The following is a 243,793-nucleotide window of genomic DNA, read 5'->3' on the forward strand; positions in this document are numbered from 1 at the left end:
CAGGGGCAACTATTTCACATCTGCCCCAGAAGTAGACTTTCTGGCACCAAGGATGTTGTCTGTGAATAGACCATCGCAGCACCCTTCCTGGGCCACAGACAGCCACCCACCCACATCCACACACAAGCAGGCAGGCAGGCTTGCTAGCTAGCCCATGAAGGCTACAGCTTTCCCATGCTAGTGCATGCCCTAATAAGGACTTTCCTGACCTGAGAGGGCAGGAAGAAGGCCAAACTACAATATGGCCAAACAACAAGTGAAAATCTCTGGACACGCAATTTAGGGCACTAAATGCAAGCGTGCACACCAAAAATAACGCTAAAACAGTAAAAGTATAACGACTGCCACCAGCTTGTCTTTAGGCACATATAAAAGTAACTAAAATACTGTGTGTAAAAAGCTAGGGTGATGAAAAAGTATCCCCCTTGCACTGCAAGGTACTCTGTGCAATGTTAAAAATACAAGAATTCAAAAGGTATACTTGCGAGTCCTTATTTTTTAATACATTTTTTTTCTTCCATTTTTAGATTTTAAAAAACAAGAGATAAACTTATCAATTTTTAGTCCATGTATATGAAGGCTTAAAAAACAGTTCCAATAGAGTTATATACAATCAATGATATACATTGCAAATAATTTACCTCATATACAATACACTCCGTCTATTAATGTGACCGAACAAGTAACAAACACAAAACATTACTACACAAACACAATCGCCCACGAAAATAAACCTGCCAATCCACACTGCACACCAAGAATTTATGCCAACGACCAACATCCCTTCACACTATTTGCTGATACTCCCACTCAACCATATAAGTCATAAGTACCCGGCGAGGGCTCAATCAGAATGAAACAAGCATTCTGATTGGCCATTGCCGGGGCACTACCTAGCTGGGATTCCACAGCCATTTTTCCCGGCGGGGGTGGGGGAGCATTTTATTTCTGTCCTGAAACGCTTCAGCGTTTCGAGACAGAAAAAAACAAAAAAGGGCAAGAAAATGGCCACCGGGAAAGGGAAAACTGAGTCCGTTTTCCCTTTCAATGGCAGCCATCGGGAGCGGACACGCTGGAAACGGAAGTGTTCCCAGAACGTTTGCTCCCGAAAGAAGACAGAAGAAGGTAAGTGGGGTTGGGAGGGCTGAATGAGAGGGAGAGAAAATCAAAAATAAATAAATGGACATATCTGAATCCACAGCGGAGGATGAAGGCAGCCTCCAGCGGTGTGGAGGCTGAGCGGGATGGCCGGCCCCGCTCCGAGCCTCTACACCGCTGGAGGCTGCCACGCCGCCCGCCATGGACAAAGGAGGCAGAAGGTAAGTGGTGTGGGGAGGGCGGGGAGGTGGGAAAAAATAACACATACCGGATGCTTAGTACCCTGGTTAAGCAGATCTTGCGGGCCTGGGTACCAATAGCAATATGCCCCGAGCGGCGGGGGCATTACTGAGTCAGGTAATGCCCTGGGGCCTTCGTTAAGCCTTTAATTAAGCATATGCCGCTCGGGGCATATTGCTTAAAGGGTCCCCAAGACTCCATATATATTCCCTAAAGATTTTGTTTCCTCATCCAGTGTTTTTCATATCTGGAGTTTGCAAATCTGTCACCCAGTTTTCAAGAACAGGTTTTTTTCTCGTTTTCCACACTCAAAATATTCTTTGTCACCAGCAGGAGTGCCCCATCAATTCAGCCGGATTGGTCACAGGAAACTTCACATCTACCCCAACTGAAAGCAGAATAACAGTAGAAGAGGACCTCGGGAATGACACACTAAGTATTGTATCCAGCCTAACACTTCCCTTCAGAAATCGACAACCCTCAGACAGTCCCATAACATATACAGCAAAGTGCCTCTTTCCCAGCCACATCACCAGCATGACTCATCAATCATACCCAGTCCAAACATCCTCACTGGGGTCCAGTATAGGCGACCTAGAATTCTCTGGTGCCTACAACGCAAGTTTAAATCCATTTGGTCTTTCGTAGCCATTCTCCACAACCGTTTCAACTCTTTTTGCATTACATTTCTGCCCAGCTCTTCTATCCAGGCTTGCCTCCATTTTTCTCCCGAAGATATATACGAACTGGCTGTCAGCATAATCTTATGATATGTCAACCCCATATGTGGCAGCGTGTATTCAAAAGGTATACGAAGTTTTCCAGTACCGATAGTCTGAAGAACTGAGCAGTTTCACCCATGACCAAAAGGGAAGTGAAGCTGAAGTTTTTACTTCCATTCAAAAAGTCAGGAAAGGATCAAAAACAGTAAAAAGAATGGTGTTCCATAGGAAACTATGGAGGGAAAGTTGCAAAAGGAAAATCGTTCCTAACACCAGAACTACAACTGGTGTAAAGAGATCACGAGCAGCAGGTCGCCCCTTGCCTCTAGATTGTTTCAGTACTCCAGACATAACCAGCACATGCGCCGTTCACTCACTTCAAGAGACAGGGAAGGGGCGTGCGCCATTAATTCAGATCAAGACTGACAGCGACAGCCTTCCATCTCCTGCCGGCAGGAAGGTCTGTGACTAACACGTACTGTTGAGTGTCACAAGAGCATAACAGCAAAAGGTGAACTGAGGGATTCTCTGCTCCTCCCTGCACCCCGAGTAACTCAAAAAGGTACCTGCACAGTTCCCTCAGTTCAAGATCTGTTTTGTCGTGTCATGACTCGCTGAATTTCTGCACCAGAGTCATCCAGGGCACCTGCACAGTTCATGCTGCACTAAGGGATCCCCTGCGCCAAAGTTCACCCAAGAGCGCGTGCCCATTTGTTCACTCACTTATAGAATCTTTCTAGACTCCACATGTCTTGCCTGTCTCAAGGTCTGTCACTCATGCCTGACAAGTGTCACTTTCTCCATTACGTCTCACAAAATACTAGAAGTAACAAGTTACCTACCAGTAACTATGTTCTCCAGCACGGGTCTGGCATGGATTCACATGCACATGAATATTCCTTTCAGGCTGGGAATCATCGGTAAAAAAAAAAAAAAAAAACACTTTAAAACGATTTATCCTTTAAACCAATCACTGTCCTCTGGGTCATACTGCACCCATATAATCCTAACCCCCTCCCCTCTGGTAGCCATCTTCAGATTTGGTAAGCACGTAAAGTGACAGTATGGCCAAGAAGAGCTGCAGAGGGACCGGGAGGGAGGGTTTGCATGTGAATCCATGCCAGACCCATGCTGGTAAGCAACTAGTTCCTTCTCCAGCATGGGGTCTGGCATGGATTCACATGCTCATGAATAACAAATACATAGCAGTACATTACACAACCATGGGAGGTGGCAAGGCTCAACAGAAGCAATCAACTCTTACCTCTGGAACACTCACCTCAAGCAAATAGGTTGCGTAGCACTGCTTGACCGACTCTAGACTCCTCTCTGGAATCCATGTCGACGCAGAAGTTAGCCGCCAGATGTACCTTGAGCAAAGCCCTCAGGTTCAGCAATCCAGAGTCGTGATGAAGGATCGCACCTCCTTCTCTGGTAAGATCTGGAACCACTGGCAGCTTGACCAGAGGCGACGGTGACAGGCTGAGAAGATCTGGGTACCAAATCTGGCTCAGCCACGCCAGGGCTATGAGCATCATCTTGCATTGACACTGTCCAAGTGGGTTGATGACTCATAGCACAAGATTCAATGGAGGTAATGCGTACAGAAACAGGCCTTCCCACAGGAAGGAGAATGCATCCCCCAGGCTCCTCGGTTAGTGGAATCTGCTGGCGAACCTCTGGCACTTGGGAGTTCACTGCTGTCGCAAACAGGTTGATTTGAGGTCTGCCCCACTTCACGAATAGGCAGTCCACCTGATCCTGACACAGCTCCCACTCGTAGCAGGAGCACAGTTCCCTGCTGAGGGAGTCTGCAATGGTGTGCTTTACTCCAGCTAGGTGGAGAAGGATGAGGAACATCCCCTGTCCGACGGCCCAGCGTACCAAGTCCTGCGCTTCCTTGGTGAGTGCCGTGATCAAATGCCCCCTGCTTTCTGATGTAAAACGTGGTGGTGGCGTTGTCCGCGAAGAGCCTCACCACCTTGCCTTTCAGAGACGGGAGGAACGACTTGAGGGCCCAGAACACTGCCCATAGCTCCAGGATGTTGATATGAAGATCCTTCTCCTCCGGTAGCCACAGACATCCGGTGTGCGCTCCCCATCCCTCTAGGGAGGCATCCGTGGTGACAGTCTCCTGGTATGGCAGGCTTTAAAACCCTGTGCCCTGGGAGATGTTGGAGCGAATCCCTCACCATCCCATCACTCGACAGAACTCGTAGTTGAGCGAGATCTTGTCTGTGAAGCTCCTGGACACCTGCATACAACAGGTGTCCAGGAATTCTTGAAGGGGTCGTATCTGCAACCTGCAGAGACGGACGAGGTAGATGCAGGACAACATCACGCCCAGTAACAATTTGATGGCCCGCACCATGGCCCCCATCCACGACAGCCGTTGTACCTTCCCTAGAAGGGCTGCTATCCTCTCCTCTGAGGGAGACGCCATGCAGGACACCGCATGAGTCTGGCCCCCAGGAACAGCGCATTCTATAATGGCGTGAAGCAGGACTTTGGATAGTTGGCGAATCCCAGATCCGTTAATAGCCGGACAGTCTTCTCTGTATGTCCATTGGTCAGCTCCATGTACAGATAACCGTATGCCCTGTAGACGTAGATGAGCTGCCACTGGTGCCAGGCATTTTGTGAACACTCTGGGGGCTGACTTCAAGCTGAAACGCAGGGCCTTGAACTGGTAGGGCTGTCCCTGCACCACGAACTGTAGAAACTTTCGATGTTTCGATAGGCCCTCTGGACATAACAAGGGTGTACTGTTACTCCACTAGTTAAGGAACCAGGCATGGATCCCAGAAATCCTAGTAATCTTAGGCCAATTACTAAGCGTAATTTTCTTTTGAAAATTATGGATAGGATAGCCACTCAACAATTACAGGCGCATGTAGAATCATCTGAATCTCTTCATCCCCAACAGTCGGGTTTTAGGCCGGCCCATAGTACCGAGACAGCGATGTTGGACCTTCATACAAAGATGCTCAGTATTATGGACAATGGGAAAGCAGGCCTCCTGGTCTTATTGGATCTCAGTGCGGCCTTCTATCTTCTAGGCCATGACCTTCTCGAAGTGGCTCTGAGTAAAACAGCCAACTGCTCTAAGGCAGCTAAGGGGTGGATAATGTCATTTCTAAAAAATAGGACATCTCGGGTTCACTGGGGTGACAAATTTTGGTCAGAAAGAGAAATCCTCTGTGGGGTTCCCCAGGGAGCCAGCATGTCTCCCTGTTTAATTTGTATCTAAGATTTCTCTGCCTTGTATTGGAGCAGTTAAACATCTACTTTACGAACTATGCAGACAATACTCAGTGATTGAACTTTGTGGCGATCATAAGAATGATAATGAAAATCTACTTAACATCTACTCAAGCATTGAGCAGTGGATGTATCTGAATTGGATGTGTTTAAATGGAAAAGAAACTGAGTTGATGGTCTTCGGTTCCCAGCAGGTCAGAAACTCCCTTTCCCCAGAATACAACTCTTTTCAGATTAATAACACACCGATTAAGGTCCTTGATAAAGTTAAAACGCTCGGCATAATGATGGAAGCATCATTTGGAGCCGAAGCACAGGCGCAATACACAAAAAAACTTGCGGATACTATCTTAGACTCCTTAAAATCATCAGGCCCTATCTTTCAGAGGATAATTGCGCCACAGTGGCTAGGGCAACCATCCTATCTCTCGGCTGGATTACAGAAATGCCCTGTTGGTAGGAGCAAACAAATGCATTAAAGCCTTCTAGATTATACAAAACAACGCAGTCAGGATTATTAAGCGCATATCCAAACGCGATCACATTAGCAATTTCAGGAGAGAATTGCATTGGCTTAGAATAGAGAAAAGAATTCAATTCAAAGCCCTTACCATCGCACATCACTGCATTCACGGCAAAGCTCATGTGTACTTGAAATCCACAAATTCACACATACGTACGCACTTGCTCTTAGATCGGCTGACCAAAACAAAGTGGTGGTAGAGAAGCATAATCGCAAGCTAGGGCTAGGCAAATCCTTCCCGACAGTTACTGCAGTTCTCTGGAACAACTTACCCATCAATATAAGAAAATAAGTGAATTACTTAAGCTTTAGGAAGCATGTGAAGACTCATATTTATAGCTAATTGACCCTCATTTTACATCTAGCTGCATTCTTTGTTCTGTCCAATGTCTTATGATGGTATCACGTGTTTTCATGTTTCTGCGCCCCGAGACTCGTGAGTTACCGGTGCAATATAAATGAAATAGAAATGGAGTGTGTCCTTTGGCGAAAGAGTCCAGCACCCATCTCTCAGTGGTGATCTTTCGCCACTCGCTGACGAACCTAGTCAGCCAGCCTCCCACCAAGGTGCATGAGTGGGGGCATGACATCCCGGACGGTTCAGGCTTGCTTCGGTGCCGGAATCCTGCCGTGCGCGTGACAGCGACGCCGTCCTCCGCTAGCCTAGGCCTAGGAACAGCCTCTGTAGGGATCCTAAGTTGTGAATCTGGAAGGTTGACGGTACGATGAGGAGAAACCTTTTGAAGACCTGAACGACTTTCCCCTGGAGGAGCGAAAAGAGCGGTGCTGCTTGAGTGTGTCCAGTGAATGGTCCGTATCCGCTTTGATGGCCTGGAGGGACTCATCGACAACCTTCCCAAATAGGGTATCTCCATCGAAGGGCATGTGCGGCACCTTCGCCTGGACCTCCTGGCAGAAATGTGTGGCCTTCATCCAGTCTTGGCAACGAAGGCAGACACTGTTCCCCATTTACCAGAAAGCCGTATCAGCATCACCCAATGCCACTGATGGCATGATCAGACGCTACCCCCCTTCCTGGAAGAGAGCAATTGCCTCCATCTTCTTTTTGTTGGGGAGGAACTCCAGAATAGGCCCCAGCCTGTACCACAACTCAGTCGTACCTGGCTGAGATCGCCAGTGCTTTGGCTGATTGTTAGGGGACACTGCGGTGTAAATCACCTTCCTCCCATGGCGTCCATCCTCTTCCCCTCACTGTCTGGAGTGACCGAAGACGAGGACAGGTTGGCTGACCGTTTCCTTGCAGCCACCGATACCACGGAATCGACACAGAGTCGAGTCCGGTACCCGATATTTCTTCTTCAGCCTGCCCGTTTGGCTGGAGCCATGCAAGGGTTCTTCAGGAGGGCCAGGCACTCTTCCCAAACGTCATCCAGAAGGTGTACCGCCAGGACCGTCTTTCTCTTGGCCTTGCGTCTCTGGTAAAAAAAAGCCCCCTTTCTTGGTCTCCTCGGGCACTAGCTTGAACAGCTCGGAGGCTCTAGAGATCAACGAGTGGAATGATCCCACCTCATCCGGTGGAGACATCCTATGTTGAGCATCCAAATGTGGAGATTCGCTGTCCACTGCAACGATATCCTTGTAGTCGTCCATCATCGTGGCCGGATCCGTCCCAGTGTCTGGGTCTGCTGGGGGAGAAGAAAACCGACATGGTGGCAGAAGTTGAAATGGGGGCAGTGGAAGATGCTTCCACTTCTTTGCCGGAGGCTGATCGGGACCTATGGTATCCTCATACCACACCAAACCCACACCAAATCCTCATCTCGATCTCAGACACCAAGGTGTGCAGGGTCGACAGAATATCCAGGGAAATGTCCCTCTGCTGAGTAGGAGGAATAGGAAAACTAGGTCATTCACCATTGTCACCGTCCTTTTTAACGTCCTCGTGGACGAGTGCTCCATGGCTTGGGCTACAGCCTGGGAGGGCTGCTTCGGAGCCTCCTCACCCCCACATTTTATGCCCCTTGTGGTCCTGAACCAGGGTCTTAGCTGGTTTCCACCCTCCCCCGTCTTGCATGCCAGCAGACTTCGCCAAAGTCACATTGGCGGTGTCGCGCCTTGGGGGTAGCAGCACCTTCTGAGCTGTGGAGGCTACCTTTGTCAGATCAGCGCCCGTAGCTGTAGTAGACGCCAACTCCATCGTCGATGAGGTCTTAATCTGTGTGGATTGGGCCCGTTTAGGCTGTTCGGCCTCCTCATCCATCAGCAGCTTCACAGATTTCTCCCGAAGTTTAGCCGGGCTAGATGACTTCCTTTTCGAGGAGGAGCTCGATTGCCGGCTGATAATTGAGGCGGACAGTGATGTCGATCGTGCCCTATCCACCTTGAGATCAGCTTCTGCGGCAAATCTGGTGTCTCAGACTTTGTTCTGGCCTTATGTTGGGCCCCCATGAATGAAACTCCTCCTCCTCCTCCTCCTCCTCCTCCTCCCCCTCCTCCTCCTCCTCCTCCTCCTCCTCCTCCTCCTCCTCCTCCTCCCCCTCCTCCTCCTCCCCCTCCTCCTCCTCCTCCCCCTCCCCCTCCCCCTCCCCCTCCCCCTCCCCCTCCGAGCGCGAAGTAGGCCTGATGGCCTTCAAGAATCTTTGATGATCTTTGCCCATGAGGGGCACTGAAATTCACCGACAACGGATCCCCGCTGTCAGCAGATGGAGGAAAGACCACACAAGACTAATTTGAAACAAAAATATAACCTTTTTCCGTCTAAAAACCATGAAAAAACAAATATAGCTCAGAGAGCAAACTCGAGGACTCTGAACACTGAAGCCTGCAGTAAAAATCTGAAGATGGCTGCTAGAGGTGGGGCTTAGGGAGAGGACTGTCAGATGAGGGCAGTATGACCTAGAGGGAAGTGATTGGTTTAAAGGAGAAATACAGTTTAAGTGAAACATTTTTCTTCTACCGAGGATTCACAGCCTGACGGTGAATATTCGTGAGCATGTGAATCCATGCCAGACCCCATGCTGGAGAAACTTATGTCTACGAGCAACTACTGGAGCACATTGAAAATAACCAACTACTGAAACAGGCACTAGGATTCAGACCCTTGAGAGGAACTGAAACCGCACTAGTCTCAATATGTGATGAAGTATTTATTTTATTACATTTGTTATACGCCAAGACCATGAGGTTTCACGGCGTAGTTAGACAGTGGCCAATACAATCATAGAACATAATAAGGCAATAACCTAAAGATGAACACAGACTCAACACCAAATCAGCACTAATAGTACTCTATCTCTCAGCTGCTCTCGACACAGCCAACAACAACATCCTAATAAGATTGGAAGAAATAGGGCTCACTGACCGCACTGCTCTGGATCAAATCATTCCTCACAGAAAGGACAAACAATATGGTTCGAACCTTTCAAATCCACACCACAGGATTCCTCGTGTGGAGTCCCACAAGGCTCCTCACTATCCCCACTTCTCTTCAACATCTACATGATGACGCTTATCAACCTCATCAAAAGACACAGACTAACATGCTACAACTACGCAGACGATAAACAAATCGTCTTCAAATTCACCAACATACAAGAAGAGAATGCACTCCTAGGAGCATGTCTCAAGGAGCTCTACCAATGCATGAACATTAACTCAAAATAATTCCAGACAAAACTGAAATCATGATTACACCGGAAGACAGAAACCAAGAAGCACATCCCATGGCCAATAGAACAGGGAAACCAACAGACGCCATCCAAAGCTGTAAAAAAAAAAACGTGGAATCCTCATGGACAACGAGTTAACTCTTGAACCCAAAGTCAATACAGTATTCCGGAAATGCTTCCTCATACAAAATGATAAAAAAGATCCTACCATTCCTCTCCTTCACGCACAAAACACTGGCCATCATATCCCTCATTATGTCCAGGATTGATTATGCGAACAGCATACACCTCGGAATGCCAGAATACCTAATGAGGAAACTACAACAAATACAAAATGTGGCAGCCCGACTCCTCCTCAAACTCAGCAGAAAAGGTCCCATCACTCCAGCTCTCAAGATGCTACATTGGTTCCCGGTCAAAAAGAGAAGCTCTTCCAAAACCCAGTGCATAACGCACACAGCAATACACGGGAACAGAATTTATCCAAAAGAAATTCGCCATCTACAAATCAGCCAGAACCCAAGGATGCTGCAATGACATCCGTCTTGAACCCAAACTGTACCGGAAGAAAAAACTGGGTGGTTCAGCATTCTCCTGCTTAGCCACCAATCTATGGAACTCCCTTCCCAAGGAAATACGAAACGTGGAAAACTATACAACATTCAGGAAATTGCTGAAAACCCAGCTCTTCAATTCCAAACACAACAAAGCCGACGGAACGAGGTCCACACGAGAAAAAGGAGAAGTAACCAGGAAAAACAAGAATGAGGGATAGAACGGGAAAGAGGCACTCCACCCGCCACCCCGGCCCGACGTAGAGCAATCTAGAGAAGGGTGATTAGCTAGAAACTCTAGGGCCAGGAAAGAAGGCCAGGGAAAACCCATGGAGAAAAGGGGAAACGGAGGGTCACCCCGGGCATCCCAAGAATAAGGGCAAACAAGAGGGAACTTGACCAAGCAACAACTATGCCTCCACTAAGAAATTAACCTCCATAAGGGAAACCAATTCAAGAACTCCCCACCCCCGTTGATCACCCTCTAGACTGGGAACCTAGTCAGAAATAGGGCCTGCCCTCAGAGTTCACTGAACTGACGGAGTAGAAGTGTAGCACAGGAAGCCATCACCACAGAGGCAACCTTATTGACACAACTTGAAAGAGCATACGCAAGAAGGGAAGCCACAACTAATCAACCAGAAAGCACAGCAAACCAAACATACTTTCCAACACCACAAGACAAAGCACACAAAACCTGGCACAGCACCAAATGACGTCAGTCTCCCGAATCTAGCACCAAAGCTCAGTGAATGGTGCATCTGAACTGAAACTGCCAAGAGCAAATCATAGATCCCTTGCACTTTCTCCTGCTCCTCCGACTAACCTTACCCGCCCCTCTTATTTTCACAGAACTGCCAGAGTGCCGCGAGACCACGCAAGTGGCACTTGTGGGCGCTATAAATACTTAAACATTAATAAAAATCAAAGGTCCTGTGTGTGTATATCCCAAGCTGCTCTCAGAGGGATTCACTCTCCCTTCACTGATGCCACGCAAGTAGTTAACCGGTAAATAACAGTATGGGTCATCACACAATCAAAATAATTGAAAAAACATGCTAATAACTCCATTCTGGCTATTCCAACCCTCATACCATCACCACCTTTCCCAACCCTTCTAAAGAATAAACTGTTTTATCACTTTCCAAAATGCTCTAATGTCTGCCTCCACAAAAAGCTCCTGCTTGTCTGAAAGGTACACAAGAATGCATACATTTCAACCACATGACTCCTTATATAGCTGTGGGTTCAAACATTTCATAAGTCACAAGTTTGATTCGAACTTCTTGTACCACCTGAAATTCAGGTGGTTTGAAATTCAAATTAATGCATTCACCCAGCACTAAAAGTAACATAGCAAAACTGCCTATTTTTTTTTCTAAACAACCCATAAGTTAGTCTTTGTAAGGGTGAGATCTGAAAAACATGATTTGGCCCATATGACATGCATTACTTACTGTAAAAGCATTTCTGATGATTACATCTGCTTAGATTCACATACTGGGCATATAGTCCAACATCCAGTGGTCACCGCGGAGTATTGCATCTTGTCTTTTGAGAATCGAAAAGGGACATCGACATGGTCGTGCCTGTAACACTATCCCTACGTGATGTGTAGTGTACCCAAAATCCCTCACGCGTCAAGGTCCCTCCGATTGTATTTTTTCTGCCGTGAGGGAGCCTAGGACTATCGTTGATTACAGAAAAGAGAATGTAGTAAGAAGTCTACGTTCCTTCCATCCGAATGGGGAGGAAGGGTGGGCGCATGTGAATCTAAACAGATACAATCATCAGAAATGCTTTTACGGTAAGTAATGCACGTCTTCTGATGCTTGTTAATCTGTTTAGAAACACATGCTGTGCATAGACTAGCAAGCAGTACCCGGAGTTGGAGGTGGGTTGCGAGAAGGAACAGTAGTGAAAAGATGTCTTAGTACTACTTATCCTACCTGAAAATCACACCTAGAATGAGTGTCTAGGCAATAGTGTTTTGTAAAGGTGTGTACAAAACTCAAGGTTGTCGATTTGCAAATGGACTCTAGGGGAACATTTGCAATGAATGCTATGGAAGCCCCAGTGCCTCGAGTAAAATGCGCTCTAGGCTTGAAGGGCAGTTCTCTCTTAGCAAGAGAGAAACAGAGTGCGATGCATTTGACAATCCACCTAGAGATAGTAGATTTGGAGACAGGGTCTTCCCTACCTGCTGCCACTGAAACGGAAAACTGATTGGTCTTTCTTAGTGGTCGAGTTCTTTCCATGTAAAACATGACTGCTCTGCGTACATCCAGTGTGTGCAGGCTTCTTTCTCCCATGTTTTAGGGGTTCTGAAAGAACGTTGGTGGTTCTATGGATTGGTTCACATGGAACTTTGAAATTAATTTAGGTGCAAACCCTTGGTGAGTGCACAGAACCACCTTATCTCTGAACTGTAACAAAGGGGTCTAGAACAGAGCACTTGTCGTTCACTGACTCTCCTAATGGAAGTAATGACTATTAAAAAGGCAGTCTTGTAGGTGAGATCTTTGAGGCTTGCTTTATGCATGGGCTCGAAAGAAGACCCCATAAGTCTAAACACCACGTTTACGTCCCATCCGGGAGCTGGGTTAGAAATAGGGTGAATTCTCTTTACTCCCTCCATGAAAGCCTTAATAACTGATATTTCCCACCACAACACCTTTTGTTGTGATTAGTGTAGGCTGAAAGAGCAGCCAAGTGAACTTTTAGAGAGTTAAAAACCAGGCCCGAGTCAAGTAAATGATTCTGGTACAAAACGATATAGGTAGGAGAGCAGTCAATGGGCTTGATGCTCTTAGAATTGCACCTGATGACAAAACGTTTCCACTTACAATAGCAATATCGTGTATTAGGTTTCCTTGCCTCTCTGAGTATGTCCATACATCTGAGGGAGTTGCAGATGCCTGAACTATGACCTCAGGAGCCAGGCCGCTAAGTTCAGTGTTTGCGGGCATGGGTGAAACGTCTTCCCTTTGTCTTGTGACAACATGTTGTATGGGCAAGGCAGTTTCATTGAGCGAACCAGGGTTGGCGGGCCCACATGGGGGCAACCAATATCATTGTGACTGGTTCCTGGGGCGTCTTGTGCACTATCTTGTTGAGTAGAGGAGTCGGGGGTGGGGGGAAGGAAATCGTAAACAAATTTCCCTGACAATGTTATCCAGAGTCCGTTCCCCTTGGAACGGTTCTGGGGTACCTGGAGGCGTAGCCTTGGCATTGAGCGTTCTCCAGAGTTGCGAATAGGTCAATCTCTGGGAAGCCCAATTCTGTGAAAACATTGGATACGAGGTCTGCGTGTAATCGCCATTCGTACTCCAGCAGTAGTGGGAAATCCCTGCTGAGTACATCTGCCAGAAGATGGAGTTCCCCTGGAACATGTGTTTGCGAGGCCACTTCTGAATGTTCTGGGACAGTTTGGACAGCCCTGGAGAGCGAATGCCCCCTTGCTTGTTCAGATAGTACATGGACGTGCTTCTGTCCGAGTATCAGGACCATCTTTCCCTGCAGTTGTGTTTGAAAAGCTTTCAGTGCTTTGAATACTGCTAACAGTTCCAACCGGTTTATGTGGTTGGATGCCATGTCTGACGACCAAACTCTGTGCGCTGTCTGTTGAAGCAGGTGAGCTCCCCACCCAGTGAGAGATGAGTCTGTAGCTAGAGTGGCCTCCACTGCGGGGCTGGTGAAGGATTTCCCCTTCAAGATGTTCTCCCTCGACCATCACCATCGCAAGAGAACAAGGGGTGGTCAGACAAAAACTAGATTGTCCCATTGTCCGCTGGCCTGACACCACTGGATGTTGAGCCACTCCTGCATTGGACGCTAGCGCGCATGAGGAAACAAATGCATGACGCCATCATTCCCAACAGTCGCATATCTTTGGGTACAGTCACCTCTGGACTGGCTATATAATGAGGGATTTGAAACAGCATGTTTTGGACCCTGTTGGAGGGGACGACGAGGCTGTCATTTGTTCGAATTAGAGCCCCTAGGAACTGCTTGACCAGACTGGGGTCTAGGCTGGATTTCTTCTCATTGATGGAGAATCCCAGGCTGAATAAAAGATCTATTGTTCTTTGTGTATTTGACAGACATGTTTCGTAGGAGTCCCCTGTTATAAGCCAGTTGTCGATGTAAGGATAAACTGGAATGATTGCCTGCGCAGGTGTGCTGCTGCCACTGCCAGTAGCTTTGTAAATACCTTTGGTGCAGAGGCTATGCCGAAAGGTAGTACTTTGAACGGATAGTGCTCGTCTTGCATCATGAATCAGAGATATTTTCTGTGCGCCGGCAACATTGAAATATGAAAGTATGCATCTTTCATGTCCAATGTTGCCATGTAATGCCTCTGTGTGAGCAGGGGCATTACCTCTTTCAGAGTGACCATACAAAACTTTTGGGATTTCACAAATGTGTTCGTTGGGCGCAAATGTAGTACAGGGCGCATGTTGAGATCCTTTTTGGGTACAAGTACGTACACTGGGTAAATACCCTTGTTTACCTGTAGAAGAGGTACGACCTCTATGGTGCCCTTTTCCTGCAGGATCTCGACTTCTTGCAGCAGGATGTGCAGATGTCCTGGCGTCAGGTGTCTTGCTCATGGCGGTCTGAACTGGGGGGTCCGGCAGAATTCTATACAGTATCCGTGGGCAACGGTCTTCAGCACCCACTGGTCTGTAGTTATACCCTCCCATGCTTGAATAAATTATGTTAGCTGGCCCCGACGGGGATGCATGGGAGGGGACCCGGAACTGCAGGTCATTTCTGGCCAGAAGCCGGGGAGCCTCGAGGGGTAGAATTCCGGCCCCTTTTTTAACATGTCTTTGCCCTCTTGTGGGATATGGGGTGGTGTAGCTGCTGGTTCCTTGGGGAGAGGACCAGTTATTTCCCGAGCGTACTGATTTTGAGGGAAACGTTGGCCACGAAAGGAACATCTATTCCCGCTCCCCCTTTGTGAAGGTCTCTGGGTGATTTGATCAAGAGTCTTAAGGGTGTCATGCTCCTTATTTGCAGTTTCGAGGGCTTCATCCACTACTTTTCAGAATAAATTAGCTCCCTTCACTGGTTTATTTACTTGGGTCTCTGGTTTGAAAACAGAGTTACTTAGCCATGCATGCCTTTTTCAGGAGGGTGCCCCGAGCCAAGGACCTTACGGCTGTCTCGGCTGCATCCAAAGTAGTTTTTAGCATACTCTTGTTAAGTTGCCTGCCCTCTGCCACTGTTTAGAGCACACAGGCTTGCAGCAGTTCAGGGACTTCTTGAAGGCCCTCCTCTAACTTGGCCCATTGTGCATCAGCATAGCTGGCCAACAAGGTTATATTTGCGATGCGAGTGGAATAAGCCGCAGTGATCCTTTTCCCCAGAGCGTATAGTCTCTTACACTCCTTGCCAGGAGGTGCCTCCCCAGTAGATAGTGACAACTACCAGGAAAAGAGCAGGGGTTCCCCTAACAGTGAATCTGGAGTAGAATGACCCCTGATGTAGAGGGGGCGAGAGGAGGAGGGTCAAAAAAACATTTCTAGCCTAGGATTCACTGCTCTAGTAAGCGCAGGTGTTAAAGAAGGGGCCAATCGCTTCTTAATTTAATAGAGGAGTAGCTTGGGTGGCATGTGGTTTTTCTTTTTAAATGTCCTCCACAAAATCATCTTCTGGAACGGCTTTCTGGCTAGCAATATGGAAATGTTCTGCTGCTTTCCTCAATATGGCAGTTGAAAGCCATTTGATCGACTGGGGAGGCCTGTCGAGCGGGCATGGTTGGCGGGGAGTCCAAGCACAAGGCATCAGGTTCCGGTGTTGGAGTAGGTGATTGCCAAGGGCGAGGATCAATGGGTTCTGGGTCTACTCCCCAACCCTCAGTGGGGTCCAAATGAACCCTCCTCAGAGTCTGCAAAGGGATTTTCATCTTGAGCCTCCTCCTCAGTGAGGTCATAAATATATTCCTCTTCTTCCTCATCTTTAGTAGGGTCGGAGAGGTTTTTTTCCTCCCTAGATCTCTTGGGTGTGGACTTCTCCGAGACTTCTACAAAGCTCTCTAGCCTGTACATGCATCCTCTAAATTTTTCTCTCGTCCAAACAGATGAACCAGAGCGGTCCAGGGGTGGAAAAGGCTCATGGAGTGGATCTTCTGTCGCCAAATCCCTCCAGTGCCTTTCGAAAAGTCTTTTCGGGGCTCCGACGGTTGACGCGTGTCCTTCTGTTTGTCTGTGGGTCTCTCCGCAGGTTCCAGTAAATCCTTCAGCCTATCCCTGGATTTCGACGAATCCCTGTGTTCGTCCTTGGGTTTTGATGAATCCTTGGACCGTTGTTTCTGAGAATCCGCTGAAATGATCCTGGCAATGCTTTCGGTAATTACTTCAGAATCAGGAATTTCTAAAGTTCAGCCCTCTGGTTGCGCAACTACTTTGGCGGAACCAAGGCCTTTTTGGCCGTGGATGCTTTTTTTCCGATGCAGCTCGACAGATTCCTGAATATTGGGGGGGGAAGAGCACTTCAATATAGAGGGCTCAGACGCAAGACGCTTCTGCCGTTGCAGGGAGGGCTGCTGATCCAGACGATCGACGGGCAGGGCCGAAGTTATCGGTGTGCCCGTTGGCGCTATGGATCGCTTCGACTGTTTCGTCAAAGAAGTCCCTCGTGTTGTGTCTTTAGTGTGGAAAACATGTGCGTCGTTGTCACCGGGTAGACATTCCCCATAGCAGGACCCAAGTCTTGCCTAGCGGAGCCAGGGACAGACTACGCAGAGTGAGAATGCTCTGCCTAGAGCTCAATCGCCTCCGAATCGGAGGCTTGTTCGTCACTCAGCCCCTCGTCACAATCAGCGGTTGTGGCAGCGGGAGAGCTAGACCCGGCCTGCGACTTCCGTAGGTCGGCCACCACTTAACATGGCGCTCTTCAGAGTTTTCGGGCGCAGGAGCTTGCAAGCCGTACAAACCGTCTCGTCGTGATTAAGGGACAAACACAGATTACATTTACTCTGTTTATCCTTTCAAGGGAATTTGGCCTTACAAGAAGGACAAAACCTAAATGAAGTCCTCTCTCCAAAGCCGGGGAAATAGAAAGTGTCGAAGAGACCCAGGGAACAAAGAGAGGAAAGGGAAAGGCATTCTCAGAAAGGGAAATGTCCACCCCGACCCCACTCTCCCTACTGTGTAGGCCGGCCAGAAGGCCCGGCCACGTGGTCGGCAGTGCCGACCGGAACACTGTCCGTCAAAGATTTGGGGAACCGTCTTTAGCAGAGACCTGGAAACAGCCGTCGATGGAAGGGACGGTAGGGTGCTATTTAAAACACCAATATACATATACACGATCAAAGTTCGAGGAAAACAATAGCAATCTCTCTGGACGAGCTCCGCATAAGGAGACCAGTATGCTAGGCGGGAAAAAACAATCGGAGGGACCTCAGCGCGTGAGGGATTTCGGGTACACTAATCATCACATAGGGATAGTGTTACAGGCACGCCCATGTCGACGTCCCCTTTCGATTCTCGAAAGACAAGATGCAATACTCTGCAGTGACCACTGGATGTCGGGCTATATGCACAGCATGTGATTCTAAGCAGATTAACAAGCATCAGAATTATAGTTACTACTCATCAACTTATACCATCAGGGCAGAGGTCTTAAACTGGCTTCATCCCTCACCATCACATGAGCTGAAAAGCATTAATCTTCACATATCAAGGATTTATCGATAGAGCAAGCAACTGGAGGTGCCCTGATCTAGGAGTACCGCACAGCAGCTTCTGCCAAAAACCAGAGTGAGAATTCTGAAGACTTGGAGATTCCTTCTCACTGCATGAAGACAGCTTCACTAATCCAAGAACCAAAATGTTGAGACCACACTGTTCCGTAGACTCACTCTTTGCTTTTAAATGGGTAAAATTCAGCATGAACATCTCACAAAGCAAACACTTTGAAATCTCTAAAGCCAATCTGCAAGCTCATGTGATTTGTAATTTGGAAGCCAACAACCCCAAAACCGTGAAAAAGAGCACAGGTATGACCTTTCACATGAGCTGTGGAATACTTAACCAGCTTCCCAATGCAGAGATTCATGGGGTAAATACATGATCTACATCGCTGCGTACCAACCCCAAACACATGACATTAAAAGGCAAATAACGCCAGTCTTTGTATATGAAGAAGCTACCGCACAACCACATTGGGGCTTGTGGGGTTCTGCCTTAAGTAAGCATGGTAGCCAGCAAATAACCAATTGAATGAAAAATGTTAACACTTGGAAAACAACTACCTCAGTTCAACAGAAAACAGGAAATTCCTGGAAACCGAACCAAAATGTTGCCAATGCGTATGAATTGCTTTTACATGGGTTTTGACTACATTCCCTTAGGGTAAACTAAAACCGCTATATAAATGCATTCAACAGAATTGTTAAGTAATAATATAAGGTATACATATCAATTAATTCTATAATTTGGGTTTGCGTGTATGTATTAGAACAAATACATCACAAAAAGATGTAGAATTATTGGGCATAGATCGCATAAACACTGTACTTGCAAGAGAAAGGTACTGAAATCAAAACATTTTGGTATGAAGTAATAAGTGCATTAGGAGAAAAAAGTGAAAAACAGGAAGATAAGTGATTTTTTTTTACAATCTTTATTTTACAAAATATAGTAAATAGAAGGGACTGGGTAGAAAAACAGCTTTGTACAGGAACGTTAGACGGCTCCCGTCTTGGACTTCCAGACCGCTGTCCAGCCAGGGATTAGGCTCCACTGTATCCACGAACTTGAGCTTCAGGCACATTATATCATCCAACCCGCCATTAAGGTCTCGAACGATAACTCTGCAGACAGACACCCACACATTGTTTCATGAGATGGAAGTCATCAGGAGGTGTCCATGGTATCTCCCTCTGCAAATAAAGTGAGACACAGAGGATCAGCAGGGATCAGAAAGATATGCAAGGCATGAGTGGCAGTTGTTAGTCATTGCTCACTCTAGGTACACACAATATGCAAACAAAGAGCATGTACAGGGTGATCACAAAAGGTTAAGAGCTAGAAGCCTGATGGCCATAACCATTCTAGTTCTGCAGTATCACCATTGGTGCAGTGAGAAACCTGAAGGTGTTGCCATAGCTAATCCCTGGGGATCTGTCATCCAGGTGGCAAGGACACGGCCATCACTATTGGCTCCAGTTCCTAGGGGTGGACCAGTGGGGGAGGAATACCTGGATTTGGGGGGCAGGGAGGTCCTTGGTGAGTGGGACACCGACGGGCGAGACGCGGTATCCCCCTTCTTTCAACACCTTTCCCCCATCCTACCATATAGGATATTCCAATACACTGCCCCCCCCCTGCCGACACAAACACCTTTGCACAACACGAAAGACAACGACCTAATACCAGAGCCATTTACCTGACATGTCCAAATACAAGGGTCGGGCAACTGACCAGAATCACACACACCCGACGGCCCTTTCCCTTCCCCACAGGGATAAAAGTTGGAGCACAAGACTAGCAAGGCAGACCGCATGACGTGAGAGCACGGTAGTTCAAGAGAAGGCAAAAGACGGCACAGACCAAGAGGGTGACAAGGAGACAAGCGACCTTGCCCTTTCCGACCAAGGCCCATGAAACCTCAGCTGAAGGAATCAAGTCTGCGAACAATAGCCAGCGTGTGTTGCAGCAGATGTTAACGGTCCACGAGACCCTCCTCCGCTGATTACCAACCAGAGGAGAGCGGCGTGTCTCTGTGGTACCAACTTTGACTCCAAGGAGAAAGAAAACCAAGCGGTTCATCACAGCCGGCGAGTCGTGGGGAGTGTCGATAAGAAACTGAACTGTGTTGAACAAAGAATAGCCAATGGTTAATTTGAACTTTGAGAAGCTTAAAGATACTATTGATGAAAGAGGGGGAAACCAGAAACAGAGGAGCCTGGCAGCATGTGGGTGCTCAGGCAGGAAACTCGGGCGATTACCTGGTGGTAAAAACTACCGTAACCAGAAGCCTGTGGAAAGAGTAGAGAAGAGGTCAAAGTGGTCATACAGGGGTCTTGTAAAATCCTTTGTACTGTCGAAAGTTTTTGACAGACAGAATATTGCAAAGCTAAGGGAAATTAATCCTGCTTGGTGAAATGAGCATATGAACAGTGTGTTGTAAAAGTTGGCGAGAGGGAACCCAGCAGAGGGAAGCCGACAAACGGGGGCGAAGCCGGAGAACTGTTTAAAAAGACACCAAGGTTCGTGAAAGTAAGAAAAGCCACAATGAACCTAAAGAAGGGAGGCGGATTTCTGAAAGGGGTGCGAGCCCGAAAGTGGGAGATCTCGGGGTGGAAAGTTATAACCCTAAGGTACTTGAAAAAGGAACAATTTAGTCGATTTGTTGAAGCTTGCTCCCATCTTAGATTTAGGTTTAAACACCCTGAACTGTGATCACTTGTGTCTGTTAGGCGACGTTTGTATGCCGTACCCTCTGGGAACACTACACACAACTAGGACTACAGGTGTAAGCAAACCAACCTTTGGTATACGTCTGTGCTACACAGTTTTGGTAGCATGTTGAGCAACCAGGCTTATCTCAAGAGGGGAAATGTGAGTAGTAATGATGTTACACAGAGGTCCACAATCACAGGTGTTCAAATAAACTCTTACACTCAAGGTTTCTTGGATAAACACTTATTAATGTATCAGTCCGTTATAAAACATTCACTAGAAGGAGGTAATTATATAATAACACAAATATACTTCAATACTGTACACCAAGTTTCTGAATCAGATAAGACCCTATTGGAATGGGCCACAAACACAAACTACACCCACAAGTGACTTTAGTGACAAGGGTGCTGGGGATATCAATATCTTACTGTTCGCATTCAGAATAGTAAAAGGCAAAGGTTACCAGAACATAAAAGATTACAATTATTCTTAGACAGTGCAAATATTTTGAGTTCACCAGAAGAGTCAATTCAATAGGCTAGGCCAAAGTCAATCGGCTAAAGTCTTGGATAGGATAAAGCGGTTCTGGTAGGTAAACTGAAAAGTCTCTACAAAATGTCTCAGAAGCAGTTTGTAAAAGAAGAATCATATGTTGGGTTACAAGCTGATTAGGCTTGTGAGTTGCAAAAGTTTCAAGCACTTTCACTGCGAGAGGTAAGTACTCGCAGTCTTGTTTTGCAGTATCTTTTACAGTAGAAAAAGAGGAAGCTAATGACTTCTGTACCAGGCAGTTCCTGCAGATCTCGCTGTTCCTGGGCCTCAATCGTGGGGACAAGAGGGAGGACCGTTGGGGGACTCCTGCACTGCACTGGGACAGTCAAAGGCTCGCAACTGGCAAACTTCAATTTTGGTGGCTGTAAGCAACACAAACTGATGTCCCTCTCCCTGGTTCTACGGTTTCCTGCAGCAACTCTGAGGAAATTCAACCAGCTCAGAGATGGGTGTCCAGATGGCTTATTTTTGAGTTGATTGGTCCCACCAACTCAAGGGGAGAAGTCGTCCTTGTAGGGGCTTCTCTGTCGATCAGAACTTCGCAAGTAGGCACTGCAGCAGAGCTTCACCGGGCAAATCAATGGTTGAGGAGTTGCAGCAGGTGTCCTCTTCAAGCTCTTCTTCGGTTCCTTCATCCAGTGGTCGACTCTGCCTTCCAAGCCAAGAGACGAACAAGTTACTTTCTGACCTGGTAACGTTCTTTCGATGGGATGTTCCAAAGACCTATTCCACATCTATGACAGGTAATTACCACAGCTGTGCTGCTTCGGAATCTTTTTCGGAGTAGGCGTCCTGCGTCGATATGCTCCCTCGAGGGCCTCCCACGGTCGACGTCACCGGATGTTATAAGTAGCCTCAGTTGTTTTTTCCCCCAGAACGTGTGGCACCAATCTTCTGCCAGAATGACTACAGAAAGCCTTGCGGAAACTTAACCTGCAATCGCATAAGAACTTCTGTAGAGGGGCAGGTTGGGAGGGTAGTGTGGAATACGTCGTCGGACCATCACATCGAAAGAAAGTTTCCAGGTAAGAAAGTAACTTGTTTTTCGAAGGGATTGGTTCCTCAGACATATTCCACATCTATGACAGACTCCCAAAGCAGTACCAACGTATGGAGGTTGGAAAAGAATTTAGAATGCCCAATCAAATTGCAGAATAGAGGAACGCCTTACCAAAGGCTAAATCTTGCCCATGGATAGAATCCAGGGAATAGTGTTTTACAAAAGTATGGACAGAGGACCATGTGGCTGCTTCACAAATGTTACGAATGGGAACACCCCTCTGCAGAGCAGTGGAGGCAGCCACGCCCCTAGTAGAATGGGTATGTAATCCTACCGGAGGGTCCTTACCCACCAAACGGTAACATTCAGAAATTGTCAGATAATCCATCTAGACAAAGTCTGCTTAGTAACAGCTTTTCCCAAATGCCTTCCAGCGTATCCTACAAAGAGCGGATCGTCCACTCTGACCCGGGACATGCGTGAGATGTAGAAACTTAAAGCTCCCCTAGGATCCAACCTATGGAGCCTCTCCTCTTCCTCACCAGGATGTGGAGGAGGATAGAATGCCGGAAGAATTACCTTCTGGCTCAGATGGAATTCTGACACAACCTTCGGAAGAAAGGAAGGCCGTACCCTAAGGACAACCCTGTCCTTATGGAACACAGTGAAGGTTGGTTTGGCGGAAGGTGCCTGCAACTAACTCACTCTGCGTGCAGAAGTAACCGCAACCAAAAATACAGTTTTAAAAGACAACAGCCTCAATTGACAAGAATGTAAGGGCTCAAATGGAGCTCCTATTAGGAACTTTAAAACCAAATTTAAATCCCATCCCGGCACCTGGAAAGGCGACGGTGGAAACACATGAGTTAGCCCTTTCAAGAACTGAGAAATCAAAGGAATTCTGAAATAAGAACATTCCTCAGACGAGCGCTTAAATATGGCCAGCGCCGCCAGGTAACCCTTAATGGTACCCACTTGCAGGCCCTTGTGGGCTAAAGAAAGCAAAAAAGACAAAACCAAAAGGAATTGAACATTGGAAAGGATCCACATTCTGAACCCTGCACCAGTAGCAGAACTTCTTCCAAATGCAACGGTACAGGGATTTCGTTGCGGGCCTTCTGGCCGAAGGCAACACCTCCATCACATCTTCAGGGAGGTCCCAATCCTTATATCTCAGCCTTTCAGATACCAAGCATGAAGGTTGAGAGACCTGACCTCTGGATGGAGAACTCGACCCCCTTCCCGTGCGAACAGATTGTCTCGGTAGGGAAGACGACGTGGAGGGCAGATGGACATGTCTAGAAGGTCTGGGTACCACGCTCTCCTGGCCCATGCCGGAGCAATGAGGATCATCTGGGAACCGAACCTCTGCAACCTGCGGAATGACGGGGACTGGAGGAAACTCGTACAGCAGTGGGAAGGACCACTCCACTACGAACGCGTCCCCTAAGGCTCCTCTTGGAGGAAATTCCTGCGAGCAGAATCTTTCGCACTTCCAGTTGACACTGGTGGCAAAGAGATCCACCTGTGGGGTTCCCCAAAGGGTGAAGATCTCCAAAAGAACTTCCCGAGCCAGCTCACACTCGAGAGACCATGCTCTGCCTGCTCAGAGCGTCCACCGCCACGTTTTCGTCTCCGGCCAGATGAACTGGTGAGATCGATTTCCTGCTGGATGGCCCAGAACCAGAGCTGCAGCGCCTCCCTGCACAGTGGGAGTGACAATGCCCCCCCTTTTTGTTGAGGTAGTGCATGGCCACTGTATTGTCCGTCATGATCAGGGCATTCTTCCCCCACACAGACGGCAGAAAAGCCTTCAGGGCTAGCCTGACAGTCTGCAGCTCTAACAGATTAATGTGGAGTGCAGACTCCGACGGAGACCAACGACCGCTGACTGTCAGCTCGCTGGCATGCGCTCCCCATCCCGTGACGGATGCATCCGTCACGATCGTCACCTCCGGTCATGGTTGCCAAAACGGAGCCCCCTTTGAACAGATTTCCTTCGACGGCCCACCACAGAAGGTCCTGTGCGACTGAGGGCAGAATCTGAACTGGGTCCGACATCCTGTGGGAGAACTGCGACCACTGCATCTTGGGAGCCCACTGCAAAAATCTCATCCGCAGTCTGGCCTCTGGCACCAGTAGAATGCAGGATGCCATGAGGCGGAGCAACCTCAAGAACTCGAACGCCGGGAGACTCTGGGCACATTGAAATTTGTCCACGATCTGCAGAATGTGGTGCGCCCTCACTTGGGGAGGCGAACACTGCCCCAGGGATGTGTCTAGCACCGCCCCGATGTACTGGGGCCACTGGGTAGGTGTCACAGGAGACTTCTTTAAGTTGAGGGAGAAGCCCAGCTTGTGAAGGGAGCGGCAGGTGACGTACAGATGATCCAGGACTTGCTCGTGAGAGCACGCCCTGATCAACCAATCGTCTAGGTAGGGCTAAACGTGAATCCCCGTTTACTGAAATGGGCTGCCACCACCACCATTAGCTTGGTGAAGACCCTCGATCGGAGGTCAATCCGAACGGCAGGACCCGAAACTGAAAATGCAAGTCGCCAACCGCGAACCTCAGGTACTTCCTGTGCTTGGGATGAATCGGCACATGAAAGTAAGCATCCTTGAGGTCGAGACACACCAACCAATCCTGAAGTTGAAGGGCCTGGAGGACTTGAGAAACTTTAACCATCTTGAACTTGTCCTTCCTGAGGAGCTTGTTCAAACCACCCAAGTCCATGATGGGTCTCAATCCTCCGTCTTTTTTCGGGATCAAAAAATATGGGGAATACCATCCCTTGTTCCTCTCCGCTACAGGGACCAGTTCTATGGCACCTTTCTCTAGCAGGGATAGGATTTCCTGCACAAGGAGCGGATCCCGACGCTTCAAAGAGAGCTTTCCCGGTGGATTGTCGCGAGGCCTCTGCCGGAAAGGAAGACAGTAGCCGTGGGCTATGATCTCCAGAACCCACATATCTGAAGTAATGGCACGCCATTCTACAATATGCTGCGTCAGCCTTCCCCCAACTGGCGAACCATGGGATATGGCCTCATGACTGAGCGGAAGCGGCTGCGGCAGTGCCAAAGGCCAAGGAGGTAACTGCCCGAGCGGCTTTGGCACCTCAAGTACCCTGCTTTCCACCTCTGGTACTCCTACAGTGGCCCCTTTCACTGGCAGCTCCCCTCGATCTACCAAAGGAAGAGTAGCATCGAAAGGAGCCTCCCCTCCATTGCTGTCCACTAGGCCAAAAAGGCGGAGGTTGACTCACTGCAGCGCTCAAGGACTTCGCTGCTGCTTTGGAAGTCTGCAACCTCTCAAGGCTCTCGTCAGCCTTGCTGCCAAAAAGATGGACACCATCAAAGGGCATGTTGAGAAGACTGTGCATCAGGAGCAAACCCGAACTTCCGCAACCACGCAAATCTGCGCATCATGGTGCTCGCCGCCATGGACCGGCTGACACAATCTGCCACGTCCAGACCCGACTGAACGGTTTCACACATGGCATCCTTGCCATCCTGAACGAAGGCAAGAAAACCATCCCGTTCCTCGCCTTCGGGAATATGTTCAGCTGCCAACACACAATTCCACAGAGTGTGCGTAAATCTTGCAAGGGCATAAACGGAGTTGACTGCCTTTAAAGCCATTCCCCCAGAAGAAAATACCTTCTTCGCCCAACCATCAAAGCGTTTGTCGTCCCTATCAGGAGGGATTGTAGGGTACGCAGCCTGCTTTGCTGGGGCCGTAGCCGCCTGCACCACCAAACCTTTCGGAGTAGGGTGCGTAGACAAGTAGCAGGGGTCTCCATTGGCTGGGCAGTATTTTTTCAGCAACGACTTATTTACTGTCGGAAGACTCTGTGGAGCAGTCCAAGCCGCTGCCACCCTTCTTTGTAAGGCCATATAAAATGGCAACACTGGGTCAGTGGGTGGACCTTGGTCCAAGCTATCGGTCAGGTTATCCTGCAGAAAATCCACAGGTGGAGCAGACCACCCCAGATACTCCGTCACCCTCGACATGAGGCACCTGTACGAGGAGTCAGCATGTGTGCCCGGCTCAGGCCTGCCAAACAACCTCCGGGAGGTATCAAGACCACTTGCGTCATGTAAAGATTGACAAAGGTCTTCCAATTGGCTATGACCAGACAACAGGTCATCAGGAACTTCAGGAGGTACAACCTCCTCTTCATCAGACCTTTCCTCTACCTCTGAAATGTACTCCAAGGGTTGGAACAAGTCCACCCTGGTAGGAGGAACAGAGAATGGGTCAAATCTAGGCTGCACAGACTTGCTGAGCGCCTTTCTCAGCTTCCACAGCTCTCCTGGGCACCTCTGGCAAATTTTCCTCAAAAGGTGTCGAGGGCACCGATGGGAGTGGCTTTGACGACTTAGACAACGGCTTCGAGGGCAGAGCCCAAGCGTGTCCTTAGACGGCCTCGGCGCCGACGACCTTCTCATAGCCTCGAGCAAGTCCCGACAGACATGGCGCCGATGTCTTCTTCGAAGGCCTCACACGCTCCAACGGCCTCGAGGAACGGGACATGGAGCTGGCACGGTGGCGATCATCCTTGTCCGATCGGGACCCTGACGGTTCCCAATGACTGCGCAGACTGCCCAAGCCCGAAGGCGTGCGAGCGGTGGCTCTAGCGCGTTCCCTGCCGGCTTCACTCAAAAAGGTGCGGACGGAATGGTGCCCTGTGATTCAAAAATCACCATCATCTGCCGGTGTAATTCATCCCATTTGGCCGGTGACAAGTGTTTCGTGGGACAAGCCACCCGCCGTCTGGCAGAGTCCTCTGACGAGGACGGGGAAAGCGACCGGTGACGGGGCCTCCGTGAATGCCTCAACGAGGCAAAGGAATGGCAGGACCTACTCCTAGAACGAGAACCCCTGGACTTGCGCCGACACAAGAGTCGCCCCTCGAATCGTCGGGCGAAAGTCCAGCAGAGTACGACATACAGGGTTTGGAAACCCTACCTACCAACAGCTTCTTCCGCTCCCGCAAGGCCTTCGACGTCAAAGACTTGCACTCGTCGCAGTCATCGGTGGCATGGCTCTCGCCGAGGCACCAGAGGCAGACGTTGTGCGGGTCCGTAAGCGACATCTTGGAACCGCAGTCCCGACACTTCTTGAAGCCCGACTTCAGGGTAGCCGAAGACAAAGACATCTTTCTCGTAACAATAGCAGAACCGATTCAACAAAAGAGAACCGAGGCGCGCCGGTATTTCAAAGCAAACACGTTCGTGGAAAAAACAGAACTGAGGCTTGGGCGTTGTGCGTCCTACATATAACATCCGGTGACGTCGACCGTCGGAGGAGGTCCTCGAAGAGGCGTATCGACGTCATTGACGCAGGACGCCTACGCCGAAAGTTTTCCGAAGCAGCACAGCTGTGGTAATCAATGTCAAAGATGTGGAATACGTCTGAGGACACAATCCCCTCGAAAGGGCAGTTCGAGGAGGACTCAAAGCATGAAGCAGCAAAAGTGCCTGTGGATACTCCTTCTCTAGGTAAGGTTAATAGAATAATAACGGTGGAGACCCTGTTAAAGGACTACAGAAAGGGACACAAGCAGCAGCTTTGATCAGAGGTAAGATTGGACAAACTCGAGTCCTCTATGTGTACTCCAACCATCTGGAGTGACTTCGTGGATCAAGGTAAGCAATATCTTTTCTCCGCACAGTACCTTAGGTTTGAAGACATGGTTGTGGCTGGATTCTCCTCAATGTAGCAGCACTGGTGGAGCAGACCTCCAGATTCCTTGGTCTGGTGACAAAAGGTAGGACAATGTATGGGATCTCTCAGCAGCAGCCTCAAAGGGGGACCTCTGGCATGGATTGCTTCAGCTTCTCTGGTCAGTGTGCGGTTTTGGTGCCTTTTCTGCAGCACCAACAAATGGCACGATTCGGCCGGTCAATCTTCTTCGATTCCTGCACTCAGGTGAGGGGACTTGGATTGGGTCTCTGGAGGGTCACCTGGAGCTCAGCAAAGACTTGGACGGATTCGACCTTTCTAAGACTATGCACTTCAATTGGGTCAGAGGTCTCCCAGTGGGGAGATGGCTCAAATTGTAGATGGTCTCAGGACTGGTTGCTCCCACCAGCTAAAGGGAATGAGTCCTCTTCAGAGTTCCTCTGTCGCATAGAAAACGGGGTCAAGACAGCAGCAGCCACTTAAGTGTGCTGCAATGGGTTACTTCAGGTTCCAGTTGTCGACTTACCTTTCACCTCAGGAACCTCACCTTTTATACAGTTTCAGCACACACTCCTCTGCAATCTCCATCAGTAATTTACAGAAAGGGCAGGACAGCCAGACCCCGATCTAGTGGGAGCTGGTTCCATTCAGGCAGACAAACTCAACCCCCACTTCCGGAGCCTAGGTGGGGACACCCAAGGGATACCGCCAAAGGCAAAACACTCACGAAGGATGGTAGAAGGGCTGACAAAGAACAACCATGCTAGTAATGGCAAAAAAAGAAAGGAGCCACCAAGTTGGTACTTGGGTGAGCCTATTGTGCACTACCGGGGCTATGGACACAGCCTGTGGTAGAAAATTCACACAATAGTTGCTAGAACAAGTCCACTATCACCAGCTATAACTAGGTGATTGTCTATGCAACATAAAAGTCAGAGGAAAGGAGCAGAGAGAAGGGGGAAACTAGGTATACCCTTGGCACTCCACATAAGGTTGTGTGTGTGAATTTTTCTGAATATACATTTCTAGGAGCTACTAAGTCCTTAAGAACTGTAGTTACTCTAGGATATAGAAAAGAATCTAAAGGAGGATCCAAAGGGTTCCCCAGCACCATTGCACATAAGGAGCTGTGTGCTGCAACAGTAAAATACAGATGCCTTTAAAGAGATATGTAGGAAAGTAGACTCCACAGGACAGTAAAAGAGCAGAATTCCAAAAGACAGAGCCCATACGAATTAATGAGTGGAAAAAGGCAGCACTCATTCAGGATTAAAGAGAAAGGTCACGAAGTCCAGCAAAAAGTGCTATGGGTCTCACTAGAAGAGGGTATTAAGCGTGACGATGATAAATCTCGCCAACAGTCGGTTTCATCTGTAACTTAGCGGGCATCTTTCTGGAGCTCCAGTGACTAAATCCTGCTATTGAAAGTCCTCAACTGAGAAAGGGCACGGCCCCACCGCATGATAACTAATCTGCTCCCAGGACCTGTAAAAAGCTCCAACACAACTGAGCTGCAGAAATTACAGGGCATCCCAGAGTGCATCCGGCTGCTCCCTCCAAAGGACCATCAGCCTTCCAGGCAAAGAAATGCAAAACGGCAACATCTGTCGCCTCACCTGGTGGCCTAACCTGAAGCAAATTCTCCACTGAAAAGATACTGTCTCAAGCCTTGGTACTTGTTAAGGAGATTTATAATTTTTACCTTCATTCCCTCTCCTAGTGAGACCCCCAGCACTTGTTGCTGGACTTCTGGGCCTTTTCCTTTCTATGCTGAATGAGTGGAGCCTTTTTCCACTCATTCATTCTTCTGGCCTCTACCTTTTGGAACTCTTCTCGGCTTTACTTTTTCTATGAAGTCTACTTTCCTTCATATCTCTTCTAAGGCATCTGTTTTGTTAAAGTTTTGTAAACAGGTATTCGTGAATTGCAGGACATGGAGGTTGCAGCTCTTCCAGGGATTGTTCAAATGTAAGTTAATCTTAGGATTGGTTGATCCAACCAGTCCTGGACGAAGTCGTCCTTTTCGGGTTTTCGATGTCATGTAGAATTTGATGGCGGCATACAGTGGTCACTCAGCTGGCACCGACGGTCGCTGAAGTGGCTGCAGGCGTTGCTTTTCAGTCCAGTGGTCGACTCTGGGGTTTAGTTCCAAGACCCTCACCTTTTATGTTGAAGAACAATCATGCCACAAGCCTCTCATGCAAATCTGAGAGGTGGGCTGTCCAGGATGACAACTAGTTTCCCAGTTGGAACTGGTTACAAGCAGGCACACTGTAGAAGACCAGGGGAGTTTCGGACTCTTCCCCCACGTCTTGCCCTTTCAGGCACTCAAGAGAGCCTTGGTGGGCTAGCCAAGGGAAACCCACCAAAGACAGAAGACTCATCAAGACCACCCCCACCCAGCTGGGTAGAAGGCGGCCTCACAAAAGGACAAGTCATCAAGAGATGGCGAGAAAAAAAGTACAGCCTCCATTTTAAGAGAACGATCTAGTGTGTTCCCTGTTGCAGCTGCGAAGACTGCTGGCAAAAAAAAAAAGTTGGAATAAAATATCCACTGCCACCAGCCACTCTGATAACTTGCCACTAACTAGAAAGTTACAGGATAAGTGGAAGAATGGATATGATGTGCCCCCTCAGCACTCCACATAAGGTGGGGTGTGCAGATTCCACAAAATAGAGGACATGGTGGGTACAAAGGATCCCCCTGCCCCGATAACATTATCACAGAAAAGTCAAAAGGAAAGCTCAAGGAGATTCCCAGAAACACTGCACAGAAAGTGCTTTGTGCTGCAGTAAGAAATCACAGATACCAGAACGTTGGAGGAAAGTAGACTCCAAAAGAGATACAAAAGGTTCCCAAACACAGAGTAAAAGCCTGAGTGAGTGTGGAAAAAGAGTCCCACTCACTCAGCAGTCTTAGATCAAAAAAGACAAGAGGGCAGCAAAACGTGCTGGGGAACTCGCAGGTAAGAATGTCACAAAAAGGAATTCTACTCTTGAATCCCTCAACTGCTTCCCTACCTCACGTATCTTTTCAATCTTTCCCTTACCCCTTTTACCTTGCTGTCTTCCTTCAAACATGCCATCATTATTTCCATCTTGAAAACACTGACTCTTCTGTCCACTCCAATTTCCAGCTAATCTACTTACTTTCCAAACTACTCGAAAGAGTACTTTATTTTCAGGTTGTTCATTCACACTCTTCTCCCAACCTTACAATCTGGCGTCCATCCCTCACTGCATCGAGTCTAATCCAGGTCACTTTCCGCTCACTATAATAAACTCCCTTCTATACTTATTCTAGTCTACTTATATACTGCCTTTGAGACTGGATCACCCATACTCTGCTGTCCTTTTTTGGTCGGTCTAGCTTAGAATTACACTGATTCCTTCATAGCTGTCTGGTGAGATGTCTTCTTGTCCCCTTCTCAAGATCATCCCCCAAGGGTTCATCGTTGGTCCTCTCCTGTTCTCCTTTTACACCATCCCTCACTCATCTGCTCCTTTAAGTGGCACCACTTCTATGTAGACTAAACGAGTGCGAGTGACCCCCTGACCGGCCCATAGAATCAGAGCTTGCTCTCGAATACTTTAAGACGAGATAGCTGCACCTTGAGGTGGATGGGGGTGCAGGTTTCTTACTCCAACACCAATCAATAAGGACAACTCAATGGTTTGGCAAAGGGGAGTCAGTTTAATGACAAGTACAAAAAACGGGGAAACATGTTGATCAACAATGGTGCGATGACCCGTCTCGTTTCAACTCCCAACAATCTTCATTCAAACAGTAACAGTTATACCCAAAATTCGTCATTGACATGCAACACTGAAAAGTTTGTCATGCAATTCTATTGGTTGGAAAAGGTAACTTAAGTATAGGTGCTATAGCTTCTTGTCAGGAAAAGTTATGGTATCTTCTGCTTTGGGTGACATAGGTTGGTACCTCTTCACGCTTGGCTGGTCACGTGTTAGCACACCATGAATTTGCTTTGCTTTCCTTCTATTTGTGCTTTTAATTCTCATTTTCGGCCGCCACCTGCCTGGGCCTCCTTATCTCGGCCTTCACGGGGGCAAGCTGCTCTGCTCCTTAAGTTTTGATTCGCCGAAGTTACCATCTGCCTCCCATTCTTGGTTGGACCTTGATTTCCCAGGCACAGCCTTCTCCTTACTGAGTTTCGATTCCGCCGTCTCGCTTCTTGTTTTAGCTGGAATAAGAATCCTGTCCTGTTTGACCCTTAGTAACCTGGGTTAATTCTGATTTTGTACAAAGTGGACTCGCACTTATATAATGTTCTTCGTTGAGGTAGATACATAGTTGGCACTTGCCGCTCTATTCTTCTACTAAGCATAGCAAGCCGCACCGTTTTCTTATCTTCTTGCGTTACAAGCATATGTACAGGCGTTAGCTGGTTTGAATATTTTTGTCCTGCGTTACAGTTTGAGTTTCTATCTGTTTCAACATCGTCTCTTCTAAGTTCATAACATCCTTATTCATGACATTTCGTCTTTGTGGGTCATCTTTTGGTTGTTTCGTTCATCTGAGAGTCTGTCCGGGCCCTTGCGACGTCACCATTCGTCTTCAATTAAGGCCTTTTGACTTTCTTCTGGGACAGTGTTTAAGCAATCTTCATTTCGTGTAATTTGCTGGTATGGTTGTCCCAATGGATACCTTACTGTCCATGGTTGTCTGGTTAGCACTTCAATAGGTATTGCTCTTCTGATGGGCACTGGGCAGAGCGTTAGTGCGGCTCTCTGCTGGTTTATTTGTTCATCATACGTCACATATCTCAGTGTGAATGTTTCTGGTACTTCAAAATGGGCGACTGGAGTGCAGTTTACATTTGGGACCTCCTCTACAAGACACCCAAATCATCATCATCATCTTTTTTTCCAATTCTCTTCAGTCGTCTGCTTCTTCCAGTCTACTAGCAGGCCAGTCTTCGCAGTCCTCCCACTTTCTTCATCGAAATACTTCCAAGACTCAAATAATTTTCTTACCTTTTACTTCTCTTACCCTTCTCCACCTCTACTAGTCTATCCTTTGCTACAGCTGCTCTTCGCTTCTCATACGCCTACAATTCATTACTTTAATTTTCTTCTCAGTCCTTCCCTGCCACGAGCATGTCGTTTTCACCTCTCTAATCTTGCCGGTCTATCTTTCCTTGCACAAAAAACTTTTTTCCTTGTCTTCTCCAGTCTTCACTTTTGCTCTGCCTTCCTTCGCATCTTGCCCCCTTCGCTCGGTCTACAACAGTCTTGTTGTATCAATCACCCAACCCCTGATCTCGGCCTCTATCCTCCCCAGTTTGATTCCAGTCTTTTGTATGGTATAAAAATGGCTACATGATTAAGCCACTCCCCACCCCCAAATTTCCATTTATTTTCTCACTAGCTCACACCTCTCTCAATGTCTTCTCAATGTCCCTAAATGCCCATGTGCCTCTTGCCGTTTCCAGTCCTTTTCTTTATTGGCCACAAAGCATTAGAATTTGTTGTGACCACCCATCCTTTCCTCCTCTCTTCATCTCTTTTACATTATCTTGAAAACTTCTGCTCGTCTCCCTTTCCAACCCTTAATTTCTTTCCTTTACTCAGTCATTTAAATTTGACTGCCATTGCATTTATTGTGTACAGTTGTGGTTTGAGCTCTTTGTAAAGCACTCTGGCAAAAGCACTCAAATGTCAAATACAAGTAGTGACACAGCTGGCAAGAAATTAATTTTGCAATCTGAATCCCACCCCTCAAAGAAAAGTGCAATAAGGTCAATTCTAAATGAGAACATACAAGTTGTGTGGTATTTAAAGCATTGCTACTTAATGCAGTGTTGGGATGGATTTCCAAAATCCGCCCTAGCAATGGATTTTGGGCAGCCAACAGATTGTGAAAAGGGATACACAGAGATCTCGTCAAACCCAATTAATGCAGGCTAGCAGAACAGCAAAGCTTAGTCTCAGGAGGGCTCTGAGTAGTCCAGTACTACAAAGAGTCCACCAATAATTCCAGTTAGACAGGCGAGTACAAAAACATACAATTCTATATCAGGACTTTAAAATACGTACTAAGCGAGTAAAACCACTTGGCACACTTAATATAAAACAGGTATATACATTTGATTCAATAACTAGTGTAATACAGGTAAGTAGTCAGATGCTTGCAATTCAGAATAACCACAGAACAGTTTCCCCTCATATTTAGTCAAGTTCAGCCTTATGGTTTGGGGCATTGCACCACAAAGTCACCAGTTCCAAAATTATACTTTGCAGGTAGGTTTACTAAGAGATTGGATGATGCCAGTGGTTATGATACAAAAGGTACGCAAAGTTCAGACAAGTAAACTTACTCAATCCCAGACACCAAGATAGACATACGAAGGGATCCTTGACCAGGCCCCAACAACCAAAGTCAGGAAAGAGTGGTTTAGGGAAATTACTTTATGCCTATGTAAATCTATGGAGAACAGGAGGTGGAAAGGAACAGGTATGTTAACTTAGCCCTCAGACTAAATTCTCCAGAGACCACTGATGATGTTCCGGAATCAGTTGTGGACATATAGTCTTCTGTTCTTGGTCCAGCTGAGCAAGGCCCAGGGATCACGGGTGCAGGGATCACCTTTGGATGCAGGATTTAGTTTTGGTCGGTCACAGTGCTCAGATCTCGGTTTCAGGAACCATCTAGTTGAACATCCACATGAAGAAAAGATGAAGACTTTTGCAAAGCATGCACTCTCAGGACGCCTCTAGAATGCATAGAGGATGGATTGCAACGGGAGTCATCACAATCAGGCAGCGACAGGTGATTTTCAAAGGACAAACAATGGGTTTCTGTATATTGTAGTACAAGTTGGAGATCCAAGGTCCAAAGATGCGCTTTAAATGGCGAAAGCTGCAGCAAGGTGTCTCAGAAGAGAGCTTGTCAGTCCACCGGCTGATCAAGGGACACTTCCGAAGACTCAGAAGGAACAGATTCTGGAGCCGGGGTTTAGACTTGTTACCACCAGCCTAGGGGTTGAAACACCAACAAGGGTCTTCTTGAGATCCAGCAGAGGAACAGGGCCTCAACAGGACTTGCTGGAGATGGTGCTGGGTCAGATCCAGGGGTCGTCCTTGGGTCATCAGCAGGCTGCTCTTCATAGAGGACTTTGCTCCAACAAGGATCTGAAGAATGGCTGCAGGATTCCTTTTATTCAAGATCTGGACTTGGTCCACCAATGGTAAGGATCTGGCAGCCACAGCACCTGCCCAGCAACAGATATGTGGAAATTCCAGCCAATATGGTCAAAAGATAAGAAAAAAACTTGCGGCATGTGATCTTAGTGTGGTAGCCATTTGTGTCAGTTGCAATAGTGCACGAGGAAAACGTACAAAAGATGGTTGAAAAATGCATGCTGTCACCAGCTCATCGTGCACATGTAAACAAAAAGTCACTACAGAAAAAGTTAAGGATACAAAGAATTCTAGCTGCACTTCACTTTAGGGTGATGTGTCAAATTGTAATAAAACAAGAAATTCACTAATAGAGAGTCCCTCAGTACTGATAGTCTTATGGACGGGTTGATTTCCTCATAAAAATTAGCAAAAAGGTAAGGGAAGTAAATCAGAAGGCTTTACTTGCCTCCAAAAAGTCAGGAGTCAAATCAAAAAGAAAGTTTGTCCCATAGAAGTCTATCGGAGGAAACAGCAAAAAGAAAATCTTTCCCAACAGGCAGGTAGTACTTTATTCAGAGGTGTCGATAGGCAGTGTCACCTAAATCCTGAAGATTCAAAAACTATAACAAAGGGTCAGTTCTGCATTGGAGCATAGTATCTTCATTAAGGAAGAAGATTCACATCCCTGTGTCCTTCACCTTCAATCTAGCAAAGGAGGAGTAGTAGATCCATGTATTATATGTAATTAAGTTAGCAGCATTATATTATAACTTCATTCAAGAAACTTATGAAATGGAAATAAAACGAGACCATACACATCCCTTGAGGTTTATTATTGGGTTGTGTTTGAGAGATTTGCTGCTGCATGCTTTAAATAACGGTTTAGGGGGTATATTGCTTTTCAATCAATAGGTGGAGGCATCAACAAATCCCATCACCTGGTGAGTGGCAGTTTCTGGGGATGTCATCAGGCAGAGAGACAGGGTAATCAACTCTGCTGCAACCCCAAGTGCAGGGAGCGCAAAAATGAAGAGACAATAGGGTTGAAAGAATATTACAACTTACTCATTTCATTGAACATGAAGGCATCCTGGTATTCTTTCATGTATTGTGTGGATCGAGACTCATCCAGGAAGAGCGAATACACCCGCTTGATGTCATCTACCTGGACTTCCGTGCCCTGGAAACAAAGAGCAACAATAACCGTTATCAGGTATTAAATACTATGAAAATGCAAAAATTAGTCCAGCACCACCTGTGCCTAAAAGCTTAAACACAAAATGAAACCTGCAATCTTATTGCCCTGAAATCCAATAAATCTACTCCCTCCCACCAATATCATGAAAGAGTAAAAACGAATTCTAAACTGCACCGGAAAGCCCAAAAAGTAGACCATACAATGGAGCCTTCATCAGTGACCCAAGTGCCTGTATTTTCAAACACGTAATTGACCTTCACCCACAGCACAGGGATTTGAAAACACAAGCTTAATGAACCCGCCACAAGTACTTGTAGGCCTGAAAACAGCAGACTGAACTTCCCCCATACACACCATGACTGCACTCGGCCAAAAAAAGAAAATGGTAGGGTTTACATTATTTGCCTCTTTTCCAGGCGAGATTGCCGGACTGAAGAACCACTTTACTGGACACAACATTCCTTCAACATAACGTAGTAGAATTAAGTGGCTAATACCAGCCACAATGCCACACGGCCCCTTTAGCAGTCAGTGGACGGATGCCCAACTCACGATCACAGGATGGGTTTTCTTATTTACCTTCCTCTTCCGGCACACCAGGTGGGCGGCTGTGATGAGCTGCATTGCATAGCGAAGGGAGGTTTCCTGGCCTATCCGCGTCAGCACTGTGTAGGCATCATCACTCATCTCCACGTCCTCCTCCTCACACCTGCACAAGGGGGCAGTAGAAACAGAAGCCAATAAGAAAACTAAAGGCGTTCTTCTGGAATGAGACTTCTTATGCAAGACTTCTTTAACATTGAGTCGGGGTCTAGCAGAAGATGACGTCTATGGCACCTTGCTGGAAAAAGACATATTTAAGACAATACAATTAAGCATCTGCTACTGAATCTACAACCGCATGAAAAACAGACTTAAAACAGATTTTGTTCTCTTCCCCTAATTAACAATGGTCTTTAAAAATTACAAAATGGCAGTACTTTTCCAATTGAACAATGCGATTATGCCAGTGCTAACATGTCAGTAAACTGCTGGCCACAGCATTGGTTCTTTATTAATTTGCAGGGGCAATCCCATGTTGTATCCTCTTTATCCCCACTGTGCTCCAATCCCCAAATCCCTGCCTCTTATTCCCACTGTATAGTGGTAGGCGGGGGGGGGGGGGTTGAGGGGGCTTTGGATTAACTGAAATGCCTCGGCCAGGGATTACCAGCAGAATAAAGTTCCCAATGGGTCCCTCAAAGACAAGTTTCCTCTTATTAGCTTGGTCAATCCAGGCTTCCAGGGAAGGACACACCAAGTTTAAAAGGAACAGTATGGAAAGGATTGTGCATCTCAGAGAATCAAATTAATCTCCTAATCTAGGCAATCAAATGTCTATGCTCATCTCTCACCAGAAATGACATTGAAGGGTTGGGGAGAATTCTCAGAAATGTGCTAATTTCCTTCTACCTTTGAGATCCCCAGCTCTTTTGCTGGACTTTAGGACTTTTTTTCATCCTGGAGAGAATGAGACCTTTTCCATACTCATGTATTTTTCATTAATTTGAACTCAGTGGTCTTTTGGTTTTGGAGTCTGACAAACTCCATAGGCATCTTTTTACACTGGGACACAGCACCCTCAGTGCAGTGTTACATAGAAATCCTTTGGATTTCTGCTAAGGTTTGAATACATTCTCTTGGATAAACTACTGTTTCCAAGAGTAGTGAAGTGAAATTGACTTTACTTACATTTCTCTCTTCATAGACCCAGCACACACTGGCCCTCATTACGGGTCCAGCGGTAACTGTGCCAGTAAATACGGCAGGTAGCCGCCGGCCCGTAATGGTTTACCGCTGCATGACTTGCCGGAAACACCGGGGCATTACAACCCTGGCGTTCCGGGAAGCCAGGCGCTGGAAAATGTTATCACCAAAAGGAATGGGGGACCACGGAAGCACCCTTAGTAACGGTAACAGTGCTTCCATGAAAGTCTGCGGGCGGGTGCCGTTCCGCCCGCCAGGTCTGACTTTGGCGGGCAGTACGGCACCTGCTGGCAGACTCGTAGTTTGCCAGTCCGGAAACAGTAGTGCCGGTAAGCTTACCGGCACGATTGTTTCCGGACTGGCAAACTTGTAATGAGGGCCACTCTCTTACAATAGGGTGCTGGAGGTGTTACTTGGTATTCCCTTGGTCCATCGTCTCATGTAACATTTCCAGGTTACCCTTTCTACAATTAATTGCTGGTGGCAGTGGTTTACTTTTTCCTACCATTGTGCGTTATCCTCAGCTGCAGTATTGCACCCATGGGTGCCCATTTTGTCGAAATGGCCCCAGTGTTCTTTTTTCGCCATTTCTTGTTGGAACTGTCTTTTGTGAGATTTACTCTGAGCCAAACCAGGTTTGGCCCCTTTGTTCGTTTTGCCTTTGGCAGGATTCACTGGTGAAGCCCGCATCTGGCTCCAGCGTGTCTGGCAGGGCAGGAAGCAAGTGAGGTGCCCAAAACTCCCTGTGCTTACTCTTTGTTACAGGAATGCACCCAATAGTTAATTGGCCGGCTGGCTGTCCTTGGAGGACAGCCACCATGCTGTGCGAGTGACAGCTAGGATGCGACTGAATGGGAACGACTTGCATAAAATGCGAGGTCTTTTGCAAGCGAGGCGAAGCCGACCACTGGACAAAGGAACCCGAAGAAAGAAACGAAGAGAATCTTGCTGCACCTCCTGGACCGTGGGTTTGCCTGCTGAAGTTCTGAAGCTCCAATCTCAACAGACTAGAGAAGCGCGGCAAGGATGGCGGCTCCCCCTGGGTTGGTGAGACTAATCGGCCCCTAATACGAACTCGAATGAAAACCCCTCTCTGCTGGCTGTACTTCCATTGCTGCTGCAGGAATCAAGTGCCAGGGGACAGGAACACCAGAATCGAGTGCATCGCCTTTAAGCCAGACCAGAGTTACAGGAAGATCCTCGGGACGCCCACGAAGCAGGACTGACCAAGCCCGAGCCACCTCAACAGAATGCTGGACCCCAGAAGCAAGGAAAGTCTACAAGGTGTCCAAGAACCGCAGTGGTGCTATTTGCGAGCAGCTGAACACACAAATAGCAGCCGATCTGAATTGCGCCCATTGCTGCTGCTGAACTTCGAATCGTAGTGCACGAGTCCCCAGACATCCTCCCTCTTGTTGCCACGACTGAGGCCCAGGAACAGCAGGCTCTCCAGGACTACAACAGGAATAGAAGCCAGCAGGAACCATTTCTTCAGACGAACCATTTTCTTACCAACTGGTAACGTTCTTTCGACTAGATGTTCCTCCAACGTATTCCACATCTTTGACATGTAATGTCCATGCCTGTGCCACTGGAAACTTTTTCAGCAGAGGGCGTCCTGGGTCGATTTTCCTTCAAAGGCCTCGGTCGAGGGCGACATCACAGGATGTTATAAATAGGATGCACGGCGCCCGTAGCCTCGGGTTTAGTTTTTTCCCCTCAGAACATGTGGCACCACTCATGCCTGCTTGACTGCACTTAGCCTTGCGGAAGCGGAAGCTGCAATCGCATAGGAAATTCTGAGGGGCAGGCAGGGAGGGCGATGTGGAATACGTTGGAGGAACATCCAGTCGAAATAATGTTACCAGTTGGTAAGGAACTTGTTCTTCGAATGGATTGTGTCCTCCAACGTATTCCACATCTTTGACAGACTCCTAAAGCAGTTCCAGTAAATGGAAGAGGGAAAATAATTTAGAATACCCAAATTAGATTGCGGAATAATGAACCGCCTTCCCAGAGGCCATATCCTGACCATGGATTGTATCCAGGGAATAATGTTTTACAAATGTATGGATTGAAGCCCAAGTAGCGGCATCACAAATATTCCTAATAGGAACACCCCGCTGGAGGGAGGTGGAAGTAGCCACACCCCTAGTGGAATGAGCTCTCAACCCTTCAGGAGGGTCTTTACCCGCCAACCGGTAACACTCCGTAATGGTAAGGATAATCCACCTGGACAGGGTCCGTTTGGTAACAGCCTGGCCCAATCGGTGTCCAGCATATCCTACAAAGAGTTGATGGTCCACTCTGACCCTGGACATCCTAGAAATGTAAAAGCTCAGAGCTCTCCTAGGATCCAACCAATGGAGTTGCTCCTCTTCCTTACCAGGAGGAGGGTAGAAAGATGGAAGAACTATCTTCTGAATCAAATGATACTCAGACTACCTTCGGTAGAAAAGAAGGACGTACTCGCAGTACAACCCTGTCCTTGTGAAACACAGTAAAGGGTGGCTTAGATGAAAGTGCCTGCAATTCACTCACTTTGCGAGCGGAAGTAACCGCAACAAAGAACACAGTTCTGAAGGACAGTAATCTCTAAGGACAAGAGTGCAAAGGTTCAAACGGAGCACCGATGAGAAATTCCAAATCCAAAATCAAATCCCAAACCGGCACCTGGAAAGGGGATGGCGGAATACATTAGTCAGTCCTTTAAGAAAGTGAGAAATCAAAGGCATCTTAAAGTAAGAACATTCTTCAGACGGGCGCTTAAAGATAGACAGCGCTGCCAGGTAACCTTAATGGTACCCACTTGAAAGCCCCTGTGGGCCAAAGAAAGTAAGGACAAAACCATAGGAATGGAGCACTGAAAAAGGATCAACATTGTGATCTCTGCACCAGTCGCAGAACATACGCCAATGGTACAGGGGTTTAGTTGCAAGCCGCCTGGCTGAAAGCAACACCTCCATCACGTCATGGGCATGTCCCAATCCTTATACCTCAACCTTTCAGATACGAAGCATAAAGATTCTTGACCTATGGATGGAGAACCAATACAAAACTGTTCCCCCCTTCATCAGGTTCCCTTCGTTGGCCCACCACAGAAGATCCTGGGAGACCGAGAGTGGAATCTGAACAGGATCCGACATCTTGCCGGAGAACGGTGACCACTGCATCTTGAGAACCCACTGCAGGGATCTCCTCCGCAGTCGGGCCTCTGGCACCAGAAAAATGCAGGATGCCATGAGGCCGAGCAACCTTAAGAATTCGAAAGCCGGGAGACTCTGGGCATGTTGAAACTTGTCCACCATCTGCATAATATGATGAGCCCTCACCTTGGGAGTCGAACACTTCCCCAAGGATGTGTCTAACACAGCCCCGATGTACTGGAGCTGTTGGGAAGGTGTCAGATGTGACTTCTTGAAATTCAGGGAGAAGCCCAGCCTGTGGAGAGTGCAGCAGGTGACACCGAGATGATCCAACGCTAGCTTGGGAGAACGCGCCTGTTTCAGCCAGTCCAGCTAGGGGTAGACGTGAATCCTCATCGCCTGAGGTACGCTGCCACCACCATTAGCTTGGTGAAGACCCTCGGGCGGAGGTCAATCCGAACGGCAGGACCCGAAACTAAAAATGCGAGTCGCCAGCCGCGTACCTCAGGTACTTCCTGTGCGCGGGATGAATCGTCACGTGAAAGTAAGCATCCTTGAGGTCCAGAGACACCAACCAATCCTGAAGTTGAAGGGCCGGGAGGACTTCAGAAAGAGTGACCATCCTGAACTTGTCCTTCCTGAGAAGGATGTTCAACCAACTTAAGTCCATGATGGGTCTCAATCCCCCAACTTTCTTTGGGATAAAAATAAAATAAGGGGAATACCATCCCTTGTTCCTCTCCGCTACAGGTACCAATTCTATAGCGCCTTTCTCCAGCAGGCTCAAGATTTCCTGCGCAAGGAGCGGATCCGGAAGCTTCAAAGAGAGTTTCCCCAGTGGATTGTCGTGAGGCCGCTGAAGGAAGGGAAGGCAGTAGCCGTGGGCTATGGCATCCAGAACCCACACATCTGAAGTAATGGCACGCCATTCTTCAAGATGCTGAGACAGCATGCCCCCAACCGGCGAACCATGGGACATGGACTCATGACTGTTTGGAAGCGGCTGCGGCAGTGCCTGAAGGCAAAGAGGCAGCTGCCTGAGCGGCTTTGGCACCACGATTTCCCCGAACACCACAGGTAATTTTTCGCTGGCCCCTTTGACAGGCGGCCCCTCTCATTCTACCAAAGGAGGAGTAGTAACGAAAGGAACCTCCCCTCCACTGCTGTCCCCTAGGACGAAAAGGCAGAGGTTGACTCACTGCGGCTCTTAAAGATTTCGCCACAGCTTTTGAGGTCTGCAACCTCTCAAGGCTCTTGTCAGTCTTGCTGCCAAACAAATGTGCGCCATCAAAGGGCATGTTCAGAAGGCGGGCCTGCACATCTGGAGCAAACCCTGACTTCCGCAACCACGCAAATCTGCATATAACGGTGCTCGCAGCCATGGACCGGCTAACACCATCGGCCGTATCCAAACCCGACTGAAGGGATTCACACATGGCATCCTTGCCGTCCTGCACGAGAGCAAGGAACCCATCCCTTTCTTCCCCATCGGGAATATGCTCAGCCGGTAAAGAAACAATTCCACAAAGTGTGTGAAAACCTTGCCAAGACACTTGGAGTTGGCCGATTTCAAGGCCATGCTCCCAGCAAAAAATACCTTCCGGGCCCAACCGAGGCGCTCATCGTCCCTATCCGGAGGGATGGTAGGGTACGCTGCCCGCCACGAGGTGGCCTCAGCCGCTTGCACCACCAAACTCTCGGGAGTGGGGTGAGTGGATAAGTAGCTGGGGTCGCTAACGGAAGGGTGGTATTTCTTGGTCAAAGACTTAACAGCCGGATGAAATTCCGGAGACTGCCAAGCAGCTGCCACCCTTTTCTGTAAGGTAAGATGAAATTACTAAACCGGGTCAGAGGACGGACCATGATCTAAGATGTCCATCAGATCTTCCTGCACAAAGACTTCAGGAGGACTGGACCAGCCCAGATACTCCGACACCCGCACCATGAGCCTCCTGTATGAAGACTCCACATGAGCCCCAGGCTCAGGTCTACCAAATTCCACTTCCGGGGAAGTGTCCAACCCACTGGCATCATGGAGGGTCTGCCTCAACTCCTCCAACTGACTGACAGTCTCCAGAAAAATGTGGAGCTTCATCAACTTCACCAGGGTCCTCAAACTCCGACCTTTCCTCCTCTTCATAAACGTCAGCCAGAGGGAGTTGAAAACCAGGTCTGGTGACAGAAGAGGGCCTGGAGTCCAAAACTGGCCGCACAGACTTTGCCATAGCCTTCCTTGGAGGATCCACGATATCCGGGTACTCCAAAGACACATTTTGAGAAAAAAATCCCCGAAGGTGTCGAGAGCGTCTACAACCTAGACGTCGTGCTTGCCGAAAGCTTTGGCGTCGACACGGGCAGACGGCGCCGTGGGCTGGTATGAGGGTAAAGCGTCGACGTCAGTAGGTTGCTGCAGTCTAGAGACACGTCTCTTGCGACCCTTTGATTCCTTGTCTGTACGGGACCATGAAGGCTCTCGATGAGAGTCCATGCCTGGATAAGATATATCACCAACTCCGTGTCCTTACAATGATCCCCAGAAAGCGGGAGGAGAATCTGTGTATCTGCATAATTAGTATAGATGATACCCAGATGGTCCAAATAATCAAACAGGGGCTTGGTGAAGATGTTGTATAGAGTTGGAGAGACGCAAGAACCCTGGGGAACACCGCACAGGATAAGGGTAGGGTCTGCAGCTGCTGATGAGAAAACTCTTATGGTTCTCTCGCTCAGGAAAGATTCAATCCATCTGATAGCCTCAGGGGAGAAGTGAGCGGCGGAATCAAGGTATCTACAGAGGTTTTTATGGTCCACCAGATTGAATGCCGCTGAGAGATCAGGTAGGAGCAGGAGTACTGACTTCCCTTTGTCTCTCAGCTCATCAATTTGGGATTTTAAATCGATCAGGGCAGTTTCTGTTCCGTATAAAGGGCGGAAACCAGATTGTCTGTCTCCTAGGAGTTTGTGCAGTTCAAGGTGTTTCTGAATTTGGTTATAGGCAGCTTTGTCCAATATTTTGAGCAAGAATGGTACAGTATTAATGGGGCGATAGTTGGTAGGGATGCAAGGGTCTAATGTCTGTTTCTTGAGGAGAGGGAGCACCCACGACTGTTTTAGATTAGCCGGGACTGAGCCTGAAGTGAAGGCGGCATTAATCAATTTGGCAATGAACGGAGATAGTTCCCTGGCCGCATCTTTTATTAGTTGCGCTGGGCAGATGTCACCTTTGCAGTTAGAGGGCTTCAATGAAAGGATAATTTTTTTCTACTTCCAGGGTAGACATTTTGGTGAAATGGAAGATATTGTTACGTGCCTTTAGTAGGTTATCTGGTAAAACATTTAGAGTGGGAAGGATCGCTGAGATTACCTTGTCGACTGTAATGCTGTTATTTCTTGTTGGGCATGGTGGCGCTAATGGTGGGGCAGTGGGGGTAGGTCTGGTCGTGGATAAGTGAAAGGACACCAGTGAGTGGTCTGTCCAGGAGAGAGGCGTGATGGATGAAATAGTAACTGTACAGTTATAATCCACAATCCAATGTTCTACCCTTTCAAGTGGGTAGGTTTATTAACTTTTTGAGACAAGCCTAATGCCTTGATTATGTTAGCTATATCTGTAGCGTTTTTGTCCAACTGGTCATTAAAGCCTATGTTAAAGTATTCTAATAGGATTAATTGAGAGGTTGGTTTGAGGTTAAGTATATTCTGCAGATCTTCCTCAAAGGTGCCAAGAGGACACGGTGGTCTGTATATTAGGTGGATGGGGATGATTGAGAATTGTTTATTTAACAGATAGAATTTCACAGGATTGTGACAATTGGGTAGGGGCTAGTCTGAGGGAGAGATACATTCTGGAGATGATGGCGATACCGCCTCCTCGTACGCCATCTCTGTCTTGTTATTGTGTAGCCATCTGGGATGGCTAACATAAGCAACGGTCCTGTAGCATTATGTAGCCATGTCTTGGTAATTGCAAGGAAATCAATTTTACCTTCTGTAATTAGGTCAGCAATGTCGAGGGCGTGTGCGACAAGCAATCTTACATTGAGAAGTGCTCCTCTAAGGGAAGGGGCCTCAGTTACAGTTTTGACTGTGGCATTATCGCTTGATTTACGTTTCTACTTATTGGTTTGGGGGGCATTAGTATTAGAGATGGAGTATGGAGGTAACAAATTAATATGACTAGGCTTCAAGATATAGTTGGTTTTCAGGTTAGTGGGAGGTAGGGATCTTCTCAATGGTTCGTGTAATTTTGTTACTCTGGCGCGGAGTCTAAGGTTTCTATTAAGCGTGGAGCAAGGTATGGAAACAAAGGATACTAGCCCTAAGGCACTATGGAGTGCAGGTTGTGAGGGCATGGCATGGTGTATAGCTGTATTTGTCGGTTTAAGCAGGCTGGGATCTAGTATGGGTACTAGAGGGAGTTCAGTGAAGCATAATTGGCTTTTGATATCAGTATATAATGTGGCAGCCATAGTGCTCAACAGAATAGCTAGAAATAACATTTTACTAAGATAAGCAGGGTGAATTATCAGAAACAGAGCATGCATGTGCTGAGATGGGTTATCAGGTGGAACACACATGGGCCAGATTAAAGTGATGAGTACACAGCACGTATCGTCTAAGAGGATGGAGTAGCCCATTTCAGAGCATGCAGATGCTGAATATAAGTACTAAATGGTAGGTGATAGGACTATCAGCTGTATAACACATAGGCTAAATAGGACTATCAACTGTAAAGCAGACAAAGGCTAAATAGGACTGTCAACTGTAAGGCAGACATAGGCTAAATAGGACTAACAACTGTAAGGCAGACAAAGGCTAAATAGGACTATCAACTGTAAAGCAGACAAAGGCTAAATAGGACTATCAACTGTAAGGCAGACATAGGCTAAATAGGACTATCAACTGTAAGGCAGACATAGGCTAAATGGGACTGTCGGATGTAGGACGTACCTTGTCGAGCATGATAACAAACAGTCAGAGCACACATGGGCTAGAGTAATGGACGAACACACTGTGGGGCCCACAAGGGCTGGAATCAGCTAGTATTGGGGTGTGCAAGCTGGCCAGGTGCCGAGGCAGACAGGATAATCGAGGGCAAAAATGCAGTGAATGCCGGTGGCAAGCGGGTGCACGGAAGATTAAAGGACAGACAGAACACTAGTGTTTTGCAGTTACAGAGATAGTAACGCCATGTACAGGTATTGGAAGCGGCACACGCAGTCAGGCACTAACGGAAATAAAAGTATGTGGAAGTCTGTAGCTTAAGACGGATGTGTTTGTATTGTCCCGTTGCTCTCGTTTGGATTTCAACAAGAAGCCAATATGAATATTGCGGAGGTCCTTAGGGGAGAAGGCTTTAGCTCCACTGCGCCACAGTGCGCAAACAGGAGCAAAACAAGCCCTTTTCTCAGCGGCCCTTCTCGATAGCGCCGGCTTCCGCTTGCCGGCGGATGTGGATTTTAATAAGTTGAACGTTGCCTAGCAACACAGGTGCACGGCCATTTTAGGCAGCGTTGTACATACTGCTGAGCGTGGGTCGGGGTGAGGCAACGAGGGTGGGGTGCAGGGCACCGTGGAGCGCACGAGCAAAGAAGAGCCCAAAAGCAGGCTCAGGAGGCGATCGCACTCGGATCGTGCTCACCTCGAAAGCTGATCCCTGGAGGCTGCCCGTAGCATGGGGCTCGGGATTCCATGCGGTCCGTTGTTGATTGGCATCAGGTAGTGGGGAGAGAGGGGCTCCTGCCCGCTCCGGCGATTGTAACGAACATACGAGGCGCGCCGAGTCTCTTGAAGTGAACACGTCCGCGGAAAAAACGCTAAGGGCACCATGCGTCCTATTTATAACATCCTGTGACGTCGCCCTCGACGGAGGCCATCGAGGGACATCGACCCGACATCATTGACGCAGGACGCCCTCTGCTGAAAAAGTTTCCTAAGTGCACAGCTGTGGACATTACATGTCAAAGATGTGGAATACATTGGAGGACACAATCCATTCGAAACATGGTACTGTGAACTAAGGGGTACTTACCTCTTGTGTGTAGCTTGCTTGCACTCACTGGAGACTTGCATTGGCTGCCCTTTGCAGAGTTGCTTGCAGCTTTGCCATTCACAAGCCTCCCAGCTTGTGGCCCAAAAGATTTCTTTTTACAACAAAACTCTTAAACATTGTGCAAGACCTTTGCCCATCTTCAAGAAGTGCCTCCGCTCCCCTAGACTTTGCTCAAGTGACACTGGCTGCCCTGGCTCCCTGTTAGGGAGAATTCTCAGAAATGTGCCAATTCCTCTGTGCCTTAGAGACCCCCAGCTTTTTTGCTGGACTCTAGGACTTTTTTCAACCTGGAGAGAGCGAGACCTTTTTCCCCACTCTCTCGTATTTTACTGTGATTTAAACTGTTTCTTTTGATTTTTGGAGCCTGATAAACTCCATAGGCATCATCTTTTTACATTGCGACACATAGCAGCTTCAGTGCTGTGGCACAGGGAAGTCTTTCAGATTTCCCAAAAGTTTAAATACATTCTCTTGGAAAAACTACCGTTTCCAAGAGCAGTAAAGTGAAATTGACTTTACTTACAATTTTAATTGTCTAGACACAGCACACACTATCTTACAATAGGTTGCTGGAGGGGTTACTTAGTATGCCCTCTGTCTAGTTTCTCACGCAGCAATTTTATGTTACCTTTCCACATTCAATGGCTGGTGGCAGTGGTTTACTTTTAACTACCATTGGGTTTTTTTTTTTACCACGGGCTGCGTTTGCAGCTGCAGTAAAGCACCCATGGATGCCTATTTTGTCAAAATGGCCTGGTCTTTTTTTGCCATTTCTTGCTGGAAAAGTCCTTCTTGGAATTTACTCTGCACGCCAAACCAGGTTTGGCCCCTTTGTTCGTTTTGTTTTTGGAGGGATTCACGAGTAGGTCTGGCAGGGGCAGGAAGTGAGGGAGGTGCCCGAAACTCCCTGTGCTTAATCCCCTTTGTTACAGGAATGCACACACAGGTGATTGGCTGGCTGGCTGTCCGGCAAGGACAGCCACCCTGCTGTGTGATTGACAGCTAGGTTGGAATGAATGGGAGAAACCTGCATAAAAAGGCGAGGCTTTTTGGCTTGGAAGGCAGAGTCGACCACTGGACGAAGGAATCCGAAGAACTTGAAGAGACGCCTGCTGCAACTCCTAGACTGTTGGTTTGCCCGGCAAAGCCCTGCTGCTGTGATGAAGCTCCAAATTCGCCTCGACTAGAGAAGCCCTGCAATGACCACTTCTCCCCTTGAGTTGGGGAGACCAATCAACTCCAAAGTGAACTTGTTTGGAAATCCTCTCGAAGCTGGCTGTACCTTCACTGCTGCTGGAACCGAAGGGCCAGGGAGAGGAACACCAATTCAAGTGGATTGCTTTTAAGTCACACCCGAGCGATCCACAACAGAGTGCTGGACCCCAGAAGCAAGTGGTATCTGAGAAGGAACAAGTTACTTACCTGTAACTGTTGTTCTTCAGCATGGGTCTGGCATGGATTCACATGCTCATGAATATTCCCCGTCGTCAGGCTGGGAATCCTCGGTAAAGAAAAAAAAAACCAGTATCAGTTTCGTTTCTGATCTGTCTTTCGTAGTAATAACCAATCAATGGTCTCTGCGTCATACTGACCACAGCCAATGACTGCCCTCTACCTAAGCACCGCCTCTGGCAGCCATCTTCAGATTTGGAAGCACGTGAAGTGGCAGTATGACCAAGTGAAGAGCCGCAGAGGGGTAGGCGGGAGGGTTCGCATGTGAATCCATGCCAGACCCATGCTGGAGAACAACAGTTACAGGTAAGTAACTTGTTCCTTCTCCAGCATGGGGTCTGGCATGGATTCACATGCTCATGAATAAAGAATACATAGCAGTACACACATGCACAACCACGGGAGGTGGCAAAGGCTCAACATTAAGCATTACATCAAACTCAACATTAAGCATCTTACCTCCTCACCAGGCTCACCTCAGGCGAACAGGTTGCGCAGCACTGCTTGGCCGACCCTGGACTCCTCCCTGGAATCCCGATCGACGCAGTAGAATTTCGTGAAGGTGTGCGTCGACCTCCACGTAGCAGCCCTACATATGTCCAGCAGGGGCACACCAGAAAGGAACGCCGTGGTAGCTGCTATCGCTCTGGTGGAATGGGCTCTCAGACGGCCAGGCAGCGGTCGGTTTGCCAACCGATGACAGTACATGATACAGCCGGAGAGCCATCTGGAAATGGAAGCCTTCGAGAGAGCCTTCCCCTGATTGACAGGTCCAAAGTTCACAAAGAGTTGTGACGTCTTCGAAAACACTTTGTGCGGTCCACGTAGAACTTCAGCGCTCTAGCCACATCCAGCGAGTGCAAAGTCCTCTCAGCCGGCGACGAAGGCGACGGGAAGAACACAGGCAACACCAAGGGTTCGTTGAGATGGAAGTCCGACGGTACCTTGGGCATGAAGGAGGGGTGCGTCCTGAGCACTACCCTCGTGTCGTGAAAAGTCAAGTACGGGGCCTTGCAGGAAAGGGCCTGGATCTCTCCCACCCGTCGTGCGGAGGTGATGGCCACAAGAAACGCTGTTTTCCACGACAGAAACTTCAACGGGGCCGAGTGCAGAGGCTCGAACGGAGGTCCCATGAGCTTGGTCAGCATCACGTTGAGCTCCCACGCCGGGGCCGGAGCCTTCACCGGCGGGAACGATCTGAACAGTCCCTTCATGAACTCTTTCACCAGACGATGAGACCACAAGGACGTCCGCCCCGTGGTTCTGGTGTATCGGGAGATCGCAGCAAGATGAATCTTGATGGACGCGTGTGCCAGACCAGCTTTGGCCAGCGTCAGCAGGTACGGCAGTACCTGGGGAGCCGTAATCCGTAGAGGGTTAATCTTCTGTGCGTGGCACCAGACAGAGAACCTCTTCCATTTGTGTCCGTAGCATTTAAGAGTCGAGGACGCCCTGGCCTTTGCAAGAACCTCTCTGCAGTCTGCCGGTATGTTGTATCCTCCAAACTCTAGCGCTGCAGGAGCCAGGCCTGCAAGTTCAGCGATTTCGGGTCGTGGTGGAGGATGGCGCCTCCTTCCCTGGAGAGTAGATCCGCGTCCAGCGGCAGCTTGATTGGCGGGGACGCTGACAAGTCCAGAAGGTCCGGGAACTATATCTGCCTCGGCCACGCAGGTGCGACGAGGATCATCCTGCACCGTGACCTCTTGAGCTGGTTGACGAGCCGGATTAGCAGTGGCAAAGGAGGGAACGCGTAGAGGAACAGGCCCTCCCAGGGGAACGAGAAAGCATCGCCCATGCTCCTCGCCTGGGGAAACCTGCTGGCGAACCTCCGGCACTTGGAGTTCGTCGCCGTCGCGAACAGGTCGATCTGGGGTGTGCCCCACCGTCGGAAGAGGCGATCCACTAGATCCTGCCGTAGTTCCCACTCGTGGCACGAGCGCAGCTCCCTGCTGAGTGAGTCGGCGATGGTGTTTTTTATCCCTGCCAGATGAAACGGCACCAGAAACATCCTTTGGGCGACGGCCCAATGCCACAGGTCCTGCGCCTCCTTGGACAGTGCTGGGGACCTGGTTCCGCCCTGTTTCCTGATGTAAAACATGGTGGTGGTGTTGTCGGTGAAGATCCTCACCACCTTGCCCTTGAGGGACGGAAGGAAGGACCTGAGGGCCCAGAACACTGCACGGAGCTCCAGGACGTTGATATGGAGGGACTTCTCCATCGGGAGCCAAAGGCCTCTCGCGTGCAGATTTTCGGTGTGCGCTCCCCACCCTTCCAGGGAGGCATCCGTGGTCAGTGTCTCCTGGTGGTCTGGGGTCTGGAAGTCCATGCCCGCCGTCAGATGCGCGCGGGTGCCCCACCACCGGACCGCTCGGCGGAAACTCTCGTCGAGTGTGATCCTCTCCTCGAAGCCGCCCGTCGTTTGGATCCAGCGCGCGTCCAGGAACTCCTGCAACGGGCGCATCCGGAGCCTGCACATGGGAATGAGGTAGATGCAAGAAGACATCATTCCGAGGAGGGACTTGATGGACCTCACCTTGGCCGCGTCGGAAACCAACATCCGCTGTACCTTGCCCAGGATGGACCTGGTCCTTTCCTCCGACGGGGAGGCCAGAAGGGACACTGTCGAGCCTCGCTCCCAGAAACAGTGCGTTTTGCGCGGGTACCAGGTGGGACTTGGCGTAGTTCACGGAGAATCCCAGGTCCGTGAGAAGTTGGACGGTCCTTGCCGTGTGCTCCACGGCGAGCTCCCTCGTCTTGGCTCGGATGAGCCAGTCGTCCAGGTAGGGGTAGACGTGGATCCCCTCGCGGCGCAGCTGCGCCGCCACCGGTGCAAGGCACTTGGTGAATACCCTGGGTGCCGACCGTAGTCCGAAGGGGAGGGCTTTGAACTGGTAGTGACGCCCTTGGACCACAAACCTGAGGAATTTTCGGTGCCCCTTTAGGATGGGAATATGGAAGTAGGCATCCTCCAAATACAACGACGACAGGAAGTCTCCTTCCTCCAGCTGACCCAGGCCGTGCTGGAGGGTGACCATCCGGAACTTCTGCGCCTTGATGAACTTGTTCAGACGTCGCAGGTCTAGGATGGGGCGCCATCCTCCCGTCTTCTTCTTCACGAAGAAGTATCTCGAGTAAACTCCGGAGCCCCGAAGCCTCTTTGGGACGAGTTCGATGGCGCCCTTCCTGAGCATCGCCCTTACCTCCAGGAGAAGCTGAGGGACGTGAAGCTCTTTCCTGGCCACGGGGGGGACGCGCGGGCACCTTCTTTGAAACTCGAGCGCGTGGCCCCGGGCTAAGGCGTCCAGCACCCAACGGTCGGTGGAGATGGACTCCCACACGCTGACGAAGCTCGCCAGCCGGCCTCCCACCGGGGTGCTTCGGTGGGGGCCCGACCCCACGGCCGGTTCAATCCTGTTTCGACGAGGCTTTGCCGCCTGGACCTCCTTGGCGACGACGGCGGGGTCCGCCAGACTTGCCTCGTCCTCTGTAGGCCTCCTGAGACGACGAGCGGGCCGCTTGACCGTAGGTGGAGAAACCGCCGCCGGAACCTTTGGAGGCGCCCTTGCCTCCGCTGCTCCGAAAGGGCGTCCGTCGTTGCTGCAGAACCCCAAGGGCCCGGGCCGTCTCAGTGTCCGCTTTAATGGCCTGAAGGGAATCGTCCACTGTTTTCCCAAACAGGTTGTTCCCATCGAACGGCATGTCCAGGACTCTGGCCTGTACGTCTTGACGGAAGTCCGTAGCCTTGAGCCATCCACGCCGCCTAAGGCACACGCCGTTGCCCAACTGGCGAAACCCAGTGTCAGCGATGTCCGTCGCAATAGTGATGGCGTGGTCCGACGCCACCTCACCTTCCTGTAGGATCTCCAGGGCATCCGCCCTCTTGTCGTCCGGTAGGAAGTCCAGCAGGGGAGCCAGTTTGTACCATAGCTCCCTGTCGTAGCGGGCCACGATAGCCAAGGCGTTGGCCGCTTTAATCGTCGTCGCTGCAGACGAGATGACCCTGCGTCCCATAGCGTCCAATTTCTTTCCCTCGCCGTCCGGTGGGGAAGTCGATGTGGAGGCCGCACCCCCCCCCCCCGCGGAGACGACGGAGTCCGGGGTAGGCTGCGCCCGGAGGCACAGGGGGGCCGCGTCCGGGACCCGGTACTTCTTCTCGTACCGGTCTCTTCTAGCTGGCGTCGTGGAAGGGTTCTTGAGGAGGGCGAGGCCCTCATCCCAAATGTCGTCCAGTAGAGGCACCGCGAGGACAGTCTTCCTCTTGGCCTCGCGCCGTTGATAAAGGAATCTTTCCTTTTTCTTCTCCTCAGGGCAGAGTTGGAAAAGCTCGGATGCCCTGGCGATCATGGAGTGGAACGATCCAATCTCGTCGGGCGGAGAAGCCCTGGTGGGAGGTGACGACGGTAGATCCTCGTCGTATACCTCGTCGTCCGTGCCCGTCGCTGCCGTGTCAGTCCCCGCATCATCCCCTCGGGTGGACGGGGAGGAGGGCTGGACGGGGCGCGACGGCTGAAAAGGAGGTGGAGGGTGAATCCTTCTTTTCTTGGGCGGGGGAACACCAGAAGGTCCCGGTTCAGGATCCCCCGACGGGAGAGGTTCCTCCGTCGGCAACGGTAGTCTCGTCCTTATCTCTGAGCATAAGGACTGTATAGCCAACAAAATGGCCGCCGAGTTGTCTTGCGGCGCTGGCAGAGGGGAATCCGACGGGCGATCAGGGGCCCCGTCGGCACCCTCGACGATGTCGTCGTCACCTGCGTCGGGATCCATCCCGACGGGCCGGTCTTCTTCCACGCCAAGGCCCTGGCTTAAGACCTCGATCAGCTCTTCCTCCGAGGTTGAAGCCGAATCTACGACGACGCCCTGCCCCCCCTTTTTCTTCCCCGCTGGGGATTTCACGGGGGTCCTATCGATGGGCACAAAAGAGGACTCCCTCCGAGGTGGCAGGGAGACTCTGAGCCCCGAGGTCGCCACCACTGGTGTAGCCTCTGAGCCAGGGCCGCCGTGACAGTTTCGATAGAGGGCTTGGCCGGATGGATTAAGGCCTTCACCACCTTAGGTGCGCTCACCGCCTTATCCTTGAGGGGGGGGGGGGGGACACTGCCTCGCTCCCCCTCCGATGGGGCCTTCGAGCTCGACCGGGGCCTCTCCAGGAGCTTCGCCGGGTGCTCGCCCTTCCTCTTACCCGACCCAGAGCGTTGGCTCGTGGCTGAAGGTGCCGGGGAGGGTGCGCCCTGCCTGGCGCCCGTAGAGCCCGACCGTTCGGCGCTCCCGGTGCCAGCGACTCGCGGTGCTTGGCCTTGTGTTGGACCCTCGTCGCTGGGGCGTCCTCAAAGGTCTTAGAAGACCGCTCGGATTTCTTCCTCTTCTTCTCGCCTGACGGGCTCTTCCCTTCCAGCCAGTTGGCGAGACGTTGATGGCGGTCCTTCATGGTCCGCTCCGACATATTGCCGCAAAACGCACAGTCCTTCTCCACGTGCGTCTTGTCCTCATGTAAGCAGTAGAGACAAAAGGAGTGTTCGTCCTCCTTAAAGACGTTCTGCAGCTGGCATCCAGGGCAGACCCTTAACAGCTTTCCGGGCGTCGAGCTTCCCTTCTCCTGGGCCATGTCCGGGCCTGAGAAGCTTCTGGAGTCCTCCAAAAGCGTAGCTCGACGAAATCTTCACCCTTGAGGGGCGCAGACGAATCCGACACGGGTCCCCGTTGATCGGATGGAGAGTCGGTGGAGCTTGAGGCTCTTTTGACCGAAAAAAACTAAGTTTTTGAGAAAAAACGTGAAAAAATAGCACTAACGCTCGAGAGCAATAGCACGAGGATCCCAACACATGAACGTGCGGTAAAAATCTGAAGATGGCTGCCAGAGGCGGTGCTTAGGTAGAGGGCAGTCATTGGCTGTGGTCAGTATGACGCAGAGACCAGTGATTGGTTATTACTACGAAAGACAGATCAGAAACGAAACTGATACTGGTTTTTTTTTTCTTTACCGAGGATTCCCAGCCTGACGACGGGGAATATTCATGAGCATGTGAATCCATGCCAGACCCCATGCTGGAGAACCGTGGTGTTGCTATTTGCTGTCAGACACGAGGAGCTGAAACGCTGAAGTGCTACTAAATTGAAGTTTGCCTTTTGCCGTCGCCGACCATCCCGTTGCAGGAGTAGCCAGAAGTCCTCCCTCTTGTCACCACGACTGAGGCCCAGGAACAAAAGGATCTGCAGTGCCAGAGAGGAACAGAAGCCAGCGGGAACTATTTCTTCTAATCAAAGGTACTGTAAAGAACCTGCCTCTTGTCTTGTAGCCTTACTTGTTCTCAGTTAAAACTGGCCTTGTTGCTGCTGTAGAATTGCTTGCATCTTCTACACCTCACTAGCCTCCCAGCTTGTGGCCCTACTTTGATTCTACTTTTTCTACAAAGACTTCTAAAACATTGTGCAAGACTTTTACTACCTGCAAAAGAGCTTCAGCTCACCTAGACTTTTGCCCAATTGAGATTGGCTGGCCTGGCTCTCGGACTCTTCTCCCCTCTGAATGTGTCTTTACCTTCATTCCAGGAAAGGGTTAACTTACTTTGCATTGGGGGTTCAAAAGTACTTACCTGCTTCAGAATATTTGTGTGATCTCTTGTCTTATTCTGAAACCGCTTTACTTTGACACTCATCTCAGTATTGCTCTAAATGTACCAGTGATATATTAATGTCCACAGTGTCCTAGCTATTTAAGTCACCCGAGGGTGCGTGCCATCCCAAATGGGTAGTTGCTGATTTAGAGAAACTAAGAGTATGTATTTTGGAGTGTATTTGTGTTTTACGATTATATTGCCCCTTCTGAAGAAGGCTTATTCAAACTGACTGTTAAATACATTTATAATTGTTTAATCAAGAAACCTTGAGTGTAAGAGATTTGGATACTTGTCACTGTGAATCTCTGTGTAACCACCCTACTGCTCACATTGACCCCTCTTGAAATAAGCCTGGCCACTACCAACCTGTGTAGAACAGACTTACACCAAATGTTGGGTTCCTATTTCCAGGGGGGTCAAGGTTGTTGTAGTGCACCCAGCCCTCCAGATAAGCTGCGTAATTGGCCATTTTACGCATGCAATTATGGCCATTACGGAGCATTTAATTTTCTTCTGTGCACTGTTTACACTATTTATTTTCATTAAAAAGCCTACTTTCCTCCACTAGATGGCACTAGAGTGCAAAAGGTGTCTTGCATCTCCACCAACAAATACATTTCTTTCATCAGTGGCAGAGCCTTTCATATGCATGATAGTTAAAGTGAGCAACCCAAAGTGCCCATTTAATTATGTGTTTATTTTAACACATCATTAAATGGGTGCTTTATATATCTATGATGTCTGTTAGATTGACACGCAAAAAAAGTAAAGTTGCTTTAAGTCACTAATCAAATGTTTTCAACATCATGAACAATCAGCTGGAGGTTTGTTGCAAAGAATCTCCATATCTGAGTTTATTATATAACATCTTTTATTACATGTCTTAAATCACTGAAAGTACTGTGGGGTTAACTAGATCTTTCAGCTTGACATTATCTTGCATTCTAGGACTTATAGTATACCATTCAGGACGTGAACATTAAAGCCACAATGATGTTCTTTTGGCTTAACACGCAGCTGTAAGGATGTCATGTGGCGTTATTATGCAATTTGTGTTTTTGTAAGTAAACTCTATAAGACATCATTACTGTTGGCCTTGAAATCCAAACTATTTGTACCAAGTAAACCTTGGAAGCTATGTGGTCAAATTTGAAGAGTGGATTAAAATCCCTGCTTCACAGTTCAGGCAAGGTTTGTGATCCTGGTCCCGTCCCACACTCCCCCCTTGTTACCCTCCCCATCTGTCTGGCCACTCCACTCTGTCCTTTTTGGATGCAGCCAGAGTACCAGTAGTTCCTTTTTTTCCACTTCCACCACTCTTTAATCCCCCTGATGTGATAAGAGATCACGGGCTAAATTGGCTGTGATGCGCGTCATGCCAGAGATGCAGATTCTTGACTATCTTGGAAGAAACCTATTGGGCCATCAAGACTGCTCACCTATGATGAAAGTAGAAGATGGGGGAAGTTACAGACGCGTTATTAATACTCGAGGAGTTCATGTCAATTTATATTAAAGAAGCAGCAAGAAGTAAGCCACGAGACACACTTTGGGCCTAATTCACAGAAACTTTTTATAATGGCAACAGCCCATTGGAAAACGCTCAATTAATTAGGCCCTTTGTAATGTACATTATATAAATTGTCACTACTATTAATGGTATAGTTCAAACAGTGGAAAAGGGGTCAGTTGGGCTTTTTTGAGTAGTAACTAGTTGGCAATAAATCATTTGTTATAGACATTTCTGTTTTTGCTAAAAAGTCAGTGTTAACATTAGTTGCCCAGGATTACACACCTTAGTGTTGAAGCGGGTATTTGGGACCAGTCTGCAACTTATACACTTGTCTGCATTTCTTCCCAGCTGTAACTGCCAGAATCATGTTTTTGGTTTTGTACACAATGTGGGGATCCACATTAAGTTCCTGCAGCAGACAGCAGGGAATGTAGCTTGGCAGGTTGTGACTGTTGCTGAGATTATGTGTGCAAGTTCCTGTAAGTAAATCATATGCCAACACTTGCTTACTCACACTCCCTCTGCAAGCAATACATTAGTCTCTATCTATAGTAGTTCTTAACAGAGTTTCTAGGGTCCAGAATTTTGAAAATGAAGCTGTGTATGTAGCACGTACTTACAAGTTATTTTATGGCAGAATATTTTCCTCAAGTGCAATAAAATGGTTAAAGGCAAGCCAGACAACTTTGATCTACAACTCTTTTGGTCTACGGGTCCGATTTTACGGGTCTGATTTTACGTATGCATTGGGTGTATGTTGGATACGTTTTACTCTCTTGCAGAGGAGAAAACTCATTTTTACTCTTGAAATTGCATTTACTATCTAATTTGAAAAATCATGCGTAAAATACTCCCACCTCAAAATCTTATCTGGAGCACTGAGTGCACCCAAAGGGTACTGCACCAAATCTTGCCTAAAACTCCCTGAAATGAAAAACTCATCTTACACTCTGACTTTGTGCTCAACTGTCCCTCCAAAAGGTCATACATACCTTACTTGTATAGCTTGGAAAGGGTTAATCTACACTGCATTGGGGGATTTAAATGTGCTTACCCGTTTGAGAAACGTGTTACACATTGTTTCCTTCCCTATCCTTTTCCTTTTTGCCACCCCTTCAGTAGTGCCATTTAAGTGTGAAAAGTGATATATTAATGTCCAGAGTCCTAACTATTGAAGTCACCTCAGGGTGTAGGAAGAATCTGTGTGCCATCCCAAAAGGGTATCTACTTTACTTGATTGAACTTAAAATATACTTCAACAATACACTCCTTAAGTGTTGCAAATTGCTCCCTTCTAAAGAAGGCTTATTTTAAAACTTCATTAATAATTATTTAATCAAGAAACCTTGAATACAAGTGTTATTTGAATACCCGTCACTGAATCTCTATGTTACAACCCTACAGCTCACATTGACCCCTCTTGAGATAAGCCTGGCTGCTGAGTCACTCTACCAACTTGTGTAGTACAGACTTCTACCAAAGGTTGGGTTACCTATTGCCAAGAGGACAAGGCTAGTGTAGTCTTCCACAGGGTTACTACATACAATCTTGCCTAACGCTCCTGCCTCAATTGGGATTGTAATTGTCATCCAAATTGCAATGTCCCAGCTAGAATACTAAAAAGCAACCTGGCGGGTACCATAAAAAAAAAAAACTACTACTGAAACTACACACAACTGGGTAGCCCAAATGGAAATGCGCTTGTCACTTAATACCAGCTTTGAAGAATCTGCAATGGCCTCCTATTAAACAATACTCTGTATTAGGGAGATTTTCGTTAAGCCCTGTGATCATACATTTAGGTGCATCTTACGGATTTAGATACGGCTAGTGATTCCCTCAAGTTCACCAGTCTCCCCAAATGGTAGTTCTGCAGAGTAGCCCTGGCCTCACTCTCAGGAGGTAGAGTATGGGTACAGTACACACTTCATGTTTACCCAATGAGAGAATGTCAATCCAATATAGTTTTATCAAAATAAAAGATGGCACAATTTATCCGATAAGAAGCAGTTTTAAGAAGATATTTTAGCATTCAATAAAGAGTCTTTCCTACAATAGAAAATGCAGTAGAATTCTTCTTAAGCGGTCAGAAAGTTAAGAGGAAACCAATCGTGCAGACTTGGGGCAGTTGTCGCAGGGAAGAGTTACCTTCTGCGAAAGTGCCCCAAGGAGCAGTTTCTGGGGTTTTGGTGGAGCAATACCCACAGAAGCACCCTGATGAAGAGGGGTCCCAAGGATTAAGACAAACAAGTGGCGGCTCACCAGCAAAACCAGAGTCGGGGGAGCAATACCCGAGGACCAAAAAGGCAATTTTCCAGCAGCTGTTTGGCAAACCACCTTTGGTTTCAGCGAAGACACACCAATGCAGGGGTAACCCCAGGACCATTGGTAAGGACGACTATTCAAGGTGGAACAAGTTACTTACCTGCAACTATTATCCAGCATGGTGCTGGCATGTATTCACATGCTCAAGAGTATTCTCCGCCAGGCTGGGAATCCTCGGTAAAACAAAAAAAGTTTCACTTACAAACTGAATTTCTCCTTTAAACCAATCACTGTCCTCTGGGTCATAATGCCCCCATCCAATGACAGTCTGTTCCCTAAGCCCCTCCTCTGGCAGCCATATTCAGATTTGGTAAGCACGTAAAGTGGCAGTATGACCAAGAAGAGCCGCAGAGGGGACATAGGGAGGGTTTGCATGTGAATCCATGCCAGACCAATGTTTGAGAAGAACAAGTTACTTTCCCACCTGGTAACGTTCTTTCGATGGGATGGTCCGACAACGTATTCCATATCGCTGACAGGTAATGTCCGCAGCACAGCTGTTGACATTACCTGTCATAGATATGAAATACGTCGGAGGACCCAATCCCCTCGAACAAGAGTTACAGGTAAGTAACTTTTTCCTTCTCCAGCATGGGGTCTGGCATTGGATTCACATGCTCATAAATAATGAATACATAGCATTAGAACATTACACAACCACGAGAGGTGGCAAGGCTTGTTAGGCAGTACCATCTGGGACCAATACACACAAGACTACAGGTATTAGCCAAACCAACCTTTGGTATAAGTCTGTACCACACAGTTTTTGGTAGTGAGCTGAGCAGCCAGGCTCATCTCAAGAGTGAATGTGAGCTGTACAAGTAATTACACAGAGGACTTTCAATCACAGTGGCTCAAATCGACACTTATACTCAAGGTTTCTTGGTAAAACGCGTATTCATTTATTACACAATAATTTAGAAAACATTTCACTAGAAGGAGGCAACTTATTATATACAAATACACTTCAACACAAAGATTTTGAGACAGTTTGAGCTCCCCTGAAATAGGAGCAAAATGGCAGTTCAGTTACTTAGACGTGAGCAAAAGGGACAAGGTAAGTAGAATAGATCCCATATACTTGTTAGACATTACAAATCATTTCAGTTCACCAGAAGAGTTCAATTCAAGTCAATAGGCCAGGCCAAAGTCAATGGGCTAGTGTTCTGGATAGGAAAGAGCAGTTCTGGGATTAAACGGTAAAGTCTTTGCAAAAGTTCTCAGAAGTAGTTTAGGCGAAAGACAATCGTATGTCGGGTAACGAGCTGATTAGGCCTGCAAGTTGGGAAAGTTTCACGAGCATTCACTGCGAGATTGGCGTTCTCTCAATCAGGTTGGCACAGTACCTTATTATGAAGAACAAAATGGAGCTGAAGACGTTGGTTCCTGGCAGTTCCTGCAGATCTCATTGTTCCTCTTGTCCCCACGACTGAGTCTCAGGGAGGACGTCGGGGACTCCTGCACTGCACGGGATCGTCGAAAATGCACACGAGATGGTGTCACCTTGGTTCCAATAGCTGAACCTCAAGCGCACAATCTGGGATCCCCTCTCCCTGGTTAATCCTAACCAGCCTTGAGAATGGTATCCAGGTGGCTTACGAGTTGATTGGTCCCACCAACTCAAAGGGAGGAGAAGTCCTTGAAGGGGCTCCTCTGTCGAGATTGAACTTGGCAATTCGGACCTGCAGCAGGGCTTCACCTGGCAAACCAATGGTCCATGTGTTGCAGCAGCCGTCCTCCTCCAGCTCTTCTTCGGTTCTTTCGTTCCAGTGGTCGACTACTTTCCAGTCCAAGAGACTCGCCTTTTAAACAGTTCTCTCCCTTTCATTCCAGCCTATCTGTCACTCACCCAGCAGGGTGGCTCTCCTTACCGGACAGTCCACCATCCAATCACGGCAGAGTGCATTTGGGTCTCCTCACGTCCTGCCCACCACAGAAACTCGGGCGCCAGAGGCGGTCTTCAGTCCTGAAGCCCACCAAAGGCACACGAACAAAGGGAACAAAACTGGTTTGGCACGCAGAGACAAACACTAGAAGGACCTTTCCAAAAAGAAACTGCAAAAAAAAGAAGACCGGGACCCATTTAAACAAAGGGGCTTAAGGCGCCATCTTGGTGTTCGCGGTCGGGAAAAATCATGGTAGTTCGTTGTAAAACCACTGCCACCAGCCTTTTCAATAGGAAAGGGTAGCATTTCACTGCTACACGAGTACTTAGACACAGGGGATACTATGTAACCCCCCAGCACAGCATTGTAGGATGGTGTAGTAAAGTCAATTTCACTTTACATTCTCTAGTTTAGAAGGTATTTAAACCTTTGGAAAGATCGAAAAAGTCTTTGAGGAACTTTTTGACGAGTCGATGAGACCAAAGCGAAGATCTTCCTGGAGACCTGGAGTAGCAGGAGATAGCCGCCAGATGTACCTTGATCGAGGCGTGGGCCAGTCCGGCCTTGGACAAGGATAGCAAGTATAGACAAATCTGCAGAGCCGTGACCCTCAGAGGGTTAATCTTCTAAGACTGGCAGCACGTAGCAAAATGCTTCCACTTGTGACCGTAACACTTCAAAGTGGACAACGCCCTAGCCTTGGAGAGGACCTCCCAGCAGTCTGCAGGCAACTCGTAACCTCCAAACTCTAGGGTTACAGGAGCCAAGACTTCAGGTTCAGAGATCCTGGGTCGTGGTGCAGGATTGAACCTCCTTCTCTGGTGAAAAGATCTGGAACCACTCGTAGCTTGACTGGAGACGACACCGACAGGCTGAGAAGGTCCGGATACCAAATTTGCCTCCACCACACCGGGGCGATGAGCATCATCCTGCATTGACACTGTCTGAGTGTGCTGATGACTGATAGCAGGAGAGGCAATGGAAGAAACGCCTACAGAAACTACCCTCCCCACGGGAAGGAGAATGCATCCCCCAGGTTCCTCGGTTGGTGGAATCTGCTGGCAAACTTCGGGCATTTAAAGTTGGCCGCCGTGGCAAACAGATCAATCTGTGGTCTGCCCCACTCGGCAAAGATGCAGTCCACCTGGTCCTGCCGAAGCTCCGACTCATGGCAGGAGCGCAATTCCCTGCTGAGGGAGTCTTGCGATGGTGTTCTTGACTACCCCTGGATGGAGAGGGACGAGGAACATCTCTTGTACGACGGCTCAGCGCCACAAGTCCTGCGCTTCCTTGGAGAGCGTTGGGGATCAAGTGCCCCCCACCCGTTTCCTGATGTAGAACATAGTAGTGTTGTCCGTGAAGATCCTCACCACCAGTCTCGTGAGGATAGCTCAGGGGCAACATGCTCGCCTTGGAAGCAAGATGACATGGAGAAACACAGGTTTGATACGCAGGTCCATGCTTAGAAACCTCTGGGTATTAAGCGTGTTATAAATAACCCATCATATCATACCTTGCCCTTCAGAGACGGAAGGAACGCCTTGAGGACCCAGAACACGGTCTGCAGTTCCAGAATGTTGATATGGAGATACTCCTCCTTTGGCAGCCACAGGCATCTGGCGTGCAGAAATCCAGTGTGGGCTCCCCAGCCTTCCAGGGAAGCATCCGTGGTGACCGTCTCTGGTATGGAGGGTTTTGAAAACCCATGCCCCACACAATGTTAGTTGACGTCCCACCACCTTATTGCCCAACGGAACTCAATCGAGCGGGATCTTGTCTGCGAAGCTTCTGGACACCTGTATCCAGGGAGCATCACATCTGTAACCTGCAAAGCCGGATGATGTAAATGCAGACATCATGCCGAGCAACAACTCGATGGTTCACACCATGGCCATCTTCATCGATAACAGCCGATGCACCTTCCCTTGAATGGCTGCTACCCTCTCCTCCGAGGGTGATGCCAGGCAGGACACCGTATCGAGTCTGGTCCTAGGAACAGTGTGTTCTGCGATGGTGTCAAGCAGGACTTTGGATAGTTGATGGAGAATGCTAGACCAGTCAGTTGCTGGACGATCGCTTCCCTGTGTCCGACAGCCAACTCTGGCAAGCAGGCCTGGATGAGCCAGTCGTCGAGGTACGGGTATACGTGTACACCCCCGTAGACGTAGGTGGGCGGCCACCGGTGTCAGGTACTTTGTGAACACACTAGTGGCCGACTAGAATCTGAAAGGTAGGGCCTTGAACTGGTAGTGCTGGCCCTGCACTACAAAACACAGAACCTTTCGATGTTTCTTGTGAATGGGGAAATGGAAATAAGCGTCCTCCAGGTCAAGCGATGTCAAGAAGTCTTTCTCTAGTTGGCCAAGCACGTGCTGCAGTGTGACCATCCTGAACATTTGGGACTTTTAAGTATTTGTTGAGACGTCACAGGTCTAGGTTGGGTCTCCACCCCCTGTCTACTTTCTGACCAGAAAGTATCTGGAATAGACTTGGTGCCCCAGGGCCATTGTGGAACTATCTATCGCCCCTTTCAGCAGCATGACCCTTTCCTTTTCCAGCTGCTTTGGAACGTACTGATCTTGATGGATAATCTGAGGACCCGCAGACACCTGTGTTGAAACTCTAGGGTGTGTCCCTGTGCGAGAGCGTCCAGCACCCAGTCAGTGGTGATCATCTTCCACTCGCTGACTAACCGACCTGCTTGACGTTCCACTGGAGGAGCGCTGCTGCTGGAGAGTGCCCAAGGAATGGGCTGCCTCCGTATCTGCCTTGATGGCCTGGAGGGACGATCAACAACATTCCCAAACAAGTTGTCTCCATCGAAGGGCATGTCCAACACCCTCACCTGGATTTCCTACCAGATATTGGTGGCCTTCATCCAGCCTTGTTGACAAAGGCAGAACCAGTTTCCCATCTGCCGGAACCCTGTGTCGGCGATGTCCAACACCACTGTAAAGGCGTGACCAGACAACTTCCTCCCCCTGAAATAGAGCGATAGCCTCCATCCTTTTATCTGGGAGGAACTCCAGAATAGTGACCAGCTTGTACCACAGCTCCCTGTAGTACCTGGCTAGGATCAACAGTGCATTGGCTGCCTTGATCGTAGACGCTGCGGTGTAAATCATCTGCCTTATCATGGCATCCAGCTTCTTCCCCCTCGGTGTCTGGAGGGACCGCAGACGAGGAAGGGTTAGCTGACAGTTTCCTCGTGGCCACCGATAGCACCGAATCCGGCAATGGTTGCAAACTCAGGCACTTGGGTGCGGAGTCGGCACCCAATACTACTTCTACAGTCTATCCCGTTTAGCTGGAGCTGTGCAAGGGCTCTTCATGAGGGCTCAGGCCCTCATCCCACACGTCGTCCAGAAGGGGCACCGCCATGATGGGTCTTCCTCCTGGCCTTGCGTCTCTGGTACAAGAAACCCTCCTTCCTGGTTTCTTCAGGCACAAGCTGAAAAAGCTCTGAGGCTCTGGCGATGATGGAACGACCCCACCTCTAATGTGGGGACGCACAAGGTGCAGCTTCCAAATGCGGAGACTCACCACCCGCTGCGACGATCTCATCGTCCGTGGTCGTGGCTGTATCCGTCCTGTGTCTGGGTCTGCTGGGGGGAAAAGGGGCACGACGCAGATGTGGCAGCTGAAATGGGGGCGTCGATGACTCTTCCTCTTAGTTGGGAGGCTGAACTGGGCCTTGAGGACCACTCGAGCCAAGCCCAGTGGCATCGTCTTCTGGATCTCCGACACCAAGTGTGAAGAGTCGACAGAATGCCCCCGCCGTCGTCGGTCGTCCTCTTCCACATCCTTGTGGACCGTGCACAAGGACTCATGGTCGTCTGCGCGAGACCTCCATGGCTTGTGCCACAGCCTGGGAGGGTTGTTTTGGTGCTTCCTCGTCCCCCTCTATCACTCCCCCGCACCCTCCCTGCGGGGCTTCAACAGGGCCCAAAGAACTTGAAGAGCAGGCCTGCAGCAACTCCTGGACCGTTGGTTTGCTCGGTGAAACCCTGCTGCTGTGCTGAAACCCCAAATTCGTATCGACAGAGAAGTCCCTGCAAGGGCAACTTCTCCCCTCGAGTTGGGACTTCTCGGTCGATACGAATTAGGTCCAAAGTAAGCCACCTGGACATCCTCTCAAAGCTGCTAGAGTTTCCACTGCAGTCGCTGCTGGAACCGGATGCCAGGGAGAGGAACGTCAGTTTGTGTGCGTTGCTTTTAAGCTGGTCAAGAGCTCCAGGAAGATCCTCCGGACTCCCAGGAAGCAGGACTGACCGAGCATGAGCCCCCCTCAGAGTTCGGGACCCCAGATGCAAGGAAAGCCCACCCAGACTGCCAGGAACAGCAGGTAGACGCAAGGAGTGGAAACACTCAAGTGCCACTTGAAGACTGCCCGTGGCGAGTGGTGACCATCCCATTGCAGGAGTCCCCAGAAGTCCTCCCTCTTGTCCCCATGACTGAGGCCCAGGAACAGCGAGATCTATAGAGCTGCACAGGAACAGACGTCATCTGCTGCACTTTTTCTTCAACCTAAAGGTAATGTAAAGTTTAAGAGAACTTACCTCTTGTGTTGCTTGGTTGCATCTGTAAAGTGTTGCTTGGTTGCATCTGTAGAGTTGCTATCAGCTTCTTTACTACACAAGCCTAATCAGCTTGCAGCCCTACTTTGATTTCTTCTCTTCTACCAAGACTTTTAAAACATTTTGAACGACTTTCTACTTACCTGCAAGAAGTGCTTCAGTTCACCTTGACTTTTGCCAACTTAAACATTGGCTGGCCTGGCTCCCTGAATGACTTTCCTCTGTTTAAGGGTTTCTGCCTTCCTTCCAGGGAAGGGTTAACTGACTTTGCATTGGGGGTGTTAGGGAGAATTCTCATAAGTATGCTAATTCCCTTCACCTTAGAGATCCCCCAGCAACTTTGCTGGATTTTGAGGACTTGATTGTTTTACCTTGAGAGTGTGAGCCTTTGTCCCCCCACTCTTTCATGTGTTTTGATGTGCGTTTTACACTTGTGTTCTTGGATTATGGAGTTTTAGATAACTCCATAGAAATCGTTTCATGTGCGTCACACAGCACCCTCAGTGTAGTGACACAGATGTCTTTTAGACTTCCCAAAGGTTCAAATACCTTCTCTGGGATCAACTACTGTTTCCAAGAGAATGTAAAGTGAAATTGACTTGACTAGTCTTTCCAAATTCCTAGACCCAGCCCACACCATCCTTACAATGGAGGGCTTACATAGTATCCCCTCTGTCTAAACACTCACATCATTCAAAAAATGCCGAGACTGTGGGAAGAAAATGTCGTTGACGGATCCTCACAGGATCTGTTTGTGGTGTCTGGGAATCGAACACCAGTGTTCGGAGTGTGAGGAATGCCTATCCATGACGGCGAAAGCCTTGAAGGAGCGTAAGGGGAAGCTCGAGAGAGGTAAGTCCGTTTTAACTTCCTCGAAACTTTCCGCGGTAGAGTCGAACATTCGTCTCCTCACCGTCGAAAGCATTCTCGGTCTAGGTCTCGAAGTGGCTCCCACCACTCGTCGAGGTCTAGACACTCGAAAAAGAGACGAAGAAGATCCCCTTTATCGTCGTCTTCTAGTTCCCCTGAAAGAGTAAATTGCCCCACAAAACACAGCTCTCAAGCTGAGTGGGAGGAATTCAGAAAAAAGATGCTAAGCGTCTTCGAGAAAGCGGCCTCGACCCCCTCGAAGTCAGCTGAGGGTGATACCCCGGGTGAAAAGCCTAAAAAATCTAAACGCGGTGAGTCGAAGCACCCGGCGAAAGAGTCGACCCGAAAGCGCCATGAGCCATCGGGAAGTAAAGCATCTTCGACGCCATCGTCGAAAGCCCCTTCGAAGCATAGATCGGCGCCATCGACGCCGTTATCGAAGGGTTCTTCGACGCATCGGTCGATCGAGTCGACGCCGATTAAAAGAAAAACCCACGGCTACTCAACAGCCAACGGTTACACCGAGAGCCTCCGACACGACGGTCGAACGTCGTCGACATCCTCGAGCAGGATTCCGATCCTCTCGAGTTCTTCAAGGCCTCTTCCAGTTTTCTCAACGCCTTTGTCGGCGCCTTCGAGGATTTTTACATCGGCGTCGACGTCGTCAACCTTTTCAAGGCCACTGATAATGGCTCCCTCTGCCTTAGAGATGGGTTTTATACCATTTCACAGACCAGAGCATCCCCCCATAACTTCAATTTTTGAAGAAAGGGAAGATTCTGATCAAGAAAGGCGTTTTGGGCTGCAGAGGACCACATTACCTGAACCAGAGACTTTTGCCTCTGAGGAAAGAAGGTTGAAAGACCTTCAGGATGCATTACAGGAAGCAAGTGGCCTAGACACTTCCCCAGAAGTGGAATTTGTCAAACCAGACCCAGGGGAACATGCTGATACCCCTTATAGAACCCTAATGTCAAGAATTATGGAGTTCATGGGTTGGTCTGCGCCTTCACCTGTTTTTCAACAGGATGACCTCACAGATATTCTGGATAAAGGTCCACAGGAGGATCCTGTGGTTCCCTTTCATTCTGCTTTACAAAGAAAGATTTTAACTAACTGGGAAACTCCTGAAGTTGTCCCTGCGGTTAACAAGAAGTTGTCCGCGAAATACAGGGTATCTGCTGCTGACCCTGAATACCTATCTAAGCACCCTACTCCAGAGAGTCTTGTGGTCCAGGCTGCAACTTCATCAGGCAGTACATCTGCATACCCCACTGCTCCTCAGGATAGGGATGATAAAAAATATGATGCCATGGCTAAGAAAGTCTTCTCGGCCTGTAGCATGGCTTTAAAATCTATTAATGCAACTTGTACGCTCGCTAGGTTCAGCCACACTCTTTGGGAGTGTGCTTCATCAGCGGCTGACTGCCTCCAGGAAGGAGAAGAAAGGGACGCATTTTTAAATATCAGAGATGGTAAAGATGCAATGTGTGAGTCCCTTCAAACTGGCATTGATTCTGCTGACAGTATCAGTAGGGCCATGGCGGCAAGTACCACAATCCGCAGGCATGCGTGGTTGAGAAAGTCCGGCTTTGCTTCTGACGTACAGGCCAGACTTTTAAATATGCCCTTTGACGGCTCTTCCCTATTTGGTAAAAAGGCGGATGACAGTTTGGAAAAACTACAAACATCTAAAGCAGCAGCCAAGTCACTAGGAGCTGCAATCCGCCAAACTAATTTTCGTCCCTCAGGATCCTCTTGGAGAGGAAGGTCCTTTCGCTATTATTCCTCATATGGAAGAGGCAGAGGATGGCCAGCTCAAAGAGGCCAAGGAAAATGTACCCGTGATGGACGGGGTAAAGGAAAGAAAGCCGCAGGAGCCGCTTTACCTTCGGCAACTGCATCAGCCGCTCCCAAACCACTCTGAGGTCTCCCATCACAAGACACCTGTAGGGGGCAGGTTAACTCACCATCTGACGGAATGGCAGGCTATTACGTCAGATGCTTGGGCATTGGAGACAGTTGCCCAAGGTTACTGCCTGCCCTTTCTACGCATCCCTCAGAGCCATCCACCGGGAAACAACTCTCTGAAAGTGCTGGATCCGATCCTCTTGCAGGAAATTGTAGACCTGCTAGAGAAAGGTGCCATAGAACCGGTACCTGTAGCGGACAGGAACAAGGGCTGGTACTCCCCCCACCCCTACTTTCTCATACCAAAGAAAGACGGAGGACTGAGACCCATCCTGGACTTACGAGAATTGAACAAGTTCCTCAGGAAGGACAAGTTCAAGATGGTAACTCTCTCAGATCCTTCAGGCCCTCCAGCTTCAGGACTGGTTGGTATCTCTGGACCTTCAGGATGCTTATTTCCATGTGCCAATCCATCCCAAGCACAGGAAGTACCAGAGGTTCGCAATTGGCAACTCTCATTATCAATTTCGAGTTCTGCCATTTGGGCTGACCTCCGCCCGAGGGTCTTCACCAAGCTAATGTCGGTTGTGGCTGCAAGTCTAAGGAGGGAAGGGAATCACGTCTACCCCTACCTGGACGATTGGTTGATCAGAGCAGTTTCTTCGTAACAAGCTCGGATCCAACTAGATTATGTCTGCCACTCCCTTCACAGGCTGGGCTTCTCCCTCAATTTAAAGAAGTCACAGATGATACCATCACAGAGACTCCAGTTCATTGGAGCAGTCCTGGACACGTCCCTGGGAAAAGCCTCGCCACCAGAGGTGAGGGCTCAAGATATTCTGCAGATGGTCACCAGGTTTCAAAATGCCCAACGTCTCCCAGCCTACGACTTTTTGAGGTTGCTAGGCCTCATGGCATTCTGCAAATCCCTTGTGCCAGAGGTTCGTCTGAGAATGAGATCCCTTCGGTGGGCACTGAGGACTCCGTGGTCACAATTCTCAGGGAGGATGACAGATCTCCTCCGGATTCCGGTCAAGGTAGCCCACGACCTTCAATGGTGGGCCTCTCCAGAGAACATCTTGAAAGGAGAACTGTTTTGGCAACCATGGCCGGAGATAACAGTAGTCACAGATGCCTCACTCACGGGGTGGGGAGCCCATCCATCAGCGGTCGTTGGTCTCCATCGGAGTCCAGACTACACATCAACCTGTTGGAGCTGAGAGCCATCAGACTGGCACTGAAGGCTTTTCTGCCGTCTGTACTGGGGAGAAACGTCCTGATAATGACGGACAATACAGTGGCCATGCACTACCTCAACAAAAGAGGAGGCGTAGGGTCACTGCCACTGTGCAGAGAGGCGATGCAGCTATGGTTTTGGGCAATTCAGGAAGGAATCTCTCTATCGGCAATTCACCTAGCCGGAGAGAAGAACTTGACAGCGGACGCTCTGAGCAGGCAGAACACAGTCTCCCACGAATGGGAGATAGCTCAGGAAGTCCTTCAAGAGATCTTCAACCCTTTGGGGAACCCCTCAAGTGGATCTGTTCGCCACCAGTATCAACAGGAAGTGCGACAGATTTTGCTCAAGGGAATTTCCCCCGAGAGGAGCTCTAGGAGACTCGTTCGTAGTGGACTGGGAGTTCCCACTTCAGAACTGCGTTTCCTCCGGTCCCTGTCATTCCTCAAATGATCAGGAGGTTGAGAAGGTTTCGGAAGACCATGATCCTAATTGCCCCGGATTGGGCCAGGAGATCGTGGTACCCGGACCTTCTGGACATGTCCATCTGTCCTCCAATTCGTCTACCGTACCGAGAGGATCTTCTCTCGCAGAAGGGAGGTCAGGTTCTCCATCCAGCCATCAAGACCCTCAACTTCACGCTTGGTATCTGAAAGGTTGAGGTACAAGGATTGGGACCTTCCAGATGACGTCATGGAGGTGTTGCTTTCGGCCAGAAGACCAGCAACTAAAACTCTATACCGCTGCCGTTGGAATAAATTTTGCAGCTGGTGCAGAGAAAAGAATATCGAACCCTTTTCATGTGGTACACCTGCGGTGTTATTCTTCTTACTTTATTTGGCAAATTCAGGCCTTCAAGTTGGCACTATTAAGGGCTATCTCGCAGCGCTATCGATCTTTAAGCGCACTGCAGAGGAGCCATCGTATTTAAAAATTCCATTGGTAATACAATACCTGAAAGGTCTAACTAATGTTTACCCTCCAAGACCATTCCAAGTTCCCTTATGGGACTTAAATCTAGTTTTAAACTTCCTAAAGGGTGCTCCCTTTGAACCACTCCACTCTTGTTCATTGAAGTTTCTCACCCTCAAAACTGTTTTATTGGTAACATTAACATCTGCTAGAAGGGTTAGCGAGATACAAGCCCTATCTTGTAAACCTCCTCATACAACTTTTCACAAGGACAAAGTAGTTCTACAGGTGAAGCCTAACTTCCTCCCAAAGGTAGTTTCGGAATTTCACATTACTCAGAAGATTACTTTACCTTCATTCTATCCTCCTCCCCATCCGGGGAAAGAGGAAGAGAGACTACCAGGACCCTAAGCGAGCCTTGAGTTTTTATATAAGTAGACTTGCTAAAATTAGACAAGCAGAGCAACTCTTCGTAGGTTATGCAGGACATAAGTTGGGATTACCAATAACCAAACAAACCATCTCCAGATGGATTATTTTAGCCATTCTGGAATGCTACAAACTGGCAGGGAAAGAGCCCCCTCAAAATCTAAGGGCTCATTCGACCAGGGGTATCGCAGCATCCTCAGCTCTTCAAAGAGGGGTACCAATTAGAGACATATGGGCGGCTGCCACATGGTCGTCCGCACATACCTTTACCAAATTTTATAGCCTGGATTCCTCCTCTAGTCAAGAGACTAGATTTGGCAAAGCTGTGTTACACTCTGTTCATTCTTAAAGGGTAATATGGCATCTCTTACTCCCGCCTCCAATCACATACCACTGCTATGGGAGTCTATCATAGATAAGGAATACGTCGGAGGACACAATCCCTTCGAAGAACAAGTTACTTCTTACCTTGTAACGTTCTTTTGATGGGATGTTCCTCCGACGTATTCCTGATCGCCCCTCCCATCCATCCCCGCAGTAACATTTCCCTTGTGGTTGCAGCTTACGCTCCTTCAAGGGTAGTAACCATTCATGCAATAACTACTTTACTCTACAAAACGGAACTGAGCAACGGACGCTGCGCGTGGCCATTTATAGGCATGATGACGTCGGCGTCGATACGGTGGCCGTTGAGGAGCACCTACTCGACGGATGTCGACGCACACCGCCCTCTACTGGGAAAACCTTTTTCAGAGGCCAGCAAGCTGGAGATACAAATATCATAGATAAGGAATACGTCGGAGGGCACAATCCCTTCGAAATCTAGTATGATCAGGCAGTGCTGGTTGGTTGGTTGATGTTTGTTGACTTTATCTGCTAGGTGTTTGGGAGCAGAGTTTGAGAGGCACTTGTGGGTGATCACGAGTGTGCGAAGGGCGATTCGGTCCCGCACCGGAAACCAGTGAGCGTCTTGCCTGAAACAGGAGATGTGGGTAGATTTCGGTATGCTTAATGTCGCACTTAGGGCATTATTTTGAAGGACCTGGAGTTTGTTGAGGTTCCTGTCAGAGGTGCCCAAGTAGAGGGTGTTACATCTTGGATAACACTAGTGCCCTGGTTAAGGTAATGCAGCTACTAGGTGAAAGGCATGACTTGCAGGCGTGAATTAGTTTGCTAGTGTAGGCCGTGGAGGAGGCGGTAGCATTCACTTGCCTCTTACGGGAGAGGGTGGTCTCTAGGTATGCCCCCAAGGTTTTAATTCCTTTGGCCACTTTGATTGGGTTTCCATCGATGTTGATGCACGCATAGCGGGGGTCTAGTTTGTTGAGACGGGTTTGGGAGCCGACGATCAAGAGCTCCATTATTTCGTCGTTGAGGAAGAGGCAGTGTTCTGCCATCCAAGCCTGGATTTCCTGGTAGTGCTCGTGAACCCTTTTACAATCATCTTCATAGCAACCTGAGAGTGTGATGAGAACCTGGGTGTCATCGGCATAATTTGTGTATGTGACACCCAGGTTATCAAGACGGTCAAACAGGAGCTTGGTGAAGATGTTGTAAAGTGTTGGCGAGACGCAGGAACCTTGCGGTACGCCGCAGTGGATGGGAATTGGGTCCGCTGAGGCAGACGGAGCGAATACCCTGGTGGTGTGGTTAGACAGGAATGATTGTTTCCAGGTAGAGGCATTGCTGGAGAAGGCAGCTGCTGTGGTCAAGTGATCGGTGAGGATCTGGTGGTCGACAAGGTTGAATGCTGCCGATAGGTCTAATAGCAAGAGAATGGCAAGCATACCCTTGTCCTTGGCCTCATCCATTTGGACTTTAAGGTCTAGGAGGGCTGTTTCCATTCCATGTCTTGGCCTAAAGCCAGATTGTCTAAGGCCAAGTAAATTGTGGTCCCCCAGGTGTTTTTGAATTTGTAAGTAGGCCACTCCGTCTAGGATCTTTAGGATGTAAGGAACAGTGGTGATGAGCCTATAATTCCTGTGTAGTGCAGTCCTCCCCACCCCTGACATCCTCCCTCTTGTCCCCACGACTGAGGCTCAGGAACAGCGAGATCTGCAGGAACTGCCAGGACCCATGACTTCAGCAACGTTTGTTTTCTTCATACAAAAAGTACTATAACAACCCGATTGAGAGAACGCCACTCTCCCGGTGAAAGTTTGTGAAACTATCCCAACTCGCAGGCCTAATCAGCTTGTGACCCCACACATGATTATTTTTCGCCTAAACTACTTCTGAGAACTTTTGCAAAGATTTACCGTTTGATACCAGAACTGCTCTGTCCTATCCAGAACACTAGCCCATTGACTTTGGCCTGGCCTATTGACTTGAAATGAACTCTTCTGGTGAACTGAAACTATTGGCACTGCCTAGAAAGTATATGTTATCTTTCTACTAACTTGTGTCCTTTTTGCTCAATGCGAAGTAACTCAAATGCAATTTGGCTACTATTTCAGGGTAGCTCAAACTGTCTCAAAAGCTTAGAGTTTTGTATTGTATTGTAGTGTATTGGTATATAATTTTAATTTGCCTTCTTCTAGTGAAATGTTTTTATAAATGATTGCGTAATAAATTAATAAGTGTTTTACCAAGAAACCTTGAGTATAAGTGTCTACTTGAACCACTGTGATTGAAACTCCTCGGTGTAACTACTTCTACTGCTCACATTCACTCTTGAGATAAGCCTGGGTGCTCAGCTCGCTACCAACAAACTGTGTGGTACAGACTTCTACCAAAGGTTAGTCTTGCTTGTACCTGTAGTCCTAATCGTGTGTGGTGCTCCCAGAGGGTACTGCATGCAATTCTGCCTAACAGGGGGTTATTGAAAGCACTTACCAGCTTAAGAATCCTTGTGTGAATACTTGTTTTATTCTGATCCCTCTTTTCTTTGACACTCTAAGAAAGTCTGAACACAAACAGTGATATATTAATGTCCACAGCACCCTAGCAATTGATGTCACATGAGGGTGTAGATATTGTGTGAGCCATCCCAAATGGATATCTGCTGACTCAGAAAACTAAGAGTGTATTATTTTTTAAGTGTATGTGTGTTGATTAACATTGCTCCCTTCTGAAGAAGTCTAATAACTATAACTGACTGGTAAATACATTAATAATTGTTTACTCAAGAACCCTGTGTAAGAGTTTATTTGAATACTTGTCACTGTGAATCTCTTTGTTACAACCATACAGCTTATATTGACCCCTCTTGAGATAAGCCTGGCTGCTCAGTCACTCTACCAACTTGTGTAGTCCATGCTTATACCAAAGGTTGGGTTAACTATTGGCAAAAGGACAAGGCTGGTGCAGTCTCCCACAGGGTACTGCATATAATCTTGCCTAACAGGTTTGATGGGGAGGGGAGGGGAGGGGAGGCGGCCCTTCCTGGATTGATTGTGTTGGGAGAGAAGAGGGAGTTGGCTAGATCTTGGGTGATAGCAGAACAAGAGGTGCGGGGGTTGGTGGAGGTCGGGCGTGACCTTGGGTGCGAGCCACGGTGGTCAGTTGTACATAGAAGATTGCTGAGGCTAGGTTGTCTGTTAGAGATCGGGACCTGGGGTTTGAGAGTGAGTCAAACCAGATGTTGAAATCTCCCAGGATGTAAGTGTTGGATGGAGATTATGGATAGTTGTCAGAGCATCTCTGAACGTGTCTGCAAGGTTTATGTTGTAGCCAGGGGGTCTGTAGAGGACTAGGAAGCTGTGTGAGGCAGCGGGTGAGAGTTGGAATTTTATCAGAAGGGATTCGTAATATGTGGTGTTGCCGGAGGTGTCCTTAATTATCAATGGGAATTGCCGTTTGTGTAGTATCCCAAGTCATTCACCCCTTCGCGATCTGTTCCGAACAATAAGGTTGTACCAGGTTGGGAAGGCCTTGTACGCAATGGGATTGTAATTGTCAGCCAACCAGGTCTCCGATTAAAAAGAACATCTAGATTTTCCTCTGTGATGCGATAGAAGATGTGGAATTTGTATTTGGAGACTGACATGGCAGTGATGAGGGTACAAGAGTTGGTGGGGTGTTTTTGCAAGAGCTGGATGGGTCGAGAGCGATAGGAGGAGCGGGAGTAGAGGGTGTTTGGCTGGGGGCAGGGGTTGCCGAGGGGCATTGGGGATAGGTGGTGGGTGGTGGGGTGGATATGGGCAAAGGGGTGGGCGGAGGAGGGTGTGGGGAGGAGTCGTGGGGTATTGGAGTTGGGCCAGGGGGGATGGTTGAAAAGGGGAATAGGGCTAGGAACGGGTTGGGTGCTGGCAGAGAGGTATGGGCACCAAAGTGAGGCGGCAGGGTTTGGGATCTCGGTTGGAGAACGGGAGAAGCAAGGATGGGTCCGGCTTGCTCTGGATCTTTCCTTGACCTTTGGGCGGTTCATGGAGTGTGGGTGATTGGGGGAGGGGGCTGTGGACATTGGGGTTTTGGCCAGGGCTGCTCTTGCTGCGCTAAGAGAAGGGAAGTGTGGGGTGGGGGTGCTATGTCACCCAGCCGAGGTGCGAGCAGAGGGTGCAGGTGAGTAGTTAGCGGGCGGTGGGAAGGTTGGTTTACCAGGGTCGCTGGGCGGTCCGGAAATATTCCAGGGGTCAATGTTTTCTGCTCTCACTCTCCATCTTGCCGCTCTTGTTTAAGCTGGGCGAGATCTACTTGGACAGTGTAGCAGGAGGGTGGTGGAAGGATGGGATGATGGCATGTGCGTTCCAGGTGGCCGAGTTAGGGTGTGGTGGTCTTGTCATGCCTACTTGTGCACCAGGGTGCAGTTCTGATTTGGCCAGTGTGTGGCATGGTATCTAAACGGTGGGAAAGGTACATCAGATTATGTGACTGAGTAGAGCTAGCATGTCCAAGTAGATACCACATTAAATGTGTACTTACTTGTCCTTGGACAACTGGTCGGGGTATTAGGAATGGGTTTGGGGCACCTGGCTAGAGGGGTGGCGCCTAACAGGGGTTCCCACAGTAGACAGTAAAACGTAGAAGCTTCTAGATTTGGGATACATGGATAGAGGGAGAGATGCTGTTGGGCAAGATTGTATGCAGTACCCTTTGGGTGCACTACAATAACCTTGACCTCCTGGCGATAGGGACCCAACCTTTGGTATAAGTCTGAACTAAACAGGCTCGTAGTGTGGCTGAGCAGTCGGGCTCATCTCAAGAGGGGTCAACGTGAGCAGTAATGTGACAGTTTCACAGTAGCAGTTATTCAAATAAACACTTATACTCAATGTTTCTTGATAAAACAATTTATTTCACAGTCAGTTATTTAACCCTTCTTCAGAAGGGAGCAAAACATGCAACACTTATAATACACTACAGAACACACTTAGTTTCTCTAAATCAGATGATACCCATTGGGGATGGCACACAGACATTTCCTATACCCTCAGGTGAGGGACACCATGGACATTGATTTATCACTGGTACACAAAGCAATACTGAGTTTGGTGCAAAGGTTAGAAACGGGGAATAAAATAAAGCTTAACAAATAATTCATAAAAAGGTAAGTACCTTTGAAACCTTCCAATGTTCAGTAAATTAACCCTTTCCTGGGGGAAAGATAAAGCAGAGTCAGAGGTAAAGAGGAGATTCTCAGGGAGCCAGGACAGACAATGTTAAGTGCACAAGGTCTAGGGGAGCTGAGATCCTCTTTGCAGGTAGGTAAAAAGTCTTGCACCATCTTTTTAGAAATGTTTGCAGAAAATATAACACTTAAAGGACCACACGTTGGGATGCTTGTGAGGGGCAAAGCTATAGCAACTCTGCAAGGTAACCAAGACAAGTCTCAACTGAGAGCAAGCAAGGCTACGCAACAAGAGGTACATTCTTAGACTTTACATTACCTCTTGTTAGAAGAAATGGTTCCAGCTGGCTTCTGTTCCTGTACAGCTCTGCAGATCCTGTTCCTGAGCCTCAGTCGTGGGGACAAGAGGGAGGGCGTCTGGGGACTCCTTTTCTGCAATGGGAAAGTCAGCGGCAGCAATGGGCAAACTTCAATTCAGCGGTTCTTCAGTGTTTCAGATTCTCACAAATGACAGCAAATAGCAACACTGATCTCGGATACCACTTCAGACTTTCATTGCTTCTGGGGACCAGCACTCTGTTGAGGTGGCTCAGGCATGGTCAGTCCTGCATCAGGGAAGTCCGGAGGACCTTCCTAGCATTCGGGTCTGACTGAAAAGCAACGCACACAATCTGGTGTTCTTCTCCCTGGCACTCGGTTCCAGCAGCAGTGGAAATACAGCCAGCTCCAAGAGGATGTCCAGACGGGCTTACTTTGGAGTTAATTGGTCCAACCAACTCAAGGGGAGAAGTCGTCCTTGCAGGGCCTCTCTAGTCGAGGTGAATTTGGAGATGCAGCACAGTAGCAGGGCTTCACCAGGCAAACCAACGGTCTAGGAGTCGCAGCAGGCGTCTCTTCCACGCTCTTCTTCGGATTCCTTCGTCCAGTGGTCGACTGCCTTCCAAGCCAAAAAAGCCTCGCCTTTTATGCAGGTTTCCCACTCATTCCAGCCTAGCTGTCAAAGCAGGGTGGCTGTCCTTGCCGGACAGCCATCCGGCCTATCACCTTTGTGTTCATTCCTGTAACCAAGGGAATTAAGCACAGGGAGTTTCGGGCACCTCCCTCCCTTCCTGCCCCTGCCAGACATACTGGCACTAGAGGCGGGCTTCACTCGTGAATCCCGCCAAAGACAAAACAAAGGGACCAAATCTGGTTTGGCGCGCAGAGTAAATCTCAAGAAGGACCTTTCCAACAAGAAAAATTGAAAATATACCGGGGCCATTGACAAAATGGGCACCCATGAGTGCTTTACTGCAGCTGCGAACGCAGCCCGCCAGTAAATCATACAATGGTAGTAAAAAGTAAACCACTGCCACCAGCCATTAATTGTAGAAACGGTAACATTAAAATGTTACGTGAGAGACTAGAGAAAGGGGATACCAAGTAATCCCTCCAGCACCCTGTGGTAAAATCTGGGTCTAGAAAGTTACAAAATAAGTAAAGTCAATTTCACTTCACTGCTCTTGGAAACAGTAGTTTGACCAAGAGAAGGTATTTAAACCTCTGGGAAATTTAAGACTTCCCTGTGCCACTGCACTGAAGGTGCTGTGTGTCACAATGTAAAGATGCATATGGAGTTCTTCAGACTCCAAAGTTAAAAGAAACAAATGACAAAAATATATGAGGGTGAGAAAAAGAGCCCACTCTCTCCATGTTAGAAATTCAAAATTCTGAAGGCCAGCAAAAGAGCTGGACTTCTCCCTAACAGAGGCCTTAATGGGGATACAACGATAGACAGCAAAATACAGTCAAGATGTCCAAAGCAAACTGTCCTGTGTCGAAAACCTATCCTCGCCCTCACATTCTAAAAGTAACTCTAAGGGTCTAAGGTAACGTCTCTGGTCTTGAAAGGTGTACAAATGTTCAAGTTCAAAAGAAATATATACATGTACTCCAACAGAATATATTCCCAAAGGATAAAGTTCACAGTCCCAGTGGATGGATCCGTTCCCTCCCAAGAGCACAAATCCTCTTTGGTGTTCTCTGGTCAACACGAAAAGTAAAACACCTTGTATTCAACGCAACTTAGATGCAAGTCCCAACTTCACAGGACATCTGGTGTACTCCCCTGCCAGGTACTTTTCTACTTCAAATGTAAATTTGCTCACAGTTTTGACTTTTGCCTGGTGCATTTCTTTGCCAGGATCTCCTTATGCAATTTGTTTGACAAACTTGCAAACTTGACTTTGGCCTGGTACATTCTTATGCCAGAGCTTTTAATGTGGTTCACTTCCCAAACGTGGCTTAGCCTGGTATACTCTCCGGCCAGGGGTTTCATGCGATTTCCTTTACACACTTGCAAACTTGGCTTTGTTGCTTTCACCTCAGTTCTCTTTCGGGAATAATGAATCCCCTATTCTCTTTCATTCACTTCCTTGTCCTTCAACCTTCTTTGGTAGTGTTGACGAAGCACCCTGTTGTCCCAATCTCCCTCCTTAGGACTCACTGGCTTTCTGTGGTGTTTTGGTTTCTTTACGATAAACAGGACGCGTTGGTTCGGTGTGCCACCTCCACCTCGCAGGCTGACCTGCTTTAGCTGCCGGCTTTCAAGTCCTTCGCGGGCCCCACCTGGTTGATGAACTTTGCGTGCGAGCAGCGTAGGTGCTGCTCTTCGGTTCCCGCAGCCACCAACCAGACTTGCCTCCTTCGGGTGCAGACCCAGCGCGGCAAACCGTCTCATGCAGCCTTCCCTTCTTCCGCCTTCCACTTGGGCCGGCTGACTCCATGGACATTAGTGTGGAGTTTTCCAAAAGTCCCACTTGGAGGTAAGTCTTTAGTAAGCTATCCCAGTGATTTGTAGATCCCCCCAACTCTTAAAATATAGATTATATTTACACACTAGTCACTGTTAAATACTTAGCACACTAAGCCAACACACATCAGTAAACTTTTCAATACTTTCAAAAGGCCACTTAGTTGGTAGTTGCTTACCGCTTACAATTGTTACACGAGTTTGACGGGTCTACTGTCATATCAGTAATGATGCGCACCCAGAAAGTAATATGGTAATTGCATTAAGTCAGCATACATAGATAAGATAGTGATTTTTAGGAATAAAAACAGTTGGTTAGTGTTATCCTAGTAGAGCTTCAGGTTCTAGAGGCGGTTTCTATGCACAGCAAGTCTTTTAAAGTCCAAAACGCAACCTTATCTAAAAGACAGTTTGGAGAGTCTTGAAAAGTAGCAGAAGTCAAAAGTCCCTGTGGATACTTTCTAATCTCTAGGAAAGAAAATACAAGAAGGCTTAGCCAACGTTGGAGACCCAGTTAAAGTGCTCGCTAATGGAATACAAGCAGCGGCTTGAGTCAGAGGTAAGAGGGTTACTCTGGACACCTCTACGTGCACTCCAACGCTGTGGAGCGACTTTCTGGAATAAAGTAAGCAATACCTTTCTCTCCACAGAACCTTAGGTTTAAAGAAAAGGAACAAGTTACTTACCTGTAACTGTTCTCCAGCATGGGTCTGGCATGGATTCACATGCTCATGAATATTCCCCGTCAGGCCGGGAATCCTCGGTAAAGAAAAAAATCAGTATCAGTTTTGTTTCTGATCTGTCTTTCTTAGTAGTAACCAATCACTGATCTCTGGGTCATACTGCCCACAGCCAATGACTGCCCTCTCCCTAAGCCCCTCCTCTGGCAGCCATCCTCAGATTTGGTAGCACGTAAAGTGGCAGTATGACCAAGTGAAGAGCTGCAGAGGGGAAGGAGGGAGGGTTCGCATGTGAATCCATGCCAGACCCATGCTGGAGAAGAACAAGTTACTTCTTACCTGGTAACGTTCTTTCGATGGGATGTTCCTCCGACGTATTCCTTATCTTTGATAATTCGTCTCCAGCTTGCGGGCCTCGGAAAAAACTTTCAACAGAGGGCACTGCGCATCGACGTCCGTCGAGTTGGTGTCCCTCGACAGCCACCGTATCGGCACTGACGTCACCATGCCCATAAATAGCCACGCGCAGCGTCCGTTGCTCAGTTCCGTTTTGTAGCATAAGATAAGTCATGCTTGAATTGGTTATTGACCTTGAAGGAGCGTAAGCTGCAACCACAAGGGAAGTATTACTGCGGGGATGGATGGGAGGGGCGATAAGGAATATGTCGGAGGAACATCCCATCGAAAGAACGTTACCAGGTAAGAAGTAACTTGTTCTTCGAAGGGATTGTGTCCTCCGACGTATTCCTTATCTTTGATAGACTCCCATAGCAGTGGTGTATATTTGGAGGTGGGAGTAAAAACGCCATGTTTCCCTTTAGGAATGAACAGAATGTAATACTGCTTTGCCAAACCTAGTCTCTTGACTAGAGGAGGAATCCAGGTTGTAAAATCTTGTGAAGGTATGTGCGGACGACCATGTGGCAGCCGCACATATCTCTAACCGGAACCCGTCTTTGGAGGGCCGAAGAGGCTGCGATACCCCTGGTTGAATGAGCCCTAAGATTTTGAGGAGGCTCTTTCCCTGCTAGTTTGTAATATTCCAGAATGGCCAAAATAATCCATCTGGAAATGGTCTGTTTTGTTATCGGTAGTCCCATTTTGTGCCCTGAGTAACCTACGAACAGTTGGTCTGCTTGCCTAATCCTAGCAAGTCTACTGATGTAAAAGCTTAAAGCCCGCCTTGGGTCCAGACTGTGTAGCCTTTCTTCCTCTTTCCCCGGATGGGGAGGAGGATAGAATGAAGGTAAGGTAATTTTCTGAATGATGTGGAATTCAGAAACCACCTTTGGAAGGAAATTAGGCTTCACCTGTAGGACAACTTTGTCTTTATGAAAAATTGTATGAGGGGTTTTACAAGATAAAGCTTGTAATTCGCTCACCCTTCTAAAAGATGTTAGTGCCACTAATAAGACAGTTTTAAGGGTGAGAAATCTTAGTGAACAAGAGTGGAGTGGTTCGAAAGGAGTACCCATCAGGAAATTTAAGACTAGATTTAAGTCCCATAAGGGAACTTGGAATGGTCTTGGAGGACAGACATTAGTTAATCCCTTTAGAAATTGTATTACTAAGGGTAATTTGAAATACGATGGCTCCTCTGCAGTGCGCTTGAAGATCGATAGGGCTGCGAGATAGCCCTTGATAGTGCAAACTTGAAGGCCTAAATTTGCCAAATAGAGTAGAAAGGATAACACCGTTGGTGTACCACATGAAAAGGGGTCGATATTCTCTTCTCTACACAAGCTGCAAAATTTGTTCCAACGGCAGCGGTATAAAAACTTTGTTGCTGGCCTTCTGGCCGAAAGCAACACCTCCATAACGTCATCAGGGAGGTCCCAATCCTTGTATCTCAACCTTTCAGAAGCCAAGCGTGAAGGGTGAGGGTTCTGATGTCTGGATGGCGAACATGACCGCCCTTCTGTGAGAGAAGATTCTCCTCGAGTGGCAGGCGAATTGGAGGGCAGATGGACATGTCCAGAAGGTCCGGGTACCACGTTATCCTGGCCCAGTCTAGGGCAATTAGGATCATGGTCCTCCGGAATCTTCTCAACCTCCTGATCATTTGAGGAATTACAGGGACTGGTGGAAACGCGTACAGGAGTGGAAACTCCCAGTCCACTACGAACGCGTCCCCTAGAGCTCCTCTCGGGGGAAGTTCCCTTGAACAAAACAGATCGCACTTCCTGTTGGTACTGGTGGCGAACAGATCCACTTGAGAGATTCCCCAAAGGGCAAAGATCTCCTGAAGGACTTCCTGAGATGGTTCCCACTCGTGGGAGACTGCCCTGCCTGCTCAGAGCGTCCTCCGTCAAGTTCTTCTCTCCGGCTAGGTGAAATGCCGATACAGAGATTCCTTTGTGAATGGCCCAAAACCAGAGCTGCATTGCCTCTGCACAGTGGCAGTGATCCCACGCCTCCTCTTTTGTTGAGGTAGTGCATGGCCACTGTGTTGTCCGTCATTATCAGGACATTTTTTCCCTGTACTGATGGCAGGAAAGCTTTCAGCGCTAGCCTGATCGCTCTCAGCTCCAATAGGTTGATGTGTAGTCTGGACTCCGATGGAGACCAACGACCGCTGATGGTCAGGTCGTTGGCATGGGCTCCCCACCCCGTGAGTGAGGCGTCCGTGACTACTGTAATCTCCGGCCATGGTTGCCGAAACAGTTCTCCTTTCAAAATGTTTTCTCGATAAGCCCACCATTGAAGGTCTCGGGTTACCTTGTCCGTAATCCGAAGGAGATCTGTCATTTTTCCTGAGAACTGCGACTACTGGGTTCTTAGTGCCCACTGGAGAGATCTCATTCTCCGGCGAGCCTCTGGAACAAGGAAGATGCAGGATGCCATGAGGCCTAGCAACCTCAAAAAGTCGAAGGCTGGGAGATGTTGGGCATTTTAAAACTTGGTGACCATCTGCAGAATATCTTGAGCACTCACCTCTGGTGGCGAGGCTTTTCCCAGAGAAGTGTCCAAGACCCCTCCGATGAACTGGAGTCTCTGTGATGGTATCATCTGTGACTTCTTTAAATTGAGGGAAAAGCCCAGTTTGTGAAGGAAGTGGTAGGCATAATCTAGCTGGATCTGAGCTTGTTCCGAAGATACAGCCCTGATCAGCCAATCGTCCAGGTAGGGGTAGACATGAATCCCTCCCTTACTTAGACTTGCCACCCCTACCGACATTAACTTGAAGACCCTCGGGGTGGAGGTCAGCCCAAATGGCAGAACTCGAAAATTGATGAGAACCGCCAATTGCGAACCTCAGGTATTTCCTGTGTTTGAGATGGATTGGCACATGGAAATAAGCATGCTGGAGGTCCAGAGATACCAGCCAGTCCTGGAGCTGGAGGGTCTGAGAGAGAGTTACCATCTTGAACTTGTCCTTCCGGAGGAACTTGTTCAATTCTCGTAAGTCCAAGATAGGTCTCAGTCCTCCGTCTTTCTTCGGGATGAGAAAGTAGGGAGAGTACCAGCCCTTGTTCCTCTCCGCTACAGGTACCGGTTCTATGGCACCTTTCTCTAGCAGGTCTACAATTTCCTGCAAGAGGAGCGGATCCGGAACTTCCAGAGTGCCGTTCCCCCGGTGGATGACTGAGGGATGCATAGAAAAGGCAGGCAGTAACCTTGGGCAACTGTCTCCAATGCCCAAGCATCTGACGTAATAGCCTGCCATTCCGTCAGATGTTGAGTTAACCTGCCCCCTACTGGTGTCTTGTGAGGAGAGTCCTCAGAGCAGTTTGGAGGCAGCTGATGCAGATGCCGAGGGTAAAGAGGCACCTGCTGCTGCTGCGACTTTTGTATTTTTAACTCGTCCACCTCGGGTGAATTTTTTCTGACCCCTTTGAACCGGCTGTCCTCTGCCTCTTTCGAATGCGGAATAGAAGCGAAAGGACTTACCTCTCCAAGAGGTTCCTGAGGGGCGATATGGTGTGACGGATTGCAGCTCCCAGGGATTTTGCTGCTGCCTTTGATGTTTGAAGCTTTCTAAACTGTCATCCGCCTTCTTACCAAACAAAGAAGAGCCGTCAAAGGGCATATTCAAGAGTCTGCTTTGCACATCTGGAGCAAAACCAGACTTTCGCAACCAAGCAAATCTCCTGGTTGTTGTACTTGCCGCCATGGCCCTGCTGATGCTGTCAGCAGAATCGATGCCAGTCTGAAGGGATTCGCACATTGCGTCTTTACCATCCTTAATGATGTTTAGAAACGCTTCCCTTTCTTCTCCCTCTGGGAGGCAGTCAGCCGCTGATGAAGCACACTCCCAAAGTGTGTGGCTGAACCTTGCGAGTGTACAAGTAGCATTGATGGATTTCAACGTCATGCTACATGCAGAAAAGACTTTTTTGGCCATAGAGTCATATCTCTCGTCATCCCTGTCCTGTGGAACAGTAGGGTAAGCCGATTTACTACCTGATGAAGTTCTCCGGAGTTGGGTGTTTGGATAAATATTCAGGGTCAGCAGTAGACACCCTATACTTGGCTGATCATTTTTTGCTAACCGCCGGGATAACCTCAGGGGTTTCCCAGTTTGCCAATATTTTCCTTTGTAATGCCGCATGAAATGGCACCACAGGATCCTCCTGTGGACCTTTAACCAATATGTCTGTGAGGTCGTCTTGCTGAAAAGCAGTTGAGGGTGTAGACCACCCCATAAACTCTATTATCCTTGCCATCAAGGTTCTATAAGGGGTTTCAGCATGTTCCCCTGGGTCTGGTTTGGCAAATTCAGTGTCCATCCCACTTGCTTCATGTAAGGATTCTTGGAGGTCCGTGAACCTACCTTCCTCAGAGGTAAATTCCTCTGGTACAGGAGTTGCAGATCCCTGCAACTCAAAAGGTCTCTCCTGATCCGAATTCTCCCCTTCCTCATAAATAGATGCTAAGGCTCTGGAAGGATCAGATTTTGGAAATGGTATAAATCCCATTTCTAGAGCAGAAGGGGCCAAATTCGTCATAATTGGCTGAGAAAACGTCAACGTCGTCGACGCGGATGTTAAAGGCTTCGAAGCCATCGAAAAAGGCGTCAAGAAAGATGGTAGAGGCATCGAGGAACTCGAGAGTATCGGAATTCTACTCGAGGTTGTCGATGACATTCTCGTGATCGAGGCTCTGGGTATGGCCAGTGGCTGTGAGGTGGCCGTGGGTTTGTCCTTTCTCGGCGTCGAATTGACTGACCTGTGTGTCGAAGAACCCTTCGATAATGGCGTCGAAGACGCAGATCTATGTGTCGAAGGGATCTTCGACGATGGCGTCGAAGACGCGACCTTGCCTTTACTTGAGGGTTCGTGACGCTCTTGAGTAGCTTCTTTCGCCGGGTGCTGCGACTCGCAGCTTTTTGATTTTTCGGGTCTTTCACCCAGGGCATCACCCTCAGCATTCTTCAAGGGTTCGAGGCCGCTTTCTCGAAGACGCTAAGCATCTTTTTCCTGTATTCCTCACTCAGCCTGAGAGCTATGTTTTGTGGGGCAGGAGACCCTTTTTTGGGGAAACTGAAGACGAGGAAGGTGATCTTCGACGTCTCTTTTTTGAATGCTTAGATCTCGAATAGTGATGGGAACTGCTTCGAGACCTAGAACGAGAATGTCTTCTGTGATGGCGAGAAGACGAATGTCTCGACTCCGCCGAGGAAACATTCGAAGAAGTTTTAACTGCCTTACCTCTCTCGAGCTTCCCCTTACGCTCCTTCAAGGCTTTCGCCGTCATGGACATGCAGTCTTCGCACTCCGAACAATGGTGCTCGATTCCCAGGCACCACAAACAGATCCTGTGAGGATCCGTCAACAACATTTTCTTTCCACAGTCTCAACATTTTTTGAAGCCGGACCATGGAGTCGTCGGTTCGGATGAGGAAGTACGAGTCGGTATTCACGAGGAATAATGAAGTATATTTCACTGAAGAACTGAGCAACGATATTCCGAGGCCCCACGAAACGCGGAAAAACAGAACTGAGCAACGGATGCTGCGCGTGGCTATTTATGGGCATGGTGATGTCGGCGCCGATACGGTGGCTGTCGAGGGACACCAACTCGACGGACATCGATGCGCAGCGCCCTCTGCTGAAAAAATGTTCCGAGGCCAGCAAGCTGGAGACGAATTATCAAAGATAAGGAATACGTCAGAGGACACAATCCCTTTGAACAGTTACAGGTAAGTAACTTGTTCCTTCTCCAGCATGGGGTCTGGCATGGATTCACGTGCTCATGAATACAAGAATACATAGCAGTACACACATGCACAACCACGGGAGGTGGCAAAAGGCTCAACATTAAGCATTACATAAACTCAACATTAAGCAACTCTTGCCTCCTCACCAGGCCCACCTTCAGGCGAACAGGTTGCGCAGCACTGCTTGGCCGACCCTGGACTCCTCCCTGGAGTCACGATCGACGCAGTAGAATCTAGTGAAGGTGTGCGTCGACCTCCACGTAGCAGCCCTGCAGATGTCCAGCAGGTGCACACAGACAGGAATGCCGTAGTAGCATCGATCGCTCTGGTCGAACGGGCTCTCGGACGGCCGGGCAACGGTCGGTTTGCCAACCGATGACAGTGCATGATGCAGCCCGAGAGCCATCTGGAGCCATCTGGAAATGGAAGCCTTCGAGAGAGCCTTCCCTTGGTTCACAGGTCCAAAGTTCACAAATAGCTGTGATGTCTTCCGAAAACTTCTTTGTGCGGTCCACGTAGAACTTCAGCGCTCTAGCCACATCCAGCGAGTGCAAAGTCCTCTCGGCCGGCGACGAAGGCGACGGAAAGCAAACGGGTAACACCAAGGGCTCATTGAGGTGGAAGTCCGAAGGCACCTTGGGCATAAAGGAGAGGTCCGTCCTCAGCACCACCCTCGTGTCGTGAAAAGTCAAGTATGGGGGCTTGCAGGATAGGGCCTGGGTCTCTCCCACTTGTCGTGTGGAGGCGATGGCAGTCTTCCAAAACAGGAACTTCAACGGTGCCGAATGCAGGGGCTCGAATGGCGCCCCCATGAGCCTGGTCAGCACCACGTTGAGCTCCCACGCCAGGGCAGGGGCCTTCACCGGCAGGAACAATCTGAACAGTCCCTTCATAAATTCCTTCACCAGGTGATGGGACCACAAGGACGCCAGTCCTGTGGTTCTGGTGTATCGGGAGATCGCAGCCAGATGTATCTTGATGAAGGTGTGAGCCAGTCCAGCCTCGGCCAGCGACAGTAGGTATGTCAGCACTTGAGGGGCCGTAATCTGCAGAGGGTTAATCTTCTGTGCACGGCACCAGACAGAGAACCTCTTCCACTTATGTCCGTAGCACTTGAGAGTTGAGGACGCCCTGGCCTTTGCAAGAACCTCTCTGCAGTCAGCCAGGATATCGTACCCTCCAAACTCTAGTGCTGCAGGAGCCAGGCCTGCAAGTTCAGCGACTCTGGGTCGTGAGAAGTATGGCGCCTCCTTCTCTGGAGAGAAGATCCACGTCCGTCGGCAGCTTGACTGGTGGGGACGCTGACAAGTCCAGAAGGTCCGGGAACCAGATCTGCCTCGGCCACGCCGGTGCGACGAGGATCATCCTGCACCGGGACCTCTTGAGCTGGTTTACGAGTCGGAGCGGCAACGGAGGGAACGCATATAGGAACAGGCCGTCCCAGGGGAAGGAGAAAGCATCGCCCATGCTCCTCGGCTGGGGAAACCTGCTGGCGAACCTCTGGCACTTGGGGTTCGTCGCCGTCGCGAACAGGTCGATCTGGGGTTTTCCCCATCGTCAGAAGAGTCGATACACTTGATCCTGACAGTTCCCACTCGTGGCACGAGCGCAGCTCCCAGCCGAGTGAGTCGGCGATGGTGTTTTTTATCCCTGCCATATGAAAAGGCACTAGAAACATCCCTTGGGTGACGGCCCAATGCCACCGATCCTGGGCTTCCTTGGATAGGGCTGGGGATCTAGTTCCTCCCTGCTTCCGGATGTAGAACACCGTGATGGTGTTGTCGGTGAAGATTCTCACCACCTTGCCCTTGAGGGACGGGAGAAAGGGCCTGAGGGCCCAGAACACTGCACGGAGCTCCAGGATGTTGATGTGGAGCGGCTTCTCCTCCGGGAGCCAAAGGCCTCTCGCGTGAAGTTCTCCAGTGTGCGCTCCCCACCCTTCCAGGGAGGCATCCGTCGTCACCGTTATCTGATGAGATGGGGTATGAAAGTCTGTGCCCACCGTCAGATGAGCGCGGGTGCCCCACCACCGGAATCGCTCGTCGGAAGGTCTCATTGAGCGGGATCCTCTCCTCGAAGCTGCCCGTCGCTTGGATCCAGCGGGCGTCGAGGAACTCTTGCAGAGGGCGCCTCCGAAGCCTGCACAGGCACACGGGATATATGCAGGAGGACATCATCCCGAGGAGGGACTTGATGGACCTCACCCTGGCCATGTCCGTGGCCAGCAGACGCTGCACCTTGCCCAGGATGGTCTTCGTCCTTTCCTCCGACGGCGAGGCCAGACGCGCCACTGTGTCGAGCTTAGCTCCCAGAAACAGTGCGACTTGCGACAGGACCAGGTGGGATTTGGGAAAGTTAATGGAGAATCCCAGGTCCGTAAGCAGCTGGACGGTCTTCGCTGTGTGTTCTACAGCGAGCTCCCTTGTCCTTGCTCGGATGAGCCAGTCGTCCAGGTAGGAGTAGACATGGATCCCCTGCAGGCGCAACCGCGCCGCCACCGGTGCAAGACACTTGGTGAACACCCTGGGTGCCGACTTCAATCCGAACGAGAGGGCCTTGAACTGGTCGTGCCGTCCTTGGACCACGAACCTGATGAACTTATCAGTGACCTTTTATAATGGGGATGTGGAAGTACGCATCCTCCAAATCCAACGACGACAGGAAATCGCCCTCCTCCAGCTGTCCCAGCACGTGCTGGTGGGTGACCATCCGGAACTTCTGAGCCTTGATGTACTTGTTCAGTGGTCGCAGGTCCAGGATGGGGCGCCATCCTCCTGTCTTCTTTTTCACGAAGAAGTACCTTGAGTATACTCCGGAGCCCCGGAGCCTCTTCAGGACGAGCTCGATGGCATCTTTTTTGAGCATCGTCCTTACCTCCAATAGCAGTTGAGGGACGTGATTTTCCTTCCTGGCCACGGGTGGAATGCAGGGGCACTTTTTTAGAAATTTGAGGGCGTGCCCCTGGGCCAGGGCATCCAGCACCCAACAGTCGGTGGAGATGGACTCCCACACGCTGACGAACTTTGCCAGCCGGCCTCCCACCGGGGTGCTTCGGTGGGGGCCCGACACCACGGTCGGTTCAATCTTGCTTGGAGGACGCCTTGCGGCCTTGGCCTCCCTGGCGACGACGGCGGGGTCCACCCGACTTGCCTCGTCCTCTATAGGCTTCCTGCGACGAGGAGCAGGCCGCTTGGCGGTACGTAGAGGAGCCACCGCCGAATCCCTTGGAGGCACCCTGCTTGCATCCGGTGCTCCGAAAGGACGGCCTTCGATGCCGGAGAACGCCTAGGGCCTTAGCCGTCTCTGTGTCCGCCTTGATGGCTTGGAGGGACTCATCCACTCTCTTCCCAAACAGATTGTTCCCGTCGATCGGCATGTCCAAAACCTTGGCTTGTACGTCCTGGCGGAAATCCGTCGCCTTGAGCCACCCTCGTCGTCTAAGGCAAACGCTGTTGCGTAGCTGGCGGAAACCGGTGTCGGCAATGTCCGTTGCCACCGTAATGGCGTGGTCCGACGCCACTTCGCCTTCTTGCAAGATCTCCAGGGCCTCGGCCCTCTTGTCGTCCAGTCGGAAGTCCAACAGGGGCGTGATCTTGTACCATAACTCCCTGTCGTAGCGGGCCACGATCGCGAGGGTGTTGGCCGCCTTAATCGTTGTTGCCGCCGTCGAGATAACTCGTCCCATTGCGTCCAGCTTCTTTCCTTCGCCGTCCGGTGGGGAAGTTGACGTTAAGGCCGATGCCCCCCACTTTCTTCTTGGCCGCCGCTGAGAAGACCAAGTCAGGGGTCGGTTGTGCCCTAAGGCACAAAGGGGGCCGCGTTGGGGACCCGGTACTTCTTCTCGTACCGATCCCTCTTGGCAGGCGTCGTAGAAGGGTTCTTGAGAAGGGCGAGACCCTCGTCCCAGATGTCATCCAGCAAAGGCACGGCAAGGACTGTTTTCCTCTTGGCCACGCACCGTTGGTAAAGGAAACCTTCCTTCTCTTCGGGGCAGAGCTGCGATCCATTGCATGGAAAGATCCGATCTCGTCGGGTGGAGAGGCCCGGGCTGGGGCCGATGGGAGCTCCGTCCCGTCGTCACGCTGTCATCGTCAGTACCCGTCGTGGCCATGTCCGTTCCCGTGTCATCCCCAGGGACGGGGGACATGGGCAAAGGTTGAGTAGGCTGAAAAGGCGGGACTGCATGGATCCGTCTTCTTGTTCGGGGGGCTTCCCGCCGGGCCTGGCTCTGGCTCCTCCGTCGAGCCTGGTTCCGGTTCCTCCGTCGGTGGTAAGGGCAATCTCGTCCTTAAATCCGAACATAAGGATTGTATTGCCAACAAAATGGCCGCCGAGTTGACCTGCGGCTCAGGAAGCGACGGGTAACTAGGACCCTCGCCGGTGCCGCCGTCGCTCTCGTCGTCACCTTCGTTGGGATCCCTCCTGTGGGACGGGCCTCTTCGACGCCCTCGTCGAGGCCCTATAAGACTTCTACCAGCTTCTCCTCGGATGCTGTGTCCGTGTCCACAATGGCCACCGCCCCCCCTCTTTTTCTGCCGGGGTCTTCACGGGGGTCTTTTCGATGGGTCTGAAAGAGGCTTCCCTCCACGGAGGCAGGGAGACTCTGGGCCTCGAGGTCACCTCCACTGGTGTAGCCTCCACAGGCTGCGCCAGGGACGCCGCAACTTCCTCGATAGAGGCCTTGGCCGGGTGAATCAAGGCCTTTACCACCTTATGTGGGCCTGTGGCCTTCACCTTGGGGGGAGGGTCACCGCCTCGCTCCTCCTCGGCCGGATCCTTCGAGCTCGACCGGGGCCTCTCCAGAAGCTTTGCACGGGTTCTCGGCCTTCCTCTTCCCTGAGCCAGAGCGTTGGCTCGTGGTTGATGGCGCTGGAGAGGATGCGCCCTGCCTGGCAGCCGAGGAGCCCGACCGTTCGGCACTCCCGGCGCCCGCAGACTTGCGGTGCTTTGCCTTCAGTTGGGCCCCCGTCGCCGGGGTGCCCTCACAGGACTTAGAAGACCGCTCAGACGACTTCTTCTCACCCGACGGGCTCTTTCCTTCCAGCCAGTTGGAGAGACGAAGGTGTCCGTCCCCGATGGTCCATTCCGACATGTTCCTGCAAAACACACAGTCCTTCTCCACGTGCGTTTTGTCCTCATGAAGGTAGTAGAGACATTTCGAGTGCTCATCCTCCTTGAACACATTCTGCAGCTGGCATCCAGGGCAAACCCTGAACAGCTTCCCGTGCGTCGAGCTTCCCTTCTCCTGGGCCATGTTCTGGTAGGCCGCAGAAACTCCTGGACTCCTCCAAGAAGCCTAACTCGACAAAATCTTCACCCTTGAGAGACGTAGAAAAATCCGACACGGATCCCTGTTAATCAGATGTAGAGACAGTGGAGCTTGAGGCTCTATTTGACCGGAAAATGAGAAATTCTCTTTGAAAAAAAGTGCGAAAACGAAGCAAAAGCTCGAGAGCTAAACACGAGGACTCCCAACACTTGAGCGTGCGGTAAAAATCTGAGGATGTCTGCCAGGGGAGGGGCTTAGGGAGAGGGCAGTCATTGGCTGTGGGCAGTAGGACCCAGAGATCAGTGATTGGTTACTACTATGAAAGACAGATCAGAAACGAAACTGATACTGATTTTTTCTTTACCGAGGATTCCCGGCTTGACGACGGGGAATATTCATGAGCATGTGAATCCATGCCAGACCCCATGCTGGAGAACATTTGTGCTGGATGCTCTGCGATGTTGCAGCTCTGGACCCGACCTCTGGATTACTTGGGTCTGATGGCGAAAGGCAGGACAATGGACAGGATCTCTCAGCAGCAGTCTCGAGGGAGGACCTCTGGCATGGATTTCAGCAATTTCTCTGGTCACTACGATTTTGGTGCCTTTTCTGCAGCGCCGGCAAAGGACGCAATTCACCCAGACAATCTTATTCAGTTCCTGAAGTCCTGCACTCTGTTGAGGGCACTTGGATGGGTCAGGTCTCCAGAGGTTCACCTTGAGCTCAGCAAAGACTTGGACAGATGCAGCCTTTCCACGACGATGCACTTCAATTGGGTTGGAGGTGTCCTGGTATTGGAGTTCTGCAGCCCTGGAGAGGTACAGCACCTCAGGAGATGTCTCCGATTAAAGTTAGTCTTGGGACTGGTTGTTCGCACCAGTGAAAGGGAAAAGAGTCCTCTTTGGAGTTCCTCTGTCGCAACGAAAACGGGTCAGGAGGTCACTTCATAGTGTTGTAAAGGGTCTGCAGGGTCTGGTCGTCTTCTTTAGTTACTTCAGTTTGCAGTAGTCAGGACTTGCCTTTAACCTCAGGAAACTCATCTTTTCTAAAGTTTCAGCACACACTCCTTTGCAATCTCCCTAAGCAACTCACAGCAAGGGCGGGTGGCTGTCCAATCATGAGAGCCAGACAACCCCCTCTTCCCCCCTCGTGCAGCTAGTTTAATTCAGGTACTCTGCCCGACAAAGAGCCGGGGAGTGAAAAACTCACCCCCCCCCCCCCCCACTTCCTGCCTGCCCACACTGGCGCCTAGGCAGGGACACCAAGGGGTTCCCGCTAAAGGCAAAACACTCACAGGTCTCCCCCTCCCAGGACGGTAGAAGAAGGGCTGACAAAGAACAACCACGCTAGTAATGGCAAAAAAGAAAGGAGCCACCAAGTTAGTACTTGGGTGACCCTATTGTGCTTTACCGGGGCTAGGAACACAGCCTGGAGTAGAAAATCACACAATAGTTTGTAGAACACGTCCACTGCCATCAGCCATAACTACGAGATGTCAATGTGGCATAAAAGTCACAGGAGCAGAGAGAAGGGGGATACTAGGTATCCCCTTGGCACTCCACACAAGGCAGTGTGTGCCAATCTCTCCAAATATAAAGTTTTAGGAGAGACTAAGTATCCTTAATAACTGTAGTAACTCTAGAATATAGAAATGAATCTCAAAGGAGGACCCAAAGGGTCCCCAGCAACACTGCCCGTAAGGAGCTGTGTGCTGCAATAGTAAAATACAGATGCTTTAAAAGAGATATGGAGGAAAGTAGACTCCATAGGACTGTAAAACACAAAGAACAGAGTTCCAAAAGACAGAACCCATAAGAATGAATGAATGGAAAAAGGCTCCACTCAGTCAGGATTAAAGAAAAAGTTCCTGAAGTCCAGCAAAAAATGCTGGGGATCTCACTACGATATGGGATGAAGCATAACAATGATTAATGTCCCCAATAGTCCCTCATGTGCAGTGCCTGTTCTTAGTCACTCCCACTTTGCATATTCACGCAAATTGGGGTAAATCTGGTCTTCTATCCCTTTCCCTTGGCTCTGTGAAACAAACATCATTGAGTATGCACAATTAGGACACAGCCAATCTGAACACGAGATCAAATATTCACAGGTGTTTTAGCATGGCTCCTCATTGTGAATCATGCACAATTTGCATGTAGGCCAAATGCAAATTTTTTGGCAAGGCCAAGAAGCTTTGTGAATCAGGCCCCAAGTGCAGAAAGGGTCATTAGGGAACGATGAACACCCTGACATGAGAACAATGGGGGTCTCACCTGATCTTCAGGATCTGCTTTGTCTCCTTTTCACTGTATGGTGATGTGGAGATGATTAGAAGACGGTCCAATAAATCTATTGGAATACCATGAGGGCTCTGATAGTTTGTCCCACGTATTCTGGAATAGTAATTAAAGTAATTAAAAAAAAATTTAAGAAAAAACACAGGTACAAGTCAATGTGTGGGTGGGGGGGGGGGGGGAACAAGCACATCAATCAAGTTAGTTATCCAATATCACCAGTGGCAGGCATTTGATATGATATGGCATTTATAACGCGCCTATACACAAGTGTTTCAAGGCGCGACGAGGCATTCAGATCGCGCAAGTGCATGGGAAGGGGGAAAAGTAAAAGTGCATGGGGGAAGGGAGAGGGGAAAAGTGCAGTAAATGGGAAAAGTGGAATAAATAGGAAAATAAATAAACGGCCAGCTGGTGGCAAGTGCAAGGAAGTGCAGATCAAAGTGCTGGTAGGGGGACTGTAGGGATACAGAACAACGGTCCCCAGGTACAGGGGTTGCCAGGGAGGCAGTGCAAGTGGGCAATAGATGGGGCCTGGGCCAGAGATCAGAAAGGGTGGCCAGGTAACTCGAGCAGTTACAGTCAGGATATCAGCAGGGGAGAGGGGGAGAGAAAGCAGAGGCAAAGAGGAAGGTTTTGAGGTGCTTCCGGAACCGGAGATGGTTCTCCTCGAGTTTCAGGGAGGCAGGAAGGCTGTTCCAGACAGGCCCGAGCCGAAGAGAGTAATCTGCCATCAACTAGTTGCTTGGAGAAGCGGCCGACACTGAGGGAGTTGGAGGCGGATGAGCGAAGAGCTCGAGAAGGAAGATATTTAGGAAGAGAGTTGAAGGTATGTCGGCCCCAGACCCCAGAAGGCCTTATGTACAATGCAGAGGGTTTTGAACTTAATCCTTGCAGCCACTGTGAGCCAGTGCAGGGATTTCAGTCCTGGAGAGATACGATCCCTGGGCTTGAGGCCAAGGACAAGTCTCGCAGTCCTGTTCTGGATAAGTTGCAGAGGGCGGAGAGTAGAGGCAGGCAGATTTAGATAGAGGCTGTTACAATAGTCCAGCCTAGAGAGGACCAGGGCTCTGGAGACCGTGAGATTCTGGGGGAAGGAGAGGAAAGGAAGAATACCTCTAAGGAGGTGCAGCTGGTAGTGTGACTTCTTAGAGACGTCAGAGATGTGAGGGGAGAAGGAGAGAGCAGAGTCAAAGATGACCAAGGTTTTTAGCCTTGCAGGTGGGAGTAGGAGGAGGGCCAGGAGAGGCCGGCCAGAGAGCTGCAGGGAAGGAGGGAGTGGGTGTGCCGATTAATAAAATCTCAGTCTTACTGGCATTGAGGCAGAGGTCATTGGCGGCACACCACTCCTGGATGGCAGACAGTCAGAGATGAGGGGAGAGGAGGAGGCAGAGGGTAGCCTGAAAATGAGCTTGGTATCATCCGCATAGCACTGAAAGTTGTGACAAGAGAGCGGCAATGCAGTGGGCAAGGAGTGCCAGGTATTGGTTGAACAGCCAGGGAGAGAGATTAGATCCCTGGGGGACACCACAGGTAGAGAAAAAGAAGTCAGAGAAGAAGGACCCCAGTTGGACCTGGGAGGGTCGATTGGAGAGGAAAGAAGTCAGCCACGCCAGAGCCTGACCAGCGATACCCAGGTTACCCACAGAGACGGTTGAGCAGGATGGCATGATTGACAGTGTCAAAGGCAAAAGAGAGGTCAAGCAAGATGAGAACGCACAGGGTGTTAGAGTCAAGGTTGGTGAGCAGGTCTTCACAGATGTTCAGGAGAGCAGTTTCGGTGCTTCTGGCAGCTCTGAAGCCAGACTGATGGTCATGAAGACAACCAACAGATTCAGTGTGGAGATTGAGCTGGGAGATGGCCAGTTTCTCCAGGAGCTTGCCCAGGAAGGGAGTGATGGAGATTGGGCGATAGTTAGCCGGGCAGGAGGGGTCTGCAGAGGGTTTCTTTAGAAGAGGGTGCACAAGGGAGTGCTTTGGGGGGGGGCGGGGGGGACTCCAGTGGCGAAGGAGTAGTTGCAGAAATCAGCCAGGGCAGGAGCCAGGGAGTCGATGTGGTCCTTGATAGTTTTGGAGGAACAGGGGTGAACCTGTTTTGACGAGACTTTCATAGATCGGACTTGTCTAGAAACCTCGTCTGCAGAGAAAAGGGGAAAGGCCGAGAAGGAGGGAGGAGGGGTGGCTGAGGAAGGGCCAGGGGAAGAGCAGGGAGTGGAGGAGGAGAGTGAGGACAGGATGTCTTGAGTTTTTGAAATGAAATGAGAAGCCAGTGCCGTGCAGAGGGCCTGGGAAGGGACAGGAGAGGTAGAGACTGCGGCAGGATTGGCCAGTTCCTTGCAGATTTTAAAGAGTTTGGCCGAGTTGTTAGATGCCGCAAAGATGCAGGCTTGGATATGGGCTCTCTTCTTGATGAGGACAGAGCCGGTATTGCCTTTGCAGCAGGCGGCAGGCCAGTTTGTCAGAGGATGAGCTTGAAGCACGCCATTTTACTCTCGGCCACCCTACACCTGCGTTTTAGGGTGACAAGGTCAGAGTCATACCAGGAGTTACACTTGGCTTTGGGGTTCAGGCGGATTCTCAGGACAGGGGCAAGGATATCAAGAGTATCGGATATAGAAGAGAGGAGCGTGTGCCATACAATGTGAACATTTTCTGATTGATGTATTCAGGGAGTGAGGGGGGGTTGGATCTGTATGTGAACATGTATTTGATAATAACCAGAAAGCATATACAACAAACACAGTCGGAGGACTCTGGCAGCTGCAGTAGGACATTTGCATGCCTACCTGGTTATACCGCGGTTAGTGGCCATGATGAGCACGGGAGCCATGTCGCTCTCCAAGGCACGATTCAGGAAGGAGAAGCACTCAATGTCCAGCATATGAACCTCATCAATGAACAGCACCTGCAGGGGCAGAAGAAATGTGCCAACAACAGGAGAGATAATTAAATATCTCCAGTGATTCAGGTACTCCTAGTCCATAACTCGCACTCCTTCACAATGTGTTGGAAACCCTGCTCTGGAGTACACTAAGCACGTCACTTTTCAACAGGAAAAGACTAGCATTATAATTTAGGACCTCCTCTACACAAGCACAAATCGTCAGGGGTTACACCAACTCTCCCACCAAAAGTTGAGCACACAATTACGACAATTCAATTTTGGGGGTTCTCTGGACCCATGTAATGGGGTCCACTCAACCTTATGCTTTTTTCCAGTTGGTTTCTTGGGTTTATTTTTGTGGGCAGGGGGACTTCAACCCGGTTTGATGTCCTGCTCTATAGGTAGCCCATATGGCTCATAGGATTGGTGCTTTGAGTGACCTGCCTACATGTGTGTTGTAGAGTAGGCTGGTGGCAGCTATAATTTAGTTTTGTCTTTACAAGTGGTACATGTTAGGAAATATTTCCCTTTTAGGCAACTTTCCCTCCATATTCTATGCCCCCCCCCCCGAAACCTTTTGCTTTTTTACACCTTGTCCTAACCTTTTACAAAGAAGTGAAGCCTTCAGCTTCACTCACTGGTCTTTTTGATAATTTGTGATGGGGAAACAGACTAGTGCTTCATACTGTCAGTACTGGGAAACTAGGTTTCCCTTTTGTCAGGTTACCTGCTTGGGAAACTTTCATATTGCATCTACAGTTGTTTTCACTATGCACTCCTCTTTTAGGCGATTCCTTGAATTCAGATTGTGTTTATAGCAAAAGTGCTTTTGATGAATTTAAGGTGCGGGGGAGATAACAGTCAACCCTGCCATATGGGTTGTGAGATAAATACAAACAGAATAAGTTCCTAATGGAGGAACTCCCGTCCCCTGCACACTTTCAGAAGCTCAAAAAATGAGCCAAACAATTTAGGTTGACTTATGTTCACACTATAAGTGTGTTGTGTTATGACAGAGTTTTTCAATTATATTGATTTAAACAAACAACCAATTTTTTGATTCTCAATGATGAACATCAAGACATAATTCTTTAAAATCTTCATATGTAGTTTTATTTTTCAAAAGTGGCCCAACGTGTTTCGAGAAAAACATCTCTTCTTCAGGGGCATATTCAATTTTTCAATCACATCTAAAGAAAGATTTCAAAAAAGCATATAATTACTTGTTCTGCAGATTGTTTCAAAGTTACTCAATTCTTTTTGTAAAACAGATACGTGACCTTATTATAGGTTTTGTTAAATCATATATTTAGTTCATCAATTGTACTTCTATAATTCTCTTCATTAAATAAGTAATTGCCAATTTGCATAAATATTGGCTAATATTTGACCTCTCAGAGTGTCATCAATCTAGGTATAATAGTAGGTGCATTATCTATATCGAAACTAAAAACACTAATGCAGCTGTCTGTAAAGTTGAATCAGGTACTCAAAAGGTGTAACCCAATATTGGAAGTGAAGGTAACCAAACATATTATCCAGCAATACATGTCTGTGTCATATCAACCATCATTTCATTCTTATTATTCTTGGTGTTTCCAATTCTATGTTGCCCAGGAATACATGTCTGTAGTATATCAAACAATCATCATTTCATTCTCATTGGGTGAGCAGAGACCCAAACCATAGTATTTGGAGATGAAAAACAAAAGCACGTTTCATCCCCAAATCAATCATCCTGTCATAAATCTATTCAACCTGAAAACCAAAAAAGATCTCAAACGGTTGAAATACAGTAATGCCAATGAACATCAGGAGCCATCAACTTAAACTAATCAAGGAATTATCCCAGGACAATACAGTAACACTCGAACGAGCAGACAAAGGGACAAAGGGGGAGCACTGGTATTAATGGATACTAATTTCTACAACAAAGGTTGCCTTAGACGCCTAGAAGACCAACGGACATATTTAGTCCTGGACAACGATCCCATCATGTCCATCAGCACCATAATCAAAGAAACAATCGATAAAGCCTACAATTTGGATTGGATATCTGAACACACAAGAAACTCTCATTAAAAAATTCCCCATAACACCTGTATTATATGCACTGCCAAAAGTTCAAAAAACCTCAAACATCCACCATTTCGACCAATGGTGGCAGGTACAGAAAGTATCTACCATCCACTAGCTATCTATTTGGATAAGGCTCTACAACCCCTCGTACAGAAAACTACCACCTACTTAAAAGACAGCACATTTTTTACGACTACTGAGTGAAATCCAGACAAATGAAACAAACCTTATACTGTTCACACTTGATGTCAACAGTTTATATACATCGATACCCCATCAAGAGGGTATAGAGGCCCTGGAATGGTTCCTACTCAGACATAATGAAACCCTCATACATAAAGTCTTTGCAATAGAGTTGATCAGGATCATCCTTTACAACAACTATTTTAGATTTAACAGCAAATACTATCTCCAAATATCAGGCACTTCTATGGGCTCCTCTTTAGCACCATCCTACGCAAACATCTTCACGTTTCATTTCGAGCATAACTTTGTACTCGATAAAGAACCCTGGAAAAGTAAGATCAGATTTTGGAAACGGTTTATCAGTGATATTTTTGGCATCTGGCAAGGCACGACTGAAGAACTACAAGAATTTCTGATATACCTGAACAATTGCCAGGAGTGCATCACTTTCACAGTGGAGATTGGAAAAACTGGCGTCCATTTTTTGGACGTACAAGTGGAAAGGAAAAACACAGAATTCAGTACAAACATCTACAGAAAACCCAAGGATGTAAATAGTGTCTTACATTTTGGAAGCTTCCACTCACTTCACCTTAAAGACAATTTGCTGTTCAGTCAATTTCTCAGTTTAAAAAAGATCACATCAGATCCCATAGTATTACAAATCAGAACAGGAAATCATGAAGGGAAGATTTAAGAAGAGGATTTCCAGAAGAAGTCATTGACAAAGCAATACTACGTACAAGTTCAGTTACCAGAGAGAATCTACTGCAGGATAAACCCAAGAAAGACACAACAAGGTTAATCCACACCCTTAAATACTCAAGTCAAAGCTATCAAGTTAAAAGGGTAATTAACAAAAATTGGGATCTCATAAGATCAGACCCAAATATCAACAGACCATTTCCTGATCTGCCCATGCTGGTTTATAAGAGGGGCAAGAACTTCAAAGATAGCCTGATCAGGGCAGAAAGACGAAAAAAATCTACACAAACCACCCTGAGGAAACAAAAGGCAGGAATGTATGCTTGCCTCAATTGCCAACACTGCTCAAACCTCATCAAAGGCGATCTTATAAGACACCCTAATAGTGGAAAGAAAATAATGCTGAAAGACTTTGCAACCTGTGAAAGTAAAAATGTTGTCTATGCACTAAAATGTCCATGTGGAAAGTACTACGTTGGGAAGACAATACACAAAGCACGAGAAAGATGGACTGAACATAAGTCCAACATAAGAACGGGGAATGTCAAATCCCCAGTAGCTAGACACTTCAAAGAAAATGGACACAACATATCCCAAATACGAGTTGTGATACTCGAGGTAATTCGAGCAGCTCCTAGAGGAGGAGACTTGGCCAAAAGGTTGGCACAAAGAACTGTATTGGATACACAAATTGGACGCAATGACCCCATTTGGCCTAAATGAAGATTTCTACTTGGGACCATTTCTATAGATAATCCACAAAAAGGTCCATTCCTTACTTTCATTAAATAGCACAATTACACTATCATACAGAACAGATTAACAATATTGTACTGATTGACTGTAAGAAGTCAGACCACTCTGTGTGACATAGCTAGATTGAACTCAAACGCTTGTATCCAAGTTACATGAAGTCATATCATGTAATTCCTGGATTCAATCATTGTGACTGGTACGACCTAGATTGTAAGTCTCCAGTTAAGAGACAGAATACAAGAGAAATTGGCCACTAAGACTATTTGGTCTAGTAAAACCTAATATTCAAACATGGATTGTATTTCTGAATACGAATACATGGCCTATACTTCTGTAGAATGTAAGTCTCCTCAGCGATATAGAACGAGAACCAATAATATGGTGTGATTAACCAAGTATAAACAAACATTTCTAGTATTTCAGAATACAATCAGAATTCCTATACTAGGTGAATATTAAGAGAACCGCATGTACATCGATATATCTGTGATAACAATGTGTCTCTCACATTAACACTCGGAATCAATTCTCTTCCAGAAAGGCAGGCTCTATGAAATATAGACATCAACCTATTTTCCCAATATATTGTGCTTAAACAACATACTTTTGTCCTGGACTCAACCTCCATGATCATCCATTGCTCTAAAATGTTCTTTTGAATTCTTTTTATAAAGGGCTAGACTCTATTGCTCGGATTAGTCTACCTTCTTCGAAAAATTGTTTCAGAAAAAATGTTCAGTTCGAAACATACAATTCTTTGTTTTCATTCTTGGAATCCACACATTTTTAACCAATTATTCTTTTTCTTATACAATAGGAGATTCCATCCTTACACCCCAAATTACAGAAGAACTTATACTACACGAGTGTTCACTGCTGCAATCCACAATTATGTACGTCTAGTGACGTCATTTGCCTACTGTCTGGATACTACCCGGCCACAGTTTCTCTCATTTTAGGCTTAGTTTAACCATAATTCAATCTGGAATATTTTGTACTATACCTCAAAACCTTCTCTGTATAAATCTGCAAGCACGGATAATTGTTTACTATGGTGACGTCACCATTAAGCGCCGCTACTTAAGACGGCCATCTTGGTTCTCTAAACATATGCAGGAACGGGAATGAGAAGAACACCTCTGTGACCAGTGATTCAGGTAGGTGTTAGTTAATTTCTGGACTTAGGTCCAGATTTAAACCAATAGGCTCTCGCCCCTTCCCCACCCAACCCTTAAAATATAGGATAGAGGACTCCTACAACAGACTTGCTTTAAAATACTATGTTTCTTAGATCACCGCACCTGATCAAGCAAGCACCCTCGTGGGATCAAAACCTTTGCGATCACCTCTACATCCACAATCGGTAGCTACCATTCACCATTGGGCCTTTCAGCCCTACTTGAAGAGTAAGGAACTCCACCTTATAATTATTACTTACCTTCTCTATACTTATCATTGTTGGCTATACCCTTATACCATGTTTTATATAGAAAGAGGACAGCAATGGAAACTAAAACTAACTTGTGTATAGATCCATGCTCGAGGGGTTCCAACATAGATTCAAACGCCCCAAGAATAATGCAAATGAAATATTGTTTGATATGCTACAGACATATATTCCTGGACAACATAGTATCAGTATCACCAAGAATAATAAGAATGAAATGATGATTGATATGACACAGACATGTATTGCTGGATAATATGTTTGGTTGCCTTTACTTCCAATATTGGGTTACACCTTTGGGTACCTGATTCAACTTTACAGACAGCTGCATTAGAGGGTTGTTAGTTTCGATATAGGTTATGCGCCTACCATCATACCTAGATTGATGACACTAAGAGGTCAAATATTAGCCAATATTTATGCAAATTGACAATTACTTATTTAATGAAGAGAATTATATAAGTACAATTGATGATGAACTAAATATATGATTTAACTAAACGTGTAATAAGGTCACGTATCTAACAAAAAGAATTGTGAGTAAGTTTGAAACAATCTGCAGAACAAGTAATTATATGCTTTTTTGAAATCTTTCAGATGCAATTGAAATATTGAATATGCCCCGAACAATAGATGTTTTTCTTGAAACGTGTTGGGCCACTTTTGAAAAGTAAAACTACATATGAAGATTTTAAAGAATTATGTCTTGGAGAATCACAAAATTGGTAGTTTGTTTAAATCAATATAATTGAAAAACTGTCATAACACAACACACTTCCGTTACGCTCACCTGGTATCCACGGGGACGCCACCCAGCCCTGGTTGGATGATTTGCACTCTCAAACCCTCTCCCGGTCCCTTGGTAAGGCCTATGGTTAAAGATGGGTCTGCAATATAGGAGAGCTGGATTCAATACCAGATTGTCTAGGTTTTCCCACCTCCCTTGGCCTCAACTCCTTCCTCCCCCTTGGGCCGTCTCCTCACCGTAATATTGTAAAAGGTGGATTCTCCGTCCTGCTCCTCGTGGCAGGGGCGCGTAGATGTGGGGGGGCGAGCAGCGACCAAGTTACTTCACTGGTGCAAGCCCCCTGTGGGAATCCAGGCCTGCTGCGACTCCGTAGGTTTGCTGCGTTACAGTATTTATATGCAGTTCTTATGTTCCTCTTAGTTCGAATAATAATGTATTGCTTCTTTCCTTTTAGGTATGGAAAGGTATTTTAGTGTTGTCATGCAGTTTGAAGAGGAGCATGGGCCGGTAGGCGAAAGTGCGGTGTGCGCAATGCTGTCCGGTGAGTAATGCACGATGCACGGTGCTGTTTCGCCTTTTATATTGCTAACCTGTGCCTTTTCTCTCCATGCAGGTTACGATGTTCCTCGCCCAGCACCGTAATGTTCCAGCAATGATACTGACCAGGAGATGCTTAACCCGGTAAGAATTGTGTGGCTTTCTTCATTCGGGATGAAACGCGAGTAAACGCTTACTAATGCTGTCTTTCTTTCTCCTCCTTCCAGGTTATGGTATTCCAGGATGCATGCGGTGCTGGATGATGGAGTTCATACCTTCAGATGAGTGGAACTGAAGTCAGCGATGGATTGAAGACAGGATACTGTTCCAGGTAAGTTTCGTATTCTTCCTTCTCTCTCTGCAGGTCCTTGGTTTCAGGTAAACTGGCATCAAAGAACTGGACACGGTGAGCGTTACGCTGCCCACAGCAGAATAACGCAAAGCATGCTCCGCTGTTTGGGTGCAGTTTAAATAGTCTCAGGTAAAGTAGTCCAGGTAGAATAGTCCCAGGCCTGCCTCACTCAAAGTAGTCCAGGTAAAGTGGGCCCAGGCCTGCCAGCCCAAAAGACTAGACCGCATAGCTCAGTTCCTTGTAACTGAGCTGTGTGCGCCTCCATGTTGGCTAAACCCCCCCATAGCCCCAAAGTTAAATAATCCCAAGTAAATAGTCCCATTCTAATGTTGGTCTTCATGATGGTTATAAGCCTGGCGCCAAAGGCGCCAGGACTGACTCCAAGAGTGTCTTGGATGAGGTTTTAAGGCCTTTGACCTGGCCCTAACTGGAAGGCTGACTTGCCAGTGAGGGCCAGGGGCAAGGGTCATGACACACACTTATAGTGTGAACATAAGTCACCCTAAATTGTTTGGCTCATTTTTTGAGCAAGGGAAAGTGTGCAGGGGACGGGTGTTCCTCCATTAGCAACGTATTCTGTTTGTAACTTTCATATTGCACGCATCTTTCAATTTAGTGCAATGGGGATACTTTTGTATTACCCTAGACTTTTACCAAAAGGTATTTTTGGTTACTTTTAAATGTGACTAAAGGCAAGGTAGTGGCATCAGATGTCATTATTTACCGTAATCTTATTTCTGATGCTTGTATCAGCTTAGATTCACATGTTGTGCCTAGGCCGACATCTAGTGGTAGGCACAGAGTATTGCATTCTGTTTGAGTTTCCCAAAGGGACGTCAACTGGGCGGGCTTGTGATACTATCCTTGTGCGACATGCATCATACCTATGATCCATCACGTGATGTCCCTCCAATAATTGTTGTTAATGAGGGAGCATGAAGTGATGCATGAGTAAAGAAGAAGATGGTGTAAGACTTTGTTCCTTGACCTCCAAGAGGGGAGGAGGAAGGGCGGGTGCATGTGAATCGAAGCAGTTACAAGCATCAAGAATATGATTACGGCATAGTTCTCAATGAAGTTGATGTAATATCCTGAGAGTCCGAAAAAAGGCACTCACTTGTGTTTGGGTAGTGGGCGTGGACCAGTCCTGTACTGCTTGTACTTTGCTTGGTATGAGCTTGATCTCACCTCCGTGAGCTGGGGCATCCGACCCAGCCCTTTTTTGACGAGGTAGCAATACTTAGAGACAGATGGGGATGCAGAATAGTACTCGAACATCAATCAAAACTGACTCGGGAAGTTGGCAAAGTGCGACTGTTTTAAAGTCAATTATATAAAACAGGGAGTTACAACTGACATCAATGCATTCGCTCGACCATCACACTCAATTCAAAACAAAAACAAAAAAAGCAGGTTATGTACTACGAACCCGTCACTATTGACGTCAATCTACTTTACAAACTACAAAAACCTATTTGGAATGGCGATAGGCTTACAAGGAACATCTAGGTGCTGGTAAGGGAAAGTGATTGGGTCTCTAACATCAGGTGGGGAAACTAAGCCCTCCTCTAGTGCAGGTCACTACGAATGTCAAATACACGACATCCAATTGGTTACATAAACTGTAGGGCTCTATAACATGTGCCTCTATAATTGGTTGGCACAATTCTACCCCTCTGTAATATTCCACATGCATAAGCAGCATGCAGGCTCTTATCGAGGTGCCACCGGGCTGGCCACAACCATAGCTTCACACCAATTAGCCCTGGCATCCATCATCACACTTGCAGCCTACTAGTAAATTAAGGCTTTGAACTCGGCCTTGGAAATGTTCTCTGTGCTTGAGAATATGAGGGAGTATAGCATACTCTCTTCTCGGTTGCAATACAGTTCAAGATAGTGTCTATTTTCATCTGACCACCTGACTGTAGACCACGATTGAGTCTTACTGCATTTAAAATGCTATTTGATGAACCTCTGAAGTCTTCAACGTTCTCACCTCTCACTAGAGACAGGAGTTTTGTTCTTTCACATGTTCTGTAATTGTTTGTACGCACATCCAGGCCGAGGGCGGTCTTGAATTCTTGGTGTTGAACTAACCAAGCCTTTCTTTAATCTACATCCATGGTTGAGTTTTCGATTTCCAACTACAGCACACTGAAAACATCTTTCAGCTTTTGGAATCCAGCTCTGCTAAAACGCATTGTGGAATCATCTATAGTCCTTACACTTCCGTATACACGTTGGCGCATAGCCGCAATCTATTCACTACATACCCAGCCTTAAAGAATACTTGTGTTGCTGCGACTGTACATTTATAGAATGACTCAATAACTTCATTATTTCTCGAGCTCGAAATGTTGCTCATCTTTAACACCTTGAACTTAAGAGTTTAAAAAATCTTTAGGTTCTCTCGTCTTCTGCATCTATTCTAGGTGCGCCAACTCTGCTTTTCATGATGTCACCAATCTGCTTTCTCGCTTGCTTTTCCCTCTTCCTTCGGGATTTCATTCAAATGGCCATCATTTTGTCGTGTATGCATGTACGGCTTCCTCAATGGAAATCTTACTTCCAGGATTCTCTTTGGTATAGGTATTCTTACTGGCAATGCACGCGTTTCATATTTTGGCTCCCAACATATAGGCATCATTGGGGAGGAGCTTTGGGAGGGGGTACTTGGCTCCACCTCTACACTCTCCCCTCTGGTCAATTTATCGACCACTCTCTCATCAGTCTTCACATCTAGACATCCTTGTCTGAAGAACTGGTTATTTGGGACCCATATCTTTATTACTCCCTTCAAGCATCCTGCTGATTTCACATGCTCATCCTTATTCCAAGACATAAGCATGCATTGTCCACTGGGACTGCAATAAATCAATTTCCCCCACATACTTCTTGTGGTTCTTCGGGTACAGGAACTTTGTCCCCTCAGGTGCATGGATGCTGGCCTTCGCGTAGTCTGCGATCTTAGTCCGTCAGATCTTTAGTCTTCCATCCTGACTCGACATCAATGATGATCTTCATTCCCACAGCTTTCTTGGCAGTCTTCTTGCATTGTGAGATTATTATCCAGATTACACAGAATCCAAGCATCAGCATCACTATCAGAGCGCCAAGAACTTCAACATATCTGCCATCCATTGTGGAACCCACAAGAAAAGTGATCCGAACCAATTGTCATCAGTGATGTCTTCTACTTAGTCTATCATCTGGACGTGTAGCTTTATCAGCATTTCTATGGCTTCTGTCAAGGTGCCATTCTAATCATGAGCAGGTATGAACGTGCAACATGATTCTCCAATTTTGACAGAAACGCCTCCATCCATGGCTGTAATCATGTCCAAGACATACCTATTCTGAAGAGTCAGTTGTATGGCTCTCAGCTCTTCCTTGATGGCATTGAACCCCTTGATAATCGTGCTGATCGCCTGTACAAGTTCCCATCTGGTTATCTGTAACCACTTGGTATTCGCTGCAGTCTGGATCCTTGGCATGAAGATTATCGTAAATATCGATGAAGTCTGACTGAACAGTCTGTGCTCATATCGAATAGAATCAAAAGCTTCTATGGACTTGGCTGAGAAATAGTTCTCTTCATTCAATTCAGGAGCTCAACAGATCTCTTAATCCTCAAGTGAGCATCTGCTTTTGAAAACTTGCCAATGTTCAGGTCACTTTTAGGAATCACCAACACTGGAACATGAACATTCATTATAGAACACAGTCCTCCCCAATCCTTGGGCAGCTTCATGTAAGCTCTGGATCCACAAGCCCAGTAGTGATCCCTTATCACTGCTGGCGCATTCCTGGTACGTCAAAGATTCAACCACAGTTCAGGATTTCTCCAAGTTTTCTTGCGCCATTATTTCTAAAGCACAACTTTGCACTATCCAAAGGCACTATCTGCAGAGGCCCTCCTTTATCTTTGACCCGTGTCAATAGTTTAGCAAGTCTAGGCCATAGAGGCTTGCATCCATTCTCTACAATATCAATGGTCGGTTTGTAGCGTCCCATCACTAGCCATGCTGTGCAGATCACTACTCCTTCCCATCCATCTGGAGAAAGCACTGATCCCCAAATCTGCATCTGGCCTGTTTTTCCAGCTTCGAATGTCTTCTGCTGATTTTCCTGGATTCTCAAGTCTTTTGTTCACTACCCATCTAATTCCAGCCCCTTTCAATCCAGGCTGTTCATAACTTATCACATGATTCTTCGTGTGGGCTCTTGCTCTTGTCTTTGTGTCTTGCACATAGCCATCTTCATCCGTATTTGTCCATTCAGTTGCCCATGCCAAATAAGCTGTTCGGCCCATGAATTGACCTCTTGGTCAGCAAAGTGACATGTGAGATAGACAGTGTGTTGCCTGAACATCTATTTCAATGGCTACACATATCTTAGACTTCCCCATACTATAAAGGCAGGAGTGCACATACATAGCATTCCTCCTTGGAGGTTCTCTTGCCTACCTTTCATGTGCAAAGAGTGACCCAGCCCACCCATGACAAAGGCAGAACACTGGACCGGGCGGCTGACTTGAACTGCAATGCCTCTATAAACGCTATCATTCCTCAACTCTGGACTTATCACTTCCTCCTGTCCTTTACTGTGGCAGCTAATAGCCCACCATGAAGATCCACTCTATAGCCCCTCCTCTCCTCACGAGGAACAAAAACGCACATTAGGGCGGATAAAATCTTATTCCTCGTAATCCCCACCCTCAATGCTCTGCCAGCCTCAGTCGACCCTGATACTCTAGTAGAGGACTACAATGCTACCATGTCTAGAGCCTTCGACCTTATCGCCCCACTAAAAGTTGCGGAAAAGCAAACCCAGAGCTCACCTGAACTCCTGGTTTACTCCCCAACTTAAATCACTGAGAACAGAAAAAATAAAAAAACTCCTCTGGAGACACTCACCCACCGAGGAAAACAAAACTAACTTGGTCAATATCTCTGCCGCATACAAAATACAAATTATACGTCTCTTGTTTAGTACGTATGATAACAGGATCCATCAAGCCAGCTCAAATACTAAGGAACTTTTTGTGATACTAATGTAGTTGGAAGCCCCAATACCGCCCCACAGGCAACTGCCTGAAAGATAAACTCTGGTCTACTAACATCCCGAATGCCCTTTCAAACAAAATCAACCTCCCCCAGAAAAAAATTGCTGACAAAAAAGTAAACTTACCCAACCCAACCTCTCAGGCCAGCACTACCATGCAATCTACAAATCCGCCTCAACGCTTCAGATTCACACAAGTCTCCATCCTCGAGAATGAAAAAAAAAACATCTCATCCCTCAAACTGTCAGGGAGGTACCTGCCCAGCTTATCAAAGATGCTGCGAGAGACTTGGCACTTTTCATTTAGAAATTAATCAATGCCTACTTCTCATCCAGCTCTGTCCCCAACAACCTTAAGGAGTCCTTGGGTCCCAACACTCCTGAAAAAAACTAGCTTTAGACCCATCCATACCCACCAACTACAGGCCGATTACCACAGTGCCATTCCTGCTTAAGATCTTAGAGTAGCGTACCTACAAATTCAGAAGCATCTAGAGACCCATCACCTCCTGGGAGTCTGCCAATCTGGTTTGAGGCCTCAACATGGTACTAAAACTGTGCCGATTGATCTCAAAACCCAGACCGATTAGCTGAAAGACAAAGGAAAAATAGCCCTGCTGCTCCTCCTTGATCTTTCAGCTGCCTTTGATCTGGTGGACCATCAAGTACTTTGCAATCATCTCGAATCAGCCGCTCACTTTTCACAGGAAGCCATAGCATGGATCCAATCCTTCTTGAACAACAGCACCATGAGAGTCTTCTCTCCACCAGCAGCGGCTGATGCAATCACGATTACATGTGGCGTGCCTGAGGGCTCCTGTGTCTTGCCAACAATGTATAATATATTTACAACGCTTTTGTTCGATGATCTCTATCATCTGGGTGTCACCTACACTAATTATGCAGATGACACCCAGATCCTCATACCCCTCACCGGGGATTATGAGGACACTGCCCTTGAAAATAAAATGTATCTAATCATTCAAGCATGGATGGCTGCTCATGGCCTATGCTTGAATGAAGATAAAAATGAGATCCTTTTACTTACCACCTCAGTCAACCTGAGCAAACTAAACCCCCAAATACACCTCATTTAATATAGATGGTAAGCACATCAAAGCGGTAAAAGAGGTAAACACTCTAGGCTTTTACCTCGACTCAACACTCACTTGGCAAACATGTCAATGCTATGTCCTCAGCCACAGCATACACCTGCAAGCTGATCAGAGCCTGCAAACCGTTCCTATACAAGATCAGCTGCACAATCCTAGCCAAAACCCTCATTCTCTCCAAGTTGGACTATTGTAATGCCTTGTACTTGGGTGCAAACAAGTACATAATCAATAACATCCAAATCCTCCAAAATAATGCCCTCAGAAAGGCACAGGGCATTCCAATAAGCGCATATTTCAGAGCTGAGGCGACAGAACAAATGGTTATCCATAAAAGACCAAGTCTTGCTCAAAACGGTTAACTAACCCATAAATGCCTCAAAGCTGCCCTGCTTTACCTCTCTGAGGTAATCATCAGAAAAGTCTCAGAACGCCCTACCAGGACAGCTCATTCCTGCTGCCTGGTAGTTCCCAGATATAAACTAAAAAAAACCAGGAGGAAGCAGCTTCCCCGTTTTGGCGGCACAGCAATGGAATGCCCTCCCTCCACCATTACAACAGCAGTAATGATCCGCCGAACATTGCCATTAAGCACCACCATGGACACTTCCAAAGAGAAATTCAGTGAGAAAAATCTGGGAACTGCCCCCTTTTCCAATTGTCAAAGATGAACTCCAAGTCTGGCATTTCTTTTCAAGACTTCAATATGTCTCAGTCCAATGTCAGCAAATTCCTGTGGCTCAAGAACAATAGGTTTTTCCTATAACTCCTTGTTAGGCAGCTAAAAGAGTGTCTTGAATGAACCACAGTCCAATTAATTCTTTATCTGTCTACTGGACAGTCTCTGCGTCCTTCCTAGTCATCGATCTTGTCTGCACATGCTGAACTACTCCACCTTGACTTGCTTCTGAATGGGTTGGGGTGTGGTGGTCTCTCCATTGTAGATCTTCAGGTCTCCCAGGAATACCCAAGCACGACATCCTTGCACTTTCACTGCTGATGGAGCAACATCCTCCACGTGCCATTAAACCTGGGTTGATACCATTTGCAAACAAAATTACGGATTAGCACTTGATCTCCGGGGAAAAGTCTTGGCAATAAAAGTTATTTTGATCCGGTAGCTGTATGGTCTTCATCTGTGTTCCGAGATCTACACCACGTCCACTTGACTTGTTCTGAAATGACAGATACTTGTATTCATGCATGTTAAGTAGGCATTTAGCTCATCTCCTAACAATTCTGCTGTTGACTGGGCATCCCTTCTATTCCTCGATGGAGGAGTAAGGCGTTCTCATTCACCTCCCCGTTACTAGTTCATGAGGTGTAAGATGATGGTCAGAGCCTGGCTGATCCCACAACGCATATAATGCAAGAGCAAAGCAAGAGCAAGGCAATGCAGCTATCCTTTTGTTCAGCGTTAATTTAAGCTTGGCTATCCTTTCTTTAAGCAGGCTGTTTGAGTCCCTCACAGATCCTGTTGTCTTGCAGGTGATATGCCAAAGAAAACGTATGCTTGATGCTAAGCAATAAGCTAATCTGCTCGAACACTTCATTCACAAAATGGGGGCCATTATCAATAACTCACATACTCCCCATCTAGGAAATATTTATCAAACTAAGAATTTCGCTGCGCAAGTGGCATCTGGATGTGTGCACGGGCCAGCTATGACCCACCTTGAGAAAGGGCACATTACCACCATCATATCTGTAACCATGACAGACCTGCAGTATCAACAGTCGATATGTAAATGCTGAAATTGACCATTTGGTCGAGGAATAACACCTCTATTTGCAGCATGTGCTCAGCAGTAAAGCTTTGACATACGATGCAATTTACTACATAAAATTCAATGTGTTCTAACAAATTTGGTATGAACCAGTCCTCCGCAATGGTTGCTGCAAGGCTTTCTCTAGTGACATGTGCAGGGTAGTGTAGCTGTTCCAACGCCACCCTTAATAAGGCTACAGGAATCACCGGTTTACCAGAGCTTTCCTGTCGCCACAATGCCTCAGAAGGGGATAGAGAACACCCCCTCTGCGTCCAGAGATCTTTCTCATCCTGCAGTGCTTCCCCTTGGACTTCCATCAACTGTGTTAATGACAAGTTATTACAACTCATTCATCATTACCACCATTCTTTTATTCAAAACGGGCGTATCAAAGCTCACGATATCCTCAGAATATGCAACTCATTTTGCTTCTACGCCTGCGGCTTGGTTTACGCACGAGATGAAGTCTGCTCTCTTGGTGTGCCCTGCGCACTTAATGAGCGCTATGGCTACTGGGAGCTGTAGTGCTTTAATAAGTCTGTCCAATAAGGCGGTATATTGCACTGGAGTGCCGTCCGCTCGGAGGTAACCCCTCCTTTTCCAATCCAACGTGCTAACCCTGCGTGCACCGTTGACATAACATAGGCAGTGTCACTCTACACTTACTTCCTGGTCTGCGTTATTCTCAAGCACGACAATCAGTGCCACTAATTCTACCGCCTGACGGTAGTCGTGCACTTATAAATACTTTAAATTCCCCATTAGCCATGTACCTTACCACAGTGGCACCTGTATATCTTTGCCCATCAGTTTGATCGATTTTTGAAGAACCATGAATAAAGAGAATCTTCCCAGCTGCTAGAGCATTTTCTTTCACCCTCGGAATCTCGTCCTAGAACTCCTCATAGTTGGCGCAATCATGTGCCTGCTTGTCATCTGCCAGGGGCTCGGATACAAACGTGGCAGGATTCACAGTTTTACATCCGACTATTTTAATCGCTGGATTTGAAATGACCACCTCATAAGCAGAAGATCTTTGTGACGTCAACATACTCTTAGGTTTTTCTAAAACAGCAAATAATGCATGTTCAATAAACATGGTCATGGAACACCCCATGGTGGCAGCCTTCTCAAGAGCTAAAGCGGCGGCTGCCAAAAATTGTTTGCACGGGAAGTGGTCCCTCATTACTGTATCCAAAATCCCACTAATATGATAAAGGCTTATATCCCAACGTGGTTCGGAGTACTGCCGTCAAAACTGTTCCATTCGTGTGTGAAAATAAAAAGAATTCCTCAGAATAATTAGGAATCCCTAAGACTGGAGCCGTGCAAATTTCCTTTTTCAACTCGTCAAACAATTCTTCCATTTCCTCAGTCGATACAATCTTATCTTGACTCGCTTGAGCGTTTTTCAGGGCTTGCAACAACAGCTTTGTGTATGAACTATAATCGAATGAAGCCTGAGTGCGGAGTAAAGGGCGGTGCTTTTTTTGTCTGCGCTGTTTGAGCCGCTGTGGCTCTGGAGAGAATCTTCATACATTGTGACTCTCTGTGGAATTATTCTGTTGGGCATTATAGACATTATACCAGGAAAACCAGTGCTTTTGGCTTTAACATATACGGAGTGCTTAGACACGCCCCCCTGGACCTGGACCTTGGACCCGGATACAAAAAGCAGAGAACAGCACCCTTGCGGCGTGAAGCCCGAGTGCGGAGTAAAGGGCGCTGCTTTTTTGGTTGGCGGAGGTGTTTACGGATTAATATCGTGGAAAATGAACGTAACAAATCCGTGATCTAGCGGCAGGGCGGCGCACGTCAGAAGCTGCAAGAGGAGCGGTGTGTGTGCCGCTTATAAACCTTTCACCGCCTCTTTAAAATGTTTCTCCTGAAGCCCGGCACGACAAAAGGAGAAAAGGGCAGAAGCACTCGAAATTGCTGTTCAGCTGCCGTGCTGAGGCGCTGAACTGTGGCTGCTGGACTAAAAAAAGGCACGGCCCGAGAAGGTAGGACTAATATATTTTCACCAAAGCAGATCTAGCTGCAAGCGGGAGACTGCGGGAGGTCTCTCCTTTGATCCCGTCGCACTATACTAAGAGCAGATCGCAATAGAAACTGTTAAACGTTCGCCTTATTGCAGTGATTGGCTCTGTGAACGTTAAACGCCCTTCTCCTATTTTCTATCCTTTTCCTTCTGCATCGTAAGGAAGGGAATAGTTTCTTACCTGTAACTCCATTTCTCCAGCATTGGTATCTTTCATGGATTCACATGCTTAGAATATTCCCCGTCGTCAGACTGGGACCCCTCGGTACACATATATAGCCTTTTCCAATAGGAAAACTTCCGACACTTTTGTGTCCTATCTACGTCCTTTTAGGACCCGCCTACGCATGCTCCATAGGCCGTCCCCGTATAAGAGGCCCGCCCCCGCGGTTCCCCTTCAGATTTCGGCCCCTCCAAAGTAGGAAGGGTTAAATTTATCAAATACATTACATTCCGGGGAGGTTGGCGGGCGCATGTGAATCCATGAAAGATACCAATGCTGGGGAAATGGAGTTACAGGTAAGAAACTATTCCCTTCTCCAGCATTGGACCTTTCATGGATTCACATGCTTAGAATAGATTGTATAGCAGTAACACTTGAGACGGCGGTGAGAATGTAATGTAATATACCCTCAACATACTACACAATGCATATGTACAGTAGGAATAAGTTACCTCATTTAACCTTACCCACATAAAATAAAATGTCATTAAAAGGGTAGACAACAGATTCTCCACAGCGTGGAGCTTACCTTACTGAAACAGATGGTGCAGGACAGCTCTTCCCATCTGCACCTCGTCCGCATGCTGCCTGGCAAGGCAGTAGTGGCGGGTAAACGTGTAGGGCACTGACCATGCCACAGCTTGGCATATATCCGTCAACGGAATTCCTGCCCATAAAGCTGTTGAGGAGGACATCGATCTTGTAGAATGGGCTCTAGGATGTCCTTGCAGTGGCCTTCCGGCCTTAGAGTGACAAAACGCAATCGTCGATGAGACCCATCGAGCCAATCCTTGTTTAGAGATTGCTTTTCCTCTCGTCGACGGACCATATGCGACGAACAGTTGTCTAGTAGACCTGAATTCCTGTGTACGATGTAGGTAAAATTTCAGAGCCCTCTTAACGTCCAGGGTATGAAGAGCTTTTTCTGCTGCCGATGATGGTGTGGCGAAGAAAGTAGGGAGAACAATGGACGAGTGTTTGTGATACACTGTCGGAACTTTTGGGACGAACATAGGATTAGTTGCCAGGACTACTTTGTCCTTAAAGAATCTAAGGTATGGCGGGTCTACGACCAGCGCTTGCAGTTCCGAGATTCTTCTAGCTGATGTGATAGCAATCAAGAATGCCAACTTCCACGAAATTAATTTTATGTCGGACGTGGCCATAGGCTCAAAAGGCGGTTTCATTAAGCCTGCCAACACTGTGTTGAGACTCCAAGACGGGGGGAAACGTTTTTCCGGGGGAAAAGCTCGAAATAAACCCCTCATGAAGTGTTTTACAAGTCTGTCGCTAAATAGAGGAGACGACTGCCTTTTCCTTGTGAACCTCGAGATGGCCGCCAGGTGCACCTTTATCGATGTGAAGGATAATCCCCTCTCCGCCAAGAGGAGCAGGTAAGGTAGAACTTGTTCCGGCGTCACCGACAACGGTTGTAGGCCCTGTTGTCCCCTACACCATTCACAGAACCTCCGCCACTTATAGGAGTAGGATTTGTTTGTAGAAGGGGCTCTAGTCACCTGCAGAATTTTTTGACAATCCTCCGAAACGTCTAAAGCACCGAACTCCGAAAAGTCAGGAGCCAGGCTGTAAGGTTGAGACTGTTCGGGTCGTGATGCCACACCGTGCCTTTGTCCCGGGATAGTAGGTTCAGGACTTTCGGAAACCCTATGGGATGTTCCAGCGACAGGTGAAGCAGGTCGGAGAACCACGGTTGCCTTGGCCAGTATGGTGTCACTAGAATTACCCGGCAATTGTATCTGCGTATCCACTGTATTGTCCTCTGTATGAGAGGGAACGGGGGAAAAGCATAGAGGAACATGTCCATCCATGGGAAGGAGAATGCCTCCCCCCTGGAGCCCTCTTGAGGCCATCTTCTTGCGAATTGCTCGCATTTCTTGTTGTCTTTGGTCGCGAAGGCGTCCAGAGGGGGGTGACCCCATTTCTCGAACACATTCATCAGGTGAACTGTGTCCATTTCCCACTCGTGTATCTGGGCCATGCTTCTGCTGAGGGAGTCTGCTTGGGAGTTCCTCACTCCTGGAAGGTGATGAGCCACGATGGAAATGTTGTGCTTTAATGCCCAATGCCATGTTTTCTGGGCTTCTATGGAAAGAGTTCTTGATTGCGTCCCTCGTTTCCTCAGATAAAACATGGCCATTGTATTGTCGGTCAGTATTCGTACTCGCGAGCCCTTGATGTGTGGTAGGAATGCCTTCAAGGCCCATCGTACTGCTCTGAGCGCTAACACGTTTATGTGTAGGAGTGACTCCGTTGGAGACCAGCGACCTTGCGTTTGGAGAGCACCCATGTGAGCTCCCCATCCGGTTAGGGACGCATCCGTGACTATGGTTCGCTGAAACTCCGGCTCCTGTAGGGGTACGCCGCTGTTCAGATTGTGGAAAAACTGCCACCACTGAAGGGTCCGAAGCAGCTTGTCGTCGTCGATGGTTATCTTGTCTGACCACGATCCTTGAGCCTGCGTCCATCGGTCCGCGAGGCATTCCTGGACTGGCCTCATTAATAGGCGACAGTTTTCCACCAGATGGATGCAGGATGCCATGGCCCCTAGGACCGAAACGTATTTTCTCACTGAGATCTTGGTGTTTCGCCGTAGTCGGCATGCTTGTTGATTGAGTCTTGAGGTTCTGTCGAGAGAAGGTTTCACTAGCCCTAACTGGGTCTCGAACTGTGCCCCCAGGAATACCAGCGATCTCGATGGCTGCATAGAGGATTTTTCGAAGTTTATGGCGAATCCCAGCTGTTGTAGAAGCTGCATGGTGGCTTGTAAACTTGTGTTGGTCGACGCTGGGGAGGATCCCCTTACCAGTCAGTCGTCGAGGTATGGGTATACATGGTGGCCTTGCTTCCTTAGCCAGGCCGCTACTGGAGCCAGGCATTTCGTGAACGTTCTGGGGGAGGTCTTGAGCCCAAAAGGAAGAACCGTGAATTGGTAGTGAGTCCGCCGTATTACAAATCTTAGGAATTTCCTGTGTTTCCGACACATTGGAATATGGAAATACGCGTCCTGTAAATCCAGGGACGCTAGAAAATCCCCCTCTTGAACGGCGCGGATCACTTCCTGCAGAGTGAGCATCTTGAATTTTAGGCTCTTTAAAGACTTGTTGAGATCGCGTAAGTCTAAAATGGGACGCCATTTGCCGTTCGGCTTTTTTACGACTAAATATCTTGAGTAGACTCCTTGACCTCTCTGTGATGTTGGAACTAATTCTATCACGCCCTTTGCTAACATGAGTGTTACCTCTTGTTGCAGTATCTTCAGATGGGAATGAGCGGTGAACGCAGGTGGAATTTGCGGAGGGCTGTGTTTGAATTGTAGAGAGTGTCCGTTTCTTATAGTATCCAGCACCCATTGATCCGTCGTTATTCGTTCCCATTCGTCGACATATGCTGAAACTCTTCCCCCCAGAACGGTGTGTTGTATGTCACTGCTGATCTTTATTTTGCTTGTCTCTCGACGACGACGGATATGATGGTCTTTTCCTGGAAGTCTGGAAGTTCCGGCGACGGTTTGCCGTTTGGGAGGCACGTCTGTATCCCTGGGAGGGGTAAGCTGATCTGCCAAAGGATCTGTCTCCAGATGCAGAGAATCTTGAATGACCTGAAGCCCCCCTAAAGGGACGAAAAGACTTGTAGTTTCTGCCACTCTGGAGGGCACCCAATGAACGTGCCGTGTCCGAGTCCTCTTTCATTCCCTTTAGGGCTTCGTCCACCTTCTCACCGAAAAGAAGGTCTCCCTCAAAGGGCATTTCTAAAACATTGTATTGTACTTCTGGCCTGAAGTAGGTACACTTAAGCCATGACTGTCGACGTAATACAACCCCATTATTGACTTGCTTGAAGCCTGACTCAGCGAGGTCCACCGCGATGTTTATTGCGTGATTTGAGGCTTCCTCACCTTCTCGGACGAGTAACATTGCTGCCTTCCTATGCTCTTCCGGAAGATGATCAAGCAACGGAGCTAGCCTGTGCCACATCTCCCTATCGTATCTGGCAACAATTGCCAGAGAGTTTGCGGCCTTTACTGTAGTCGCTCCCACGGATAGCACTTTTTTGCCAAAGGCATCTTGGCGTCTCGCTTCGTTCTCAGGAGTCGTCGTGCACTTGTGCTGGGCCTTCGCCTTCCTCGCCGCTGCCGCCGACACCACCGAGTCTGGCGTTGGTTGGGAGGATAAACACTTGGGGGTAGACTCTGGAGCCTTAAACTTTTTTTCCAGGCGTCCTTTCACTGCCGGCTCTGAAAACGGGTGACGCATTGTCTGCAACCCCTCCTTCCATACATGGTCTAGTATTGGTATCGAGAACACAGACCTCCTTCTCTTACCCATGTGGTCGAACAAAAAACAGTTTTTCTGTTCTTCCTGGGACAAACCAAATTCTTTGCATGCCTTCTCCATCATAGAATGGAATGACGCAATGTCGTCCGGAGGGGACGGGTGAGCTGGGCTTCTAGGGGTTTCCAACTCCACCTCTGACTCACAGGTTGGATCCCTGGAGGGGGATGATGAGATATCCGACATGGCTCCCCTGTCAGACTCCGAATCTGGCAGCTCACCTTCCTCTTGTGCCAGTGCTGAGATTGGTGTGCGTAGGTGCGTCGGTTGACGGGACGGGCCCGGCTCGTCGACGGGTGACTGTGGCAGGTTTGCCTGAGGTAGTCTCTGGTCCAACGACTAACAACGACTGAAGCGTGGACAGAATTTCCAACGACAAAACAGATTGAGGATTGAGAAGAGGGGCAGATACCATCCTCTCGTCGACGACTTGTCAGCCACTCGTAGCCCTAGGTCTGCTGGGCCAGCTATTCTTTCATTCTCGTCCTCCGAGGACAGCAACACAGCCTGTTCTTGTAGTAAAGTATCCGGGGGGGTCGGATCAAAAACTTCAGGCCTCCAGGCCTCCTGTAGAACCCCCGTCGACGAGGCCATCGTCGACGTTGTCGTCGGTGGGACGGTGGATGCCACCTGCGTAAGTGGCAGGGTGGAGGCCGATGACTGGGCCGCCGTCGACGACGGTGACTTAGCAGGTGGTTTTGGCGGTCCCGCCTTTTCCACACACGACTTGCTTTTACTCGACTCTCGACTCGTGGTCGATCTATGATGATCGCCCGAGGAGGATTTCCTTTCCTTTTCATGCTTTTTTGATGAAGATGATTTCTTTGACGAGGAGTCTCTTCCAGACGACACTTTTTCCGTCGGTCGAGATTTCTTCGCCGGTGGTTCCGACGAGGTAGCGCGGCGTGATGTTTTCGCCGATTGTGTGGAGCCTACCTCCGAAGGGGGGTATGCCCCCGCTCCATCATTCAGCCATGCCACAAGTCGTCGACTGCGGTCTTTGAGGGTTTTTTGAGAAAACCCTTTGCATATGTCGCAGTTATCCGCCGAATGATGAGGGTGGAGGCAATATATACAATCCATATGTCCGTCCCCCTCGTAAACTTTTTTCAAGCCGCACGTCGCGCATGGGCGGAACAGCGCTTTTCCTGACACAGAGGACATTTTCTGTACTCAAATTCCAGTAATGCAACCTTGTACAAAATAGTAAGACAACGCGAGGAGATCCCACTACTTTGGAGACGGTTGAAATCTGAAGGGGAACCGCGGGGGATTGCCTCTTATACGGGGACGGCCTACGGAGCATGCGTAGGCGGTTCCTAAAAGGACGTAGATGGGACACAAAAGTGTCGGAAGTTTTCCTATTGGAAAAGGCTATATATGTGTCCCGAGGGGTCCCAGTCTGACGACGGGGAATATTCTAAGCATGTGAATCCATGAAAGATCCAATGCTGGAGAAATAATATCACAGGTGTCTATTGGAAATGATATTTAGATTATAGCAAGCGCCTCAAGAAACAAAATCCAGCTGGTTGAGCACGGTTGAGTACGGATGGTAAATACCCCTTATTTCAGCTAACGAGAGAGTGGAGAAATATCTATTGCGAGTAGTCTCTGCTTTTTGAGCACTGTCTGCACTTCACCTATTTAAAGAGGTAATCCTCTTAGATGACAACAATGAGACTTTGAAGCACAAAAGAAATGGGAGAGAAAGACGGGTCATATTTGGCAGAGGACCAAGCTGACGATGTAACTATCCACCAGCAAATTCAAAATATCGTACACTTAAATACACCAGAACGAATCCAGGTTCAAATACATGCTGAAGAAGCAAATGGAAACATGGCACACATGAGCACAGAAAAAAATCCATGTACTATACTGACTGACAAAATGGAAACGGGGATTAGAAAACACTATAACAAAGATGATAAGAACCATTTTGGCAAAAAAAGACAAGAGCCATAGTGATGCGGAAGGAGAATCACTCATATGCTGGGAAAACCCACAATCCCACCCCCAGGTTCCGTTATCAAGCACAGAAATTCCCTTGTTGCTCGAAAAGACAGGGACTGGTCTCTTTGTGATAGACGCAGAGGAAGAAATAATGTCATCCCCAAATTTAAAAACTATAATCGAATACCCATGCCCTCACATAATTGCACAGTCCCAAAAGCTGCTGCATGTGCTTTATCGTGTGCGGTTTTCAAAATGGCCTCAGCCCTTTCAGGTGTAACTTTCTTTCCTTCATGCAAAATTAACTGTCCTATGTACAACACCTCTTCTTGACAATACTGAAGTCTCTTTGTCCACCTTATATCCTTTCTCAGCTAATGATTATTTTAGCTGAACTAAGTCACGTCTGCACTCTTCTTCTGATGTGCTGCAGACCAAAATATCATCTATGTATTTCAACACAACAAATAAATATTGCTTAAGTCCATCTGCAGGACACTATTGAAAAAATCGATGGAGACTCACAGTACCCCTGGAGTAATCGTGCTTTTTAACTTAGTGTTTCTGAACATAAATGACGTTAGATCTTGAAAATCTTTATGCAATGGGATTGAGAAAATTTCATTTTTCAAGCCAATCATAGTGAAATATTGTGCCTCAATAGGGATACTACATAAGATCGTTGGATTAGGAACTAGAGGAAACTCTGCCTCTACAATCTGATTAATTGGGCCCATGTCCTGAATTAAACGCCATGACCCCCCTTTTGATTTCTTAATCTGATACACTGCGGTATTGCATGGTGACTGACGACACTAAAATACCTTGATCCATCATGGCAGATATAGTCTTAAAAATACCCTCATCTGCCCCTTGAGACTTGGATACTGTCGTGCTCAAGGTAAAATTGCTCTTGCTTTCAGTTCAATCTCAACTTCTCCAACCCCCTTCAATAAGCCGGTTAGGGACTTTGCTGGATTTTGAGGACTTGGTTTTTTTTAACCTGGAGAGAGTGTGACCCTTTTTCCCACTCTCTCATGTATTTTAATGTGCATTTTAGCTCTGTTTCTTTTGGTTGAGTCTGACAATCTCGATAGACATCTTTTACAATGTGTCACACAGCACCTTCAGTGCAGTGGCACAGGGAAGTCTTTCAGATTTCACAAGGTTTAAATACCTTCTCTGGGATAAACTACTGTTTTACAGAGCAGTAAAGTGAAATTGACTTTACTTAGCATTGTAACTTTCTAGACCCAGCACACACCATCTTACAATAGAGTACTGGAGGGGTTACTTGGTCACCCCTGTGTCTAGATGCTCATGTAAACATTTTTAGGTTACCCTTTACCCACAGAATGGCTGGTGGCAGTGGTTTTATTTGAAATACTATGGTTTGCATTTACAGCAGGCTGCGTTCACGGCTCCGGTAAAGCAATGGCAGGAGCCATCTTTTTCAAAATGGCGCAGAGCCAACTTTTACAAAATGGTCCCCAGTCTTCTTTTTTCGCCATGTCTTTGTGGAAAGGTCCTTCTAGAGATTTTCTCTGTGCGCCAAACCAGGTTTGTTCTTTGTTCATTTCGCCTTTGGCGGGATTCAGAAGTGAAGCCCACCTCTGGCTCCAGAGTGTCCAGGGGAGGCACAAAGTGAGGAGGTGCCCGAAACTCCCTGTGCTTAGTCTCCCAGGAGACCCAAATGCACTCTGTGATGATTGGCTGGCAAGGACAGCCACCCTGGTGGGTGAGTGACAGCTAGGCTGGAATGAATGGGAGCGAACTGAATAAAAGGAAAGTCTTTTAGCTTGGAAGGCAGAGTCGACCACTGGACTAAGGAACTGAATAAGAGCTTGAAGAGGACACCTGCTGCAACTCATGGACTGCTCGTTTGCCTGGTGAAGCCCTGCTGCAGTGCTGAAATGCCAAGTTCGCATCGACATAGAAGTTGCTGCAAGGACGACTTCTCCCTTTGAGTCGGTGGGACCAATCAACTCCAAAGTAAGCCACCTGGACATCCATCTCGGAGCTGGTTGTATTTCCTCATAGTTGCTGCAGGAAACTGTATAGCCAGGGAGAGGAACACCAGATTGTGCATTGCTTTTATGCTGGACCAAAGCTTTTGGAAGATCCTCTGGACTCCCACGAAGCAGGACTGACCAAGCCTGAGCCCCCTCAGCAGAGTGCAGGACACCAGAAGCAAGGACAGTCCACCTTGAGAGCCAGGAACCGCATTGTTGCTATTTGCGGTAGCTGAAACACGAAACAGCCACTGAAGTGAAGTTTGCCAGTTGCGGGTTTTGACAGTTCCAGTGCATCCCTCCTGCGACATCCTCCCTCGTCAGTACGCAACTGTTAATGTCGTAGCAGTACATGCAATTTCCCTTTGTGCTACTAACCACACCACATACAAAAATGTTTGTGTATCTACTCGGTACAAAAACAAATGGTGTAGTTCCTGTTTGCCTTTTTATCTAATTTCTGATTATAAATACATTTATTTTTACTTGTGCGATTTTTTGCACAGTCAGATGATTGTATCGCTAGTTTATAATTAAACCTAGCCTTCTGTAGTCTGCCTGCAACTCCTGTGTGTCAATGAGAGGGGTAGTTTTTGACTCTATATTTGTTTTTTTTTAAAGTAAATGTTTTCCATAGCAGGGACAATACCACACTGTCTTCTTCCCAGTAATTACCTTAATCTACTCACAAGGTGGTGAGTACCCCCTCTCACTATGGGATCGCCCTTTAGGTCGATCGAGGCACCCCAGTGACTATGAACCCTTAGATTTAGGTAGGTCTATATCAGACCATCTTACATCTCTGTCCGTAGGAGAACACCCCTTCAGGACCATATACACTAACCCCTGCTTCCCCACAGAAGGTTGAGCCATCTTCGTCTGACATATCCTGTCCCCAACTCGTGTGACTTTCCTCTTTCTCGTCTCTATTCAGAGTCAGCCTATCCAAAGACAAAGCTCTATGCTTGAGGCTAAACAAGCTTCTCTCTTTGCCTTGCGGCTGCATACTTTCAAATCAATAATTTTTTCCCCTGCCTTTAAATTCTTTCTTGGTCCTCATGTCATGATAAACCTTATCAATTTTATCTCTAATGCTTCTGATATCAAAATCATCTTCTAGATTTACTCTAGACGGGCCTGGCATTGGCTCATGTGCCGGAAAGAATTCTTGGTTTTCCCAAGCTACTACTGGGTTCCATTAATTATTTCTCTATGCGATCAATGTCGCGTGACCTTTGCCTTCTCTTCCATTCCATTCCTTCATCGACTTCCCTTTGTTTTAGATTCTTCTCTAACTCTTTCCTCTTCCTGTCTCTTCATCTCTCCTCTTGTTTGCTCTACGCATTCCTTCATCTCTTCGTCTTTGTAGCCGATCTCAATTTGTTCTTCCTCTTTCTTGCTTATCTTGTTCGATTGCGCTTTGCCTATTAACGTACTTTGTTCTTCTGCTCTCTTATTTTCATCTTGATACAGCTGTTCCCCTTTGTCTGTCCTTTCTTTTAGCCTTGTCCTCTTTGTCTTTTCTCTTGTTCCCCGTCTTTTTTGTCCTGTTCATCCTGATCTTCTTGCCTTACTTCCTCAATGCTCTTTCCTTCAAGTTTGTGCAATATCTGACCGCCCATCCATTTGTTCTGTATGAGCGCTACCTCGTCGGCTTGGTCTTTCTCTCCTTTCCATATTTTTATTTCTCTCTATATCTAGTGACATGCCTGGTTAGACACTTGTCCCGTGGGTCTGTAGGAAACATCTCTTTCTAGAGTCTTTTCGGGACTCTCATCGCTGCTACATGCAGGTGACATACCCAGTCGCTGCATTAAGCTCTCTTAAAGGATATAATCCTTTATCTTTCAAACCATCGCCTTTTACTTTAGGCGCGGAAGGGGGAGCAGAAGGCTCTTTCCCCCTTCTTTACACTGATTAAGCACCCAGTCCTCAGGAGACTGGTCTTCCCCTCCTGGTACATCTTCCAGAGCTCTAAGCTCGCTAATCTTTTTTCTAACTAAGTTCCTGTATAAGCTGCATGCAAGTATGTCGTCATATATTGCAGGACCTCTTTAGACATCGATCCCCTTGTGGCCATGGCATGAACATTTTATCTGCTGTACCCTTAACCCATTCTGCACTGTTTGGCTTAAGCTTAGGCATGTGTTTTGGCAGCTGTCTACACAAAAAGTACAAGCAGAGTAATGTCCTACGTCACGACTTAGTCACAACTATAACCACTGTTATTTCACACAAATAAATGCTTTCCAGAAAAATACAATATGAGTATGCACCAATCGTCGCAGCTCCAAGTCTCTATCACCTTTTACTTCAGTCTATCTAAGTCACTCAACATTATTAGTTTAATAAATAATCAGATTTCTTCAAATCTCATCGTTTCCACCCGTCTATTTTTTCCTTATTTCTCAATATTTCATTTTCTTACCACATATCTCATGCAACATATAAATAGACGGACAATACTGACAGACTGGCTGGCCCACATGTACTTTAGTTGATGCCCCTAACAAATGACTCCAATGGAATATGAGCTGTTCTCACAGTTAGAACCAGTAGAACCCTCAATTTTAAAATCGCTTAAGAGAGCATTGTTGTCGATGTTAATACAAGCGTGGCTGGTGATGGCCAAAAACTGGAAATTAACGGATCCACCCACGGTAATCTACTGGCTACACAACTCTGGGACATAGTGGCAATGGAGTGGATCACAACAGGATATAAGGAGATGCAGAGAAATGTAGGGAGTGATTGGGCAGAAGAGGTAGAACATTTGAAGAGTGATTATATGCAACAGTGGTGCCCACAAAACATTAGACTAGCAGACTTAAATTGATTTGCAAGGACAACAATGTCGTTGCATTGCATAGGAATGCCTACAACCACTGGAACTTTCATGCAAAGACACTGCATGAACCCAGGGAGGGACAAGGTAGGAGTGCGGTTAGGAGTAGATTAGATGTTATGTTTAAGAAATGGCAATAAAAAATAAAAACAAATTCTATCCGTGGGACATGTTTAGACCTTCAAAGGCTTGCTCATATCACAATATAATGGAAATGAGCTGCAATTTTAAAGTGCTTAATGCTGGGTCTAGGGAGGTGGTCTCTAATGATTTTCAGTCTGGCCAGATAAAGGACCTGGTACTCAAGATGATAAAAGTCCAGAAAATGTGGCTAATGGGATGGAAAACTACATGTTCTGAGTTGCAATTACAAAGATGTCATTACTAGATCATGTTGTCTGCCCCCTCATTACTCATGCTCTCCTTTTCGTCACCTCAGCAGCAGTTCACCATTGAAGCCCTTGATGGCAGTTGCGTGGGAGTCTTTGGGCCTAAACCTGTGCAGGTACATTTCTAGGCACAAAGGCTTCAAGACAGTTTTACCAAAATTGTCACAATACAGAAAGAAAACAAAGTACTAGATATAGAGGGAGCCACATACTTACACCTGGGATGATCTCCGCTTTCCCCTCCTCTCTCCACTCTGCCACCTTGGCATTGATCTGCTCACGCACTTCTGACTTGATCTCCCCTGTGTCTCCTGTTGGAGCAGATATATAAAAACACTTTCTTTGGCTTGGGGATAGTGGCACAAGGGATTTGAACAATGCACTCAAACAAATGCAAGTAAATGGTGCCTGTGTGTTGCAGACCTTCAACAGTAAGTGCTTCCACCAGTAGTCCGTAACAAACTCCCAACCACCCAGGTTTGGATTATTGAAATGTGTTACGTAGATTTTTCATTTCTATGCCGAATCTCCTTCCCCTCCCCCCCAAGCATTTTTCACTCATTCTTTTACTCTGTTTATGGGAACCCTTGCTAATTACTTTTGAACTTTATTTTTATGGAGTCCATATTTTCCAAGGCATCTGTAATTTAATTTTGTTGCACAGCGCCCTTTGTGCAGTGCTACTGGAAGCACTTTGGTCATCCCTTTACATTTTCTTTTATTTTCCTTGTGTGAACTGTTACCAAGGGTAGAGGGATATCTTTTATATTTTCTATGGTGAAAACAGCTCACCCCACCTTTTGAGGAGAGCTGAGGGGTTACCTAGAACCCCCTTTCTCACTGCTCTTGCAACAGTGGCAAGCATACATTTATGGCTGGTGGCGGTGGACGTGTTCTACCAAATTTTGTGCCGGAGTGATGGTGTCTCTTTTTTCGCCATTTTTCATGAGCTTGTCCTTTCTTGGTCGTTCTGCCGTCCTGGGTTGTGTTCATGGTTGGACTTTTGTCTTTGGCAGGAGTTTTTCGTGAAGCCAGCCGAGGCTCCAGTGCGTCTGAAGACAGGAAACTGGGGAGGTGTCCAAACCTTTGCAGCCCTAGTCTTCTGGCATGCCTGCCTGGATCCAGTTCTAACTGAGGCTGGCTTTTGCTCAGAACAGCCAGCCACCAAAGTTTGAATGCAGCATGTGCTGATTGGCTAGGTTCCTGGATAAACGGCCTGGATCTGGAAGCTGAAGACAAGCCGACCACTGGAACAGAATAAACGACGAAGATGACCAAAGACACCTGCAGCCGATTCCAGTAACGTCTGAAGTGACCGCTGCTGTCCTGACCTCATTTGCAAATTGACAGGGAAGCTCCGAAGAGGACGACCGCCTCCCATAGACTGGTGGACATAATCAATGCCAAGATGATCTGCAATTTGGGCCATCCCACGACCTTCCTGGGCTGGAAACCCCCTATACCCTGGGTCCTGTGACCATCCTGCAGTGCATAGTCTTCCAAAGAACGAATCTCCCTGAAAATTTGGTGGACTGTTGGACCTCCAGAAGCAAGCTTCCACTCAAAGTCCCCTCACCAGAATGCAGGACCGAGCATGCGAGGCAAATCGATTGGACGAGAACCACTCTTCACTGGTGTCCCTGAAAAGGCACCAAATCCACAGATCCGCACTAAAGCACGAAGAATCCTTTGCTAGGAGTCCCCTCTTGTGACCGCTGCTGTGAAATCCCATCCAGAGTCCCTCCTTTCGTCACCACGACCAAAGAACATGAGACCAGGTCTTCAGCTACTACTGTGTGAAGGCATCCATCTTCATCTTCAGCACTCCTCAGGTACTGTGGGACTCTAGGGTAATTTGTGTAGTTGAGAAATCGCCCGTCTAGGTTTACCCATGCCAACACTGGAACACATGCGGGGAGCCATCTCCAAAGTACCTGAACCCTTTTCTCCACAAGAACTGTTACTGAACGCCTACTCAAGATTTGCACAGTAACTCTTTACTTTGGACCTCCAATCTGACCCTAAAAAACACTCCGAACTAGAAGGGGAAAGACTCTTTAAACCTATGCTCTGTAAAAAGACTACTAAAGTAACGTACCTTATGTTGGAGTGGTTCCTACCATAAGGATCTCAAACCATGTGTTAAAGTTCTTACTTAGCTTTAAATTGTGTCTCTATTATAAAAAGTAACTAAGTACTTGCTACTTCAGTTAGTGTACGTGCATTATTCCCAAAACAGAATAAGTTACAAGTGTCGCCAAATACTTACTTTGTAATATTAGTAAAATAACTATTTCCTGAAACAGACTAGGTTACATGGTTTTGCTACAAAGTTATTATCTTTGAATCACATTGTCATTCTTAAAATGATTGCAAAGTTACTACTTACCTCTTAGTTACTCTAATCTAACAAGTAATTACAAGCTATGTAAATGGTTTACCTGCTTGTGTTGGTCTTGTACCTCCATGTTATTCCAGAAACTGAACAACCCCCAAATTTTTTAGTGGTTTTTCTTACCTTGAATTGCCTGCTGCTATTCTAGAAGTCTTTTACACGTGGTTTACTTACAAGTAGTATGGTATTGGTTTATATTGAGTTTGCCTATTGTGATAGTATTTACCTATCTAAAGGATTTGCTTTACGTGGGTGCGTTTTATCATAATATAAGTCAAAATGAGTTTGTGGTGAAGTGTTCCTTATACAAGTCCACACTGGTACACAAAGCTGCACCACATTTTGCATAGTTACCCGTTAGTACCCTCCAGACATTACTGGCTGCATGACATTTGGGTACGTCACCCTGTTCCCTGGATTTTAGCACAGTTCTAAATATGTTTGTCGGTTTGTGGCTTGGCAAAGCGTTATTCCTTATACAATTTCACACCGTTACACCAATCTGCCCCATATATTGCATAGTTACCCGTTAGGACCCTCCGGACATTACAAGCTACATGACATTTGGACACCCCACCGGTTTCACCGGATTTCAGCACATTCACACACAAGACGGTTGCCTGAAATCAGCAAAACATCAATGTGGTCGTAAAAGGTCCTGCCCCGACAGGAGGAACAAAACTCTAGGTCCAGGCCCTAGGATGCACCGTTTCCAAGATATTTGCACTACAACAAAGTGCACCACGCCAGGGTGAGGTTATGGGTGGGGAGAGAGCACAGAAGGTCCCAGTATTCAGCAGCACACCAACACTCGCCCCCCAAAGTCTGCTCTGGGGTATGTCAGCCAGCCACACACATTCTCAGTGCAGTTTACTTCAGGGTGCAAAGCAGATCAGGCAGATCGGAACAGCGACCTACAGGCTCAGTGTCATGTCGGTCTACAGATCCCGTTCGGAGAACAGGTACTTCTGCTAGTATATATGTTTATGTATATCATGGTTTAAGTGTTGCTTTGGACCATATGTTTGCTACAAGTTCTTTGTGCCTACCTGCAGCCCTCTCTCCCCCCTAAGATAAGCCTGCCTGCTCTGATACTCTACCATTACCATGAGTGGTACAGACTTATACTAAGTTGAGTTACTGTACTGCCCGAGGATAGTCTTATAAAGTTCTTGAGGTGGACTTTAGAAAAAACGATACTAACAAAAAGTAGAAGTTAAAACTAACATCCAACATGGTGGGCCTCAAGATTCCCAAAACAGTGTTACTAATTTTAGAAAGAAATTCTGTGCTAGAAAATAGAAATATTATTTAGGACCATGGGCATTAGCAGCCTTACCTACCAACTTTTTGGGGGTGGGTGGAGATTTCACAAGGTATAGGACTGGGTTCTGTTGAGAGCGGGGGAAACCCACCCAGCAGTCCTTTGTTTTTTGCTTAATGGCATTTTGTAATCCCTCTCGCTACTTGCTTTATTCTATTTTTGCTTCTGGCACAATCAATCCAATCTTCTCTCCTGTTTAGTAGTTCTCCCTCTCAAATAGGTCTTGTTTTGCAGTTACAAATATTCCCAAAACACTAATCAATTTAATTATTTTAAAGATCTGTTTTCTCTCCATCTTTGGGCTGTTCATGGCCAGCATTCTGGGATCGAGCAGTGCAGCAGAGCAAAGATATTGATATAGGTGTCCAGCTGTGGGCATTTTGTCCCAGCAATAATGGCCGGTCAATGCTATAGTAAATAAGCAGTACAAACATTTCCTGAGTATTAGACTCCATATGAGCTTACCCCCAGAAATGCACTGTAGGTGCCCCACAAAAGCATGTACTTCTGTATCAATGTGTTATTTGTACCTGAGAAGAGAGCAAGGAAGCCCTGTGTTCGGCTGTTGATGACGTCAATCTCATGGAGAGAAACTGTGTGCACAACTTCCTTGCGTTTCTGCAGTTCGCCGTCAGGGCACTGGACAAACTTTGTCTGAAAAGGGAAAGTAGAGGATGAAAGGCTTGACATGAAGTTGAAAGTTGGCATGATAGTGCCAAGGATCTCGTGCACAGTTTCACACAGTCACAACAGTTCTAGTGAAACCTATGTGGCAGCTGAGTTCTAACATAAGTCAACGATTTAATGCACTTGGGTTCACTTCCATGCCTAGACAAATACTGCACCCCAAAATCCACTAGCCGGACAATACCATGCTCATCTTTTCAGCCATGTAACCACAAAACATTCCTCAAAGTTTTACTGACTGGAAAAACTTCCTGCAAACCCCAGTGTATCTCAGGGGAAGGGCAAAGCTTAGTGTGTCCAAACCACCCATTTGTGATGTGCTTCCAACAAGGGACACACAAACACACAGTACAGTTAAGGAGTATAAACATTTGAAAGACCACGTCATTACGAGACCGTATGTTTAGGCTTGTCCTATAAAGAGTATATACTTAATCATGATTGCTCTTATTTAGAATTTCAAGTGGCATAATGAGGGGAAGAAATGCAGACACACAAAAGGAGAAAATGCAGGTACTTTGATATTGGGTTTTGGGGTTACATGCTGTGTGGGGCATATTTGGATTTACCATTTGAAAACAGTTTTTACTCCGGAAAGGCACATAAAATAATGCAACAGTTGAATTGTGATAATCAAAAAGCCTTCTTATTTTTATAAGAATAGATATAAAAGCAAAATTTGATTGGCTGAAAGGGATGGACGGGTGAAGCGAGGAAACCTTTTTTAATGTACCACATTAGGTTTTACAGTGTAAGATCTTAAAACTATGCTGATCCATTCTCTACATAAAAAGGGCTACAGCAAAATATACCATTTAGGAGACGCAGTTGCTGTTAAGGGAGTTTTCCCAAGGTCCCACTTGGAGGAAAGACTTTAGTAAGCTATCCCAGTGGGTTGTAGATCCCCAACTCTTAGTATCAGTCTTTACTACTCAATGATCTTGGTAGAGTGGCAGAGCAGTCAGGCTAATCCCAAGAGCAAGATCTGAGATGTAGGTAAGTACACACTGAACCCACTCAGTAAAGCACATCAAAGAAACACTTTATAGATTATATACACACAGAAGAGTCACTGTTAAATACTTGGCACATTAAACCAACACACTTAGGCATGCTTTTCAATACTTTCAAGGGATCACGTCATTGGTAGTTGCTGAACGTATACAATTGCTACAGCAGTTCGACAGTTCTATCGATAATACTGCGCACCCACAAAGTAATATGGTTAACTGTATTTAGGCTACATACACATACAAGATAGTGATTTTTGGGAAGGAAAACAGTTGGTTAGTGTTATCCTAGCAGAGCTTCAGGTTCTAAAGGCAGTTTTGAGGCACAGCAGGTCTTTCCAAGTCAAAAACGCAATACTGGCTAAAAGCGGCTTAAAGTCCTGCAAAGCAGTAGAAATCAAAGTACCTGTGGATACTTTCTAGTCTCTAGGAAGGAATATACAAAAAGGCATAACCAACGCTGGAGACCCTGATTAAGTACTCTAAAATGGGACAGAAGCAGCGGCTTGAGTCAAAGGTAAGAGGGGGTTGCCCTGGACACCTCAAGGTGCAGCCCAATGCTCTGGCACAACTTTCTGGAATCAGGCAAGCAAAACCTTTCTCCCCACGGTACCTTAAATTAGAGGTTTGTGGTGGATGCTGCGTGTTGTTGCAGCTCTGGACCAGAAGTCCAGATTCCTTGGTCTGTTGACTGAAGGCAGACCAGGGACGGGATCGCTCCGCAGCAGTCTCAAGGGACAATCTCTGGCACGACTTTCAGCAACTTCTTGGGTCAGTGCGGTTTTGGCACCTTTTCTGCAGCACCGAAGAACGCGATTGTGTCCTTGAGGGCTTAGCAAAGATGTGGATAGATTTGACCTTTCCACGACGATGCACTCGAAATGGGCAGCAGGTCCCCTGGTATTGGGGTTCTGCAGCTCTGGAAACTCACAGGACCTCGGGAGATGGCTCAAACCACAGTTTGCCTTGGGACTGGTTGTTCCCACCAGCCAAGGTGGAGTCGTCCTCTTCTTCAGCTTCCATTGGTCGACTTGCTTTTCACTCCAGGAGCCTCACCTTTTGTATAGTTCCGGTACGCTCCTCTGCAATTTACAGAAAGGGGCAACAGCCAGACCAATTTCCCCCCAAACCACCACCATCTCCAGAGGAGCTAGTTCTACTTAGCAGACAGAGGGTCTCTTCCCCTCTCTTCTCCTTTCCTCCCCAGAATGGTAGAAGGGCTAACAAGGAACCACAGCGTCCTCGCCTCCCCCTGCTGTCTCCTCCTTGGCTCCTTTGCCCTCTCCTTCCTCTTCTGCCCCCCCCCCCCACGCGCCGCTTCTACACCTCCGCACCTCTGATTTGTACACCTCCCCTGTAGTCTTTCAAGGACGGCAACCATCTCCATATTCTAAACTGTCGCTCAGCAGTCAAACACTCCTCTGACATCTGCCACCTCCTTGAGGAACTTGACCATGACGTCCTCTGACTCACCGAGGCTTGGTTCACGTCCAGCTCTGTCACGAGCTTTGACACTCTCCTCCCTGATGGCTACAAGATCCTCTCTGGTGTTTCCCTGATCTTCGTAAGTGGATTCCTCCCTCTGTCCTTCCAATGCAGGCCTACTCTTTTGAATGCCTTGTCTGCAGGCTCTCTCTCTCTCCTGGCCATTCCCTTACTGTGGCTACCATCTATCAGCCACTTAGTCAGATCTCCTTCCTCTCTGAGTGGGCGGACCTCTCATCTTCCCTCCTTGGAGAGTCTCCCTCCCCCTCCCTCCACCTCTCTCCCGATTTCCTCGGACCTTCCCCTTTCAATCCCTCTCACCACTCCTCTCTCCTGGAGTGATCACTTTCTCCCTTCTTCCCACCTCACCCTCTCTACCCCTCAGGCCAAGCCAACTCCAGCACTACCACCTACCTTCTCGGTTATCCGACACATGAAGCATGTGTCAGTTGAGGCTTTCACCGCCACTTTCTCACCTCCCCTCCTCCCTTGGCTGACTTGCACCCTGCCACAGCCCTTTCCATGCTCCACTCTGCTATATTTGATACTCTCGACGTTCTTGCCCCAGTCATGAGGATCCGCTTGAAGCCCAAAGACAAGTGCAACTCTTGGTACGACTCAGACCTCGTCATTCTCAAACGCAAGTGCAGGGTGGCTAAGAGGAAATAGCGTGCTTCCTGTACATCCTCTGACAGACTGGCCTGTCGCCTGCTCCAAAGGCAATACTGGCTCTCTATCTGCACCAAGAAGAGAACCCATATCCAAGCCCCCGTCTCAGCGGCATCCAACAACTCGGCCAAACTCTTTAAAATCTGCAAGGAGCTGGCCAATTCTGCTGCAGTCTGCGCCTCTCCCATCCCCTCCCAGGCCCTCTGCACAGCCCTGGCTTCTCATCCTGTCCTCTCTCTCTTCCACTTCCTCCCCTCCCCCACCCTCTCCTCCCTCTACTCCCTCTACTCCCTGCTCTTCCTCTGGCCCTTATTCGGCCACCTCCCTCCCTCCTTCTCTGCCTTTCTGCCGTTCTCCCCAAACAAGGTCTCTAGACAAGTCCGATCTATGAAAGTCATCTAAACAGGTTCACCCCTGCTCCTCCAAAACCATCAAGAACCACATTTGCACCCTTGCTCCTGCTCTGGCTGACTTTTGCAGTCACTCCTTCGCCACTGGAGTCTTCCCCTCCCCCCTGAAGCACTCCCTTGTACACCCTCTTCTTAAGAAACCTTCTGCTGACCCTTCCTGTCTGGCTAACTATTGCCCAATCACCATCACTCCGTTCCTGGGCAAACTCCTGGAAAAGCTGGGCATCTCCCAGCTTAATCTTCACACTGAATCTGTTGGTTGTCTCCATGACCATCAGTCTGGCTTCAGAGCTGCCAGAAGCACGGAAACTCTTCACCTGAACATCCGTGAAGACATGCTCTCCAACCTAGAGTCCAACACCCCCTGTGTCCTCATCTTACTAAATCCCTGGTCTGCCTTTGACACGGTCAACCATGCCATCCTTCTCAACCGTCTGCGTGATAACCTGGGTATCACCGATCAGACCCTGGCTTGGCTGACCTCTTTCCTCTCCGATCGACCCTCCCAGGTCCAACTTGGTCCTTTCTCTCCTCCATCGGTGGTGTTCCCCAGGGGTCTAACCACTGTTCAACCAATACCTGGCACGTCTTGCCCACTGCATTGCAGCTCTCTGCCTTACCTTTCAGTGCTATAAGGATTATACTTTGAGGCTCCCTTCCGCCACCGCTTCTCCTCTCATCTCTGTCTGCCATCCAGGAGTGGTGTGCCGCCACTGATCTCTTCCTTAATGCCAGTAAGAAATTCTCATCGGCACACCTGCTCCCTCCTTTCCTGTCACTCTGGCCGGCCTCTCTTGGCCCTCTCCCTGCTCCCACCTGTGAGGCTAAAAACCTTGAGGTCATCTTCGACTCCACGCTTTCCTTCTCTTCTCACATCTCTGATGTCTCCAAGACGTCACACTACCAGCTGCACCTCCTCATGGATATTCCTTTCCTCTCCTTCCCCCAGAAGCTGTCTCCAGAGCCCTGGTTCTCTCTAGGCTAGACTTCTGCAACAGCCTCTTTCTAAATCCACCTTCCTCTACTCTCCACCCTTTGCAACTCATCCAAAACAGGACTGCGAGACTTGTCCTTGGCTTCAAGTCCAGGCATTGTATCTCTCCAGGACTGAAATCTCTGTACTGGCTCCCTGTGGCGGTGAGGATGAAGTTCAAAACCCTCTGCATTGTCCACAAGGCCTTCTGGGGCCTGGGACCTCATTATCTTCAACTCTCTTCCTAAATATCTTCGCTCACCCGCCTCCAACTCCCTCAGGGTCAGTCGCTTCTCCACGCAGCGAGTTGGTGGTAAATCGCTTTCTTCTGCTGGGGCCTTCCTCTGGAACAGCCTCCCTGCCGCTCTGAAACATGAGGAGAACCATCTCCTGTTCCGGAAGCACCTCAAGACCTTCCTCTTTGCTTCCACTTTCTCTCCTCCTCCCTCCTCTCCCCTGCTGATCTCCTGGCTGAATCTGAACTGAGTGGTTCCATGTCATTTCATTGCAGGATGCTTTTCCGTGTTTTTTTACTGCGAATTGTTTAACGAAAAAACTCTCCACATTTTTAATTATTTTTTGGGGGGGTGGGGGAGGGGGGGGGTGTACATTCCAACCCTCCCATTCCCTTAAATTCTTTTATCTATTCCCACACCCCATATTTATAATTTTCTACCCCCCCCTAAGAAATTAGATGGGGTTTTTCGTTAAAAAATTCATGGTAAAAAAAAAAAACTGCAAAAAACATACCACGATGAAAGGATGTTGTACCCACTGGGTACCTGGCTACCCTCCGATCTTGGGCCCAGGTCCCCTCCCCGCTGCCCCCCTGGCAATCCTTGCACCTGGGTTCTGTTTTCTGTATTCCTACAGCCCCTGCTAGCACTTGCCACCAGCTGGCCGCACTTTTTATTGTCTTATTTATTTTACTGTTATCATATGCATCGCCACCAGCTGGCCACACTTTTATTTATCATCTTCATTCATTTTACTGTAATCCCATGTACTGCACTGCCCCCTCCCCTTCCATTCCATTCCATTCCATTCCTCCCCTGCACTTGCGAACTCAATGTCACCTGGACTAGTCGGATCGTTGTCTCGGTCTTCCCCCTGTTCCCCCTCCCTTGCCCCATCGCGCCATGAAACACTTGTGTAGAGGCGCGTTATAAATGCCATATATCATGGACATAGCCTGCGGTATATAAATTACACAATAGTTGGTAGAACACGTGCAGGGCCACCAGCCATAACTAGATGATTTTCTATATGACTAAAAAGTCACAGGAGCAGAGAAAAGGGGGATGCTAGGTATCCCCTTTGGCACTCACTAATGTGGTGAGTGCCAATCTCTCAAGACGATGTTTTAAGATCCTTAAGAACTGTAGTAACTCTAGGATAAACAAAATAATTTCAAAGGAGGACCCTAAGGGTCTCCAGCAACACTGCACATAAGGAGCTGTGTGCTGCAATAGTAAAATACAGATGCCTTTAAGAGTCATGGAGGAAGATATACTCAATGGGACAGGTAAACATACAAGAAAGAGTTCCAAAAGACAGGGCCCATTAGAATTAATGAGTGGAAAAAGGCTCCACTCCTTCCAGACTAAAGAGGGTGTTCAATCACTCAGAGGAAATTAAGCATAAACATGATTTCTTAATATTTGTTAAAAATACAATTCTACAAAAATACACAATAGACAGACATTTCATACAATTCAACAAATTGTGCAAAAACACAATCAGATGTTGTGCAAAGGGCCAGCATAGTGTGTGCAAATATGCATAATTGTGCAAAAAGAAATGTTGCTCCAAAAAGCAGCCAGTCTATATTCAACAAGTTTTAAAAAACAATATTTCTCATGTATATATGCATTGTTGCAAACAGCATTACACATTTTAATGCAAGTGCAAAACCACCATTTCGCACTTTAGATTTATGATTGCATTAACATTTGTTTCACATAATGTTTGCAATAATGCATATGAACAAGGGCAAATATTGAGTTTCGAAACTAGTTGAATATAGACTACGACTGCTTTTGTAGCAAAAGACGTTTTCGCACAATTATGAGTATTTGCACTCTATGCTGGCCCTTTGCACAACATCTGATTTACATGTTTTTGCACAATTGATTTTTATGAAATGTCTTGTCTATTGCGTATTTTTGTAGAGTAGTTGTTTTGAATTTTTAGAAAATAAAATGAATATTTACACATCTGCTTGAATTCAGTCCTTTGTTAGCCCTGCTACCATTCTTGGGGAAGGCGGTCTGAATGCGAGGTTTGCCTTTGGCAGGAAGAATTGAGTGTCCTCACCGAGGCTCCAGTGCGTCTGAGGACAGGAAGCAGGGGAGGAGTTTAACATTCTCTTGTCCTTTGTCTGCTAGAGTGCCTGAATGGAACCAGTCCCACTGGGGGGCTAGCTGTCCCGTTTGGGCAGCTACGCGCCCCTTTCTGTAACTGATGAGTTTGAGGAGGTGTAAATGAGAAATCCGATTAAAAAGGTGAGGTACCAGAGGCAAAAGGCAATTTGACCACTGGAACAGAAGATCTGAAGTTGAAGATGACCAGAGGCACCTGCAGACCCTTCCACTAATCGTGACGCAACCACTGCTGTCCTGACCGTTTAATCGGCACGGAGCTTCAACGAGGAAGACTCCTTCCCTTTGGCTTTTGGAACCAAAAGCCTCAAGACGAACTGCAGATCGAGCCATCCCTCGAGGTGCTGTGACCTTCCAGGGCAGCAAACCGTGAATACCAGGCACCTCTGACCCATTTGCAGTGCAAAATGTTTTTGTGAACTAATCCTCCCAGAACTTTGGTGGGCTCCAGTTCAAGCTCCAAGGGCACGATCCCACTCATCCAAGTCCCCTCACCCAAATGCAAGACTGCAGAAGCAAGGAAGATTGACCTGGCGGTAATCGTTCATTGTTAGAGCTGATAAAAAGGTGCCAAAACCACAGACTGTCGTGGAGGAAACCTTGCTGAGGGTCCTTTATCAGACTGCTGCTGTGACATCCTTTCGTTACCAGACCGAGGAATCAGGAGACTGGGTCCATCGCTGCTGCACAGGGAAAACTCCAGCTGCATGTTCATCAACCACCCAAGGTACTGTGGAACTCAAGGTAGAATTTAACTCAAGCCTAATAGTGGCTCCAGTGTGACTGCAGTACATTACAAGGCGTTTTAGGTGTCCACCCACACCTCAGGCCCACGCTTAACAGCTTGTGCTCATTCAGGGCATCCTTTGCAGGGTCCTTGTACAGTGTGTTATCCTACTAAACTATTTTATTTAAGTAACTAAAGTATTTGGCTTTTCTGCTTCTGCATAAGACTGTTGCTTCCATCCTACACTGGCTTTGATGAACTCTTGAATAGCTAGGGATTGGACTGCTAAAGCATTAGGAGCCTTGAAAAGTGTTGCAAGAAAGTAAATCACTGCTAATAGTGTTGGAATAACCCTCATTTTTCATCAAACAGACTTTGAAACTGTAATTTCACTGAATCAAATGCAGATGCGCCCACTACTATTTAAAGAGTGAAACTCATTTTATGTAACAATTGTAAGCAAAAGCAACTATCGAAGCAGTCACCTAGGAAAAGTATTGTTGATATTTCGTATGTGTGTTGGTTGGTCTAAAATATTATTTACCTACCTTGTCCTGTGTATATAATAAAATATATATATTTTATAACTTCTAGTGTGTAAGTTTCTTTGGGCTAATGTATTGACTGGGTTAATTGTACTTATCTACAGCTCACATCCTCCTCATAAAATGAGCCTGGCTGCTCTGCCATTCTACCAATCCTTTGGGTAGTACAGACTTATACAGGTGGATTTTAGGAAAACAAGGGCATGGGTGGCAACACTGAGAACCTTGCCAAGTGAAGAGAAGGAATGGAAGGGGGGTCCAAGAAGGCAGCAGAGGCAGTAGTCCAGGCAGCCATGTAGCAGGGTTAGAATCAGGGATTTGATGGTTTTAAGTAACGAAGAAACAGATTATTCAGATGTTAAGAAAGTTAATCCTGACAGGAGTCACAGTATGGGTTATAAAGTGGAGATGGGGTGGGGGGGCGAAATCGCCATTAAAAGGGAACCCCAAGTTGATAGACTGGGGAGAAGGGAGGGGCAAATCAGGAAGAATGAGAGGGGGGGGGAAGTGGAAGTAGAGGTAGGATGGTAGATCACTTCAGACTTGGAGGAGTTCAACCTAAGAAAATGAAGCACCATTCAGTGGTGAACAGACAGGCCATCATATATATTGGTACAGAAGCGGTGTCGTCCACCAACAGGTTACAGGAGGAACCATAGTAAAGGAGTTGCCCGAGGTTGGGGAGAGAAAAGGGTGAAGAAGAAGATAAATGACAGTGCCTTGTGGGACGCCAACAGGTCAGAGGGGTTGGGTCAGAGGTGTGAGTTTTCAAGAGACAGGTTCAGTTTGAGAGGTTAAAGTATATCCATTTAAGAGCAGTTCCCTGGATTCAAGCAGTCGGTCAGACAAACTATCAAAAAAGTGACTAAACATCAGGTCAGTACATCAAAATAAAAACTATGCAATTACATCTATTAATAAGTACAGCGTGTTATGGAGTTTTCATAAAGTCTACCGGTGGTAAGACTTTTGAAGGCACAACCCTGCACACTCACCAAAAAAAAAATAAATAAATAAATAAAATACAGCCTGTTAGGGGGTAAAAGGCCCAAGATATGCTTTCAAGGATACAAAGTATCTATTTCTACAAAATAAAGAAGCATCAGCAAAGAACTCTGCTGTCGCCGAACATTCTGAGCTCCGTAGGCATGTGCAGCACATTATAAGCACAAATAACGTCACTGATGACACAAGGATATATAGTGAAATTGTACAATGCAGATTGGAGGAGCTCTACACATATAGGGCCGGCTCCATATGGGATATCAGGCCATTGGTCCATCTTCATCTGTCCATCTCCGTCCAGGTGGCCGATGCTGGGCATGTCATCCGCAGTGAGCTGAGCTAACAATTAGCTACTCTTACAAACAATGTTATTTTATCATGGTAGCAAAGCACCCAGCAGGGATGGGCCTGGGGGAGAGCCGAGGTCACACTTACTTTCACACACTTCATTTGCTCCCAGACAGACCAGCAACTCCCACCTGCACAAATCTCATGACCCATTTCTGAAGGCACGATAGCCTTGCCTTCTGATCTTAGTGATCAATCGAGGGGTTTAAACCTTTTATGGTCGGTGGTCTGGGTTTGGATGGTGATGGGGCATGCGGGGGTCATGGGATGAAAGCATGGCAAAACAATTTCTCATGTGGGGATTGTTGGGGGCAGGAGGGCCTTGCTATTGGTCCCGTGGGATAGTATAGCCTACTCTGCTCCCACAAGACCTTGCAGGGCGCATTCTTCCCAGGGCGCGAGGCCCTGTAACAATGGAGGATGTTGTGGATCTTCGAGACCTGGCCAGGGTAGGGGTGGTATTCGGGCTCATGCAAGGGATCCAATAGTAACACACAAACTGCTGTGCGCCATGCTTGTGCCTAACTTCTAAGACCACTTGCCAATATGGCAGTTACATCCTCGTCTACCATATAGCTTGTAATGCATGCACTAAGGGGATCGTGCACCCCTCCTTTATTTGCACCCCCCCCCCATCCTCCTTGGATGTGCTCTCCTAGCGTTTATTCCTCATTCGGTATCGCCTAGGGGGCTGGGAAGACTCTTTCCCAACTTTCCCCCCCTTTCCTTAATCATAAATAAACAAATTCCCTCGCAGTGTCATTGGCAACTAAGTTCCAATACTGTCAGGGTCCCATGCTTTGCGGTCCCTTATAACTTGCGTTTCAGAAATTCACGCATAACACTCTTCTAGGAGGGTCCCATATTTTGTAGTTCCTTATTTTTCACGCTTCAGAAAATTCATGCTTTAGACACTCTTCTAGGAGGGTGGGTTAGTTTAGGTTCAGGCAGGGAACTAGAGGAGTGATTGGTATGGAAGATAGCTTGGAAGTGTGTAGAGAAATGTCCTTAATGAAAGATTCCAGGAGGCCTTCGTTTTCCCAGGGCAAGATGGAGCCTCAGAACTAAGCATTGAATGGTTTAGATGGAGAGTGAGGTCGTTTCGAAGTCTAGAGAGTTCTAAACTGCCTTTCATCTTAGTAACCTTCACAGCAGGTCGCAGTCTAAGTAGCTCCAGAGTCAGAGATTGAAGACACAAGGATTTAAGAAGTAACAGAGCATCAGAAGAAGGAACCAGCTTTAACTCTGTGTCTGAGAGGCAAGTGAGCCTTTTGTGAAGCCCGGAAGAACAGAAGGAGTTGGTGATCCTGAGAAGCAACTCAGAAGAGTAAGCTAAGCAAAAATGAGTTGAATTGTAAATTTGTAGTGAACGAACAACACGTTTCTGGCAGTGCAGCTTAGAATCGGTAAACGTTCTGTACATGCATTGAGTAGCTGTATATAGTTAATTTAAGGATCGCAAGGAAAGACTGTTTCCAGCAGTTTATTTGTAAACACTAACTTGCGACGTGACGAGAAAGCGCTGTAATTAATTCCGAACTAATACACTAACCTCAAGTGTCGGTATTCCGGAGTTAATTGCAAGTACGTTTTTTTCGATTGTTGTTGCGACGTTCATGTGAAGGATTTTCGTTGGTCGTGTGAGGAAAGGACCTTTTCGTTTCGGCATGCGCGCATGCGTAGAGCGTCGTGTTACGCGTCGGTTGATGCTACGGAACAAGCAGTGTTTGACGGCAATCCACGGTAAAGGGCAACTGAACATTTTTTGTCAGTGAAACGTCTAGTGCCTTTAGACCGAAGCGCAACTTTGGAAACAGAATGACACGCATTACTTACCGTAATAGCATTGCATTTCCGATGATTGTATCTGCTTAGATTCACATGCTGTGCATATGGTCCGACATCCAGTGGTAACTGCGGAGTATTGCATCTTGTCTTTCGGGGACCGAAAGGGGACGTCGGCATAGGCGTGTCCGTAACACTATCCCTATCGTGACGTGTAGTGTACCCAAAATACCTCACGCGCCGAGGTCCCTCCGATTGTATTTTTTCTGCCATGAGGGAGTCCAAGGCTATAGTGACCGAGTACATAAATAGAGAAAGTAGTAACACGTCTATGTTCCTTCCACCCCAAGCAGGGAGGTAGGGAGGGCGCATGTGAATCTAAGCAGATACAATCATCAGAAATTCTATTACTCTAAGTAATGCATGTCTTCTGATGCTTGTTAATCTGCTTAGAATCACATGCTGTGCATAGACTAGCGAGTAGTACCCGGAGTTGGAGGTGGGTTGCAAGAAGGAACAGTAGAGAAAAGATGTCTTAGTACGGCTTGTCCCACCTGAGAATCGGACCTAGAATGAGTGTCGAGGCAATAATGTTTTGCAAAGGCGTGTACAGAACTCCAGGTTGCCGCTTTGCAAATGGACTCTAGGGGAACATTTGCAATTAATGCTATGGATGCCCCAGTGCCTCGAGTATAATGTGCTCTAGGCTTGAAGTGCAGTTCTCTCTTAGCAAGAGTGTAACAGTGTGATGCATTTGACAATCCACCTTGAGATAGCCGATTTAGAGACAGGATCCCCTTCTCTACCAGCTACCACTGAATCGAAAAATTGGTTTGTTTTCCTCAGTGGTTTAGTTCTTTCCAGATAGAACATGACTGCCCTGCACACATCTAGTGGGTGTAGGCTTCTTTCGGCCATGCTAGTGGGATTCTGGAAAAAAGTAGGTAGTTCAATCGATCGGTTCACATGGAACTTCGAGATGAATTTAGGCGCAAATCTGGTGTGAGTGCGCAGAACTACCTTATCCCTGTGGACTGTGACAAAAGGGTCTAGAACAGAAAGAGCCTGTAGTTCGCCAACTCTTCTAATAGAAGTGATAGCCACTGAGAAGGCCATCTTATAAGTCAGGTCTTTTAGACTTGCTTTATGCATAGGCTCAAAGGGAGCTCCCATGAACCTGGTCAAAACCACATTTAGATCCCACCCAGGAGCTGGGTGAGAAATTAACCAGGTTACTCACCGTAGTGACCACCTTACTTCTAGTCCATAGCCCCCTTTCCTCCATACGTCTGGGACATTCCTCCGCCCTGTGGGACGAGAGCAGAGCACTTTGTAAAAGCATCAAAAATTTGGCACACATTTCAGTCCTTCCTCTCTTTCTATGCGGGGCCAGGCACGCGGCCGTAGCCCCACCCATCTCGTCTCCACCCCGTGCATCGCCCATCAGTCCTTTTCTATCGCCAGGTCAGAGACCTTTTAGCAATAACAGAGGAACCTTATTAGGAGGGGACGGCGGGCGTGTGGAGGAAAGGGGACTATGGATTAGGAGTAAGGTGGCCACTACGGTGAGTAACCTGGTTATACTCCTACGTCCCGTCCCCTTTCCTCCATACTTATGGGAGATTCCCAAGCACTCCTTACAGGAACTTTGGGTGGATGGAAAAAACCCTTACTGAAACAGGTTCTTCAGCACAGCCTGACCAAACTGAGCATCAGATCTTGAGCTCAGGTCTAGAAAATAATGCTTACAAAAAGCCGATGGGGAGGCCCAAGTAGCCGCCTTTGCGATGGTCTACCAGGGGACATATTTTTGAAAGGCAACTGCGGCTGCCTTGCCCCGCACCAGGTGTGCATAAATACCTTTAGGAGGCTTCAGTCCTTGGACGGTGTAAGACTCAGTAATGCAGGCAGCGATCCATCAGGAGATAGTCGCCTTAGAGGCCTGCTTAGCTTGTGGATTACCAAAAGTCACCAACACTTGAGAAGAGCTCCTAAATTCGGATGTTCTGTCCAGATAGAATTTAAGAGCCCTTCTAACATCCAGGCAATGCAGAACCCTTTCTGCCTCTGAAGAGGGGTTCGGAAAAAAGACCGGCAGGGAGATTGACTGGTTCAGATGGAAATCAGAGACCTCCTTTGGCAGGAAAGCAGGGTTTGTCCGTAGGACCACCTTATCCATGTGAAAAACCAAGAAGGGATGCTCCACCGACAAAGCCTGGAGCTCACTCACGTGGCTTGCTGAAGTAACAGCAACCAAAAGGGACACCTTCCACGACAGGTGCTTGAGGTCCACTGGGGTCATTGGTTCGAAAGGTTTATGGCACAACGCCGTCAGGACCACATTTAGATCTCACAACGGGTGCGAACTACAAATCGGAGGATAAAGGCGGGTCAAGCCTGCAAAATGTCTCTTAACCACTGGATTAGACAGAGTAAGAGCATTGGTCCGTAGATAGGTAGGCGGAAACCGCTGAAAGATAAGTTCGGCATGACAGAACGTAAATTCCCGACTGCTACGTGGGATACAAAGGACAGTACTGTGTCAATTGTAGCCGCCTTTGGGTCCAGCTGCTTGTTTAAACACCAATGACAAAACCTGAGCCATTTGCTTCTGTACTGGGACCTAGTCGAGGGTTTTCTGGCTGCCTGAATAATACGCATGTTATCCGCAGACAGGCTAAGATGTTCTAAAGACCAAAACTCAGCCACCGTGCCGCCAAGCTGAGCGATTGTGGGGAGGGGTGCCACAGCTGTTCCCCCTGGTGAAGAAGAACAGGGATCACCGGTAACCTGATGAACGAAAACCTGGCCGGCCACCACAGGGCTATGAATAGAAGGGAACAGTTCAGTGTTCTTCAGTTTGGAAATCGTCCGATGAACTAGAGGCAGAGGCGGGAAGGCATAAGCCCTTATGTTGTGCCATGGAATCTCGAGAGCATCCCCCAGAGAGACGGCTCCCAGACAGTTTCTGGAGGCATACAGAGGAAGTTTGTTTGCCGCCATAGCGAAGAGGTTCACTACCGAGTACCCCAGCGCAGGAAAATCCATGAGAGGAACTCCGCCTTCAGCTCCCACTCGTAGCTGACCATCGTTCGCCGACTGAGGGCATCTGGCCCAGAATGTGTACTGCAAGTAGCCAGACACCATGACGAACCGCTCACTCCCAAATCTGGTTGGACAGGTCCACGAGAGGGGGAGACTCGGTGCCCCCTTGCTTGTTGATGTAATACATCGACACCACATTGTCCGTGCGGATACGGACCACTTTGTTGGCAATGATCGGTCTGAACGCCTTGAGCGCTAGAAAGATCGCCAGAAGCTCCAGATTTATGTGGAGGAGCTTGTCCTGAGGCGACCAAAGATCCGAGACCTGAAGAAGATCCAACGTCGCACCCCAGCCCAGAAGAGAGGAGTCCGTTGTGACCGTTACCATCGGGGCTGGGTCCTGAAAACCCGCCCCTACCGACAGGTTGCTGAGAGACGATCACCAGTCCAGGTCCGCTCTCATAGAAGCCGGAATCGTTATCAACAAGTCCGGATCCACAGCCTGAAGCCAAGAACTCCGTCCGAGTCCGCCTCATCTTGAGAAGAGGAAGAGCCAAAACGCACAAGGTCATGAGGCCCAGAAGCCTCTGGAACCACCAGGCCGACATGCTCTCCGACTGCGCAAACATCCGACACGTGGCCAACCGATCTGCCATTCTGTTCCCTGTCAGGTACACTCTGCAGTCGATCGTGTTCCAGCGAAAACCCAGGAAAATCAAGTCCTGAGACCATCATGGAAGATTTCCGCCAGTTCACCGACAGCCCAAGGTGGAACAGGAGCTGGAGGAGAGACTGAAGATTGCAGGCGGCTTTCAATGGGCAAGGGCTGCGTAAAACCAGTCGTCCAAATACAGATACACATGGATACCCTGCAGACGAAGATAGGCCGCGATCACCGACATCTTTGTGAAGACATGCAGCGCCAAGCTGAGGCCAAAAGGAAGCACTCGAAACTGGAAGTGCTCCTCTCCCACAGAGAAACAGAGATATCTCCTGTGTGGATTCCATATCAGAATATGCATGTACGCATCCTGAAAGTCCACCACGCTGAGCCAATCGCCCATCTGCAAGGAGGACCGTATCTGGCCGGGCGTGATCATCTTGAATTTCTCTTGGGGTAGGAAAAGATTGAACTGGGAAAGGTCTAGGATCGTGCGCAGGCCAGCCTAGTTGGGTTTGGGCACCGTAAACAGCCGGGAGAAGAAGCCCTCCCCTTGTTCCCCAAGGGGAACGGGTTCCACAGCTCTGAGGTCCAGAAGCTTCTGAACCTCGGCTTTTAGGGAGGACGCCCCCGACTGCTGTAAAGGAGGGTTGAAAGGTGGGGTAGGGGGTAAGGGTAAGCGGAAGCCCGCCCGAGCAACTGACAAGACCCACCTGTCCTCAGTGTAGGTCTGCCATGCCTCCCAATGAGACGCAATGCGTCCTCCCACCGGGGTCTCGTGCGAGCGCGAAGAACCATCATTTGGCAGGCTTTTCAGTGGGTTACCTCCTGAACCTGAGGAGGCAGCTGAGGAGCGGGAGGAAAAACTGAGTCCGGTGCTGCCTCCGGTGGGAATTATCCAAAGGGGTATCCAACTCTGCGGGATTTCCGGTCTAGAAACCCCCTGAAACCAGAGGAGGGCCGGCTTTGCGACAACGGTCTCTGAGTCCTAAAAGGAGTTTTAACCAGGACGGACAAGGACTTGGTTGTCTGGATGCTGTCCATCGTTTTGGTGAGCTCCACATCCGTTGTGGAATGGAAAAGCTCCTCACCATCAAACAGCAGGTCCAACACCTTGTCCTGCACCTCCTTTGAGAACTTGGTGGCATGCAACCACGCCTGTCGAGAGGTATCCACTCCCAGCATGAGGCCCCGAGCCGAAGTGTCGACGTGATGAGCCGCGGCCTCAAGTAAATCCTGGGCCAAGACCCTGGCATCGGATAAACCCGCCTTAAAGTCTTCCAGCTTCTCGACCGGTATGAACTCTCGAACTCAGACCTTTCCACATCTTCATATTCGCCCCCGCTAACACCAGTTCAGCATTAGCCGGTCGGAGCTGCAAGGCAGAGTTAGCCAAAATCTTCCTCCCAAGGGAGCCGAGGAGCTTGTCCTCCTTCCCCAGAACCTGAGTAGCCGTCGTAGAAGAGGATGCTGCAGGCCTGGACTGTAAAGTGGCCGCAGCCACCACTGTGAAGGAGGGGGGCGGACAAGATGATAGGGTCACTTCTTCCGAAGAATGTAGCCTGTATCGCGCATCAATTTTCTTATTGAAGAAAAGTCCAGAGTGGCTTTTCCCAAACCCTACGGACCTCGGCCAAAACGTCCTTCTGCAAGAACAGGCCGGTATGCTCCGAAGGAGACAGGGTGAACGCCCCCGAAAGCACACCATCCTGCTGAGGGGGTGCCTCAGACACTGGAACATCCAATAGGCACATCATGTCCCGTACCCGGTCATGAAAAGCTCTAATAGAGCGGGGCTGGTCTTCGCTGTCCTGATCGCCCTGGGCATCATCCGACAGGTCAGGCTCCTGCTGAACCGTGTCAGGCACTACCTTGTCCACGGGGGACAATGAAGGCAAGGGCGGAAGGGTCAGGGTGGCGGGGCACCGTAGGCAAGGGCAGCACCGGTGGAGCCACCGGGGGAGCGGGCGGAGGCGGGCATATCTCCCTAAAAAGACCCTTGAAATACTCTCATGGGGTCGGTACGCATGAGCGTCTGAAATTTGCCGAAAAAGGGTTCCTCCGGAAACGGTTTTGGAGCTACCGGAGGAGGCCTCTCATGAGGAGGATAATTCCAGGGACGCAGAGGGGAGGGTTGCCACACAGGCCCATCCCCCGAAGTGTCCACAGAAATCAAGGGTGCCGAACCCACAGGCAACGAGACATTGTGCGGAAGGGGCATCCGAGCGTTCCAGTCGTAAACTGGACGAAACTGATGCGCACAAGGAATTTTATGTTCACCCGCAGAACCAACTCCTACACCTAAGGCCGATGGCGTCGTCGTAGGAAGCGCCCAAAATGGCCGCCGTGGTCGTGGCGGGAACGGCCGCCATTTTGCCATCACCTGAGGGGAACTGCGGCACGTGAGGAAGTGAGGCAGGGGTCCCCGTCGGTGGACGAGGGGTCTTAATTTTAGCCTTTACATAAGGAACCTTGGGCGAGCCGGTACTATGAGGCCTGGAATGTTTCTGCGACATACCAATAGCCAAACTAGCCTTCACAGGAAGGACCTCGGCACTGCCGGTAAAGGAGGAACTTTCACTCCTTGCCCCTCAACAGTTCTGGCATCGCCACAAGAGCGGGAATGGTGTCACCGATAAGGCCTTGCTGGGCCTCTCAGAAATGTTGGTTACTTTAGCCTCTGTACGAGGGACCTCGGACCCAGGTCCGGTAACAACCTTACAACATCCGCTCGGTAACACCAAGCCCAACCAAGACCTCGGGCGCACCCCGGTACTTTTGAGCGAGCTCCAGTACCCCACGACTCAGTAGAACTGGGTCTACAAGCAGCCCCCACAGGAGGGGCCTCAGAGCGTACTCCGGTATCCACAGGCCCCTTACAGTGACCATCAGAGAAAACTCTGGTACAATTATTAGGCCCAGAAGGCACCTCGGGGCAATCCCCGGTGACATCCCCGGTGAGAGCGGTTGACGCTCCTCCCGGCTCAGGAAGAGCCCGGAAAGGTGTTTCCGGGCCGGGGTGCTCTGAAAAGTAAAGAACTTACCGGTCGTTTCTTCTTTTCGTCGATAAAAGATTGAAAATGCGAAGGAGGAGTAAGTCGAAACACCTCCTCCCACCGCTCCAACCGACGTTGAAGTGCCCGGACCAAAAGGGAATCACAATAAAAACAGGAGTCCCAACGGTGGTCCGGACCCAAACACTCTAAACAAAGATCTGCCCTGCGAAGCGTCAGTGACACGATGAACAATCTGGAAAGTCTAGTTTGAACGACAGACTAGTACACAGTTGCTAGCGAGAGCCAGAGAGGAGGAAAAAAGGGAAGAAGATCTTCCGCAGATCAAGTGTGTCCAGTCCCGAACGAGCGGAGAAAAGGGACTGATGGGCGAGGCAGAGAAGAGATGGGCGGAGCTACGGCCGCGTGCCGGGCCCCGCGTAGAAAGAGAGGAAGGACTAACATTTGTGCAACATTTTGGATGCTTTTACAAAGTGCTCCGGTCCCGCCCCACAGGGCGGAGGAATGTCCCATAAGTATGGAGGAAAGGGGACGGGACGTAGGAGTAGGGAGGGTAAATCCTCTTAACCCCTTCCATAAAGGCTTCAATCACTGGTATCTTCCACCACGACACCTTTTGTTGTGAAGTGGTGTAGGCTGACAGAGCAGCCAGATGAACCTTCAGAGAATTGAAGACCAACCCTGTGTCCAACAAATGGGTTAGGTAAAGTACAATGTGTGTGGGTGAGCAATATATGGGATTGACGCCCTTGGTATTACACCAGATAACAAAACGTTTCCATTTGCTGGCATAGCAATAACGGGTGTTAGGTTTCCTAGCTTCCCTGAGTATGTCCATGCACCTCTGAGGGAGCTGTAGGTGTCCAAACGCTTTGACCTTAGGAGCCAGGCTGCTAAATTCAGAGTTTGTGGGCAAGGGTGTAGGGTCTCCCCCCTGGGACAACATTTGTACGGGCAGGGTAGTTTTACTGGTGGGGAGAGAGACATTTCCATCAGATGAGTGAACCAGGGTTGGCGGGCCCACATGGGGGCCACCAGTATCATGGTAACTGGTTCCTGATGCATCCTGTGCACTATTTTGTTGAGAAGGGGGGTGGGGGGAGTGAGCGTAGACATATTTCCCTGACCATGTTATCCAGAGACACTTCCCCTTGGAGCGGTTCTGGGGGTACCTGGAGGCGTAGTCTTGGCATTGGGCGTTCTCCTGAGTTGCAAACAGGTCTATCTCTGGGAAGCCCCATTCTGTGAAGACGTTGGGCAGGATGTCTTCATGCAGACGCCATTCGTATTCTTCGGACAGAGGAAAATCTCTGCTGAGCACGTCTGCCAGAAGATGGAGTTCCACTGGAACATGTTGGGACAGCAGAAACATCTTGTGTCTGAGAGCCCATATCCAAATGTTTTGGGACAGCTTGGATAGCCCTGGAGAGTGAGGGGCCCCCCCGTTTGTTCAGTTAATACATGGCTGTAGTGCTGTCCGTTAGAATCAGCACGTCTTCCCTTGCAGTTGCATCTGAAAGGCCTTTAATGCCTTGAACACCACTAACAGCTCCAGTAAATTTATATGGTTGGACACTATTTGAGGGGACCATACTCCATGTGCTGCCTGCTGAAGCAGGTGAGCCCCCCACCCCGTGAGAGATGCGTCTGTCGTGAGAGTGGCTTCCACTGCAGGGGTGGTGAATGTTTTCCCCTTCAAGAGGTTTTCTCTTGACCACCACTGCAGAGAGAGAACCAGGGCTGGCGAGACAACTACCAGATCTTCCCATTGTCCGCTGGCCTGACACCACTGGCTGTTGAGCCACTCTTGCATGGGACGCATGCGCAGCCGCGCGTGGGGAACCAAGTATATGCACAACGCCATCATTCCTAGCAAGCGCATGGCCTTGTGCACCGTGAACTCCCGACTGGCTACATACTAAGGAATCTGAAAAAGCATGTTCTGAACCCTCTCGTTGGAGGGGAAGACGAGACCGTCCTCTGTCCGAATTAGGGCCCCCAGAAATTGTTTTGTTTGACTGGGGACTACACTGGATTTCTTCTTGTTGATCGAGAAACACAGACTGAAGAGAAGATCTACTGTTTTTTGGGTGTTTGAAAAACATGTGTTGTACGAGTCCCCTTGTGATGAGCCAGTCGTCGAGGTAAGGGTAAACTGGGACAGATAGCCTGCGCAAGTGTGCTGCAGCCACTGCCAGGACTTCACCCTTAGCGCCGAGGCGATGCCGAAGGGGAGTACCTTGAATTGGTAATGCCCATCTTCTATCATGAACCTTAGATATTTTCTGTGCACTGGCAACATTGAAATATGAAAGTATGCATCTTTCATGTCCAATGTTGTCATGTAGTCCCCCTGTTTCAACAGTGGGATCACCTCCTGTAGTGTTCCCATGCGAAACCTGAGGTTTTATGAACTTGTTCGCTGGGCGCAGGTCTAGAACAGGGCGCATGGTGAGGTCCTTTTTGGGTACAAGGAAGTACACTGAATAAATACCCTCGTTTACCTGAAGAATAGGAACGGCTTCTATGGTGTCCTTTCCCAGCAGCGCTTCCACCTCTTGATTCAGGATCTCCAGATGGTCCGGTGAAAGGCGCTGTGAGTGCAGCGGTCTGAATTGTGGAGGTCGGGCGAATTCCACGCAGTACCCGTGGGCGACTGTCTTTATGACCCACTGGTCTGAATCCCCTCCCATGCCATGAGGAAGATGTTAATCGCCCCCGACCAGGGTGACATGGGAGGGGACCTGGATCTGGTGGTCATTTCTGACCAGAGGCTGCAGCTCCTCTAGGATTGGGGCCTCTACCTCTGCCGCGTCGCTGACCCCTTGAAGGGTAGTATGCGGGGCTTCCCGAAAGTTTGTCCTGTGTTGAAATTCCCTGTGCCATAGTTGTTTTGATTAGCACAGGCTTGCCCTCGAAATGACCGCCGAGAGTTATTACCTCTCTGGGGGAAGGTTTTTGTGTGATCTGCTGCAGAGACTCAGCTGTCTCCAAGGCCTCATCAACCGCTTTTCCAAAGAGGTTAGACTCCTCAATGGGCTTATTGATTCAAGAGACTTGGGTTTCAGGTTTAAAACCTGAAGTACGTAGCCAAGCGTGTCTTAAGCAGGGTCCCTTGGGCCAGAGACCTGCCTGCTGTTTCTGCCGTGTCCAGGGTGTTCTTGATCACATTCTGGTTAACTTTTCTTACCTCGATTACAATGGAGAAAAGCTTGGATTTGGCGGATTCAGGAACCTCTTGGCGGCCTTCCCGGAGCAGGTTCCACTGCGCGTCAGCATAGCTTGCCAATAGTGTTTTATTATTAGCAATTTGCATAGTGTATGCGGCAGCCGAAGTGACTCGTTTGCCTAGAGCATACAATCTTTTGGATTCCTTGTCCGGAGGTGCTTCTCCAGTGGCAAGGGGTACCCCTGCCCTTTTCCGGGTGGTAGTGACTACCAACGAATCTGGGATGGCGTGCCCTCTAATGTACAGAGGGTCGGAAGAAGAAGGGCAAAACAATGTTTCCACTCTTGGGTTCACAGCCAGAGTTTGAGCTGGTGAAACCAAGGAGGGGCCCAACCTTCTCTTGATAGAATTAAGGAGGGGGATGGCTTGGCTAGATGGAGGCTTCTGCTTAAGGATATCCTCTACAAAGTCTTGCTCAGACACAGCCTGTTGAGTGGAGATTTGAAAGTGTTCAGCTGCTTTTTTCAACATGGAGTTGAAGGCCATTTGGTCATCTATAGGTGAGGCCTGGCGAGCCGGAGTGGACTGAGGGAAATCTAGGCACAAAACATCAGTGTCCTGATCTTGATGTGTCCATGGGTCTGTTCCTTCCTGCTGGGTTTCTTCCCCGTTGTCTGTGGTACCCTGCTGTTCCTCATAATTCTGCAGAAAAGAAGCCTCTTCTGCATCATCATCATAAATGTCCATATATGTGTCCATATAGACTATGTCTTCCTGCTGGACGGGGACAGAGGGCTGGTCTTTTTGTAAATGAGAAGAAAAATGGAGATTAGGCTCTACACGAGACCTTTTCGGGAATGGATGATCAAAAAAAACTGTTAATATTCTCCAACTGATCCATACACCCTTCGAATTTCTCTCTAATCCATTTAGAGGACCAAGGCGGACCTGCGGCTGGAAAGACGTTTTCCGCCCTATGGCGCCGAAAAGAGTCTCTTAGGGTGTCGGAAAGAGGCCCTTGACTATCTCCATACGTATCGTGAGAATCGGGGTCCCAAACCGCATCCGAAGATTTTTCTGCGGCTTTTCCCATGATTTTAGGCGGAACCGGGGTAAGACCCCACCGCCGCTGTAATTCTTTCGATGCGGTCTTCAATAATCGCCGAATCGGTGTGAGATAGTAGCCCCGATGGTCCATCTGTAGGTGAATTACCTTCCGCGGCGCTAGCGGGCCTAGCGGTCGGTTTTTCCACTAGAGGCCTAGTCGTAGTTTTTGGGCCTACCGCAGCCTTCGGGACCGTCACAGCGTCGGATTTCCATGCTTCAATGTGAAGTTTTAGAAGCAGCGCCCTTACTTAATTTTGGTTGCCCAGTCGCAAGACGCTGCTGCGGATGCGTGGAAGGCTTTGGATCTGAGCGATCCGAGGAAACCGTCAACATTTTCGGCAGCCCCGTTGGCGCTTTCACCTTTTTCGAGGACGTTGAAAACAGTGTAGGGGTTGTTTTCTTAGCGTGATGCGTTTGTACGCCCCTGTCGGCGGGTGTTGTCCCTGAAGCGAGACAAGAGTCAGGCCTTAAAGGGTCGGGACGGGCATGGCAGACCTAGAAATGTCCGACTTGAGGTCTATAACATCCACAATGGATGTTCGGTCATCTGAGGTGCCCCCGTCACTCTCAGCGGGTCGGGTGTGGCGGTGGGGGAAGTGGGTTCCACCCGCGACATACTGTACGCGGCCCATCGCTTTACACAGTGCTCCTTAAGGGTCTAAGGAGTTTGCAGACCGCATACTGCTTTGCATCGTGCTCTTATGGGGAGACAGGAGTTGCACGTCCTGTGTTCGTCCTTCCAAGGATATCTGACCCTATACTTAGGGCAGAATCTAAAAGGGAGTCCTTTCCATAGCCAAAGGTAAAGATGACCAGACCAAAATGGGAAAGGAGGAAAGAAAGCGAAACTATGGCCACCGCGACGCCACTCTCCCTACTGTACAGGTCGGCCAGAGGGCCCGACCACGTGGAAAATCCGGCCACCGGATCTTAGGTGACAAAATCCACAGCCGTAGACTAATCCCCCGTAGTCTTTGTCGAAGATGTTCTTGTGACCGAAGTGACTTAACAGAGAATAACCGACAAGTCGGTATAAGATAAACAATGTCTCTTCTGTAAGAGCTCCGCTATAGGGCAACCAGTTATCTGGGCGGAAAAAAACAATCAGAGGGACCTCGGCGCGTGAGGGATTTTGGGTACACTACATGTCACGATAGGGATAGTGTTACGGACACGCCTATGCCGACGTCCCCTTTTGGTCCCCGAAAGACGAGATGCAATACTCTGTGGTCACCACTGGATGTCGGACCATATGCACAGCATGCGATTTAAGCTGATTAACAAGCATCAGAAGTTTTAGATTTCTGTGACATCTCGTTTGTCAGGCGTGAAGAATGTATGAAGGATCACCTGACTGAAGCAAATACTTGTTCCAATATCTAATTAACATTTTCAGGCTCATTCTTGGAGAGGCACAGACTCTTCGTTAGTTCTCAGCAATGCAGACTGTAGTCATTCTTACGGAGCGACAGGAAAGAGTCTGGAAGGACAGAGTGTATTGTACATAGTTAGAAAATGCAAAGAAAAGAGAAGAAACTTTCAGATCTCTGTGACAGGAAGAAAATCAGCTTTTGAGTCCAGCATGAACTATTGAAGGGTTACAAGTTGATATTTCTTCAAGTCCACAAGACTTAGGAAGCCTATCAGCTAAAACAGCATAGGCAGCAGGTAGGGAGAGAGGGTTTGGGAGTTTAAATTAGTTTCTGGAGAGTAGACTGTATACTAAGTATTTGTGTGATTATCTCGTAGGGTTCTTCAGCACACTCCGGACCGGTGGTGGTTTGGTCCAGCAGTAGATCCGGAAGAAAGCCTGCATTTGTTATTTTCTTCACTTCCCCTTTCCCCTGGAGTTTGCCAGTTGTGATTTAAAGACTGTTGGATTGGCAGGCTAGGGGGGGTCTGGTGGCTATTGTCACTCCTGCAGGAACTCAAGAGGCTGGACCTGACCAATATACTTTCTCCTACCCGCTTTTGCACCCTAGCTAATCTTTCAGCTTCTAGGTATGACGGGGACCCATCCTTTGGAACCCATGCTCTGCAAACATCTTGTAAACTTGCTCCAGATTGGGCTTATTCCTCTTGGGTACATGTCCTGTAAATACAACCCCCATACCGCGCTAAATCTACCCAGTGTGCTGTATAGTTTTCGGGGTCAGGTGGGGGGGTGCGGTAACTGTGCCACGGGGTTTAAGGGATGGTAAATCTTGCGCATGCAGGGCGTGTTTTGGTTGTCTGTCTCAGTTGGGTTCTCTGTGGTACAGCAAGATACTTCGGGTGTTCTCCCCCAGCCCCCCCAAACTGAGACCATCCTTACGCTACCGGGAACTGCATCATAGTCCCATTTGGCACATGCACAAAATGACCAGGATGAAGACAATGACAGGCACTAGCATTTTCACAATTGCCCCAAGAGAAAGTCGAATCGAACCCGTTATTTTGTATTCCAGCTCCTTTCTTCATGCCCACTCGCAGGTTATGCACAGCTTCAATTATTTTTGACAGACATTTTAAGCATCTTCAGGAGGCACAAATGACCAGCAGGAATCACCAATGTTTCCTCAAACGCCTCCCTCCATAGCTCTAAGCATATCTAGGACATAGCAATTCTGCATTGCCATTAGCCTTAGGGCGTGGCGTTCCAAAGTTTTGACGTTGAACCCTTGCTCAGTGTCGTTTGCCAGCTATATCAGTTCCCAGCAGACAATCTGCAGCCATTTAGTGTTGGAATGCAAAGAAAGTCTCTGCTTTGGTGAAGAGCCGTAGTCACTTGGTATTTCCTTGAGCAGGTTTGAGGAGTCCTTGGACAGATAGTTTGCTCTTTCCTTCCTCAGCAGCGCTGCACCTTCCTCTTTCACAGGGAAGGTGTGGAACTGGCGCTGGCAACTGCTTTCTTGTTTCTTTCCTCAGAAGTTGGGAATGTGGTAGTGGCAAAAGTGTCGCCCCACTTCTGTAATTCTGGGATTAAAAGCAAGACTGAGTGCAGCGTGGCCAGCAAACAGTAGTCCCTCCATGATGGTGGAAGGTGCAAGTATGCTTGTAGCCTGCACACCCAGTAGTAATCAATCACTGCCCGTGTGCCTTTCTTGAGATCAAGAATGAGCAAAGTCTTATTGCAATGTTCGTTGGCCCCTACAGATACTGGCACTGTAAAAGCAAAGTTCATATGTGCACGGTCATTGGTTTCTCCATTGCCTCAATCCATGTTACTTTTGTGATATGTTCAGTCCAGAATGGTGCACATCCTCCTCCACCCGTGCCAGAACCCCTTCTTCGTATCCCATCAGACCCTATGCCATGCAGCGTACTGTTTCTTGCCATTTGTTGTGTACGTATTTCAGCCTTTGTATCACCAGGTAGGGTCTTGAACTTATGGTTCTTTAGTATCGTGCATGCAATGGATGGGGTTCGCAGAATAACTCCGTCCAAATAACCAAACCAACTCAGGAAGATGGCAAAGGTTGCTGTTTTATTAACAATGACCTAGAACAGGGAGGTTACAATGATCAACAGACGTTCATTCAGTTCGACAAATTTCACAAAAACATCCTTATATGCATAAAATACATCAGCAGTGGTGTCAGACTACGTGGCAAATAAGAAAAACCTACGAGTGATTGTAATACGTTCAAGGGGAACACCCAAGTATACCATCTATAAGGGTCAGGATTGTGATTGGTTATCTACTGTCAGGTGGACAACTTATGCCTACCTCGTCATCTTCTACACTGTTAAGTACACGGTATATCATTGGCTCTCAAACTATAAGGCCCTTCGTTATGCAGCCTTCTACAATTGGTTGGCATGCTCGTGCGATGTCTGGATCATTCGGTTCACTTAGCAGCACGTAAGCCCATACCAAGGTGCCAGGAGGTGGACTTGACTTTACCTCCCCACCCAATTAGCCCAACATCTCTCATCACCCATGCCTTCTGCCATGCAGATTGTCTTTCAACTTGGCCTTGCAAAATATCCTGGTCTGTGGGAATACATGGGAGTACAGGCATTCACTATCGTTCTAGGATTCTAAGCTCAACTCTATTTCTATTCTTAGCTCATGTGACAAGAGACCACGATTCTGGTCTATTCTGGAGTATTTAAATGTCGTAATTGAGTACAACTTGGCAATCTTGGTGTTCTTTCTTTGCCCCTCGATAACAGAGGATTCATCTTAGTGCTTTCAAGAATAGATAACCGACCATGGTTACTTCTATTTTGATGCCACGCCAGACAGCCCCTGCCAGGCTTTTCCAGGATTTCAGCTTATTCGTGCTGCGACAATTCTCAGCCTTTCTTCATGGGTTTCAGCTTACTAAAATTCATGACACCGATGTCCAGCTTCTATACAATGGCGGCTTCGCCTGCAGTCTATTCACTAGGTATAGCCAGCTTCTATGATCACTGTCTACTTGCGTTTCAGCGTCTGTACAATCATTAACGGTCGCATTTCTATAGTACTTCGCATACGTGCAATCTTCTTTTCTGCATATTAAAGTTTACTCGATTCCCGCAAGATCCATACATTCTCTTCAGCCAGTATTCTCAATGCGTCACACCAGTCTCTTGTAACGTCACTGGCTTCTCTTACATTCTTTTTCATATTCCTTCAGGGAGTTCCTCCCTCAGATTGTTGTCTCTTTGGGGATACATTCGATAGGGTTTTCTCAGAGGATACCTTTTCTCAAACACTTGCTGGGGAATTGGCACAATTGCTGGTGTCAAACATGGTGTAGTCTCCGACTTCCAACATATAGGAGACAGGAGGGTGGGATTTCCTGCAGAGGCATGCAGCTGCTCTCTACAGTCTGTTTATGCATTTGCCACCTTTTGGGATTTTTGTCAGATTGCAGGCTGTCTGGATCATCAAATTCGAGCCTTACATTGTGTGCCTGGAAAGTGCCCCTAAGCCTATATAGTGCAAGATGTACAAGGCATTGCACCTCTAAAATTGGTACTTCCTGTGGCAATAGGACCTTGTTTGCCCCCGACGTATGTGGTTTCAAAAACAACTGCCATTCTCTTGTTTTTTCCGCAGCAACCTCAGGTCCGTATACCAACTGTTAAAGATTTCTGGGTGACATCTTCTATGGCGTCAAGGCCAAGCCTGTGGTAGGCGTCGTATTCCACCCTCCTTTGTGCTAGTCTTCTTGTACTTTTGGGGCCACCTATATATCCATTATTAACATCAGTAATATTAGTCACATTTGTAAGATGTGTGTTATAGAAAGCATTGTGTAATTTTGAAAACAGTAGGGACCTAGCAATATATTGTAACAATCCAGTTTGAGCGGGTGTAATCTTATTCTTTTTCAGAATTGTTGACCTGTTGATTCATAAAGTTGGGCCTGGTGGACAATACATATCCAGTTTAGTTCAAGTGTACATTGGACCTATTTACAGGCAAATTAAAATGTCCTTCTCTACCCCAACCCCTCTTTTAGATGTCCCTTTAATATGAAAGAAACCCCTAAATAAATCCCTTAAACACATTGACATAGCAAATATACCAAATATAAAATGCATTGTACACATAAGACAGAAACCTAGACATTCTATAATTATGATCTTTTCTAACATATGAGTGATTTGAGAGCGCTAGTTCCATCTTTACAATCTGAAAGGTAAAATGTGGCAGTCACCTATGCAAATTATGCTAACACCCAAATACTCATCTCTCTTACTGGTGACTATGCCACCGATTCCAATGCACTGAATGACATCTATAGCATCATCCAAGCCTGGATGGCCAAGCACAGTCTTGGTCTAAATGACAACAAGACGGAAATCCTCATCTTGGGCTCACCCTCCAAAATCAACAACCTCAACGCGTTGTTCAATTCATTTAACATTGATGGTAACAACATCAAGGTTTCAAAGGCTGTAAAAACTCTAGGTTTTTACATTTACTCCACTTTGAACCTCAATAGACAAACTAATGTGATTGCTTCCTTAACGGCCTACACTTGCAAACTAATCACAGCTTGCAAACCATACCTCAAGACTGCCAACCGCATAACCCAAGCCAGAGGATTACTCTTATCCAAGTTGGACTACTGTAATGCTCTATACTTGGGAACCAATCAACACCTGCACAAGATGCAGGTAATTCAAAACAATGCCATCAGATCAGCATTTAACATTGCCAGATCTGAACCCATCTCCTCTCACAGACGCAACTGGCTCTCGATCAAACAAAGAATTGCCCTCAAAATCATATCATTGAGACACAAGTGCATTGCTAATAAAGCGCCCAGCTACCTCAGCAACAACAGCTCCCGAAATATTTCAGAACGCCCTACCAGAGCTACTCAGTCTGACTGTCTCAATATCCCACGCTTCAAACTTCAAAAAGGTAGGAGGTAGCAGCTTCCCAGTATAAGCAGCTACGCTGTGGAACTCCCTACCCTTATCCGAACCATCCTTTCCCACACTTAGGAAAAACGCAAAGAATCTGGCTTTCTACACAAGTGATCTAGCAACCTGTAATTACTGTACTCACCCTGCACTCTCTTACTTCATGTATTATTGTACCTTATCCCAACTACCAATTCTGTACTATCTTTGTAACCTAATGATGTATTATTACTGCACTGTATATAATCTATGTAATTTATTATAACATGTAACCTATTCTGCAAGCTAAGCGCCCAGATGCCTCAGGGCTCGGTGCACTCTACAAATAAATGAATACAAATACAAATGTACACACACAAGAAGAGACAACGAGAGACAAAGAGCGAGCACGCAAGAAAGCGCCCCCTTTTGTAAATGTAATATTTTTAGCAGCTGTGCTTGTGCACGGTTTTTGTGTGGGGTTGAGCATTAGTTCAAATTTGAATGCTGGCAGTGAAAAGGGAAATTAGTTAGATGCACACTACCAATGTTTTAAAGTGCTGGTGCAGCGTCCAAAAGTGCCTTCTGAACTCGGACAGGTGGATCCAATAACGGAGAGCCTTTACTTTCACTACAAGAGGAATATTAAAAAAAACAATTTGAACGGTCCATTCAATCTGGGGCTATTCCACTTGCAGACAAAAGGACAGCACGTAGACAAGTTCTCCTGGCAGTGCGGTGGAGTGGGTGGGGAATCAGTCGTGGAGTCAGCTTTGCCGCCTAGCAAGTCTTTGGATCGGGGTGGTGCAATCTGGCAGGAAATACGGTATCCAGTCATTGCATCGAATACAAAGCATTGAATGCCAAAAGCAGCTAAAAAAATGCATCAAATGTATTTTTTTCAAAGGTAAAGGTTTTATTTTAATTATAATGGGATTTAAGGGGTAAGAAAACGGGGGTTATGGGGACCCCCACCCCATTAAAAAAAAGAAATGCATTAAATGCTTTTTTTTCGTTGCTTTTCTTTTTAGATGCTAAGGCACTAGATGCAATCACTATAAACCGGGAAATACATTGCAGTGTGTGTTAATAATGTCAAATAGTCTCTGAATTTGTCCCCTAAAACAGCTGCTGCCCTATGTGCATCCGAACGCTCTCCTAATGGGGGATATTGGGGTATGGGGTATGTGTGTGAATGGTACGACCAGTTACCACCTCATGGGGTGACAAATTGTGGTCCTTGCTGGGTTGTGTTCACAAACTAAACAGTGCCATGGGTAAGCAATGCACCCAATTCTGCTTCAACCTGGTGCAAAGCTTAGACAGCTTACTTTTGAGGGGTCCTTTGATCCTCTCCACAACTGTTGGCCCGGAGGTGATAAATCCTACACATCCAGTGTTTAATGCCAAGCAGTGTAGCAATCTCCTTAAACAACTCATTGAAAAAGTGTGTGCCATCGGCCACCAATGGGACACCCTCAAGAAGCCCCTGCATGAAGAGGAGCACCCCCCCGGTCCAACTTTCGTCTCTCTAGGCGCAGGGAGACCGGAGAGACGACCAACAGAAGCGGCAGCAGGACGCCCCGAAACCCCGAGCTGCCCCAGAGCTCCGGGGAGGCATAGTGAGGGGAGCGCAGGCCGGAGGCAGCCTTGAAACAGTGTGCTGGTTTGTGGACCTTCCGTCGTGCGGGAGGCCGTGCAGGAGGCCGCCCAAGACCCCGACAACTCCCCGCCCCCTGCGGGCGGAGATGAGGACAGAGAAACGGAGGGATACTAGGAGCGGGTAAGCTGAACGGAGTCCCGCCCCGGGACACCTGAGACACAGTGGGAGGCAGCCAGAGCTCCTATCTACCCACCGAGAGGAGAGGGAGGAAGATTGGTACACCACCCCGGATGGCGTCATTTAATTGATGACGGAGCTCTGCTCTCCCCAAGTGCAGCGCTGCGTCCGCCTCTGGCCACCCAGCACGACTGTGCCCAGAGACGGCCTCCCGAAACAGAGGCCATGAAACTGAGCGGGTCGGTGGACCTACCATGGTGAGGGAGGCCGCCCGATACGTCACCACCCCCCGCCCGTGAGCGGTGTTGGGGAAAGAGAATCAGGGATACCGGTGATACCGGGTACGGGAAAGTGAAACCGAGGCCCATGCCCAGGACAGCGGTGACTCAACGGGAGGCAGCCAGAGGGCCCCCCCCCTGCCCCTAATCCACCCACGGAAAGCAGAGCGTGCAAGACAGGTACGCCCCTCAGGATAGCATAATTTATAATGCATTTAAGCCCCGCTCTCCCCAAGTAAAGTACTGCAATGGCATCGGGCCATCCAGCATGGCTGCACCCAGAGGCGCCCTCCCCTAATAAGGTCATCTAGACTCTCCCTGGGCCCCTGCTAACGCTGCCCTGACACCGGAGGAGGCAGCCGGAGACCCCAGTGCGGCATGTAACCAGGCCTACACCCACCACCTACCTGAAGGAACCCTCGCAGAGAACTCGGGGAGACGCCCGGAAACCCCTGTAACCTCTCTGCTACGCAAAGACCACACATCTAGCAAGCACCCCTGAAAAGCTCCCACCCGGGAGGGAGCCCCCTCTGCCCCAGCCCTCTGAAACAGAGAAAAAGTATGGGGCTCAAAAGGTGCTGTCATTAGCGTAGTTCAACAGTGACAGACGCAGAAAGGGGTTTGAGGAAATCCACCCACACCCCCAGTGGTTTCTCGACTGGTTGCTCCATCCTGAAGCCCAAGAATCTACCAATCATCCATGAGCTGGGCAGCCTCCCTCAAAATATTCCGGCACGACCAGAGCCCCTCCCCAAAATAGGCAATCATGCCAACCACATCTGCGGCCGACGCGGAGGAGACCCAGTCATTGAGTAAAGGCATGCCAGCACTACTTGAAGAAATAAGGGGCTTTAGGGCAGACATTGGCAAGAGGCTGGACAAAAAAGCAGACAGTATGAATGACCGCATACAAGATCTAGAGGCCAACCGAACATCCGTGGACTTATTGGAAACTCAAATCAACATGAGACTCTTGGAGTAGGAGAGGAGAGAGGAAAAGTGTGCACTAAAGATGGACGATTTTTGAAAATCGTGAACTCCGCAATTAACTTGGTTTTTTGGGTTCCTGGAGCAAGAAGGAGAAACCCAGAGCGACATCATTAAAGTTCAGTTAATAAAATAGACCACAAATACTTTCTTAGGCAGTGCAAATAGTTTCAGTTCACTAGAGGACTCGATTCAGTTCAATAGGCCTAGGCCAAAGTCAATGGACTAGTGTCTTGGATAGGAAAGAGCAGTTCTTGTAGTAAACTGTAAAGTCTTTGCCAAAGTTCTCAGAAGTAGTTTGTACGAAAAAGAATCATATGTTGGCTCACAAGCTGATTAGGCCTGCAAGTTGGGAAAGTTTCAGGAACTTCACTGCGAGAGGTAATGCTCTCAATCAGGTTGGCACTGTACCTTAATAAAAGATGCAGCTGAAAACGGTGGTTCCTGGCAGTTCCTGCAGATCTCGCTGTTTGAGCCTCAGTCGTGGGGAGAAGAGGGAGGATGTCGGGGGACTCCTGCACTGCACAGGGACTGGTCAAACAACCTGGCAACATGGAAGATCTTCAGTTCTAGTAGCTGTCGTCAAGCACACAAGCTGTGTCCTCCCCCCCCCCCCCCTTGTTAATCCCAACCAGCTCTGAGAATGGTATCCAGGTGGCTTACGAGTTGATTGGTCCCACCAACTCAAAAGGAAGAAGTCGCCCTTGAAGGGGCTTCTCTGACGAGATGAACTTGGCAATTCCGACCTGCAGCAGGGCTTCACTGGGCAAACCAACAGTCCAGGAGTTGCAGCAGCAGTCCTCTTCCAGCTCTTCTTCCGTTCTTTTGTTCCAGTGGCCGACTCTACCTTCCAGTCCACGAGACTAGTCTTTTAAACAGTTCTCTCCCTTTCATTCCAGCCTAGCTGTCACTCACCCAGCAGGGTGGCTGTCCTTGCCGGACAGTCAGCCAGCCAATCACGCTAGAGTGCATTTGGGTCTCCAAGAAGACTAAGCACAGGGAGTTTCGGGCACCTCCCTCACTTCCTACTCAGACGCCAGAGGCGGTCTTCAATCCAGAAGCCCGCCAAAGGCGCACAAACAAAGGGACCAAACCTTGTTTGGCGCACAGAGACAAACTCTAGAAGGACCTTACCAAAAAGAAACGGCGAAAAAAGACGACCGGGACCTGTTTAAACAAAGGGACTTAAGGCACCACCTTGGAAAACATGGCTCCTGTGATTTGTAGCTAGCAGTGTTCGCGCATCATGGTAGTTCGTTGTAAAACAACTGCCACCCATCTTTTCAATAGGACAGGGTAGCATTTGACTGCTACATGAGTATTTAGACACAGGGGATACTATGTAACCCCTCCAGCACTCAATTGTAAGATGGTGTGTGCTGGGTCTAGGACTTTGGAAAGACTAGTAAAGTCAATTTCACTTTACATTCTCTGGGAAACAGTTTATCCCAGAGAAGATATTTAAACCTTTGGGAAGTCTAAAAGACATCCCTGTGTCACTGCACTCAGGGTGCTGTGTAACACACATGAAAAGATGATGCCTATGGAGTTATCTAAAACCCCATAATCAAAGAATACAAGTGTAAAACACACCTCAAAATACATGAGGGGGAAAAAAGGCTCACACTCTTTCCAGGTAAAAACAAAATCAAGTACTCAAAATCAGGCAAAGTTGCTGGGGGTCTCTAAGGTGAAGGGAATTAGCAAATTTATGAGAATTCTCCCTAACGCTCGTTCCCCCAGACTAAGGGACAGGAGGATTTAATCCACCTCTGGATGAATCAGTCGGTCAAACATTCTGGAGGGGCCATCAGCATTTTGGTGATTACACCCTGACCTGTGTTCAAAAGGTAAAATCAAACCCCTGTAGGCCGATTGACCATCTTAACAATTTAGGATGTTCCCCCTTCATCTGCATTAACCATCTCAAGGGTTGGGGGTCAGTCTGAATCACAAAAGTAGATCCATACAAGTATGGTCTAAACTTCTTCAGTGACCACAATAGCAAAACATTCTCTTTCAATGGTTGCCCACCTTGTTTCTGGTTCCTTCAGCTTTCTGCTGATGAAACAGATTGGGTGCTCCCTGCCTTTCTCATCCAGCTGACTCAGAACTGCACCTATACCTGTATTGGAAGCATCTGTTTGCACAATGAAGGTTTGGCTGTAGTCAGGAGCTCTTAAGACTGGAGCTTGACAAAGGGCTTTGAGTCCTTCAAATGCCTTGTTGCACTCCTCATTCCACCTGAACTTTTTAGGAAATGTGGGTGAGGACACCACATTCAAGGGAGAAGATATGGACTCAGTTCTCAATGAAGTTCCTATAATAACCGGTGAGACCCAAGAAGACTCACTTGGGTTTGAGTAGTGGGGGTGGCCCATTCAAGTACAGCTTGTACTTTGCTAGGCAATAGCCTTATTTCACCTCCTCCTACCTCATGTCCAAGGTAGACCACTTTCTGCTCTAACATATTTGACATTTACTTGCCTTTATGGTCAGATGGACTTGCTCAAGAGCCTGAAAAACATAGCCTAAGTGGTCAACATGTTATTTCCAAGTAGGGCTGAACACTGCAATGTGATCCAAGTATGCCATGCAGAAGTCCTCCATCCCATTCAGAACTTGATTAACCATCCTTTAGAATGTTGCAGGTTCGTTCTTTAATCCAAAAGGCATTACCATAAACTGGTAGAGGCCTGCTGGGGTTCAAAATGCAGCTTTCTCCTTGGCATGGTCTCTCAGGGCTATTTGTCAATAGCCTGATGTTAGCTCAAATGCACTGAGGTACTTGGCTGAACCAAGTTTGTCCACTGGATCATCTGTCCTAGGTAAAGGATGGGCATCAGTCTTAGTGACTGCATTTAGAGCTCTATAGTCCACACAGAATCTCAACTCCCTGGATCCTGCCTTTGGCACTAGTACAACTGGACTAGACCATGGACTGGTAGAGGGTTCTATTACTCCGAGATCAAGCATCTTGTTGACCTCTTCCTTTATGTGAGTTCTCACGTTATCCGACATCCTGTAACCTCTGCAGGTAAACAGTCACCAGTGAGAATATCATGCTGGCCCCAAGAGGTCAAGCCTGGCGATAGTGAAAACAGGGAGGCAAACTGATTTAACAGAAACTTGCACTCATGTTGTTCCAGTGTCCGATTAGAAGAGATATTAACTATTTTCTCATGTAAAGGTTGTCCCCTGAGGAGATCAGGTAGAGGTTCACTCTCTTCCACCTCTTCAGCTGAAGCTGAAGCTAGAAGCAAAGCTCCCACTTCTGGTCTGGTGACATAAGCTTTTAGTCGGTTGGTGTGAAGGACCATGGGGCCTCTTCAGGATGGTCCACCAGATAGTTGACTTCTCCAGGTTCTCCCACAACCTTGAAGGGTCCTATCCATTTGTCCTGCAAAGCCCTCTGCCTTGTAGGAACTAAAACTTGCTGGTCTTGAGTAAACTCAACCATGTTTGCCATCTGGTCATGCCAATGCTTCACCAGAGCTGTCATGTGTGTCATTCTCCCCAGGAGACCCAACACAGTGAGTGACCCTCACTGGCTTGGGAGAAGAAGCACTCTCCAACCGCCCTTTAATTGGGGCCAATGGACCTCTAACTGGATGACCATAGAGAAGCTCAAAGGGACTAAATCCAACTCCCTCCTGAGGGACTTCTCTTTAAGCAAATAGAAGGCATGGCAGTAGGTGGTCCCACTTTCTTCTAAGGGGTTCCTCTAAAGCACCTATTATGCTCTTCATAGTACGGTTAAACCTCTACCAACCCATTTGTCTGGGGATGGTAGACAGTTGAGAACTTGTAAATCACGCCACAGTTTTTCCACATGGCTCGCATGTAGAGTGATATAAAATTTGATCCCCTGTCATAGATGACTTCCTTAGGAAAACCTACCATGGTAAAAATACCAAGTAGGGCCTTCGCAAAGGCCTGAGCTGTAACAGTCCTCATAGGTATGGCTTCAGGATACCTAGTAGCAATTCTACTACAACCAATATAAATAAATTGCCTGAAGAGGTTGGTGGGTCTAAGGGACCAACTATGCAGATTCCTACCCTCTCAAAAAGGGACTATCACAAATGGAGGGGCACCAAAAGGTGCCACATTCTTGGCTTCACTCTAGCCAGAGATCTGACAAGTGTGACAGCTCCTACAGAATATATCTACATCAGACCCCAACTTAGGCCAGTAGAAATATAGAGAAGGCCTTTCCTTGGTCTTCTTGAAGCTCAAGTGACCAGCCAAAAGAATCTCATGGGCGAACTGTGGGAACTGGTGTCTTGTCTCTAGAGGCACTACAAGTCTGCTGTAGTCCCCTGGGATAGACTCCGTGGTTTCACTGTAGAAGAGGATATCTTCCCAATACAAAATATGCTTCCCTGGCTCTTGCCCGTCCAGCTGGGAAGCTGACTGTTGGCGAAGACCTTCAAGAGGAGGACACTCCCTTTGGCCTCTGCTGAAGTCTGCCCTACAGGGGCCACCTTCTGCAGTAAAGACTGAAGCTCAGGATGGTCTTTAGGATCCAGCTCTCCAACAGGGGTAAGGTCTTCTTCCAGCTCTGAATCTTCAGCAGCTGATTCAACCTTTCCTGGTTGTTCCTCACATTCAGCCTCAGCTGGTGGAGCAGTCACAGGTGTGACATCTCTCGGGGATGTCCTTCTTGGGAGCACAGTAGTGCTTTCTGGCTTTTTCCTTGAGGCTTTGGGTTTCCCCTTTGTCTCATTCTTCCTGGAAATAGCAGTTAGTAATTCCTGTGGGCTAGGTGTGAATAGATTCTTCTGTAACATCCTCTGGAGAGCCATCTAAGGTACTCTCCCTGGCCCTCCTTGTCTGCTCTGGTTTCCTTTTGCTGGGAGGCCTGGGGGTGCTTGATACAACTCAAGAGTTTTTAAGTCATTCCAACAGGACTCTCCCAGGCACCTCAGTTTGCACACTAAAAGGTATCTTGACAGTCATGTTGTTGCACTGGATGAGAGCTGCTAGTCTAGGAAGCATTTGGACAGGGCCTCCAGCAAGCTTAGTGAGGCTTTTGGATGCCTTAGCAACATCCTCAGCCTTGGAAAAATAATTTAAAAAAAGATTCCTCCACTATGGTGATGCTGGCCCCAGTGTCTCTAATGGCGGTGGTCTCCTGACCATTTACAAGTACACTGTCCTTTTCATATTCTTGTTACGCTCACCTAGTCTTTGCGGGGGCATTGGGGCACGGTTGGAGCCCTCCCTGGACTGTACTCCCCTGGTTCAGGCTTCACCCCCAGCTGCGATAGTGTGGACTGCTCTGGTTGCTGGCAATACCCTGTTTTGTAAGGATGAGCTTTCCGTCCTGCTTTCTCTCAGCAGGGGCACCATTGCTGGACCACGTTGCGTCACTGGTCCGTGTGCGTGGTGGCCAAGTCCGGCTGTGACCAATCCACCTTGAAGGTAATTTTTTTTGTAGCAGTGATTATTGTCCGTGTCCTTTTGTATTGACTTTTCCCCAATGATTGTCCGTAATGTTATGTCCTTTCTCTGCCCTATAGATGTGAAGATGGCCACGCAGAGTCGCGCTGATGGAAGCAAGTTCAAACGGTGCCAGAGGGGATTTTGGAAGACACCACTAGAAGGTAAGTTGGGTTTCCGGGTTGGGGCGCAGATTAGCGTATTGCGCGGCTAAGCGTTTAAAGTTTATGCAGTTGCTAACCTTGTGCGTTCTGTCTCCCTTGCAGGTTCGGCCTGACGGCGCTTGATGGCGAGCGGTTATCCGAGGACCTGTCCGTCGGCTGCCCGATGGATCCGTGAGGATGCTGAGCCGGAGGATGTCTCCTGTGCTGTTGGGCGTCGGAACAGGTAAGGATGCGAGGTGTTGCATATGCAGAGACAGGTCAGGTAAGGTAAAATGCGTGTGGAAGCTGCAGAGTTGGAATCTGGTAAGCAGCGATTCGAGCAATGGCGTGGCTGGACTCAGGTAGGTGCGTGCTGAAGATGGAATTCCAGAGACTGAAGAGAGGCATCCAGAGCTGGAAACAGGTAAGAAGCTGTAGATGGCGGTAAGCATTACTCTGCACACAACAGGCTAGAGTGTAGCGCCAGCATGCGGATGGGGCTGGTTTATATAGCTTGGCCCCAGCCACTCCCCTTAAGCCCTGCCTTCTGGCCCCACCTTACCACTCCCTCAGACTTCTGCATGTGCTTCCAATGCTTTTGTAAGGCCACGCCCGGCCTGGATGCATGTGCCTTACGCACACTGTGTGCACAGCACACTTACAAATGAGCCTGGCGCCAAAGGTGCCAGGACTGGGTCCATTTGGACCCTGTAGGGCGCAAAGATAATGGCTCTTGACCAGTGGCCATGACAGCACTCCCCCTCAAGGCCCCCCTCACAGGTGTTCTTCCTCTTGGTCCTGGTTTGGTGGGATCGTCTTGGTGAAATTGTTTGATTAGTCGTGGAGCATTGACAAATTCAACTGGTTCCCAAGTGCGGTCTTGCGGCCCGTAGCCCTCCCAATCGATCAAGCTCCCAATCGATTCAGCTGTAACTGAAACTTGGCTCCATGATGCAGCAGGTCCTGCCCTCATGATAGCAATACCCGAGGGCTACCAGATTCTCAGAGTGGATAGGCCTAACTCTTGCGGTGGCGGCCTAGCCATTAACGCTAAAACTAGCCTCTCCATTAGACTTGCCACTCCAACTACATACCCCTCATGCGAAGTTCTCACGGCTAAACTTCCCCTAACAATCGCACTTTAACGATCCACCTGATATACAGACCTCCTGGCCCACTAGGAACCTTTGAGGAGGACCTTACAGATATGATAGCTAGCAACACTAAAAACCACTCACAATCCTTGCTACTAGGGGATTTTAACCTCGACTTCAATGAGGCTGGAAACAAACACACCCAAGCTATAGCTGCACTTCTCAAAGATCATGGACTCTCACAAAAAGTCCTATCCCCCACCCACATCAAAAGTAGAACTTTGGATTGGGTAGCTGACTAACTATTATTTTTACAGATAATCTACCACAACTATGGTCTGACCATCACCCCATTACCTTCTTAGCCACACTCGACCTCCTTAGTCCTAAAACCATTGAGATGGCACCCTCACTCCCCACACAAAGCAAAAAGGACATTACAGCAGTGTTATGCCACTTACCCGGGGTGCAGGACGCATCCACAGGTCCCGGCGATTCCCGTCCTGGCGCATCTATCCCCGATACAGGTTGGGGGATCCTTGGTCATCTACGGCTCAAGCCGCCTCCGGAATTTCCCGTACGCGTGCTTTGCGCAGACACGGAGGGCCGTGTTTCGCTCTCCGCGCATGCGCCGTCCACAGAGCGCTCGGGAGGTTGCAAGCTTGCTTCCCAAGCCTCGTTTTGGGCACGTCAGCACCCGGGGACATCACGGATTGCGTTCCAAGCCTCCCAGATGCTGCCTGCCCTATATAAAGGGCCAGTTTGCTTGAACAAACCGCGTCTCAACGCGGTTTGTTTCCTGATCGCGTTCTCGCTCGTGTTACTCTCGAGTGGCACCTTGTCAGTATTCCCAGTCCTTTGTTCTTGTCCTTCCCAGCTGTAGTTTCCTTTCCTTGTCAGCCTCTTGGTGTTCTTCCTCTATTCCCTTTTAGCCAGTAGGTTCCCTGGGCCTCATTTCCTTCCTGCTCCCTTCCTTCCTGACAGTGTTTTCCTTTGTTCTGCCCCAGGGTTCCTAGTCCCTCCTGCCTCTTGCCTATTGGTTCTGTGCCTTCCCTCCTGCCTCTTGCCAGTTGGTTCAGTGCCTTGCCTCCTGCTTCTTGCCTGTTGGTTCAGTGCCTTGCCTCCTGCTTCTTGCCTGTTGGTTCAGTGCCTAGCCTTCCTTGGAGTTCTGAGTCTACGACACCTTCTCTGCACCATCTGCTGTGGACCTTCTATTCAGTCAAGACCCGCCTTCCCTGTCAGTGCTTGCACTGTCCTGACGTCACACTAATCAGGGAAGTGCGCATCCGTGGCGTTGGGAGCTGGTTCACCACTGACCCTGTTTGAATTCAGGGTGGGTGTTGTGCTGGTTCCTCGCGTCATACGTTCTGCAACCATCAGTCGGACAGCCTGGCTACTTCACCACGACCATCTACTGGAAATTCAGGTACCCAGCGCCCACGAGACGCTTTCCTTAACAAGCAGAAACACTACTCCTGCACCTCCTCCCCTCTCTGAATAACACTAACAATAATGCGGACCCCAAATCTCTAGTGGACATCTTCAATACTGCCATGTCCCAAGCCTTGGACTCTACTGCCCCACTAAAAATGCGCAAAGCCAGACAAAAAGCCCACCTCAACGCATGGTTCACAACTTAACTTAAAGAGTTAAGATTACAGAAAAGAAAATTGCAAACGATCTGGCGCCACTCCCCGACCACTGTCAATAAGGCTAAACAGAACTCTCCAAACACTACAAAAAAGAAATAACCAACACAAAAAAAAAATATATTCAATGATAGAATTGCAAAAGCCAGCTCCAATACTAAAGAACTGTTCACCATCCTCCGCGAAATGGAAGCCCCAACTCCACGGCAGACACTGTCCCGAAGGACAAACCATGGTGCACTGCAATTCAAAAAGCCCTCCTAAACAAAATCACCACACTCCAACAGAAAATAGCAATCAAAAAAGCTTCTCTGCCACCCTCTGAGCAACAAACAGCCCGACACAGGTGGTAACACAACTACACCATTTACCTTTAAAGAAATCTCTATTCTTGACACGGAAAAAATCGTTCTCTCTCTAAAACCATCTAACTGCAAGGGAGACAGTTGCCCGGCACAAATTATAAAGGATGCGGCTAGAGACCTTGCCCCATTTATCTCCAAGCTCATAAACGCTTCCTTCAGAACTAATACAGTACCCAATAACCTCAAAGAATCCTGGGTCCTCCCCTGCTTAAAAAAAAAAAACACTAGACCCTACCATCCCCACCAACTATAGGCCAATTAGCACTGTCCCCCTTCTACTTAAAATCATTGATAGAGTAGCCTATATTCAAATTCAGGAAAACCTAGAAGCTAATCACCTACTAGGATCACGACAGTCTGGCTTCCGCCCACTCCACGGTACGGAAACTGCCTTGCTAGACGTTAAGACTCAAATTGACGAGTTGAAGGACAAGGGACAAACAGCTATGCTACTTCTCCTGTACGTCTGCAGCGTTCGACCTAGTGGATCATGCGGTCTTATGTAACCATCTTAGGTCGGCGGCGCACTTCTCAGGGGAAGCCATGGCCTGGGTCCAATCCTTCCTGACCAACAGGACAATGAGAGTCTTTTCCCCCACTAACAGCTGCTGACCCAACTCAAATCTCCTGTGGAGTACCCCAGAGATCCTGTGTCTCACCCACTATGTATAATATCTTCACTAAGCCTTTGTTCGACAAATTGGACAGACTGGGTATCACCTACACTATTATGCAGATGACACCCAGATGCTCATTCCCCTTTCGGCAACTTTTTGGTGGACACAGCCTTAGTGAACAGAGTATACCTCCTCATTCAGGCATGGATGGCATCGCACGGCCTCTGCCTGAACGACGATAAAACCGAGATACTAATCCTAGGCTCTGAAACCAACATAAAGAAAACGTAGCCCTAACTATACCGCCTTCAATATTGACAACAATCTCATCAAGGTGATGCCAGTGGTCAAAACACTAGGCTTCTATCTTGATGCCACTCTCTCGCTTAAGAAACAAGTCAACTCACTCGCATCCTCCACAGCTTACACCTGTAAGCTTATCCGAGCTTGCAGACCATACCTTTCTACCTCAAGTTGCATCACCCTCACCAATGCCCTTGTAATGTCGAAATTAGACTACTGTAACGCTCTCTACTCAGGTGCCAACAAAAATATCATCGACAAAATAAAAAGAATGCAAAATAATGCCCTAAGAGCAGCCCTGAATATCCCCATGAGAGAACACATCTCTGATGTTAGGAGAGAGGCTCACTGGCTAAAAATAGCTGACAGGATACTTCTAAAAACAGCCTCCCTTACCTCCAAATGCTTAAACAACTTGGCCCCACCCTACCTTGCTGAAAGGATAAATAGAAGATCGTCCACACGTCCAACGAGAACAGCCAATGCCCATAGCCTGGAAACGCCTAGATTCAAACGTGTCACAGCGGGAGGATCTAGCTTCCCAGTTATTGCAGCACAAACCTGGAATGCACTACCGCACAACCTCAGAAAGGAACAACCATATCCTAAATTTAGACTCAATATAATTAAATGGCTACGAATGAATGACTGTTAACTTACCCTCTCGGTACCTTGCACTCCTGTCTCTGCAGCATGTTCTCTTAACTTGCTTCCTTCTGTATGCCACTGTAGCTACTCTGGCAGCTTATTTTCAAACAGTTTTATGTATATTATATGCTTCTATGTACTCATTTGTAACCAGGTTTAAGCTGTCTTGACCTCTACTGCGCCCGGCTACCTAATGGGTTTGGCGAGCATTACCAAACAAATAAACAAACAAGTAGTATAGTTTTGATTGCATTCTCTTGGAGTCCAGAACACTCTTGACCTCATATTCCGGTTCACCTGCGATGATCTCTGGTTCTGGTGGTGTTGAAACTGTCATGTTTCATCGGTTTTAGAAGGCAAACGTGAAAAACAATGGATTCGCATGTTGGCTGGTAAATCTAATTTCATGGCAGCAGGGTTAATAATGGCTTTGATGGTATAATGTCCAAGGTATCTTGGACGGAAGGCCCGGAGTCCTTTTAATGGAATGTTTTTGGAGGCCAACTATACTTTATCTCAGACGTGATACTGCAGGGCCTCTCTTCTAGGTCTGTCTGCAAATTTCTTTTGTTGTTCCTTGGCTCGGTTCAAGTTTTCGGTAGCTTCTTTAAGGGACTGAGTAATAGTTTTATGTAATTAAGTGATTGCTCGCATTTCCAATTCGTAAAGCAGATCAAAAGAGGATGTCCTAGGGTGTCGACCATTCATTGTGTATAATGGAGTCTGTCCGGTGCTAGCATGCATAGAGTTGTTGTAGGCAAATTCAGTTAACCAGAGAATGCTTTTCCAGGACCCTTCCATTTGCTGTAACATACACCTCAAGTATTGTTGCAGAGTCCGATTGGTCCTTTCCGTTAGACCATCGCTTTGGACCATGTAAGGCATAAAGGTAATGGCCCTTGACCAGTGGCCATGACAATTATTTGGTGTTATCTGGAATTGAATTATAGACATCTAAATTCTGCTGTTCCCACAGACCCTGGGACACTAAAGAAACACTTGCAGAGACTACAATGGGGTCTTCAGCCAGTTCTTGAAAGTTACAACTTGTCACATGTACTTCTTTCTCTGGGGAGAAGGCTAAGGAGACAGTGTGGACCCCTGAAGGTTTACCCTTGCATCTGGGATCCCCTTTCACATGGCCCGTAGACCCATAAGGATAACATTTTCCAAATGTTTTGACAAATGGGGGTTTCTGTTGACCTCCCACTGGTTTGGCACACGAGGTTTCACTAGCTTGATTCAGTTTCCCTTGTGGCTTACCCTTCCTATGTTTGGGGCACTCTTTTGGATTGGAGGTATTAGAATTCTGTTTGCCATCTTTCTTTTGCTGCTTCCCATTATCCTTTTTCTGAGTTGCCCCAGAATCCTTGTGAGTAGCCCTGTTGGGAACCCACAAGTCAGCAGCCTTTGCTAACTTCTTTGGATCCAATTTCCTTAGAGTCAGCCAAGTCCTCTCTCAGGCTCAGGAGAGCAGGCATCAAAAATAGAGATTCGAACAAAAATAGATGTCGCATTCCTTCAAAAGTGTACCCTTTACCCAACCATCTAAGTTTTTCAAACATTCACACACACACACAGGTAGCCCAAGGGGTACCATCCTGCTTTTTGAGGGTCCTAACCCTCTTAAAAAGGTACTGGGAAGGAGTTTTCCCAAATCTAGCTATCAAAGCTAGCTTCACATTTTCATACTCCAATCTTTCAAGTTCCCCCACCTCCATTACAGCATCAGTTGCAACATGGGTGAGCCTAGACAAAAGCCAATGAATCAAACGATTCCCTGTAAACCCCTGGATCCCATAGTTATACTCAAAAGCAGCCAACCAATCCAAAATATCAAGTCTTACCTCATACATACTCACAGCTTCTTTAGGCATGTAAGGCCTCTTAGGACTGGAAGACCTAGAAGACTCTGGGATAGAACCATTTTCAAGAGACAATTTCTTCATTTCAAGAGCACGATGTATTTTCATTTCTCTGAGTTTGATTTCATGATGTTTACTTTCAGTTTGCATATGGAGCCTTTTGAACTCTAACGCAAGTCTCATTTTTTTTCAAGGGACACATTCTGGACCCTGGTAGGGTCCCTGTGGCTATAGATAGAGGGCCTAAAGCAGGTAGAGGTGCAGTGGGGCTCACATCCTTAGACTGACTCTTCTAGCTCATCAATAACATTAGATGGAATTAGACACTGAATCATTATTCTCATCAACACTATCCACATTTGCTGAGGGGGTAGGGGTTTTATCTCTACCTCCCAGTCTTTGATGATGCAACAATTTCTCAATCAATTCATTTTTCTTGCCTTTAACAGAGAGAGACCCGGCCGTACACATCTCTCAGTTGATCTACTGTTAGCATGATCAGGGCTTCCTGTTTGAAGTTATCCATAATTGGCATTTTATAAAACAATTGCTTTTCTAGTGGTGCTTAGCCTTGTGAAGGTTATTTGAACAAAAGTAAGAGCAGCACACTCAATGTAACAACTATACTTTATCCTCACCGCTTGCCACCAGTGTTAGGCAGAATTGCATGCAGTACCCTCTGGGACCACCACATACAATTAGGACTACAGGTGTAAGCAAAACCAACCTTTGATATAGGTCTGTACTACACAGTTTGTGGTAGCGAGCTGAGCAGCCATACTTATCTCAAGAGGGAATGCGAGCAGTAAAAGGATGTTGCACAGAGGTCTTACAATCACAGTGGTTCAAGTAGACACTTGGACTCAAGGTTTCTTGGTAAAACACTTATTAATTTATTACACAGTCATTTAGAAAACACTCACTAGAAGGAGGCAACTTATACACAAATAGACTTCAATACCAAAACAATACGTTTGAGTAAATTAGGCTCCCCTGAAATAGGAGCAAAATGGCATTTCAGTTACTTTAAATGGGAGTAAAAAGGCACAAGTTAATAAAATAGAACACATTTACTTTCTTAGGCAGTGCAAATAGTTTCAGTTCACGAGGACTCCATCCAGTGCAGTTCAATAGGCCTAGGCCAAAGTCAATGGAATAGTGTCTTGGATAGGAAAGAGCAGTTCTTGTAGTAAACGGTAAAGTCTTTGCCAAAGTTCGCAGAAGTAATTTGTACGAAAAAGAATCATATGTTGGCTCACAAGCTGATAAGGCCTGCAAGTTCGGAAAGTTTCACGAACTTTCACTGCGAGAGGTAAGTTCTCTCAATCGGGTTGGCACAGTAACTTAAGAAGAAAAGATGCAGCTAAAGACGTATGTTCCTGGCAGTTCCTGCAGATCTCGCTGTACCTGAGCCTCAGTCGTGGGGACAAGAGGGAGAACATCGGGGGACTCCTGCACTGCACGGGTCAAACAACCTGGCAAAATGGAAGATCTTCGGTTCGGGTAGCTGTCGTCAAGCACACAAGCTGGTGTCTTCCCCCTGGTTAATCCTAACCAGCTCCGAGAATGGTATCCAGGTGGCTTATGATTTCATTAGTCCCACCAACTCAAAAGGAAGTCGTCCTTGAAGGGGCTTCTCGGTCGAGATGAACTTGGCAATTCGGACCTGCAGCAGGGCTTCACCAGGCAAACCAACGGTCCAGGAGTTGCAGCAGCCGTTCTCTTCCAGCTCGTCTTCGGTTCTTTTGTTCCAGTGGTCGACTGCTTTCCAGTCCAAGAGACTCGCCTTTTAAGCACTTTTCTCCCTTTCATTCCAGCCCAGCTGCCACTCACCCAGCAGGGTGGCTGCCCTTGCCGGACAGTCAGCCAATCACTCCAGCGTGCATTTGGGTCTCCTAGGAGACTCAGCACAGGGAGTTTCGGGCACCTCCCTCACTTCCTGCCCACCCCAGACACTCAGACGCCAGAGGCGATCTTCAGTCCTGAAGCCCGCCAAAGGCATATAAACAAAGGGACCAAATCTGGTTTGGCGCGCAGAGAAACACTAGAAGGACCTTCCCAAAAAGAAATGGCGAAAAAAGACTGGGACCTGTTTAAACAAAGGGGCTTAAGGCACCATCTTGCAAAACATGGTTCCTGCGATTTTTAGCTACCAGTGTTCGCGGTCTGGAAAAATCATGGTAGTTTGTTGTAAAACCACTGCCACCAGCCATTTCGATAGGAAGGGTAGCATTTGACTGCTTCATGAGTTTCTAGACAAAGGAGACACTAGGTAACCCTTCCAGCACTCTATAGGAAGATTGCTGGGTGTAGGAATTTAAAAAGACTATTAAAGTCAATTTAACTTTACATTCTCTGGGAAACAGTAGTTTATCCCAGAGAAGGTATTTAAAACTTTTGGAAGTCTAAAAGACATCCCTGTGTCACTGCACTGAGCGTGCTATGTAGCACACACGAAAAGAGGATGCCTCTGGAGTAATCTAAAACTCCATAATCAAAGAACACAAGAGTAAAACACACATCAAAATACATAAAAGAAGAATGGGAAAAAAGGCTCACACTCTTTCCAGGTAAATAAATCAAGTCCTCAAAATCCAGCAAAGTTGCTGGAGGTCTCTAAGGTGAAGGGAATTAGCACATTTATGAGAATTCTCCCTAAAATCCTTCAACGATGGAGGGCAGTATAGGAGAATAATGTTAAATGTAGCCTCCACATTCATACCGATCTTGATGTATAGTGAATCAATTTTCTAAGTGATCTCTAATGGCGCCTCCCATATCGACAGGAGTCTCGAGTGCTACCCCCTCCTCTGCCTTCCAGTCTATCCTTGCGTATCAAAGCATACGAGCTCCAGGTTTCTGACATGGCGCAAATATCTATATTGTTGTCTTCAATATGGTTACACACCTCAGCCGCCTATGTCACAAGGGATTGTGTGTTGAGCAACAAGCATCGAAGATGAGAAACCGGGCTGATTGCATTAGGTGGTAGCAGTGTCATATCAGGAGTCGATACTGTTAAATTCAAATGTTTCTTCTTCAGTAATGTGGTGAGCTACATGCTCCTCCGTATTTCCGGGAAGTTGAAGATATGGGATCTTTGAAGATAGATTGAGTATGTTAATAGATTCAGGTTTTAATTTTGCAGTACACGCACTCTCAGGTAATGGGGCTTCCTTGACGTAAAAGGAGGGCCGAGTGGCGTTAAGTGTACTTGGTGACCGAGGTACATGTTGTACAGAGCTTACCTTTAGTGGAGATTCTAATGTGGAAGAGCGTGCCAGAGATTTCAAACGTTCCGCCTGAACAAGAGCCAGTACTCCCATCAGTCCCATGTTAAGATAAGTATAGTTGCCCATGTCTACTGGCGTCATGTCTGCGGACTGCTGCAGGCTGCCCCCTACATCTGCGCCGGATTTCAAATGAAATTAGAGATCAGAACTACAATCCTGCAGGGGGTTGTAGTTCCCACAACCCTACAGTGTGTGCAGGGGAGCGAGCTCCTCTTTTTACTCACACTATCGTTCACAGTAGATTTAATAAAGCGGCTCCACGTAGCCAAGACAGAAGAAAACCGTAACTGGGTTTAGTAGCTGCACTAGGAGATAATTTTTTAAAAACACGAACCAAGTAAAAAAAACTCTAGTTAAAAGAGCATGCGACTAAGTAAACAGGTGCAGTTAAAAATGTGATTCTGAAGTGCCACTTGTTGGAAAGATTGTAGGTTGCGAGATGTGACTGTCCCATTGCAGTCCAGGAGTCCCCACAAGTCCTCCCGCTTGTCCCCACGACTGAGGCCCAGGAACAGAGGGATCTGCAGAGCTGTACCACAGGAACAGGAGTCATCTGCTGCACTTTTTCTTTAATACAAAAGGTACTGTAAAGTCTGAGAGAACATAACTCTCATTGTGAGTTGCTTGCATCTTCCACTACTCAAGTCTAATCAGCTTGTGGCCCCTTAATTTGATTCTTCTTTTCTTCAAAGACTTCTAAAACATTGTGCAAAGACTTTTCTACAACTACCAGAGGTGCTTCATCCTATATAAGACTTTTGCCCATTGACTTTGGCCTAGCCCGTTATACTGAATGACTCTGCTCAGGGGATCCAAAAGTATTTGCCTGCTTAAGAATATTTGTGGTCTCTTGTTTGTTCGAATAACCTTTTCCTTTTACCAACTTCGAAAAGTATTCTAAATACAAACAGTAAGATAGTAATGTCCCAAGCACCCTAGCTATTGAGGTCACCTGAGGGTGTAGGTTGCATCTGTGGGCCATCCCAAAAGGGTCTTCACTGATTTTAGAATATTAAGAGTGTGTGTTTTGAAGTGTATTTAAGTGTTACTTTATATTGCTCCCTTCTGAAGAAGGCTTACTCTGACTGATAAAGTAATAATTGTTTATTCAAGAAACCTTGTGTGTAAGTATTTATTTGAATACTTGTCACTGTGAATCTCTAACTCCCCTACAGCTCATGTTGACCCCTCTTGAGATAAGCCTGGTTGCTCAACACGCTACCAAACTGTAGCACAAGCTTGTACCAAAGGTTGGTTTTCCCCATTACCCGTGGTGCACCCTAAGGGTACTGCATACACACGTTGCCTAACAATCAGCCATAGAGATAATCCTGTGGTCTCATCACCTGGTGAAGGTTAGAATTGGTGTGCTCCCCCGGGTGAAGCACAACACTAGGTGGTCATGCAACGACCAGTTGCTATGGAACAAAGAACTAGCCCAGACATTACTGAAAACTATCAGAGAATTTCTCGAAATTAACGACAACGGGTAGGTGGGGACCGCAGGGGTCTGGGAGGCATTCAATGCCACGATTAGAGGAGTCCTAATAGGAATGGGGTCAAGCAGAAAGAGGTAAAGGGCGCTTGAGGAGTGGGACCTCAGGGGGAAAATGGATTCCATTGAGCCAGGGGGGAAATTGAAAATCCAAATGTTCCCAGGGAAATGGGCCAAACTGCAAGAATACAAAGCTAAATTGAAAGCCCTCATGGTCGGCCAAACAGAGAAAACTGTCTTTCTAAAACAAAAATACATGGAAAGAGGGAAAAAAAAGCTGACAAAATACTGCATGGAGGTTGAGAGAACAGAGAAAGAGTAGAAGGGTGGACGTGAGCCGACGAATAGGAGGTGAAAAGCTCCTCAAGGACCCCCAGATAGCTGAGGAATTGCGAGTACATAATGAAAAACTCTACACCTCATAATACAGTAGGGTCGTATCAGACGTAGGCCGGTTCCTCGACTCTCTCCCGATCCAGTGTCTCCCAGCAGAAAAGGTAGAACCCCTGGAAATTCCCATTACTGCCCAGGAAGTGATAGACACAATTAGTGGTATGAAAGGGGGGGGGGGTAAATACTACCACAGGGGAAGATGGTTTTACAGTATCCCTTTTAAAGATTTCACTCCACCCTGGTTCCATTCATGGCCAAACTGTTCAATAATGCAATGGGGACGGGCTCCCTCCCACAGTCTATGCCGGCAGCATTGATAATAGTGATTCCAAAGGAAAGAAAAGACCCTGCACAGTGTCAATCATATAGACCCATCTCCCTGCTGAACACGGACGTCAAAATAATGGCGAAATTGTTGGTGAACAGACTAGGTCACCAGATGACCTCACTGGCTCATGGAGATCAAGTAGGATTTATCCCGGGTCGGCAGGGAACAGAGAATATAAGAAAGTCAATAAACCTAACGCACAAGGCACCTGATATTGATAGATTCATGAAAGGCCTTTGACCGAGTCAAGTGGCAGTAAATGGGTAAAGTCTTGCAGAAGATGGGGTTTGGGACGAACTTTAGGTGGTGGATATCAACTTTATACAACGGCCCCGCAGCAAAAGTGGTGGTGAATGGCACTCTATTCCCACCTTCATCTCTCTGAAGGAACAAGGCAGGGCTGCCCCATCTGCCCCCTGCTGTATGCCCTGGCCATGGAGCCCTTGCCAATCGCTATTAGGGAGAACCAAGGGATTACTGGAATTCAGTGTGGGATGTAGACTTCAAGCTCTCCTGGTTTGCCAACAATATCCTCTGCTATCTGACAAATCTATCAGAATCCCTCCCAGAGCTCTTAAACCAGATGTTGTGCTTTGGCAGGTTCTCGGGCCTGAAAATTAACCTCCCCAAATCTAGGGTGATGCTAATAGGGGTGGACGACTAGGCGACCAGAGGTAGGAAGACAGTAGGTGGGATGAGAGTGAAGTACTCGTTCTCCCCGTACCTGGGCATTCACCTCCCTAGAGACCTGGCAAGACTAGTAGAGCTCAACTACACTCTCATGCTAGAATAATATAAGGTTGGACCTCCTGCGCAGTGCACACCTCACCCTCTCCTGGTTTGGGCGAATGGCCTCAGTGTAAATGAACATTCTTCCCTGCCTCCTATATTTATTCACATCCCTACCCTCATCCCTCCCGGAGACCTTCTTTGCAATATTACAGGCCATTGTGAACCCGTTTATATAGAAAGTAAAGAGGCCTAGAATTAAACATGCAACATTTACCCTCCCCACAGATTTTGGGGGCTTCGGACTCCCCGACTTTAGTTTATATCTTAAGACTGCACAGCTGCAAGTTATGTTAGAGCATTTACGGGACAATATGGGCACCTACTGGACGTACATGGAGGACATACCCATCCTAAAAAAGTAATGGACCTTCTGTGGGCCCATACCAACGATATACCGCCACACATTAGACTCCAACCCACCCTATCCGTGCTATGGGGCACGTGGAAAAACAAAGCAAACTCACGCCTCTCCTCCAGGCTAACGCCCTTGAGCTTGCTGTGGGGCGCCCCGCTGGATATGGCAAACAAAGGCTTCCGAAACACACAGCAGTGGTCAGACAAGGGACTGGACAGAGTAGCCCAATTATTCAGGGTAAACTCCGAGTAGGAGGCCCGATATGAGGCCTTGGGAAAGAATAATATTGATGTCCTCCAATACCTCTGCCTGAAGGGTATACTGACTGAACCCATATTAATACCTCCCTAGGCTTCACACACCTTTTGAGAAAATCCTCTGAATCCACAACAAGGCAGGAAGCACTGTCTAGAATTTATAGGGTATTGGTTACAGCAAAGCTCGAGGGAAGACAGAATTTCAGGCTATGCTGGGAGGCAAGGGCGTGGGAGGATATAACAGACAACACCTGGGGGAGAATTTATAAGTTAATGTTTGCTAGCAACATATAAAAGTCAGCCAAGGAGCACAATTTTAAAATCCTTCCCTCTTGCCCCCTGCCCCCTGCCCCCTGTGAGACTGTCCAAAATGGTTGTGGGATCCTCCCCATTCCACCCAAGGGAGTGTGGGCAGCGGTGAATGTGGTGGGAGTGTCCTACTGTAAAGGTATACTGGACCGAAGTCCTTAGTTGGATCAAAGATCTGGTCGGTGTGACTCAACTTTTTGCCCCCTCCAGGTTTTGTTAGGTGTCCCACCTACTGATTCTGAAACCCCCAGGTTCCAAAAAATAATTGAAGCTATGCTAAGAGCTGGAAGGGTAGCGCTAGCTCAGAAATTGAAAGAAAACCGCTCCAACTAAGAATTGTGGGACATATTTACGTATGACAAGTTGTCCACACCGGTAAACGACAAGATGGAAAGTTTTTTTGACCGAGTGGGGAACTTTCTTGTTGAATGAGGGAGGTGAAAACTCTCTAACCCGAACTGCAAGGTTGGGTTCGATGCTCCTCTAGCCTCTCCGATTTAATGTGCACAGGCATGATACACATAATCTGCATCGACAAAAAAAGCTGATTTTATGGACTCAACGTTCCAATGGACGGACGGTCATGGTAGCAAATGTGAGGGGGTGGGTTATAGGAAGTGGCGGTGGGGATAAATAAGGTTGTAAGTGTTACTGTTGCCTAATGAAAAAAAACAAAAAACAAAGTTGAAAAGAAAAAGTGTGTGCCATTATCTGACCTTAACAGATCACACACGTCCCATCGCGGGAACACTTTGCAGACCAGAAATTTGACCACGCAAGGGGGGTCTGGATGTTCACAAAGACCAGCATCCACCCATTCTGAGAAGGGGCAGATGACAAAGATCATGTCCGCGTAGTCAATATGCAACTCGCAGAACGGCCCAGTAGGGCGAGGCAAGGTGCCTCCCAGTGTTCTCAATGTCATGCCTGTGCTGAAGCTCTGACCCATGGTGCATATAATCACTAAACTTGTCAGTGTTCCTAGAGGTTTGGAATGAACCAATCCTCTTGTATATCAGCAGCAATGTGGTGTTTGGAACTGTGGGATGGGTGATGGGAGTTTATCAAATGCTATGATTAACAGTTTGTGTGGCATTACTGCTTTTCCTGTACATTCCTGCCTTCACAATAAATCAGTAGGGGATTGCGTGCATCCTCTTTTTACCCACAGCTGCTTTTCTTCATCTGGGACTCTTCCTTTTAACTTGATAATCTGCGCTATGGGTACTGGACTGAACCAGAGAAGTGGCTGGTAAGTAGCGGGTGGTGTGACAACATACTACGCCACAGCTGGTAATGAAAGATGTGCCATTTTGGCCGTGGTGTCTGCAGCAGTGTTCGAGTGGCGCATTTAACGACCGCCACCACAGAAGGCTGCGATAGTGCGAAAATTAGCTTGTCTAACACCATGCTGTACTGGGGACCCATCCGTCCTCCTGAAGCCCCTTTCTTTCAACCATCAAAGACCGGCATGCACAGTTGTCATGACGTATGCCAAATCAGAGTACACGGTCACATGACATTCTTGCGATGATTGTAGCGCTTCGATGAGTGCAATGAACTCTGCTGCCTGTGCTGAATAATGCATTGGCAGACTTCAGAATCAATGTCTTATTCACCATCGGCTAGGCGCACTACCGGTGCGCCAAAATGCCAGAGGCCCATGTCCGGGTCGATTGTTGTTGACCCATCAACGAAGAGGACATTCCCCCCCCGGGTGTTCGGTCCTTGGCTTTGGGAATGTCATTCTCTTCCCCCTCTTATGTTACACAGTCATGTCTTGCCAAATCCTCATCAGGGCACATTTCTGTTGTGAATGTCGCAGGGTGCACAGTTTTACATCGTACAATGTGGATATTTGGGCTGGAGACAATGATTTTGTATGCACATGCTCTGAATAGTCAGGGTTCGCTCCGACCGTTCTAAATTGGCAAATACGGCATGTTCCACGTACAGCGTTATTGTACAGCCCATCACAATTGTGGAACTTCTCAATAGCAAATGCTGCAGCTGCAAGAGCCTGTCCTCAAGCGAACTGCCCTTGCATTACTGAATCCAACGTGCCACTTGTGGCCCGTTGTACTTTTCTGTGTCAGCACGGAAGTCATTAGCTGGCCGTGTGAGAACAAGGAGAATTCCTGTGTATAATCAGGGGATGCTAACAGAGGGGCAGTTGAAATCACCTTTTTTAGATGAACATTTCTTTACATATCTTCAGTCCATGCCATTTTGTTGTCAGTTTTTTGTGCTTCCTTGAGGCCCTGTAGGAGCGGCCTTGTGTATGCTGCATAATCTAGAATCCAGACCATGCAGTAATTGCACAACCCTAAGAACCTTTGCATTTCCTGCACTGCTGTGAGCTGGTGGGGTGGCACGCACAGAGGCAGCGCTGTCAGGTATTATTTGTTTGCCATGTGCAGATATCAACTGCCCTACATAGACCTCCTGTAAGCAGTATTGCAGTTTCGCCTGGTCAACCTTGTACCCCTTGCTAGCCAGAAGCTGTAAAGCATGTAATCGAGTCTGGTCTGCAGTGTTGCTCAGTGTCGCGGGACACCAGCAAGTCATCCGTGTATTGGAGGATCGTGTTGGACACTTGGATGTTGACTAAATCTGCGTGGAGTATTCTGTTGAAAATGCTGTCGCCCTCACAGTACCCCTGAGGTCATCTTGTGTGTTCAAACCTCATCTGCCCATGAGTAAAGGCAGTGAGGTACTGTGAGTCTGGGTGCAATGTTATGGAGAAGAATGCATTCTTGAAGTCAACCACTGAAAAACGTGTTGCCTCTTGGCGACCCTACACAAGATTGTGGCAGAGCTAGGAACCACAGGGAATTCCGGCTGCACATCATTTAGGTGGCGCACATCCTGAATCATTCTCCAATTGCCCCGTTGCCTTTTTCACAGGGTAGGTGGCTGTGTTGCATGGCGAGGTAGATGGTACAGTTATTTCTTGATTGAGTAGTGCACTGATGTCCTTAATTCCTTCCTCTGCCTCCCTGGAAAGCGTGTATTGTTTCACCTGGGGTAGTACTGCTCCTGGTTTTAGTTGTGTACTGCGGTCAATCCCTGTAGGAGCCCTACATCATGGAGATTAGTTGCCCAAAGTCTCTCAGGCACCTGCTCCAAATCTGTCTTAATGAACAGGGGTGGGGCTGCAAGTGCCATCATGCAGCACTGAGCTCTCTTGTAATGCACCATTATTTCACAGGGGATACATATTACTAGCACAATTGTTCCGTCATCTGGCTTGTCCTCAATTCTGCGTAGGTCACCTCTTTCAGAGGTACCGTGGGATCAATGCAAAGTACCGTGCGCCACTCACACCAGTCTTGGTCAGTTCCTATCACAACAATCCTTTTTGCCGAGACCACCAATCTGTGTACATCTAGGGGCAGCACTGTACCTGCTGCCAATTCAGGGGACACAACAGGGTGAAAAATTAAATCTCTAGGCACTCGCCAACACCCTTTGCCAAACTGAGGCACTGCCTCCACAAGCACAGATTCCATACACAAACCTGTTCAGATCTATGGGAATACCACAAACCACAACCTCTCCTCCCATTGCATGAATTCTCAACATAGCTCTGATGGCGGACATCCCTGGCGTGGCACAAACTATGCCACTGTGAACGAAATGTCATCTTGAGCCTGCTGAGCAGATCCCTGCCCACCAAGTTCAATGGGGAACTTTGAGAGTACTTTAGGAGTGCCCGCACCACCTTTCCCCCTATTTTGAGGTCAACCTCTATAGTGTATGGAATCGTGGAGACAGCCCCAGAGAAGCCCTGCGTGTCAAGGGTGTGGCTCAATAGTGGGAAATCTCACTCACTGATGCATGATTTTGTGGCAACCGCGTGGACCATAGAAATGTAGTGTTTATTTCCCATTTCTGCGCCCACCAAGGGTTCCTCATCAGGGCGGACCGTCACTTGTTTATAGGCGCCATACAAACGTCCAACAAATAAAATAGATAGGACTGTACATGCAAACGTCCTCTGTGGGCTGTCCTAATACAGGTATGTGCTTGACCAGGGGAACGTGGAAGGGTTGTTTCCCACTACACGCTCACCCCTCGGTATGGCACTATGGTGCCATTTGGTACTTCATTGCGCGTGTGCATGTTGCCATTTACGTGTTGGGACATCGCTTGTTGTGGGTGCTGCTGGGGGAGCGCGCCCAAAGGGGGCTGCGGTGGGAGCTGTGTGTACACTTGGTGTATGTCACAGGATATGGAGGTCATTCTTGTTGTGGGCATCTGTTGGGTATTCTGGGGAGGCGGATGATGAGTATGTGGTATATCCGAGCCCTGGCCTGCTCCTACATTCTCTGGAAAAATGGTCCCACTTCCCACAGTTCCAGCAGTTTGATGAACCCATATCCGTCCATCTAGGTCCCATACCCCCAAACCTCCCCGAACACCCTTCTACCACCCCTGAATCTGCTCCTCCCGCGCTGTCCTCCTTGCTGCCACACCTGGGTGGGGTACTGCTGTCCGCCTCCCCACTGTCTTTGTCCTTCCGGCCAAAATGCCACTATTCGGACATCGCATGTTGTAATTTTAATTGTCATAATTTGTTGAAATTGAGAGTTGCTGCATTAGAAGAGTCAGAAGAGTTAAAAGTAAAACTAATTCTTAGTGCAGGTTAGGCAACGTTTTTATATAAGGTGTTTTATTTTTGAATTGTTTTACTTTGCTCATATTGTAAACGCTGACTGGGTGTTGTACCTTCGAACCCAGCACAGCTGTTTCCTGTGGATCGAAATAGTTTTCGTTCGTTCGTTTGGAAACGTCCTTATCCAGAAAACTACAACACCCTTTGTTCTTGTAGTTTCCTCTGCTTCTTATCCCGCCCCCAGGCGCGCACGAGACAAGCCGGTCTGTGGCGGTCCGTGGCGAATAGTGCGGGTGAGGTGATCCCCTCAACACCCGTAACTGAAATATAGGCTATGGGAATTAAGGAGGCCCTTGCTGCAATCGAAGAGGCGCGAAGCAGGTCATTACGCCGTTCTACAGCACTCGACCGTAAATTGTCTTCAAACCTAACTCGAGTAAGTACACATGCGGAAACACTGTCATTTACTACAAAGGCTAACGTCAGCCCACCACCTATGGAGAAACAATATATAGTAAATGTCTCTCCAGTGGTACATACAGAAATACCCTTATGTAAGGGAGATAGTTATGCACCACCCCCCCATCCTGACACACAAACCTTCCAATTAATGGATAGTAACATAACTTCTCCTGGGTTAGATATCACTAAGGGGATTGATGGCCAAAACATGCCTAATATGCCTTTGCATACGCACCGCTCAGTACAGAATACAGCCACATTAAATCTAGCGCTCCTCAACACCAGATCGCTAGTTAAACACTCAATAGATGTCCGTGATTACATTAAGGACAATAACATTGATATCATGTGCCTGACTGAAACTTGGCTGTCGGATGCGCATGGACTTACGATAGAACAGGCTACCCCATCAGGTTACACCTTTTTTGGTAAACATCGCAAAGATGGACATGGGGGGGGAGCGGCTGTTATATGCAAAGAGGACTTGAAAATGTATGAATCTAAAATTGATTGTGAAGGATGTGATATTTTACACACTAAATTCATTCCAAATCCTAATTTCAGTATTAACATAATAACTGTGTATAGACCACCGAAACCTAACCATAATTTTAATGAACAACTTACAAATGCTCTAAATACCATCCTATCCACAAACTCAGCTACTATATTAGTGGGGGACTTAAATTTGTGGAAAGGGAATATTAAAGATAAAAAAGCTAAGGAACTGGAAAAAATGTTAAAAAAAAATAATATTCAGGTGCATAACAACGACCCGACACATGTCAAAGGCAACATTCTGGATTGGATGGCGAGTTATAATATTGTCTTATCAAACGTCACCACTACACCTTGTATATGGTCTGATCATCTTTTTGTTTCTAGCAGTATACATCTTCCTCCCTTACAAAAGCATGAACATGAGTTGCCGCGCAAAATAACGTACAGAAATTATAAGGCTCTCACCACAGAAATCCTAACAGAATGCCTGTCCTCACTCATGCTGACCACAACCGACTTGGATCATCCGGACCACCTTGTGGAAAAATATAACTCCCAAATGACCATTTTACTGGACTCAGTAGCCCCTATGAAACTAAAAAGTATAAGAAAATCTAACCACAAACAAAAATGGTTCTTACCACAGCTAACTACACTAAAGGCCATTAAGCGACGAGCAGAGCGCGCCTGGCGCAAAGACCAAAATTCAGCTAATAGAGTCATCTGGAAAATCCATGCCAAAACATACAAAGACGCTATTGCGGAAGCTAAGCGGACTTATTATAATGACCAAATAGCTTTAGCTGATAATGACACCAAGGAACTTTTTCGCCTTTTTAGGTCCTGGGAAAAACCGGAAGTTTTAAATCATTCAATCATTCCTACCAAAGAGGACTGTGTTAGAACACAGAAAGCTTTCTCTGATAAACTTACATGCGCCCAAGATAAAATTCGGAGGCAATTACATCAACAAACCCTCGAGACAAACTCTATTTTAACTCAAGAGGTAAATTCTAACCATACGATTAACCGTACTGAATCACAAGACGAGGAAAAAAAATCAATGGATACTGGTTTCAAGTTCCCGGAAATCACCTTAGCAGAGATTGAAAACATCATGAGAGCCATGAATCCTACCAGTTGTCCAGGAGATCTGATCCCTTCTAAAATTATATTAGATCATCAAAACATCTTTGCACCATTTTTGTGCAGATTTGTAAACGCCTCCTTTAGGCACTGTACTGTTCCACAAGTCATTAAATCAGTGGCTGTTACCCCCCTTCTAAAAAAAGCTGGCTTGGATCCTAAAGATGCGGCCAATTATCGTCCAATTACTAATACGCCTTTCTTTTTGAAACTGGTAGACAAGGCTGCTACCTCTCAACTTCAATTATATATTGAAAACACGGGAAGGCTGCACGAGAGGCAATCGGGTTTCCGTCGCTTTCATGGCACGGAGAGTGCCTTGATCGATCTCCAGACGCAGATGTTATCATTAATTGAGAAAGGCAGACTAGGCCTGTTAATATTACTTGATCTTAGTGCTGCTTTTGATCTTTTAGATCACAAGATTTTATTACATAGACTGCGGGACACCGGCGGTTTGGCAAATGAAACTGTCAACTGGGTGAGCTCTTTCCTACAGAGTAGAAGCTCCAGGGTGCACTGGGGCGAGGCCTTCTCAGAAGTAGAGACCATCCTTTGTGGTGTCCCACAAGGAGCTTGCCTGTCGCCCTTGCTTTTTAACATTTATATTGCCCCTCTATGCAGAGAATTGGAGAAGTTGGGCTATTTCTTTACCAATTATGCAGATGATTTCCAGCTGTCAATGGAACTTTCAGGTGACCATCAGGCAGACCAACTTAAACTAAATAAGTTATACAGCGTAATAAAAGATTGGATGACCATAAACTGGCTATGCTTAAATGCAGGAAAGACGGAACTAATGATCTACGGGCCCAATAAACTGAGAGAGGGACTTGCTAAGGCTTTCACTGGCTTCCAGGTGGATGATAGCCTTATTGAAGTCGTTGGCAAAGTAAAAACACTAGGTGTTTATATGGAGGCCTCCTTGGATGCAGGCGCACACGTGGATGCCATAGTAAAAAATACCCACTATCACCTACGAGTATTGCGGCAGGTTGCCCCTCTCATCTCTGAAAACAACCGAGCCAAACTGGTCAGAGCCGTCATCTTGCCACGACTCGACTATTGTAATGCTCTGCTGGGGGGGGCTAGTAGAGAAGATGTACAGCAACTGCAGAAAATCCAGAACGCCTCTGTACGTATAATATACGGTATGAAGAGGCATGAACCCACTTCCAACGCGAGAAGGGAACTACATTGGCTCCCAGTATCAGCTAGGATTTCCTTTAAATTACTGACTTTAGGTCACAAATGCATCTATGGAACTGTTCCTAATTATTTGAAGGATAAAGTCACGATATATCAACCGGCAAGAAATCTGCGCTCTACAACGACTCTAGGTTTGCAGGTGCCAAGGACTAAGAAAGCCCGTGGAAATGGTCGTTCTTTCCCGGTGCTCGTGGCTAAAGCCTGGAATAATCTACCGCTAGGGCTTCGTACAGAGAGCAATCTCCTGGCTTTCCGGAAACTCCTAAAGACAGAACTTTTCATCTAACTTACATCTTGGTTGTCCTCACTGACCTTTCTGCTTGTGATGGGGCGCTTGGATGCCTTAGGGCTTGTAGCGCTGTAGAAATTCAATAACATAACATCTGCGGATCTCCGCACGCTCCGTTGCCTCAATCTGACGGTGTGGACCCCACGCCCTCTACAGCCATCTTAACCAGCTTCCTCTGTACCAATTTTCCCTCATTTGCCTGAAGCTGCTGTGCCGTTTCTAAAGCTTCTTGGTTTGCAGTGGTGTATTTAAACTCTGAATTTCCGCTCAATCCTTCACCTCAATGCCCGCAATTCCACGCACCCAAAACAAGCTATTTACACAATGCCCCCTTTGGGCCTCCAAACAAAAAACACAAAAACAATAAGCTAAAATTAACAAACTCTACTGTTCCCAAGCCCACTAAGTAGGCAGGGCTCCTATTGATTTCCTTTTTCTCTGTAATACAGTAGAAGTGGTACCACCTTCTCCCCTCACTCGGGGAGGCTCCCTACACTCCCGTTTTCCTTTCTGTAACATACTCCTAAAAAAACACAAAAAACCCCAATAAAAGCACAAAAATCACACAAGCAACCTCATACACAAATGACCTTGTTTCTCCACTCCTTCCCATATGCCCTTCCCCTACTTGTTATAACTTGCAAGGGAATGCTCACATAAGTGCTGAACTCCTCCATCACAGGATTCCAAAAACAGCCTGTACACTCTCTGGAACCACGCCCCGCTTCAAAGAGCAGACAGGAATTGTCAAAATGGCTCCTGCAAACCTCTGGGATCAACGAGTGGGACTGGTCGTTGCAGGTGGGCACGGCACCTCTGAGAAGGCAGACTGGAAGCCTTTGTCAGTGCAGGGGTTACTGGGATCACCAAATGAAGGCAGGCCCAGTACACGCTAACACCAGAAAAAAATAAAAACAAAAACAGCCCGCCAGGGAAAAATGTCCCAAAACACGCAAGGATAAGTATTTATTTCTACAAAATAAAGATGCATCAGCAAAGAACTCTGCTGCCGCCGAACGTTCTGACCTCTGAAGGCATGTGCGGCACATTAAAAGCACAAACAATGTCACTAACGAAGCAATGATATAGTACAATTCTACAAAGCGGATTGGTCTACATATATAGGGCCTGCTCCATATGGGATGCCAGATCGTTGGTCCATCTTCATCTGTCCATCTCAGCCCACGTGGGCGCTGCTGGGCTTGTCCTCTGCGGTGAGCTGACCCAAACAATGAATTAGCTACTCTGACAAACTTCTATCTTGGTAACAATGCACCTGGCAGATACCGGAATGGGCTTGGGGGGAGAGCTGAGGTCACACTAACACACACACACTTGACTTGCTTACAGACAGATCAGCAACTCCCAATGTCCTCCACCTTAATTTTAGGCTAGAATTGTGATGCCACCCTGCACCTCGCTGCACAAATCGAGTGACCCATTTCTAAAGGCGCGATAGCCTTGCCTAGTGATCGATCGAGGGGTATAAAACTTTTATGGTCGGTGGACTGTCTGGATAGTGCTGTGGCCATGGGATGAAAGCATGGCAAAGCTGTTTTTCTCATGGGAGGATCGTTGAGCACAGGAGGGCCTTGCTATCTGTTCCATGGGATGGTCTGCCAGAGGCGCTCTGCTCCCTTCTTATGACCTTGCAGGGCGCATTCTTCCCAGTGAATGTGAGCCTGTAACAAAGGAGGATGTGGTGGATCTTTGATACCTGGCAGGGTGGGGGTGGTGTTCGCGCTCATGCAAGGGGCCCAATACTAGCCGTTCGCTGCGCTTGGGCCCAACTTCAAAGATGGCTGCTGTTTTCAAACTAAAACAAAAAGAAAACCAATGCAAGTCGTCCGGCAAGTAAACCATACGTTAAGACTTGTACAGTTAAAGAACACAATTCGAGGTAAGTAAAAACGTAAAATCACTTTTTACAGCGACTCTAAGGTAAATCTTCCTGACCTGTGTCAACCCCAGAACCTTCTGCTTTAATGGTGGCTTATTTTTCCTTATACCTCTGAGTGGGAACTTTTTGCACACTCACAGAATCTTTTACTCTTTTTGTGGGTGTCATGTTTTAGACTCTTCCATGACAACTTTTTGGCAATGCGTGCCTGGTGTTGCTGGGTTGCCCTAGGGGCTCCCCTTTCAACTTTCTCTGGCTATCCTTGCGAGAACTACAGTTCCCAAGGGTAGAAAGGATCTTTGGATCCCTTTTACATTTTATTTGGTGAAACCAGCACATACCACCTTGTGGAGTGCTGAAGAAATGCAATGTATCCCCTTTCACACTAAAATTAACAATAATTTTACAGGGACAGGCTTACGCCTTCAATGGCTGGTGGCAGTGACACCTTTTACTAATTCGGTGCACGTTTACTGCGGGCTGCGTTCACACCTGCAGTACAGGCCCCCAAGAGTGCTCATTTGGACCGGGTCTTGTTTTTTTGCCATTTTAGTGTTTCTTGTCCTTCTTCCTTCCCCTGACATCCAGGGCGGGAAATTCCTTTGTGTGATTTTTATCTTTGGTGGGAGTCCTCTGAACAGGCTCCAGTCTGTCTGAAGGCAGCAAGCGAGGGAGGAGCCCAACAATCCACAGCCCTTTGTCTTTCCCCTTGCCTGAATGCGAACAAATCCCAGTGGGGGGCTGGTTGTCCTGATTGGACAACCAGACCACTGCTGGTTGTAAAATGCATGGAGAGAATGCAAAGTTGTGCTGCAATTCCTGTTAAATACTCTGAATCTGGAAGCTGAAGACAAGTCGACCACTGGAACCAAATCCGGAGAGGATGATGGAAAAGCAGCTGAGACAGTTTCCAGCGACTGGAGAGCCTGCCGTGTAACCGAAGCCTGCTGTAGCCCTTCCTTCCACTCGGCCTGGGCACGCCGAAAACGACGCTGCCGACCCACAGCCTGGTGAGACCCACTAGACTCAAGAATACCTGCATTTTGAGCCAACCCACACCGTGCTGCGACCTTGCGGGGCTGCAATACCCAAATATCCTGGGACCTCGAGCCATTGTGCGGTGCACAGTGTTTTCCGAATCTCGCTGAAGCTTCGTGGGCATCCTGATGGATCTCCAGAGACAAATCAAGTCCGAAAAGTCCCCTCAACAGAGTGCTGGACCTTCGTAACAACGAGAATCCGTCCGGCGATATTCGGTCTCCTTCTGTGCTCCTGAAAAAGGCGCCAAATCCACAGAGCTGCATCCGGGTGTGAGGAAAACCTTGTATAGAACCTTCCCCATTGATCCCTGCTGCAAAATCCCTTCCAAGGTCCTGTTTCCAGTCACAAGAAGGAATCCACAGGGTTTTGGTTGCAGATCCTAAAGTCCTCATGCTGCAAAATCTTCTGTGCCGAGGTACTGTGTTGGCTTGGGTATTTACTTACATTAGGTATCTTGTGACTCCGGTTAGGTGTAACAAATAAAACTTATGCTTTGGTCTGTGTACCTTCAAGCATAGTGTGTTTTTATAATTGTGATTACATATAATGTGATAGTACTCATTTCCCCCAAGATGTATCTGGGCCTACTTGTATTTAAATAAACTATTTATTTTTAAAATACATAGTGTTTTTGTACCATTTACATTACAATTTCATTTGTACTGATTCTAGACCCCCCCCTCTCCCTCATAAGATAAGCCTGGCTGCTTCGTTTACGCTACCAACAAACTTAGGTGGTACAGCCTTATATTAAGAGTGGAGTCTTGTTCGGTCTCAGTTGAATGGTTTTGATGAAGTTGGGTAGCACTTCAGAAAAACTGTCATAACAGTTCTGTTGTAGGAATAAAAATGTTAAACACCACAATAGTAGGTCAGTACTTTTAAAGACATTACTTTTCAGAGGCCTTAAGTCTTTAGCAGTCCATCCGCATCTAGGTAGGAGTTCTTCAAAAAGTCAAATTGCTGGTAAAGCAGATAAGGCACAGATGACAAAAAGGCAAAGTTCCAGAGGATTCTTTGCTTATAAGTAAAGGGCTTTCGTTGGTCAAAATGGTTTTGGGGACCTTTGGAAAGGCTCCCGATGGGCGCAGAAGTGTTAGGACTGGGTGAACACTGGAATCAGCACTCCAGAAACAAAGGAGCGAAAGAATGACTCAAAGTACTACCATGAGCCCCACAGTACCTGAGGAGTGATGAAGAAGCAGTTGGATTCTTTCATGGTGCAGCAGCAGTGGACCCAGACCTGGCCGCCTGTTCTTGGTCGTGGTGTTGGCAGGAGGGACTCTTAAAAGGGATGTCAACCCTGCAGTTGAGAGAAAGGTGTCTCAGCAACGGATTCTTTGTGCTCCAACATCGGTCTGCAGTTTTGGCACCTTTTCACAGACTCCAATGAAGAACGGTCCTTGTCTGAAAGATTCACCTTGCTTGCTCGGTCCTGCAATCTGGTGAGGGGACTTTGAGGAGGGGCGGGGGGAGGGGACCTTGCCTGTGGAGGTCTGCAAAAAAGTCCACCAACATTTTGGGAGAGTTGGTTCAGGGCAAGACGATGCACTGCAATCAGGCTCGAGATCCCAGGGAATTGGCGGTTTGCAGCCCGGTAATGTCGTAACACATTGTGGGATGGCTTGAACTGAAGGTCGTTTAAGGACTGATTACGCCCACCAGTCCAAGGGAGGAAGACCTTTTCAGAGCTTCCCTGTCAACAGGGTCAGGACAACAGCAGTACTTCAGCAGGCTTCTGCAGTTGCTGGAAGGGGCTGAAGGTGTCTCGGTTGGTGGTCTTTCGGTTCTTGTGTTCCAGTGGTTGACTTGTCTTTTGCCTCAGGATCCCCTCTTATCCAAGAACTCAACCAATCAATACTTATGCTACATTCAAGCTTTGGGGGGTGGTTGTCTTTTCAGGACAGCCAGCTCCCCCTCTCCCCCCAGTTGGAACTGTTTCAGGCAGCCCTTCCAGGAGACAAACAGCAGAGTGTCTGACTTCTCCCCCGCTTCCTGTCCTCGCAGACACACTGGAGCCTCAGCAAGCTTAACAAAGGATTCCTGCTGAAGGCCAAAGTACAACCAGAACCTCCCCCACCTAGGACATCAGAAGGATCAAGAAAGGACAAGCACACAAGAAATGTCAAAAAAAATAATGAAGCCACCATTTTGGGACAATGGTAACCCTCCTGTGTATAAATGCAGCTGTGAAGACATCCTGCGAGTAAAATTAACACTAAAGTCGGTAGAACACGTCCAATGCCACCATCCATTCAGGTATGCGTGTCACTATAACAATGTTACAAGAGCAGTGAGAAAGGCGATACAAGGTAACCCCCCTCGGCACTCCACCTAGGGTGGTGTGTGCTGATTTCCCAAAAGAAAAAGGTAAGAAGGATAAAGTGTTGGGTAAGAATTTATAGAGTCCAACTGGTGTGGGACTTTACAAGACTTCTCTTGGTATTTGGTAACCCGCTTTTTAATATAGGCCTGTACTACACAAGTTGGTAGAGTGCCTGAGCTTCCAGGCTCTTCCTAAGAGGTCTAATATGAGCTGTACAATTAATCAGTAAATACAGGTATCCAACTAAACACTTACACACTTAAAGTTTTAGTATAAATATTTGTATATACACAAGGATAATTAAACTCTCTTTAACAAGTAGCAACTAATAGTAACATGAATCCCAAAGTTAGGATTCAGTTCAACAAGAGCAATAAAGCAGGCGAGTAAACTTTTCTTAGGTTACACATATTCCAGCACACTGAGGGACGTCATTTGAGGTCAGTAATAATACTTATTTGTGATCACCATTGCAATATTGAGTTTCAAGGAGGGAAAAGTTAAAGGTAGATCAGAACATACTTTGTAAGTAGAAAAACAGATTCTCCCAGAGGGATGTAGACAGTCTTTGATCCGAGCAATAAGTGTTCAACAATTAAAACCTGTAAGGGAACAAGCACTGCCAAAGGCAATAGGTTCAGAAGGGGGCCCCTAGGGAGCCAGGTCAGCCAAAGTCAATGGGCTAGCACAAGCTGGGAGGCCAGCGCAGGTGAGTTGAGGTCAACTCAAAAGGGTTTAAAACAGTACTCCAAAAGCTAGGAAGCACCACAATTGGCAAAAGGTAGATGTACCCCAATCCCCACAGTACCTGAGAATTAAATAATTGGTTCCAGCTGGATGCCTTCCTGTTTCAGTTTAGCAGACCCTTGTTCCTGGTCCTTGTGGTGACGAAGGGAGGACATCTAGCTGGCTCCTGCGGCAGCACTCGAGAGAGGAATTCGGCAGCAATGGATTCTCCTTGATTCAGGAGCCTTTTGTGGTTATGGTACCTTTTTCCCAGCGCCAAAGAAGAACAAAACAGCTCCAGTTGGAAGGTACATGATCCCTCGGTACTGGACTCTTGTGAGGGGACTCTGGATGAAGATAGCCTGCGTCTGTAGGGTCCTCTGGATGCTCACAAGTTTTGGATGGATTTGCACTTCTGAAGACAATGCACTTGATGATGGTTAGGGGGGGGGGGGTCGCTGGGCATTGGGATTCTGCAACCTTGGAAAGTCACAGTAAGTCTGGGGTTGTGCCAAAATGAAGCTCTTCTCAAGGCTAGTTTGTCCCACCAGCCTAAAGATGGAAGTCGTCCCTTGCAGGTCTTCCCAGTCTAAACAAAACCAGGATCAGTACAGCTGCAGGGCTTCACCAGGCACTTTGCAGTCCAGGAGGGTGCTGCTGGTGTCTTTTCACGTCTTCTTTGTCAGATGTTGTCCTCCAGTGGTCGCAAGTTCCCATTCATTCACAGCCCTAGGCTGTCAATCACCAGCAGGGTAACACTCCTCCCGGACAGCCCGCTGACCAATCAGAACTTGTTTCACTCAGGCGCACCTAGAGACAAAGGACAGGGATGTTTCGGGACCCTCCCTCACCTCCAACCTTTCCAGGCACACTGAATGGAGCCTGCCAAAGGCAAAATGAAAGCCAAGAAGGAACTACCAAACAACAAATGGCAAAAAAAGAAGACAGGGACATTTTGGGGAAATGGTCCCCCTTGGGTGCTGTATTGCAGCTGAGAAATCAGCCTCCAGATACATGGCACAAGGTAGTAAAAAAGAAAGCACAGTAAAAAAGAAACCACTGCTGCCAGCCCTTCAAGTTAGTATAACAGAATGTTAGATGAGAAGTGGGATAAGGAGTTACTATGTAACCCCCAGCGCTACACATAGTGTGGTTTATGCTGGACCCACAAAAAAGGTAAGTAAGACAGGAGTCATCTTACTATACTTTGGAACAGTAGTTCCCCCAAGAAAATATAACTTAACATTAGGGGAAGTCAAAGGGACTACTCAGTGGCACTGCACAAAAGGTGCTGGGTGTCACAATGCAAAAAGCAGATGCCTACAGAGTTGACCAGACTCCATTAAACAGTATGAAACACAAAAATCCTAGTCAGAAAAACACGAGTGAGGAAAAAAATCCCACTCACTCAGGAGGTAGAATTAAAAAGCCCCGAGTCCAGCAAAAGAGCTGGGGGTCTGAAAGGTTAAAGGGAATTGGCACAGAAATGAAAATTCTCCATAAGTATCCCTCTATCCTTGAGAGCAGTAGATAGAAAGGAAAATAAAAAGGAAAGCCCAAATGGCTCCCAGCAACAATGCACAAAAAAGGAGCTGTGCTGCAAAAGTGAAACACAGATGCCTTAGAAAGTATGGAGGAAAGCAAGACTCCAAGAAGGTAAACACAAAATGAAGTGTTTCCAGAGTCCAAGCAAAAAGGAATGAGGGTAAAAATGCTCCAGTCATTCAGGAGGAAAAGAAAAAGGTCCAAGAATCTCACCAACAATCGACCCTACCCCGTTCCCACCCCCCCACCCCCGTTAGGACAGTTTATCTAAAGTCCACACAAAGAGCTTTATGAAACTATACCTAGGACAATACAGAAACTCCAACTCTTACTATAGACCTGTACTACTTGATTTGGTAGCGCGGACAGAGCAGTTGGTTCAAAGAACTTGAAGGATACATATGGGTTAGGGCGAATCCTCATGTCTGTGCTAATTCCCTTCAACCTTAGAGACACCCAGCACTTTTACTGGACTTTAGGAATTTCATTTCAACCCTGGAGTGAGATCTTTTGCCCACTATCATGTGCTTTGACCTGATTTGGATTGTAGGTTTCCTCTGTTTTTGGAGTCTGACAAACTCCACAGGCATCTACTTTTTGTACAGTGACATACAGCAACTACAGCGCAGTGTCACCGAGAAATTGACTTTACCGACTTTACCTACCTTTTCTCTTTATATGTCCAGCACACACCATCTTACATTCTCATGTAAAAATAAATGTGCATTACCCTCACTACTTAATGGCTGGTGGCTGTGGTTTAATTTTCCTACCATTGTGCTTTTCTACCGCAGGCTGAATCCTCAGCTGCAGTATAGACAACTTTTTTCAAAATGGCCCTGGTGTTCCTTTTTCGCAATTTTCTGTTTGTGAGGTCTTTCTTGGGTTTTACTCTGCACATCAAACCAGGTTTAAGCCCTTTGTTCGTTTTGCCTTTGACAGCTTCAGTATTGAAACCCACCTCTGGTTCCAGTGTGTCTGGAAGGGCAGGAAGTGAGGGAGGTGCCCGAACCTCTGCTGTCCTTTGTCTCCATAGTTACCTTAATGCACCCAGTCCTGATTAGCTGTCTGGCTGCCCTTGCAGGACAGCCACCCTGCTGTGTGAGTGACAGCTAGGCTGCGCATGAATGGGAGAAACCTGCTTAAAAGGCAAGGCTTCTTGTCGACCACTGAAGAACCAGATGAACAAACCGTAAACGAAGCTTGCTGTATCCTACTAGACCATTGAACTGCCCGTTGAAGCCCTGCTGCAGTGCTGAAACTCCGATTTCTAATCGACAAGAGAAGCTCCGGAAAGTACAACTTCTGCCCTTGGGTTAGCGGGACCATTAACCCTGAGATGAACTTGACTGAAGACCTTCCCCAACTGGCTGTACTTCGTTGCTCCAGTTGGAACCGAGTGCCACGGGAGGGTTGTAGGGGTGCGGGGGGTTGGAGGGGGGGTGAGGGGATGGGGGAGTCGGGAAATCTGTAGTCAAGTGCAACATCTGTAAGCCGGCCAAAAGCTCCAGAGTCTGAGGACCCTCCCGAAGCAGGACGACCCAAGCTCGAGTCACACCAGAGTGCTGGATTCAAGGAGTGAAGGAAGCCCAACCAGTGTCCAAGATCTGCAGTGGTGTGGTTTACCGAACGCTGAAACCGCCACTGATCAGAAGAACACCCGCAGCTGCCACTGACCTGTGAATTGCTGTGCAAGAGTCCTCCAGATGCCCCCCCCCCCTCTTGTCCCCACGACTGAGGCCCAGGAACACAGATCTGCATCACTGCAACCAGACAGCAGCCAGCTGGATCCTCTTCTAACCAAAGGTACTGTTCTGACTTTGGGGTACTTGCCTCTGTCTGTAGTTCTGCTCTTCTCAGTTGAGACTTTCAGTAGCTGCTTTGTAGAGTTGATTTCAGCTCTGACGTTCACAAGTTTAACAGCTTGCGACCCTACAGTGGTTCTTCAACTAACTCTCTAACTTTGTGCAACACTTTTTCTATCTAAGAAGTGCCTCAGCTACATATACTTTGCTCCAATTGACTTGGGCTATCTTGGCTCCCTGCAGACTCTTCTATTCCATTGACTGATTCTTACTGTCCCTCATAGGCGATACATTGGTTTTTAACTAATATTGCTGGGAAAGGTTTTTATCTAGACTTCACTGGGAGAGTTACAAGTGCGCACATAACCTGCTTAACCCTTTTCCTTCCTTTAACCTTTCCTTTCTACCAACCTCAGAATTTACTAAGTGCAGAGCTTCTCAGAAAGAAGAAAAAGTCTAAAGAAACAAGAAATAAGATCTATTAGAACACCCTAGTGGTGTTTCTGTTAAGCTGATTGGTCAATCTGCGGGCTATACGCACTGATATAGCCCGCAGCGCGATTACAGCCCGCAAATCCACCACTGCATATGAACACTTTCACATACAACAAAGCAAGTAGCTTCAATGTTGCAGAATACAACGTGGAAGCTGCTTGCTTTGCTGTATATGAAGCTGTTCATATACACCACATGGGAGTATATGAACAGCTTAACATACATCAAAGCAAACAATTTCAACGTTGTATTCTGCAACGTTGAAGCTTCTTACTTTGGTTTATATGAATGTGTTCATATACACCCATGTTCTCAGCAGCATTTTTGTAAAATAACTAATGTCGTTATTTTACAAAAATGCTGCTGAGATTTCAGGATTGCGCCCGTTATGTCAAAAACAGGCGCAATCCTGAAAGTGCACTGTCGTGCACTACAGAGACGCCCAGGCCCACTTGAAAATACTGGTGGAGGCTCGTCGTACTGATTTGGCGCAGTGAATCCTGCTTTTTAGCACATTCACTGCGCCATGTTCAGAATTGAGCCCTGAGGGTGTTCTAATAGCTTTATAGACCTGCAGCGAGGGCCGTACCGCGCTTTATGGTACCTCATACCTCGTTAAAGGCCCTTGCTTCGCTCGGGCCATTAACTCAATCTTCATGGCCCATAACGGCCCTCCCTGCAGGTCTATAAAGCTATATTACTACCTATAATACTCAGGCCACCAATATCAGAAGATTCTCAACAAACCTTTGCCAATGATCCAAACAGATACAGACTTAGTAACAGCAAAGGGAATAGGCCCATCATTACCTTGGCTAAATAAGAATTCAGCTCACCTATGTTGAGAACAGTGAATAAGACAAATAACTGGCTAAGTCAAAAAAACAACGAGTAAGGGTTTTGACAAATGCAATATTTGCAAAATGTGTATTTATGCCGTAAAAACTGAAGGGATTAGATATGGCACTATGTTGAACAGATGCTGGCAGGTTACTAAATTAGTAGTTTATGCCATAACTTGCCCCTGCAAAATAATATATGTAGGGTCTACCATTGGCCAACTAAAATAACGCACATTACATTATAGAGCCATACTTAATCATGATGCTAACTACCCATTAGTGGGTACACTTTGCAGAAAAACATCAAAGTGATGTAACAGTAATAAGATTCTATGCCTTGGCACATATCCCTATATACAAGAAGAAAGGTAATAGCGTAAATGATGCAAACTAGGGTCAAGACTAATAATTTTAAATACCAAAAAACCGAATGGTCATAATACAGGAGAAGAACTAGCGGTACAGCTGCTAGAAAACTAAATAATGTAATACATTGGTTTTCTTCAATGTATGGTGATCATAGTCAAGAACAGTACAAATTACATTCAAATTGCATTAATCTAATCGGACATCTATACAGGCAACAACATACATTTGAAAAGAGTGAATTGCCTATGTAAATGAACAATTGTATACATTTAGTAAAATCGGAATCTGAACAACTGGCACTTAAGTCACTTTTACAAGAGGTAAATATAGAAAAATGACCACTTTACATCAAGCACACAGTCACTTTTGTAAACATTGTCACATTAAATTTGTCTTTCGGAAACTTCTCCATTATGCTGGTATGTATACTTGATGCAAAAAACAAAATTATTGAACTGTCAAGATGAATGTATTATTTTTTATATAAAATGTGGATAATATGATTTTTAGCATGCACACAAAAGTGTAATGTCAACCCCCGGGCTATGTGGGGGGAGGTTCCTCCTCACGGCCCGGGGGTTGGATGGCTTTCAGTTTCACGTTAGCGTGTGTAATGGCAAGTAATTTTCACTGCGGCAGCCATTTTCGGCTGCCGCAGTGAAAATGTAAGGCGAGTCTCCACCTTTCTCCCCCTCGATCTGCAGCACTACTGTGCCGTTCAGATCGAGGGAGGTGTCGATGGAAAGGGGAGACACTCCCCTTTCCAAAAACACCTTTTTTATTAAGCATTGCGAGGCACAGAGCGCGTGATCCGCGCCCCCAGCAATGCCACTAGACCACCAGGGATTGGTTGGTGACATGGGGGGCGGAAGAGGACTGCTAACTATGTAAGCAGCCCTCTCCTCCCCAGACCCCAAAGCATGGGGCCACACGTATTGGGCCCCCTGGGGCCGATGGGTGCCCATCTGTCCCCAGGGGAAGGAAAACAATTAAAATAAAAAAAAATTCCAACATTTGGGTGGGGTGGCACTAGACCACCAGGATTTTTGCTTAACTAAAAGGGGGTGGCCCTCCCCACCGCCCTAAGTGGATGGGGGGGCACTTCATGTAGCCCTCCCTGGGGGCAGATTTCTGCCCCTAGGAAGGGGTACATGAGATGGCCCCCATCCATTTGGGGTGGGGGGGAGAAGAGACCACTGGAAATATTGGCAGAGCCCTCCCTCCCCCAAGCCTGGGGCAGTACGTTTTGCCCACCCTCAGATAGGCACACTAATGTATCCATCTGCCCCTAGGAAAGGGGCAAAAAAAAAAAAAGAACTTTTTTGGGGTGTGTGTGGGGGGGGGGCACTAAACCACCATGGTTGTTTTTAGTGGAAAGGGGTTGGCCCTCTCCCACCCCAAATGGATGGGGGGCATCTCATGTAGCCTTCCCTGGGCAGATTGCTAGTGCAGAGATGCCCCCCCATCCATGTGGGGTGGGGGTGGGGCGGAAGAGGGCCACCAGAAAATATTGGAATGCCCCTCCACCAATGCATGGGGCAGTATGTTCCCCCCTGGGGGCAGATGGGCACACTAATGTGCCCATCTGCTCGTAGGAAAGGGGCAAAACAAAAAAAAACAATATAACTTGGGGGGGGGGGGGCACTAAACCACCATGGATGTTTAGTGGAAAGTGGGGTGCCCACGAGCGTCTTCTTTTCGGAAGTGCATGTGGTTCCCCGTTTTCCTTGGTGGCTTGGCCACCCTAGGCCCAAATCTGGAGGTTGTCCACAAGAGCAAAATCCCCCAACATCTGCTCTGCCCAAACCCTTTGGGGGTTACCAGTGATTTAGCCTTTTCCGCACAGGAAGGTGCACCCACACATGTGCAGTACAGTTTTTGTCGGGATAGATGTGGGAACGGGGAAGGCAGGACATGTGTTGTTGGCGGCGTGTTTTGGTAGGTGGGCGGAGGGCAATGTCTGAAAAATAAATGTGGACTTTGCCGGAGATTGTGGGTAATAAATTCTGGGGTGATTCACGCAAGTCAGACCTCTGTTGATTCCCACGAGTGTCTTCTTTTGGGAAATGCATGGGGTTCCCCGTTTTCCTTCGTGGCTTCGACACCCTAGGCCCAAATCTGTAGGTTATCCACAAGATTGAGTTTTACGTGAGCTGTGCCTATCCTCTTTTTAGGGGCTGAGTGGGTGAGGATAATGAAACACCAATTACAAGAAATCCCACTAATCAGCTTCCTTCCCTTGCCGGACAGAGTGAGTCAACTTAGATGTATATGTACTTAATTTTTTGCATTCTTAAACCCAAACAAAAGGGCACTTCACCATTTAATTATCAGAAAATACACATATTTTAATATTTATCATACCAATTTGACAATTCCAATATACAACGTTAAAAATGTTCCAAACATCAATTCAACAATCAATTTTGTGTGTACATCTTTCTTCATTGCGACTAACAGCATAGAACTATATGCTTAAAAAAACCTTTTCTATGCCTTATTGGGGTGTATTCTCTTTTATAGAAAAGACCCCGCTCTTATTTAAGCCCTTCCCAATTTCTCTGGGCCAAACGGACTGTGCCTGTTTTTTTGCTTCCTCATTTGCCGTCGATATAACTAGGATGATCCAATCTCGGGAACACTTATTCCCTACACCACTAAAATTTGCCATAAATTTAGGGTTGTCCAGAAATACCCGGGGTATATTTTTAACTTGGAGACCCTCCGGGATGATCCCTGCTTTTAGGTATTCGACCATTAACTGGCCATGGGATTCAGTACGTATTAATTTCTTCACTTTCTGAGTTAGTAAATCTAGATCATTGGTGTTAGATGGAGTGGGACTGGCTGTTGCCGGGCTGGATTGTCCCAGAATCGACGGCAGTTCAAAGAACTTTTTGAACTGATCCTCCGAAAAGGACACTATATTTACATTTTCCATTTTATCAAGCTAAATAGCTCTGCCAACCAACGGGTTGTCCTATAACATTGAGTTTTACGTGAGCTGTGCCTATCCTCTTTTTAGGGGCTGAGTGGGTGAGGATAATGAAACACCAATTACAAGAAATCCCACTAATCAGCTTCCTTCCCTTGCCGGACAGAGTGAGTCAACTTAGATGTATATGTACTTAATTTTTTGCATTCTTAAACCCAAACAAAAGGGCACTTCACCATTTAATTATCAGAAAATACACATATTTTAATATTTATCATACCAATTTGACAATTCCAATATACAACGTTAAAAATGTTCCAAACATCAATTCAACAATCAATTTTGTGTGTACATCTTTCTTCATTGCGACTAACAGCATAGAACTATATGCTTAAAAAAACCTTTTCTATGCCTTATTGGGGTGTATTCTCTTTTATAGAAAAGACCCCGCTCTTATTTAAGCCCTTCCCAATTTCTCTGGGCCAAACGGACTGTGCCTGTTTTTTTGCTTCCTCATTTGCCGTCGATATAACTAGGATGATCCAATCTCGGGAACACTTATTCCCTACACCACTAAAATTTGCCATAAATTTAGGGTTGTCCAGAAATACCCGGGGTATATTTTTAACTTGGAGACCCTCCGGGATGATCCCTGCTTTTAGGTATTCGACCATTAACTGGCCATGGGATTCAGTACGTATTAATTTCTTCACTTTCTGAGTTAGTAAATCTAGATCATTGGTGTTAGATGGAGTGGGATAATGAAACACCAATTACAAGAAATCCCACTAATGAGGAAGCAAAAAAACAGGCACAGTCCGTTTGGCCCAGAGAAATTGGGAAGGGCTTAAATAAGAGCGGGGTCTTTTCTATAAAAGAGAATACACCCCAATAAGGCATAGAAAAGGTTTTTTTAAGCATATAGTTCTATGCTGTTAGTCGCAATGAAGAAAGATGTACACACAAAATTGATTGTTGAATTGATGTTTGGAACATTTTTAACGTTGTATATTGGAATTGTCAAATTGGTATGATAAATATTAAAATATGTGTATTTTCTGATAATTAAATGGTGAAGTGCCCTTTTGTTTGGGTTTAAGAATGCAAAAAATTAAGTACATATACATCTAAGTTGACTCACTCTGTCCGGCAAGGGAAGGAAGCTGATTAGTGGGATTTCTTGTAATTGGTGTTTCATTATCCTCACCCACTCAGCCCCTAAAAAGAGGATAGGCACAGCTCACGTAAAACTCAATGTTATAGGACAACCCGTTGGTTGGCAGAGCTATTTAGCTTGATAAAATGGAAAATGTAAATATAGTGTCCTTTTCGGAGGATCAGTTCAAAAAGTTCTTTGAACTGCCGTCGATTCTGGGACAATCCAGCCCGGCAACAGCCAGTCCCACTCCATCTAACACCAATGATCTAGATTTACTAACTCAGAAAGTGAAGAAATTAATACGTACTGAATCCCATGGCCAGTTAATGGTCGAATACCTAAAAGCAGGGATCATCCCGGAGGGTCTCCAAGTTAAAAATATACCCCGGGTATTTCTGGACAACCCTAAATTTATGGCAAATTTTAGTGGTGTAGGGAATAAGTGTTCCCGAGATTGGATCATCCTAGTTATATCGACGGCAAATGAGGAAGCAAAAAAACAGGCACAGTCCGTTTGGCCCAGAGAAATTGGGAAGGGCTTAAATAAGAGCGGGGTCTTTTCTATAAAAGAGAATACACCCCAATAAGGCATAGAAAAGGTTTTTTTAAGCATATAGTTCTATGCTGTTAGTCGCAATGAAGAAAGATGTACACACAAAATTGATTGTTGAATTGATGTTTGGAACATTTTTAACGTTGTATATTGGAATTGTCAAATTGGTATGATAAATATTAAAATATGTGTATTTTCTGATAATTAAATGGTGAAGTGCCCTTTTGTTTGGGTTTAAGAATGCAAAAAATTAAGTACATATACATCTAAGTTGACTCACTCTGTCCGGCAAGGGAAGGAAGCTGATTAGTGGGATTTCTTGTAATTGGTGTTTCATTATCCTCACCCACTCAGCCCCTAAAAAGAGGATAGGCACAGCTCACGTAAAACTCAATGTTATAGGACAACCCGTTGGTTGGCAGAGCTATTTAGCTTGATAAAATGGAAAATGTAAATATAGTGTCCTTTTCGGAGGATCAGTTCAAAAAGTTCTTTGAACTGCCGTCGATTCTGGGACAATCCAGCCCGGCAACAGCCAGTCCCACTCCATCTAACACCAATGATCTAGATTTACTAACTCAGAAAGTGAAGAAATTAATACGTACTGAATCCCATGGCCAGTTAATGGTCGAATACCTAAAAGCAGGGATCATCCCGGAGGGTCTCCAAGTTAAAAATATACCCCGGGTATTTCTGGACAACCCTAAATTTATGGCAAATTTTAGTGGTGTAGGGAATAAGTGTTCCCGAGATTGGATCATCCTAGTTATATCGACGGCAAATGAGGAAGCAAAAAAACAGGCACAGTCCGTTTGGCCCAGAGAAATTGGGAAGGGCTTAAATAAGAGCGGGGTCTTTTCTATAAAAGAGAATACACCCCAATAAGGCATAGAAAAGGTTTTTTTAAGCATATAGTTCTATGCTGTTAGTCGCAATGAAGAAAGATGTACACACAAAATTGATTGTTGAATTGATGTTTGGAACATTTTTAACGTTGTATATTGGAATTGTCAAATTGGTATGATAAATATTAAAATATGTGTATTTTCTGATAATTAAATGGTGAAGTGCCCTTTTGTTTGGGTTTAAGAATGCAAAAAATTAAGTACATATACATCTAAGTTGACTCACTCTGTCCGGCAAGGGAAGGAAGCTGATTAGTGGGATTTCTTGTAATTGGTTATCCACAAGAGCAAAATCCTGCAAAATCTGCTCTGCTGAAAGGCTTGGAGTTACCAGTGGGTTAGCCTTTTCCCTTTGCGCCCAGGTAGGTGCACCCACACGTGAGGTACTATTTTTGTCAGGACACCTGTGGGACTGGTGGACATTTGTTGTGTTTGCATGATTTTCATAACATTTGACCATTTGCTGCTGCACTTTGTCACACAACCCTTTAATTCCCCAAATGTGACCTAGATTTAGTCGCTGCTTTAGGCACTATACACTTTTGTATCATGCACAAGTCAGCTACCCCTCAAAAGGTCTGCTCTTTCAAAAATGTATGCATGCCCTTCCTCACCACATTTTTTTCTTTACTTCTTTACTTACCGATGCTAAGTAAGTCTGTTCAGGTCATAAGCATAAAAAAGTGGTGTACGTTTTTGGCTTGTGGTATTGCTCGTTTTGTGAAACATTATAAAAAATGTGTTATTTCCTAAACTGGAAGAGGTGGGTGGAATGGTACGGAGCATTGCTTTTCTCAAAATTCACAGGAGCCAATGCCTCACCAGGCCAACCATGTCCACCACATGCCTTTTTCTGTCATTTTCCCCATTTTTGCCCATACTATGGAATTTTTCCCCACATATTTGTTGCCTGACCTGCACAAATCACCCCTTCCTGAACTTGGGATTGTGTCTACTTTTCAGAAATATATGCCTTTCTGTACTCCCAATTTAGCTCTCCTACCCTTCTCTTCCACTCCGTCCACGCATGTCCTATTGGAAAAAAAAGGCCAAAATCCCCTACCCATCACAAAACATGTTTTTTTGGTTTTCACTCAACCTGTTCTTGAAAGCCTGGGAATGGCGAATTCAGCACAGCAAACCATTTGTTCCTAGCTCTTACAAGGAAAATACCACAGGCTTCTTTGTACATCATTTTATTGGCATTTTTTGAAAACAAAACCAACATTTTTTCCCCTTTTTGGTTATTTTCTCTCATCCCCCTAGAGCAAAGTAGGATTCCTTGGTGGGGTTCCGACCGCCTACATGTGGGAAAAAAGGGGCCAAATTTGGCCGAGATATCTCATGTAAGAAAAAAGTTACAAGGCATTGAATGGTGATACACCGAAATCACCAAAAAAGGCCTTGGTACTGGGGTGGAAAACCCATGGCAGTTAAGGGGTTAAGTGATTGAAGATGACCATTGCCCACTTGGATGGGACGCATGTATGAACAAAATCTTGGAAATAGCCAGAATTGGGCAATTGGAGAGATATTGATGTGTACTGTTGATTTTCAATGAACGATGGTGCAGATGCATGAAGGAGTGGTCTCCATAAAATATGTTAGCTAAGAACTCAGACCACACAAGATCATACTGTGATGGTATTGTTAATTTACGAATTTTTAGCCACTTGGCATTCGATCTTAAAGTTAAGGTGTTATTATATACAATACACATGAACACAAGTAAGGAAGATGTGAAGATATTAATATATGTTCATTTGAAAAAATACGAAATGTTTATGAATAATGGACATATAAAGCTACATTAGCGTAAACAGTTCTAAGATGGCTGCCGTTGGGGCAACTAGTCAAAGGAGGCTGTAAAGGGCAGTCACATGATCGTGTAGAGTAACCACTTCCTAAAAGTTTAATAGAGAAAGGCTTCAGAAACAGATATTGTATTACTTCGCCTGAAGAAGTCCCTGCTAAGGGCTGGAACGCGCAGCGTGGAGCAGCGAGCTTCTCTAGCTACATTTTTAAGCCCATGCGGATTTAGACTTGCTTTTATGTAAGATATGATTTTATCTACTAAAGATTGGTGCCAACTTAAGTTGGGTTGAGTGCTCCGTTACCATTTACTCATCACCAATGTAGTGGATATATTAAACAGCTTTCTGTTTGTGAGTAGTTGGATGGAATACATGTATACACACACTCAATTTATACCACATTCTGAGACGGTGACAAAACGGCTGTAAATTGACAAAAAGGACTTAAATAATTCCTGTAGACCAAATAAATGCCCTTTAAAGCCAACACATACTAGTGTGCAAAACTCTAGATTGTGCACAGACACAGTGAAAAGACCCCTTTTTACCAGGACTGTTTAATGTAAGAGTGTGCAAACCTTAACTTTTACTCGTCTCACTCCCCCTCCAGACTCTCTACATGGATGCCCAGGTCAAGCAGCAGCACCTAAATAGACTCCCCAGCTGGTGCACCCATAAGATGGCAATGGCAGTTGTGATTGTACAAATGACGGAGACTTTCCACATCCGTGGGATGAAGAAGGCTTAACAGGTTCGCAGTTGGTGTCTTTTAAGTGCATTTTGGTGTCGGTTTCCTCCATTATGGCATAAAAGTGGGGAAAGGTAATTAATCTGGCAACGAATCAGTGTTGAGTACTCGAGATATAGCCTAAATTAGAATGGGCCATCCTATACATTGCAAGCAACTCTGAAATACAAGATTTTGTTCCATCAGAAGTAAGGCACCTCACTCTTGCAGTTTTGTTTGATCTCTGCATCTCTAACTCTTCCCAACATTTTGTTATAAATATGGCAAAATGATTTCCTTTCAGAATGATCAGCATAATAGGTTTATTATATAGCAAACTGAACCTACACATACTTTTCTAATGTCTTGGGAAAGTATACACTGTTTTTAATGAGAGCGGAAATGGGAAAAAAAAATGTGTTCGAAAAAGTGCAAAAACAGTGAATAAACTAGAACTAGACAGCGCCATGGAGAAACCCAATACTGAAACTGTAACACATTACAATGTAAAAGCACTTTAGAATGGTATTTGATCAGGAGGCATGAATCAAATTTTAATGTATGCCTAACCAGGAAAAATCCAAGCAAATCCTAACAAAAAGAAAAATATTTGCGAATGCTAGCTAGCGAGAGAATCAAAAGGTTAATAATTTCACAAGTCACCCATTGCTTTGTTTTGGTGCGTATTTGGAATACATAAACAAGCCACTGGGGTTGATGCTTGAAGAACACAATTGAATCCTCAGCTCGCCATCTTTCCAAAATATTCTTATCGTTCAGGGTGCCATGACGAATGGAAACCTATAACATCGAACTACACCAGCCACCTTAAAGACAAATACTGGATCTTTATGCATTTTAAACCAGTTTACCCAACAGAACAATGCAATGGTGGGAGGGCGGAGGGGCGATGAACAGGCGGCATGCAATGGCGACCATCCAACCAAAACCATTTTCAAAGTATGGAGTCTGTAGTACCTGTGATCCCATAGCATCATAATCCCGAGCCCGGGTGAAGGAGCGGCCTAGTTTGGTGATCTTTCCTGTGGCTTTATCAATGGTAATGACATCCCTGTGGAAGGAATGAGAATGGGTTCAGGCAAAACATGACCAGTCAGTCTACATAGAGACAACATACCCTCACCACTTTCATTAACTGTGGTCCTGAATCCTTGGAGGATTTAAGTAACCCCTGCTTCTACCAGATGCACCCTGAATCTCTGAAATTGACTTGCTCAATAAATGCAGGCAGCAACAGTCAGCTTTACTTTCCTTAATAGGCATGGCCGCAACTATGTGCTCTTACCCAGCCTGCACTTTCTCCTTCGTCAGAGACTCGATCATCTTCGTGCCTAGGTCGTAGATAGTCTCCATCTCTGTGGTTTTCAGTGTCAGCTTCCCCACTTTGGCACCCTTGGAAAGAAGAGAAGTACAAAGAATTATAGTCCAAGGCAGCCTTAGAGGTGGTGAGCAGTAGAGGTATGCCTCGCATTCTTCAAAATGTATGACCGTTGCTGTATATCCCTACCTTTGTTACCCATTTGTAAAATTAATTCTAGTATGCAATTCACCCAAACCGCACGCCTCACACTTGCCAAAGGAAAAGCTACAGAAATACATTGTAACTGCTATTTCAAGCAGGTTACCAGGTCAAAGATGGGGAACAGAAGTCTTCACAGTTTAAGAGTTTCTGGGGACGGAACTGGGTTGATGTGGTTCGTTTCATGTAGTTCCCAAGAACATTTTTCTTAGAATTATTCCAAGGATGGGGATAAAATATGCCACCAATCATAACTATCAGACCCCTGACAAATTGGTTCTACCAAGTGTCGCATCTCGCCTCTTAAATTCAATTCTAGCAATACTATAAACACAATTTTGGAAGGGATACAATATCCCTAATTGGGGAGTGTTATGGAGAATTCTCAGAAATGTGTTAATTCCCTTCTACTTTAGAGACCCCCAGTTCTTTTTGCTGGAATTTAGGACTTTGTATCTCTCATGTAATTTTAATGCAATTTAATTTGTGTTCTTTTTGACTTGAGTCTGACAAACTCCATAGGCTTCATCTGTATATTGTGTCGCACAGGACCTTCAAGTGCAGTGGCACAGGGAAGTCTTAGATTTCCCCAAGGTTTAAATATCTTCTCTTGGTGAAACTGTTTCCAAGAGCAGTGAAGTGAAATTGACTTACATTTTGTAACTTTCTAGACCCAGCACACACTATCTTAGGTGCTGGAGGGGTTACTTAGTATTCCCTTTGTCTAGTTTCTCGTATAACATTTTTATGCTACCCTTTCTACAGTGAATGACTGGTGGCAGTGGTTTACTTTTCACTACCATGGTGTGTTTTTACCGCGGGCTGCGGCCATAGTAAGGCACCCATTGGTGCCCATTTTGTCAAAATAGCCCTGGTCTTCCTTTTTCGCCATTTCGTGTCAGAAAGGTCCTTCTTGAGATTCACTTTGCGCGCCAAACCAGGTTTGGTCTCCTTGTTCATTTGGTCTTTGGTGGGATTCACGAGTGAAGCCCGCCTCTAGCTCCAATATGTCTGGCAGGAGCAGGAAGTGAGGGAGGTGACCGAAACGTCCTATGCTTAATCCCCTTTGTTACAGACATGCACCCAAAAGGTGATTGGCCGGCTGGCTGTCCGGCAAGGACAGCCACCCTGCTGTGTGAGTCACAGCTAGACTGGAAGGAATGGGAGAAACCTGCACAAAAGGCAAGGCTTTTTGGCTTGGAAGGCAGAGTCGACCACTGGACGAAGGAATCAGAAGAAGAACTTGCAAGAGTCGCCTGCTGCAACTCCTGGACCGTTGGTTTGCCCGGTGAAGCCCTGCTCCTGTGCTGAAGCTCCAAATTTGCCTCCACTAGAGAAGCCCTGCAAGGACGACTTCTCCCTTTGAGTTGGACATCCTCTCGAAGCTGGTTGCCTTTCCACTGCAGTTGTTGCTGGAACCGAAGAGCCAGGGAGAGGAACACTAGATTGTGTGCGTTGCAAGGGACCCGAGAGCTAGGAAGATCCTCCGGACTTCCCGGATGCAGGATTAACCAAGCCTGAGCCACCTCAGAGTGCTGATCCCCAGAAGCAAAGAAAGTCTGAAGTAGTATCCGAGAACCACAGTGTTGCTATTCGCCGTCTGACGCAAGGAGCTGAAACACTGAAACACTGCTGAAATGAAGTTTGCCCATTGCTGCTGCTGACCGTCCCATTGCAGAGCAGGAGTCCGCAGACATCCTCCCTCTTGTCCCCGCGACTTAAGCTCAGGAGCAACAGGATCTGCAGAGCTGTACAGGAACAGAAGCCAGCTGCAACCATTTCTTCTAACCAGAGGTACTGCTGTCTCAGAGAACCTTGTTGTGTAGCCTTGCTTGCTCTCAGTGGAGACCTGTCTTGGTTACCTTGCAGTGTTGTTAAAGCTTTGCGCTTCACAAGGCCCCCTTGTTTGTGGCCCTTCAAGTGTTCTATTTTTCAACAAACATTTCAAAAACATTGTGCAAGACGTTTTACCTATCTGCAAAGAAGACCTCCAGCTCCCCTTGACATTGTGCAATTAACATTGGCTGTCCAAGCTCCCTCAGAGACTCCTCTTTAACTCCGACTGTGTGCTTTGGAAGGTGTTTAAAAAGTACTTGCCTGTTTATGACTTATTTGTTCACCTTTGTTTTATTCCTCTATTCTATCTTTTTCACCAAACTCAGTATTGCTCTAAATGTACCAGTGATAAATCAATGTCCACAGTGTTCTAGCTATTTAAGTCAACTATGGGTGTAGGAAGTGTCTGTGTGCCATCCCAAATGGATGTCATCCGATTTAGAGAAACTAAGAGTGTGTTTTGAAGTATATTCAAGTGTTACATTGTTTTGCTCCCTTTCTGACCGTGAAATAAATTATTGTTTTATCAAGAAACCTTGAGTACAAGTGTTTATTTGGATAACTGCATTTGAAATTGTCACAACATTACTGCTCACATTGAGCCCTCTTGAGATAAGCCTCGCTGCTCCACCACACTACCAACCATTGTAGTTCAGACTAATACCAAAGGTTGGTATCCCTATTGCCAGGATGTCACGGTTATAGTAGTGCACCCAAAGGGTACTGCACACAGTCTTGCTTAACAGGGAATGACGAAAAGGAACACCATTACAAAACTTGCTAGTGGAAAGAATGGAGATGCAGACCTGCAAACCTAAAATTGTTTGCTAAAACAGCCTTGTCTTCAGGAACGCAATATTTTGCATTTCTTCCTAGACCAATCAGACAGCAATGCTGAGATGAAAAAGATTACTACAGCCTGTGTGGAAGATCTATGCATAGGGTTGTCAGAGGACAGTGTTCAAAGATGCTGGGTATAAGGATGCATAGCAAAGTTGTACTCTCACAGCGCGTAACCTGTCCGAAAGTGGTACTAGGCTATGCTAGAACCCCCGTCAGGATGTAGCCGCTTGGACTCCTATAATCAGACAGCTGCAGGATTGCAAACCAGAGGGAGAAACATTGCACCATACGCTGTGGAGCAGTCTCGAAGAGTAAAGGGATTTTGGCAGGAGATACTGGGCAGGGTGCATTTGGCCGCAGAAGACCAGATCCAGTGGTGATGGCATTTTTGTTCGGAAACAAACGTAGAGGACCAGATTAGTGAAAAAAAAAATAATCTTAAGTGTTTGGCAGTCCGCAAGAAACAGGGAGTGTAAGAGGGCAAAGATATGCTGATGCTTACAAAGTTTCTTAGATGTTCGGAAGGCGTCGGAGCTATACACAAAACAAGATGTTCTGCTGGGCTACCATCTAGTTGTCCTCAACCCCATTTTTGCCATCTTTGCCTAGTTTGTATTGAGATTTGTCTGCCACTCACAACCCCTTCTTCCCAGGTTGTCAGTGTTGAATTGCAATTTCTGAATATATTTTGTGGTCAGCCTAATGCACATGATGGCATGGAGGACGAGGAAATGATTCAGGGAAATGCTGGAATAGCAAAGGTCATCATGTTGCTAGTCTGTAAAAGTACATTTTTTCCTGTAAATCTCTTTTACTGTCAAAACCAATAAAGAGTACTAAAGGGAGGCGGGAGGGGGGAAGATCCCTTGCAGAAGCATCTCACATAAGCTCAGATAAAAATATGAATCTTGACCCTCCTATGGAAACTTAAGAAAAGAAAAAGCCTAGGCACCAAGCAGAGGAGTAAACCAAAATATCTCAAGAGTATCCAACTGGCTGTTGGGGTTGATCACGGAAGCTCAAAAACGACAGTGGGTCAATGAGTGGAAATCACAGATTTGTACAATGTCCATGGTGTTCATCCCTCTGGTTGTCATACTTTCGAAAAAACACACTTTTTGATTGGAGATTATTATTTCTGTTAAAACATATCTCAATGTCTTTCTTTGCTTTTTAACTTGCAGACACATTTGCATGCGTTATTCATTACCTCCCACTTCAATGCTCAGCAGGCAGGAGTGGAAGGAATGGAGGGGCGATTAGAAGGGGAGGAAAATCAAAGCATTTGTGGGTAGACTGGTAAATCTAAATTGATGGAGGAGTAGAGAGAAAAGGTCTGGTGCAGCAAGGAATGGACACCACACATATCCCTTCCCCTCTCACCATGGTTGGAGATTTTTCCACTTCCTTTCCTACTATGCAAAAGGTTTATGGCCGAGTTACTTTTAGTACTCAAGGAAAATACTGGACTTGTAAAGGGGACTTCCTTACTGCTCCACCAGCTATACATCACAAAGCAGGCCCATGGATACTTACTGTTCCTGTGGCCGGTCTGTCAATTTGAATCTCAACCACTTCTCCCTCAATGATCTCAGTCTCCTCCCTGAAAAGACAAGCGAACAGCGAGATCAGTTGTCTACCCAACAAGCACCACCCTGTAGTCCAGGCTCACAATGCAGTTACAACCACACATCAAAAAGGTATATTTAGGATAATAGTGGGAAGAAAAACGGTGCAGAGAGGGTATGCCCAGACATGCCATAGGGAACTGTGCCATAGGGAACCAAGCTGCACCTCACTACGGAGGCCGAATAATGCAGAAACATGTCTGGGGTTGCTTGTGTTTCTATGCAGAGAGGACCTGGGTCGGTTCGGGCCGCTACCATTGGTGGCAGTACCCGACTGATTACATACGGCTGGACCCCTTTTGTAATGGCGCAGACGAGCTGAAAAAGAGTGGTGTGGAAGGCTGCCCAGAGCATTGACTGTGGTGCAGATTTATTCAAAACCTTCCACCCATCACTGCAGCCATGAAACAGCACTAGTTTCCCCATGTCCAAAGTTCGAAATGAATTGCCCCCCACTTGTACATTTAGAATCATGAAAAGAGGCAAGATTGTGTTATCCTATAACTAGACCCTGTGCCCCACTGTTAAAGCAGTTTTTGGGTCACTACAAGCACTAACCCTACGGGGCAAGACCAGCACCGGACACGAAAGGGAAGGTAAAAGGTTTAACTCTAGGATAGGTGTAGTAGGTTTACAAAGAGGTGCAATTAGTCCACACACAAAACAAGAATAACCACATAGATACATATATATAGTTTCAAATATACTTTAATAAAGTCACACATTAAACAATCAGTTCAAATAAGTACTCTGGGAATGACAAAAGACATGTTATAAAAAAATGAATGCCTATACAAAAAGAATTCTCCTAACCCCGATGTTCATAAGTGGGTCTCTTCCAGAGGCAAGCACACAACATAAAATTACATGTGGTGGGGAAACCGGGAAAATACAACCCCAGAATACATAAAAGGCCATAGACCTGATGGTCAGCACCTAACACAAATGGTAGGTTATTGGATGAAAAAGTAAATACACAATTTAAACAGCAGGAAAAGTAGGTTTAAAAATCAAAAGGCTCAAGTATATTTAAGTAATACATTAAGTACATATATTAGTACATTGTCAGAGAGAAGATACAAACCATAGCCAAAGGCTTCCGAGAAATAAAACATTTGAGACACAATTACTTTCCCAATACAAGGTTACCAGAATAAGTCAGTGTTGAAAGTAGAGTCACCATATTAGAAATGCAGGCTAGGACTTTAAAAGTGAATATAAAAAAATAAAAAGGTAAGTGCAACAACAAGGACCCATGCTCACTGGACCCCTTGCAGGCCCAAGAAAAATGTCCATGGGCAGTACCCCAGAGCCAATTTCAGGAGAGTTCCAGAGTACGTTTGAAGATCCATGGGAATTAACGGGAAACGTTAGGGACATCTTTAATAGAGATACATCACATCTACCCCCACAGGTGCGATTCTGTGACGAGAAACCCCAAGGGAGGTCGCAGGAGACCCCAAGAAACGTTCCATAGGTCGGAAAATGTACACAAAACCACAAAAGCAGCAGCAGAACAGGAAATCCCCTAAAGGAACTCTAAGGGGATTAAGGTAAAGACTTTGCTCCAAGGACAAGGACTCACTACCCAAGACCACAACATCAGAGTAACAATCAACCAGCCGAGGACACAAAAAAGGTAGGCACTTGCATTCTAAGTTCCATCAGCATGAAACAACCCAATCCAAAAGGTGTGGTTTTCAGGATTCGGTGGCCAAGGACTTGAATCCCAGGCCAACAATAATCCCAGCAATCCCGGCAAAGGAATTAATTTATTTTTGAGGTCCTGGACCTTCAAGCCTGCATCGGAAAGCAGCTACCAGTTGCTCAAACAGAAAAAGGCACCCGAACATCAGCAAATGGTCCCAAGATACAGACAATGGCTGGAGGCACCATGGATGTGCCAAGCTGGCGATCTGGTGGAGTTGAAGAAGCTCCAAGGCACCTCTGTTCGCTGTTGGGTAGAATTTCATTTTTGGGTGAAAATCTCTCCACTTGCGTGTCTCCCAGCACTTTGTGTTGGACTCTGTTCTCCCGACTGGGAACCTTTTTCCCCACTCTTTCAGGTCTTTTACCTTATGGAACCCTTTTCAACCCTTTTGGTTGCATCTTTCTGGAGATATGCTTTCCTCCAACTTTTTAGGCATCTGCAATGTATTATTGCAGTACACAGCTAGGGGAGTTTTCCTAAAGTCCTACTTGGAGGTAAGACTTCAGTGAGATATTCCAGTGGTTTGTAGATCCCCAACCCTTAGTATCAGTCTGTACTACTCAGGAACCTTTGTAGAGTGGCAGAGCAGTTGGGCTGATCTCAAGAGGAAGATGTAAGCTGTAGGTAAGTACACTGAACCCAATTAGTAATGCACATCCAAGAAACACATTCTTTTATATTAAAATATAGATATTTACACAAGTGTCACTGTTAAACAATTATTTCAAAAAAGGTAGCAGGCGCTACTCTCCAGAAAGAACATGGCATGATAACCTGCTCTGAGATGAGAGTTTGCAGCAGACGCTTTTTGCTCACTGTACCTTTCACAGAGGGGAAATAGACTGATATGCAAATGGCTATTTCCCATCTGTGAAAGGTACAGCGAGGAAAAAGCGTGTGCTGCAAATGCTCATCTCTGAACTGGAATTCAAGCCATGTTCTTTCTGGAGAGGAGCGGCTCCTACCTTTTTTTGACATTTGTAAGGAACTTGGGGTTGGTCACCCTAAGTCACCTGGGGGCAACCAGACGTGGACTCCCTGCTCACTGCGCTCAAGGAGGCGCAGCTTCACCTCACTGATGAGGCCTAACAAGGCTGAAACATGTGTATGGGGTTGCTGTTGGTACTCTTGTTCAGAGAGGAATTGCCATAGCATTTCGGTGCTGGACTGCCTATGTGGGCGGGACAAAGACTGATATACAAATGGATATTTCCCATCTATGAAAGGTACAGTGAGCAAAAGCGTGTGCCGCAAACTCATCTCAGAACTGGTTATCATGCCATGTTCTTTCTGGAGAGGAGCGCCTGCTACCTTTTTTTGACTGTCAAACAATTAGTACAATAAACCAACACACACAGGTATACTTTTCAATACTGTCAAACGGCCACTTAGTTGGTAGTTGCTGAACGCTTACAATTGTTGTTACATGAATTAGTTTAACAGGTCTACCGTATCATTAGTAATAACATGCACACTTAACGTAATACTGTAATTATATTAAGTCAGTATACACTTAAGATAGTGGTTTAATTTTTTTAGGAAGGAAACCAGTTGGTTAGTGTAATACTAGCAGAGATTCCGGTTCTAGAGGCAGTTTCTTTGCACATCAAGTCTTTTAAAGTCCAAAATGCAACCCTAGCTAAAAGCCAGTTTGGAGAGGCTTGAAGTTTTGAAAAGAAGCAGAAGTCAAAAGTTCATGTGAACACTTTCTAGTCTCTAGGAAAGAAGATACAAGAAAGCTTAACCAATGTTGGAGACCCAGTGAAAGTACACGCTAATGGGGGACACAAGCAGCGGCATGGGTCGGGGGTTGCCCTGCATGCACGCCAACACTCTGGAGCGACTTTCTGGAATAAAGTAAGCAATACCTTTCCCCCCCCCCAAATGTACCTTAAATCAGAAAAAAGGTTTGTGCTTGATGCTCCGCGATGTTGGTCTGATGACAATGGACGGGATCTCAGCAGCAGTCTCGGAGGACGCCTGGCACGGCTTTCTTCAACTTCTTTGGTCACTCTGCTGTTTTGGCGCCTTTTCTGCAGTACCAACAAAGGATGCGATTCGCCCCAGTCAATCCTCTTCGGTTCCTGCAGCCCTACACTCTGAGGGGACTTGGACAAGTTGGATTGTGTCTCTAGGGTGACCTTTAGGGCTCAGCAAAAACGTAGGCGAACTCGGCCTTTGCACAACAATGCACTCAAAATGGGCAGCAGGTCTCGTGGTATTGCGGTTCCGTAGCTGTGGAAACTCACAGGACCCCGGAGATGGCTCAAATCTAAGTTGGTCTTGGGACTGGTTGTTCCCACCACTCCAAGGGAAGGAGTCATCCAATTCAGAGTTCTCTGTCGCAAAGAAAACTGGGTCAGGACAGCAGTAGTTTTGCAAAGCGTCTGCAGGCGTCTCTGGTCGCCTTCTTTGTTTACTTCAGCTTCCAGTGTTGAACTTGCTTTTCACTCCAGGAGCCTCAATTTTTATCCAGGTCCAGCCCTCGCTCCTCTGCAATCTTCCTCAGCAGTTTACAGAAAGGGGCGTGTGACTGTCCAATCAGGACAGCCAGACACCCAGTGGGAGTTGGTCCCACTCTGGCAGACAAAGGACAGCACTCTGGAGCCTAGGTGGGGACACAAGGGTTCCCAGCAAAGGCAAAACAGGCCTCCATCTACCAGGATGGTAGAAGAGCTGACGAAGAACAACCACGCTAGTAATGGGGAAAGAATAATGAAGGCCCCAAGCCCCTATTGTGCACTGCTGAGGCTATGGACATAGCCTGCAGTAGAAAGATCACACAATAGTAGGTAGGGTACGTCCAGTGCCACCAGCCATAACTAGGAGTTTGTCTATATGACTAAAGTCACAGGAGCAGAGAAGGGGGATACTGTGTATCTCTTTGGCACACACCAGCTTATGTGGAGTGCCAATCTCTCAGAGAATAACGTTTTAGGAGAGAGAGAACAGTAGTTAATCTACGGTAAAGAAAAGGATCTCAAAGGAGGACCCCAAGCAACACTGCCCATAAGACGCTGTGTGCTGCAATAGTAAAATACAGATGCCATTAAGAGTTATGGAGGAAAATAGACTCCATAGGACAGGTATAATACAAAGAATAGAGTTCCAAAAATTGAGCTCACAAGGATGAACGAGTGGAAAAAGACTTCAATCATTCAGGATTTTAGAAAAAGGTCCAGAAGTCCATCAAAAGGTGTTGGGCGTCTCACTAGGAGAGGGGATGAAGCACACAAATGATAAATCTCTCTAACAGCACTTTCTATGCAGTGTTGCTGGTAGCTCGTAGAACTGTCATTTTTGTTTTCCTTGTGCTAACATTTGTTACCAAGGACAGGGGGATACTTTTTATCCTACCCGACTTATTTTGTTGAATCAGCACACCCCACCTTATGTCGAGTGATGAGGGGACAGATTGCATCCCTTTTTCCGCTTCTCCTGTAACTTTCTAGTTACAGTGACAATTTCATCAGGTGGCAGTGGATGTTTTTTACCGATGTGTTTCAATCGCAAACACAGGCTGCTATCGCGGCTGTGGCATGGGGCACACTGGTCACCATTGACCTAAAATGGTGGCTGTACTTTGAAGACTTGTCCTTTTAAGCCTTCTTCTGCCTACTTGGTGGGAAAGGTCCCGTTGGGTAGTTTGTCTTTGGCAGGATTCCTTGCGAAAGTCTGCCAAGGCTCTTTGCAGGCATGAAAGGACAGTATGTAGGAGACCGAAAATCCCCTGGTCTTAGTCTTGCAGTGTGTCTGCCTGGATCCAGTTCGAACTGAGGCTGGCTGCTCTTTTGGACAAGCCGACCCCCAGATTTGCATGAAGGCTTGAATAGTGAATCCCAATGGCTTTCCTGCATGAAAGGCCTGGAAGGGAGAATCGACCAATGGAGACAAACCGAAGGATGCCTGCAGCCATTTCCAGTGAGCACCAGAGCTGACTGAGTGACCACTGCAGCTTCAGCCCCCTCTTCGGATCGACGGGGAAATTCCAGACCGGATGACTTCCTCCCATGGACTGCTGGGCCTAACCAGTCTCAAGACCACCTGCATTTTTAGCCCTTCCTCGAAGAGCTACGACCACACTAGGCGCTAGACCTTTTTGCTGTGCATAGTCTCCTGAAGCACAGTTCCGGCTGGAACTTTGTGGGTATCCTTCTGGGCCTACACTGACTCGCGCTCCTAGAAGTCTTTCAGACCGAGAAAGAGAGAAAAGTCTGCTGCGTGACAACCATCGCTGAACTCAACCCTGTGCAGACTCCCCAACGAGCCAGTATCTTGAAGATAGTCTGATGTGCGTCCAATCCGAAGAAGCCGACCATCTGCTCCTGCCAAAGGTTCTTTCTTCAGCCTCCAGGCCAAGAAACCGAACAGGAGTTGCTGTCGCCTCACCTTGGGAACCAGCCAGGGACATCGTTCTTTACTGTGCCACTCCTAGGTCCTTGCTGTATTGTAATCAGACTCATACTGAGCTTCTTGAGACACTTGGGGTGGACAACCTAATCGTGTTCTGCCAGGCCTAGGACATCGCTCTGCTGGGCAAAAGCCTCCAGGGGTCCAATGACCTCCTAGAAACTTCTTTAAACTAAACGTTTTACCTACTTGCAACAGTGAAGAATCCTTCAAAATTTGACAACTTTGATAGGGCCTGCCTTCCTCTGGTCGCCCGCCTTCCTTTGTTCTTCCGCCCATGGGCTCTGGTCACCCAGTGTTCCAACTGGCTTGAGGCTCATCCCCCCAGATAGGACTTGACTTTAAGTCTGGGCTGCCTAAAAGTTACTTATCTGTATCCTTGTACATAACAGAAATTATTTAGCCAACATTTAGGTAACTTGTATGGAACTGTATATCAGCTAAGAATTTACTATTGAACCAAGTAATGCTTAACGTGTTTCAGTGAATGTGTCTCTATATATATTATATTATCTCTACACATACATACAGTTCCCACTCACCCAGGGACATAGACAAAACAAAATAAGTCCAGCAAAGAGTGCTAGTGGGTCTCACAGGTGAAGGAGATGGGCATAAAATAAAAATCCTGACCTACCTCCATAGTTCCTTGCAATACATACATACAAGTAACATACAGTCAGGGGGAGTTTACCCTACACAGAATATTGCATGCAAGTGCAGCACTTAATTGTTTGCAAAGCAGGAATGTTAAAGGAAGATAAAGAACATGAAGAGAGCCCAACGCTGTAAGCAAACATGTATATTTTGACAACAGTTCTGCTAGAGTTCCTAACTAAAGACAAAGTTTGCTAAAAGACCAATGTCCAAGTTTGACTCCACACATAACGTACTTGATTCGGACTCCAATGGAGCGCCGGAAAGCCTGTGTTAAAGCCTCAGTCTTGCTCATTTCTAGAGAAAAGATCTCACTGCCGGCAATAGCTGTGAATGGTGTGTCCAATCCAAGAGCCTGAGCCATACCTAGCACAGAGTACAAGAAAACAAAAAAGACACATGTATTAGACAAAACGATTTGACAAATTACCCAAAGACTTTAATAAACAAACTCAGTTAACCAGAATCCTAGAAATCATAGGGGTGGGGTAATGGAAAAACTTAAATTCAGAGAGAAGATAACCCCTTAAATGTTGGTTTGTGAAGCATGCACGCACCCCCTCCCCCCCTGAGAGTGTTAGGGAAAGAAAACTGGAGGCGTTACGAACAGCGAGGACTGCTCCGGGAGGGAATTTCCTTGACAAAAGAAAATGAGGAAATATAACGTTTTTCATTTTTGCTGTCTCATCTGTCACCCTTGTGCCCTAGTGTTTATTATTTTTCCTTAAATCCTAGCAGACATTATGGCATTCATTGCTCCTATTGGCAGCAAGTATTGCTGGTCGTTAATCAGTACTGTGCAGATGTGCCCCAATCACAGACTATGAACATTTGGCCTCCTTCGAATGACTGGGGGAAAGCCACCGGTTTCGTGGCAATGGGTGCTGGGCTAAACCAGCATGAACAGACAACGGACTGTTCATCTACAGCGGAAGGTGTCACAGGGGTGAAGGTCCTACGCCCATCGACTGATAAGGATGTGGCCGGAAATGTGTGTTCACTGCCATGATGATTCACACCGGTGAGATCTAGTGCGTGACACCTTATGGACAGCGACATATATGGAAGGGGGACTAGTCGCTTGAAGCGGGCATTTCAATTGTTCTAGGGAAGGCATGAATAATGTACATGAAGGCCCAGTTAATTGCCTTTTAACGTAATGTGGACGATCGTGTGTTGTGCATCAAAGGAGCAAACCAGGATGGCGGAGCAGGTTATGAATGGGTCAATGCTAGGATGCTCTCTCTTTCAAGACCAACTGCAATAAACCCTCATCTCATTGCTTGAAATTAAGACTTTTTTGTGACGTTTACATGTTTCTTTGAAACAGGTCAAAGATATGCAAAGACAGCAATGCAGTGATCCGAACTATCAGCATTACAGAAGGGGCAGGCAGTGCTCAGGTAGACTCATCTCTGCTATCCACCCAAGTTCAGTAGAGATGGGTGTGATCTAGATGAGAAGACCTGGTAACAGTCTCTACAAGTGACAAAAAAAAACATTTCTGGAATGAGAAGACATTGGGCATGAAAATCTCAAGGTTTGACCTCCCTTCCAAACATAGATCTTTGAATTTCCAAAAGCGTATGACAGGAAAGGATAATATTTGGGTGTTTAGTATCATCTAAGAGGCCCTGATGTTGGACAACTATGGAATACATCCAGTTCTATTCCAAAAGATGTACAGTTCAAGAACTAGTCTGAAGGCACTTCAAATGCATTCCTTTCCCTAACCCTTATTCTTAATGTGTTGGCAAAGGTGATGGAAATTGGGGACTCTGTGCACTTAAGCACAGCCCATTAAAACTAACATTCTTTAAAACCTGACCCAAACTAGAACAAATGGTAAGAACTTGACCCCTCTCTCCAAACGTTCTCCATCACCAAGACTTACAAGCACATCAAAACTACCTTCACTTGCAAATAAATCAAAAAGTACCAAACAACCTCGTGTTTCATCCCCCTCGCTTACCACATGCTCACCAACTCGGCAACAAAAACAAAAGCCTCAACTCACATCGAAACAGTCACAACTATACACCTCTCGAATCAACTTGCACACTTAATTACAACACCCAGATCCTCCCCAGACACTGGAGGTCTCCCATATGGAAACGAAACGCCTCTGGTAAACAAATCACTATTCACCTACGTCGCTCCAGCACAGATGCCAGTCGGTCCCATTCTACATGCGGTCCTGTTCTACATGTACTAACAGGTAAGCCCAACACCTTGTCTTTTACCTCTACTCCTCTAACCCCTCCTCTCCATTTCCATTGCAGATCTAGCTATGCCCCTGGAAATCATGTAATTGGCAATGGGTCGTGGTACAAATCACAATACTATAATAACATTGTGTTATTTTTTTTACAGAAAAAAAGGGCACAAAGCAACCATATGCATTTGTCTCGTAATTTCCATGGCTTACGATCAGCTTGATTTAGCGGCATGAGGGAAGAGCTATTAATGCACAACGGAAGGGAAACAAGACGTGAATATTTCAGAGCACACATTCTGTATACTGGGTATGTGCTCCATCTCAAAATAAGCACTGGTCTGTGACAAGGGTAGGACTCCGTGAAGCGAACTGTAATAATGCTAAAGGGCATGAGTGCCATGGAGCTATCCTGAGACTATTTCTTGCAATCTCCTCCAATAGAGCCTGCAATGGACAGCTTATTCTGCAAAAGAGTGGACAATGCCCTGCAAAAGTACCAGAGCAAAATAAAACGTGGTACTGTACTCAACAGCAGACACCTAGACACAAATATGCGGTTCCCCAAAATTAAATGTAGTGTTATACCCATGGCAATGGCAGTCTTCCCGGTGCCCGGTTGGCCAGCTATCAGCACGGCCCGCCCAGCAATCTTCCCTTCTTTGATCATTTCTAAGATTACTCCGGCTGCGCGACGAGCGGCCAACTGGCCCACCATTCCCTGCGAAACCTGGGAAAAGAAAAAAGGCATTATTACTTTCATTGATTACTACCAGGACATGTGACCCATTGGAGACTTAAGGCCATAATCTGAAGGAGACCCCCCCTGACAGCTGTTCCATGGGCACAGACATGATCCCTTCCACAAGAGCTCTGAGTAAAATAGGGACAAGTTAATAAATACATGTAAAAATAAAATCAAGCTGGTGCCAGGAACATGAGGTCAAGAAGGGTGGTGGGTAACGTGACAGACATTATTCATTTGAGACTCAAGGAACTTCACATCCACATGTCAAAAACACTCATCCAGAAAAAACAATCTAGAGAATGACACCCGTTAAAATTACAAAAATTAAACAATTACTCCCAAACAACAGAAATATTACAGCATTGAAAATGAATAAAATAGCTAACAAATCAACTTACTAATCAACTTAAACACTTCTTCTGTACAACATTACACTTGGTATCAATCCTAAACAAATAAAAATCAGCTACGTTAAGCATATAGTAGCCCTTCTTCCTACTGCGAGATAATAAAGAAAAACTCCATAAAATGTCATGAATAATGACAAAATCCTTGGTCCATTCAATAAATACAACTAATGTTCACGGTCGATATAAGATAAAGAAGCGAGGTCAACCCTGTTATTTGCTGCAATCCATCACTATGAAATAAATCATGTATACATCATTAGTATTAAAGCATAATAGCTCCAATTCTTGCTCAGTGAGCATTCGGTTGGTTTTGATATCCTCCAAATAGTCACATCTCTGTACGAAGCAAAAAGGTTGGTGTGGTCCCAAAAATGTTATTTCCTATTAGGAGATGCTAAACAATTAGTACAGCCCCAAATTGATAAAACTGTATGTAGCCAGAGCTTGTGCTTTGGTATTATATTCCTATTCTAGGTTAGAGAGAATGGGCTCCAAAATATTTATCAAATAAATAAAAAAAAGCCCTGCCAGCTTGGGAAGTTAGAGTGCACAGCCTGATTCCAAGATGGCAGCCGCACCCTAAAGATGTCTGGCAGTGCACTCAGACTAACCCCATTTATTGAAAGGCATGAATTCCTCTTTTTAAGCATGCAGCCCCCTAGAGTTTGTTGGTAAGCAACTAGGAGCCAAGTGGAATGCTGAGAAGATCAACTTGGATCCCAGCCGCCCAGCGATCGTCTTCTGTGCATTACAAGCGGGACGTGGTGCGGCAGATCTCACCTAGAGAAGAGACTCTTTTGGAGGATTGAGGGACAGGAGGAACTACGCCCCCACGTTGGGAAGCTTCAACACAGGCACTCTGTGTTCAGGTTAGCGGCTGTCAGGCGGAGGACAACCGGAGCACACATGCCCGAGGGGCATCTCAATCCAATAAAGGGAGCAAGCTCCTTTGTCCTGTAGGTAAAAAGATCCTCACCAGATGGCATACAGGACATTCATTCTTCACATGCATGGCGAGGGGGGGAAAGAAGCCTTGCCAATGGGACCAAATAAAGACTTGCACTCTAAACTGTACCCTTTACAGAAATTGTGAGCAATTAGCCAGAATATACCATCCCCCCCACCCCCTCGACCGAGAACACTTCGACACACTCCTCTGAAGCAGACCAAAACAGCCTCGATACAGAGACGGCGGCGGCGAAAGACGACTTTGCTTCATGCTCCTTTAAGCCTCAAAAAGAGCTGATAGCACGAGAAATATCCACTATCACGTATAACGGTACTGAGATCCAGTTATTTCAAGATCTGCCACAAATTACTCTCCAAAAGAGATGTGAAATGCAGCCGGTGGTAAAAACTCTTCAATCAAGGGGAATCAAATAAAAGTGAACCCTTTGGCTTCATTTTCACCTTGCAGGGCAGACAACACAGGATCACCTTATGGTAAACTTGTCTGGCCCTACTTCATATCGAAGGTCAAGAACCGGAAAGAGCTTCTGGGACAACGGAAAGGTGTTCATCTCAACAAAGCAAGCCGTGGGAATGGTCGATGGCAACCTGTTGTGGGAGAAAGCGCGAAACAGAAAGATTGGAACACTCTTCGTGGCCCTGCTCCCAAACCACCACCAGAATGGAGGTGCGCATGAACATGGCGGTCTATACGCATTTTGCTCAAGGACGGACATAAGGTGTACTATGTGAAAGGGACTACGAGCACACCATCTTGGGATCAATCTGTTCAGGTAACAAATGGGGGTGTTAGGCAAGATTGTATGTAGTGGCCCTGTGGGAGACTACACAAGCCTTGTCCTCTTGGCAATAGGTAATCCAACTATTGGTATAAGTCTGTACTGCACAAGTTGGTAGAGTGACTGAGCAGCCAGACTTATCTCAAAAGGGGTAAATGTGAGCTGTAGAGGTGTAACAGATTCACAAATAACACATAAATAATAAGTCAGTTTTAAATAAGCCTTCTTTAGAAAGGGCAATAGGCAACAATAAAAACACACTTCAAAACACTTCCTCAGATTTAAGTTAAGCAGTAGATACCCTTTTGGGATGTGACACACACACACACTTTTCCTCCTACACCCTGAGGTGACTTCAATAACTAGGACACTGTGGACATTGATAAATCACTTTTACACTTAATGCAATACTGAGTTTGTGGAAAAGATTATGGAAGGAAAAGGGTTAACAGGTTCTCAGAATATGTGAATACTTTGCAATCTTACCAATGCAGTGTAGGGTAACCCTTTCCCAGCAATACACATAACTTATGCACCACCTGAGGGCCAGTTAAACAAAGTCAACAGGGCAGAAGGGACTGCAGGGAGCCACGACAGCCAAAGTCAATTGGGACAAATCTAGGTAGCGGAGGCACTTCATCCGATAGCACACGTCTTGCACAATGTTATTTAGAGAGTTTGAAGATAAAGAATCACTGTTGAGCCGCAAGCTGTAAGGCTTGTGAAAGCAAAGCTGCAAGCAACTCTGCAGAAAAAGCAGCTAATGCAAGTCTCCAATGAGACAAACAAGCTACAGACCAAAAAGGTAATTACCCCTTTAGTGAAGACAGTACCTTGGGTTGGAAGAAGAGGATCCAGCTGGCTTCTGTTTTTTCGCCAAATCAGCTGCCCTTCATGGTTTCAGATACCGGTCAATAGCAGCACTGTGGTTCTTGGACACCTGGTGGACTTCCCTTGCTTCTGGAGCCAAGCACACTGTTGAGGTGGCTCAGGCCTGGGTCATCCTGCTTCAAGGGAGTCCTTTGGATCTTCCTGGAGCTCCGGCCGCTTAAAGACATGCATTTGTTTCTGGTGTTCCTGACCCCTGGCACTCGGTTCCAGCAGCAGCAAGGAGTACAGCCAGCAGGGAGAGGGGTTTCAGCAAAGTTCGTCTTGGGATCAGTTGGTCCCACCAATCCAAGGGAAGAAGTTGTCCGTTCCGGGCTTCTCTAATCGATACAAACATTTTCAATGCCTAAACTCCCCACATTGAATCACTGGATGCCCCCACTATGGAGCAGAACATCTTGATCAGGTTCTTTAGAACCGAAAACCAAAAAACAACTCATGCCATCTTTTCTCATAAAACAGCTGGCCTGAAGTAGCCCCCTCCAACCCCCTTGATGCAGCCTCAATCGCCTCTATGGTGCTTCACTTAAGATTCGAAACAAGCAGAATAACCACTTGTTTTACTCATTAAAGTGAAGCCAATACCACAGAAGAAGGAACAAAAAGGGTGGAGTAAGGTGTGCATGTGTGTGGCCTTTTATGCTACATGCATTTGTCACCCAATATCTTCAATCCAGTGCACCACTGAACAAAGTGGACCTCTGCTGCAGTACGGACAGATTTGAAGACTGCTTAGAGAATAATGCTGCTCCTAATTTATAGAAATCATCTCCCAAGACAATATGATCAAAAGAAAAATCTCAAAATTAAAATTGTACAGACCTACAAATCCACCATCAGGAATGAAAACTGTTTTATTCCTAAAAAATTCCCTTTGCCCCCAACTTACCCAAATTGGGAGTACAATAGCGTTACCTCAAATTCTTATCCGAGGCCATGCGTTCAAGCTTTAAACATCTTGCCGCCCTGACTTAGTTCTGAATCAACAAATTAAGATACCCCCTTTAGTCCTCATCCGAAAGGCACTCAGCCACAGCAATCCTATTAGGTTATTTCCTTACCCATGCACATGATTTGCATGTTTTCCCGTTTTTGGGAAGCGCAAACCATACTTTGAGGTTAACACCCTCTTCTGGAGGGCAAACATTTTATTATAACGTTATTTATTGAGCACTTTACAGAGATATTTAACAATACATATACACAACAGTGCACTTTTCAAAGGTAACAGAACAGATATATACAGCGGCGGGTAGGATAAAGGGGGCACAGACGAGGGGTACAGCTGCACAGGGTGGCGGGGAGGAGAGGGACGGATGACATCTGGCGAGTAAGGTGGCGTGCGAGCGATGCAGTGGACTAAGTGTTGAGGAGCAGTGACTCCTTAAAGAGGCGAGTCTTGTTATTTTCTGAATTGTAGGTGCGAAGGGACAAGTCTACCGCTGACTGCAAGGAGGTTCCATAGTCTTACGGTGTAGGCAGGGGACTTGTTTTCGGGTCCATTCCTTTTTAGCAGCAGCGGATTTGTAATGAGTCTGAAATTTGCTGAGTTCTAGTTAGAAGGGCAGGGTACTGAAACATTGATAAAAGATCAACAGACCACTACTGGTCTGTTAACAATGTGGACCACTGCAATCACTGAAGCTTTTTAGGGTGCCAGTAGTCAACCAAGTTGTAGGGTCCTTTCACTATCTTCCAAGGACTACTTTTTTCTCCAGGAACTTTCAAGCTGTTAGGAAAAATCTCTTTAGGAACTTTCCCTCCGTATTCTATGGACCCCAAAAAGTTTCTGCTTTTCACATGGACCAGACTTTTTACAGTGAATTGAAGCCTTCAGATTCACCCCACTGGACTTTTGCTCACATGTTATGGGGGGACTGTCTAGCCATTTAAGCTGTCGGTACTAGGATAGTATGTTTCCTCTAGCCTTTCGACTGTTAATTGTTTTTAGTAACGTTTTATCATTGCACAATGCATCTTACCATGCAGTGCAAACAGGTTTCTTTTGACTGCACCCAAATGGACATTTTTGGTTACTTTAAATGGGCCCAAAGACAAGCTGGTCGCAGCAGTTGCATTTTTACTATTTTTGCAATACTGTTGAGCCTTACTGCGTTTGGCTACTAACTGAATAGTGTCCCAAAAATGGCCGTGCCACAAGGTTTTCCTTGTTCTTTTGGCCATTTAGTTTGTTGCCTTTCTTCCGGCCCCGCACAGATCAGGAAACTCCTTTTAAGTTCATGCACTTGCCCAGGAAAGGCTTACTTTTCGAAGGCTAGCTCATCACACGTGAGTGGGGTCCCAGGAACTGGGCTGGACTGTCTGGTCCCAATCCACATACTGGCGCATTAGAGTCTGGTGTGCATTTTTAGCAGAGTTTCCCCAAAGTCTACCAACAGATGAGACGCTATAAAACTATCCCTTGGTAGACATGCCCCAACTCTTAGTATACATCTGTACTACCCAAAGGTTTGGTAGCATGGCAGAGCAGCCGTGCTTATTTTAGGAGGAGGATTTGAGCAGTAAGTACAACTCAGTAAATACATAGTCCCAAAGAAACTCACACTTGCAGTTATAGTAAAATAGACATTTATTTTACATACACACACACAAGGCAAAGCTATATTTAGGTAAGTAAGTACTAGTTAAACTAATCAACACAATAGAAAACATAAGCAGTATTTCAGACAAGTAAACCAATTGTAATGAAATGTACAGTAACATAACTTATTACAGTAACTCAGAAAATGCTCCATTTTAAGAATCAAAAGGGCTATTCAGCACCAGCAATTCAATACTTTTATAGGCTTATCATACTGTCAGTGGCCACAAGCCCACAGTCCATGGGAATGCACGTTAGCCACAGCTGCAGACAAGGTAAAGTTAATACTTAGATTATAAATAAGTAGAACGCTTTTGTTGGTCAAAATGTTATCAGGGACCTATAGGCGCACAAGCATTAGGCCGGGGTGAACGGTATGGGTGAACACCCAAAACCAGAATCTGCACTCCAGTAACACAGAAGTGACAAAATGACTGAGTTAAGTATTACCCTGAGCTCCACAGTACCAGAGGAGTGATGAATAAGATGCTGCTGGATTCTTTCACAGTGCAACAGCGGTACCTTGGTTGTGGTGACGAAAGGAGTGACTCTGGAAGGGATGTCGCTGCAGCAGTTGAGAGAAAGGACTCTTAGCAAGGAATTCTTCGTACTCCCACGTCTCTGGAGGTCCAAATGGAGCTCAAGGTTCTGGGAGTATTCGCTCAAGGGAAAGCGATGCACTGCAATTGGGTCGGGGTCCCCTGGTATTGGCGGTTTGCAGTCCTGCAAGATCATGCCATGTCAGGGGATGGCTTGTTTTCTTTTGGCTGGTGGGACCAACTAGCCATAGGGAAGGAGGAGTCCTCTTCGGAACGCCTCTGTCGATTTAAAAATGGGGTCAGGACAGCAGTGGTCTCTTTGCGGTTACTGCAAGGGGGTTCAGGCGTCTTCTTCAGATCTTCTGTTCCAGTGGTCAACTTGCCTTCTGCCTCAGGAACCTCATCTTTTATCAGGATTTCACACTCATCTGCAAACTCTCCCTGCAGTTTACAGAAAGTTCACAGAAAGGGGCGGTTGCTGTTCATTCAGGACAGGAACAGGGTTCTTTCGGGCATACAAGAATACAAAGAATAGCAGAGCTTCGGGATGCTCCCATGCTTCCTATCCTCGCAGACACACTGGAACCTTGGTGGGCTACACGAAGGCTTCCTGCTGAAGACAAAACTCAAATTAGGACCTTCCACTCCCAGGATGGTAGACAGACCAAGAAAGACAACCAATGTTGAAAAATGTAAGTAGCCACCATGTTGGAATAGCCGCAGCTGTGAATACAGCCTGCGGACAAAAATAGCAAAAAAGTCTGCAAAACAAGTATACTGCCACATGCCATAGCTATAGGATTGTTACTGTAACAAAAATGTTACAGTAGCTGAGAGAAAGGGCATACTAGGTTACCCCTCAGCACTACATATGGTGGGGTGTGCTGATCTCTCACAAGAAAAGCTAAAAATTATGAAAAGTATCCCTCCAACCTTGAGACCAGTAGTTCTTAGGAGGAAAAAAAAAAAATATATATATATATATATATATATATATATAAAAAGAACCCAAGTGGCTCCCAGCAACACTGCACATAGGGTGCTGTGGGCTGCAAAAGTGAAACACAGGTCTTTAAAAAGGTTGGGAAGAAAGCGTGAACCCATAAAATAAAGTAAAAACACAATGAACAGGGTTCCCATGAACAGAGCAAGAAAGAATGAATGCGGGGGAAAAAGGCTCTGCCCATTCAGGAAAACAAAAAAGGTTCAGAAAAAAAGTGCCGGGGGTCTCATTAGAAGAAGGCATCAAGCATAAAATGGATACATCTCCCCAACGTAAAAGCTTGCCTGAAACCAAGAGTGGTCCCCGATTGGACCGCTGCTGGTGTGCATTTGTAGGTCAGATCGCGCCATTGGAGGGCTGAGTCTGATCACTAACCTGACTCGGATAAGAAGAGTTGTCCTGCAGCCACTTCAGCAAAATCTGAAGAGTAGCCAAGTATCCTGTAGTAGCTGAGAAGACCGCGGACGATCCCTGATCTGGCTGGGATCACAGTGGAGCCCTGTCTGACTACTGATCTCTGAAGACCCTTGTTGGTGCTTCAATCTTCTGGACTAGTAGGAAGAACTGGTGCCATCATCCTCTGGTACCCAAGCAAGTTGCAGCCTCTGGAAGTGTCCCTATACCACCCAGTGGTCTGACTAGCACCAGATAGGGACAGAAACAGTGTTGGTGCAAGTTGCAGCCCAGAACTCCAGAGGTCTTCGGCTTGTGCAACAAGAGGTCCTCCTGCAAAATATCAGCTCACTGCCAGCAACAGGTCCAGAGATAGACGGCATAGACGGCATTTGTAACTCGGACGATCATGGCTCCTGGTGTTGCAGTGAAATTGGGTAGTCACAGCAACCTGCTTTCCTGTGCCTGGAGTGTCCCGAGGAGCGCTGCAGCAGTGGTTCTTGCATTGGTCGCCGAAAAAGAGGGTGCACCAAGCTTCCATCCGCGACTGGAACCCTTCTTGCGCCCGAAGCTCCTGGGCACCAGGTGTTAGGGAGAATTTTCATTTCTGTGCCAGCTCTTTTGTTGAACTCATGGCTTTTTAATTTTTACTACTGAGTAAGTGGGACCTTTTTCTCACTCACTGCTCTGTTTTCCCAACCATGATTTTCTATTTTCCTTACTGTTTTATGGAGTCTGGTAAACTCCATAGGCATCTGCTTTTGCACAGTGACACACAGCACCCTTTGTGCATTGCCACGGAGAAGTCCATTGTGCTTCTCAATGTTTAACTAAATGTTCTTGATTGAACCATTGTTCCCAAGAATAGTAAGATGATCCCTGTCTTACTTACCTTTACTTTATGGGCCCAGCACACACCACCCTATGTGGAGTGCTGGGGGGTTACGTAGTAATTCTGTTAACCCATTCCTCCTGTAACATTTTGTTACACTTACTCACTTGAATGGCTGGTGGCAGTTTTTTTTTGTTTACTACCTAGTGACATGTATCTGCAGGCTGATACCTCAGCTGCAGTGCTGCACACAAGGGTGACAATTTTTGCAAAATGCACCCCCCCCCCCTCACCGTCTACTTCTTTTGGCATTTCTTGTTAAGTTTCTTCTAGGCTTTTACTCTGTTTGCATCAGGTTTGAGCCCTTTGTGTCGTTTGATTTTGGCGGGTTTCAGCCTTGAAGCCCACCCAGGCTCCAGTGTGTCTGGACAGGCAGAAAGTGTGGGAGGGCCCCGAAACTGCCTTGGCCTTTGTCTCCTGGTGTGCCCGAGTGAAACCAGTTCCTATTGGCTGGATGGCTGTCCAAAAAGGACAGCCACCCTGCTGTGTGATTGACATCCTAGGGCTGTGAATAAATGGGAACTTGCATAAAAAGAGGTTTTTGGGACGAAGACGAGAGTCGACCACTGGAGGACAACATCCGAAGCAGAGGCCGAGAGAAGGCACCAGCAGCACCCCCCTGGATCGTGAAGTGCCTGGTATGCTCACCCCTTTTCAAATCGACAGGGAAGACCCGTAAAGGACGACTTCCTCCCTTAGGCTGATGGGACCAACTATTTTGGCGCAACCCACGATTTGTTGCGACTTTCCAAGGCTGCAGAAGCCCAATACCCGTGGTACCTCGACCACTTGTGAGTGCATGGTCTTCTGGATCCGGCCAGATCTTTGTGGGCACCCAGAGGACCCTACAGAAGCAAAAAATCCATGTCCAGAGTCCCCTCACCAGAGTCCAGGACAGAGGGATCAAGGAAATCCTAACCAGAGCTTTTCGTTCTTCATTGGCGCTGAGAAAAAGGTGCCAAAATCACAAAGAGCCGCTGGAACGGTGGAGATCCATTGGTGCCAAGTCCCTCTCCAGAGTTCTGCCGCAGGAGCCTGCCAGATACCCTCCCTTTCGTCACCACAACCAAGGACCAGGAACAAGGGTCGACTGCATTGCATGGTGAAGGCAACCAGCTGGAACACTTCCTTCATTTTCAAGGTACCCCGAGCCCCACAGTATTTTATCCATTTGCCACTTGGGGTGCTTCTTATCTTTGAGAGTGCAATTTAACCCTACTCCAAGTTGACCTCAATTTACCTGCATTGGCCTTACAGCTTGTGCTTCCCAAAGGTGACTCCTCTCGAGTTGCTGTAATTTCTATTTTGTACACGGACTATTTAAGAAAATATTTCTAATAAGAGCATCAGAACTTTGACTTTGTCCATCGACTTTGGCTTCTCCCTAAAGAGCTCCTTCTGAACCTATTGGATTTGGCAGTGCTTGTTCCCTTACCGGTTGAACACTTTAATGATGGTATAATCGACTGCCTGCATCCCTTTGGGAGAACCTGTTAGTTATAACCCATATGCCTGTTCTGATCTAACCCTAGCCTTTCCTTCCTTGAAAACTCAACCGTGCAAATGTGATACTATACAAGTGCTATACAGACCTCAAATGACGTCACTTCTGGGTGCTGGAACATGTGTAACATGAGTGAGTTACTCACCTGCTTTATTGTTCACTTTTTTATTGAACCCTACCGTAGGATTGTTAGAGCCAATTACTTTTTAAAGAATGCTTTAAATATCTTTGTGTATAAATAATTCATGTATTATAACTTTGTAAGTGTTTACTTGGATACCTGTATTTACTGGTTTCATTGCACAGCGCTTCAGCTCACATTACCCCTCTTAAGATAAGCCTGGCTGCTCAGTCACACTACCAACGTGTGTAGTACAGGCCTATATTAAAAAGGTGGGTTACCTAATACCATGGAGATAAGTCTAGTGTAGTCCCACACCAGTTGGACTGCACTCATTCTTACCCAACACCAGGTGACCGGAACCCCACTCCCCCTTCTGATATTTAGCATTGGCCTCCCTCCATGCTACCTTCATTGGTTTGGCTAATCGCCCAGATATTGCTCCCTGTTCACAATAATCAGGATGGCCTCCTAAGCATCTGTACACCAGGCTAGAGTTAAGAAATCCATTCCAACAGATCAACATAGTATGGCCACTGGGTATCCTAATAAGCTGTATGGTATGGCATCAATTGACTGTACCTGCCTGGGTTCCAAGGCATCGTCCAATCCCAGGCCTCGAATGTGTGAATGGGCTCCTGTAAGAGAAAAACAGACGTTATTAGTGCACTTTTTTTCCAAGCCTCTTACAGGTTTTCCTTTAACATAAACATAACGAACACATCTATTCAGAGACAACCAGATTGTATCATGACTACCATGAGCTCCCAACCATGTGGCTCATGTATGGCACACCCCAACTTCCCCCATTACTACCCTCTGTGGAGTCTCACCTTTTAAACCCAGGTCATCTTTTTAATGGGTACCTGCAAGGAACAAGCCATTCATTGTTCCCTTATTATTAAACTGGTAAAAAAGTGCACTGCCATCCAACACACCAAGTAGCTGCCACCCGCCACTGGGTAACAAGGAGCAAGGCGGCCTGCCGAGGGAAACAGATTAGGACTATCATCCTCACAGGGTGCAGCTTCAGTACTGTTCCTCATATGATGCAGCATACTAATTGTATGTTTTTGAGCAATACATGCTAAGTGGATTCCCTGCAAAGAGCACAGGTTCACTCACCATTTTAAAATACAAGAGAGCTGTGGAGAGACAAGACGTGACCAGATCGTAACTAGAATACCCTTGGGGGGGGTTATCCATGTGACAGGCAGGTCACATTATCTAGGAATACTTTGAACAAACAAAAGAAAAACTGGCAAAATGAGTAGCATTACCCTTTTCCTGCTCTGTGCCATGCTGATCTATACTATTACATGCGTGCTCTACTACTCTCACCCGTGCACCGTACTTAGCGGTTTAGCTGTGGGGCCAGGGGTGGCTTAGAAGCGTTATTCTCACTCAGACTCATTTGTAGTATTCCAGTTCTAGCGACAGGCTAAGTATTATTTTTTATTTTAATCGCCTGCTCATCTGTCACTTTTCACCACCATAAGGCAGGGGCGCCGAGTTCGCGGGGGATCCGGGGCCCGAGCCCCCACCGGCAGAATGAAGTCGAGGCTGAGCCCCCCCCCCGATCCCTCCCCCTCAACCCCACCACCCCTCAACTGCCGGGGCGCAGAGAAGAAACACATCCATACTGTTTCTCTCTCTGGCGGCCCGGGTAAAATGCGGATTAAAAAAAACATGTTTAGAATTGAGGGACAGATGCAAAGCAAGAGGCTCTTGCTTTGCATCTGTCCCTCAATTTCTAAAAATCGTTATGGGTTGGGTATACTTCTATATCTGTGCACCTTGGTACACAGATGTAGAGGCACACCGAACCCAAAACTATTTTTAGAAATTGAGGGACAGAGGCTCGTTACGTCTTTAGGTAAATACGCACATGCGCGAGCCTCGTTCCAGGCCGCGCATGAGCAGTGTGAATAAAGACGGTCCGTGCGGCATTTGCCGCCGGGACCTCATAAGCTGCAGACATGCGTTTGGTGTCTCATTGTACGAGTGCATGCGTGCGAGCGAATGAGGCGGCCGGAGGCACGGGCTTCGCCATCACAAGGCTCTTGCTTTGCTACTGTCCCTCAATTTATAAAAATCGTTTTGTGATGGGTGTACCTCTACATCTGTGCACCCCTGCATTGCATTTGCGGAGGGAGGGGGCAGGGAGAGGGAAAATGATACTTTTTGCATGTCTCTGAGTGTGCAAGTGGTGAGGGTGAATGCTATGGGCGGGGAACATAGGCATTGAGGGAGGGAACTCCCCTGAATTCTAAGGAAGGAAACAGCTGGGGGGGGGGGGGGGGTTGGTGGGATCACCTTCTTGGGGGGGGGGGGGGTTGGTGAGGGGGGGCGGGAGTAGAATTTGATAATTCGGCATTTAAGACCACACAAATCGGCCGAAATAAATTGGTCTTTTTTGTATTTGTTCTTCAAAATGCAGAATTATCACATAGAACTCTGTATGAATCTTGCCATACTGTTGACGTTGTTCAGTGTAATAGCATTTAATGGGACCGTACTTACAGGGCTGCTGTAACTCAATGGTGCAGAGCTATTGGGCTTCTAGAGAGACAGTAACAGAACTTCTCAGCAGGGATGTGTAATCTATATGAGCCAGCGCTTTCTAGTAGAGCTAGCCATATTTGAAATGGGGCAATGCGGGTACTCCTCAGTTAGCTCGCTATACTCTTGATGGGATAGTAACGCTGTTTCCCCAACAGGGCTTCTATAATTATTGAATCTTCTCAGCGGGAATACTATGCTTTTGTTGAGGCAATGCTAGTTCATTTTAGTGGGGCTGCTATACTTCTGATGGGACAACATTAGCACTTCTCAGTTGAACTGCTACACTCTTACAAGGCTTAGCACTTCCTATCCCAATTTATTTTTATTGGTTAATTATAATGCGCGTAATGCCCAGAGGTTTCTAAGCGCGGACCGAGGGATCAAACCTGTGTTGCGCGGACCGAGGGATCAAACCTGTGTTGCACGAACCGAGAGATCGAACCTGTGTTGCTCCGTGTCATCTTGCTTCCAAGGTGAGCATGTTGCCCCTGAGCTATCCTCCTGAAGATCTGAAGTAAATTTAATGATACAGAACCAGAACTATTGAGCAAGTTTGATATCATCTTCATCAACAGAATAACAACACCGTCGTGGTTATGCAAGAGCTAATATACTTTTCACCATTGGGACAGTACTGCCACTTCTCAGAGGCTTCTACACCTTTTATGGGGCAGCACTGATCCAGCCTACTGGACAGCTTCACTTTTAATGGCACTTCTCAATAGGGCTGTTATACTTCAATAGGAAATGACCAACACACTACCCTGCAAGGAATTGCATACTCTTGATGCCACCGAAGCAGCACTTCCACGCACCACAGTTGCTTTATTTTTAATGGCATAGTGCGTGTACTTCTCAGCCACTCTGCTTTACATTTAAACAGACCGAATTGTCATTTCTCAGCAGGACTGCAACACTATACCATCGTGTTCTGTATGTTGAGTACTTCTTCACCACGAATATGGATTCATGGCACTCTCCCAGTGTCTAAATAGTATATCTGGCTACATTCGATTGGCAACAGGCATGTCCCGAGCTGCCTGCTGTCCCTAAACTGCCACTCAGGATGTTGGAAGCCGTAATGGGGGAAGAGATAGAAGGCTTGTGCCTGTAAGATATCAGAATATATAATTGTCTTCCCAGATGAGAGACTCACTCCATTAATATACATGGGGTTACTGAGATGACCAAGAGTGAAACTGTACATAAAGTTGTGAGATTACCAGCAAGAGGTGATACTATCCAAGGAGTGAGGTGCCCACTCAATATATCACACTGTTTAAATGTGTGAGACCCATCCTGAATGCTTGCCCAAAGAGCCTTGGCCAGAATTTCACACTGAAGTTAGTGAGCATGTGATCCGGGGTCTGCAGCCCACACACACGCAGGGAATTCCCATGCTCCCACTTGCGAGATTTGCACCAAATAAGTGAGATTGTGCTCCAAGGTAGGACGCTCACGCACAGTGGTTTGACACACTCACAGGATGGGATGGCATTTCTGTCTCCCATCATACTTGTGTTGCTCTGCCTTTTTATGGCTACTACAACCTGTATTATTATAGAGGGGTGGAGTAGGGGCAGTGATGGCCTACTGGAATGCAACTGGAAGGCTGAAACCTTCCTACTTGACTTTAGTATATGCAGTACAAGCTAGCCAATGTTTCCACTGTTCTGCGCCCCACCCACTTGCACCAAGTTGGCGACTACGTGCAAATGCGGTCATATAACTGCCGGTGATGTAACTTCCTACATTTGGGCACCCCCCGAGAAAGTCGGCTCTTAAGTGTCATGTGAGAATAGCGCATGCAACACAACAAAATTAAGCACTAGTGCACCAAAACTGCTGTCCAGAGTGTAATGTCTCAGCAGTTGAACCATGCTATCAAACATGTTGTATCATTAACTTTATGGCAGCAGGACAGGTGTTTAAATAGTACAGAACATTAATTTGTTTTTTAATTGGGAAGAGTGTTGCTTCTTTAAGAGGGCTCACTTTAGTCATGGGAAGTTTAAACGTACACACTTAAGTTTACAAGTCCGTGAAAAGTGGATAAATTGTCAGAAAGGTAAATGGAGAAAACATCGCCGTCGTCGCTGCTAGTCTGGTGCTCGGGTGGAAAATACCGTAGGTGGGGCTTGAATTGCATTGCGTGTGCGGAGATATCACCATAGCAACAGCTTGGCATCAAACAGGTTGTCAAAGGCGCTGCCATGTAGCTAGCAGAAAAGACCCCACCCGCCAACCGTTCTTAAAACTGAGCATCAAAAACACCAACATCGTTCCGCAGAATAAACCATTTCGCGGGAAGAATGCTTGGACCAAAAATGTATCTGTTTTGTAAACGGTACTAATGCCATTTGTAGTGTACAGAATGCAAAACGCACCACAAAGACAGAAATCGCCACAACAGTCATGCCAACCTGCACAGAAGAGGCACATGCTAAGTATCGTTCCGAGACACAAATGCTTATACAGGTATAACTCGTCTACTCATTCCCAAACGTTCTCTAACACTGAATACCACTTTTTCTCTACATGTGACGATACACTTACCAATCCTCTCGATGCGGGTAACATCTCGTACCTCTGGCACTTTCGTGGTCTGTAAAAAAATAAATAAAATAAAAATCGCCTTACATGGAATAGAGTCCCCACTACCACCCACTCTCTACTCCTACATCCCAGATTCCCATCAGCGAGCCATGTGGTGGCCTGACTTCATGCTCATGACCACCCACCACTTTTTTACATCCTTCCTGCGGCATGCTTCACTGTCTGCTTATTTCTTCCAACCTGCACTGATCCTGTCGCTGCGCAAGGTAAGTGTTCCATGTAATGATGCTGGAGTAAGATGATAACGACTTGGTTATCGTGTTACTGCGCTAGTATCCTTTACTGCGAGCTGTCAAGCAGTATTTCAGGGAATACCACAGTGTAGTTTTGAAGGCTTTCCCCACACTCAAGCACGCTCACCGTTGCTGTTGCCATGTTGCAGCCGCTTCACCAGTCTCCACCTGCGCCACCCAACCCGGAAGTGATTCATACACAGTGACCGTTCTACGAAAAGTGGTGCCCGACTTCCGGTGTAAGAAACAGAAAGCGGACAACAAGCACATTATCCGTTCTTGAGGAGCTCAATGTTCTGACTAACTCCTATTCATCGTAAGGGTGGGGAACGGAATGAGAACCGTGGTTGTAGCTGGCCGAAACCGATGCGCACGTCGATAACACAATAAACAACACGCATTCGTTTAACTAAAAACAACAGTATTTAGTTATATAATAAAACATATTTTTTTTTATGGATTGCTTCATTTATTGTTTCAGTTATGTTCTGGCTTCCCAACTAGTCTCCGAGTAAATGGAACCCTAGGTGACTGGCTGTTGTGTGTCTTCTGTTTAAATGTTCCCTCAGTGCTCTATGAGTGTCGGTTGTCTTCTAGGGTGACCAGATTTAAAAAGCAAAAAACCGGGACAGGGCAACTAACTAACATGAAAGTATTACTAACTCTTCAAAGTGGCTGTCAAAGACAGCTTCAGTAGCGGTTGGAGGAGAAGGGGATTACGTGTTATTGTACAAATAAACACATTATAATTAATGTATTACCATACTTGCAAACATTCTGTGGCCAAAAGATGTAGGATTTTTCAAGTTTCATAATACTTTGCATAACAATTACATCACAGGACAATGCAAAACATACATTGTTGGCACCATTGAAGCATTCTAAAATACACAACCCATCAAACAGCACAACATGGAAAGATGTTCAAATGTTTAAAATGTATAATTCTGAATAGTAAGTTAACACCAAATTCAATTACCTAACTTCACAGAAAGTAATCACACAAAGCTGGTAGGCGACGTTTGCCACTGCTCTGTAGCAGCATGGTCTAATACATATTTATTCCTGCAGTGCAAGATGAATAACTGAACAACACGCAGACTGATACCCTCCTCAGTCCGATATGCAGATGCTGTGTGATGGTCTGCCACTTGCCTTCACTGCTGGTTCATCTAAGGCCTGTCCCGGCCAGAGTGCAGGGCAGAGTCATGTAGCTGTCAGGTCACTGGATTGATCTGAGCCCATCACTCAAAGTAATCTCTTACTCGCCCTCTGCACAGACTAACTAATGTGTTGCATTCTTTGTCCTGGGCCGGTCTCAAGCAGCCTGCCTTAGAGTCCCATAAATGACCTGCCCCTGTAAAAGCAGTAGGATCTGTCACCCAAATCTGTAGGCGGTAGCACTGCTTAAAAAATAAACTAACACTAATCTTAGCTATGAAGACCAATTACCATAAACCGGGACCACTGCAGTTTCTAATGGAAACATAATCTTGACAAAGGGGGACAGAGCTCCAATTTCTGGGACGTCTGGTCAACCCTATTGTCTTCCCCAAACTTTTTGATGCCTGTTGCAGGGCTAATACAGGGTTTGGAAATCCCCTTATTTTTAAAACTACACCTCCAGAGATGAAAAAAACTCTCCCTTTGAGATTATGCTAAGGGCATAGACCATAGCTATGTTGATGAGGCCCCATGGTCAGGGGCGCAGAGTATGCAGACCTTATTCTTACAATGGGATTTTTTAAATTTGACGCAGCACCCCTCAGCCCTTACCGGAAAAACCAAACGTCTATGCCCCTGCCCATGGTGACAGCTGGACTAAACTAAAATTCAGATTCTATGTCAAGACCGGAGGCTCGTATTATGCTTTCTCTTCTTTACTGAAAACTCAAGCAGCATTTTTAACAAGAAAAACAGTCAACACCACTTCAAAGAAACTCAACTTTTTTATGACAATGTAGTCTTTGAACTTTGAATCTCTGTTGTTCCCAGGCATATTACGTGTGTCAGTCTATAGCTCTACTGTCCCATCACCTCACAAGTCCTCCTCATAACTTCCCCCTTCTTTGCTACTCGAGCAACAGATAACTACTGCTTTTATTCATTAGCATGGTTTTGCTATTGTGGTTAAACTGCTTAGCGCGACAGCGCAGGATAGTGCGCAGCTAAGGTTATGCGCATACATGGCAACATTCCGACGCACCTGGGAGCGAGATTCTATGTGAAGACCGGAGGCTCAGATTATGCTTCGCTTCCAATTTTACTGTTCAGCAGCAAAAGTACAAAACAAATAAACATGAATAGCAAAACGCAATCAACTACAATAACCATTGTTTTTGTGCTTTTGGTAGTTCTGTTTTTATTGGTCCTTAAACTGACCACGTGATAACTTCAACCAATCATAATAGTCTCTGTCCATAAATCACCCTGCCCTTCTACTGTACTCCTTTTTCTTTGCTGCTCAGCAGCGAGTTAAGTGCCCTTTTCATTATTCCTAATGAATGTGTGTTTGATGACTTTGGGCCTCATCACGAGTCTGGCAGTAACCCTTAAATGCGGCGGTAGGGCTATTACCGCTGCATTTAAGGGTCCGCCAGATCATGGCTTTGGCGGATTTCCCCTCTGAGCTGGGGGGAAGATCCGTGGCAAAACTGCCGATTTTCGGCGCGATAACCGCCAGCGGGAAATCCACCGGCGGTAATAGTGCACATTTTCCCCATTGGGCCCAATGGGGAATGAGGAATTCCTGAATGGGCCCAATGGGGAATGGGCAATCACCCTTCCGCCAAACCCGTGATCCGGCGCTAATGGCGCCGGGGGTTTGGCGGTAGGGCTATAGCGCCGGAGTTACCACCCAACTCGTGATGAGGCCCTTTGTGTTTACTTTAGGCAGACCACACGCACGCATGCGCACTATCTAGTATTTGGCAGATATCCACATTGACTGCTGAGTGATTAGAAATTGCGGTCGCGACCTGGCTAGCGCTCCAGCGACCGCAACCTTGCAGGAGAACAACAGAGGGAACTATAGTCACGGGAGGGGGAGCAAGACGGGACCACGTAGTTCTGGCGCTGCCTTAATTCCGAAGACCGTTGGAGAGGTGAAAGCAGCATATCGAGCGAACACTCAGAGAGATATTATACTATTATTCTTCTGATATAATCTACGCGTTTCCGCCTTATAGCGAAACGTTCCATTTGAATCGCGCTACGCGATCAAAGAGCACAGCACCCCTGCAAGCCACAGAAAGGTACCGCAACTTTCACACAGGCACAGTCCTGTAAAACCTGCTTACTTTACATGTATATAATACATATACAACTAAAACAAGCCAGGTGATCACTATATCTCAATCTCAAGAGATTATAAGAGATTATAAAAACTCATGCTACATTATTGAAATCCCCAGTGTTCTGTGCAGACATGAGCACCTTTAGTGATGAGGGAAATGCTAGCATTAGCCAGAAGAGGAGCTATGCAGAGATGACTTAGGTCCTCCAAAAAGTCCTGGGGGCCTTTTAAGAACCTTTTGGATTTTCTCTTGTTCTTCCTGTTAATTCATCTGGTGTACACTGTTTGTGTCTGGACTGCCTCGAAGTTACTTACCCGGTTTCTACAGCCTTCCGGTGTCTCGCGATACTGCACAGGTTAGTGATTGGTTTTGTTCTTGTTAATCAAGTACTGCTACGAATTGCATTGTTCTTATCATTGCTCTTCTTGCAGTTGCCTGGGGTCTTCACCTGTGCTCCTGGGATACATCTTGTCGCAGTATACTGTTCCCTGTTGTTCCGGGTTCGTCGTTGGTACTCCATCTTTTTGCTAATCCGCTGTTCTGGTTGTTCAGTTCATCAACCAGTTTGGTAGATTGGCTAGAAGAATTCCTCGGCGACACTACGAGGGCAAGAGCGCGTCTAACACTAACCATGCCCATAGCAGAGGAACATTGCTGAACAAGGTTCATCTGGGGAGAATCGACATGGGAGTTTCGATGTCTGCCCTTCGGCCTGGCATCCGCACCTTGGTGTTTCACCAAGATGATGAAACCTGTGGTGATGCACCTCAGGAGTCAGGGAATAAGACTCATAATATATTTAGACGACATATGCCTGATGTGTCAGGAGAAAGAAGCACTACTAGTACAGGTGCAGACGACAATAAAATTGTTAGAGTACCTGGGGTTCCTAATAAATTGGGAAAAATCCAAAATAGTACCGGAACAGTCAATGGAATTTTTGGGATTTCATAGTGGACTCTATTCAGGGATCTCTCAGCCTACCCATTCTCAAGGTGAACGATATCAAAAAGCAGCTACGACACACTCTAACGAAGGGAGAAATGTCACTGAGGGACATCGGAAGGTTAGTGGGCCGCCTAGCATCATCAATCCAAGCGATATTTCCAGGACCACTACATTACAAGGCACTCCAGAGGTTAAAGATCAGACACCTCAGGAGGGGCGCTTCTTATGAAACAAATGTTACCATCTCCCAAGAAGTGAGGGAAGAGTTGGAATGGTGGCTACACCACATGGATGCATGGAACGGGAGGGCCATATTTGACTCATCCCCAGACCTGGTCATCGAATCCGATGCCAGCAGATGGGGCTGGGGAGCCTGATGCGGGAACCTGTCGACAGAGGGCAGGTCGTCGGATCAGGAGACGACTCTCCATATCAACTGCCTGGAGTTGCTAGCAGGGTCCTTTGCAGTGAAATGCTGGACTCAAGAGAGGCACAATGTTGTGTCCTGCTAAAGATGGACAATGTCTCGGCAGTCAGGTACTTAAATAGACTGGGCAGGACAAGATCCAGACTACTGGCAGAATGGGCATAAGAATTCTGGGAACTCTGTCTTCAGAGAGAGGTGTCAGTGACGGCAAAGTACCTGCCGGGCCATCAGAACGAGGTGGTGTTACGCTCACCTGGTCTCTGCGGGGACGATGGGGCACGGTTGTAGCCCTCCCTGGAACTGGCTCCCCTGGTTCAGGCTTCT

The 243,793-nt window shown here is 47.1% G+C and overlaps 1 protein-coding gene across 1 annotated transcript; it reads right to left on the minus strand.

Annotated features, from left to right (window-relative positions):
- Window positions 1-18,654: 18,654 nt before the first annotated feature.
- On the minus strand, window positions 18,655-239,065 carry RUVBL2 (RuvB like AAA ATPase 2). The gene is made up of 15 exons (XM_069605872.1): window positions 238,926-239,065; window positions 238,506-238,554; window positions 233,967-234,022; window positions 223,125-223,266; window positions 220,558-220,687; window positions 213,452-213,518; window positions 209,003-209,109; window positions 208,675-208,768; window positions 129,113-129,236; window positions 125,080-125,174; window positions 96,190-96,308; window positions 93,383-93,502; window positions 36,610-36,739; window positions 35,898-36,012; window positions 18,655-18,920 (listed from the first exon to the last, which is right to left on the minus strand). Exons 1-15 carry the CDS (start codon window positions 238,938-238,940, stop codon window positions 18,895-18,897), a joined length of 1,389 nt encoding a protein of 462 aa, XP_069461973.1. The 5' UTR covers window positions 238,941-239,065; the 3' UTR covers window positions 18,655-18,894.
- Between the last annotated feature and the right edge of the window lie 4,728 nt (window positions 239,066-243,793).

The sequence above is a fragment of the Ambystoma mexicanum genome, chromosome 1p (genome assembly GCF_040938575.1).
Source record: "Ambystoma mexicanum isolate Mex_15411 chromosome 1p, UKY_AmexF1_1, whole genome shotgun sequence".
Classification (NCBI taxonomy): domain Eukaryota; kingdom Metazoa; phylum Chordata; class Amphibia; order Caudata; family Ambystomatidae; genus Ambystoma; species Ambystoma mexicanum.

What these genes read in the sequence shown, in the direction of transcription:
- RUVBL2 (XM_069605872.1), bottom strand. An exon ending in GAAGACTGCCATTGCCATGG is followed by an intron (nt 220,688 to 223,124) that starts GTATAACACTAC and finishes ACTCTGTGCTAG; the next exon opens with GTATGGCTCAGGCTCTTGGA. An exon ending in AAGCGGAGATCATCCCAGGT is followed by an intron (nt 96,309 to 125,079) that starts GTAAGTATGTGG and finishes CTGCCCCTGCAG; the next exon opens with GTGCTGTTCATTGATGAGGT.